This window comes from Hyaloscypha bicolor (genome assembly GCF_002865645.1).
Source record: "Hyaloscypha bicolor E unplaced genomic scaffold K444scaffold_153, whole genome shotgun sequence".
Classification (NCBI taxonomy): Eukaryota; Fungi; Ascomycota; class Leotiomycetes; order Helotiales; family Hyaloscyphaceae; genus Hyaloscypha; species Hyaloscypha bicolor.
This window is the reverse complement of record NW_020194655.1, coordinates 1-213,126: the sequence shown is the minus strand read 5'-3', so window position 1 is coordinate 213,126 and position 213,126 is coordinate 1. Positions and strand designations below refer to the sequence as shown.

At 40.5% G+C, this 213,126-nt stretch overlaps 52 protein-coding genes across 52 annotated transcripts; 28 read left to right on the top strand and 24 right to left on the bottom strand.

The window, feature by feature from the left end:
* Positions 1-31,074: 31,074 nt before the first annotated feature.
* On the bottom strand, positions 31,075-32,253 carry K444DRAFT_668198 (uncharacterized protein). The gene is made up of 4 exons (XM_024887380.1): positions 31,905-32,253; positions 31,573-31,856; positions 31,239-31,510; positions 31,075-31,184 (listed from the first exon to the last, which is right to left on the bottom strand). Exons 1-4 carry the CDS (start codon positions 32,185-32,187, stop codon positions 31,133-31,135), a joined length of 891 nt encoding a protein of 296 aa, XP_024730302.1. The 5' UTR covers positions 32,188-32,253; the 3' UTR covers positions 31,075-31,132.
* An 865-nt stretch (positions 32,254-33,118) lies between these two features.
* Positions 33,119-35,060, top strand: K444DRAFT_170439 (uncharacterized protein). Its single transcript, XM_024870729.1, has 3 exons — positions 33,119-34,209; positions 34,267-34,905; positions 34,981-35,060. Exons 1-2 carry the CDS (start codon positions 33,339-33,341, stop codon positions 34,851-34,853), a joined length of 1,458 nt encoding a protein of 485 aa, XP_024730301.1. The 5' UTR covers positions 33,119-33,338; the 3' UTR covers positions 34,854-34,905; positions 34,981-35,060.
* A 14,035-nt stretch (positions 35,061-49,095) lies between these two features.
* On the bottom strand, positions 49,096-51,358 carry K444DRAFT_619166 (uncharacterized protein). The gene is made up of 3 exons (XM_024881467.1): positions 50,999-51,358; positions 50,498-50,938; positions 49,096-50,451 (listed from the first exon to the last, which is right to left on the bottom strand). Exons 1-3 carry the CDS (start codon positions 51,241-51,243, stop codon positions 49,296-49,298), a joined length of 1,842 nt encoding a protein of 613 aa, XP_024730300.1. The 5' UTR covers positions 51,244-51,358; the 3' UTR covers positions 49,096-49,295.
* Positions 51,359-51,516: 158 nt separating this feature from the next.
* K444DRAFT_619165 (glycoside hydrolase family 36 protein) lies at positions 51,517-54,836 on the top strand. The gene is made up of 7 exons (XM_024881466.1): positions 51,517-52,339; positions 52,416-52,614; positions 52,668-52,887; positions 52,937-53,408; positions 53,454-53,992; positions 54,041-54,436; positions 54,488-54,836. The coding sequence occupies exons 1-7, from the start codon at positions 51,633-51,635 to the stop codon at positions 54,700-54,702; spliced, it is 2,748 nt and encodes a 915-aa protein (XP_024730299.1). The 5' UTR covers positions 51,517-51,632; the 3' UTR covers positions 54,703-54,836.
* Positions 54,837-55,154: 318 nt separating this feature from the next.
* On the top strand, positions 55,155-56,048 carry K444DRAFT_541608 (alpha/beta-hydrolase; the record flags this gene model as incomplete). The annotated part of the gene is made up of 2 exons (XM_024875806.1): positions 55,155-55,271; positions 55,347-56,048. 2 exons carry the CDS (start codon positions 55,155-55,157, stop codon positions 56,046-56,048), a joined length of 819 nt encoding a protein of 272 aa, XP_024730298.1.
* Positions 56,049-56,176: 128 nt separating this feature from the next.
* On the bottom strand, positions 56,177-56,584 carry K444DRAFT_635423 (uncharacterized protein; the record flags this gene model as incomplete). Its single annotated transcript, XM_024883865.1, has 1 exon — positions 56,177-56,584. The coding sequence occupies one exon, from the start codon at positions 56,582-56,584 to the stop codon at positions 56,177-56,179; it is 408 nt and encodes a 135-aa protein (XP_024730297.1).
* Positions 56,585-59,498: 2,914 nt separating this feature from the next.
* On the top strand, positions 59,499-60,375 carry K444DRAFT_635422 (uncharacterized protein; the record flags this gene model as incomplete). The annotated part of the gene is made up of 3 exons (XM_024883864.1): positions 59,499-59,811; positions 59,863-60,079; positions 60,138-60,375. The coding sequence occupies 3 exons, from the start codon at positions 59,499-59,501 to the stop codon at positions 60,373-60,375; spliced, it is 768 nt and encodes a 255-aa protein (XP_024730296.1).
* A 2,305-nt stretch (positions 60,376-62,680) lies between these two features.
* On the bottom strand, positions 62,681-66,563 carry K444DRAFT_541677 (DNA mismatch repair protein msh6; the record flags this gene model as incomplete). Its single annotated transcript, XM_024875814.1, has 4 exons — positions 62,681-63,364; positions 63,412-65,843; positions 65,893-66,082; positions 66,129-66,563. The coding sequence occupies 4 exons, from the start codon at positions 66,561-66,563 to the stop codon at positions 62,681-62,683; spliced, it is 3,741 nt and encodes a 1,246-aa protein (XP_024730295.1).
* A 1,299-nt stretch (positions 66,564-67,862) lies between these two features.
* On the bottom strand, positions 67,863-69,713 carry K444DRAFT_635420 (uncharacterized protein; the record flags this gene model as incomplete). Its single annotated transcript, XM_024883863.1, has 1 exon — positions 67,863-69,713. The coding sequence occupies one exon, from the start codon at positions 69,711-69,713 to the stop codon at positions 67,863-67,865; it is 1,851 nt and encodes a 616-aa protein (XP_024730294.1).
* A 1,246-nt stretch (positions 69,714-70,959) lies between these two features.
* On the top strand, positions 70,960-71,970 carry K444DRAFT_646772 (uncharacterized protein; the record flags this gene model as incomplete). Its single annotated transcript, XM_024885243.1, has 4 exons — positions 70,960-71,081; positions 71,138-71,434; positions 71,563-71,653; positions 71,710-71,970. The coding sequence occupies 4 exons, from the start codon at positions 70,960-70,962 to the stop codon at positions 71,968-71,970; spliced, it is 771 nt and encodes a 256-aa protein (XP_024730293.1).
* A 360-nt stretch (positions 71,971-72,330) lies between these two features.
* On the bottom strand, positions 72,331-73,514 carry K444DRAFT_541663 (glutaminyl-peptide cyclotransferas-like protein; the record flags this gene model as incomplete). Its single annotated transcript, XM_024875811.1, has 2 exons — positions 72,331-72,850; positions 72,898-73,514. 2 exons carry the CDS (start codon positions 73,512-73,514, stop codon positions 72,331-72,333), a joined length of 1,137 nt encoding a protein of 378 aa, XP_024730292.1.
* Positions 73,515-73,734: 220 nt separating this feature from the next.
* Positions 73,735-74,802, top strand: K444DRAFT_619160 (uncharacterized protein). The gene is made up of 3 exons (XM_024881465.1): positions 73,735-74,097; positions 74,144-74,305; positions 74,384-74,802. Exons 1-3 carry the CDS (start codon positions 73,920-73,922, stop codon positions 74,776-74,778), a joined length of 735 nt encoding a protein of 244 aa, XP_024730291.1. The 5' UTR covers positions 73,735-73,919; the 3' UTR covers positions 74,779-74,802.
* Positions 74,803-76,089: 1,287 nt separating this feature from the next.
* Positions 76,090-77,733, bottom strand: K444DRAFT_646770 (uncharacterized protein; the record flags this gene model as incomplete). Its single annotated transcript, XM_024885242.1, has 2 exons — positions 76,090-77,610; positions 77,674-77,733. 2 exons carry the CDS (start codon positions 77,731-77,733, stop codon positions 76,090-76,092), a joined length of 1,581 nt encoding a protein of 526 aa, XP_024730290.1.
* A 553-nt stretch (positions 77,734-78,286) lies between these two features.
* Positions 78,287-79,084, top strand: K444DRAFT_541676 (putative NADP(+)-dependent dehydrogenase; the record flags this gene model as incomplete). The annotated part of the gene is made up of 1 exon (XM_024875813.1): positions 78,287-79,084. One exon carries the CDS (start codon positions 78,287-78,289, stop codon positions 79,082-79,084), a length of 798 nt encoding a protein of 265 aa, XP_024730289.1.
* Positions 79,085-80,521: 1,437 nt separating this feature from the next.
* On the bottom strand, positions 80,522-83,411 carry K444DRAFT_599502 (OPT superfamily oligopeptide transporter). The gene is made up of 4 exons (XM_024878580.1): positions 83,060-83,411; positions 82,633-83,008; positions 81,122-82,584; positions 80,522-81,065 (listed from the first exon to the last, which is right to left on the bottom strand). Exons 1-4 carry the CDS (start codon positions 83,349-83,351, stop codon positions 80,779-80,781), a joined length of 2,418 nt encoding a protein of 805 aa, XP_024730288.1. The 5' UTR covers positions 83,352-83,411; the 3' UTR covers positions 80,522-80,778.
* An 829-nt stretch (positions 83,412-84,240) lies between these two features.
* Positions 84,241-89,288, bottom strand: K444DRAFT_599500 (Spc7-domain-containing protein). Its single transcript, XM_024878579.1, has 4 exons — positions 88,974-89,288; positions 85,884-88,925; positions 85,210-85,831; positions 84,241-85,160 (listed from the first exon to the last, which is right to left on the bottom strand). Exons 1-4 carry the CDS (start codon positions 89,208-89,210, stop codon positions 84,475-84,477), a joined length of 4,587 nt encoding a protein of 1,528 aa, XP_024730287.1. The 5' UTR covers positions 89,211-89,288; the 3' UTR covers positions 84,241-84,474.
* Positions 89,289-89,560: 272 nt separating this feature from the next.
* Positions 89,561-90,241, top strand: K444DRAFT_541522 (40S ribosomal protein S11; the record flags this gene model as incomplete). The annotated part of the gene is made up of 3 exons (XM_024875801.1): positions 89,561-89,735; positions 89,875-90,113; positions 90,173-90,241. 3 exons carry the CDS (start codon positions 89,561-89,563, stop codon positions 90,239-90,241), a joined length of 483 nt encoding a protein of 160 aa, XP_024730286.1.
* A 774-nt stretch (positions 90,242-91,015) lies between these two features.
* K444DRAFT_635412 (uncharacterized protein) lies at positions 91,016-91,984 on the top strand (the record flags this gene model as incomplete). The annotated part of the gene is made up of 2 exons (XM_024883862.1): positions 91,016-91,177; positions 91,226-91,984. 2 exons carry the CDS (start codon positions 91,016-91,018, stop codon positions 91,982-91,984), a joined length of 921 nt encoding a protein of 306 aa, XP_024730285.1.
* Positions 91,985-96,811: 4,827 nt separating this feature from the next.
* K444DRAFT_619155 (uncharacterized protein) lies at positions 96,812-98,012 on the bottom strand. The gene is made up of 3 exons (XM_024881464.1): positions 97,395-98,012; positions 97,150-97,331; positions 96,812-97,095 (listed from the first exon to the last, which is right to left on the bottom strand). The coding sequence occupies exons 1-3, from the start codon at positions 97,624-97,626 to the stop codon at positions 97,018-97,020; spliced, it is 492 nt and encodes a 163-aa protein (XP_024730284.1). The 5' UTR covers positions 97,627-98,012; the 3' UTR covers positions 96,812-97,017.
* A 1,809-nt stretch (positions 98,013-99,821) lies between these two features.
* On the top strand, positions 99,822-101,695 carry K444DRAFT_541573 (cytochrome P450; the record flags this gene model as incomplete). Its single annotated transcript, XM_024875804.1, has 6 exons — positions 99,822-100,037; positions 100,085-100,469; positions 100,516-100,612; positions 100,658-100,775; positions 100,814-101,418; positions 101,524-101,695. 6 exons carry the CDS (start codon positions 99,822-99,824, stop codon positions 101,693-101,695), a joined length of 1,593 nt encoding a protein of 530 aa, XP_024730283.1.
* An 894-nt stretch (positions 101,696-102,589) lies between these two features.
* Positions 102,590-105,481, bottom strand: K444DRAFT_668181 (uncharacterized protein). Its single transcript, XM_024887379.1, has 5 exons — positions 105,146-105,481; positions 104,161-105,080; positions 103,957-104,110; positions 103,815-103,903; positions 102,590-103,760 (listed from the first exon to the last, which is right to left on the bottom strand). Exons 1-5 carry the CDS (start codon positions 105,393-105,395, stop codon positions 102,945-102,947), a joined length of 2,229 nt encoding a protein of 742 aa, XP_024730282.1. The 5' UTR covers positions 105,396-105,481; the 3' UTR covers positions 102,590-102,944.
* Positions 105,482-106,007: 526 nt separating this feature from the next.
* K444DRAFT_571656 (uncharacterized protein) lies at positions 106,008-107,141 on the bottom strand. The gene is made up of 2 exons (XM_024877322.1): positions 106,871-107,141; positions 106,008-106,823 (listed from the first exon to the last, which is right to left on the bottom strand). Exons 1-2 carry the CDS (start codon positions 106,956-106,958, stop codon positions 106,069-106,071), a joined length of 843 nt encoding a protein of 280 aa, XP_024730281.1. The 5' UTR covers positions 106,959-107,141; the 3' UTR covers positions 106,008-106,068.
* Positions 107,142-107,305: 164 nt separating this feature from the next.
* On the top strand, positions 107,306-108,739 carry K444DRAFT_619151 (uncharacterized protein). The gene has a single exon (XM_024881463.1). It carries the CDS (start codon positions 107,386-107,388, stop codon positions 108,661-108,663), a length of 1,278 nt encoding a protein of 425 aa, XP_024730280.1. The 5' UTR covers positions 107,306-107,385; the 3' UTR covers positions 108,664-108,739.
* Positions 108,740-108,865: 126 nt separating this feature from the next.
* K444DRAFT_541617 (DUF423-domain-containing protein) lies at positions 108,866-109,323 on the top strand (the record flags this gene model as incomplete). Its single annotated transcript, XM_024875808.1, has 2 exons — positions 108,866-109,006; positions 109,093-109,323. The coding sequence occupies 2 exons, from the start codon at positions 108,866-108,868 to the stop codon at positions 109,321-109,323; spliced, it is 372 nt and encodes a 123-aa protein (XP_024730279.1).
* Positions 109,324-110,555: 1,232 nt separating this feature from the next.
* K444DRAFT_169996 (NAD(P)-binding protein) lies at positions 110,556-111,649 on the top strand. The gene is made up of 2 exons (XM_024870728.1): positions 110,556-110,619; positions 110,669-111,649. The coding sequence occupies exons 1-2, from the start codon at positions 110,581-110,583 to the stop codon at positions 111,557-111,559; spliced, it is 930 nt and encodes a 309-aa protein (XP_024730278.1). The 5' UTR covers positions 110,556-110,580; the 3' UTR covers positions 111,560-111,649.
* Positions 111,650-112,064: 415 nt separating this feature from the next.
* Positions 112,065-116,106, bottom strand: K444DRAFT_541722 (NAD(P)-binding protein; the record flags this gene model as incomplete). The annotated part of the gene is made up of 3 exons (XM_024875820.1): positions 112,065-112,553; positions 112,609-112,647; positions 116,002-116,106. 3 exons carry the CDS (start codon positions 116,104-116,106, stop codon positions 112,065-112,067), a joined length of 633 nt encoding a protein of 210 aa, XP_024730277.1.
* A 1,125-nt stretch (positions 116,107-117,231) lies between these two features.
* K444DRAFT_619146 (uncharacterized protein) lies at positions 117,232-117,834 on the top strand. The gene has a single exon (XM_024881462.1). It carries the CDS (start codon positions 117,307-117,309, stop codon positions 117,688-117,690), a length of 384 nt encoding a protein of 127 aa, XP_024730276.1. The 5' UTR covers positions 117,232-117,306; the 3' UTR covers positions 117,691-117,834.
* A 1,753-nt stretch (positions 117,835-119,587) lies between these two features.
* K444DRAFT_702296 (uncharacterized protein) lies at positions 119,588-120,286 on the bottom strand (the record flags this gene model as incomplete). Its single annotated transcript, XM_024888050.1, has 3 exons — positions 119,588-119,711; positions 119,808-120,076; positions 120,152-120,286. The coding sequence occupies 3 exons, from the start codon at positions 120,284-120,286 to the stop codon at positions 119,588-119,590; spliced, it is 528 nt and encodes a 175-aa protein (XP_024730275.1).
* Positions 120,287-122,924: 2,638 nt separating this feature from the next.
* K444DRAFT_169920 (uncharacterized protein) lies at positions 122,925-123,864 on the bottom strand. The gene has a single exon (XM_024870727.1). It carries the CDS (start codon positions 123,515-123,517, stop codon positions 123,005-123,007), a length of 513 nt encoding a protein of 170 aa, XP_024730274.1. The 5' UTR covers positions 123,518-123,864; the 3' UTR covers positions 122,925-123,004.
* Positions 123,865-124,310: 446 nt separating this feature from the next.
* On the top strand, positions 124,311-125,293 carry K444DRAFT_169897 (uncharacterized protein). The gene has a single exon (XM_024870725.1). It carries the CDS (start codon positions 124,563-124,565, stop codon positions 125,058-125,060), a length of 498 nt encoding a protein of 165 aa, XP_024730273.1. The 5' UTR covers positions 124,311-124,562; the 3' UTR covers positions 125,061-125,293.
* A 3,406-nt stretch (positions 125,294-128,699) lies between these two features.
* On the top strand, positions 128,700-130,231 carry K444DRAFT_635401 (uncharacterized protein; the record flags this gene model as incomplete). The annotated part of the gene is made up of 4 exons (XM_024883861.1): positions 128,700-128,721; positions 129,436-129,479; positions 129,529-129,607; positions 130,047-130,231. The coding sequence occupies 4 exons, from the start codon at positions 128,700-128,702 to the stop codon at positions 130,229-130,231; spliced, it is 330 nt and encodes a 109-aa protein (XP_024730272.1).
* Positions 130,232-130,800: 569 nt separating this feature from the next.
* On the bottom strand, positions 130,801-132,794 carry K444DRAFT_599480 (uncharacterized protein). Its single transcript, XM_024878578.1, has 4 exons — positions 132,601-132,794; positions 132,453-132,500; positions 132,279-132,400; positions 130,801-132,229 (listed from the first exon to the last, which is right to left on the bottom strand). Exons 1-4 carry the CDS (start codon positions 132,718-132,720, stop codon positions 131,041-131,043), a joined length of 1,479 nt encoding a protein of 492 aa, XP_024730271.1. The 5' UTR covers positions 132,721-132,794; the 3' UTR covers positions 130,801-131,040.
* Positions 132,795-132,975: 181 nt separating this feature from the next.
* Positions 132,976-134,733, bottom strand: K444DRAFT_656002 (glycoside hydrolase family 79 protein; the record flags this gene model as incomplete). The annotated part of the gene is made up of 4 exons (XM_024886054.1): positions 132,976-133,831; positions 133,877-134,507; positions 134,556-134,644; positions 134,687-134,733. The coding sequence occupies 4 exons, from the start codon at positions 134,731-134,733 to the stop codon at positions 133,045-133,047; spliced, it is 1,554 nt and encodes a 517-aa protein (XP_024730270.1). The 3' UTR covers positions 132,976-133,044.
* Positions 134,734-136,078: 1,345 nt separating this feature from the next.
* On the top strand, positions 136,079-138,242 carry K444DRAFT_599473 (succinate semialdehyde dehydrogenase-like protein). Its single transcript, XM_024878577.1, has 4 exons — positions 136,079-136,457; positions 136,513-136,667; positions 136,716-136,930; positions 136,977-138,242. Exons 1-4 carry the CDS (start codon positions 136,241-136,243, stop codon positions 137,989-137,991), a joined length of 1,602 nt encoding a protein of 533 aa, XP_024730269.1. The 5' UTR covers positions 136,079-136,240; the 3' UTR covers positions 137,992-138,242.
* A 1,485-nt stretch (positions 138,243-139,727) lies between these two features.
* On the top strand, positions 139,728-141,713 carry K444DRAFT_702286 (TPR-like protein). The gene is made up of 3 exons (XM_024888049.1): positions 139,728-139,997; positions 140,196-140,319; positions 140,459-141,713. The coding sequence occupies exons 1-3, from the start codon at positions 139,734-139,736 to the stop codon at positions 141,541-141,543; spliced, it is 1,473 nt and encodes a 490-aa protein (XP_024730268.1). The 5' UTR covers positions 139,728-139,733; the 3' UTR covers positions 141,544-141,713.
* A 1,464-nt stretch (positions 141,714-143,177) lies between these two features.
* On the top strand, positions 143,178-143,567 carry K444DRAFT_702285 (uncharacterized protein; the record flags this gene model as incomplete). Its single annotated transcript, XM_024888048.1, has 1 exon — positions 143,178-143,567. A coding segment is annotated over one exon (390 nt), but the record flags the coding sequence as incomplete, so codon positions are not given.
* A 2,959-nt stretch (positions 143,568-146,526) lies between these two features.
* On the bottom strand, positions 146,527-151,674 carry K444DRAFT_541556 (putative ABC bile acid transporter; the record flags this gene model as incomplete). The annotated part of the gene is made up of 9 exons (XM_024875803.1): positions 146,527-147,931; positions 147,975-148,431; positions 148,478-149,189; positions 149,294-149,843; positions 149,894-149,914; positions 149,961-150,060; positions 150,108-150,583; positions 150,631-151,316; positions 151,378-151,674. The coding sequence occupies 9 exons, from the start codon at positions 151,672-151,674 to the stop codon at positions 146,527-146,529; spliced, it is 4,704 nt and encodes a 1,567-aa protein (XP_024730266.1).
* A 1,513-nt stretch (positions 151,675-153,187) lies between these two features.
* K444DRAFT_619136 (WD40 repeat-like protein) lies at positions 153,188-156,235 on the top strand. The gene is made up of 5 exons (XM_024881461.1): positions 153,188-153,608; positions 153,657-153,759; positions 153,805-154,041; positions 154,086-155,223; positions 155,273-156,235. The coding sequence occupies exons 1-5, from the start codon at positions 153,489-153,491 to the stop codon at positions 155,898-155,900; spliced, it is 2,226 nt and encodes a 741-aa protein (XP_024730265.1). The 5' UTR covers positions 153,188-153,488; the 3' UTR covers positions 155,901-156,235.
* Positions 156,236-158,803: 2,568 nt separating this feature from the next.
* On the top strand, positions 158,804-162,621 carry K444DRAFT_619135 (HET-domain-containing protein). Its single transcript, XM_024881460.1, has one exon. It carries the CDS (start codon positions 159,265-159,267, stop codon positions 162,448-162,450), a length of 3,186 nt encoding a protein of 1,061 aa, XP_024730264.1. The 5' UTR covers positions 158,804-159,264; the 3' UTR covers positions 162,451-162,621.
* Positions 162,622-162,805: 184 nt separating this feature from the next.
* K444DRAFT_668168 (phthalate transporter) lies at positions 162,806-164,855 on the bottom strand. Its single transcript, XM_024887378.1, has 6 exons — positions 164,517-164,855; positions 164,303-164,468; positions 164,142-164,250; positions 163,942-164,084; positions 163,615-163,892; positions 162,806-163,566 (listed from the first exon to the last, which is right to left on the bottom strand). Exons 1-6 carry the CDS (start codon positions 164,729-164,731, stop codon positions 163,029-163,031), a joined length of 1,449 nt encoding a protein of 482 aa, XP_024730263.1. The 5' UTR covers positions 164,732-164,855; the 3' UTR covers positions 162,806-163,028.
* Positions 164,856-166,479: 1,624 nt separating this feature from the next.
* On the bottom strand, positions 166,480-166,818 carry K444DRAFT_489890 (ankyrin; the record flags this gene model as incomplete). Its single annotated transcript, XM_024873189.1, has 1 exon — positions 166,480-166,818. A coding segment is annotated over one exon (339 nt), but the record flags the coding sequence as incomplete, so codon positions are not given.
* Positions 166,819-170,141: 3,323 nt separating this feature from the next.
* Positions 170,142-171,498, top strand: K444DRAFT_635392 (uncharacterized protein; the record flags this gene model as incomplete). Its single annotated transcript, XM_024883860.1, has 4 exons — positions 170,142-170,156; positions 170,212-170,800; positions 170,886-171,074; positions 171,128-171,498. 4 exons carry the CDS (start codon positions 170,142-170,144, stop codon positions 171,496-171,498), a joined length of 1,164 nt encoding a protein of 387 aa, XP_024730261.1.
* Positions 171,499-173,119: 1,621 nt separating this feature from the next.
* On the top strand, positions 173,120-175,439 carry K444DRAFT_635391 (uncharacterized protein; the record flags this gene model as incomplete). The annotated part of the gene is made up of 2 exons (XM_024883859.1): positions 173,120-173,925; positions 173,990-175,439. The coding sequence occupies 2 exons, from the start codon at positions 173,120-173,122 to the stop codon at positions 175,437-175,439; spliced, it is 2,256 nt and encodes a 751-aa protein (XP_024730260.1).
* A 669-nt stretch (positions 175,440-176,108) lies between these two features.
* Positions 176,109-178,611, top strand: K444DRAFT_635390 (P-loop containing nucleoside triphosphate hydrolase protein; the record flags this gene model as incomplete). The annotated part of the gene is made up of 2 exons (XM_024883858.1): positions 176,109-178,304; positions 178,378-178,611. 2 exons carry the CDS (start codon positions 176,109-176,111, stop codon positions 178,609-178,611), a joined length of 2,430 nt encoding a protein of 809 aa, XP_024730259.1.
* Positions 178,612-180,064: 1,453 nt separating this feature from the next.
* Positions 180,065-181,474, top strand: K444DRAFT_541702 (HET-domain-containing protein; the record flags this gene model as incomplete). Its single annotated transcript, XM_024875817.1, has 3 exons — positions 180,065-180,345; positions 180,391-180,517; positions 180,875-181,474. 3 exons carry the CDS (start codon positions 180,065-180,067, stop codon positions 181,472-181,474), a joined length of 1,008 nt encoding a protein of 335 aa, XP_024730258.1.
* On the top strand, positions 181,027-182,468 carry K444DRAFT_599456 (uncharacterized protein). The gene is made up of 2 exons (XM_024878576.1): positions 181,027-182,172; positions 182,235-182,468. Exon 1 carries the CDS (start codon positions 181,493-181,495, stop codon positions 182,027-182,029), a length of 537 nt encoding a protein of 178 aa, XP_024730257.1. The 5' UTR covers positions 181,027-181,492; the 3' UTR covers positions 182,030-182,172; positions 182,235-182,468.
* Positions 182,469-182,805: 337 nt separating this feature from the next.
* On the bottom strand, positions 182,806-185,194 carry K444DRAFT_646753 (uncharacterized protein; the record flags this gene model as incomplete). The annotated part of the gene is made up of 9 exons (XM_024885241.1): positions 182,806-183,682; positions 183,809-183,864; positions 183,901-183,930; positions 184,090-184,113; positions 184,156-184,272; positions 184,321-184,341; positions 184,381-184,662; positions 184,768-184,994; positions 185,050-185,194. 9 exons carry the CDS (start codon positions 185,192-185,194, stop codon positions 182,806-182,808), a joined length of 1,779 nt encoding a protein of 592 aa, XP_024730256.1.
* A 301-nt stretch (positions 185,195-185,495) lies between these two features.
* On the top strand, positions 185,496-186,004 carry K444DRAFT_619128 (uncharacterized protein). The gene has a single exon (XM_024881459.1). The coding sequence runs from the start codon at positions 185,757-185,759 to the stop codon at positions 185,967-185,969; it is 213 nt and encodes a 70-aa protein (XP_024730255.1). The 5' UTR covers positions 185,496-185,756; the 3' UTR covers positions 185,970-186,004.
* A 5,302-nt stretch (positions 186,005-191,306) lies between these two features.
* Positions 191,307-191,804, bottom strand: K444DRAFT_509065 (uncharacterized protein; the record flags this gene model as incomplete). Its single annotated transcript, XM_024873417.1, has 1 exon — positions 191,307-191,804. A coding segment is annotated over one exon (498 nt), but the record flags the coding sequence as incomplete, so codon positions are not given.
* Positions 191,805-192,014: 210 nt separating this feature from the next.
* On the bottom strand, positions 192,015-194,091 carry K444DRAFT_646752 (uncharacterized protein; the record flags this gene model as incomplete). The annotated part of the gene is made up of 3 exons (XM_024885240.1): positions 192,015-192,089; positions 192,205-193,076; positions 193,905-194,091. 3 exons carry the CDS (start codon positions 194,089-194,091, stop codon positions 192,015-192,017), a joined length of 1,134 nt encoding a protein of 377 aa, XP_024730253.1.
* A 10,111-nt stretch (positions 194,092-204,202) lies between these two features.
* On the top strand, positions 204,203-205,799 carry K444DRAFT_668161 (uncharacterized protein; the record flags this gene model as incomplete). The annotated part of the gene is made up of 4 exons (XM_024887377.1): positions 204,203-205,109; positions 205,159-205,427; positions 205,491-205,637; positions 205,671-205,799. The coding sequence occupies 4 exons, from the start codon at positions 204,203-204,205 to the stop codon at positions 205,797-205,799; spliced, it is 1,452 nt and encodes a 483-aa protein (XP_024730252.1).
* Positions 205,800-205,979: 180 nt separating this feature from the next.
* K444DRAFT_541711 (uncharacterized protein) lies at positions 205,980-206,651 on the bottom strand (the record flags this gene model as incomplete). Its single annotated transcript, XM_024875819.1, has 1 exon — positions 205,980-206,651. One exon carries the CDS (start codon positions 206,649-206,651, stop codon positions 205,980-205,982), a length of 672 nt encoding a protein of 223 aa, XP_024730251.1.
* Positions 206,652-213,126: the final 6,475 nt, after the last annotated feature.

The following is a 213,126-nucleotide window of genomic DNA, read 5'->3' as shown; positions in this document are numbered from 1 at the left end:
ATCATAATTTGAATTATTATCATAATTTGAATTATTATCATAATTTGAATTTATTATCATAATTTGAATTATTATCATAATTTGAATTATTATCATAATTTGAATTATTATCATAATTTGAATTATTATCATAATTTGAATTATTATCATAATTTGAATTATTATCATAATTTGAATTATTATCATAATTTGAATTATTATCATAATTTGAATTATTATCATAATTTGAAATTATTATCATAATTTGAATTATTATCATAATTTGAATTATTATCATAATTTGAATTATTATCATAATTTGAATTATTTTGATAATTTCTAATTTAATTATAGATCAAATTATAATCTAGATATAAGAAATAATCTAGAGATTATTATTTTTATGATTAATTTATTCATATTTAAGATATAATATAGATATTTTGAAATAAAAATGAATTCAAATCGATTATATCTATTCGATCTTCAGATAAAATTATTAGATGGATTAATAAAATAATGAAAATGATCTATAAAATATAAATATTATATTATAAAATCTATGAAAAAGGACAAAATTTTATGATATAATATTTCAAAATAAAGATTTAAGAAATAAATATTGAGAACGGGAAAATATCCTCCAGCTTTAATATTATAAAATAATGATAAAATCAATAAATAGATATTCGAGGTTTTATATGATTCTTATTTGATCGATATTATAATTATATCTTCAAAATTTATAGAATATTTCATGATATTACTAATATGTTTTAAGCTTATTAATGATCTTATTAGTTCAAATTGGATTTTTCCTATTATAATCGAACATTACATAAGATAATATATTATTACAAAGACTCAGTAAGATCACTTCGGCTTAAAACACATAATAATTATTTTATTAAGTTTAATACTATTATTAAGTTTAATACTATTATTAAGTTTAATACTATTATTAAGTTTAATACTATTATTAAGTTTAATACTATTATTAGTTTACTATAAAGCTTGGAATTAGTTAGAACTAGTAATTAAGAATCTAGAGGCTCTGGTATTAATTATAACTTTATAAAAGTAATAAGTATTATATTTTAATATATTATTAATTATAAATATCTGGGCGTTTTCTATTTATTTAATAAGCTTTAAAGTATAATTTTCGCCTATTATCTAATATATAAAAGAAAGAGAAATAAGGTTATTTATAAGAATATTAGTTATAGAAATAGTAAAAGCAGAAGTAATAAAAGTAGCTAAAAAGCTTTTAATAAAAGTAAAATAGAAATCTGAATAATATTTCTTTCTTTTATTTATTTCTACTAATAAAGCTTTAAAAGTATTATTTATTAGTTTGTTTCTATTATTCTTATTATTTTCTTTTTCTTTAATTTCGGTAATATATTATATATAAATATTACTAAAGTATTTATTAAAGTTACGGGTATTTCGGGATCTAAATTAGTAAATATTTCTATTCTTAAATCGAGCATTTTTAGTCTTTTATTTCTCTAATATATATTTCTATAAATAGTATTTGAGTTTTTTATATATAAAATATAATTTCGAAGTATAATTATTATAATTACGGGACTTAAAATAGTTATTACAGGTTCCGAAATTATAGCTAGATTTATATTAATAATTTCCGAATAAATAGTAATTTAGAGAATTATAAAAATAGTATTATTAATTAGTAAAATAGGTTTTAGTATTAATTTATTACTTCTTTTTATAAATAGTAATAAATAATTAGAGCTTATTAATAAGCTAGCCGAGTTTATTAAAAGAGTCTGAAACTATATATTAGTATATTAGTAAGCCTTAATAAAAGATAATAATCTTATTATATAGAAATTCGATATTTTATAAAGCAGGAATAAGGCTATATTATAATTTATATAGGTTATTAATTAGTATTTAAATAAGCTCGAATATTGTTTTTTAGAGTCTTTTCCTATTATAATTACTAAGATAATAGTATTTTATTTATCTAAATTTTAATAATAAAAACCGGGCTCTTTAAAAAAGCTATAAATATTTATATAAGCTTTTTTATATATATAGTTCGAGAGCTAGTTTTTATAAAAATAGTCTTATATTAGTTTCTTTAATATAATAGGAAAAGCTCTTACTAGTATCTTTTCTAAAAGCTTTATATATTAATAGATATTAAAGAAAATAGTAAGTTTATAATTAAAACTATTATTAATTCTATTATATTTCTATATTTTAGAATGTATTTTTACTATTTCTCTAATAAGCTTTCTAGTAATAATAATAGATATTAATTAATAGAAGTTCGGGTTTAATAATAATACTAGTAATAATAAAAATAAAAGTAATAAATAGCCTTAATTTAGAGAAAATAAATAAATAGCTTGATTTCTTAATTAAGAATATCTAGTTCTCTTATATCTAGTTTTATTTAAAGTAAAATAAACTAATATAATAGGTTTCTAAAGAAAATCTGTTCTAATTAGACTATTATTAATAATATTAGCTTTATTTTTTATATTTTTTATTTTCTTTTAGATAAGATTAATAAAGAATTATATAATAATAAGATTCTTATAATTCTATTTAATATAAATCCTATTATACTAAAATTAGGCTAGAAGATTTTATAAGAGTATATAATTAATTTAATTATATACTATAATATTAAAGTTCTTAAAGTTATTCTAAAATAAATCCTATAGATTATTATTACTTTTCTATATAAGATTTACTAATATATTTTAATAATTAGATATTCCTGAAAATTACTCTTTATTATAATTACTAGATTAATACTATTTTCTTATTTCTTAATTAGTTTCTTTTTCTTATTAGTATTTATATTAAACCGAGTTCAGGTTCTTTCTAGTATATATATATGATTTATAATAGGAGAGATTTAAAGATAAAGTAGTTTATAATAGGTTTATAAAAAGGGTTTAGTAGTAAAGGTATTCGGATATTTAGATATTTAATAGAAATACTAGATATCTAGTTTAGATATTAGATATCTGATTTAAATACCTGGTTTAGATATTAGATATTTCAGATATCTAGATACTAGATATCTAGTAGAGATGCCAGATATCCAGATATTTAGAAATATTAAAAGTATTAAAATAAATATTTCATTTTTAAATATTTCGTTTATAATAAGAAATTTAGGAAATAAAGTATTATAATTCCGGGAGAATCTAAAGCTCGAAGAACTCGATTTAATAGAAAAATCGAAGGTTATAGTTAAAGAGCTTTAAGAATATATATAGGATATATATTTCGGAAAGAAAGTTCTATAAATATAAGTATTATATAAATAGAAAAGATAGTTTCTAAGAAGGTAGTTTTAAGGCTAAAAAAAAGTTAGTTTTAAAAAATAATAGAAGCTAAATAATTAATTAATTAAATGGCTAATTACTTATTAATTAGTAAAGGCTAAATATCTTTTTATAGGCTATTAAATACTTTTATAAAGTTAGTAAATAGTTCTTTTCTTTAATATAAAATAAACTAGATTTGTTTTAGGCTACTAAATACTTTTAGAATAAATTTAAAATCTTCTCTAATTTATATATATAAAACAGGTTTTATTCTAATCTAAATATAGACTAATTAGTATTAGTTTACTAATAATATATAGTATTATTATATAGGTGTAAAATATTAGTTATATTAAGTTAGTAAAGTTATTATTATTTAAAAATAAGAAATATAATATTATAGTATTAATATATGATTTCTAAATCTACTAAATCTAATAGAATCTAGTTTATTTATTAAGTTACTTATATAACTATTAATAGCTATAGCTATATTAATAATAAAGTATATATAATTCTTTTATTTTATAAATAGCTTTTTTAAGAGCTTCTAATTATATCTCATATATTTTTTATTAAAAACTTATTTAATTTTATATTTATATTTATTTCCTATAAGTTATAGTTATAATTATAAGTTATTTTAAAATTAATTTAATAATAGATTTATTATAACAAGTTAAAAAAGCTTATTATAAAATATATTATAAATTTTTAAGGAAATATTAAGCTAAAAACTATAGCTTCTTATTATTTTAATTATTATATACTTAGTATATTTTATATTAAGCTTTTTAGTTAGCTTATTTATTTAAATATTCTAGAAATTAAATTAAACTTTATTTTTAATCTTAAATTTTAGAGGCTAATCTCTTTTCTAGTTTATTATTTTCTTTTAAAATTACTAGGCTATTATTATTATAACTTATATATATTCTCGTATATTATAAAGCTTATATATAATATTATTTATTATTTAAATAAGTAATAATATTTTGCCTTTTTTACTAATTTTATTCTAAAACTATATTAGTTTAATATAATATTTATAAGATAAAAAGAATAAACTAATTCCTATTAATAAGATATTTTAATTATTAATTATTAGCTTAATATATAATAAGAAAATTATTTAGTTTACTTAATTATAGTTTATAAAAATATAAAAAAAAATTTAATTATTAAAATTTTTTTTATAAACTTATTTATTTTAAGGTAATATATTATAAATAGTTAATAAATAATATCTAATAGCTTATATATCCTAGTTTATAGCGCTTTTATAAACTATTTTCTTTAATTAGAAACTATTATTCTCGAAAGCTTATATTAGTAATAATAAGTTCTTATAAATTACTTTATTATTATTTTTATTATAATACTTATTATAGCCTCGAATATTATTTCTTTTCTTAAATAATTTATAATAATTATTATATTAGTATATTCTTTATTTAATAGAAATTCTATTATAAAATTAATTAAAATCTTTTATTAAATTTAATTCGGGATAAGAAAAGGCTTTAGAAACCCTTAATAATAAATTTTTTATACTTTATTTCTTTTATAAGTATTATAATTTTATATAAACTAATATATTTATTTAATATATTTAGCTAAAAGAATTATTATATAAAAAGAGTATTTATAATATCTTATTTTAGATAGCTATATTAAATCGAGTCGTGAATTTATTAAATTAGTTTTATATAAAGCTTTTTTAAATCGAGAATTTATTATTATTCTCGAAAAAGAAGTTATTTAATTAAAATAATAAATATTTTTCTATTAATATCTTAATTTTTAAATTAGATAAAAATATTTATTTCTCTTTCTATATTACTTTAATTATAGTCTAATATAGCTTTTTTTTCTTTAAATATTATATTAAAGCTTTTTTACTATATTTTAAATATTATTTCTTGCTTATTATTTTATTAATTTATTATTAATATAGTTCTTGTTTTATTTTTAGCTTTTTAAGCCTAATTTAAAAAAATCTTTTTATTTTAAAAAAAGTTTCGTTTTATTTTCTTTATTCTTTTACTAATTCGTATTTATAAGTTAGGCCTTTATATTTTATTAGTTTCTTAATTAGAGTTTAATTTCATATTTTAATTTCTATAATTATTTCTAATTTATAATTATATTACCTTAAATATATCTAATTATTATATCTATTTTCTTTATTATATATATTACTATTTTAGCTTTATTTTCTTATTGGAAAGAAAAAAAACTCGAATATATATAATATCTTTATATAATTTAATTCTATTCTAATTTATTTTTTATTTTAGAAAATACTTAAAAGAAATTCTTATAATTTCAAGAATTCTTAACTTTATAATCTATAATTATTATATTAATAATACTTATATAACTTCTTTAAAAAATAATAAAATAGCTAAAGAATAAATTTCTTAAGCTAATAAAATATAATAGCTAGTTCTCGCAAGCTATAATATTATTAAAAGCCTATAAATTAATAGTATTAAAGTTTAGAATATTAAGAGAGCTTAAGTAGTTATAAAAGGCCTATTAATATTAGAAAAAATAGCTATAATTACTAAATTTAATATAAATATCCTAGATAAGCTAAGTAATATATATAATAAGTTCTTAAAATAAAAAGCCTTTATTAGAAATAGAACTAGACTAAAATTAACTAAAGAAAAGCTAATAATAGAGAATTCGAGAATATTATTAAAGGTATTACTAAAGGCAAATAAAAGAAGCTTAATAAGATTAAAACTATAATAAATAGTCTGGAAATTAAGAATTAGAATAGAATTATACTATATAGTAAAGCCTTTAGCTAATATATTAATAATATTTATAATAACCTTAATAAAAGTATTTATAAAAAGTTATATTTCTTTTTTAAAATAAAAGCTTTAGTATATAAAGCTATTTAGTTAATTAATAAAGCTATTTTAAAGTATATTAAAAATAAGAAATATTAGAATACTAATATATTTACTAAATTAGATATTACTAAAGTACTTAAGTATATTAAAGCTATATCGGAATTTAGAAAATTTGGTTTCAAGCTATTATTAGCTAATAATTTTAAGGCTAGATAATATACTTTTAATATTTCTAGAATTCTTATTAAAGAATATTATAATAATAAATCTTTTCCTAGCTTTTATAATAAGCCTAGAGAATAGGCTTTTATTATAATTTTAGTAATAATTTAATTAGATTTAACTAGTAAAACTAGTACTAAGCTAATAAAGCCTATTATTAATATTATTAATAAGATTAATAAAACTAGTATAACTAATTAAGAACCTAGTAAAAAAGGAAAATAAGCTAAGCCTAAAACTTCTAATAAATAATATAGATTTAGATACTAGTCTAAATATAAGCTTAGTAAAATACTAGAAAATAAAATAGAGAGAAATAAAAAAGAAATATTATTTAGAAAGCCGAAAACCAAGAAAAAGAAAATTAATAATATTAATAGTATATCTAAATATTATACTTATAAAATACTAGCTAAATAGAAGCTAATATTTAGCTATTAGAATAATTATATAATAGAATTCTGGAATCTATTTATAAACGAGAATATTATAGAATTACTAATAAATTCTTTAAGGCTTTTTATAAAGTATATTTTTAGTAATTTACTAATATTTTCTTTATCTAGATAATTGAGATTAAGCTTATAAAAATCTTAAAAACAATTACTAAAATTTATAAAGTTATTAAAAATAAGAAATATATTTCTATTACTTGAATATATAAAAAAATATAAGATTTCTTTTTAGAGAATAAAAAAATTATAAAATATAAATATAAGTATTAGATTTCTAATTAATTTTACCTAAATCTATAGCTTTAATTTAATACTATAGTTCCTATTCCTGAATCTAATATTACTAATCTAGATATAAATAATTATAGTTATAAGAAAGATTATCTAAAGTAAATTAAGAAGCTTAGTATCTAAAAGCTTTTAATAGAGAAAATAGAGAAATTATAATTTTATTTCTAAAAAAAATAAAGTATTAAAATATTAAAATCTAGATAATAGCTATTTTATTTTAGTCTTTTAACTCTTAATAATAAATCTCTTAATATGGCTTGAATTTTATAAAGTATTAGCTAAATATTCTATTTATCTAATTATTTACTTTTAGCTAGTCTAATATTATATTTTTAGAGATATTAATTACTATTAATATAAAGGAAATATTAATAATCTGGCTACTACTAAAGCTTTAAATAATAAGTTTTTCTTTAGTAATAAAAATCGAAATATTAGCTATATTTTTTTTATAGACTATAAAAAGGTAGTTTTTTTTAGTAAAAAGGTTTTTAAGAATATTAATTACTTTTCTATTTATAATAATTTTAATTTAGAAAATATAAAGAAATTACATAAATATTTTATAAAAGAAATAGAAGAAAAGTATTTAAGTATATAATACTTAACTAAATAAATAAATGTTTTTAGCTAGGTAATTTATAAATCTGGAATTATAATTAAATACTAATTTTTAAATAAAATAGTAATTAAAAAATAGCTTAATAATAATCTACTATTTAAAAAGCCTTTTATTATAATCTAAATAAGCCTAATTACTATTTAGAATAAAATATATGAAAATAAAATTTCCTATAAAGTTATTAAAGCTTTTTATTAAGAGCTTTCTTTTTTTTACTAAAAGTTAATTCAAGAATACTAAAAGTAATATAAAATTCGAAATAGCTATTTATTTGAAATATATTAGTATAATTTATAATATAATTTGCTATAATAAGCTATTTTAGTATCTAGCTATAAAAGCTGAGATTAACTAATAATTAAAAGCAAATACTAAGTAATAAAAAGAATTATATTATATTTAATATAAGAATATAATTAAGCGAATTCGAATTATATTTAAGTAAGTTCGAAAGTATAAAATAAAACTATTTAAGAGTAATAGATTATATTTTCGGTATATTAAAAAGAAATTAGAAATACTAATAAAAAAGAATTCTAACTATTTTATTATTTCGGACTTTAAATAGGGATTTTTTATTAGTTTTTAGTATTTAGGAAATAAATATAAATAAATAAAAGATCAGATATAATATAATAAGCTATATTTTATTAAAATTGCCTTATTTTAATTATTTTAGTATTTTAATTATATAATAAAGGCTAGAGCCTTTTATATATAACTTATAGGAATTATATAAAAAAACTAGTTTTTCTATAATTCTAGATAATAATTCTTTTTTAATATTTAATTAATTAAGCTTTTATATATTATATATTATTTATACTTTATATAGGTTTTTGTCTTATTATAATTTCTTTTCTATAATAGACTACTATTAGAGAAATTAGTATTAAATACTTTTCGTTCTTTTTAGGCTTTTAATTTAAATCTTATAATTATATAATTTATAAAAAAAAAAGAATATTAGATTTCTTTTTAAAGAAAATAAAAGTATATTTCTTAAGTTCCGGAAATAATATTCTCTATAATTACTAAAGCTTAGTTTCTTCTAGTTATTAATTCTCTAAATTAGAAATAGCTTCTTTTTTTAAGCTTTAAGCTTTTTATTAATCTTATAAATAAAGATTTAACTAATTATATTCTTTTTTCTTTTAGTTATAGAAATAAAAATAACTAGATTTAATATTTGCTTTTTATTAAGGATCTCTTTTTACTTTTTTGGCTTTTATTTAAATATTATATTTTAATTAGGCTATAAAAGCTTCTTTTTTATAGTTTTATATAATTTCTTCTAATTATTTCGAAAAAAAGAAAAACAATTTAAGAATAATAGATTTCTAGAAATAGCTTATAATAAAATCTTATTAATTAGTATTCTTTTAATACTTTTTATTAGATTACTTCTCTAGCTATTATTAAAAAGTACTAATAATATAATTAAATTATATAAATTTAGGCTTATTTTTTTTAGTTATATAAACTAATATTTTCTATAATTAACTAGAATATTAATATATATAGCCTATTTTTTACTAAAAATAATATTATAATTTCTAAAGTTTAAAATAATTATAAATATATTAATATTTTATTTATTAATTAGAAATAGAACTTTTATATATTTCTTAATAAATTTAGCTAGCTTTCTATTAAAACTATATATAATATAGAATAAGGAAAGAAATTATAGTTCTATTTCTAAGAATTATTTTATTAATTAAATAAGCTTTATATTAATAAAAGTATAACTATTTATTCTAGTATTAATAAAAGAAATAAACTTAATTTCTAATTTATTTATACTAATAATATAAAATATTATAAAAGTATTTTCTTTTATTAGACAAATCAAGTTAATTTCTACTAAATTTATATTATAAGCCCCTAAAATAAAGACTTTTTTTTAGGGATATTTATTTTCTAATTCTATATTAGAATTAGAGTCTAAATTCTTTGAATTCTTTATTAAAATAAAAACTAGATATTTTAATAAAATAGAAATATAAGCCCGGCTTAATTCTAAAAAGAGCTATTTCAGTTTCCTTATTATATCTAATTAGATAATATTTAATATAGTAGCCAAACTCGTTATAGTTGTAATATTTAGTAACTAAGAGATTTTTAGTCTTTATAAAATATTACTTATATTTATAAAAAGATATATATTTAATAAAAGTAATAAATATAGGCTTTTTAAATTTTTTCTTAGAAATATAAGAAAGTATAATACTAGAAATAAACTTAATTAGAATAGCTTTTATTTTTTTTATACTTTTTAGTTTTTTTATATATAACCTTAATTTACTAATTATTAATAATATAATATTAAATAAAGCAAGTAATATTAATAAAATAATTATTATAACATATATATATTAATTTCTAAAGCTTTAATAAAAGCTTTTTATTTAGTTTATATTTAATATTTTAAAAACTAATATTACTTTTTATAAATAATTCTAAGAAAAAAATATAGAATTCTTGAAATATTTAATTAAAATATAACTTCTTTAAATAAGAATATAATTTTAAAAGCTAATAATATTAATTCGAACTATTTCTATTTATATAGGAATTAATTAAAATAAAAGTATTATTTATAAGTTTATTAGAAATATAAATAATCTTGAGATTTTTTAAGAAATATAAATTAGTATTTCTTTATAACTTGTTTTTAATCTAAACTAGCTAGTTATTAAAGATAATATAATCTTTAGTAAAGAAAGTTAGATTTAAAAGCTTAGTAATTCTAGTATTTCTAAAGAAAATATAAGATATAAAGAATTCTAAATAAAAATAAATAAGAAATAATTCAGAATTTTTTAAAGAAAAGTTTAAAATAGCCGGAATTACGAGAATAATAAAAGTAAATAAAGCAGAAATAGCTAAAGTTATTATAAATTAATTTATTAGAACTATATAGTATTTAATATTTTTCTCGAGTTTAATATTATAGAACTTAATATTCTCGAAAATAGCTTTATTATAGCTATAAGTATTCTTATATATAAGGGCTTTTTAAATATTTTTCTAATAATTCTTTATAATAATATTAATATTTCTAAATAAAATATTAAGCTTCTTGGCTTATTTATATAATTCTTTAGTAATAATAGAATTATTAGTTTCTAGAAACTTTATAATAAAAGTAAAGAATTCTATTTCTATAGATTTATTTATAAATTCTTTAAAAATATTAATATAATATTTAATTCGGGAAAAACTACTAATAAAATAATCTAAACTAATAAAAGCTTTAAAAGCTTTAATAAAAGTTAACATAATTTCTAGTTATATAATATTCTAGAAAATTAATTTATTATATTTTTTCTTTATTATATTCTTTTTAATAGTCTTATTACTAGTATATATATAGGGCTTAAGAATAATAATTAAATTATTAGCCTATAAATACCTATTATTTTAGAACTTAATTAAAAAATAGCCTTTTATAAAATCATTTAATTTTTGGGGTTTTTAAAAGAGTTTCTAATATATTACTAATATATATTTATAAAAGTAAAAATATTTGATTTCTATAAGAGTTCTAAAGCTTTTTGCTTTTATTATTCTAAAGCCTATTATTTATATTTCTGAGATTTTATTATTTTAGTAATATTTATATTTCTAATAGTTCTAAATTAATTTATTTGAAATTCTTTATAAAATTAAAGAAAATAAACTTTAAATACTATTATAAATATAATATTTAGAGCTTAAAAAGCAAGATAAAAGGTTTTTTATAAAGATAATTTAAAGCTAAAAAAGAGAAAACTAGAATATAAAAAGCTATAAAGAAATATATATATCTTATAATATATAAGATATGTAATAGTAAGGTAATATATAAGTAATTAAGGTAAGTAAGCTATAGAGTAATACTTATAAGTATAACTAATTCCAAGAATTAATTCTAATAAAAAACTAATTAATACCCCTTTCTAAAGCTAGAAGTATTTCTTTATATATTCCCTAGTACTTAGCCAGATATATAAAGCCCTTTACTTAATTAGGAAATCTTATATAATTTATATAATTCCGATTATAAGCTATATCCAAAATAGGAAACTAGATCTATAATATCTAATACCTATTTATATATTATTATATATATTTATTATATAATATATTTATTTATAAAAGACTTAGCTTTCTAAATATTTCTAATATATTTTAAGTATATTTCTCTAATAAAGTAACTATATTATATATATTTAAAAAGTAATAAAATATAAATAATAGAATATAGGTAATTATTAAATAAATATATTAGTTAATAAAATTAAAAGCTAAATTATAATAAAAGCTATAAGAATTCAAGTATTATATTAATATAATTCAGATTAAAATTATATAATATAAAATATATATTAGCTTTTTTTTAATTCTCTAGTATATTTTTAATAATATTTTTAAAAATATAATTTTATAATATATATAAAGTCGCACGTGACTTAAGAACATATAATAAACCTCGGATATTACGGGTATTAATTAGGGAAATTAGAGGCCCTTTAACTTTATAACTAATTACTATTTATATTATAAGTATTAGGCTTATAAATTACTAATTATATATATGTTATTAGGGCCTTCTATTTAGAAGAGGCTTCCCTAGATCTTATAAGAAGAATAGAGATTAGTTCTATACTAAATTTAATACTATAATTTTATAACTTACTAATTTATTTTATTATTTTATTACCTACTAATAAATACTTTATAAGCTAATCTCTCTACTCTTAAAGGAAGTAGTTTAATAAGTAATTATATTTCGAAATCTGCGAAATATATAACTTTTTACTAAAGCTATTCCTATAAAGGAAATTAACCAGATTAATCCTAATACGGGTAATAGTAAAGGTTTATCTAATATTTTTAATAGGGCTTCTCAGGAGCCTCCGAGAGCTAGTAATAATAACGGAAATAATTCCAGTAATAATTAAAATACCAAGATTAATACCTGAGTTATTACTACCTAAGCTATAAAATAGGGCTTATATACTAAAGTCAAAGTACTCTAATAAAAGCAAGAATTAGTAAATATAATTAACTAATATATCCTATAATTAGAATAATATAAAAATACTTTTAGAAATATCTTATAGTTTATTATATCTTATAGAAACTTTATTTATAAGTCTATTCTATTTTCCTTAGTAATTCCTATTAGAGAACTTCCTAAAATAGAATTAGAACTTATTTTCTTTCCTAATATAATAAGCTTTAAAAGTAATCTTAATACTATTTATTAGAAGCTATTATATAATATCCTAAAAATATATTTAGACTAAGAAAAGCTTTTTAAAGTCCGGATACCTGATTTATATTATAGAAAGTTCCTTAAGAAATAAAGAATATTTATATTTTCCTAAAAAGTAATCTTTAGAACCTAATTTTAGACTTATAATAAATACTTTTCTAGAATTAACTTTACTATAAGTACTTTTAGGGACAAACCTTATAATACTTAGGAGGCTATAATAAAGCAAAGCCTATTATTATATAAGGTCTATTAGAAGTAATTTAAGGCCTACTTGGCTAATATATTCCAAGTATCTCAAATCCGTTAATAAGATACTTTTAAAGAACTCTAAAATCTTTATTAGAAAAATAATAAGATAGTTACTAAGTTATATATTCGGATAATTAGTCTTAAAGTTAACTAGGACCTATATCCTAAGAAAAACCGGATCCGGATTCTTAATACTACTTTATCTAATTATAAGACTTATTAGATACTTATATCTATTTTCTCAGAAAATAAGATAATATCTATTTCTAAATAACTCAAAAAAGCTTAGAAAGTAAAATATATTACTTATTCTAAATTAAGAAAAATAAAGACAGAGAAGTCTAGTAAAAGTAACTCTGCTTCTAAAAACTCTGACTTAGTAAATTCTGATTTATAAGACTATTAAAAAAGAAAGAATAAGTTCTAAAGATTATATAAGAAATTCTTAGGTAGTACTTTAGCTTTTTTAAGGCCTTAATAAAATACTAGTTCTATTTTAGGTATAGTTTATTAGACTTATAAATAGAAAAAATATTTCTTAGGAAATATAAAATATTTCAAATATACTAAATAGACTTAGTAAAATCCTAATAAGGCCAAAATTATAGAATAATTAAGGTATCTATAAAAGCAGGTTAATACTATAGCTATAAAAAAGCATTCTAGAGAAGATTCTCCTAAGAAATAGGGGGAAAAAAAAGCTAAATCTTAAATATTAATAATTTTAGCTATAATAAAAAAGGCATATTACTTTATATAACTATTTAAGTAAGATTAATATAGCCAGAAATAAGTACCTTAGAGATATATAATAAACTTAATAATACCGGATTAGATTATAACTTCCTTAATAATAATTAGACTTAAAACCAGGGCTTTATTACCTTAGCTAAATATAATTAAGAATTTGTAATTTTTTATAAGAACTAATTTAAGATTTATTAAGCCTATAATCTTAAGGTATTTATTATAGATAATTATAATAAGATATATTTTTTCAAGCTCCGGTTTTATAAATATAAGAATATTAGCTCTTATAGCCTCGTTTTTAGTATAGAATTTTATAAAGTAATTCTTATATAATATATAAACTATATTAAGAAATAATAAGTATATATACTTATATAGCCTAATAATATTAAGATCCTAATACTAAAAGAATTTAATAAGAAGCTTAACTAGTACCCTAAACTAGTATCTCAAGTCTTATTCCTAACTAAAGGCAAATATAATTATTCTAGATAATAAGTTTTATATATTTATAATAGTTATTAGGTTTCTATTTTATTATATAATTCTAGTAATACTAAATAGGAGTTTTTAATATAGTAAATTAATACTTTCCAGAAAAAGGCCTTAGAAATACTTATTTATTTCCGGAATAATAAATATAAAGACTTCTTAAAGATTTTTAACCCTAATAAAGCTTTAGAACTTCCTAATCTTAGTAATATTAAATATTTTATTAATATAAATAATATGATCTCGTATAGGTCTTTATATAATTTATTAGAGACCTAACTAGAAGTATTATATTTATATTTATAGAATATACTTTATAAATATTAGATAAGGCCTAGTAAAAGCCTAATAGAAATACCTATTCTTTTTATTCCTAAGAAAGATAGAGAACTATACTTTTATATTAATTATTATAAACTTAACTAAGTTATAATTAAGAATTAGTATTTGCTTTCTCTTATTAATAAGACCTTTAACCGGCTTTAAGAAGCCAAGATCTTTATAAAGCTAGATCTTAAAAATATATATTATTAGATAAGAATTTATAAAGAATACAAGTAAAAGACGGCTTTTAGAACTTATTATAGCTATTTTAAATATCTTATAATACCTTTTAGGCTAGCTAATATACTAGTTATATTTTAAGTATATATTAATATTATATTTATAGGGCTCCTAAATTATTTTATAATTATTTATTTAGATAATATTCTTATTTATTCCCGAAATAAAAATAAATATTATAATTATATTTACTAGATACTTACTAGGCTATATAAAAATAACCTATTTTATAAATTTAGTAAATACGAGTTTAATATTAAAGAAGTCGAATTTTTGGGCTTTCTTATTAGAATAGAAAGTATTTATATAAATCCTAAACAGGTTTATAGTATTATTAAATAGCTAGAACTAGAATTATTTTATAATATCCAAGTATTTCTTGAATTTACTAATTTCTACTATAGGTTTATTTATTATTACTCTCAGGTAATTATAGGCTTAATAGATCTTTTAAAAGAAATAAAAAAGGGCCGGAAATCCGGTTTCTTTATATAAATAAATAAAGTAGCTAAAAGCTTTAAGACTTTAAAAAAAGCTTTTACTATAATATCTATCCTGGTCTATTTTAACTCTTTTAAGAAAATTCATATTAAAACTAATATATTAAAATTCGTAATTACTAGTATTATTTTATAATAAGTTAATTCTAGTAATAGCCCGAAAAAATACTAGTATTTAGTAATATTCTAGTTCCGGAAACTCTCTAAAGCTAAATATAACTATAGTACTTATAATAGGAAGCTACTTATAATTATTAAAGCTTTTAAATATTAGTATTATTATCTTAAAAAGTCCAGGTTTATAATTAAGGTTATTATAGATTATAATAATCTCTAATACTTTATAGAAATAAAGTATCTAGAGAGCTATTAAATATATTAGGTAATATATCTTATAATATATAATTTTAATATTATTTACTATAAAGATGCCTTAAACCTAGTAAACGGACCTAGTAAAAGACCTAATTATAAAAAAGATCCTATTAATATAACTTGGCTTCTAATCTTTTAGAATAAGCTAAAGAAAGCTTTTATAATTATGATTTAGAGGTCCTTATAAATATCTAAAGAGCTTCCTCTTTAAAATAGGTATTATTTAATACTTACTATATTTATAATAGCTAAGAAGAAATATTTACTATAAGATAAGTAAATAAATTATTTTACAGATTCCTTAATTATAGAATTAGTTAAGAAGTAAAATATAAGGAAATACCTTAAAGGCTCTATTATTATAGCTAAGGTAATAAGAGTATTTATAACTATATTACTTAATAAAACTAAAGACTTCTTAGTTTCCCGAGTTTTTAAATTAAATAGTTATAAATACCTAATTTCTCGTATATAAATATATATAGCTACTAAAAGAGCCATAGTACTAGCTTCTTTATCTAAATTCTTTCTGGATATTATCCAGGTAACTTAGAGAAATAATTCTTAATATTAGAATATTATAAAATAGAGACTTAGTAAAAAAGATACTAAGGAAAAAGAAATCTAGAAAAATAATTCGGGCCTATTCAGGTACTATTCAAGAATTATTATATCTAATAATCCTGCTTTATATTAAGAAGTTATAAAGCTTTATTATAATAATCTAATAGCTAGATACTATAAAGTAAAGAAAACTCTCGAGCTTCTTAGAAGATCCTAGTATTAGGAAAATATAGAAAAAGACATTTATAATTATTATTAAGAATATAATATTTATTAGAGAATTAAGGCAAAGAGGCATTTGCTATATAATTTACTTAGTAATTTATTATAGCCTAAAAGACCCTAGAATAAGATTTCTATGAATTTTATTATAAGTTTACTATTATATAAGAACCTAATAAGAGATTCTAATTTTAATATAATTTTTATAGTTATTAACTAGTACTTTAAAATAGCAAGATATATTATATATTATAAAACTATTAACTTTTTAAAGCTTATTAAGATTATATAGGAATATATTTTCTTAATCTTTAGCTCCTCTAATAAAATTATTTCTAATTAAGAAATAGTATTTACTAACTAGTTCTAGTCTGCTTTCTGCTTTTACTTAATATATAAATAGTATTTAAATATAACTTATTATTTTCAGATAAATAATTAAATAAAAAAGATAGAATTAGGTCTTAGAATACTATTTAAAATATTATTATAATACCTAAAAAAATAACTAGTTTAAGAAATAATTTTTTATAAAATTTATATATAATAACTTAAAATATTAGATTTTATAAAATATATCTTTCTATATATATTATAAATATTACTTTTAATTTTTATAGAATTCTAAGAATAGAATTATAAGAAAAGTACTAGCTATATATAAGAGGCTAGAAACCCTTAAAATAAAATAAAGAAAGCTTAAGAATTTATAATATTATATATAAAATAACCGGGAAACCTATTATAATAAATACTAGTTAGCTAAATATTACTTTAAAGAAGCCTAGATAATATTATTAATAAGAAATATTAAATTTAAAGTAAGAAAGCTTAAGCTAAAATTTATAGATCTATTTAGGATTCTTAAATATATTAGTAATTTAATATATAAGTTAAAATTACTAAATATATATAATTATTTATATCTAATTTTTTATATTTCTTTCTTTAAAAAGTATATAGTAAAAAAGAATTAAGAGCTATATCTATATTTCTCTAGAGAATTTTCGGAATTAGTAAATAATAATAAAAAATAAGAATAGAAAATAAAAGCTATTATTAATTACTAATAAGATAATAGAAATAAGAAATAATAATATTTAATTAAATAAAAAGCCTAGCCTAAAGATTATAATATCTAATTACCTGCTTTTCCTAATCTTGAAAATTTTAAGGAACTTCTAAAATTATATAACTAAAACTATAGCTTAAAATCTAAAACTATCTTTTAATAATCTTTTAAGATTAAAAAGAATTCTGAATTACTAAGAAAAAGGCTACTTAAAAGAAAAAGAGAACCTAAATAGCTAAGAAAAGGGAAAAAAGCGAACATATTAGATAGCTAAAAAAAAAAAGGCCCGAGAATAGTAATAAAGACTACTTTTTCTCTGGGTTTTTTTTACTTATAAAGGTTTTTCTTAGGGTTTATAAAGCTTATAAGAATTATTATTTAAGAATTTATTAGAAAAAAATTTAGGATTAAGAAAGATTTGATTTGGTTGAATGTAAAACTGCTATAGGTATCTTAAATAAATAAATTCTAATTCTATAAATTCCTAATTCCCAAAATAAGATTTATTAAATAACCGGCCTTATTTAGGATTTAGTAAGAAGAATTACACCTTTTTTTTTTTTTTTTTTTTTTTTTAAATAAAATTTTAGGTTTAAGCATAAAAAGGGGAGTCAAACTAGCTATGGTAATTCCTTAAATATAAATAATTTCTATATTTCTATTAAATTGCTAAAACATGTCCCAAATAAGAATATTAATATACGGTCTTTATTTATGTGTATTTAGTATTTATTGAATTAGATCCTAATATTTTTGGATATTGCTTACTTCTCTTAATAACTATACCCTATCTAATATTATTAATATGTTAGTATTATTTGTGATATTTAATAGAATGTTAGTAAGGGAACTTATAATAATCTATATCACTATTTCCTTATAAAAATGCCCGAATTTTTCTATAAATTCAGGTCCCCTGATAAATTTTATAAGTTATTATACTTATTTTAGTATATTATAAATACTATGCTCCAATATAATTTAGACTTTGTAATTCTTAGTATGATTAGCTTAGTAATAATGTATTTTAATACCTTTAAAAGTTAGAAATTTATTTAGTTATTTTCTTTAAAGAATGGATTTAAGTCAAGTATTCTATATATATTTTTGTATTTTAGTAAAAACTTATTTTTAAGGATATCTAACCCAAAGTAAGTATTATTTTCTATTTACCTTATTTTAAGCGACAGGAATGAAGAGATTTTCCAAAGCTTATTAGTATTTTTCTCTAGTTTTTAAAAACATAATTAATAGTATTATTCTTATTAGTATAATATTATTTAGAATATACTTTAAGAAATTTCTTAAAGGCTATAATAATTATTTTCCTAGAACCGGTAAGCCTTTAAATTAGGTAATAAGAAATCTGAAATTATATTAGCTTTAATAGATATTAAAGCTAAAGAATTTACTAATATATAAGACTTAGAACCCTTATTATAATAGTTATAATTCTTTTTACTAGATATTATAGTATTAAAAGTAAAGAATTAATAAGTAAAATACTTAAAATATTTTAAGTATTTACTAGTAATAAGAAAAGAGACTATAAGATTACTTTTATATTTATTATTATATGTATAAATAATAAGAGCCAGAAGAAAATATTATAGAATTAATTAAAAATAATTAAAGAAGACTTAGAGAAAAGTAAAAGAAGAGGCTAGAAAGTAATAATAGAAAAAGTTATTATATATATAGTTATTAGAAAAAAAGAAAGTATATAGTAATATAAAGAGGTTCTTTTATAAAAATAGAAAACTACCTGAATTAACTACTAGTTTTTATACTAGTTCTAATTAGAAACTAGTATAACTAATTAATATATATTCCTAGAAGCCTATAAATAATTTCTAGAACCTCAAAAATATTTATATAGGTTTCTTATATAAATATTTATTAAATTCTTTCTATATAGCTATTTAGATTATTCTAATATAAGATCTAATAAGTAGTATTAATTTCGTAAGATAGTATAAGGCATATAATAGTAAGGTAATATATAAGTAATTAAGATAAGTAAGCTATAGAATAATACTTATAAGTATAACTAATTCCAAGAGTTAATTCTAATAAAAGACTAATTAATACCTCTTTCTAAAGCTAGGAGCGTCTCCCTATATGTTTCTTAGTACTTAGCCAAGCCTATAAAGCACTTTACTTAACTAGGAAATATAATCCCATATAATTCATATAATTCCGATTATTTATATAATTCTAATTATAAGCTTTACCTAAAATAGGAAACTAGATTTATAATATCTAATACCTGTCTATATACTATTATATATATCTATTATATTAATTTCTTCTCTGGGCCCTTATTTTTAAGAAGCCTAAGAGAACTATAAATAGCTTTATAAATAATTCCCTAAAACCTTTCCGGTTATTAGTCTTTCTTAAAAACTCCCTATAATTACTCTATTATTATACCAGGTAATAGACTTAAGAATATAGTTTACTAATCCTACCTAGCTAACCCGTAAATTACTTCTAGTAATTCTCTCTTATAAAAGTAATACGGATATAGTATATATTATTAGATAGGAAACTCTTCCGGTTTTCTAATTAGTTCGTAAATTCTAACTTAGCCTCTATTTATAAATAAATTATTATTTTATAGGCCTAAAAGCTTGGAAAAGTTAATCTAATCTTCTAATTTATTCGTGAATTTCTTTTTTAGAATTTTCTAGGTATTCCTAGTATAAAGCCGGTTCCGAATTCGTAATTACTATTTAGGGAAAGAATATTATAAAAAGGCTTCTCTTTTCCTATTAACTAACTATCTTTTTCCTTAATTATAATACTATATCTAGCTTTTTCTTATCTCTTGCCTTTTTTCTTTAAGCCTTCTTTAAGCTCTTTAAAGCTTCTTTAAGCTTTATTTAAGCTTTATTTAAGTTTTTTTCTAATTTCCTTTTCTACTTCTTTATTTATTAAAATAAATACTTCTCTTAATACTTATTAGCCTATTATTACTTATTTAGCTAATACTCTTATATTCTTAATTTGCTTTTATTACCTTTAATATTTCAAGAATATTACTAAGTTTCCCAACCTTACTTATATTAAGAATAATAATTACTTAATATATAATTACTATTATTTTAAAAATAAGAAATATAATCCTATAAGTTATAATTTCCTTTATTTATTTCCTATTCTAATATTATCTAAGGTTTCTTAAGTATATATAGTATAATTAAATTGCTTTCTTTAAGCTATTAATATATATAAGCATTTTCTCTATTTTTTACCTAAAAAGAAAAAGGCTATTATTATTCTTTTTCTATACTAAATAATATATACTTTTCATATTAAAGCTATTATTTAAGGCTAATAGATTTCCCTAATAATTTAAGAAATAAGTTAAATAATTCTTACTAGCTTAGTATAAGTATAAAGTACTCTTAATAATATAATTAATATTTTTTAGTATTAAGTAAGCTTACTTCTTTCTTATTTCTTACTAATAGCTAATAGCTTTATAAGCTAATTTATTACCTATTTCTCGAAAGAATTCTAATAAGAATAATAATAAGAATAATAAAGAGTAATTATAAGAATAGAGTATTTATAAGATATAGAAATTAGAGTTTTTAGAGTTCTTAATAATTTTTATATAGTTTTTCCAAGAATAAATATATGGTTTTTAATAGTTTCCTAATAAAAGCATTTATTTTTTATATCTTTATTTAGCTAATAGTATTATAATATTACTCTTTTCTAAGTATTCTTATAATTCTTGAACTATATTCTCTAGATTACTTAGTAGTTCCTATATATTATTTACTAGTAAGTAGCCCTTTTAATAAATGAGATATTTTCTTTCTTTTCTGCTTTTCTTATAGGCTATAATAGATTCTATCTCGAATTCTTTTTTGCTCTTAATCTCGACTAGTTCTGGTTTTACTATAATACTAGCTCGCGGGTATTATAGTTCTAAAAAGAAAACATGAAAAATATTATAAATCTAATATAATAGTAATAATTTCAAGTAATATACCTGTTTATATATTTCTATAATTTCTAGAACTTTAAAAGGGCTAAGATATTTATTTACTAGCTTTATACTAGATTATAGCTATTAAATATTCTTTATATAAAGTATAACTTTATTATATATATTAAATTTCTTATTAATATATTTCTTATTATAGTACTTTTTCTATATATTTATTACTTCTTATTATTACTTCTCTAGTACCTCCCGTTCTATTTAAATTCTCTATATTTTTTCTTATATTACTAGTATTTTTTTTCTAGAATATTATTCTTAATATATAGTTTAATACTAGAATAGAATCCGTATAATATATAAAATAGAGAAATTCCTATTATTAAATATATAGAATTATTATATATGAATTCTATAAAAGTAAGCTTTATTACTTAGTTATCTTATTAGTAGCTAGTATAGTAGTATCTTAAGTACTATTATAGAGTTTAGTTTAGATTCTTTATTTATCTATTAGTTTATAAGTAAAATATTATATTTAGCTATTATTAAATCTTTAAGTAAAAGTATAGACTTAACTAGAACTTACTTATAAAAATAGATCCTCTATTAGAAATTATACCCGCAGGCATACTAAAGTCTTTAATAATATAATATATAAATAGCTTTACTAATTCAGGAGCTAAGATCTCTTTAGTAATTAGAATATATTATATTATTTTCATATATTTATTAATAATAATAAATATAGAATTATATATCTTATTATAAAACCTAGAAAAGAGTAGTCCTGTAATAAAGTCTATAGTAATTTCTTACTATAGCTTAAAGAAAAGAAGAAATAAACTAAGTATATTATATAGTAAATATCTTTTTACCTTAGTTTATTAATATATAAGGCAAGTTCTAATATAGTCTTTTATATTCTTTCTTATACTTTATTAGAAGTACTTTCTCTAGAGAATTTCTAGTATCTTACTAGTACTAAAATGCCTACTTATAGAATTATTATAATTAGCTTATAGTAATTCTTTTTTAAGAGCCGGCTTATTTAATATATAAATAGTACCCTAATATCTTAATAACCCAGATATATTAAGTTCCTAAATCTTAATAGCTCTAGTAAAGATTCTCTTTAAGAACTATTTATATTACTAGTATTATACTAATAGATCGAGCCTTTAGTACTATAATAGTAGTTTAAGTAATATTTCTCTGCTTTTCTCATATATTATTTTGGACCCAGTTACTTATATAGCTAGAATTCGTAATATGTATTATTTATAACTAGCTATACTAGTAATAGGCTCAAGTAGTAGTATTTCTAGTATTACTTTATTACTAAAATAGACTTTTTTTTTAGAATTTCTTAGTATCTTACTAATTAAGAAATACCTATTTCCTTTTTTCTAAGCCTTAAATTATAATATTATAGGAATAGTATAGTATTTTATTATTACTATTTATAGGGCTCTCTATTCTGTATTTTATAGCTTATTATAAAGTATAAGTAATAAAATGTTTTTATTTATACTTGCTATAAAGTCTGGCCTTCTTAATAATTTATTAGTAGGGTTACTATATCCCGGCTAGTATTCTAAAATAAAGTTAAAGATAACTAGTTTCTTTACTTATTTTATCTATTAACTATTTAGTTTTCTCTTAGTTATAAAGTATTTTAAGTTATTATAATTTATCTTAATAATAATAATATACCGGGCATATACTAGGTAATATTACTAAGTATAGAATACTAGAATAATAGCTAAGAGCTTAGAATTATATGTCTTATACCTGCTCTTAATTATAGTTATTTTCTTTAAATAGAAAATAATAAGGTATTACCTGGCTTTTGCTCTCTTATTAAAGAGCTAGGAAATTATATCTATAATTATAAATCCTAAAGTATTTATTTCTATATAAATCTTTAAGGCTAGATTAAAATAATAAAGAATTAGTACTATTATAAATATAATTTATAGCTTCTTAAAAGCCCTATTTGCCTTATTTATCTAGCTAAAATAATATTATGGGTTTTTACTAGTTTTTAATAAATTAGTTAATTCTTTTATTATCCTAAAGTATTTATAAATAAACCTCTAGTAGAAATTAGTAAAACCCAGGAATACTTGGATTTCTCGGATATTATTCTTTAGGGCTAGCTATTCCCTAATAGCTATAATCCTACTAGTTTCTATTTTTATATTCTCTAAGCTAATTATAAATTCCAGGAACTTTACTTTCTTTATATTAAATTCGTATTTTACTAAGTTTATAAAGAGCTAGTATTATTATAATTATTTAAGTATATATTAGACTATTATTATATACTATTCTAGGTTCTCTAAATAAATTAAAATATTATCTAGATAAATTATATAAATAATATTTATAAGGCCTACTAGTATATAGTTAATATATGCCTGGAATATTACTAGAATATTAGATAGTCTAAAAAGTATAATATAGTACTTAAAATATTTATAGTATATTTGAAATATTATCTTTTACTTATTATTTTCTTATATTTATAACTAATAGTAAGTATTCTTTAAGTCTAGCTTTATATATATCTTTATTTTATAAAGCCTATCTATAGTCTTACTAATAAGTAGTAATAGTATTTAGTTCTTAATAGTAATCCTATTTAGATTCTAGTAATTAATATATAAATATAAGCCGCCTTTTTTTTTTTTAGAACAAATATAATTAGGATACTAGCTAGGCTAGTAAAATAATAGATTTATTTCTTCTCTAGGCTAGTATTAAGATATTCCCAAAAGACTTTAAGCTTTCTTTCTAATAAAGTATATATAGGATTATATAATAGTTAGAACCCTAGTTCTAGATCTATATAATATTTTATTATATAATAATTAGGTAATATACCTATAGCCTCTATAAAAAATACTTGAAAAAAGTTCTAATACTTTTTAGGAAATATAACTATCCTATTAGTAGTAATAGTAATAATTCTTTAGTTATTTATTATAGAATAGGTAATTAATAAAAAAATATATGCTTTATACTTTATTACTTTAGTAAACTTCCTAGTATTTAGAACTTTAATTTTTTATAATTAAATCTAGTATCTTTATATTACTTTCCTAAAGGAAATTAGGGAATTAACCTAGTAAAGCTATAGAAATCTAAGTATTATATTAATATAATTTAGATTAAAATTATATAATATAAAGTATATATTAGCCTTTTTTTAGTTCCCTAGTATATTCTTAGTAATAATCTCAAGAATATAATCTTTATATAAATAGATTCTTTTTCTTTCTAGTAAAAATAAGAGAGTTATTCTTAATATTAATGAAATACTTATATTTAAAGCTAATTTCTTCTTTATATAATTAGTCTCTATACCCGAGTTTACTAATATTCTAACTTTTTACTTATCTTTTATTATCTTAATAATAACCTTAATTACTATTCTCGTTTTAGGAGCCTTGCTTTCTATAATATAAATAAGTATAACTATTACGGGGCATGCCTATTTCCTGGCTTCTTTAGTTCTAGGCACTTATATGCTTTATAGCTAGACTTATTATAATTATAGTAAATTAATTTCCCTTAATTAGGGCAAGTAGTAATATAATAACTCTCTTTCTAGTAAGTAAAGCAAATTATACCCGGTCTTATAAATCCTAATATAAGTATTATATTAGATCCTATTATTATGCCTTTATTATTCCGGTTTTATGAATCTTATAATAGGAATATACTTTTCTTCTATTTCTCTTTATTATTTCTTTTCTCTTTTCTCCTATTTTATTTTTTTTTATTTTTATTAGCTTATTATTATATTCCTATTAAGTAAATAGGTTTAAATTATTCTTAATTTTTATAGCTATAGAAATAAGCTTCTCTCTTTCTCGTAAAGTATTTCCTTAATAATTAATCTTATCCCGAATTTCCTGCCTTAAACTACTAAATAAGTTATCTTATTCTTATAGTAAACCCGTATATCTCAAGTTATCTAATAGGCTATCTAAGTAAGATATAAAGCTTTAGATACTCTAGCCTGGCTATTATTTAGTATCCTTGAACTTGGCAAGGGCATTATTACTATAGTTCTCTAGATCTAAGATAGAATTCTTTATAAATTTAATAAAGGTCTCCTAATCCGTAGTATTAATACCTACTAATTACTTCCTATATTTCTAGATATTTCTGGCTATATCCTTAAAACAGAAAGCATAATATATAATTTTTACTATATTAGTAGCCCAGGTAATTCCGCTATCTTTATACTACTTTAACTCTACCTAATAGAAGAAGTCCTGGGCTTCTTTAATACTTTTTTCCCGGTAAGTAGGCAGTTCTTGGGTTTTTGGAGCTCTCTGAACTAAGGATACTGCCAGAGGTATAATGGGTTCTATACCGGGTATTCGAATATCTTTAAGATAATAGATCTGAGCTTCTAGCTTATCTAGATCTTTTCTTTATTATATCTCTATTTCTAACTTAGTAATGCGACGGCGAGCCGCCGCTAATTTCTCTATTATTATTATTTTACCTGCTAGTTCTAGGGGCATTTAAGTTCTACTTTCTTCTCCTAATTAGGTAGTATAAAGAGTGCTTGACTAGGCACTCCCCTAGATACCCGGTTAGATTGCCCTAGTAGTAGTAGAGGCGCTTCTTCTGGTTAATACTCTAGCTATTAATATTTTATCTATTAATAGCTTAATTATCTCGTAATAAACTGCTCTCCAAAGGTTAGATTAATTAGAATATAAGGCACGTAATAGTAGGGTAATATACAAGTAGTTAAGGTAAGTAAGCTATAGAGTAACGCTTGCAAGTATAACTAATTCCAAGAGTTAATTCTAATAAAAAACTAATTAATGCCCCTTTCTAAAGCTAGGAGCATTTCCCTATATGTTTCCTAGTACTTAGCCAAGCCTGCAAAGCACTTTACTTAACTAGGAAACATGATCTTATATAATTCATATAATTCCGATTGCCCATATAATTCTAATTACAAGCTTTACCTAAAATAGGAAACTAGATCTATAATATCTGATACCTGTTTATGCGCTATTATATATACCTATTATAGATAGTGCCTTAGTACTTTAAATTAAGCTAATTAGAATACTCAGATCCCAAACGAAATTATAATTACTAGCTAGCCCCTATATCTGAAGTATAATTATTTTTCCTTCTCGCTTACTTAGCTCTAATCTAATTAAATAATTTTTATATCTATTATCTAGATTATATTAGTAAAACTACCTCCCAAGATACTAGAAGTTTATCTTAATTAAATAAATAAATAATTAAATATTTACTAGGATAAATTAATAAATCTTAGGGATAAGATTCTAGGAAAGAGGTATAGTTATAATATATATAGAGTTATATGTAACTTAAGGGCATATAATAAACCTCGGATATTACGGGTATTAATTAGAGAGATTAGAGGCCCTTTAACTTTATAACTAATTACTATTTATATTATAAGTATTAGGCTTATAAATTACTAATTATATATATGTTATTAGGGCCTTCTATTTAGAGAGGGCTTCCCTGAACCTTATAAGAGAAATAGAGATTAGTTCTATACTAAATTTAATATTATAGTTTCATAACTCACTAATTTATTCTATTATCTTATTACCTACTAATAAATACCTTATAAATTTTTATATAAATAAATCTTTTTTTTAATAAAATTAAAAGAATTACTTTTAATATTAATAAAATACTTATATTTAAAGCTAGCTTTTTCTTTATATAATTAGTCTTTATATTCGAATTAACTAATATTCTAATTTTATATTCTTTTCTTTTTATTTTAATAATTATTTTAATTTTAAAAGCTTTGCCTTTTATAATATAAATAAATATATTTATTATAAGATATATTTATTTCCCGGCTTCTTTTGTTTTAAATACTTATATGCCTTATAATTAAATTTATTATAGTTATAATAAATCGGTTTTCTTTAATTTAAATAAATAATAATATAATAACTTTTTTTTAATAAATAAAGCAAATTTTATTTAATTTTATAAATTCTAATATAAATATTATATTAAATTCTGCTATTATATTTTTATTATTTCAATTATATTAATTTTATAATAAGAATATTTTTCTTTTCTCTTTTTTCTAATTCCCTTTCTTTTATTATTTTATTAGTTTATTATTATACTTTTATTAAATAAATAAATTCAAGTTATTCTCGGTTTTTATAAATATAAATATAAGCTTTTTTCTTTTATATAAAGCATTTCTTTAATAATTAATCTTGTTTTAAATTTCTTGCTTTAAGCTATTAAATAAATTATTTTACTTTTATAATAAACTCATATATTTTAAATTATTTAATAAGTTATTTAAATCAAATATAAAGTTCTAAATATTTTAATTTGACTATTATTTTATGTTTTTAAATTTAATAAAAGCATTATTATTATAGTTCTTTAAATTTAAAATAAAATTCTTTTATAAACTTAATAAAAGTTTTCTAATTTATAATATTAATATTTACTAATTTCTTTTTATATTTCTAAATATTACTGGCTATATTTTTAAAGCAAGAAATATAATATATAATCTTTATTATATTTATAGCCTAAATAATTTCGCTATTTTTATATTACTTTAGCTTTATTTAATAAAAGAAGTTCTGGGCTTCCTTAATATTTTTTCTTTTATAAATTAGTAATTCTCGGGTTTTTAAAGCCTTATAAATTAAGAGTATTATTAAAAGTATTATAGGATTTATATTAAATACTCGAATATTCTCAAAATAATAAATCTAAATTTCTAGCTTCTTTAGATTCTTTTTTTATTATATTTTTGCTTTTAATTTAATAATATAATAATAAGCTACTATTAGTTTCTTTATTATTATTATTTTACTAGTTAGTTCTAATAATATTTAAGTTTTATTTCTTTTTCCTAATTAAGTAATACTAAAAGTACTTAACTAGATATATTTTTAAATATTTAATTAGATTATTCTAATAATAATAAAAGTATTTCTTTTAGTTAATACTTTAATTATTAATAGTTTAATTATTTTATAATAAACTATTTCTTAAAGAGTAAATTAATTAAAATATAAGATATATAATAATAAAGTAATATATAAGTAATTAAGATAAATAAGTTTTAAAGTAATACTTATAAATATAACTAATTTTCAAGAGTTAATTCTAATTAAAAACTAATTAATACCTCTTTTTAAAGCTAGAAGTATTTCTTTATATATTTTCTAGTATTTAGTCAAGTATATAAAGCCCTTTACTTAATTAGGAAATATAATTCTAATATAAGATTTATTTAAAATAAGAAACTAAATCTATAATATCTAATATTTATTTATATATTATTATATATACTTCTTATAATAAAAGTATTTTAATAAAGAAATTATATAAAATATAAAAATATTTTAATAAAAAATCTTATATATTATATTTCCTCTAATAATAAAGAAATTATAATTTTGCGAATATAGAATTAATTTCTGGAGTATATAATATAGTTTTAATTAATACAATTTATATTAATTAGTATTATAGTAATTTTTAATCTTTTTTATTGCTTTTGAATTAAATTAACTATATTTTTCTTTTCTAATAAGCAAAATCATTACCAGAAGACCGAATAATGTACCTAGTCATAATATACTATTGCTCTACAGATCGATTATATTTGCCTTGCGCTAATGCCCTGCAAAGCTGGAAAAACTTACCTGACGGCTTGTGCAGATCGAATGTCGACATCTGGCACAAGAATGACTTGGGCACCAGACATCACTCACCGGTCAACAGTGTGTCAAATGAGTAGAGTAGAGTAGAGTAGTGGGTCCTACTCATACTCTACTTAACCAATGATAGCGCTACTCATACTCTACTCATACTCTACTCAAGCTACTCATGAGTAGTATGAGTAGTATGAGAAGGTACTCACGTGATATATATACGTAACAGACTAGCCTAATCAGGTAAGCCTCCCGTCTAGCGCCGCTCTAGCGCCACGTCTCTGCCCAATTAGGCAGTAGCATTACTTAGTAAGTAAGATAGGGGAAATCAAGATTCTAAAGAGCATAACTAGTTTATTATTATAGAAAATTAGTATTTAGCTAGTCTTATATAAGCCCTAACTTACCTTTACTAGGGCTACTTAATAAATACCTATATTATTTAATTATTATTAAATAAATCTTAATTTATTATTGTTACGTGACGGCTACTTATAACTACTCATACTACTCATGAGTATATACTCTACTCTACTCAAATTTTTAGGACATTACGCTACTCATATTCTACTCACGCTACTCATGAATATTCATAAGTAGTATGAGTAGCATGAGTAGTTCTTTGACACACTGCCGGTCAATCAAAGTGGCATTGATCCGAATGGCATACTTAATGGTCTCTACTATCCCCCCCCCCCCCCTTGAATAATTACAGTGGGTCCCTAGGTAACGCCACCCTGAAGCCTCGTTTATATCCCTAAAATAGGAAATATCAGGTGCTCACAAGAGCCTTTATTGGCTGCAGACCCTTGAATTGGCCAGTGCTGGAGTGGTGTTACTTGGGGACCCTCTGTAAATATTCAAGAGGGGGGCTTAGTACCGGAGAGCCATACGTGGGGCCTTTCTTGGAAGGCTATACATAGCACGGTTTTCTGCCATATTTGGCGTTTGCGCATAACAACAAACGTTGTTTCTCATCCTTCTCTCCACCACGACATGGCGTATCTATTCAGTACAGTATCCCGTATTCCCTGCGGAGTTCAAGGTTGTAATGCAGATTTTGCCTATCAGGCAGATATGCAGCGCCACGCTAAAGCGCATCATAGAAGCCCTTGACTAGAAAAATCGATGAGGCGAACTCGAGACACCTCAGCATCTGGTTTTCTGGGCCAGGAAACAACCAGTTCGAACGGGCTGAGAGGTTTGTGGGGTCGAGGAAAAGAAGATTTGAAGGTACGTAGAAAGAGTAAAGGTCTGCAACACCTGCGTACTTTGATGCTGTGGTTGCTGAGCATCGTGAAGAACTTGTTAGTCAAGGGTTGTTCCAGAAGATGGTCACTCGACACTTCAATACCGTCAGCCTGTCTGCTGATACTATTGTTGTGAGGTATCAATTCTAACACCACAAGTAGCGGGCGTGAGAGAGAGACGAAGCTGCAACGTCGAGGTGGGGGCCGCGGCGAAGTAGCTATTCTACTGAACTTGAAACCTGTTTCAAGTTTCAAGTTCCTCTGCTCACGTTGCCTTGGCTCACTGTTCAGCATTGAATGCAGCAGATTACCAACATGGCCACGCTAATATATGTTTGGGAAGTTGTCTTAATGTTTTATAATTTCTTGAGGAATCCATCCTTATATAATAGAATTAGAACTTCCAATGAAAACAACCTGAACGCTTGCGAAACTTTGATTCTATCAGCAATTGACTTGGTAAGAGGGTTTGACTTGGATGACCTACGCAGCTGTTGCAGCAAAGACTTCTACCCGCCGTGCCTGCGTAGCAATAGCCAGACAACCAGAAAACAAGAATGTAAATACACAAACGAGACCAAGCCTTATCTTCAAATTGTTGATGAAAGATAACACGATAATGGATACTAACGGTGCTAACGAGGAAAATATTGTTCCCAGTACCTTAGTAACTCTTTCTATTTTACTATCGTCGTAGTGATGCCAGTTACTTCGATTCTCAGCCACAGCTGGATTTTCCAGATCACGCGAAACAGGTGCCTCGGAGGTAAAGTTAGCTCTGGTTCATACAAATCAAGGAGATATTGACATGGTATACTTACTTTTGAGTGCTGGCGAAACCGATGGTATAATCTCATCACAGGACCTTCGATGAATTCTGTAAACAAATCCTCTTCGCCACGGCGATCTGAAAGGATAGCAAGATCCTTCTCGTGAATGGCTTCATAGACGGACGGCTGCTGCGGCTGAAACCCTCCAAGATCGCGGCCGAGGAAACCACAAGCACCGCCGCGCGTGCTCGTAATCCATTCATGAAGCACGGAGCGCTCAGAAGGCTTTGGCTGCCGAAGAGAGGCTATCTGGGAGTATTGCGATACAGCTGCATCTGAATGATATTAATTCCCACTGCGGAAAGATGAGCAGTTAGACTCACAGTACTCTCGCAACTTCTGCCTGATGGCGAGGGCAAGCTCCCATTGCTCGCCACCAAAGCCTCTTTCGAGAGAGGTCTTTAGATGGATCCAGTCCCGGTCGTAATACTGTCGTTCGTCTTCCTCGAGAGCATCTTTCTTAACGATGGAATTATGTCTGAACTCCAACTCGGAGAGCTCAGCTTGCAAATACAAGAGATCCCGAACGGCGAGGCTTTGATACTTCTTCAAAATAGGATGGTGTTTCTCAACCATGAAAGTTGCCAACTTCGTATAGCCTGACATCTGATCACGGGATCAAGTGTTGTTCTATATAAAGTTGTTCGTCTGCTTGAGAGATGCAAGACCAAGAATGTGTATCGTGATGGTTGGCCAAAGCGCGTGAGGCTGAGCACAGAGGTTTGCTCACTTGGAGCCTTGAAGATTAGGCAAAGCACTGTTGCCAAGGAAAATAGTAAGCACGTGATTGTCACCGGACAACCAATCTTGTGAACGGAGCGACCACCTCTCGACAGCCAATAACAGATGGGGATTGCTAATGCCACAGTGAAATACCTAAAGTCACAGGAGCTTATCACTAACGTATTTTGTAGATAAAACACCAACTTCCTAGCAAAGGTTTGGCATAACGCTCCAGAGTTTGAACTGAGCTCTGAAGGGGCTCCCCACGAGCAGCTTGCTACCGGCTGGGGAGCCCTCCCGAAGAGAGACAAGCGGAGAAGCATGATACGTCAGTTATAGAGGTGGCAATTGAGTTGAGTGTGGCTATAACTGCATGCCTGAATGTTTACCATTTCAGGTGCGTTTCTGCCTGGACCGACTCTGGCGCTAGGTATTCCATTGTGGCATTCGCAAAACCTTAACAGATATCCATCCATTTCTCTCCAAGGCTTTGCACAGAAGGCGAATAAACTTGATAGTGTACGAGAAAGCTTTTTGTAGATAGACCGACCTTAAGCTCAATGACATCGGATGGGATACTGACCGTGGCGGCATTCCCGAGTATCTTCCTGCCAGGCTGGAAATTTATGAGTGAGGGGCAAAAAATTCGTAAGACCAACAAGTTTTAAACGTGACTAGCGCAGAACTCAGAGATGAAGCCCTAAGCACGTCTTTTCAGTCCGATAATTGATAGATAGAACAGGAATTGGAATCGTTCATATCTTCACAAAAAAGGGAGTCCTCCACATCATCACAATTGACACCATTTTCAATTCTACACAAAACACGCCTTTTATCAACGAGGGGCAATCCGCCAATCAGTCAGGCGATTCTGGTATCGCGCTGTTGCGCGGGTGCAGATTTCAAGCGAGGAGCACGGGAGAGCAGCTAGCTCCACCTCCCGACGTTTGCTCACAACATCCTTTTCCAAAGGACGACCCACACCTTCTGCTGAATGCCACCTCAAGGGGCCTGCTCCTCGGTCCGCAGACACGATGACTTCCCTTGGTGATAGTCACAGTGCCTGCGAGGGCAGTCTCATTGCTCAGGGAGCCAAACAAGCGAAGGATGACGATTTGTGTCCTCAGGACGCCTCCACTCAAGAAGCATCACCATCATCTATTCTCCCATCAGACTATCTTCTCTCTGCTCGTGCCACGCTGGCGGCAGATGCACACACCTGTACACCTCCCGATCAAAGCTTCCAAGGGAAGGCCCAGCTCGATACGACAGCTGCAAACTCAGACCCGAACGGTATCACGATCATAGATCCCTTCATCACCGGACTACTTTTCCAAAGCCCCGCATACACCTCGAATAGAAGAAACAATGCGCAAAGGAACCTCGAGCTCACATTGCCATATCGCACTTCCTCTGCCAACGATGCCGAGTCAAGCGATGACAGTGAAGCGTCGAACGAATACTCGTGGACAGCGCAGACGAAGACTCCAGATGGACGCGTTAGTATCATTGTGATTTCAACTGATACCGGAGCCCCAACCAACTTCATCTTCCGTTTGGCACTTGACAGAATCGGCGACTTCGAAGAGTTTCCAATTCCCCAACGGAAATTGAAAGCATATACCAACCCGTTGGACAAGAACAGGAAGGAAGTGCCAAAATTTTTCGTCCTTCTGCCTCTGTACAACAGCAAGCTCGGTCTAAACGAAGTGGTCAGACTGAAAGTTTTCGAGCTTTCCGACGGTACCAATGGATTTGATATTATACTTGGCCGCACGTTCCTCCGCAGCCACGGCGGTCACAGATTCTTGGGAAAAGTTGAGAAAGCTAGCTTAGCTGAGCCAGGGTTGGCCAGTATCGGAGACAACTCGTTTGGCGCTCTATTTGGAAGCAAAAGAACCAATGGTATGCACTACCGCACATCGAAACAGAAAATAGACTTCGCTGACAGACTTGGCGTAGAACAAAGATTGCTTGACGCACAAGAGGACAACAGATTTCATGAACAGAACAAAGCGACGGCGTCGAACCTGTATGCATCTAGCGGACTTGGATCCCAATCCTCTGCGGGTGGAACATGGGCCGGGACCACTGGGCTTTCTCAAGACCCGACGGCGCGGACCTCAGGCACAGCCACTCAGAATCCCTCGGCCCAGCAACCCAATGGCTTCCCCTTCTACCAGGGTACTGGTGCTGGGCAGCAGAGACCAGACACTTGGAATCCCTCGGCCCAGCAACCCAATGGCTCCCCCTTCTACCACGGTACTCGTACTGGGCAGCAGAGACCAGATCGCAATGCTCCATTGCGCGATCTTCAAGGCGACTTCGCAAGCCGGAGGTCCAACACCAACGACAGTGATGCCACCAACTTCTCGGGAAATACGATATTCTCGTCAATCACCAGACGGACCACAGCTTCCACGATATCGACCTGCTCGAGTATCCCAGCAACGCCAACGGTGGAGGGAAAGGCTGCTGAACGTGCAGCGGACTGCTCAGTCCCGGAAAGTTGTGCTTCGGGTGACGTCCCCAAGCAAAACAACGAGTAGATGGTACGTCGTGTTCGGGTATCGCAGTTGTTTTAAGCTTTCTATAGTTTGCGTTAGCATCTTGGCTACCTCCACTTTTCGTCATCTCTTTAGTGGGCCTTGAAGGCTAATTTCTTCATTCTAATAGATGATGACGACGTGACGACATACCTCCTTCTCTCATGCGAATCACCGAGCCCTCGCACGCGCACGAAAAATACGAATCTCTTTCCTGACCTCTGCCACATCGAGACGATAGCCAGACGATCGAGCGGGCTCATATGACAGCTGGGCAAGCGTCAGCACGATGCAACGATTTTCGCATGGACGGCACACGACACCGACACGAATTCTGAAGGCCTAGATAAAGCATCCGGCGTGCGGCTTCCTCATGTCCATAGACGCATTCCGTGGTCCAGCGAACATACAGTGCACAGAAGGCACACCCCATACATTACGTTTTGCATTCTTGAACGATACCCTTTCATTGCGACTTCCCCCACAAAAGCTTCTGCCACGATCTACGATTTCCTGCTGTCTTGGTTTCGAGTGCTTATTCTTTAGGATGGCTTCGATAGAGGAGTCATAATGGTTTGTATATGAGCGCCTTTTAGCGGGCGCATGGATGGATTGGGCGACACTGGGATAGATCTTCACTGGCATGGCTGTGGAAGCATACCATCATACTCCTTTGTGGCAGATAGCAACTGGAAGAAATTATTTCATTGCAAACCTGCTCCTCCACATCTGTGTGTGACAGCCGATTTCGGTTTGTATTGCCTCGTTTCACTGAACGCAGGCTCCCGCCAGCATCGGGAGCCTAGTCGACATTTCGCTCAGCGATGCACGATTCGGGATGCCAAGTATGGACCTCATTGGCTGCATTGAAGAAGCCCAGGCAGCTTTACAAGCAGCCAGATCATTGCCTCAGCATCGACTCTTGTGCGTGCTCTCTCTCTGGGCTGTGCCTCTCTCTCCTTCTACTTAAGTTTGCTTAACGCTCCGAGTGCTCAGTTCTCTACGAAGTCTCTTGATATCAGTGGAAGCATAACATATGCCATCTCTCAAGACCTTCGCCAAGTACAACGTGTGAAGTTCGGTCATGGGATAAAGCCGTTCGTGCTGGTTCACACCCAGGATCATTACCAATTAGCCACTTGAGTCATACCCGCAAATGTTCAGTAGCTGGGAAAGAAGGCTAGGGGAGTATGGGTGAGAAGTTACTCATCTCCAGCACTAGATGTTAGTCCGAATTCTGGATGAGTAGCGTGATTCGTTCGTGCATTGCCCTCTTGATATAGTAAAGTTGACACGCCGTACCCAACCTCGACAGAATACCCCTCCGTTAAATAGCCTCTGATCTGAACTTTGTGCTTCAACTTGTGTCTGAATGCACATATGATATAGCATTTATAATGAGAAATCATTGTATTATTTTTGAGCTCTGTGGGCACTTACTAACAGACAGCCGATTTGTTTATGGATAGGAGTATTCTTTCGTCGGGGATCAAGTAACCCCACCATGAACCCTCACTACTCGTATTCGATATCTGTCCATCCAATCATTATATCTTGTTATTCAGGAGTATTAGAATTGTTACATCTGGGAGTGTATTCTGGGGTAATCTGGATGTACTTAACTGAATAACTTGGCTCCAGGATATTCGGGTTGCAAAGTCGAGGAAGGGAAAGTTTTCTGCGCCCTCCACGTACCTTTTGACACCCCCAACTTATGTTATGGTCGTCCCAACGGGTACTGAAAAATGGAGGAGCTGTTAACATACACAAACTGGTTGTGATAGTCATGATTAATTCCCCTCGGGGGCACTTGACCTGGCATGTCTCAAAGGAAATAATGCTCGGTCTGATGTTAGCAGCCTGGCAGCCAGGATCCCACCCACCGGGTTCTTGTAAAATCCAAGTGTCTCAAGCCGCCTCCCCCACCCTGGCAATGTTTGCCCCTGCATAGCCCTCAAGCCACGCTAGTGATGTAAAAATTATATAATTTGGACCCCCATTATATAAAAATGTAATATAATGGTTAAAATGCATTTTTAAGTTTTTTTTTTATAGCACGTGACATACTAGCTCTAGTAGGTTTAGCCTATGTAATTATTTCTCGCAAAGCTTTAAAACTTTCCAGAAACGTTATTAATATTACTCTTGATTTAGTACTTATAATAGCTTCAATTACTTAACTCCCCTTATAAAATGCGTGCTAGTATTACTTAATCTAATTTAAAAATAATTTTATTATTACCTAATTTAAAAGAGTCTCTAAAATTAATAAATATAATAAAGTAGTTTATATTTATTATAATAATAATAAAGCTTGAAATATTATCTAATATTATAAGAAATACTTATATAATTATAATTGGTTCAAAAAATAAAAAATAAAGTAAAAGAAGCAAGAAATAATACTTAAAAGAAAGTACTTAGTTAAATCTTATAATAATAGAAATAAAGCAATGAAATAAGATATACAGATTAATAATTTCAATGTTTTAAGAATCTAAAGCTAACGAGCCTAATCGCAGTAGTCTGTACATACAGGCCTTATTTTAGCGTACCGCACTTACTAAATCTTCCAAAAACACTCTAAATTATGGCTTCTACCCCCCCACTCGATTTTGATTACCAAAAGGGCTTTGAGATCCCTACAAAGTACAAGAAAGCTATTCGCTAGTTATACTGGTTTGGGAAGGTGCCAAAACTTTAGCTCCAAGAGCGTTACCACCTCGGCAATACGACAATTAATCGGATCCTAGCATATAAGGCGCCTGAGCAAAAACGCCCAAATCGAGTAGGCAAACCCAAGAAGCTTAGTAATATGCAAGTTGATGTAATTATTGAGTATTACTCCGAGAACTACAACCAGCGTTATTTAGACTATAATTACTTAGTTCTAGAACTCAAACTCAAGGTTACTGCCTCTACCCTTTAATAAAGACTTTACTAACGCGGGTATTATTAATATATAGCTTGCCAAAAGCCCTACCTTACCGCTGCACAAGTTATTAGTCGACTCCTTTAGGCGATTATATATATATTCTGGTACAAGAAGTGGCTTAAGGTCTTATGGTCAGACGAGGTTATATTTTTAGTTAGGGGAAGAATAGTAAAGTATAGAGTAACGAGGAATAAGAGCGAGAGAACCCACCCTATATATATATATATATATAATACTAGTTTCACCGGGGCCATATAACGCCTGTAAACGCGTGGGGAGTAATTGGATATGGTTATAAGAGTCCCTTATTGTTACGGGTACGACATTCAGGGCTTGGAAAGCAAGGTAGAAGGTCCCTTACGAAGACGATTCAAAGCTAAGGAAGGGAAAACTAGAATACAGGAGGCTGCGAGGGAGTATATGCACCCCACAGTGCGCTAGTCCCGAAGGGGCTTAGCCTTCTAATATCTCCAGTGCATTCCAAGCATACTTCCCTAGCGAGGCGGCCGCGTCACGTGCGCCTAGGAGGCATCTGGCATCTGGCGAGGCATCGGGGAATCGTGACACTTATTATTTATTTATGGTTCTGGCAAGAAGAGAGCCTTTACGCAAAAGGATTACCTTGCCCAGGTCCTTAAAATACACCTCACCCCTATTTTGGAAGCTTTTGTAGCTATAACTTACCTCCTTTGCCCTGCTACCGAGCCCTTATTATAGAGGACAGTAACTCAGCTCACGGCCACAAGTCGATAACTAATTACTATTAAAGGTTTCATATAAATTACGGCATTATTTTAATGCTATATCCTTCTATAAGCCCTGATATAAATCTAATTAAAAAGTACTGGAGGAGGATTAAGCAAGCTCTTTAATGCCGCCGAAAGCAGCCACAAACTGAAGCAGAAATGGAAGAGATAGTACAGGAGGAATGGGACAGAATACCTCAAGAATAGATTAATAAGTTAATTTTAAAGCAGGAGTATTAGGTTCAAGTACTTATAGAGTATTATGAGTGGTTAACTCCTAATTAAATACTGCTTTAATATCTAATTTTAATGGAATTAATAATTTTGAACCCTGTATATATAGACTATTATAATTAGGCTCATAAGGAAGGAAGTGAGGTATAGTAGTAAATAAGTTAGGTATAGCTAAGATTACTAAAATACCGAGCTTTAAAATCCGAACTTAGTTTAAATTAAAGCTTGAAACCTTAGCTAAAACTAATTTCTTTGGCTAAAATCATATTTATATTAACTATATAATACTAGTTATTATAAATCTATTAATAATTTTTTCAAGCCCTTTAATATAACTAATATAAAGCTTTTTACTATAGTAATTTATACTTTTATAACTAACTTCTTTATATTTGAAATATTAAAATAAAGAGTCTTTTTTAAGAAAATATAATTCAAGCCTTTTATATATTATTAATTCTTAAATAATCTTTTCTAATCTATATATAAAATATTTAAAAGCAAGTTCTTTAAGTTATATTAAAAGCTAGCTATATTTAAATTATTATTAATAAATTTATAAATATATTAAAATAATGAATTAAGAATATTTCTTTTTTTATTAATAAAAAGTTATATTATTAAAAAAAAATATAAAAATTAATATAAAGAAAGTAAAAACTAATTAGTTAATTAAAAATATTAAATAAGCTATAATAGAAATTATATAAAAGAACTTAATTAAGTTTTATATCTTTTTATCTAATATTAATAATATATAATATAGCTTATAAAGATTAATTAATAATAATCCCGAGCTTTAATATATTTATTTAATTTCTTATAACTTTTATAATATATTTTTTATATTAAAGAATATTTTATAGCCGGATAAAAAACAAATATAAAAAGTAAATTCAAATAAATATTAGATAGTTTTTTAAAAATAGATTAAATAAGCTTATAAGCTATTTTCGAAAGTTAATTAAATAACTAGTATTTTTATATAATTATATATTATTATATTAAATAAAGAGTTATATTACTATAATATTATATATATAAATCTAGAAATAGTATTCTTATTATATAATAATTAATTATATTTTATATTATATTTAACTTTATTCTTTTATATAATAAGTAATAGTAATTATCTAATTTATATATATAAAGTTCTTGAAAAATTAGTTATAATTAGTAATATATTAGTTATATTTTATATTTCCCAAATAATAATAATATATTATTAGCTTTAACTATTATTTTATTATAATAATATAATACTATTTAGATAATTATATCTAATTTTTAGCTTATATTTAAAGAAATTCCTTATATAATTCATACTATAAAATAGCGAGTATAAAGTTTTAGAATTAGATTATTAGGGCTATTTATATTACTATATATTAAAGAAGTTATTTATATAATATTATTTTACTAAAGCTTTAAGTTTTTAAGATATTTGCCTTTTAATATATATAAAGATTATAGAATAAAGAGTTATATTAAATAGTAAAAGAATTAATTAAACTAGCTAGAAAAGAGCTTAAATAAAATATAAAGCTTTAGAAAATAAATATATAGATCCTAACTAAATAAATTAATTATATTAGCCCTAATTTAATAATTCTTATTATAATATATTTCCTAAAAAGATATAATACCGTATTTTACTTATTCTATCTAATTAGAGAGCTTTGAAATAGTAAAAATCGTCTAATATATGAGTTTTATAGAGCTATATTAATATTCCGAACTAAATAGACTTAATATATATTATTTCTCCAAATTACTAAATTTCAGGAAAGCTCTATATAAAGTTCACCTTTTACTAATACTAGAGCTTCTAATTAAACTACTTTTCTTTAATATTCTTCTAGAGTTCTCTTTTTAAGCTTGCAATTATTATAAATATAGCTTATACTAGTTCTATTTCTTTTTATATTATTATTAAATTAATTCCGGTTTATAAATCCAAGATATTTTTAATTTAAAACATATTCTTATTTTATTTTTTACTAACTTTAGATAGTATTAAATAGCTTGCAAGTCTGCTATAAATATAGCTCTTAATTATTAATATAAAGCTTATATTTAATAAAATATCGAGGTTTAGATTCCTATAATATCTTCTAATACTTCTAGTACTTTTTTACTAAAAGTAAAAAAGGCTATATTAAAACTTTATATTTCTTATCTTATTTATACTAGTTTTAGAAAGATTCTTTATATAAGTTACTATAAGTTCTTTATATTATTTTAAAGCTCGTTTTAATTTAATATAGTCTCTTTTATTCTAAAGAGTAAAAATAATAATTCTTATTATAATATTATTTAATAGAGGTTCTTATTACTAGAAATATACTTCTGGTTATTCTTATATTATTATTCTAATGTTTTATATTTCTATTATATAGCTCTTTTTTATTAAACTCCTGATTACTAAAAAATACTATAGGCTTTCTTTTCTTAATTCTCTTTATATATTCTAACTTTTTTAAAGTATTTATCTGCTTTTAGATATTTTATTTATATTATATTTAAGATTACTAAATCTAATAAAAAGAATAGTAATAAAAGCTTTTCTATTAATATTTAGGCTAAGAAGAAAAAGTAGTTTAATTAGATAAAGAGTCTTTTATATAAGCTTATTAATATTATAATAAAGCACCTTTAAATCTTCTATTATTAGCTCTTAAGCTCTATTATTTTAATAGATTTTATAAATAAAAAATATAAATAAAAGCCTTTTTTTATATTATTTAATTATTTTAATCTTTATTCTAATATTTTAAATATTTAATAAAGCTCTAAAATTCTCGAATTTAAATTAGAATAGGTTTTTTATAAGTTTATTTATAAATATATTACTTATTTAAAAGTATATAATTTAAAAGACACTTTTATTATATTTTTAATATAGCTATATATTCTAAATATTAATATAATAGAGCTTTATAGTAATTCTTTTATTTTTTCTAATAATTAATTAAATAGTTTATTTATTATTATAGAATATAATCTAGAGCTTTCTAAGATTCAAGTATAGATTTCTAAATAGCTTCTAGAAAGCTATAGTTTTCTTTATTATATAAATAACTCTATATATTTCTAATTTAATTCAAGAAATAATTATAGTATTCTATTAAATAGCTTTCTATAATATTAAACCTCTAAATAAAAAGATTATATACTTATAGTTTAATTATTATATATTTAAATTATTTATATATAAAGTATTAAATATAATTTATAGCTATATTTTTCTATATTTCTTATTATACTAAATTACTAAAAACTGGGTTTTAAATAGATATTAGAAAGCCTAATTTATAATTATAAAATACTTTAGAACAGGATTTATTAAGAACTAAAAGAATACTAAAGTAGTAAAAGCTAGATCTAATCTAATTTTCTTTTAATATATCTTAATTTAATATAGATAAGCTTAATTACTATATTTCTGAAAATTAATTTCAGATAATAAAATATTAGAGTATTTTTTATTTATTATTTTAAACTTCTTAATAATTTTCTTAATATAGGTATTATAAATTAGTTAGAGCTTTTTAGTTTTTTAATTTCTAATTATATAAATTTCTAGAAACTATTTTATATTTCATATATTATAAAGCTTATAAATCCTTTTAATCTAAATAATAATTAATTAAATATATGCTTTATAATTCTTATAATAAAGTATTTAAAAGTTATTTATATAGAAAATAATAAAGACCTTATAATCTATATCTATATAAATATAGGATCTTTTATTAAATTTAAAGAATTTAATTCTTTTAAAAGTATTTATCTAATATTTATATTATAGAATAAAAGAGTCTTATAGCTTATATAGAACTTAATTTATTTCTATTATATAGTCTAATATCTTAAAACCGTCTAATAGCTTATATATTACTATAAGTCTATTAGAATCTCTTTTTATATTAATAAATATATTTATAATATTAAATTATTTTATTTCTAGATTAAAATAAGCTATAATTATACTAGCTATTTAAAAAGACCTTATTATAAGTATAGTAGTATATATAGATAGAAATAATATTTTTTCTTAAAGATTTTTATAAATTACTAGCCTTAAATAATATTAAGTAATATATTTATTAGAATTAATTTTAAAGAAATTAGAGATATACTTGCTTTATTATTAGAAATAATTCTTTAGTAATTTCGAGCTTTAAAGTTATTAATCTCTAGTTTAGTATTTAATTTAAAATACTTTCTAGCTAGATATTTCTCTAGATTATTTTATGTTTTTAAAGCCTTTAGAAAATTATTAATATGAATTTTTCTTATTATTATACTATCCGGAGCTTTCTATTCTAGATATATTCTTAATTAAACTATTACTATAATTATAATATATATAATCTTGTAATTAAATCCCTTTTTATAATTCTCTAGCTAATTAGGCCAGAAAGACCCTAAAAGAAATTCTAAATAATTAATCTAATTTAATTTACTTATTATTTATAGTAATTATATTATTACTAGTTTTACTGAAATCTTTATTATAATTATTTCTTTTATATAAATATATTTGAATTAGCCTATTTCTAGTTTTAATAATTAGCTTTTTTATTTATTTTCTTTTTAGTTTTATTATTTAATTTTCTATTTTAGCTAAGCTATTTATTCTTTTTATAGAAAATTCTTCTATTTTTATTAAGCTTTCTATTCGTTTTATAAATAAGCTTTCTGCTTTATTTATAGAAGCTATTAGTAAACCTTATTACTAGTTCTAAGGAAATTCTTTTTTATTTTTATTAATTTAGTATATTTTCCTAATAGTTTTAATATATTCTATTATATTTCTCTTTATAGTATTAAGCTTTCTTAAAAGCTTAATATATTTATTTCTATTATTTCTAGACTCTAGTATACTTTCTGGCTCTAAAGTATTTTATAAAATTATAAGTTCTATTTCTAGTAAGGCTATAGAGCTTCTTATTCCCGAATTATAACTTATTAGTATATTTATAAACTCTTTTAATTATTAATTCATTTATTTATTATTTCCTAGTTTAGACTTATTTTTTATTTATTTTAATAAGCTATTATATTATAATTCCTTATTATTAAAGATTAATTTAATATCCTAAATTTGATTTTCTAGAAATAGTTTTATTATATTCTTTATAATTTCTATATTATAGCTTTTAGTATATTTATAATTCTTTTTATAGAAAATATTCTTATTAAATATAATATTATATATAATAATTGCTTTATTAAGTATAGAAATCCAGATTTTATAAATATTAGATATAATATATTTAATTAAATATCTAATATATTTATATAATATAACCTTAAATATTCTTTTATTTTATTTTATTTTATAGTTCTTAATTATTAAATATATCCTAGAATTATATATATAGATTCTATTCTAATTAGGCCTGAGATTAATTATTATTTATATTATAAGTTCTAGGCTATACTAATAGAAATAATTACGAAACTATAAATCAAGTATTTTATTTAATATTTTCTAGTTATTTATATATAAAAGGCTTTAATTATATAGATAAATCGCGGCTATAAAGCTTTTTAGCTATAATCTTTCAGGCAAATTAGCTATTAAATATATTATAATAGTCTTATTTATAATCTCTTGTCTTATTTACTTGGTATTACTATTTGGCTTATATATATATAAAAGAAAAAGCTCGATTTTAATATCTTATTTCTTTATTTAAATCTAATAAACTAATATTTCTTAGATTAAAATAATTGCTTTCTTCTAATTATATTTAATATAAGTAATTAAAAAGTTATATTACTTATATATTTATTATTTAAAATCCCTAATTATATTAAATATTAATAAATCTTTCTTATTTAATAATAGATATCTAAAAAGCTTACTACTAAATTCGTTCTTAATTATTAGAATCTAGTTCGAACTATTATAGCTATTTAGATAATTAAATAAGTTCTATAAAATTCTCTAAAATAGTTAAGTAAACTTTCTTTTAATTAGCCTATATAAAATTACTTATCTAGTATATACCTGAATATAAAATTCGTATATAATTCTTATTAGTCTATTAATTTTTATATTATATATATAATTAATAAGTTTTTATAAAGCTTTATAGGCTAAATATCTCGCTTTTATATATATATTTTTTTCTGAATTATTTCTCGATTTAAGATATTTCCTTAATCTCTTATATTAGGTTCTAATTAAATATTCGAATATTAGAAATATAAGTATATTACTAATACTAGTAGGAATTTCAAACGAAATATTAAAATAAATAAAGAATAACTTATATTTAAAGAAAACTAAATTAAACCTATATTCTAATTATATTAAGACTATATTTTCTTTATAATTTTCTAATCTAATTATAAAATTATAATTATAATACTAAGCTTTTTTTTCTATTAGATAAGCTTCGGAAATAATATTTATATAAAATTCTTTAATAACTATAATATTATAAAGAATTAGATTTTTAATATATGATTTTATAAGTCTATTAATTATATTTTTAATTATATAAATACTATATCTAATAATTAAAAAACTAGTTATTTCTACTTTTATATAATTATTAATTTTTGTTTTAATAAAAATATTAGAATTAATTAAATTCTTATTATTAACCAGGTATATAATACTATAATTACTTAATAAAATACTCTAAAAAAATAAATATCTTAAGAAATCAAGTATTATATAGATTCTCTAATCTAGGCTCTAGATTATAAGTATTGGATTTACTAAAATAGTTTTAAAGTTTCTAGAAAATTGAATTTTGGATACTTTAGGCCTCTTTTTAGAACTAGTACTGGGTATTAGTTTCTTTATAACTTATTTACTAGTAATTTTTATACTATATTTCTCTTCTAGCTAAGGTTTTAAATTCTTTTAATATTTGGTTAAAAGCCTTTTCCGGATCTTTCTAATTTATTTCTTATTAGGCTTGAATTTTATCTAAATCTTATTTAATTTAGTAATTGCAATTTCTATAATAATATAGCTAAATAGGTTCTATTTATATTTAAAGTTCTTGGAACTCTTATAAGAATACTTATAATACTTCTCCTTATCCGAATCGGGTTTACTATTCGATTCTTTACTAGTTTAATTCCCGAATATAGTAAAGATTATAAGAGCTTCTAAATACTTAATATTCTAATTTTCTAAAATAATTTAATTAAATACCTGACTATATTACTCGAGTATAAGAATTAGAAGCTCTAGTTTGTTTTTATTATATAAATTACTAGACTATTCTATTATTCAGATTAATACGAGTTTCTACTAGAAAGCTATTAAGAATTTAATTACTACTAGAATATCTTTAATTTCGGTAATTTTAAAAGCTCTAATATAATTAAATACCTTTTTCTAATTAGTAAACTAGTACTTTGAACTCACTCCTCCTTTATTTACTTATAATAGAACTAAGCTATATATTTTCCGAATAATAATAATTTGTACTATATCTATAAAACTGTATTTCGTTAATAAAGCCTTAAAACCCTTGTAAATAGAGCTCTATTTACTCTTTTTAAGTCCCAAAATAAAGTTTATAAGAATCTCTATATTAATTATTTAATAGAGCCACTGCCTAATTATATAGTAATATACTAGCTTATTTATCTAGTTTAGTTTCTTAATCTTATAATCCCGTAAAAGTACCAAATAGTAATTTCTAATATCTCCGAATATTATAGGTTATAGAAATACTAGTTTTAATTCTTTCTTAATTATAGGTCGAGTATTCTTATCCCAATTCTCTGCTTTAATTTAATATCTAGTATAGTAATTCTCTGTTTCCTTTAGTATAAGCTTATTAATTATAGGAAAAGGCCTGGGAAAAGCTATCATATTTGTTTTAATTGCTTTATTATTAAATGAGTTAATCTTATCCCAGATACCCTCGTTACCGGCTGCTTTATAAAGAGCGTTGAACTAGTCTGCCCAGGAACTATAGTTCTTTAGGACGACTATTTTAACTATAGCTTCTAATATAATCGCAATTAAACTTATAGAAATAGTAGGAACTATAGGAATGGTTTCTGTTAATTGGTTAATAACGGAAATGCGAACTAAAGTGTGATTTTCAAAGAAATAATTAAATGAGCTCTTGAATACTCTCTGCGGCATACTAATTAGGAAGCTTATTAGTACGAGGCCGGGCTCATAACTAATATACGTAAAGATCGTAGAGTAGGGAGTTACATTAAATAGTAAAAGAGTTAATTGAACTAGCTAGAAAAGAGCTTGAGTGAAGTGTGAAGCTTCAGGAAGTAAGTGCACAGATCCTGACTAAGTAAAGCGATCGCACTAGCCCCAATTCAGTGATTCTCACTGCGACACCTTCTCATTTCTCAAAATGTACTTCTCATCCTTTTTCCTTCAAGGGAGCATCTTGGCTTTCGTAACGTCGAACTGCTCCAGGGTACGACTGATACTTGAAGACCACGAACACGAATTGAGCAAGGCTCTTTTGAAGTAAACAAATCGAATTCACCAAGGTCTTCAAATTCGTCGAATTTGATATGAAGGTCTTCATCTTCAATTCGTCCATGAAATTCACGAATTTTGATAAGCACTCCGGTATAATATTAATCCGCTGCCGGACAACTGCCACGTACCCCGCCATACAGTTTTATATCATACCTATCATATCAGTGTGCCCCTGCCAACCCTTGCAACACCCCTGTTTTGCTCGCGTAGCATCCCTAAAACATGGGTGTATGCCCAAAGCAGTAATTTTTGATCTCGACACTCTTTTAAAATACATAAGCACCCTTTCAGGGTAAATCCAGAGACGGTGCTTATGCATTTGAGAAATTGGTTCCCTTCTAGCCCCCTTCCCCCGTACTTATCAAGCTAATTTTTGTAATTTTATCGTAAAGTAAGACTTTCTTTTTCGGCTATTCTTTAGCCCACAGCACGCGCACAAAAGATGGGCAAGAAGCATGTCCCTCTCTTGCCCCTTGTTATTGCTTAAAAGTATATTATCAAGGCAGGCAGGCACGCGCGTACGCTCAGGGTATACGGATATGCTCCGCATGCCGTCACGTGCCAAAGGCGCGTAACGGCGTGCCCGAGTGTCACGGCCTGGACAAGCTGTGAAAGTGGAATGTAGTGTGTTTTGGTATGTTTGTAATGAATAATGGTGCCCTAAGGGCGGTAAAGAAGCTATATATACGCCTGTGCGCAGCACGTGATACCTAGCCTATTAAGGTCCTAGTATTAGTAGAGATAAGCTTTTAGAACTCCCAGAATTAGCACAATGGCTAGTTCCACTTAACTAAGTCAACCTTCATTCTTTTTTTGAAATGAATCCAAGTTTTATCTATATTTATGAAGCTCAGTCTCTTTAAATAGACGAGTCTTACTCGAATTGCTACCGAAAATTCACTAGAGCACTAGCTATTAGGGCAAATGAGGTCATTTTATTGGAGACATAGTAGAATCTGTATTCGTGAATCAGACCAGCAAAAGCGTCGAAATTGACGAATCAGAGGCTGGATACCACGAACCCGAAAGCTTAAGATTCGTCGAATTCGTGATCCAATTTGTTCGTGAAATTCGTAAAATTCGGCTTCAAATATCACCCGTACCTACATCTATGCCACTGCCACCAGAGGCTATATATAGCACTAAAGAAGAGCTATATGCTTCAATTCAAGCCTGGGCAGCACATCACCACTATGCCTTCCGCATTGGACGATCTACTAAGATACACAATACCGTACGAAGTAGGATCCAATACAATTGCGACGGTTGCGGCCCACCACCACCCGGATAACAGCTTGCAAGCCCGTAAACGACAAACACCTACCCGCAAGACAGGCTGCCAGTTCTCAATAGCAGCTATTGAACGTACGAATACACAATGGGAGCTACTCCACAGGCCTGGTAAAGAATACAGCATACACAACCACCCCCCAAGCCAATCAATTAGCTCTCATCCAGCACACCGGAAACTGGCACAAGCAGAGATGAACCAGGCTAGATCTCTCCATAATGCAGGTAAGTCTAATTATATAATACCTTAAAAGAAAGAAGTCTAATATATTTATAGGAATTAAGCCAGGCCAAGCAATTACGTACCTTCGCGAGATGACGACTACTCCTTTTCAACCGTACAATATATATAACTTGAATGCCTCTTTTAAAAGGGAGCAAAGGCATGGGCTCTCTGCAAACGACGCTCTGGTTCAGCACCTTAAGGACAAGGGAGTACACTTCAAAATCAATATCACGGCTACAAATCGGAGTCGTCACCTCTTTATTGCTTACCCTCAATCAATCAAGGTTGCTCAAACCAACCAAGACGTTATACTCGTTGATAATATGTATAAAACTAACAAATTTGACATGCCACTCCTTCACGCGAAGGATTTCATAGCAATGAGGGGGGAACAGGTAGGGGAACTTCGTCAAGTTGAGATCTACATGCAGCGATAAATTTACAAGTTATATTACACGCCGAAGCAGAGATGTCGTCTCATACAATGTAACCAGCCTGATCCACTGAGCCTAGCTCAAGGACTGGCTGATGCTTTCACTTCATCTTCTTTGCTACCGCCGACTTCGACGGCATCCATTGCGTCCGTGTTCTTACTCGCCTCATCCTCCTCAAGCATCTTCTCCACCGCCTCCCTATCCTCTTTCGTAATCTCCTTGTTGATAGCCATCCTCCTCAAAATATCCACTCTCCACTTCGCATCCATACCCGGAAACGTCTCTCCAGATAAAACGTACTCCTCATCCGGAACCACATGAACAATCCGAATATTGTACTTCGCCCTCCGCAACAGCAAAAGATCTCCGTGGATTAAGAACTTTCTTGTGACTTCTGGGTTCCAATTATCGATAGTCGACCACGACAAGTACCCGTCATTCATCGGCTCGAATTTCTTCCTGTTTGGTGGGCCGCCGATATACGCACCGTGTTTGTAGGCAAGTCGATGCCCTTCTGCTGCGGATGACGCAAGCCCACTGGCGTGGAGGACCTTCCCTATGCTTTTTTGGAAGATTAGGCTGCGAGGGAGTTTCATGTTGGGATTTGGTCTATTGTTCGGGGTAATTATGCCAGCTTTCATTTCGGCATCGGGTTCCGCTGGTTGAGGTTGCTTTTGGTTGAAGATGAGTCGATGCTGGGTTTCGGTTTGCTGCGCCACATGGGCTCCATGCACGAGCTCCACAAAGTCTCGAGCGAGCGCGTGCTGCGCTTTTCGTTGCGAGGGCGATTCCTTGTGTTCTTCGAGTAAAGCATCAATGTCCTTGAGAGGCATGAACGTGAACATCTTCAGGTACTTTCCAACATCCTCATCCGAAGTTCGAAGGAAGTAGCCATAGAGCTCAAATGAACTCGTTTGCGCACTGTCGAGCCATATTGCATTTCCAGCACTTTTTCCAAACTTCTGACCAGAGGATGTTGTGAGAAGTGGGGAGGTAAAGCCTATGGGTTCGCCAACTGAATGGGCCTCTCCTCTCACAATCGGATTTGGGTGGTGAGTCGAGATGTACTTAACAGCAGCAATACCGGCCGTTATGTTTCCATATTGGTCCGAGCCTCCGATTTGCATCGAGATCCCTTTGGTATGAAACATGTACCACCAATCCCAAGCCTGCATAAGCGGGTACGAGAACTCTGCATATGACATGCCGTCGCCTTTCCTCATCTTGTTTTTAACACTGTAAATATCAGCAGATAATCGATAGGATGGACGCAGGCACCCACGTATCCCGAGCTAACATCGAGCCCAGCCGCATGCCTGGACCCAAGACTTGTAAAACTTCCAGCATTGGTAATTTGTTCCACCACGAATTGTTGTTGACTAATTCTCGATGCCATGGCCATTCCCAGTTGTATCCGTATTTCCTCCCGTACGCCTCTACATTTACCCAAAGCTTCTGTAGCTGTAAATGCATATTCGCCATGTTTGCTGTTCTGATGGCGGCATGCTCCTTCTCCCGGGTTGTCAATCTGTCCGTGGGGTCCCCAATCTTGGCTGTTGCTCCTCCGAGAAGGGATACCGTGTGATAGCCGTTCACATACATCCAGAATATTGACATCAAAGGTAGAAGGTGTCCGATGTGTAGCGAGGAAGCGGTCGGATCGATCCCAACGTACGCGCCGAGCCGTTTATTTGTCATATGTGTATCGAAGGCTGCGCGGTCTCTGAAAAGAGAGTTGCATTAGTAAGAGCAGACTTCAAAGTATCATTGCCATGTTGGTTACCCAGTGATTGATTGGACCAGACCTCTCTCCTCAAGGATCGTGAGCATGCTCTTTTCCTCGCCGGCCCTGATTCTAGCAGCCTTCTCCTTCCATTGATTCTCGGCATCTGCAACCTTGGTCAAATACTTGAGCCCGATCGATCTTCTCGTTGTCTTGCTCGGGGCTTGAGATGCTACCAATGCACACCTAGCGCAAACATAGAGGTTGGGCCGAGTCCAGCTTCGAAGCAAGGATGGTGGCGGCATGACGGCAGATGAAGTTCTAGAAGAGCATTGCGAAGGGGTAGAGAACACACACAGCAGAATTGACCCGATGCTAGCGGACAGCGGCGAGGATTGAGATGCGAAATGTGAAGCTGGGGATGCTCACCCAAAAACTTCATCAGGAAACGCGACCCGGAAAAGGGTCCGCAGCGCTAGACAGGGGGTCTGCCGTAGCGCCAATCCCCTCGTCGCTTCCATGACGCACGTGAGACCTCACCGAAGTCCCAACGCACACTGCGTGGTCCTCTGACTGCCTGGCTTTTCATCTTGTATGTCCCTCTCCTCTTGCTTCTACTTCTTCTCTTCGTCACTTTCTTCTTCTTCTGCTTCTGCTTCTGCTTCTGCTTCTGCTTCATCTCTCAACATTCACAATGGCAGAAACTTTCCTCACTCCGGCCTTCGGCGAGAAGATCGAGAGCGGAGCTGAATACATCCCCGTTGAGCTCATCCCCAAGCAAAAGGACCCTCCGGCTTCGGACGACCCCAGTTTGAAGGCGTATATCTGCACCTATCCCCCATTGGGCCAGGTAACGCAGATTGACAAGAGCACGACCGTGTTCACCGCCTTGCTCGAGGTTGACGAGAGTCGAGTTTCGGATCCGTGGCAGCTCTCACTCTGGCATTCTGAGGGGACGCAATGGCAGGAAGTGCCCATGGATCCCCTGAGGAGCGTTGAGGCTCATCCTGCAGCACTCCAAGGTTCAAAAACATCCTCAGATCCTGCTCTGACTCGTCGTCTCTGCTTCACGACTCCTCTGGCAATTCATCTGCCAACGAATTTCACAATTAAGATCCGTGGAGGGGCTGGCCAGTCTTGGAAATGGGTCAAAGACCATCAGGGTACCGCAGATGGAACTGTCATGCTGAAGTCCGTGACAAGTCAAGATACCATTTCAAGTGAACTGGGAGATTATGTCCAGGGTCTCAACCCCGTCTTGAAATCCAAGAACTACCGCAGCCAAGCACCCGGGACCACACTTTGGTCTGTTGAGACACCCATTGAAGCAGCAGATGGCGAGAAGTCAAGGGTCCAGCACATCAAGTTTGGCTTACCGTGGGGCCAAGGAAAGCTTTCAAGGTGAGCATTCATGATATGTCGCAAGTGATGTTCAGGTGGCTGGCCATTCGTTTCAATAATTTACTGAACTTCGAAGGTGGTTCGCTCTCGTTCGGATCTGGACTCCATGGTTAGCCCCTCGGCAAGGAAAGACTGAATTTGGACTTGACAAGGAGGCTGTCATGTGCTCCTTTCTCAGTCTCACCGGGAGGCATTTGGTTCTGCTTGGCATTAGCGGGGTTGACGATGTCATGACCATGTTTACAAGTGACAGCGAAGGCAACGTTATTCTGCGAGTATGTGGCCTCTTTGTAGACCAAACTCGATAACTCCCGCTGATAAATCCCAGATCAGAAATGACAGTGTGAATGCTGAGACTTCAAGAGTTCTCGTTGCCCATGGTGACAATTTTGAATCTGCCAATGCGGCAGTGATGTACCATGCGAGGGGCATTGTTGCTGCCCGTGAAACTGTTACTAGAGAACAACAGAGAGAGTTCGAAGCTATGAAAGAAGGTGACGAGTCAACGAAACGTTGGGCTGAGAATTGGTACGATGGTTTAACTTACTGTAAGTGCTTATCCAACGAACTCTGAAGATACTGCTGATGAAATGATAGGCACTTGGAATGCTCTTGGACAACGACTCACTGAAGAGAAAGTTCTCAAGGCAGTGACAACACTTGCAGAAAATAACATCAACGTAACCAATTTCATTATTGATGACAACTGGCAGTCGATCGACTATCGAGGCGATGGTCAATTTCAGCATGGTTGGGTTGAGTTTGAGGCTGAGCGAAATGCATTCCCGAATGGCTTGAAAGGAATGGTAACAAAGATCCGAGAAAAGCATCCAAGTATCCAGCATATCGCTGTCTGGCATGCCCTTCTAGGTTATTGGGGCGGTCTCGCTCCTGACGGGAAGCTGGCGAAAACATACCAGACCGTCGAAGTTGTCAGAGAGGATGCCAAGAGGAGGAATCTGCCTCTGGGCGGAAAGTTGGTAGCTGTCGCGAAAGAGGACGTACCAAAATTCTACGATGATTTCTATCGATTCTTGTCATCTTGTGGAGTCGACGCCGTCAAGACTGAGTACAAACAACCACTTCTGTTGAGATCTTGCTGACCTGGTAACAGCGCCCAATTCATGCTTGACACTTTCAAGTTTGCGATAGACCGCCGAGAACTGATAACCACATACCTCGATGCCTGGGCCGTCTCGACACTTCGGCACTTCAGTGTAAAAGCGATCTCTTGCATGTCTCAGACTCCTCAAATCCTCTTTCATTCCCAGATGCCACAGAACAGGCCCCCAATTTTAGTCCGCAACTCCGATGATTTCTTCCCGGAGATACCCTCCAGCCATCCGTGGCACATCTGGGTCAACGCCCACAATGCTTTATTCACTCAACATTTGAATCTAATCCCGGATTGGGACATGTTCCAGACAGTCCACGATTATTCGGGCTTCCACGCCGCAGCTCGTTGCGTCAGTGGTGGCCCGATCTATATTACGGATGTCCCAGGCCAGCACGATCTGGATTTGATCAACCAGATGGCTGGACCTACCCCGCGGGGAAAGACCGTCATCTTCAGACCAAGTGTGGTAGGAAAGAGTTTAGATCCGTACAATGGATACAACGATAACAAGCTGCTGCTCGTTGGAACGTATCATGGTAGGTGTCCACTCTCCACACGAGATTTACATTTCTGACAACCCCTAGGCGGGGCAGTCACGGGAACCGGCATTATTGGCTTCTTCAACGTTTCCCAACGACACCTCAGCGAGCTGATACCTCTTTCGAAATTCCCCGGCGTTGTTGAAGCTCAGTACTACATAATACGTGCACACTCCAGCGGTCTTGTCGCGAAGCCTATGCAAATGGTTGATAAAAATGCCCTGATCTACATATCACTCGGCGTCCGAGGCTATGACATCCTGTCATCATACCCGTTACGCGGCTTTGTTGATGAGAAGAAGAACGAGACAACATGGATTGCAAACCTAGGTCTGCTGGGTAAGATGGCCGGCGCAGCTGCGATTGTCGACAACCGAATTACGAAGTTAGAGAACGGGAGGATTTCTATCGATACGGACATCAAGGCTCTTGGCACTCTCGGCATGCAGCCATTCTTTTCAACGAGTACTCAGAAGCTAACCTCATTCCTAGGACTCTACATTAGCACACTCCCACAGATATCGTTCAAACACAGCTTGATGATCACGATTCAAGGCAAAGTCTTGCCAGTTCACACAATCAGCATCAGCAAAGTGAGCGAGTTCGTACTCGAGATTGATGTCGAAAAGGCATGGGCAGAAATGGAGCTTGAAAGCGGATGGAGCAATGAAGTTGAGGTCAAGATTTATATCAATCCCGCCAAGTAGATGAGAAGAAGCCAAGTCTGCAGCGTGGCTTGATAGGGCAGCGGTCAAGTATGCCGGCAACAAGACTAGAGTTGCTTAAAGATTGGGAGCTCTCAGCCAGCAATCGTGCACCAAAATAGATCATGATTCGCTGCTTCACACCAGTCAACTCTATATTCACGTGACGACGACTCGTTATTCAGGGATTCGTGCAAAATGCCTACTTAGCACACCCGTTTCCCCATCACAAGACAAAGGTTCACGACTACAACATTACGATTTCACACCGCACTTTCCACTCTGTTTCCCCTCATTCAAAAGCTGGCTCCTTCCCACACTGCTGCAGGTACACACCGATCTCGGAGCTTAAAGTCAGCTCATCCGACAAATTGACCACTTCTCTATTCCACCCTTCCTACTCCTGTCTCTCGCAACGCAACTAAACCATGGACGCACCACACCCTTCCCCCTTTATGCACAACCCCATCCACCCTCACACCCACAAAACAACCCTAATATTCCTCCACGGCACCTCGCAGACCGGGCCCGAACTCGCTTCTATCTTATTATCCTTCCCTATCCCTCCACCTGTTCGATCACTCTTAACCTCCCCCAACTCCAACCCTCTAACTCAAGACCAAACGGAAACCAAATCGTTGACCGAGTTATTACCAAATACGAGATTTGTCTTCCCCACCGGTTCTCCGAAGAAAACTACGGTCTTTGCTGGACTGGAAACGAATTCTTGGTTTGATATCCATACGTTTGTTGATAGGACTGTTGGGGAAACGGAGCAAATACTTGGTCTTGCCGAAAGCATAAATTATCTTTCAAGCTTAATAAATGATGAGGTGGAAGAGCTGGTAAAAGCGGGAGTAAGGAGAGGGGAAGCCGGCGACAGGATTGTGGTGGGAGGATTTAGTTCCGGTGCTGCGTTGGCTGTCTTGGGGCTTTTGAGCGGCGAATTGGAAAGAAGGGAGAGAATAGGAGCGGTTGTGGCGTTGAGTGGATGGTTGCCTTTCCGTGCTCAAATCGACAAAGTCATTGAAAATCATAAGGGAGTGAGGGATGAGGAGAGGATGCGGGCGGTGAGGAAGTATGTGAGGCAACTGCTTTATTTGAATGATGGAGCGCAAGGAGGTCAGATGGAGGAAATGAGAGAGGAAAAGGTGGAGATTTTGATTTGCCATGGAAAGAAAGATCTTAAAGTGAGGTATGAGTGGGGAGTTGAGATGACGGGTGCCCTGAAGAGGATGGGGCAGAAGATTGAGTGTAGGAATTATGAGGGGTTGGAGCATTGGGTTTGTGGAGAGGAGATTTTGGATGTTGGGGCTTTTGTAGAGGGTATTTGGGAAGGCGTTAAATAAGTTTCTCTCATTTGAAGGTATTAAATTTGGTCCCATTCAACATTGGTCATTATCTTTTCCATCCACGTTATAATCCACTCCCTTCCATCTCCTCAGATTTTGACCCCCAACCCCCAACCCCAAGCCTCCTACTCAACCATCTCCCCAATCGCCTTTCCCAATTCACCAGTATCCATCCAAACCTCGTAATACTCCGCCTGGCACCACTCCTCATCAACCCCCTTAACAAACCTCCCTAAACTTGCAACGGGACAAACCACTTTCCTCCCATTCTTTAAGTCATATGTCACTTTGCCAGTCACAAGTATCTCTCCTCCTTCCCCAGCGGCGGCCGGATTCACGAATCCCGACTCGAGGACATGCATGCACTGCACGATTGGCCCGTTAATAGGATGGATCATCGAATCTCGGGCTGCGCGGATAGCATCGCGCCCGATTTTAGCTCCGCTGAATACGAGTGTTGCATTAGGCGTGTAGTAGCGGAAGTAGGCGTTGTTGCTATTGTTATCGTCCCAGTTTTTGAGGATGTTGGTCATGGAGTCTCGGATGTTAGCGGGGAGGGCGGAGTGGTTAGAGAGAGAGTAGCTTCCTTGAAATGCCATTTCCGTGTTTTGGTGAAGATTTGATCTTTGTTGCATTAGTGAACGTGGTGGTTATGTAGGAGAGAATCAGGAGTGCGGGGTATACGGAGGGGGTTTTCCGCTGTGGCGTCTCGTATCCAAAACTCGCTTCAGGGCCAACACTTCGAGATTTCTAGATAGCGAGCAGATGTGAAAATTCTCCGTTGATCTAAGCAATCAACCAGTATATAGTTCCTACTAGGATCGGTTGAATGAAATTAATGACCAAGAAGGTGGTGATCTTGTGAAATGTTGACGGCGAGTTGATAAATGTGAACCAAGACATTTTCACTCCTTCACAGGTGACAAGCAACACTTGCTCACATAACTGAATTTGTTTGTAGGAGAGATTCTGGCTGTTAAGGTCCAACTAGCAAAGTATCAGCAACTTCTGGTTTTCGAAGGGAATTCAGGAAAATCATCTGGTCAAGACTCGATGAGAAGTTTTACGAGGATGTTTACAGGGCAGCTATTGAACAGTGAAGAACACCACTTAATGTTATCATATGAGGGAAATGCTTTGGCTGGTGCGGCTGCAAATTTAGGTTAAGGAACGGGCTGGCATCATCATAATGCAGGAGACGAAATTGCCCCTAAAATTACATTTCCCTGTTAAGCGAAGCGTCGACACAAATCTCAATCAGGAGAGCATTACCACCACGATTTTATTTGTGGTATCAGTAATTCCGAACAAAATACCTTCGGCGAAAAATACGTGCAAAGTGTGATATATCGCGCCCTAAAACCAAGTTGAGAACTAATTGACATCGAGGTTGTTGAAACCAAAAGCAGAATTTGCAAAAATCAAATCTCCTCCCCACTTCAACTGGAACCGAAAGAAAGAAAGAAAAGGGGGGGGGGAGGGGAAGGGGTTAAAAAATTAAGAAGAATTGGTACACATGCAAGTCTCAGATGTTGTTGAAAGTTGCCCAATCTGGGAGGTGTAGAGAAATCGTGAAAAGCTGAATCCACATCCAGACTTCATAATGATTCTAGGAAAACATCCGCTTCTTTGCTAAGGTTTTCAAAATTTGGGTCTTGAAAACAGTAAGTGTATTTGCCACAGTCTACTGCGGTCAGTTCATGATAATTCTCGATCAGACTTGAAGATAGCTTACTTACTCCTTATGCTCTTCAAAGACTTTGGCTCTGAGAACTATCGCGAATGGGCGGCTTTTTCCAGAACTTCGGTTTTTTTGGTAGGCACAGGAGTCGATGCCGGGGGCGGCCCCATGTTGGCTTGAAGGGGTCCCGGCGATTATGGTTCCCAAGGTGGTCCAGACTATTAAGATTCAGTTGCAGTTCAGGAAGTGTTAATATTGTCTGAGTCCTGGGAGCCTACGTTTTCCGCACGTGTAGTGGCCTCTTGGTTCTCAGTGAAGGTACCGGCGGCTGCAAAAGTAGAAGCCATAACAAGCGCAATACCGAAGTCCTTCAGAAGTCGCATTTTGGCGTTGGTGAATATACAGAGCTTGGACTCGCTTTTGATGATAGGATAGCTGAGAATACAGCGTTGTAGTTCTGTCCCCAGATAGTTTGCCTCGACGCTTGGAGCTGGAAGCTGCTGACGAGAAAATGGTCGAAGGGGGAACCATAAATATAATGTGCGTGTAATTAAGGGTCACCTAGCCCATGAGAGAGCCTCTCTCTGTTCCGCAGCAAATGCCAATTTTGAATATTAAGATGATAAGATCTGCGTAGTTGCTCCAGCACTTCAAGTACTTTGTGAAGTGGACCTGAGATCAGCAACCTTCAAATTATTATCGGTGTAGCACTTGACAAGGAGTATTGGAGACCTTCTGCCATTGTAGCACTCGGAATTGGCTGGACCAAAAGAACTTGCTGACGGTGAGGGGGGCACGCGAATCCGCTTAGTCGTGATGCACACCCGCCAATTTGTTAGCGAATACAGCCTGAAAATCAAACACCCGATCAATTTCTTTTAACAGCCAACACACTCAGCTTCCCTTGAAAAACAATATGAATTAATGCGCAGTCTATACGAGTACCCATTATAAAGTTGTAAAAATTTAATTAACATTATTATGAAAGTTAATATAGAAAACGTTGATTTTCGGCCCGGACTTCGGTGTGTCTATCACGACGAACTGGAGGCGCTAGAGTGAAAATTCGCTTAAGCCTTAGGCACCGACATCGCTTAACTTTCACCTAAGGAGTACTTAGTCTTGCCACAAACTTCTTACAAGGATTAGGTTTCTCTTCTAGAAAAATATCTCGATTTCTAGAACTCACTCCCGTATCGCGTGAAGTAATATCTTACCCCGTCGATCGATTACTTGGTATAAGTCTCACTCCTGCCTCTTTGCCTTTGAACAATCAACGGAACGGGCTTAAGCGCCAGTGGAGATTCGGCTAAGTGCGATACGCTACTGGCCCCTCTATCCTAACTTGGAAATTGGGAATGCGAAGCGAGAGAAGCGTTTTCACTCTTCTCACGCTTCACTCTTCCTTCTCTTCTCTTGCTTACTGAGTAAGCAGTGAAGTTTTAATCAGCCCTCACTTCTTATCCCTATGCTTCCTATCATGCGTTTAGTGAATTCAAAGTTAAACACGATCGATCATAAAAGTCAACGGAAGCCCCCACGTGCTCGACGTGGGTCCGCCCGAGAGTATGCATTGAGGCTAGCCAGAACGGTTCGTCCGAGCCCACATCCTCGTATTCACCACCCCAACCCTCCCTTTTCGCAACTCGAACTCCCTCCTCCTAAAACTTCTTGAACACCACTTTTGGCCTCTATACGTCTTATTCTAATCACTAATTGGTGCATTGTTATTGCGAGTGTGTGTGTGTTTGCGATCTTACTGTGCCATGTCACGGATGAGGGCTGAATCTCCTCAACCCATCACGCTGCAGCCGATACTTCGAACGCCGAGCAAGCGACGACGACAGGACCGGGGTTCCGATGGTGACAGTAAGCCAGTAAGCGGATCGCCAGTAAAGAAGGCCAGGACACCGAGGAGGGTACCGGCAATACCGTCCCTAGAAGAGCTGGACGCGGCCAACCGCGAGCAAGAGAAAGAATGGGAAGCTGAATGGTATGCCTGGGTGGTTTGCCATCTATGGCGCAAAGACAAGAATTTCAGACATCCTCGCGGCACACACACAATATATTGGAGGAACGGTGAGCCACGCCATAAGATTTTGATTGAATTGAACTGACACGCGACCTTAGCTATGAATTCCTTCTCCGTTAAAGAAGGAGAGTTGGACACTCTCCCGTACCAGGAACTTCCAAATCAATATAATCGAAGCAATCCCATACGTTCATACAAGCGCGAAGATGTTCGGGTCTTGGCCTGTCGTAAGCATGCCATGCTGGCGGGGCTGCACAAGCATGGCCTATCAGAAAGAGAATTACTGAGGAGAGGAGAAATCCTTGCAAAGAAAAGGTAAGTGACAGGCTTCGCACCCCCTTTGTGCGAAGTATATCATCTAACGATTCCATAGACAGCTCACTCGTTGTGAGGAGCACCCCGATTCCAAAGCTCTAGTCCCACCGACGCCCATCACATCTACTCCAACAAGTCCTTCGTTCCCTGTACCGACAACGCATCCCGACACATGGCAGACGCCAATCTGGCAGGGAGATCGCATTGTGGGCAGCCAAACTACGATACAATCCGATCCGGAGGAAGAAGAAGATATTTGCGATTATCATGAGTGGGAACATCAAACCCATAGTTAAAGATGCTCAGTTGTACTTGCAGCCCTTATCTGCTGCTACGTATTGGACTCGAAAATCGTTTTCTGTCTGGTGATGGTTTATTACCGTTGGACTCGGAATGCACTGTTTTATGCGATGGTGTATTGGCGTTGGGGTGAACTCACGATGGTGTAATTACGTTGTCGATGCGGTGTTATCGAAATGGACTCGGGTTGCGATGGTGTACTGGAGTTAGAGCTGAACATTCAATAGTGTAGTGTAATGTAATTACGGAATAGAGTGTCAAAGCCGGTTCTCTGCAGCCTGAGTTCGATTTGGACCTATCCTTCTCAATTCTTTTTCTTTTGTTATCCAATCTCTGTGCCTCTAATCAATTACCCCTGTGGAACGAGGATGTTGAGGATTATTTGACAGACACTGAGGCAACAGAGCCATTTCGTGAAACCTCTCCTCCCCTTTCAAAAATGTACGTACCCTCCTTTCTCCTCGCATCCCATTTCGTCAAACGTCTGTCTCGGGACTTGGACAATCTTACGTAGCATCAGTCGTCTTCGTCTACTCGAAGCCACAAGAGGTGTGCTAGAAACCAGGTCGGGAGAGACTCGTTCAAGAAGTCAGCTTTTCACTTAAGCTAGCAGAACAGATTGACGAGTTCAACCAAGAACATCAAGATAAGCCTGGGATTTTCTCATCATACAAGGAAGAGTGCATTGATATATAAAAGAGAGGAAGGATTAGCTTGTCAGGACATTACTATACCAACACCTTCAACCAAGCTTTCGCAGCAAATGAAAGATCACTTATGTACTATTGACTCACCAACCGCTTAACAATTGCAGGGAAAGTTGACACAGTTTGTTTGTTTGGCCCTTGCCAGATTTACCAATGCCTACCCAATTCCGCAAACAGGCACCGAAAAGACACCAGCTGCCTAAACTTCAATGTCTGCAATATCCCACAATGTAGTGTCGTTTATAAGCCCCGGCGCAGAAATCCCGTTCTTATTGCCGTGTTTGACATATCTATTCACAGCACTGTTTCCATCAATACCCTTTTCGCTCACGTTTATTGAGAAAAAATTTGCCTTATAATCAGATCAGTAACAGCCAATCCACTGAAGTTGTCTCCTACCAGCTTACGTAGTCCGTTCGCTATCCAAACTTGCGTGTACCCCATCTCGTGACAGGTCAAGTCTTTACCTGTAACGGAGCAAGGCTTCTTGCCAAATATGATCCAGCAAGGATTCCCGCCTACACATGCAAGGGGAAGCAGTTTTGGAAGTGTTTGTAAACCAATCACAGGTGTCGCGTGTGGAGATGCAACAGCCTGCGCCAATATTTGCTCCCAGTCCTGCGTTTTGTTGGCCTCTATGAAGTATTGTAACCCATAGGCACATAGGCACAGGTTAAAACTGGTTTGGAAGGAAACAACCCATCCGCAAATGTCCAAAATGTTCTGAACACCGAATGATAGGAAGTGAAAACAAGAGGTGGCGGTAGGAATACTAACATGAGAAATGGCCCATGCTGGCTAAAGTCCTGCTACCACGCGGCGGGAATGCACATGACGACCAGGTCCTTGGTGATAGCTTGGCCATCAAAATATGGATCAGAATCCTGTACTCCTAGCAAATAATCGTGCAATTCACGACTTCGCGAATCAACTCCTCCCACGTCATGTCCAAACATACCACCAGCTCTGAGACCCATGCTCCACAGAAAGCCCTGGCGGATAAACACAGATCTAGCAATCTGAACACATTTCCATTGCATCCCGCACTTGCACCAGCAAGCCTTTCCTGATCTTATTTTTGAACAGTTCATAAACATGACCCTAGAACTCTACTTTCTATTTAAACATAGTATGCCCAGATCCGTTCTCACCTTCCCCACTCGCACTTGCTTCTCGCATTCTCTTGAAACCACTGTGGAGAAGACAGACCAAACCCTCTTCAATGCAACCCCAGGTGCCCTTGCACCAAATAGCACAATACAATTCACAGCTCTCCAAACATGCCAAAAGTCAGCATTACGAATCTGAGAAGCACTTGCTCCTACCCCACGTCCAATGGAAAAAGACCTGGCGGATGAAAGGGTTCAGATATCTTCATTCCTCTTTTCTATAGCACACCAAGATCCAGCCCAGTTAGACATATGTATTGTATACACCCAGCCACGCCAAAGAAACAAATAGCCACAGCTACAGCCACAGCGCCAGTGCCACAAACAAACCACGCTTCTCTCTAGAAATAGCAAACGCTCCACTCAGCAGGGCAAAATTACGCTCAGAAAAGGCACCACCTATACAATATTATAGGTTCGCAAGCTCACAAACTCTCAATAGCCCTCATCAAAACATTCAGCCCTCTATCCTCCACTCCTTCCCCACTCAATGCCTCCTTCAAGATCCAACTAACATCGCTCTGCACCCCAAGGGGGATATAACACCCACTCCTTGCCTTCTCCAGACTCTCCTTCAGACGACTCGTATGCTCCCACTCCCTAGCCGCCACCTCCGCCCTATCAATCACTTTGGAAGGAATCCCACACATAGCCGCGCAGTGCATGCCGAAACTGCCCTCCGCAACGCCATCTTCAAGTTTATACAGGAATGTGACCTGGCGATTATCATCGTCGACATGGATCTGCATCCGCTTGGGCGCGATCTCAGGATGGCCCGCAAACTCGGTGGCCAGGGAGTGGTAGTGCGTTGCGAAGAAACCTGTGCAGCCAATGTGGGTGGCGACGTGGTGGAGGACGGATTGGGCGACGGCGACGCCGTCATAGGAGGAAGTCCCGCGGCCGAGCTCGTCTAGAATGACAAGGGAGCGGGGCGTGGCTTCGGAGAGGATCTTCTTGGTTTCGGAGAGCTCAACGAAGAAAGTGCTTTGGGCTGCGAAGATGTTGTCGTTGGCGCCGAGGCGGGACATAATGCGGTCACAGGGTGTGAGCGTTGCTGAGATGCAAGGGACATAGCAGCCAATTTGAGCCATGATGACGGCGACGCAGGTCTGCGAGACGTTAGATCATGAGATGTGAGGTGTGATGGAGAGCTTACCATTCTCAGGATTGTTGACTTTCCAGCAGCGTTTGCACCTGTCAACAAGTTGATGTTTGCAGCATCACCACCAAGCTTGACGTCGTTTGGGATGAAATCTGTGACGTTGGGAAGCATACAAGGATGACGAAGCTCCTCAAACTCGACAATACTTCGTTCAGACTCGACAAAGTTAGGTCGGCAGCTGGGCTCTCCCAGGGCTGCGGATGCTGCAGCAAGACTGATCAAACAATCAAGCTGTGCGATGACTTTGACAGCTTGGAGCCAAATAGTGTAGTCCTGATCAAAGCGGGCGTAAAATCTGCTGGCGACTTGCTTGACGATCTGACCATGAGTCTCTTGAGCTTCCTGAAGTTGTCGAATGAGAGATTTCAGCTCTGGGAAGTAGTATCGCTTGAAGCCTGAAGCTGACGACATCATCTGCCAATCTTTGGGAACCTTGATGGTGGCAGGGACTTCAAGTTGATACACCTCCTTGCCGATGTTCTTGTAGATAATCTTGGAAGTGTTGCCACCGAGCTCTCTGCGCTTACGTTGCAGAAGGTTGTCCAATTCTCCTTCCAACTCCTCAATTCGGTCTTGACTTTCATCAAAGTCCTCCTCCACTCCACGTTCAGGCACAAGAAGTTTGTTCTCCCTTGCCTTCCCATGATCGAAAGCTGTCTTCCACCACTTCAGTGGCTCCTTGAGATCTGGCATGGCCGCAATGAGACGGTCGACGATACCTTCACCACCACCAAATGCTGATAAAAGGCTCATGGTGTACTCAATCTGCTCGAAGCCGTCAAGAACCTTGACGAAATCTTCGGCTCTGCAAGATCCAGCGTGGATGCGAGAGATGAATCTTTCCAGATCCGGCATCCGTGTCATTGATGTTGTGAACTGATCACTCAAGGTGCGATCCTTGTTCAGCATATCGACGGCATCTAATCTCTCATTGATCCTCTTGGAATCAGCCAGAGGGTGGCAGACCCATTGTTTGAACATGCGCTTTCCGAAAGGTGTGACGCAGCGGTTGATCAGCGTGAAAAGCGTGCCTTCCTGGCTACCGTCGAACGTGTTGGCGAAAATTTCGAGATTGATGAGAGTCTGACCATCGAGTACCAATGTAGTGCCCTTCTGTATTGGATTGTACCAATTGAAGTTGCCTTGGGTTAAGAGGCTGCGCTCCAGCTTGAGGGTTCGCAGATACTGGACAAGAGCACCGAGGGCAGACATCAAATTATCGTTCTGCTTAGCCTCTGCAAGCTTCTCTGGCCATACTTCCCCTCCCCCAGACTCGTCAGAAACGAAGTATCCACTGCAGTCAAGCTCCCGTCTCGTGACATCAGCGGACCAAAACTCCTTCCCAGGTTTCAGGTGATTCCATATTGTTGTAGGATTGGTGTTGTTCTTCAAGATGCGCATGGCCTTTGTGGAAATGTTGGACTTCTCAAGTAACAGTTCCTGTGGTCGAATCTGAGCGATGAGGGTCTCGAATTTAGTCAAGTCCGGGTCGTCGACAAAGTCCGAGAGGAAGAATTGCCCAGTAGCCGTATCGACAAATGCAACGCCGAACGTGGGCAACAAATCATCGTTGATGTCCTCCTTGATGGCAATGCAAAATGTTGCCATGTCATCCTGAAGCATACTGCCCTCAACCAGTGTTCCGCCGGTCAGAACGCAGGCCAGTTCACGTTTAATGATCTTGTCTTCCTTACCACCCTTGGCTTTACCACCTTTCTTTCCTTCTGCCTCACGCATCTCCTTGCCAAGTGCAGACTCGACTTGGTCCACTCTCGCAATCTTGAAGCCCTTGGCCACGAATTGGTTTGCCCAATGATCCAGAGATGACTCCGGGACCCCAACCATCCGCATGTTGACTCGATCAGTGAGCTTAAGATCAAATAGCTGATGGCCAATGGTAGCGTCATTCTCGTAAAGCTCGTAGAATTTTCCCTTCTTGAAGAAGACTACAGTATCCCAAAACTTTTGCTTGATTTCCCAATATTGCTTCTCGAATGCGGTAAACTTTGCCCATGCCATTGGAGGGATAAAGACAGTTCGGTGGTCGTACTCAGGATGACCGATTGGATGACGGTCCATGTCTTGTAGATTGGCAAGCCATTCGTATCGCTTTTCCGGGTCGCTCTTGCAAGCTTTTTCTTTAACCTGTTTCTTGTTTGATACAGGAGTTTTGAGAGCATTATTTGGTCTTGGCTGTAATCGTTCGGTGTTCTCTGGGTCGTATTTCCATTGTTGAGCAGTTGAAGTCTCGGGAATCTCCATGTCTTCATCTTCGTCTACGTCTTCATCGGCAGCAGATTGGCGTGCCGGTGGGGTAACATTGGATCGCTTTCGAGAAGTGGCTGTTGATGTAGGACGCTTTCGTTTCTTAGATGGCTTAGCTGGGGCATCTGAATCGTCATCGACGACAAAATCGTCCATCTCGTCTGCCCAGTATTAGAATTATGTTCTGAACATGAACAGGAGGTACTTTACCATCATCGTCATCTGCAGCTCCATCCAAACCACCGATGAACACGTCCTCGTCGTCATCCTCACTCTCCACCACCTTTGCCTTTCGATGCAGCTTTCGTTTCTGGGTATTGATTCCAGCCGGATCGAAAGCGTCCTCGTCATCTTCGTCATCTGACTCGGCGTAGCTAACTACCTTCTTAGCCTGTTTAGACTTGGAGGTTAGTACCGAACCCAATGACCAAAGTTCCTTTACATACCTTGCGAGAAGGGCTGCTTCCGAAAGCCAAGGAACCGTTGACGACCTGCTGAAAGTTCTTAGCAGGCGTCGATGGCGATGGTAGACCAATATCCTCTACCTCTTCCGGGATTCCTCCGTTCTCGTTCTCTTGCGAGCTTGAAGGGCCCATTGCATCACTGCTGGGGACAGGAGTCATGTTCTTGACGGCCGTTTTCTTGAAGGCGGGTTTCTTGACGGGAACAGCGGGTTTCGCCATGGCATTGACGGCTTTTGAGGTATCGCTGGCCTTTAGGATGCCATTGGTAGAGCTTGGGGTAGTGTTCGAAGGTGCTCTCGAGAAGAAGCTATGTATGGAGCGCTGTCCTGACTGCGGGCCGGAACTGGAGCCTTGCTTCTTCAGAGAAGGTGGTGGCTTCGCTGGAGTGGCATTCGATTCCTCCTTGACTCTCGCCATGATGGCAGGCAGCTAGACTATACTAGCTATGGATACGCGAGTCGGGAAGGACAAAGTCAAGAGTGAATTGGGGTTGGAAGTGATTAGGGATTGAAGAAAGAAGGCGGAGCGAGGAGGTCAAGAATCGACCGGGGGGAGACGCGCTGGATTTCTTAGCGCGTTTTCGCAGCGCGTTGAGCGCTTTGACCCCCCGTCTTCTTTCCTCCCTCTTCTTCGCTGTCAACAAACCTCACCCGAACAACTCCATCTCCATTAAGCACAAACTTCTCTCGCATATTATTGTTTGTGAATCTCAGATGGAGGAGAAAAGAATCCCTTGACATTTAGGTTTCTACGAAGTATCCTCGCTGAATTTACCCCCACTAGAACTATCTCCAGACATGCCACTACCTTCTTGTAGCAGGTTTCATTTTCATTCTTTCTTGTCCATCCCTCTTTACCCAGTCTACAGCGAATTTGTGAACCATTGTAATAGCCTCCTCATTCTCCGTTTCCTTCGCACATTGAACAAGCTGCTCAAGTTGATCGCTGTTCCGCACCCGACCATACCGCAACAAGGTTTGCAGAATTTCCAGCCGTTCTTTCTGAATAGTAGTTGAAATAATGCTAAGCCTCATTTCTCTTCCGTTTTGCACTATCCTCTCAAATAATCTCCCGTGGTTGTGAGCCAAACAATGCTGCATACAGAGCTCCACCACCGAGCCGGCCATCGTTCATGTCAGCATCGTTGTCTAATAGAACACGCAGTACGTGGACGATCTTTTCTGGTGGCCGCGCACAAGCGTCTGTAATGAAGCATCGCATTCCGTAGCCGATGGAGGTGCTGGCGAAGCGTGGGTCGTGAGTGCAAAGCACCCGAAGTGTGTCCGCATCAGGGTTGTCTAGGATAGATTGGATGATCCCAACCTCCTCGTAGAAGGAGTAAATCGGGTATTTCTGGAGTAGGAATTCGACGATCGTTGTTTATTTGGAGGCTACAGCCGCTGCGAGAAGCTTGCGGATGTCTGGTTGATAATTTGCAGGCAGCTGTCCAGTGTCATCCAAAAGTCTTTGGAGCGTGGCCAGGTCGTTGGATGAGCATGCCTCCAGTGTCGTGTTCTCATCATTTTCGATACCCTTTTCATTAGGGTTTCTGCTCACTCGCTATAATCTCAAATAATTTAACATCATAGACAAATGATACTCCCACCGTTTCTGGGATATTGCATTTGAGTGTGGCTTGGGTTTACGGTGAATGATTCTATATTTTCTGCTTTCTACCTCACAAATCCCGTGCAAAGGTGATCCATTGATGAACCATCACTTCGGACTCCAGTACTTCGCTCTTTCCTCCTGGCGATACTTTTCATTTGGTGACTTCTTGGCTGGCAACTGCCCCTTCTTGATCCGTCTTTCCCAAGCAGCTCCAGAAGCAACCGGTTCTTCCTCGACATTGAAACCCCTCTGTCCTTCACCCTCGTGCCCCTTCTTCTGTCCAGCAGAAGCACCCGAACTCCTCGCGACCTTCCTCGCGACCTTCTTCTGTCCACCTGAAATCATTCCACCTGCCGACCCAACCTCCATGGCTCGACCAGCTGAGTGCCTCTCCGCCCGTCTCCTCTCCCGATTCCTAGTGAAGACGTCCATTTGCTCGTCAAGAACCCCCGTCTGACCTTCAGCACGACCAAACTCTCCTGTGCCACCAAAAACCCGATCAGGTCCTCTTCTCTCTCGATTGGTCGCAAAAGCTTGAATACCTTGTCCCGTAACCCCTGGAATCGCCACCTTTCCCCTCGCGAACTCGCCTGGCTCTCGAATTGGCAAAGCTGACTTGTTTCTAATGGCCGAGCTGAGGATCAATGGTGAAGCTTTCCTGTCAACCGGCTCGGGTGTGACGGGTCTGAAGTCCTCGACTGATGGCTTTCGTCGCAGTGGAATTGAGGCCCAAGATCGAACCCGTTCTGTTTGGATTGGTCGAGGAGTACTTGGCTTGAAAGGGAAAGGCGAGGGCGCTCGATCCATCCCGGGCCCGAGTCTTTCTCGCTCTTCCAGTTCCCTCTGGGACATCGGTTGCTCCATGGTGGAGCCGATGTTGAAGCTGGATTCCCGGCTGAGAGGTGGTGAAGACATGGTTGATGTCGAGGTTGAGGTTGTCTTGTGTTTTTGTCTTGTGTGAAAGACGATCTGATGAGTGATGTTGTCTCTGCTATGTGATTGTCGAGGACCGCTTTCAAACATGGAGCTGCGTTCACTCTTATCTCTGCCATTCGAATGTTCGAAAGGATGTTTGGACACCGAGCTAGGTTTGCTCTTGGCCCTAATGTAAGAATGTCCGACATCGCTATCTAACAGCGAGCATTGCCTGCTTTTTTCTTCACAAAGACGGTAGTTGACATCACTTTCGGATACGGAGCTTGGCTTGGTACTTCTTTCCTCACCCAGCCGGACAATTGCTTCGAGTGAAGCACTCAACCCCAGGCTTCGACCCTCAATCACGAAAAGCTCCGAGTCCTCATACACTCCGTCCTCAGAATGGCTTTCTCGAGGCAGACCCGAATTTGTCCCTTTTTCATCCTTACTTGCACCCTTCTTTCCACAAAAAAGCTTTCGGAAGCTCCCAAATCTCAGTCCCTTGCCAGACGCGCTTTTGTTCAGATGCTCCACCGATTCCTTGTTCAAAGCCTGACAAGGCTTGTCATACAAACAATCTCGTAACTTCGGCTGCTCAAAAGGAGCTCCAGAGCGAGAGGATCTTGGTTTCAGGGAAGACTTGATGTTGAACTTTGACGTCTGGGTTGTGTTGGTCTTCGGCTTGTACGCGTTGACATCGAGCCTAGGGCGGTCAACGATCCCTCCCCCAATGAAGGAAACCATAGATCGTGTTTCCGGGCTCTCGAAGTCAACAGCTATGGCTTCCTCGCAGCCCAGGAGCCATGCCTTAACAAGCCTGACAGAACGCTGGATTAGGAAGTCCGGAGGGTTGAGGTCGCTGCCGGAGAGATCTGGTCCAGGCTCGGAGGCAGTGGTAGCTTTCTTTGTCTTGGACGCGGTGTTGTTCTTGCTGCGATCACGTTTCTTCTTCCACTTCCTCCTCTTTCCCCTCCGACTCGCGCTCTCACTAACCCCCACGCTCCCCGACTCCTCCCATCTTTCCTTACTATTTCTCGACATGGATAGGGAAAGAGGGTGTATGCCATCTGCTGGCAACAGGAGCGGAACAGATGGAGTGAGGAGTTCTACAAAGAAGTGCTGCGCACTTTCAATCTCTTCATGGCTGTTTGAATAATAGCTTGGTTTTGTCTTTTATAGGTTGGTAGTCACAATAGCAGAGGGACAATGATGGCCGAATGATTCACGAGACGAAATAAAGTTAGGATGGGAACCACTACTCACTCAGATTGTGACAGAAATTTATTTCAAAAATCTCAGTAGATAGAGAGGATCGCTTTTATAAATTTAGCATTTATTTCGAAGTCGAGGCTCGGAGTTGGAGATAATACACGCGATTTCCAGCTTGTATCAACGCTTTATGCTCGTAAAGAGTGTGTCAAAAGATTAATCAATTAATGTGATTAGATTATAATTAACGTAATTCAGATCTTTTTGATTAGGTTAGAATAATTAATCAGATTAATTATAATTGATCCAATTAATCCGTCACGTCGCTATAATGAATTAACGTTTACTTAATAATTATTAAATAACTAGGTCATTTATTAAGTAGCCCTAGTTAAACTAAGATAGGGCTTATATTATAGTAGCCAAATATTAATTTTCAATTATAAAAACCGCAACAAATACACATTTTACTTGAATCATTTTGTTCAGAGGCTAAAATTTTCAGTAGCAGTTTTAAAGATGTCGTTGTCACTGGATGCTGATGGCTGATAACTAGACATACTCTATATATAAAGTCCCCAACCACAAAATATGGCGAGTGTTTCACTCACAGAACTCTTGAAATGGGTCTTGAATCTGGATGCCGAGGCCCCGGAGGTTATTCATGAAATGCTCCAATCCCTAGATTCAACCCAAATTTGACGTCAGTTGCGGCTTTCAGGATCGAAATTTGTGCTGGACATGGAATTCGAGTGGTTTAGATGCGGATACTGATCTCTGCACCTTTTTTGTGACATAGAATCTTCTGATTTTAGGGAAGGAGAAGTTCTCCGGTTGTTGCTGGTAAGAGGCGTGGGTTCGATATGGGTTTGGAAGCAGACAGTCCCCAACAACAGCTTGCATTTTTCTACTTAGCTCTCTTTTCTTCTTGTGATACTGTTTTCCTCCTCGAATGTGAACGACTGCAATCTACTTCTCTCTCTATTTTCCCAGTCTCATATCTTCTGGTGACGTCTCTTCAAAAGCCGCCCATCCAAGAACTCTTCACCCATCCAGACTTCCCTCCAAAAACTTCCAGATGGACGCCTTCACTCCCCAACAAACTGTGGGGCTGGCCAGTCGAATTGGCACAAAACAAGCACACTTTCGACTCGACAAACTCTTCGACTCCATGATGGCCGGTCCTCTCCTCGGATTCGGGTTCTTTAACCTCCCTCCCCCCTTTCAATCCTATCACTAACAAATTTCCCATCCAGTTGCGCAGTCCTGCTCTCAACCAACACAGCCCCATGGTACCAAGAGCACGCCCCAGGCCTAATCCGCACAGCAGGCGCTCTCATGTTCCCCATCGGCCTCGTCATGATTGTCCTCACCGGTGCCGACCTCTTCACCTCCAACATAATGTTCAAGACAACCGCCTACCTGCACCAACACATCCCTATCCTCGACGTCTTGACCTCCTGGTTTGTTTCCTTCTTCGGCAGCCTCGCCAGAATGCTCTTCTTCGGGAGCATAATCATCGGCTACGGCGACGTGCTTTCCTCCGAAGACGTGTATCGCCTAGAAGCGGTGACTTTCGCATCATGAAGGCACAGAATCTAGGCTGGCATCAGATCTTCCTGCGTGCGATTGGTGCGAATTGATTAGTGTTCATGGCTGTATTCCTCTCGATTTCGGCAAGGGAGGTAGGGAGTAAGATTATGGCGATCTGGTTTCCTACCGCGACGTTCGTGGGGTTGGCGCTGGATCATGTGGTTGCGAATATGTTCCTTGTGCCGATGGGGATTTGGAATGGGGCGCCGTTGGGGTAAGGTATTATGCTTGGAAGAGTCTGGTTCTGGGGAATATGTTTGGTGGGGGGTTGTTTGTGGGCGCTGTTTATTGGTATTTGTATCTCAGCGGGGAGGGGGATGTTGGCGCGAGTTTTGAGGTGGGGACTGTGCAGAGTGCCATTCGGGAAGCGAGAGGCCCAATGGGAAGGGAGAGGGGCCTCAAGGGAAGTACTATTATTGGTGTGCCGAGTGGTCGCGAGGGCGAGGCAAATGAGGACGAGCTGAAGATTGCTAGTCTGAGTAGGGGAGGGAAATGAATGGGGACAATTTGCCCCATTCATGGAGTCCCCTGTAGAGTTCCGTGGGTGAGGAGCTGTCGGAGAAGTATGCGAAGAGGAAGGGTAGTGATGAAAGTGAGAAGACCGCTGTGTAGGATATTTTGTTGCATATTGAGAGGGAAAAGCTTGTGGTGTCTGGCGTCCTTGGTATTGGCATACACAGAAACAACCACAGCAGACCTGCTGAATCTTCAGGTACTACAAGATTGTCCCATATCACATCGCACTGTTGTAAAACTCGTAGAGGTGTCTTGATCTTATTTTATTCTCAAATCTAAGTGATATCACTTCTAAATTGTAACTGTAAGCTGGAGACCACATGATTAGAGCGGAACCAACTTACAGTTCATCTTTCTTTGCAGGTTGGACTCCATCTGCAGCTAGACTCTTATGTGGAAAGTATCCCTCAAGATCCATCCATTCACCCACAAACGCGGTGAGCATCCTAGCCCAGTCCTCCACGGTCGGAAGATCCAAATGTGACCCGTCATCATCCATTGTATGCCATTCGTGGGGGAATGGCGTAGGTATGATGTGTAGAACTTCCACTCCACGCGCCATGAATGGAACATGGTCATCCTGGACTCCCCATGCGTTGTTAAATTGGTTCGCGGCTTTCTCGGATTCGGTGAGGAAAGGGTGGTCTGGTTTGGACATTAGGACGCCGAGAGACCGCAACCGCATTTCTAGTCCAGCAAGATTTTGGTATGCCCAATGTGTGGTTTTAAAATATGATGGGACCTTCGGTTTCGCCGTTCCGAGCAGGTCGAGAAGTAGGAAGAGGGTTATGGCACTGATTGGTGTGTGGTAGGTAGACATGGCTACGTGAGGAGTAGCTTCCCACTCTTCTGCCAATGATCTGGAAGAGTCAGCAACAAGATTCAGAATACTCTAAAACGATCCTACCTAGCACCGTAAAGGGAGTCAGTGTTTGTCCAGCTTACAAACGCTTCTTCCCCATCCAAAAATATGATCTGAACGCCTTTCTCCTCCTCAAGACCATGGGAGCCGTCTTCCTCCATAGCAGCCCATTTCCGAGCCAGCGCTTCATCCACACTCCGCGCTGCGTGCATTATCATCGCACAAGGTGCTGCACTGTCTGTTGCGCCGATAAATCCAGCTGGTGTGAGCTTGCTGTCATAATGCGCGACCAAAGCCAGCCTTCCCACATCACCACGTTGTGTCCATGGCGGATCGCGAGTAATTATTATATTCGCAAAGGGAACCTCCCTGCTTCCAGTTGCAGGAGTCGTCGAAGTCGAGTTCTGGAACTCGACTGTCCAACTCGGTAGGTTTGTCTTGAACCATTCCACAAAATGCTGCTGTACAGCTGCCGAGCCTGGCGTTCCTGGCACTCGAGGTATGAGTATGGGAGCAAGTATTGATCCCATTTTGATATCGAAGTCTGGTCCCGCGGCCGGGAGGTTCTGCAGTGTCTCATCTGATAAAGGAGTGTATGCCGTAACGCCGAGGAGGATGCAAACTAGGAGCAGAGCTCGCAATAGTCGGTCTATTGTGTACATTCTGAGGCAGGCGCCTGATGACCTGTCACCGAGAGTCCCGTAGAATCATGATCAGTGTAGTCGAACGAGTGAGAGTTCCGTGTCCCGAGGTTGGTGTTGTTTGAAGATCTGTCAACACCAGGCTAAAAACGATTCGCCAATCGCGTCTAGCGCGTCTAATTCGGGTGTATCTGGCTACCAAGCTTCAGGAATCTCTTTCAAACCGTGGGAAATCATAACCGTCTCAATTCACCGTCAAATCATCTGGACTATCGAAGTCTGGTACCGTGCGAATGCCCTGATGGAACTGGCTTGGTTCTGACGAGGCGAAATCTGCACACCCTCGCTGTTTGAGGTCACCGAAAGCACGTACCGACTCCTCTTACCTTACCCCTGAGGACGGCAAGAGGCTTGAGCTGCAGCGAAATGATCTTCTTGCAACGTGCTGTCTGGAGAACGGCATTTCCAATATCTCGGTCTTCCCAAGTGTATCGAAGGCCACCGCAAATTAAGTCTCTGGTCCGGCGAGTTCGCTGCAGTAGCACCAGGGGGAGCACTCCCAAGAACACTCCAGCTTCCTCTAAAATTGCCCTCAAGAAGACCTGTAAGTAGGTACCTCCGCCCTTTAACACTCTTCTAAAATTCCATAGCGTATCCTGAACGATTACTTGTCTATCATGCCGGAACTGGCCGAACCGTCTTCCTGGGATGTATGAAAGTCACAACGATTTTCATCTTCTCATTCTTCACCCTGGTCGTAGCACCCTCTCACTTCTATGCTGAAGCAGAGCCACCATGGGTTGCCATCGGAGGTGGGTTGCTCATCTTGCCCCTTCTCAAAACGAATCACGTGACGACGATCTCCCTGAACCTCTGCTGATTTTTCGAAGTCCTGCTGTCTGGCATCATTCCAATGGTCTTCGTGGCATATATCACTGGCCCCTTCGTAACATATATCCACCTCCGACTGCCAGCATACGCTCGGCACTCACGAGAGATGCTGATGCGATATACCAAGAGTCTCCCAAACGACGCCTTGCTGGACATCACAACCATGAACTTCATCGGCAAACCACGAGTCACTCGTGTCAAAGTCGCAGACCTGTATCCCATAAAGGAGCGTTTCGGGATGGCAAACTATGCACGAGACACAGATCTCATCAACTCGAACATACCATGGTATTTCCCGAAGGCCGTTAGGCAATTCGGGGTTCACAGCAACACAAGCAAGATCATGGGAGGAGACGTATGGCACAATATCGCGAACAGAATTTCAAAGAAATAAATCAAATTACAATCTGAGGATCTCATGTTGCCAAATAGTGAAGTGCGTCAGCTCCTTGAGTCGTCTCATTCTTGCCGACCAATCTAGCGGTACCACTGTTAAAGCAAAACAGAGACAAACCTTTTGAACCCTCGGCACCGCGCAACAAGTGTTGTCCAAGAACAAGTATCCCTCAATTTATCATTCCCTAATGATGTCTACACGGAGATGCGTTGATGGAATGAAAGAGTGCGGGGGCAGGAAAAGTCAAATTATGATTATGAAATGTCTCTTATTTCAGGGATATCAATTGTCCTTGAATTCCGACGGCTTTCCAACCCAAGGCAGTCCTCTGGAGTTATGGCTACAATGGTAGAATAGAGTTGGGGATCTGGCCAGACGATATTGGATCTATTCGCGTTAGCATCGCTTCCTCAATTTGCTAGATGAAAGAAATCTTACGAATTGTCGGGTAGCCGGGAGCACCCCGATACTTGCACAATTCCGGTCGAATTATCATGTTCCCAACAAATTAAAATGTTCTTTCCTGCCCCCTCTGAAACATAGTTCTCCACAAGTGCTGCTATACAATCCGCATCGTCTCGGTTACATGAAGTGCCCACAGGCTGAACAGCCATAAGAGGTCGAGTGTGTTGCCGCCTTGTAAATGTTAGATCTGCTTCTTGGTCTTGAGTTTGAATGAAAGGGTGATCGGCGAGGCTCACTTGACTTTGGCTGCCCGGCAATAATGTACCCGATATTGTATTGAGATGAGGCACCGAAACCAGTTCACAAACACTGTGCACGCTGCATCCCCTCTAGATTGAGTCCATCGCCACCATTAGCAAGTTTCTCCCCATGACGGATGAGATAAACTGTCTGAGCAGAAGCCGTTATGGCTAAGAATGGAAGAAGTAGAGTTGCAGGTAGTATTTTCAGATCGAGGAAATTGACAGAGTAATTTTTAATGGTCTTCAAATCCTAGTTCCCCTTCGAGGCTTCCTTCTTCAAATGTACAATAGCTTGGCTATATAGTTGAGAGCCTTTTGAAGATGGCGATCCGATTCGCCCCATCGGTCATCTTACTGTGGATATATTGTAGTCAGCTTTAGTAGATGAGATATGTGTACGAGAGTGAGCTTTGGGGCATACATACAGAGGATTGCTGGATTCGCCCTGGTGATTCTTTCCAGAGCGCCGAGCGCCGGAATGGCATGGCGAGCTAGGTAAGTATTTGGCAATGATTTCCTCCATCTCCGCTCCTGCGGCAACTCAATTGCCGTCAAAGGACAGTCGTGCCCTTAAAGCAGCGGATTTGCAGGTTCAATAAACTTAAGCAGAGAACGAGTAACTCCCAATCATTGCATACAAAGACCACGGGTTGATTTTCTCTCTTCCCTTCAAGTAACCCGCAGCAACCGCTGCCTCTTTGATACCCACGATATTTTTCAGGAAAGCTAATGTGGTGAGGATCCACTCTTGCATCGAGTCTGAGCAGACTTCTAAGCTGCCAACAACATATAGAGGGAATACCAAGGAGTAGCATCTCGAGGTTTCGAAGAGTGTGAAGTCCTGTGGACCAAGTTTAACTTTGGCCTGAATGGAATTTGAACTTGATATTCGGGGAAGGTGGGACAAGGGGTTTTTTCTAGGAATTAATGGATAATGGGTAGAATACTCTATTGACGAAGGTTCAGACATAGATCCATTAACATGTCGTGGGAGTTGAGTATATTGTGGCACCGACGCGACAATTTCAGTCGACAGGGTCAGGATACAGTCGGAGACATGAGCATAATCGTCATGGTGAGACTCGGGAGAAAATATCGAGGATAGTTCAGCAGGATCGGCCTGACTTAAATAATGCTCTCTGATAAGTTCGTTAAGAAGTATTCGAATGATCCGGATATTGTTCCAGGTATGTGTCATATGATAATCCATATAAAGGTGGAAATATTCTCCATAAACCTCCTCGACGGGTGATGGAACCATGACAATATTATACTTCCACTCGGGCGGAACAGTCTCTGCGACGACTTTCAGTTCAGCATCAAGGCGTCTTGCAGTATCTAGAAGTTCTTTGCTTTTAAAGCGTCCTTCACGAGTCTCCGCCCGAAGCGCAACGAATCGAAGAACGATTTCTGAGAAATTCCACTTTGGATCTTTCGAATCTATATATTGGCTAGCTTCACGACGAAGCTCAATAAGATGGCAAGGAACTCTGGCATTGTGTTGCAGGCAGCCAATCAGAAGGGTAGAGTGGAACTGCAGGAACAATCTCAGGCCAAGGACGCTCCGGAACTGAGCATCACCACGGAGCTTGACAAGCTCGATTGCTCCCTTCATGTGCTTGGTCCATGAATCTGAAGATCGATGAGTCCGGGTCAACTTCTCGAAGAGATCTAGAAGTAGTACAGACACCAAGGTTGGGTCCTTCGTTGCCTGGTCACGGGACTGTAGAGCTTCGCCGACCAGTCGAAGAGCAAGAACGTAATTCTCCCTTGCATATTTTAGGACGACAGGGGAAGAGTTTTGGGTCGAGAAATATGCCAAACTCGCAGCGTCCACCGCGGCAGATAGACAAGAAACCCAATCCGTCTTTGGGATGAACGATGCAATGTAGTCGTAGGTCTTTGCGTTTCCGTTGACATACCGGTTGAAGAATAAAGCTTTGGCTTGTTCGAGGGTAGTTGCAATAATACTCTTGGGGATGATGGACCGCGAGCTTTTCGTGGTTACTTTCCGACTGACTTCCTGGCTTTGATCCCTAAATACTAGTTCATTTGAATCTCGAGGGCCTGGGTATTGCAAACCCGCTCTTCTGCATTGCCCACACTCCTGCTTCCTGTCACACTGTAACATTGTTAGCAAGGTTCTAGATGAAACACCTGAGCTGATTGAGTGAAATTTCAATACCTTGGCTTGACGTGACCTGCAGTTGCTGCAAGCTCTTGATGGTTTTCCGCAATAGACCATATTCTAATCAAGTATCAAGTTCAATGTGGAATGCAGTGAATTACTCCGGTCAGCAGATTCGGAGCTCGAGAAGGTGTTGAGATGATGTTAGTCCACATCAGCCATTTGTCAGCGCGGGTGGCGTTAAACTATCCGCTGCATACCTGTCCAAGCCTAGCTTACCACACTCCTCCCACCAATGAGATTCAAGATGAGAGCGACCTTTCGCTTCATCGTGAAAGAAATCTGGCGTCAATCTGTGGATGAGATATATCGGGGATTATGAACGATAATCCCGATACTTCCGACAATGCCGGTGACACTCGCTGCTTGGGGCGCAATATGTAGCCAAGCATTGGGGCAAAAATCTTCGAAACTCTCTGCTGCATGCCACTTTCGGTGAGATTCATGATCTCACTATAGCCAACGCTGTGAAAGTACAACTCCAAGATGGCAAAATTGAGTGGTCCCTAGCCAGCAGAACAGGTATATAGTGTTCATCCCCCTACTGCTTCAAAATTCCCATCGCTAAGGACTCAGACTTTTCCTCTACCTCTCCTCAATCCTTCCAAAGATGTCTATCAAACAAACAGTGCTCATCATTGGAGCCACTTCTGGCATCGGAGCAGGCCTCGCACGACGTATCCATGCCCAAGGAAAGAAAGTCATCGCCACAGGACGTCGACAAGAACGGCTCTCCTCCCTTACAGCCGAGCTTTCAGGCTTAGAGACTGCCAACTTCGACATCAGCGATCTCTCAACACTAGCAGGGAACATCGCGGGACTCACCAAGAAATACCAGGACATCGACACTGTGATTGTGAACGCGAGCATCCAGAGCATGTTCTCATTCACGGACCCTACTTCCTCGTCACCGGAAGACATCACAAAAGAAGTCAACACAAACCTCACTGCTCAAATGATCATATGCCAAACACTCGTCCCGCATTTCTTGGCATTGGAAAAACCTTGCAGCATCATTTTCATCTCTTCAGCTTTCGCCTACATCCCCGTGCAGTTCTTCCCAATTTACGGTCCCACGAAGGCAGGACTTCATTCCTTCGGGGTTTCACTTCGTGCTCAGTTGGCTGGGACTAACGTCACGGTCACTGACCTGGCGCCGGCGTACGTGGACACTGAGCTGGATGTGATGCACAAGGAGCGAATGACCGAGATGCTTGGAGGGTCAGACAGAGTACCAAAGCCTACCCCACTTGGGGATTTCTTGGACGATGCTATGAAGGAATTGGACACACTCGTAGACGGCAAGCCGAAGAGAGAAATTGCCATTGGGCACTTCCCTGAGATGGCGCGGGAGGCTTGGAGGAAAGCCATCGGGCCCTTGTTGGAGATCTTCCATGTTGATGGGTAGCTGGGGGAAAGGGCTGTAGGACTGTAGGGTTGTGATATTCTTTTGAGAATGGTAGAGGTACAAACGACTGATCGAAATGAGTCAACCTTCAAAAATGAACTGTTGACTCCGTGTACTTCGCGTTTGAGGTATCCAAGCGAAAATGAAGCAACCCGGTTCGAAAGGTAAAAGTCTAATTACTGCAAATGACTCCCGGCTCCTCTTCTCAGGATGCACCATAGGTATGCAAAACATTGAATCCCCAAATACGCGACTTGGTTGTCTCTCCACGGCAAGCTTTTGCCGGGAGCTGGAGCCTTCTTCTTCTAACAATTTTCTCGAGGAGCCTCCTGCTTGCATAGCAGCCCACAGCACGCCTTATGATATCGAGTCACCTGTCCGGTCTTCATTGAATCTCGCTCGTGGTGGGCTCGACGAGGTCCCAGCAGTTGTTCTCGATGAGTTGGAGGCTGGACGCAGATTTCGACAGTGCCAATCAATTCGAAAACGTTTCGAAGATCTGAGAACTATGGCTCATATACCATAAATTGGCCTGATATTCTTTTCGCACGCGTAGTATTCCGAGTTTTCGGGAAATGTGGGGTTGTTGATCGTGCATTGAAATGCGCCGTCAAACGCGTCGAAAACCTTTAGCCTGCTTTGAAAATGGTCCACTTCCGCTAGCGTAAGGAACACCAAAGTCTCTCGGGTCTGAAAATTCCGCATCGCAGCACCATCACCTCCGATATTTCATAATTAAGCTTCATGCGATAGAGAAGAAGCTCAAGTTCCTTTTGCTTGTGTTGCGACGGTCAAAAATCTCTAGGTGGTTTTGTTGCGTCTTTTTTAATACGGCGGACGATTTTCAAGGAGTTTGCTTAGCGAAATGTGACGGTTCGTAGCGCATCTCGCTTAAATAACCCCTATTTCGACCCCCAACGCGCTGTCACGTCCTCTCTCCAACTTGAGCAGCATCAAAAGTTCACCAACTTGAGGCTTTTTAGCCTTTGTGCCAAAGGGTTTCTTAGACCTGCATTGTATGAATTTGATCCCATCCTCTCAAAAGCCGTCTTAGCATACAAACTATATTGCTTTCAAACTCACTTTAATGTCCAAATTGAGGAATATTTCTCGAGGTAAATTGTGTTCCAAACCTAAACAGACTGTTTCCGTGCCCAGAATACGTCAGTTCCGTTGGCATGTCTTGATTATCCAGATATTTTCTGTGATTGCGGGAGAGTCAGCCTTACTTTGCCCTCGATTCTTGGATCTCCTGATGCGGGGTTGATAGTGAAATTGAGGAATCTGGGACCCTGCTGTTAACGCAAACCTCCTCGCAATGAGCTTTAACCGTTTTAAGATGATGGGCAAACTGGAGATTAAAGCCGTGCGTCCCGCTCTCAGAAGGGTCTTAAGCTCAACTTTCTCTCCGTTCTTGGAGAAAACAAGACGTCTAATCAGGAAACAGATACTTGAAACTACGGTACTACCTTCACTCTTATACTTTGGTTCGCTCGAATTTTTAGTATTGATATCCCCTTCGAGCTCTAGCAGGCCGAATCGCTTGAGGCGACGGCGACAACGAAAAGCTGCCAAGAAAGCCGAAATGTGGAGATATTCTCCTTCGAAATTGGAGGCATCGCTTAAAAATACCCTTTTCCCATTTCTCGCCATTCACTGCTCCAAGCCCCACCCTCATCATCTCAACCAACAATCTAACCATTGGCAGGATTAAACATACAATAATCCAAATTCTTCCCATTCCCCACACCCCCATTATTACCGCCCCAAGTCGGGAAATCATGTGCCACTCCACCGCCGCCAAACACCGCAAAACTCAAGATGAAAACAATGACCTGTGTTCCGCCATCCAAAGCGGCGGAGACGAGGTAGTTGTACTTCACGAAGAGTGCGGGCCGGTACTTGCGAAGGTAAAATTGAGCGAAGAAGCCGATGGCGAAGTAGGACAGGATTGAGGAGTTGATGCCGACGAAGAGCCAGCCTGTTTACGTCAGTACGGGTGGAAGAGAGGGGATTCTCGCAGGCGCGCAGACGTACCCATATACCAGAGTATGATACTTAGATTAATGTAATTGAAGAATCGGATCTTCGTATATCTATAAATCAACCAGAATGGGACAGGCACAATAAACCCAATGAGGTACGCGATAGTGACCCATTGATACCGTGCTCCAATACTGAACATATCGCCTGCGATGCTCCAGGCGATCGCTAAAGTGTTGTACTGCTGCACGTTCTGCCCAGACCAAATATTTGAGCCTTCGATCGAGGTCAAGATCTCGAACTGGTTTGTTACAATGGTCTTCATCATTACGTAGTTGAAGATCGCGCCGATGACCGCACCGGTCATCTGTGCTGTGAATGTTGACTTGGGTGATAGATGCACCAATTGTGCGACTTTCAGGTCGCGGCAGAGCCATTGGCCCTGTTGTACGCCGTTGAAGCCGAAGACGGTGAAGTACATGTTCGCGAGCGGCTTCCCAGGATGAATGTAGCCTGCTACCATCTGGATGATGGGCTGTTGGTTGAACTGAAAGCCGGTCAATCCCATCTGAGCACCGAAGAATAAGATGAAGAGCAATGCGAAGAGATTCGAGATTATGTAGCCCCACCACGGGAGCGTTGATTGGATGCCGTAAAGAGTGCCGAGTCCCACGACAAAGGAGGTGAAGAGGACGAGACCGTACCACCAGTCTGGAACTTCGGAGTAACCTGATTGCACCATCATTTTGTAATGTGGGTCCATATTTGGGTCCTCAAGGACTTGACGTTTGTGTTCTTCAAGGGATTTGCCGCCTTGCCAGAATTTCCAAAACGAGGGTTGCAGGAGTTTGCGGAGGTTAGAGGGGGCAAGGAACGCCCAACCGGCTTTGATGTCGTCAAAGTTCCAGAGGAACATGTGTACAATCGTTGCTGTGAGGCCCATGTTCGTGGTGATGAGGTAGCCAATGTAAGTCCCGGTGAGATAAGGAACTCCGTTCTGCTCGAGACCTGCGCGATTGATTTCGTTGTCGGGGGTGAGGATCAGGCTGAGGTTGTAGGGGGAGAAGGAAGTCGAGTTGGAGGAGTTGTCGTACAGTAGTTGGGAGAGGAAAGGGAAATTTTGTGACTCCCAAACGTTGCCGTAGTAGAGGCCCATAAATAGGACGATGCAGAGCAAATAGCCGATGGTGCTGTTGGTCAGTGTGTAAAGGGGCAACCACATTGGTGAACCCAAACTGGCGATATATTGCCAATCGAAGCAGACGGAGAGGAAACCGAGACCTTCGTTTCCGGAGGACCCACCAAAGAGGTTAGTGAAGAGTAGGCTGTTTTGCTTGGCGAGACAGAAGATAGAGACACCTTGCAGGACAGGGAAGATCCATTCGGGAATGATTTCCCAGACGAAGAGGATGCCGAAGACGATCCAGAAGACTTTTAGGCGGAATCGAGTCTCTCGCTTGTCGCGGTGCAGCGTCTCGATGAGAGTGACGATTGGGATATTGATTGGCCACAACATCCTGGTCTGGGTTAACTGGGCACAATAACTTTTGAAAGTGCATGCTTACCTCGTAGGTTGCACAAGGACAGAGCGAAGGAGGCCAGCAATACCGAATCCAAGAAGCTGTGAAGAAATGACCAGGAAGATGGCTGCGCCAGCATTCGGATCCATGTTGTAGTACAACCTTTGAGCAGCCAAAATCTCCGTTGAGACTGCATTGGTGGCTGCTGCGGAAGCCATAATAACGATAAAGGCATGCTCCTTCGAGTTGAATGGAAAAGGATTCAGAAATTTGCCGACAGGCCCAATTCTAGGGATAAAGGACATGAATTCCCCGAGTGCATAGCCGATGACGGTCATGAAAACGATGGAGACGTAGATAGCTTGAGGCTTGAAATAGTAGATCTCTTGGAGAACGGAGGCGAAAATTGCCAATCCAATCCCTGTATTACACTGTTAGCCGGTTCTTGCCTGGGAAGAAAGTTGAGACATACCCAGAAAGAAAGCACGAAAAGTCCAGGGGCTCAAAGATGGATCATCATCCACGTGAATAACATGAGTAAGAACATCTTTGGCATCGGTAAGGACAGCAGTCTCTCCAAAATGATCTTCCTTCGAAGCATCGAAGAGCGGAGATTCATCCCCGAGATACGCGATGTCTGGGGTCCTGTCGAATGCTTTCTCAGAATCGAGAGCAGAGGTCGGTGCTACGTTTTCATCCTCGGGCGATACCTTGTCGGTATCGGTCCTGGCAAAACCAGATCTTTGGTGAAGTTGACTTGCCATGATGAGGGAAAGAACAGCGTACGCAATACCGCGCAAGGGAGGGAAATAATTTCAACGGGGGAGCAACACCCTATGTTATTTACGTTCGAAAGTAGACATCCCTTGTGACACCTGCCGTTAATGTCCAGGTTGCTGTCAGGGTTAATGGAAAGATAGATTGGGAAATAGCCGATTCCCACCATCCATTGGCGTCACAGTTGTCACAGGCGTTGCACAACTTCGGCGTCGATGCGCCCTCGGTCGACTGCGATCGGCGACACTGATAAGTGGTCGGCATGTTCATTGGTCGGCAAAATCAACAGGCCTTGCGTTATTGATCTTCAAGTGATGCGAGCTGCCTAACAGAGTCTAGAGCCGGCCGCCGCTAGCCCGAAGCCCCAAAGCTTAGCAGAAAGCTTGATCCGCCACCTCTCAATGTCAAGTTTCCAGTGTGTCAAATGATTAGATTAGATTAATAGCTATTAATCTAGTCTAGTCAGAAATATACTCATTAATTAGATTAAATCATGAATATTCATAATTAATTTGATAAATGCAACACGTGACTAACATGCAACAAACTAGCCGAATCCGGTGAAGATCCTGCCCTAGCGCCTCTCTAGCGCCACCTCGCTATCCAATGAGAAAGGACGGAGGTAGCGAGGCTCGATAATGCTGTCTGATGCATCACGTGCTAGTTTCAGTGACTCTAAGTCATATAAGTGCTAATAACGGCCAAGAACGCGGTTCTTGATCACATATAAATTACCTTTTGTCGGGCTATAGTATAACTGTAATTATTAGCGCCGAAAACAATACTAAGTTTTCTATCTAGTCACATGACCTGGAAATAACTAGTCTTCATAAATGTTCATGAATATATATTCTAATTTAATTAAAGTACATAAGCGTCATGTTACTCAAATTATAAGCGATATATTACTGCAATGAGACGTAACCGAGCACTGGGACCAAATGACATTGGGGAAATATAGTGATAGAATTGTTCTTCTCTCACAAGCTGTCATTGATCATAACTCCTACATAGTATCACTCCAAACTCCCCAATGCCATCCTGACACTATCCGAGAACCCATGCTTTCCCAAACTCCTCGTGTTCCACATCAAAACATCAATGTCAAAATTATTTACGTCCTCGCGCAAGCAGCTTCTCCGCCAACTCAGCGACAGCAGCACCCCAAGACGACTTCGTGCCCGCACCCTTCTCCTCCACAGCATCACCACACCTGTTCAATAAGAACTCTCCCATCTTCGGTTCATTGAAGCGTTCTCCATACACAACCGTGGCGCTTGGGGAAACCTCCACATCGATGCCATTCTCGCCGCTACGACTGGTCAAGTGGAACGCAATCTCGACTTTTGTCGTCAAGGGTCCAATCAAGAGCGCCGACTTGATCATAATTGACTCGTCTGATGTTTTGCTGATTTCGGTAGGGGAGCTGACATTCAGCAGGCGGATATCATCCACAACGGTGGTAGCTTTGTTCCATGACACGCTGACGGCAGCGAGAAGATCCTTAACGGGTGTCTGGGCTTGAGGTAGTCCTCGAATGTAATCTCGGATACTTTGAAGGAAGAACTCCTTCTCTGCGGTCAATGGACGAGGATTCAGCTCTCGGTTGGCACCGATGTACCAGAGATCGATGCGAGAATTTTGAGATCGCTTGCCAGCAGCATTCGATTTGGCTGATAAGAATGAGGATGCATCGAAGACAAGTTCGATCTCTTTTCGATAGGTCATAGAAGTCGTTGTGCCGGACACACCAGTGATAGTCCAGCCATGCTCCCTCTCGATCGCATCAACTCTCGCTATATGGAATTAGTCAAGTCTGGCAATTGAATGAGTAGTGAGACGTACATTTCAGAACGCTGATCTCGCTTGAAGTCCAGCCTCTGCACTCCTCTCTGATCTTCTCAGCGTCACGAATTTCTTCCATGTATGCTTGTTTCTTCTCGTTGCCAGCTTCGATTTCAGCTTCCTTCCCTTGTAACTGCTTTCTCAACTCAGCAATTAGACGCTTCTTGGCATCAATATCTGCATCGGCAGTGATGAGCTTTTGGCGAGCGTCGCTGAGTTCCTCGTGGTCACAATTGGCGATTTCCTCGGCCGCCAACCGAAGGTCTGCTTCTTGTTGCTGGAGTTGATCGGCTTGTTGGATAAGCTGAGGCAATACAGACTCGAGAAATGCTTGTTGTTGGTCAAGAAGCTCTTCATCTGAGATCATTCCCTCGGCAGTTTTGAAGAGACCTTCCTTCAAAGTCCCAAGAAGAGTCATTCTCCAGTCGTACCAGAGTCCTTTGCTCAAGAGTCTGGAGTGAGTCTTGACATTTTTCAATTGATTATCCATTACAATCTTAATGTCAGGCGTAGCCGAGATGTACTCGCGAAAGAGAGGAGGGTTCTCCTCAAAGGTTTTGGTCTCAATCTCGCGAACGGTCTTGCGGCCTTCAGAGATGGAGCGCTTGAGTTCATGGCATGCCTGTGGGTGTCAGTGGGTAGCTCCGCGTCATAAATAGGCCGTCTGAACTTACATGCTGGAAAAGCTCGAGCATTGGGATGGTGGCAGCACCTGCGGCAACACAGTCTTCCAGCGACACCGGCTTTCCATCCCCAGGCTCCTTCTCTGAAGCCTTTGGTGCCACAGTGTGTCTGCGCTTGGTGGTCGTCAATTCCATGAAGCGAATGCTTGTCATATTCAGGAAGTCTTGCAGCTGGATGCGATCATCACCAAAGCTCTCCTCGTCGACCTCCGGGTTTTCGATGGGTTCTTTCTCGACTGGAGGGCCAATATGCTTAGTTGGAGGCTGTGCTTCTGCATCCTTGAAGCGGCCTTGATGACGAGGTGTTGTGATTTTGGCCTTTTCTGGAGAAGTACTTGTGGTCGGGGTTGTGGAAGAGTTGATGGTTTCATCCAAGCTCTTTCGAGCCGCTCGAGTCGTGCGTCCAGTAGTTGTCCCGGTCTTGGTTGGTGGCGCTTGAAGCTTGACATTCTTGACAGGGCTACCTTGGTGATTCTTCAGACGCTTAACCCCCGAGTTGTCCTCTTCATCATCATCCTCATCGAGCTCGGCAGGCCGCTTGCCAAGAATGCCTTTAGCAGCACCAACATGCAAGCTTTTCCGGCCTCTCAACGGCTTCTTCTTTGGGGTCATGGTCTGGATCAATTCCTTAAGATTGAGAGTTGCATTCTCTTCTTCGCCCTGGTCAGCTTCACGTTCCATGATCTTGCGACCGTTTTCTCGATCTTCGTCCAGCTCGCGTTCTCTGTCGATTTCGTCCTCCATGGCACGAGGATCATCGAAACGTACGCCATGAGCAGCCTGATCAAGCTGGCTGGGAACGAATGATCGTGCTTGATCTCCAATTGAACCTCTGCGATCGAGCAGAGCAGCGACATAAGGAGAACCAAGTCCAGTCTTGTCGAGACCAATACCAGAGGGTCGTCTTGGTTGAGGGGTGAGCACAAAACTCGGGGTCGCAAGCCCGGTGGTTTTGTCCTTCTGGAATAATTTATTGGGAGTGGCAGCCTTCTTGGTTGCTGATGAGGCTTTGATCTCTTCTGTGAAAAGTCGCTTTGGTGAAGATGTACGCACGGCAACGTTTTTAGAAGGTGGAGTCTTTCCTGGTGTTGTTGGGCGAGGAGGTTGTGGAGTAAGTGGCTTCGATGGTGTTGCTGGCTTCTTGACGGGTGTCCCGCCAGCGCTAAGTCTTGACTTTGGAGTCGTTGAAGGTCGAGCATCTCCACTACGGCGAAGTCCTTTTCCACGGAATGCTGCAAGACTTGGGCTGCCAGTTTCCGAAGCGATTGTATGAGTGGGGGCGGTAACCTTTGGCGGTGAGTTTGCGAGAACTTCCGCTTGGAATGGTGAGCTGCCAAGATCCGTCTCCATCTCCATGATCTTCTTTGCTTGGGATCTGCTTCCAGTGCTTCGTTGAGGAGGTAATATGCTACCAAGAGCTGTGGTCATATCCATACCCACAGTTGCGTCTTGTTCAGCAGTGTATGCTTCGGTGATTGATGGCATGATTCCACCAATGGCAAGCGTCATGTCCATTGTATCGTCTCCAGCGCTGGACTCCATACTTTCTCGACTTCGTTTGCTCTGTTTTGCCACAGATGGTCTCCTGCCTGGCTTAGCCGGTTGATTGAATTGCGACAGCACTCCACCAACAACAGATGTGAATTCCATGGTCACGTCTTCATCATCCTTGGAGACTGTCTCATCTTGGGAAGGCTGGATTCCTCCGATTGCCATTGTGAGATCCATAGTAGCGTCTTCTAATGCTGTTGTTTCGTCTGAAGCTCTCCGGCGCGTGCTTTGTCGACGATTTGATGCCATTGACTTTCTTCGTGTAGGTTTCGAGGCTTCGTTCGTGATGATGCCTCCAAATGCGCGAGTAACATCCATTGACATTTCATCATCTTCGGGTTGTTGAGCAGGAAGGATGCCGCCCACTGCATGGGTCATGTCCATTGTCATCTCCTCGTCTTCCTCTTCTGGTGGAGCGCCTGCCTTGAAGGCTGGAGAGTAAGGATTCAGGTTCTCCTGATCCTGTTCAGATTCCAGATTTTGGATGGCGCTCTTCTTTGCCCAAGGTGCAAAAGAGGCGACAACCTCTTCTTCCTCTTCTGCCACTTCGCCTCCGTGTTCATCAAATTCAATGCCTTGTGTGCCGGCTTGACGTGCTGCTAATCTCAGCGCTTCTTCCAACCGCGTGCTTGAGCCAGTACTCGAACCAGAATTAACCGATGCCATTGACATATTTGTGGTTTCTCCTCCATCAAGGCTCATCATTGTTCCATCATCATCTCCAGAGTCGCTGTTCGAATTAGCTGAGTCGTCTTCGATTACTTCATCGGCATCACCAGCAGAACTTCCACTAAAAGGACTCGAAGAGAAACCTTCATCATCGGGGTTATTGAAATTCATGGGAGGGATGCCTGAGCTTCTCCGGCGCTTCTTCTGATGCATCTTGCGCTGATCGGCGGGGCTTGCAGTGATCGTATCCTCTTCAACCTGCTCAGGTGGGGTCGACGGTGGTTCCGAAGGATCAGAGTTCGGTGCATCAGATGATTTTGGGTGAGGTGATCCTGCAGATCCACCAGATGCCGATGAAGCTCGTCGGGTAGAATTCGAGGATGTTGTAGAATCTTGATATTCGACCACAACATCCCAAGTATGCAGTGTGGCTTCAGGTGCAAACGATACTCGACGATTAGCGAGGGATTTTCTTCGCGCATCCCGGCGTGAAATGACCTCTTTCTCCAATTCTTCTCTTTCCTTCTCCTCGCGTGCTCTTGCAGCGGCTTGTTGATCCTCCTCTGTCCTCAATGCAACGCGCGTTTCGTTGACGGCAACACTGCTATCGATTTCAAAGGGATTTGGGAGACTGTCTGAGCCAGTGATCTTTGGGGCAATGTCGAAGTCAATGAGTTTCTCGGTGGTCTGAGGCAGGGTAGCTTTCTTCGGACTTCCTTTGCGCGTCGAAATATGTGCTGGAATCTCTCGAAGAGGAGGCATTGTCGGTTTGAGGATTGATTTCGGAGGAGGGTGGGGAACAGAAGCTACGGACTTGATGTCTGTTAGCTGTGTAGCTTAATTGTTGATCTTGAGACCTACTTTGCGCCTGTTTCCAGATGTATCCTTCAGCGCATCCAATCCTCCAGGTCCAATACTCTTGCTCCGTGATTTCTTACTTAGTTTCTCTATTGGCATTGATTTCTTCCCTGATGCCAAAGCTCCAAGGTCTGCCGTCGCATTTTCTTGATCCATCTCGCTGGTAGACGGGATATGGCCCAATGATTTTCGAGATTTGGGGCGTGTCGCAGGAAGGGTGACTTCTTCTCGGGAAGACATGATTGCGAGAGAGTTTGACGCTCGAATGTTCGTCAGTCGTGGATTTTATCAGATGTTCATGAAGTTGGTGGACCGAGCCGTGATCCTTGGAAGTCTTTCGATGTGGTTGCTGCGCGTAAACAAAACAAAGAAGGCGCGTTCGAGGGTGGGCAGGTTACATTGTTTTGATTGGCTCGGCAAGACCCAATCAGGCTAGTGTCTCAAGTGGCTTAGCTTCATCGCATTGCGGCCTCACTTAATGCCTTAGTGCCTCACGCACAAATGCAAAATTGCCCAAGCGAATCTTTTCAAAATCGAACCTCCCGACTCAAACATCTCCACGACTGCGACTTCGACCAAGCACCGCAATCATGGCCACCGAACTTACCGTGCAATCGGAGCGCGCGTTCCAGAAGCAACCTCACATCTTCTTGAACTCCAAGTCGAAGGCGAAGTCCCGCGTCGGAAAGGGTGGACGAAGATGGTACAAGGACGTTGGATTGGGCTTCCGGACACCAAAGACTGCGATTGAGGGTCACTACATTGGTATGTGCACATTGGGAGTTTGAGAGCGTTGCGCCGATCCTGCGAGTCTAGATCGATGAGTTGGCTGTGTGTTGAGAGATGGGGAATTGGAATACTTTGCGCGCACGATGGACGAGCAATACTGACTTAATCGTCACAGACAAGAAGTGCCCTTTCACCGGTCTCGTCTCCATCCGTGGCCGTATCTTGACTGGCACCGTCGTTTCCACGAAGATGCACCGAACCCTCATCATCCGCCGAGAATACCTTCACTTCATCCCAAAGTACGCCCGTTACGAGAAGAGACACAAGAACCTCGCTGCGCACGTCTCGCCAGCTTTCCGTGTTGAGGAGGGTGATCAAGTTACCGTTGGACAATGCAGACCTTTGAGCAAGACCGTATGTTTCAGGTGGATTTCTGCTGGATCCTAGAGAAGTGCTGACAGTCAATCTTGCAGGTCCGATTCAATGTCCTCCGCGTGCTCCCCCGAACTGGCAAGGCTGTCAAGCAGTTCAACAAATTCTAAATGGTTTTCTGGGATTTTCTCGACTGGTTGCATGGGGTTTGAGAATCATAGCAAGGGATTTGTGATGTCATGGGCTTCGCGAGCTGGCATGGAAAAGATGTGCATTAGCTACAGAAAGTACTGAATGCATCAGTGATCCTCTGATCTTGGAATTTGTGGAAGCGGTGACTGAGTGATGCAGTATGAAGTGGGGGGTTCGGGGTGATTTGATGCCGTCTCACTAACAGCAGCAGATCTACAGATGCTCAGATTCGACAGACGATTCCCCAGACGATGGAGTTCACGGACCCGAGATAGAAGAAGATTTCCGAATTGACTACATATCACATTCTGGGAAACGCCTTATGGGTACAGAAGCTTGGGGGCATCTTGGTGGAAGAGTTCAAAGGTCCAATATGATTGGTACATTGGTTCCCATGCTGCAAGCTGCAGTCGAACTCCAACAATTTCCATTTCTGGAAGCCCCACACGAGCCTTCCACCAAACGCCACTCCGCCCTCCCCGACTCCTCAATAACAGACTCGGGCCCGAAAGTCATGACAGCCACTCCGCAATAATCTGCACCCCGACTTGCAGCCCATTTTCCTTTGTTCATTGCCAATCACTACGACGATCGACATCGATTGGTGCTGCCTAGCCGAGGCAGCAATGCACAACAGCCCTCCTGTTCCCTTCTCGTGACTGTAACTCCTCCACATATATATAACTTCAACTCCTTCACACTTAATCTAGTTCTACACCTCTCAGTCCTCAACAACACCGGTCACACTCAAAATGACATCACCAACCTCTCCCCCAAAGCTAGACAAGTACTCCAAAGAAAACCCCTGGTACTACAAAGACCTAACAAGCCACCTCGCTCACGACTCCCGCAAGCTACTCGAAGAATACAGCCACATTCCACCTGAAGATATCGATGCTCACGTCTACAAGATGGTTACTCCTCTCCCTTCCCCAACCAGGCATGTCAGCTAACAATCCCAGCGCAACGTCCTCTGGACCCACGCTCCCTACCCCTGCATTGGCGAGTTTAAATTCCTCACTCTAAACCTGCCAAAACACCCAAAATACACCCATCTGCTATCCCTCTTGCAACCGTCTCCTGCGGCCCTGGGACCTTACCTCCTCGACCTAGGCTGCTGCGTAGCACAAGAACTCCGGTCCCTCGCCCATGCCGGAATCCCCTCCACCAACCTCTTTGGCAGCGACCTGAATCCCTCCTACCTCACTACTTCCTATCAACTCTTCAATGACGCATCTACCTTCCACGGTACTTTGGTACCTGCAAACATCTTCTCTCCGACTCTCTTTGACTCTGCATTCAAAGGCTGGGAGAAGAAATTCAAGGTCGTACATGCGGGATTGTTTTTGCATTTGTTTAACAGGGAGCAACAGGTCGACGTTTGTGAGAGAATTGTGAAGTTGTTGAGGGAGGAGGTGGGAAGTTTGTTTCTTGGGGAGATGGTCGGTTGTGCAGGAGGAGGGGAACGTGGACCGAAGGCCAGCAAGTTTTGGGGGAAAGGGGAGGAGAGGAGGCAATTCTTGCATGATGAAGACAGTTTTGCGAAGTTGTGGGAACACGTGGCGGAGGTTACGGGCACGAAGGGAAAGTGGAAGGTAGAGAGTAGATTTAAGGAGAGGGCGAATGGAGAAGGTGATGGAAATGGAGGGAGTAAGGGCTGTGCTTTCTTCACTGGGGAGGGAATTGGCTGGATTACGTTCAGTGCTGAAAGAGTTGAATGAGTCAATGCCATTTTTGGGGAGCTTTCGTAGTTGATGACTATTGCTGGACTGCTTCTACCCATCGGAACTTTGGGATATCCCATAACAAAGCTTGCCAATACCCGTCCTCATAATCATGCTCGTCCAACTCAGCGTCGTCCAAGGCGGTGAGGTCTACGCCAAATATAAGCACGTGCGTTAGTTATCTCTGTTTCTGGAGTATCAGACTTCTGGCGTAACCGACCTGCTAGAAACTCACATCTCTTTTCTTGATGCGACCGCCGAATTCTCTCCGATAAACATTTCATATTTCTCGCAAAGTGCACCCAAGTTCCAGGGACCTCATCGTCATCGCCACCTTTCATTCCCCGCGCCTCCTCCACAGTAAACACATCCCAAAGAATCTTTTTCGGCTTCTTGAATACAATTTCATTGTTCTGTGAGAGAGTGTTAACAGTGTTGACCACGAGCATGAGCTCGGTGACACCACACGCGCATTTCCCTCATTGCGAAAGACAGACTCAGTTCACGAGAGCATTTACTCTGCCACCACTCATAAGGAAGTGCGAGTCTTGGTGTACTCGGCAGAGCACACTGCTCAGGAGTCAGGTGATTCAACGGCATCGCGGGGAGATTTATGGGGAAAAAGGCATTCCCTGAAAGTACCCAATAAGGTCCGATGGCCGAAGTTGAAGCCCTGCGTCTTGTAAGTTGCAAATGTTCACCAACCAGACCACATCCCTCTTAAGGTTCACATAAAACATCGGCTCACGCTCGCCCTCGTTTGGGTTCTATACTTCCATGACATCCAATGCCTCGTGCTGAACTTTTCGGTTTACATGACGTAATCATGACTGTTGTCCGTAAAGAATCTTGCGAGAGCGGTGATTTGCATCAGGCACTACTTCGATTGCTATAACTCGTGGGATGTCGAGGTAATGCTGCGAAATTAAAAGACGGATTTCGATGGGAAGATAGAGGAAGCGGCCGTTTGGATATAGTTCTTCCAGCCTTTGACTGCTGGGCCTAGTTGCAACCAGGTCAGGAGGAGAGACCGACATCTTCGACGCATTGAGTGGCCCACTGGAACTAGCCGTAGATTTTGCTGTCCACTTGTGGAGATGTCGAAAGTTGCAAAACAATGGATCGTATAGCTCTTGTAGAGGACTCATTGAGGAACCTTGGAGAGGTTTCTGAGATCATGGGGCTTTTGCCGGAGTCCGGAGGATTTTAGCCTGAAAGAAGACGTTGAATGGCATGGACGATATTTACGGTGGAGTGGCACATGAGTACTAGAACCGTGCGAGCGTCCACTGTGCCCCGCTGCAGACCCTGAAAAGCTTCGAAGACAGACCCAAAAGTGAGAAGCTCGAAGTGCCGGTATTATATCTGCACTGCTTCTACTCATCTTACCTCCGGGATCTTCCACGTTGCAGCCCCGACATAGAAGTCTTCCTCTTCCCGCTCGTCCTGGGTCAAATCTTCCGGGTTTCTCCAGACTACAAGAGCACGAGTCAGTTCTGTTACACCGGTTTCTAGCGCTGAATTTACCTCCAACCTTGGCTATGTGGTGTTAGTGCATGCGATCCATTATCTCCTTGGCCTTTTGCCCAAACTCTTCCCAACTTGGGCACGGTTATTTCCAGAAGGAAAGAGCCGTAGTCTCACCAGGTAAAGGTATATCGAGGACTCTTGCTTGGCTCCCTAAACACTATTTCCCTATTTTAGAGAGAAACGTAAAGCTGTTGACCACGAGAAGGAGCTGAGTGACACACACCATTGTCATGCCATTCCTTCAATCCCCAGCCAAAATCCACGCGGTTCAATGATTTCTTATGCCACCACTCCCAAGCAACAGCGAGTCTCGGTATCCGCTGCGAGATATACTGAACTACCTCCCCTTCAGGTTGCGGTTTCAGTAGCGGATATCTGATAGGAAGGGACCCGTCAAAACCGCGCGGACCGTAGCGCGAAAGCCCTATTCGAAGGCCATTCTGAGGGGCAGTGAATCAACCAGACCACAAGTCGTCCAAAATTGAAGTAAAAAAGAGGTTCATTGCCAAAATTCGGGTTATACACCTCCTGCACACGCAATGCTTTACATCGGACTCATCTGTTCATATGATGCAACCAAGAGTGTTCTCCGTACAATGCTTTGCCATACTGCCAATTCTTACCCACGGCCTCGAGCGCGATAATGTGAGAAATCGTAAGGTAATAGCACTATATTAGACGGCGAATCTCGATCGGAGGATTGCAGAAGTTCGCCATTTCATCCTCGTGCTCGATGATGGGAGATCGGGCATGGACTTCTCTGTCCACTTGTGAGATTTTAGGCAGTCAAGCTGGCGAAAGAGTTGGAGAACTGCTGCTGCGAAGAGCAGTGAAGAACTTGGTGGACTCGTCATGATTAGAAGTCTGCTGGTGAAGGATGAGGACGGGGAGCGAAGTTGAGGGGGCATGTGGGGAGGATCACGTGTTAGCATAATCCTTGCAAGCGAACCCCCTTTTTTTCTGGGTGGGTCCGAGAACAACCCTGAATAGAAAAAGTAGATTTTTATTCTCAAATCTGAAGTTCTCCTAGTTTATTTCTGGGGTTCCTCGAAAAGCCATGATAGGCAAGCTGCTCCTGTGTTCGAGAATGGGAGGAGCATGATGGAGCTTGGCGATACGGCTGCCATCTTGGGGTGAACCGTGGCGTGAAGATGGATGCGAGATAAGTGAAGGGTTTGCGAGGAAGTGTTCCTTCCTGCTGAAGGGTTGTGTTGACTTGATCGAGTCTGCAAATAAATAGAGGGATGCAAGGCGCGAATAAAGACTTTGGTGTAGAGGTAAGGAGCCAAGCTCCTTTCTGCTAATATTAGATAACACTCTTATCTATTGTACTAGGGAAACCGAAATTTTGAGGTCTCTTATATAAATATTATTCAGATTGGAATTATTTTAGCATGGGGTTTGATCCTTTTATTAACTCATAAGAGCGAGCCAGGATACCGCACCATGACTACAATCGGATCGATTTACTAGGCACCTATTATGTGACTCCATCCCAAGTCTCTCACTGTAGAGTTTTGTCGTTGCCCCGAATAAGTCCCACTATGTTCCTTGTAGAGGATAGGGTAAGCCTCTGTTGAAAACATGTTCCTCCCACATGGCAATGCCGTGAAAGCATCCTAACTTAACGATCTAACCCCTAAATGCCCTAATAGACATTAATTTGGCACAACCAATGAGAATAAATATACTCAATACCGCTCCTGCAACCACGTCTATTGCCTCCCTTATGGATATACCTCATTTGGAGAGCTGGGAGAAGACTTCGTCGTTGAGTGCTGGCACGATGATGCTCTCCGTACTTCGAACCTTGCGCTACAACGCAGTTACGATTAAATACTATCCCGAAAGCTCCGGAATCCCAATGCAATCTCAGTTTGTGTGTATTATATGGTGCCCAACCCTCTGCAAGACACTTGACTCTGTTGAAAACGAGATTCAGGAAATGTGCAGGGGCTTCCCTGAGAGCTTCGAGGTTGATGTAGGGCAATATTTTGAAGTTCCTGAAGTTCCGCATTCCTGACCCGATGTCTCGACTGACACTCTACCTGATATTGGCCTCCTTCCCATCGATACTGATACGTTGTTGGATCACCTCGAGTAAAAGTGTTTCGCGCTCGGATAATGACTTTGCAGTCCAAAGGTCTAGAATCGCATTGCTATACAACTTACAATTTGTAATGAGAAAACTTTTGTCTTACTGATTGCTACTCATGAAGTCCCTCAATATCTCGCTGGCCTCGGTCATGGTGGCCTCTCTTGTACGTTGAATGGTTGTGGTACTTTACCTGTTGGGCAGTGCAATATATTGTTTGTGGCATATAGCGCAAGCACATTGAGGGTCGTATACTGGTAGGAGGATCTCTGACTCACTCACACTGTTAGGAGGCATTTCCCTCGCAGAGTGGTGACTGATCGATGGATACATGCTGCGAAAAATTGATTAACAGTTGGATCGGAAGGCATATTAATTGCAGGTGACAACTTACCTGGCAGGAGCCTAGAAAGCTGTCTGATTATCCCAGAACGCTCGAAACATTAAAGGAGGAGTCTTTATTCTGCACCAACAAGGAAGGCTGCGTGATTCACGCGAGATATTCTGTTTGAAAGCCACATCATCGCCCCGAAACCCCAAGCATTGGACCAAAATCTCCACCTATCACGCTCAAAGGGCGGTTCCAACTCATGTCATATTCCATGGCTGTGAGGACCTTGAGAATTTTCCGGATCATTCAGTCATGCTACCAATGTGGGCGGCAGGCTGCATATTCCCAGACAAACAGGCGAAGAAAACTAACCACATGACAACCAGTAAGGCTTAACGCGAGGAAATAAATAAACAAGGGGAAAACTCCTGGACTTGGATGTAGGGATATCTCGGGAAGAAGCGGGTACTTTGGATCCCCTTGAGTAGTAAGGAATAATGAAGGAAGTAAGGGGAAGCTTTTAAGTAGAGAGGAGTCTCATGCTATTGTACTTGGGTTAGTAATTTTTAACGAATTAATTATTAAATAATAGGCTTACCATAATTCCTTGCATTATTTTATACGTATTTTATGATTTTTAATAAAAATAGCAGTCACATGGCACGGCAAAAGGACTAAAGATATATTTTTATTCCTCTTTTCACCCATAAATATCCTCCGATGCCAATATCTAGTTAACAAAAGCACTGGTATCTGACCCGATGTGTATGGAGGATCGTTCTCCAGGAAGAGAGAAGTATGTCACGTGCATCAATTTCTAGCCCTTGATTGGCTGGATCCAACACCTCCTGCTAAACCACATAATAAACCGCATATTCAGTTCAAAAGCGTTATATTTAATTATATCTTAATCAAGTAGTCACTAAATTTAATTATACACACTTACATTGTAGCACCTCCGCATTATTCATGTATAATCCATGATCGAGCCATTACACCGTCAGTATAGCGAACCTAACAGCCACTCATTCCACCCCACTGCAAGCCCCAAGTATAGAACAATCCATCCTCAGCTCAAGCGGCGCAGGTATCCTGAGTCGGCGCGTTCTGGCACCAGAGCGCGAGGCTCAGAACATCGTTGATGACGGGCGGCTGCACACATTATTAGCCCATTCCAATGCCAATCGAGGGGAGGGGGAGAAGTACATTCACGACCGAGTCAACTTGGCAGCAAAGCTTGGTTCCGGGGTTGCAGGTTGTGAAGTCCTTCTTGCAGTAGAGCCCATTGATGCTATTCGGATTGAGCTTGAATTGTCCAGCCAGCTGTGCGAGCTCCACGACGAGTGGCATATCGCCGTTGATGGTTGAGGAGCAGCAGAGGAGGGTACCTGTCTCGAGTCAGTGTTCTCCTTGCGGAGGAGAGCGGGCGGGCCGGAGGGCGGGCGGCATACCGTTGTTAACGTTCTTGCATACTGGAGAGGGGTCCGTGGTCAAGAGGAAGGAAGGAGGAGCTGCGTAGAGGACGCCGAGCATGTTGAGCACGTTGCCAAGGTATCCAGTGATGGCCCCAACGACTGGAATGCCATTGAGGAGGCCGCCAATGACGGAGACGAGTTGGGGAGCTGCTGTGGCCGAGGAGAGAAGGGTGATGAGCAGGATGACGAAGATGGATGGGGAACGCATTTTGCTTGATCGCGAGGGCTCTCAAAGAAGCGTAGAGACGCGTTTTTTTATTGAATGGAAAGGAGAGGAGTGTGCTGGGTTCTAGGCACTGGGTCTGGAAGGAGGGCAGAGGGTTGAAGGGTTGCAGGCAGAGAGCCAAGGACAACTGCAGAGACTTCTCGGCCTTGAAGTACTGAAGGAGAGGACGAGGCCGAGCCGGTGGGCAGGAGAGTAAACAGGACGGAAGCATCCCTCTTATCGACAATCGCGGAGTGGGGCCCGCTCTCACGTGCCCCTGCGCCCCTGAACCCAATGGCAGCGGCTGAGCAGCAGTGCAGCAGTGCAGCACCTCTCAGCTGTCAGCCTGTCACAATTTCACAAAGCTGAGAGCTCGTTCGTATTTCCGCATAAAAGAAAGGCTGTCACACCCACGTTGTTCAAACAGGACAACGGTGGACACGCACGCACGTCAAAGGAAGGACGAGACGTGCCGTGTCTGTCAAAATGACGGTCGGAGATCGGGGGTCGGAATAAGGTAGTGATCAGCGTACCGGGGCGGGAATGATAGGCTGCTCTTCCCTGTGCTCTGTCTGCCGCGGATCCGGGCCTGGTCCTTGCCCTGGCAGTTGCAGCCACCAATATTGGCCACGACAGACGAGGCTTGGAGGAGGATTGCTATCATCGCCGATGGGATATCATCCGTGCAATCAAGCAAGCAGCAAGCAGCAAGCAAGCCAGCCAGCAATCAAGCAAGCAATCAATTAAAGAAGAGAGAATGAATGGAAGAATAGAAATCCCGAGGAATGCATTTGATAGAGAGTTCGGACGAAGCGCAGCTGCGCAGGGTTCCCTCGACCCTGTCTCTGTTACACGGTCGTTGCTTTCCCCTTCTCGTGCTACCGCAGCACAGCACGCCTCGAGTACACCTGCAGCAGCCCTTGCAAAAGAGCCCCCCTCCCCCCCCTACGGTAAGTAAATGTACTCCCCCTCCCTCCCCCCTAAATAAATGTATAACCAGCCTTGCAGGTCCAGTTGCCATACAAAAAAACCGCACTTTGACCCACTGTTACTGTACTGTGGTACATTTAGTTAGGGGTGAGAAGAATACTCCGTACTTACTGTCCAGTACATGTACAACTCGAAGGAAGCAATCCGCATCCCCCAGCTCCACTTGCAAGGCCCCCATCCCCTTCCCCCCCCCCGTCAACGAGATATCTGATATCCCATGAAGTCGACGCTGCCGATCTCGATGCGCGACGCACGGTCGTTGCCCTAGTATTCCTCCATTCTTGGCCTTCGGGGACCTGATTTGTGGGGATGCTTTCAGGCTTCAACAACGGGAAACGGGCCGGGGCCTGCTTTTCCACAAGCATGCTGGCATGCTGCGCCGCAGGGGAGGATCGGCATCGTACATAGCTGCATTCATCTCTACCTCCGCCAAGATCTGAGACTACTTTCCGGCGTGGCTTTCTGGGCGGCGAGCGGTAGCAGCGGTTGGCCGCCATGAAAGGGCCCGGGCCCAGGTATCGCTTTTGGCAGGTGAAGCCATAGATGCTATTTGTGGAGAAATGGGAGGATAAGACATCATGGCTCCCGTCTCAGCTGAGCTCATGGCCGGTTGGGAGAAAGAGGAGCGAAGCATTCGGATGGAGTGACGAGATGCCTGCCGACCCGGTCCGAGACAGCATCCCGAGTACGTGCCTCCCTTTTTTCCCACTGTATGCATAGTAACGTGACCCTCTGGAATGGACTGGCCTCGATTTGACTGGCCTCGATGTCGATGTTGATGTCATTGAGGCCGGAGATGCCATCCGCGACTTGGAGTAGTGCTGCTGTGCCATGGAAGGCATGCTGAAGCTGCCACTGGGTTGGTCGCACTGCAGCCAAAAGCACTGGTCTTTTCCCATGACATGAAATCCCATCCCGGATGAGAGCTCCTGACCAGCAACCTCAAGTGCTGGTTGTTTTTTCTTTGATGTTTGCACTTCAATCTGCACATAAAGTGAGGTTTGGGAGCAGGTTGGCTTGCAGTCAAGCTAAGTCGGTGAATCGGTCTTTGTTGATTTAAGCTTGAATTTGCCTGCTGTGTTTTTGCTCCGCTTGCGGAGGCTCCTTTGGCTCACCTGCTCCTCTTTTAGATCGCGACCTCACCAGTCTAGATCTTCAATACCACCCAGACCGAATCATCGTCACAACGACAGCGCGCAACAGTGTCAATGCACCTCTCGTCGGCCCTCGTGGCCGCCTTGCTGGTCGCTTTCCTGGTTACTTCTACCGTCCGTTACATTTACACCCGCTACTTCTCGCGGCACGCACTCCCCTCGAGCCTGCCATGGATCGGGGTCGAAGGTGGCAGTTGCTTCTCGCGTGCTCGTGCAACTCTCCGGAGCTTCTGGCACACACGGGAGCTTGTGTTCGAAGGTTATGAGAAGGTACGTTCCTCCTGGGCTCGTAGAACGCATCACTGACTTCGTGGCAGTACTCAAAGAAAGGCCTCCCGTTTGTTCTCCCCAACATCACTACCGGCCCTGAAGTCATACTTCCAATGTCCCAAATGGAATGGCTGCTAAAACAAAAAGAGACTGTCCTCGATCAAAACGAAGTCAACCGGAGCTTTTTACAGGCTGACTACACCATGCTCCATCCAAAGGTCGTCACTGATACCGTACACGAGGATGTCATCCGAAAGGAGTTGACTAAGATGCTTGGTGACTACACTGCCGACGTCATTGACGAGATTGACTATGCCTTCAGGAAGAATTGGGGTGTTGATACCAAAGAGTGGACTGAGATCACCTCGTACTACTCCATGCTGGATATCATCGCTCGGATTTCGAACCGTGTCATCGTTGGCTTTCCACTCTGTAGGTTTCTTCCCATTTTGCTTCGCTTTTGACTAATGGTTTCAAGGCCGTGATGAAGGATACCTCAGCCATGCAAAGCAGTTTGCTCGTTGGGTTGTCGTCGAAGCTGCTTTCATTGCCATGGTTCCCAAGACTCTCAAAGGGTAAGCGATCCATCTTTGTCCAATTCCAAGCTCTAAATTTCCAAGCATCCTTGCACCACTCATCCGAATCCTCGACGTCAACTACTTCCGTCAAAACTCTAAGGTCGTCGTTCCTCTGATCAAGAAACGCCTCTCGTCTCCCTCGATCGAAGAGAAGAAGAAGGTGCCTCAAAAGTTCTCCCATCTCGGCCCCACAAACAGCTGACAAATCCACAGGACGATTACATTCAATGGTCAATTGATCACTCCTACGACCGCAAGGATCCCTCTCTCCGCACCGTCGATATAATCAACAAACGCCTCTCTGTCATCCAATTCGCCGTCATCCAATCGTCAACCATAACTCTCGCGAACTTGGCTTTGGACCTCGCTTCCTACCCCGAGCTGTCCTCTATGTTCGCCCATATCCGCTTCGAAGTCCTCAACGAACTCCAAGCCACTGGTGGAGAATGGACCAAGGACGCTCTTGCCCGCATGGTCTCTCTCGACAGCGTCCTGCGCGAAAGCATGAGGATGTGGGGCTTCGTCAGTCGCGGCGTCATGAAAGAGGTCGTCGCCAAAAAAGGAGTCACCCTTCCATCTGGCCATCACCTTCCTCACGGTACGAAAGTCGGGGTTCATGCTTCTCCGGTACATAGGGATGATGACATCTACCCCGATGCCTTGGAGTTCAAGCCCTTCCGGTTCTGTTCAAATGGTGGCTTGAGAATGGTCGATGATTATTCGGAGAAGGTTGTTGGAAACGGCATCCCGCTCGTCACCACCAGCTCAAACTTCATGGCTTTCTCTCATGGTCGTCATGCATGGTATATCTCCCTCCCTTCCCCTCCCCTTTTGTCTTTCACCTCCGAGCTTCACCACACCTTCCAGGGTATATAGTTGTCAACCAAGACTAACACCTCTGATCACAGCCCAGGTCGTTTCTTCGCCTCCCAACAGCTGAAACTGGTCCTCGCATACATCGCCCTCAACTACGACATCAAGCCAATCCCCTTCCGCCCGACCAATCTCTGGTTCGTCAACACACAAGGTCCACCTCTCGACTCCAAGATCTCCGTTCGCCGTCGCGAGGGCACGGTCTGACTTCCACATTGAAGCAGCCGTCATTCTTGACCTGTTTTCACTTGCATCCTTTTCCTTTGTTGTCGATAATGATTTCTCCGCTCTACTTGCATGAGAAGGACGGCGCACTGGCGCTTGATATTTTTCGTGCTGGGATGTAATAAATGCATGCAAGTACGATCGGAGCGGAGTATTGCTTCACACATAGATGCATGAATGTCTAATCGTAATGCATTAGAGACACGCGAGGATAGAAGATAGTCGCAATACAATACCATAGCTTTACAAAGATCAAATGAATCTCATGGCCGTGAAAATTGGATTGGTATGCGCGCTGGAGGCATTGAAAGGATGGTCCGAATTCATCTTGGGCTTCGCACCGAGGAGAACAAAGAAAGGCTCCGGAATCGGCTTCACTCACCACCGCTCGGAATTTTGAAGTACTCGATTCATTATGAGGAATTCCATCTGGCAGCCGATAAGTGACACAACGCGAGATCGAACGCGGAACACGCTTCCGCAGGATCGTCCCCTTCATCATCATCATCACCCTCCTCCTCTCCCTCTTCTGCTTGCCCCTCCACGTCCTCTCCTCCGCAACCTCTCCTGCCTCGCCACTTCCTCCAACCCCCCACAAAACTGGGGCTTCTCGGATACCCGTGCATGTAGGACAGCTGATGGCCGCGGAGGAAGACGCGATGAGATATGTCACGAGTCATACGACCAGTGTGGATTTTAAGGATGCTTGGCAGGAGAAACTTGCTGGAAAATAGGGGGACGAGGAGATGGATGTGGAGGTTGTCTGAGCTGGTGGGGTGGAATTGGGATCTGAATTGTTGCTTGGAGAGAGTTGGTCTTCACGAATCGGAACTGTATATTCTATTTTAGGGTACGGTTTTAGGATTCGATGATCGACTTCGCTTTCCCCCACCCGTATTGAAATAGTTTTCTGGCCTTAACCGTGTCTTTGAGACTTTTGGTCTGGTATCCGCAATCATATTCTCAGAACATTCAACCCGAACTGCTTCTTCCTTGTTCTCAGGGGAAGGATCCAGCATTATTCCACTGGCTAGTCCGTGCTCGTTGGAACGTAAACTCGTTTGGCAATAGAAACCTTCGTATCTGAGCTCCTATATCACTACCTCTCCTCCCTCGGTTCTACTCCTGCAAGGCTCTTGCCCCGGCTCTGGCGCCGAGCACCACCGGCTCCGCAACCTGGCTTGCTCGCTCAGATTGCTTCACTCTCTTTTCAAAACATCCCCCAATCAGACTATCTCGTACTTGTTTTCTTCCCTTTTCCACTACTCCCCTTCGCTCTCAATTTGCTCTGAAACCCCGAAAGCACCCCTCCCAATCGCCTCGACCTTTGCCCCCGCTCTCCCCCGTCTTTCGACATCCCTGAACCGCCTTCATTCGAAGTCTCATCGACCACCACAAACTCCTTCGGGAAGAATCCAAACTTTCCCTTTGGATTTCGTCCCGACCAGCACCAAAAGTCCGCAAAGGGATACTCGATATGCGTAATTTTCTCCTTTCGAGGAAACACAAGCCAGCCAGCTGATGTGTCTTTTGGGTTATGATCCCACCTTGCTGTTGCCGTCAATGAAGACTTGGAGTTAATGATGATGTCGTTTTTAGATGGCGGATTAAGCTGCATGGTCTCGGATGGGAAGAGTCCCTTTGAGCAGTCGTGGTATCCGGAACACCATTGGCCATTGAACTCTACCGGGAAAGTGATGCCGGCTATTTGAGCCCCAATGGCGAATTGCAATGTTGGTCTGCCGTCCGGAGATTGCGGGTGGAACTTGCTGCCGCTCTTTGGGTGATGTGCCTGGGTTGCGTGCGCGGTAGGTAGCGAGTTGATATAGGGGCATAATTTGTTGATGGGATCGGGTTGGGCTTCCTGGTTTTTGAAGTAGAGGTCAAAGTCTTGGTTGGTATGCGTACCATAGCCAACCTTGATGCTGTCAACTTGGTGTGTTGGCTTGTGACGCATGGCGATATGACGCATCAATTGTGCTGTGGAGAAGAAGATGGTGGCATCGTGGACTTCGGGTGTTTTCTTGTCATCGACGCAGAACACGCACTTTGTAAGCTTAGCTAATTTCATGTTGGTTGGGATGCAAAGGTGGTTCCTTACCGCATATACACTATCCTTCATGCTCTTAACTTTTAGATGGCATTTCGAGAGGAATGATTGCTTGTATCTTAAGCCAAGGTGATCATATTCTAACCGCCGTTAGCGCCGTGCTATGTATGGATCAGGTCAATAGTTTTCCTACCGTCGCATAGATTATTCTTTCTGAATGTGGCCCAGTCAGCTTCGTACGAGCACTTGAGACATCTTGCTGTAACTCTGGCGATGTATGCACCCACATATTGTACCGCAGGTGCATCTTCCGCGATTTCCTCGTAAACAGGATTCAACTTGCTACCCTGTGTACAATTAGAAGGTTCCTATCAATGAATTCCTGCACCGCTCTTACTTCGGGACGTTTGACCACCTTGTAGAACTTTTGGCCTTTCGAAGCCAATTTTGCTCCTTCGCAAAAACTACCATATCTGTAAAATGAACTGTCGTGGCTAATGACGCAATGTGCGGAGAAGGTACTCGTCGACGGTGTCAGTCCGTTGGATTCGTTTACGAGCATCAGGCCATCTGCCACGCTTGTGCTGGTTGACTCCCTTTTCATCGCTTCGATCCCATCAGTAACGTTCATGCCAAAGCCTGGTAGCTTCAATGTTGAAGCTAAACCCAAAACGTCATTATTGCCCTCCCCATCAGATGATGGACGAGGACTCCAAGCTGAAGAGAGTGCCTGGAGTTCTTCCTGGAATGCCACTTTCGACTGACGGCGGCGTGCAAGAAACCTCTCATTTTTCTCGAGATGTCGTCGTACTTCTTCTGTTGCAATCAGTCGTTGGGAGGGTGTCGTTTGCATCAGATCGTTACTCGGGGATTCGGAAAGTCCAGAGACGACCGAGAAACGGCTGTCTTCTGTCTGGGAGGCGGATATGTGCCTGGAGCTTGATGGACTTCCGTCACTGAACTGGTGTGGGCTTCGGGGAGATCGTGGTTGATCCATTGGTGAGACAGGGCTCCCGATTTGACTCTGCCAACTCAGTGACCGAGGAGTACCTGATTTTGGAGAAAATTGAGGATTTGCCTTGGTAGCATCAATGGAATAGATCCCATTCGGATGGTCTCTAATCTTTTCCATCTGTAACTCGAGCAGAAGTCTGTCGAAGAAGTCAAGTATTGTGGTACAGCATCTGTCCATTTCGCTTCTTAACACTTGAATTGACTCCGAGCTGAGTGTGTATGGCTCATCCAGGCTTTCTTGTAGATTCATGACTTGATTCATAAGACCTAGCGAGAAGCTTTGGATTCTGTTTATCATCGCTTCTGTTCATGGGGTTAGCTACATATCGTAGCTTTAAAGACTAGGAAATCAAGCTTCTACAACTCACGGTCGTCAGCAAGAGCTTCTATAAAGGCTTTACCGCAATCGCTCAAGCCCTGATCGTAGGACTTGTTGATTCTCATCACACTCTGAGCTAGATGACGCTCGAGACGTCGCGCCGCTGTAACTGTCTCTTCTAGGAACATCGTGTCTGGCGTCCTTGGTGGCTTGCATATTTTCTGTAATAATTTCCTTGCTCTTTCAAATGCAATCAAAGCTGCTTGAATCGAGCTGTTCACATCGTCGTCGACGGCCATGGCCTTGCACGGAGCAGCCGCTTCTGCATCCGATCGCCGCTCCTCGATGGAAAGGGTAATCCGACTTTCATGCGTGGCTTGGGCCGTTCTCTGACTGATGACAAGTGATAGGTGACAGGTTACAGGTGACAAGCATTCATGCAACAGATCAGCACAAAAAGGTGAAAAGTTGCGAAGACCGATCGAGAGCGCGATAACGTCACGGGCTCTGTGTGACAGTGAATGGCTCCCTCGTTGTCCCGATAGTCGAAACGAGTCCGTGGCGTTGGAATTCGCTGTGGTGGCTGGCAGGGCGAGCGAGGCTGATTGACCGCGAGCAAATGGGATGCCTTTCCAGCACAGCCAGAAATGATAACGAGTGAGGCAACGGCACACTCTGCGCAAAAATCGCGCATACTCCAAAACTTGCCCACTTGCTGAGCAAAGCTCCAAGTATGATTGCATGGCGGACTCTTCCCATGTCTCGTGACTTTCGACAGTCGTTTTGATCCTTCGCCATTTGATAGAAGCGTGAGCACTGAAGGGTGACGATAGGGGCGAATTACGTGACCAGCGCAATTGCTTTCTGCGTTATGACTCCCATATTGTTTGTCGACACCTTCGCTCCGAGATGTGGGCATAACAGTACATTCTTTCAGATAGTACTGCCGAGACGCCGGAAGCAAACTTAAATTTAAGATTTCGCGACAGAAATGTTCTTGAAGCTCTTCGTGATCCGCGTAATTGCCTCCTCAACCGGCAATCGCTCCATCGAGCTTGCACCATAAAACCCATGCAAGCCATTGACACGACCCAGAATAAACTCCGCATCCTCAGGGGCCGCAATAGGTCCCCCATGACACAATATAATGGTCTCCTTCTTAATCCTCACTACCGTATCAACAATCTCCTGAACGTCTTTAACGCACTGCTCCAAGCTCTTCCCAGTCTTCGCTCCAATCGTCCCCGAAGTAGTCAACCCCATATGCGCGACAACAACATCCGCACCCGCATTGGCCATCATCTCTGCCTCTTGGACATTAAAGACATACGGCGTCGTCAGAATTCCAATCTCGCTCGCCATTCTTATCATCTCGACCTCCTTCCCAAATCCCATCCCTGTCTCCTCAAGACTAGTCCTAAAATTCCCATCAATCAACCCAACAGTAGGGAAGTTCTGCACACCCGCAAAGCCCATATCCTTCAGTTGCTTCAAGAATCTCGGCACATCTTTGAACGGATCAGTACCACAAACCCCCGCGATGACTGGGGTGTGCTTGACGGCAGCGAGAATCTCGGGAGCCATATCGACGACGACATCATTGGCGTTGCTGTAAGGCATAAGACCGGCGAGTGAGCCGTGCCCTGCCATACGGAAACGTCCTGAGTTGTAGATTATTATCAGGTCGCTGCCGCCTGCTTCGGCGCATTTTGCAGAGAGGCCGATTCCTGTTTCTCGTGTCAGAACGGTTGAAATCACGAGTGACGATAGATACCTGCTCCTGCCCCAACAATTGGTTTCCCTTGCTTTACTTGGTTCCAGAAGCGGGAGAGGATTTCATCTCGGTTTGTTGGTGGTGCCATGTTTAGGATCTTGAGAGTGAGAGACGGTTGCAATGACAAGGTTGGATGAGGTTAAGATGAATCAACTTGGGTATTGCTGAACAGAGTCTCTGTGGGGCCTAGAGTTCAATCGAATTCTGCTGAGTTATCAATTTGAACATGTTAATATACGTTCTAGTTGAGAATTGAGGCTGAGGGAGTTTGATGATCACGAAGACGTCAGCAAAAATGGGTCGACGTCGGCAGCCCCTATTTCCGATTCGCTTAAGCATCAAAAGCGGGGTAATGGTGGGGCAACATGCTAGATGATTAGGTATTTTATCCTAGGCGATCTAGAAAGTTTGATGACTTGAGTTGAAAGCATCTCCCTTTCTTCATCGTCTTATCGAAACCCACCTGCTCATATCCTTTCTCTCATAAGCTTTACCCCGGTCAAGGTGAACACACAATGCCGCATCTAATCCTCATCGGTACTCTGGACACGAAGCTGCAGGAATTCCTCTACCTGCGATCACAATTACAAGAATTATCTCAGAATGCGTCGACGCCTCTTAAAATCACCCTCATCGACTGCGGTCGCACGCCAATCCATCACGAAGCAATCACAATCTCACAACCGGACCTGGTGAAAAGTTACGGCCCAGCAGATGCATTCGACTTCAAATCCCCACCACGGGGAGAGATCATAAAGTACATGACTCGCTGCACTTCGGCATACGTGGAACATCTCATACGAAAAGGAGACGTGGACGGGATTTTGAGCGCGGGAGGTTCAGGTGGGACCTCACTCGTCTCAGCAGTCATGAGAGAAGTCGCACCTCTCGGGATGCCAAAGCTTATTGTGAGTACGGTGGCATCCGGGGACACAGGTCCTATTGTGGGAGAAACAGACATCACAATGATGTATTCTGTCGTTGACATCGCGGGGACAAATGCGATGCTTAGGGATGTGTTGGGGAATGCTGCTGCTGCTATGTTGGGCATGAGTACTGCCTATGAGAAGCGCATGTTGGCCCAAAAAGACCTCAAACCCGAATCAGAAAGGAAGTTGCGAGTCGGTGTCACGATGTTTGGAGTTACGACGCCTTGTGTAGATACCATCCGAGAATATCTTACGTCCAAATATCCAGTGGAGGTATTCGTCTTTCACGCCACAGGTCACGGCGGGAAAGCAATGGAACGTATGGTCTCTGAAGGTACCTTGGACGCAGTATTGGACGTCACAACAACGGAGATTTGCGACTGCCTTTGTGGTGGAAATATGAGTGCAGGCTCCTCTCGACTCGAAGCGGCGCTGAAACAGGGAGTTCCGAACATCATCTCGGTTGGAGCTACGGATATGGTGAACTTTGGGCCAAAAGGCACTGTCCCAGGAAGCTATAAGGCGAGGAAGCTGTTGGAGCATAATCCGACCGTCACATTGATGAGGACTACAAGGGAGGAATGTAGGATGATTGGAAATTTTATAGTTGAGAAGATTAAGGGGTTTGCGGGGGAGCGGGAGAAAGTGGAGGTTTGGATTCCGAGAAGAGGGGTCAGTATGATTGCTACCCCTGGACAGGTGTTTGAGGATCAAGATGCAGATGCAGTGCTTGCAGAGACGCTCAAGGAAGGGTTGAGGGGGACTGGTGTAAAAGTTGTGGAGGACATGAGGGATATTAACGACCCCGGCTTTGCAGTTGATATGGCGGAAACTCTGATGAAAATTGTTTATAGAACGAAGTAAAGAACGTTAAAGAAGACGAGAGATCTTTCCGAGATCTAAACACGAAATTCAAGCGAGATGAAAAGGGGTTCAGGAGTGGTGAGGTGAAGTGGGCCAGCTTAGTCATCCCATCGGCTTCCAGCGGAAACCTTCCGAGGACGACTTGTACTTTGTCAGACCTGTCTGACCTGAACCTCAATTGAACATCATCCACATCAGCACAATGCCTCTCCCTTTTTGGACACTCGGCTGCATCTACGGGGCCTCCTCCGTCACCCTCGGTGCGTTCGGCGCCCATGGCCTAAAGAAGAAGATCGCAGACCCAGCGCGGATTGCGGACTGGAACACAGCAGCTCACTACCAAGTACATCCCTTCTCCCCCTCTCTCTCAAACTCTTGTCTTTCCTCTTCTAGTCAGACATCTTATGCTCACAATTGTTCCTTCCACAGCTCGTTCACTCCGGCGTCCTCCTCCTCTCCAGCGCCGTTGCCCCGAAAAACACACTCGCAGCCAGTTTGTTCGTAGCAGGCATGACTATGTTCAGTGGTGGCATATACTTGCTTGTGCTTGACCCGCAGAGGTTCAAAGCATTGGGGCCGGTTACACCCTTGGGAGGGCTGTGTTTGATTGGAGGATGGGTGGCATTGGCTTTCGGGAAGAGGATTCCATTCCCTAGATGAGCGTTGACGGGGGAAACCGTATTTGATGGGCAGTCAATTGGCGTTTCCGGTGTTATGGGCTTTGGCAGACTCTGCTCCGAATGGGGAACGCTAATTGTACGATATGAGTCGACGTACATATGGGACATAAATGGAGTTGGAATGATGCACTGTTCTCGAACGAAAAGTGCCCATAAAGCCTTTGATGTACATCGATGAAGTTGGAGAGCTGAAATTTGAGTGAGCAGACCCTGGCAGGCTTATCGAAATTCTCTTTTCACCAAGGATACTCAAGAAAGCTATATCAACTGTTGTTTTTAGGGCCGTCGCCTGCACCAATCGCCAAGACCCCTCGGCCTGTGGACTTTGCGTCGCGAGCTTCAAGGCCACAAGTAGCCACTTCGACACCTTTTGTTTGTCAGCTCGACCATACGGAGTTCCATTGATTGAATATCCTTGGCTTTCATGGATCAGCTGCCTTTCTCTTGTATCAGATTTGTCAGAATCGCGCACTGTGCTGGCTATGACTGTGGGGTTTCGAGGTCACGGACTTTGCTACACCTTAAATGCCGTTGAAAGAATAAACTAGGTACTACTACTATCCCTTCGTCCGGTGAGACATTGGCAGGGCTAGCGACCGCATAAATGCGGATGCTTGATTGGAGGGAGACGGTTGTAAGGGGATATTCGCATGCGGCCGCTAGCGAGCTAATGTCTCACCGGATGAAGGGATAGTCGGTCCGATACTACAAGAACAACAAAAAAGAAAATCTCCTACTATAATACTAATTAGTATAAATCGTATTAATTAAAATTGTCCTTTATCTTTATATAATTAATTCATTATTCTCTAATATTTAATATTATTATTATTACGAGAGAACTAGTTTATATACTTTAAAATTCAATTATAAATTAACTTCCAGTATATAAAAAATCGAGTTAATACGTTTTATTCGCCTTATACTACTCTATAATCGCACTACTTAATATTAGTTTATCGGGATTATAGTTGAAAAATTGTTGTGGGCGTAAAAGGCCGACTATTTTGTTATTATTATGTCGGACCGACTGCAGACTGGCTCAATACGTCGGCACGGACACCATGTCATGGATGTTCTTAAGCGGACCATTTGAAACCTGAGTTTTGCGAAGCTGTCTATAAGCAGTCTTTACCTCAGTTGCGACCCAGCATTCGTACGTCATTATTTATGGTCGTATCTGCCACCATCTTCAAACTTTCCATCGAATCCACCAGATCCAACCATCAAGTTAATTATGTCAATCACCACTTTCCATAACATTGCTCTCTTAGGAGTAATTCGGTTCATCTATCTCATAATGTCTGGGCTAACATCATAACCAGGCAACAGGCAACCTTGGGTCCAAGATCCTCATTGCCCTCAACAATGCCGGCTTCACTGTAACGGCCGTCCAGAGGAAGGACTCCACAAATATCCCCAACGGAGCAGCAAAAAGCCTCAAAGTCGATCTGAGCAGCGAGCTAGACCTCACTTCCGCATTCAAAGGCCAAGATGTCGTCGTCTCCGCCATGCCAAACCCCCGCCTTGCAACTGACAAGATCTGGATAAACGCCGCCATCTCCGCAGGCGTCAAACGCATCGTGCCTTCTGAATTCAGTACGAATCTTGAAAATGAGCTCTCCCGTGCCTTGCCGATTGTCACAAACAAGATTGAGATTCGCAAATATGTTGAGGACATTGCGAAGGAGGGCATGATCGAGTGGACGAGCATCAACAACGGTCCCTTCTTTCTTTCGGTGATTTGGCTCTCGGGCTGGATGGGGCCGGGTGTTAAATCGAAAGTCACGGTACTTCATGATAATGGCGAGAAGATTGTCTGCACGACTACCCTTGAGAGGATTGGGGAAGGTGTAGCGAAGAGTCTGCTGCCTGAGTATGCTGTGAAGACGAGGAATAAGGCCGTTTATGTCTACTCAGCTGCAATGAGCGAGCGAAAGATGACAAGGTTAGCCGAGAAGTTTTCGGGTCTCAACTTCGAGGAGAAAAAGAGCAATATTGAGACTGTGACGAGGGAGGCATTTGAATCATTGGAGAAGGGAGATAAGAGCAAGATGATGAATTTTTATATTCCATTTTGTCTTGGGGAGAGGTATGGTGGAGATTTCAGGTATATGGCGGCGAACGAGATGTTGGGGCTGAAAGAATTGACGGATACAGAGCAGGAGGAAATAGTTAAGATGTGGTTGAAGGAGATGAAGACAAGCAAGTCATGAGTGTGGCTCATCGAATCGTCCGGACTATCTCATTCAAAAATTCAAAAAGAAGCTGGAAAGCTGTCGAGCGACTACCCTCAGGTCATAAAGCTGAGACGAAATTGCGGCACATGTATACCTGATACGGAAAGAACCATCCTAAATTGCAGATTGGGCTTTTTCAGCCTTGTAGGTACGTAACAATCCTTGAATCGCCGGGAAGTCTTGTTGGTCCCTTTACGAGCAAATGACTTCCAGGGGCTCGATAAGCTCAGTAAGCCGCGCCTCAAGTAAAGATCCGCATGAAGTTTCCCAAGCCAGCAGAATTCTAGGGAACAATCTCTTGCGATTGTCACGGATGAGCATTGAGTCGTATTTGTGTTTCAAACTTTTCTGCCGAATGTCTCGATATTGGTTTCTATATAGACATTTCCTGTTTTGAGTTTTCTCGTTTGCGCGAGCTCGTTCTCGTTGTGTCATATGGAACCTCGCCAGGTGCGGCTACGGTCCAAGTGGTGGCGTGCTTTCACTCCAATGTGTGTGTGCTGTAAGGCGGCTGCTCAGCTTCGGGCAAAGCTTTGTTGATCTTGTTGAAATTAATGTCGCTCCAGCTCATTCCTGCTACCACTGACGACAGATAAGAGACGTTTATGACTCGCGTTGCACCTCTCGGGCTGGTTTCTGCAACTTTGAAGAGCTTGGGAATGATGAGGCAGGTGAAGAGCAAGTTTCCGACGTGGTTGGTTGCAAATTGCGTCTCGATTCCATCTTCGTTGAGCATGCGTTCTGGGAGGTTCATCACGGCGGCGTTGTTCACGAGGATGTCCATGGTGGGAACATCTTTCCAGGTGAGAACCTTTGCCGCCGCTTCACGGACTGATTTCTGGTTGGAGAGGTCGAGCTCGAGGCACCTTAGTTCTACTTTTGGAAAGTTGACTTTGAGCGCATCGATACTTCCTTGGATTCTAGTTGGGTTGCGGCCCGCTACGATGAGATGGGATGGAGATTGTGTGGCCTTGTTGAGGCACCAATTGGTATTGAATGTTCTAATGCCGGGGCTTACTACTTACAAATGCCTTCACGGTTGAAAATCCGATGCCTCCACCAGGCTTGGCAGAAATACCTAATTTCCGGTATTAATACGTATCAATGCCAGAATCGTAAGGTATCGATACTATCGATACCGAATCGATTCTTAGTAATACTTTGCCCTATTTCTAAGGCCCCAGCTAATTTTGGTGCCATCGTCTGAACTATACCAAATAACTACGTAAATTATAGCTTTATATAATATAATATAGCTTAATCTGAGTCATTTATACTCCCATTTTTAATTTTCGATAATCCAGATACCTTTAAAATAAGCTCTCAGCTCCCAACCCTCTCTCCAATTTACAAATACTTTCCACATACCCTCCATTCTACCTACCCCTATATATACATACATATACACATATATACACATATACTGGTCAAGATAGTAGCTCAAGCTCAGCAAGATCTAGTAATCTGGACTCGTCTTAATAGCTATAATAACGTATATTACTTCCTTTATATAGAAGGTAATAAACTAGAGCCATCTATTATTACTAGTAGCCCTTAATAGCAAAATACCTTTAATATCGCTAATCCTGCCCCTTTAGATATTATAATTAAGGATCCCTATACTCCTAATATCTTTAATATCCCGCTTTTTCCTGAGATTATTAATATAATCTTGATTTAATAAGTATAAGTTACTTCTTTATACTTTATATAATTTATACTAAATAATATAATAGCTAAGTTAATATCCGTACTTCTTATACTGCTTACTAAAATAGTTAAGGCATTTTTGAGGAGTGCTTAAGGGTTCCTGGAGAAGAGTAGTATAGAGCATATAGTAATTGTATTTATTATAGTTATATGACCTATTATAGTATACGAGATATTAATAATAATAGAGGAGAAAGTAATAGTAGAGGATAACCTAAACCCCCTCAAATTATATAAAGTGGCCGGGTTTTAAAGCCTGGATATTATCCTGGCTAGAGTATTTCTTCTATTATAAATAAATAGATAGAACTACTTTCTTTATATTATATAATTGCCTGGCTTTTATATAATACCTAATAGACTATATTAAGCTCTTAATATTTGCTCTTTTTTGATTTTTCCCTAGCTAGTTTTAAGGAAAATATTTAGAATTTTATTCTTTTTTTAATACTTTAAATATTCTTATATCTTAATAGTTTCTGCCTCTATTTTTGCCCTATTCTAGCCTATTATATATTAATTTCCTAAAAATACTTTCTCTGGCTCATTACTTATTAGTGGAATAAAGAGGATATTAATAATTATAAAAGAGAGCCTTGGCTAGTATTGCCTCTATATATCCTAATACTACTAAGTAAGGGCTCCCTATTTACTAGGATTATATAATACTAGTAAGTTATAGTCCTTAAACTTATCTTAACTTATAGGCCGAGCTATTATCCGGAAAGATATAGAAATTTGATTAAAAGTATCTAGTTCTAATATCTTATAAGACGAGCTATTATACGAAAAAGCTAGAAAAGTAGGTATAATTATAGCCCTTTCCTTATACTTCTCCCAGAGCTTTTTAATCTTAACTAGAACTGGTTTAGACTATTTCTTTAGCTAATATATCTTAATATATCTTATATAATTACAAGGATTTAAAATTAATATAATAGTATAAACTAGAGACATATTAGTCTTTATATAATAATTATTTAGAACCTTATATATTGCCTTAATTTAGTAAAGAAAGTCTTTTTTCTCTGGATCTCTATTCTTCTAATATTTGGCCTATTAGAATTAGTATAATTATATAATAGAAAAAGAAAACTTATATTTTTTTCTTAAAGGTATTTAATTAAAATATCTATTATAAAAAGGGTAGAATTAAGAGAAGTCGAGCCCTTAGTAGTAAAAGTAGCTTATATAAAAGAAGTAAGGAACTTCTTAATTATATAAAGCTTTTTCTAATTTTTGGGAATCAAGATATTTTTCTTAAGCTTTTTCTTATAGTCTTAATAATACCTTTTTATTATAGGCCATAAGTTAAGTAATATAAGAAGTATCTTATACTAGCTATTTTATCTTATATGATTATTTATTAGAATTAGCCTTCCTATAAATATATGGAACTTCTTTATTCTTCTAGCTAATTTATAAATATAAACTATAATATTATATATTTAGCTAAAGGAACCTATTAGCCTGAATTGGGCCCTTATTGCCTCTATTATATTAAAGGCTTTAGCTTGCTCTTACTTATTATACGAATTAAGCTTCTTTAAGCTAACCTGATTTATAAATAAGAAGGCTTATATAATCAGATTAATAATATAGCCTAGATAGCAAATATACTAGTAATCTGCTTTCTAATTTAAGCCAAGTATATTCTTTAGCTCTTTTTGAATTATATAATAAAGAATATTATTTATAGAACTATTATTACTTATAATAGCTCTAAGCTTATTAATAATATCGTAATTTTGAAGAACTAGCCAAAAAACTGCTATTTGAGCCTCTGAGCTATGGCCAGAAACTTTCTTTAAAGTGAGAAGGGCCTTTTATTACTTTCTATTATATGTAGTAAAGTAGTTATAGATCGCAAGTAAAAGCTATTAATTTAGAGAAGTCCAGATATTAAGAGAGATATAGATAAGTAAGAGTATAGCCTGGAGTACTTGTTATATGGTATTCTAATATTTTCCCCAAGCTTCTTTAATTGAACTAGTAATTCCTGAATGAGAAGTCGTAATTTTGCCCGTAATAGCTCGGTTTAGTAGTTAGTAAAAGGTATAGAACTCTGGCTATTTAATGAGAGTATAAGACAAATTCCGTATAATAATAAGAGAAATCAAAGCTTTAGTAATAATTAAGCTATTGAGATGGGCTTCCAGGATCTCGGTATTAAGCTCCTCTCTCTCGCTCGTTCTAGTAACTTGTTAGTAATATTGCTTTAATTGCAAATTAACCGCTACTTGGTTCTTGCTCAAAACCTTCTCAATAATAATCTGGTAATGGCCTTTCAAGTACTTCTTTATATTCTGAGTAATAGAAGTACTATATGGCGATTTTTCTGAATTAGTATAATAAGTGTAATAAAGATAAGCTTGGTTCTCCTCCTTAGTGGGAGAACGATAGTACTTCTAAGCAGGAGACCTCCATTTTGTATGATTCTGGGAAGTCGAAATTAATTCTACTGAAGCGGAAGCTAAAAAGGAAGAGTCTAGTTTAGATGGAGAAGACATTTTGAGAGTATAATCTGAATGGAATCGTAATGTGAGGTGAGAGAAGTAAAGAGAGTAAAAATTGAAGGGTGCGGGGTAGAAAGCGGTATAAGAATCGATTCGGTATCGATATTAGTAATACCTGAGTAATACCATCCAGTATCGATACCGAATCGATGCCTCAGGTATCGTTGCCAAGCCTGGCCTCCACGATATCACACCTGTGACGAGAATTGTCTTACCACGAATTTGCTCAGCAAACTTCTCAGCCGCTTCCAAACTTTCTGTCTTTTCACCGAGCTCCGGATATGTAGTAGCAATCATTTTGTCTGCGTAGTTGTGAAGATTGTTGAAACTCGAGAAGAAGTTTGTATATAAATTTGATAGAATGGAAAGTAGTGAAGTCGAAAACAGCCTGGGGCAGATCATTGAGAATCACGACTTAAAAGTGCAGTAGGTGCTGCAAGAAGCATAAAAGATCCGCGGTGAAAATATCATGTTTCGCTTTGCGATAGGTTATCCATTTTAACAAACGAGCGTTGTAGACGTCACGTCCGTTAGGTCCGCTTTACTCCGGAGTTGCATCTAGACTTGGCATGCTGGAGAATTATCGAGTGCGGGCAGAGGATGAGGTGGAACTGAGGACTCTTTCCTAACCAGGTCACTTTGTGAGAAACATGGCAGCGGGCGGGGAAGTGGAGCTTAGCATCCTAGAGAAAAACAAGGGCGCAACACGTGATCTTCACGTGACACATTTTCCAAATGCGGTGTGGAGCTTAATAAGAGTTGACTGCTTAGTACTCTTGCTTGCAGATTATGCTATGTGATCTGTCGCTCTTTGAACCTGGTAGTGTCCAGAACTATGGTTCTTCGAGAGCAGCACTTTCAAAGGTTCTTGACCTTTTCGATCGACGCCAATTTCCCCTGGGGGCTGGAGTCCGTCTGACTGCCTTATCCGATACGCAGATCCGACTCGTTTCATTCGCCAGATCGCTCTGCGAAAAGCAATGGAGCGAAGGCGTCTTTCGACGGTGGCCATAGGGCTGTACAGTTCCTGCGGCCGTGGCTCTGTGTTTCGAGTGTGGGGATTCAGGGGGTATTGCTCAACCTTCACGCCAAGGATGGCCACAGATTAGGTTGAGCATAACCGTTCTCATTGGCTCAATTCCGAATAACATTGCTGCCAATTTGCGCCATGCGCCTCATTAGCGCATTTTCGCACTTATGCAAGGATTCGGCGAGGCTGACTGGAAGGATTCAGTGGATTCAGGAATAGATCTTCGTTAGCGGGCTGCTTCGCCTGACCGTGCCGCAGGGCGTAGGAAACGATCATCCCCAAGCCGAATCGTTTAAAGATCTCGCTCTCCGCATGTTACTTTCTCACCTTCTTCATAACAACAATTCATTGCCAACCACATGCCTCTCTGACCAGCAATTTCTCCAATACCTCACACACACACACACACACACACACACACTCTCTCTCTCTCTCTCTCGTCGCTCAATACCCACAACACCGCCAAAATGACATACCAACAAGAGATCGTCCAGAAGCAGGGATTTCGCAAGCGGTGGCCCATCCTCTGCTTCTGCCTCGCAGCCATGTTCTTCATTATCGGCGGCGGTCTCCTCGGTGCCTGGGTAAACAGCGCAGCAAATGACCAATGCACCGTCTCCACCAACGATTCCAACAGCTTCAACGACTCCGTCGCCTATTCAGACTGCCGTCCCAAGGGCGCGCTTTGGGATGCTGGTATCGCTTGTTTAGCTCTCGGCGTCATCTTCAAGATCGCCTTCTGGATTACCCTGATCATCTGGTGCGTCAAACGCCGCAGTGCGAGAACGGTCGTCTACGTCAATGCTCCTTCTGGACCTCAGCAGTATGAGCCATACCGCGGTGCTGCTTAGAGAGGCGATTGAGTGGTGGATTAATGGGTGAGGCTTTGTTTTGGAGGGGGAGCAAGATATCCGGGTGTTGGGAATTTGGATGCGGGTTTGCATCGAATCATGTATATGTACAAGGCCACGTGATGGTTGGGGGGGGGGGGGGGGAACGGAAATGAATCAATACTTTCATACCCTCACCGCCCGTTTTTGTCAATCCGACGTGCATGCTTCAAAAGTCCATTTCTTCATCCAAACGCTTTATGATGACAGCCGATAGAAGACAAACAGAATTCAATCCAGAATGAGCCCAACAAAAGCGCCATAAGATATCAAACTTCGACGCGGGGGCTGAGGTCCAGCAAAGTGTTAGTTGCAATGCCGGAGTGGGTCAATGTTGTGCATCGAGTTCCTGAATGTTCTCAAGATACTGAATGCTGGCCATCGTCGAAACAGTAGAGTATCCGAGGCAAGGAAATCCAATTCGGCATGAATCTCTTGAGTAAATCGTGAAAGAACCAGAATCGTGGCGCCAAGATTATAAAACATCTTAAAATATGGAACTAATACTAAGGATGCGGTCATAAGTTGGGTGAGGCTATTTAATCTTGACTTGAATGTTTTGGGTGCCGTGTGTCAAATGAATAGAGTAAAATAGAATAATGGCCGTTACTCATATTCTATTCAAGTATAAACCCCGTTACTCATATTTTATTCATATATTACTCAAGTTATTCATGAATATTCATGAATAACTTGATATTTTATTCAAGTTATTCATGAATATTCATGAATAACTTGAATAACACACGTGATTATTATACGTGATATGGCTAGCCTAGTCAGGTAAGGCTCCAGGGGGGGGGGCCGCACCTAGTGCCACCTCACTACCTAATCAGGTGGTAGTAGCACTTAGTAAGTAAATTGAACCTTAGTAACACTTCAAGTTTATTATTATAGAAAATCAGTATTTAAGTGCCCTTATATAAGCTTGCTTAATAAGTACCTTATTTATTTTTTTAAAATTAAAATATGTGTTAATTTATAATAATCCCGTGACTTACACGTGACTATTCATGGTTATTCGTGTTATTCATGAATAATTATTCTATTTTACTCAAGTTTTTTAAGCTGCTCGTTATTTATATTTTATTCAAGTTATTTATATTTTATTCAAGTTATTCATGAATATTCATGAATAACTTGAATAACTTGAATAATCCTTTGACACACTGTTTGGGTGCTACCTTTGCCCACGAACGGGCTTTGAAATGTGGGCATTGTGGACACTGCAGGCAGTGTGGGGGAATTGCAATTAAATTTCCCAATGACTTTCCCCACTTTCTCCCTTCTTTCGTACTGTACGACCGAGAAAGTTCTTCGGTCGTCCTGTCCTATTTCATAGGACTTGTGACCTAATTGTTAGCAGCTTCAGTTTTATAGTTAGTTACCCTCTCTTGCTACCTATTCAGAGTGTAAGGATAGCCAGCGGCACTTGCTAGAATTCGTTCTGCCACGTGCATGGTGCTATTGCTTGAGTGGAAATGAGGTTATTTCCCCTACTTTAATAGCTAGGTAAATCGAGTAACTTTTATGATATAAATAGCTTTCTAGGGACGATCTCAGGGAGAAACCGTCGAAACATTCTCCGGCTATTTTAAATGTACTTAAATAGGGTTTGCACACGAATCTCTAGTCTAAGACTCTAAGATAATGGATATAAAGTCCTCCCTGCAAAACTTGTTCTGTGTTGCGCAATAGCTACGAGAGAGAGAAACAATCAAACCATATAATATATTTACTCCTATACAACAAATTTTCGAACCCCAAATTCGAACTGAACGCCATGACTCCTCTGCTAACGCGCGATTCACCCCCAACGCAGCCTCGAACAGAGCTCATTCTCAATTGAAGCAACTATCTAAGCCAATGTAGGTGGATTTGGGCACACCAGTGGTCCAGTCGGAGTATCTTGTGGCCCCAGGTCATTGTCTCCCGCAGCGGCATTAAACAATATCCCTATTTGCGGCAAAACAGTAGCACATCTAAATAAGTGACGCTCATGTTAGCCTTCATCAACTCTTGTCTTTCCTCGTCTTCCGCTTCTTTTGACATTTCTACGGCAAAAGGAATTGACTAACCTAACTGAATTGATAATGTTGACCTGGGTTGAGATAACGCCCTGATCTCCACCACTATTTGCAATAGCCATGAATGCTGCGGGTACCATCGGAAAAACTTGCATAAGTATTCCCACGGCATTCAAACCTGCCGTGTCAGTGGGAAGGAGAAAACTGTTCAGAGCTGCAAGTTGGTTGGGTTCGTCGTTGGCGAAAGTGAAGGCCATCGCTCCGTCTGCCACGGCATTGGGGTCGTTATTGGCAAGTGTGTTAAGGAAAGCGTTCACTCTCTAGGGATTAAAATATAGAGTTAGCACTTGTTGAATTGTAAGAGGAAAGCTAAAAGTAAAAGGAGGAAGACTTACAGAAATGTCATTCAACCACTGGTTTATTGTTGCTAGAACTGCATCCGCATTTGAAGCACGTTTGGCGAGGGACACTGGAGATGCAGTAATGAGAGTACTGGCGAGAACGAGAATGATGCTAGTGCAGAACTTCATGGTAACTAGGGAGGAATGGGTAGTTGAGCGAGGCTTGATTGTGAAACTTGTTTGCAAATAGAGAATAAGATGAGAGAGGATGAGAAGAGTTGATGATGTTGATACTTTCAGAGACCTGGGATGTTTATATACCACCCTCCTACTAGAGAGACTCTCGGAATTATAAATCACTTTCTTGATTATAGTGATTTGGAAGGGGCTGTGTTCAGGATTACAACTCTATTTTCATTTTATTGATCCAAGTTTTTGAGGAGAGGCACCGTGTAGGAGCTTGAAAGTATGTTCTCGGAAACCTTGTGCAAACTCCTCCTGTCTTATAGTTAAGCTTATTGTGCATGGTTAAACTCATTTTTTAGAAAGAAGGATCGATCACAAAGCTTGTTGTTGTTGTAAGATAAGCGAGGCTCGGTACGAAAAGTACAGTGAACAGCCTGCTCACCCTCTTAAGCAATCTGTTTCACAAAAACGGGGATGATAGCCAACAACTAGCACGAATACAACAAAACTCCCACCATCTATTTAAGGCTTGCAAGAAGGATTCGTTGTATGCTGAAAGAAAGGATTTGCGGAACAAAAATAGACGCCATAGCTCTAGTCCATTGCCTGGGGGAGAAGCGAGTTTCATAATTCCTCCTAAGGTGGTCAGCTTACCTAGAGTATCGGCAGTATCTATTCGCGCGTATTTCCAGACCCTTACCGAATGCGAGTTAGGCTCAAAATCTGGGGACAGTTTCCGGAAGACGCTGAGAAATCTTGTGAGGAAAGTACAGAAAGACATCCAGAGCTTGCTGCGGTCTCAAGATCACCCATGCTAATTTTAAGCTATCCCTTCGTCCGGTGAGATAGCTTAAAATATAGAACAGAAGATGTTTAGAGGCAGGGTACCTAGATAATTGCTGTGGCATGCGGGGCAGTGACTACAGTCAGAGGAATAGTCCCTTTCGCGTAGCCAGTAGAGGAATGCAGACAGTTTGCTGCAATGTTGACATGCTAGAAGGTGGGATGACTGAATTAAAGGGGGGCGGTACAGCCCCGGCCAATTTCCTGAAGGGCTGCTTCATGAGTCAGCATCGCTTATTTTCCGGCCTTCTCACCCACACCATCTGGACCACCAACAAACCTTATTATCATGGTGCCCAGTGATATGTTGTTTCCGGCGCTGATAATAGCCGTTACACCATTGCCTGACAAAAGGTTACATAACCAAGAACTGCGTTCTTAGCGTTACCAGTACTTATCCCTTCGTCTGAACATTCATAGTCACGTGAAATATTTCACGTGACCACAAAAGGACCTAAACATTGAAGATCCACAGAAGAAATAGGCAGAAGCGAACCAAGTGCCAGGTTAACAAATTACCGGGTAAAACACACGTCACGTAATACGAGAGAGATTTCAAGAATTCCGATAAATCCCTGAGGAGAAGCGTGAAAGCTCGTACTGTAGAAGCTGGGGAGCGAGGCTAAATACTCCTTAGCGCCATAATTAAGCGAAGTGTGTGCCTGAGGCTTAAGCGAATTTTTCCCCTTACAACATCACAGGTCCAAGAGTGCGTTCACGTGACTATAATTCACGAAGGGGCTCGCAGATCAGTTAGCCTTATTTGTACGACCTTTCAACCCATCAACTCTTTTCAGATGTATAGGGACTTCGTGCAGCTGCCTTGTGTCAACTCTAAGCGACGACTTGTTTATCGAAACTACTTACCGGGTAGAAAAGGGGGGGAAAGTGGAGAAAGCAGATCTGGTGGATGGGAGGTGCTGACTCATCAGCCGAAGCGAGTTTGGCTTTTCTGTTCCAACTTTTGACGTCAGAAAAGCCTTTCCATCTTTCCAGCTCCAATTTTCGGGCACTTTTCACAGACACCACGCGCTCGTACAATGTTCGAGCAGACGGTTATTCCTTTCGCATCGTGAACCCTCAAGCTGGCTCCAAGCTGGACCGGCAAATGATGGGAAATTATCGTGTCAATCGTCTTTTTGGGCTGCGCGTCTTGGCAATGAATTCCACTTGGAAATTTCCAAAATTCGAGGGGGTTTTCTGCCAAAGCGAGACCGACGCGGGCAAGCAACTTGCGTGCCCACACATACTTTTGTTCGGACAAGTGTTCCTCTCCTCATACTTGTTGAATTTGATCGCTTCATGAATCTTTTATATTGCATTTTTCTGAATTTATCACAATGTCTTTCTACTAACTCTAGCGGGGGTCGAACTGCTAACCCTGCAACACAGGCTGGCACCGCCTCCTTCAGAAGAAACGGCGCACTGCATAGTCAACAAAATAATATCGACGGTCTTGAGGTCTGGCTAGAATTATCCTTCTGCGGTCTGATATCCTCGCCTAGTCGATCGTGGTTCGAGATCGCGATCGAGACTCATTGTGCTGGAAGCGGGGAACATCATGGCGAGGTTGTCGCACCTTGGAAATCGGACTGCGTACTGAGAGCACTCGATAAGGATGGGCAAATTTGCGTCACCAAGTCGCCCAACGCGAGAAGACTCTGCTTTGATCGAGGCTGGTCAGTGGAGCTTTGTGAACCGGATTCTGGGGATCTCTAAACTCACCCACGGCCCAAATTTCCATTGAAACCAAGGTTTCCATATGAAATTGATGTGCGAACATTGTGCAATGTGGGATCTCGCCTTCTCCCTCTCCGTTGAGTGACGACCGTTCTCAAGTACCTCCAGATGTCATGAAGTCGTTTCCAAAAGGTTCCGTTATATGCAGGCAGCAATTGCCGACCCTTTGTTCCTGGCAAGCCATGGATGGCAGCCTAATGCGATGGAAGGGCAAGTTATCTGCGGTCTGCCAGTATCAGCTTCTATAGGTCTCTGCCTAAATTTTGTGAGGTGGTACTTCGTATGAATGTGCGATCCCTGGTCCATCAACAGATGGCCCCGTTGTTGTATCTGCTGGAGCCCAGCCTTGACGTTTTTCGACGATTGAATGTCACCGTCGGGCTTCGCAGCTGCACCTGGGTCGCTGAGGGTGCTTTCTCCCCCATTTCGATGGCACAGGTTTTGCGCGTTTGTTGTGCCCACCGGCATAGGCGCTGCCAAGACCGTCGATTCGACTGCTGGTGCCGTTGCCGATAGGGAGGTGTTCGAAATGCGGGTGGGTGGATCGACTATCTGGTTTTTGTTGTAGCCAGTTGGGGATATGCTTCCGCCGTTCTGCGAGGAGATTCGTTCAGCGCAAGATGCAGAGCCCAGACTCTCATTCTTCCACATCGGGCCAAGACGATCTATGTGTAACTGTCGGCCATGGCCTTGGCAGCGATTTTGCGAGCAAGATATCGCCTGTGGAGGCACGCCTGTTGGCGGAATGACTGGCGGGAGCTTCAATGAGGCTTGTTGTGTGAGTTGCTGAACCGATTGTGGGGACCTTGGAACTCTTGGTGGAGGTCTGGGGATCTGCTTGGTTTTGTCCTCCACGGATTATGGGGCTTCAATCGTACCTCTGGCTCAGCGATATTTGGATTCGTCGACGGTGCTTGTGGGCCTCGCTGCGCTGGGCGGGGCCATACGATGGACAGGATGGGTTCGCGCCTCGCAAGAGTCGGTGCCTATGATTTGGTTGTCAGCATTTAGACAGCTGGACTTGGCACTGATGGAGAGCTGGGATTCTACTCTCCTTGTGCTCCTTTTCGCAGAGTTGCATTCGATCCATTGTTTGCGCTCTCTATCGTTGATGGAGTACTTTCGTAGACTTTGATGCAGTGCAGAGCGAGGCGTGTGCTTGTCCCCCAGCAAAGTCGTCCAGCGCAACATACAAACCCCACTTCTATATCTGCTGTGCGTGGAGAGGAGCGAGTTGAGTGGAAGATTTCTCTTCTGGATGTGCACAGGCGAAAAGAGTTGAAGTGGATTGACAGCGATGGATTCAATAGGGTGGAAGTGCTGCAACTTCTACAGGCTCACCGATTCAGTGGGTTTCAGCGCTAAGGTCACTATTCACGGTCGCATGGCAAGAACGAACCACCACAACATTGTCACGGTCGCGACGCAGGGAGATCAAGATTGGTGAAAAAAGAATAATGATATTGCGCTGTGGTAGAAAAAACGCTGGTCGTGGTGCCCAACTCGTACATTGGCCGGCCCTTAAGGGTCGCGGTCGACGAAGTTGTTTGCAGCAACCACTCATCCGTACAGGCAGTACGGGCGGCAAAGCCTGGTGTATCCTACCAAATTCCTTCCTGAACGAAAACACCGCCAAATTCCCGAAAGCACAACAAGTTCCATCCTGAACAGAAAGCCCAGCCAAGTCCCAAACAGAATGAAGTCCCAAAAGCCCCAAACGCCGTATCCCTATCAAGAGAACCCAGAACGCCATGTCCCAAACTCTGTTTCCAAGTCAGTCGAGATTCATCAGGAAGTCACGACGAAACTTACCGAAAGTCAAGCTCGTTCAAGCTCCTATCCCAGCAATTCCCATCCTGAACGAAAACCCAGCCAAGTCCCAAAAGACACAAACAAACAAACACACACACACACAAGAGGTCAACAGCGCGAAGGCAGCTGGACAGAGAGGTCTGCGTTTCGAAGTCAGCCGCGATGTTCCAGAACAATAACGAACGAATTTCCCGATTGTTCGAGGGTCAAATGGGGCAATGGAGTACTCACAAGATGTTCAACGGCTTCAGAACATGCCGGACGGAAGACGGGGTCGAGCGCGAGGCTTCGACGATTCTACGGTGGAGAATTGGGAGAATGGGATGGACTCCAGTTCCTTGATATAGTCTTCGGCGCAGAGGACTATTTCAGCGCACTGTGATCGTACGGTTGGGAACTGTTCTCGTATCGATGGGTACTTTGATGGTACGGATGAGTAAACCGAGGACGAGAAACGATACACCGGCTTCTTCCGGGGAGCGGCGGTGATGAACGTTTCTGTCGAGTACCTCTTTGGACGAGGAGGAGCGGCCGCAGCGACGGTTGTTCGGCTGGGCGGAGGAGGAGGAGGAGGGAGGAGAGGGGCCCGCGCAAGGGTGACTGGGCGCGGCGGAGGAAGAGGGGCATCGTCTGAAGTTGACTGACATGCGCAAGAAGAGAAGAGCTTTCGGATGAAAGTGAGAAGACCCATTGTGATTGTACAAATGGTACTTGGGAGAATGAGAATGAGAATGTGTGGTTTGTGGTTTGTGGTTTGTGGTGTGTGGTGTGTGTGAATGTTGTATGACAAGTGTCTGGCAGTAGAAGTTATGAGTGCGCGGGTCTTTGTGATGGCAGAAGACTCTCAATGTACTACTGTGTGATGTGGAAGAAGAGAAGAAATTCTCAGGATAGAGGGAGCAAGGCGGGCCTTATGTATCCAGAGGGAAGCCAGAGTTTGCACCAGATGCAAACAGGTTTGCTCGAGATGCAAACTGTCTCTTCAAGCAACTCAGGTTTAGTTCCTTTGCAAGTTTTTTCAAGTTCTATATACTTGGCTCAGAAGGGACCTGGTGCAGTGCGCGGACGGCTGGAACTTGGATGGCGTTGCTAGGGGCGATCTTGGTGCAGTGTGCGGACGGCGGTAACTTGGATGGCGTTGCTAGGGGCGATCTTGGCGCAGTTAACATGCCTATCAGTGACGAGCTGTTGGTGTCGCTGAAAGAGGCGAGCATTAAGGGGGGACGATTCCCTTCCGTTTCGGACGCTTGAAACGGGGCGCATTTATCTCTCCGATTTGCATGGCAATAACCATTTCCTCCTTTGCGATTTGTAACTACCTGCCTTGTGTTCTTCCTTGTGTTTGATGGCGCTCGAAATACAACTTCGTTGCTCTTGCCTCATGGCCAAAGTTTGGTTCAAAATTTTCACCTTGTTGTCGTCACTTCACTTAAGGAAAGAACATGGCTGGGAGTCAGGCCACCTTGCACGCTCTTTCCATCACACTAAAGCATAGCTCATGAAGATCAAAGCTTTTCGTGGCCAAAGTTTATTTCAAAATTTTCACCTCGTTGTCGTCACTTCACTTAAGGAAAAGAACTTGGCTGGGAGTCAGGCCACCTCGCACGCTCTTTCCATCGCACTAAAGTATAGCCTCATGAAAGTTGAAACTTTTCGCGCTTTCCAGTCGCTATGCCTATTCCGTGATTTCGTTCGTTGTCATGGTGTGACATTCCGTGTACTGGTTGAGTTGTTCACCACACCCGACGGCAGTTGGAATTCCTGGAACACCCGCCTGCGAACCTTCATCTGGCCGGGTCCGTTTTCTCGGCGTCACGAGTGATTGCGGTGTTTGATTCCCGAAGGCTGTATTGGCATCACCACCAAGTTGAGTTGTGGCAGGCTATCGCAGCAGTTCCTTCCCTCCTGGGACACTCCACGCACCCTGGAACTTCGAGAAGGTCTGCCGACACAGCTCTGAGCTCCTCCACGCCCACGCCCACGCCCACGCACACCCGCTGGGACCGCGCAAAAACCGCATCAAGTGCAATGCCTCGGTGGCGACAGCCATGCTTCGCAATCCCCTGTCGCGAGTCAATCTACCTCAATATTCTGGCATCGCCAACTGTTGCAGAGCGAACCCTGGCCGCGCCAACCCAACCGGCGCCGTTCCTGCTTCGGCGGTCTCACAGAAGCCTTGGACGAAATATGGAGGATGTGCGGTTGCCTCCCAAGAATTCGATAACAATTGATTGACTAACAACAGAGCTGTTCTGCGCTTACAATCCCGTCATTTCCCAGCATCTCCAACCTGGAATCGATATATTCTATTCCAGCCTCGCAATCCGATTGCCGCCAACGTTAGATTTCTGTGCACTCCACCCGAACTCTTTTCTGCTGCGAAGCTCTATCTCTTGTGGTTTGCGTACTTCCATACCCAGGCCGGCTTGCGAATCTTCTTGCTCGACGCTTTGCTCTGCTGGTTCCACAGTATGTGTCCCCTTCGTCCTTGAATACTACCCTCGAACGCACCACGACTGCAACATTTCGAATATTCGACGCCCACAAGTCTATTCGAGAGCCCAATACACATGCAACACCTTGTGCCATTCCCGCCCAAAAACGCCCATGCACGCAGCACGATGTTCGATCCCCAGCAGCCACTTGCAAGACGAAGACACAATGGCGTGGCAGTGTTTCCGGTATTGATTGACTTCTGGATTACAATTCTCAGAACTGCGTGTTTCAAAGGAGGTAGCCGCTTCTCCGAACGTTGGCGTGAACACGCTGGTAGCGCTTGATTGAAGGATAAAAGGTGAGGCCAGGTTCGTTCTCGACGACTTTCTTGAACACTTCCGAACTCGTCTCATGCGCTCAGGCAACGATAGTCCTCCATCTCTATGCTTCTGCCTCCTTCGCCGCCACTTGCCAAGTACCTTTTTGATAGATATAATAAACCTCGGGGGATCAATACCCTTGTTCCAACAACTCCTTTTCCTGCCAATGTTGCTTTTCGCTGTCACCAGTGATTCCGATCATCAATCTGCAGCCCCATTAAACAAAGCATGCCTTGGGTCTTTACTCCATGATGGATATCTTCACCGAGGAGGGGGAGATGTATTTACCTACGGGCAGTATGATTTGGGCTTAGCAGTAATGAGACCGGCGAGCATGGTAGGGTCAGACTTGCCTAGAGAAAGAGCAGAACTATAAGGCGTGCTTGATGTTCTTTTGCAGCGCGATGACAACCCTAACCTGCCAGGTGTTGGGACTGAGGTGATCAATCGCAAGCGGTCCCTTCCTACCGCCGATGAATACGTCAAACCTTATGCCCAAACTTAAATGGGATATCTTCATAAAGCTGCCTCCCAAACAGTAGTATATCAACCCCCCCCGTGTTGGACGCATACCCGTATTCTTACATCTCAACGGCCCTCGCACTCACAACCACCTCGGCACCCTCCAAAGGTCTTCCGCCTCAAAAGATCTTCACTACTAATGCGCATTCTGCGAACTGGGGACCAAACCAATACCGTATATTTCTTCTCGTTATAGTCGGGGTTAATTTTGCTGCCACCTTTCGTTCGATGTCACGGTCTGTTGCCTTCGACAGTGAGGAGACACAAGAGGAGACATGTCCTGGTACCCTCTTTTCAAACCTCCAAAACCAGCTTGGGAGTATCCAAATATCTATTACAACTTAAACACATACAGCCATTCTGCGCCCCCGTTAATCACCCACCTGTTCCCAAAGGTGTCTGCGGAGAATATAGACGGCAGCTTCCTGCACCCAAGCCACGAGTACATGATGTTGAAGGCGTAAGTTGAAGGAAAACCTCCTGTCCCAGCCTCGAAAGCGAGGCATGAATCTCTGCAACCGCCTCAGGCCATACAAACACCCATACGAACAAAAAGAGCATCCATGTTCGCCACCCATATGTCGAATCGTCGTTGATCCGAGCGATGCCGTCAAGCCACCGCCAAGGTACGCAAAATCGGATCGTAGACTCGAGGAGGGTCGCGCAGATTCTCGTCCGCTTCCATGCCCGCGACCGACGTATGGAGTACGTGGTAATCTGATGTTTGAGGCTGCAGAATGGTGGGTTGGATGTCGTGAAAATCGAGGACGAGACTGATTGATGAGAATGGTTATCGTTGACGACGCTGAGGACGGGCGCTAGAACTGATTTAGCAACCACTAAACTTTATCGCAACGACACCACAATAACACCTCACCTCAACACGGCCCAAGTGGTTTCTGCTCTGGTATATGAGTAGATATGGTTTTTTTTCTCGGAATTCAGTGGAATAATCAATGAGTCGAAGCATCCTGATTTCGTGTTCGGTTCTCTTCCCACATTTGATCGCGAAGTCTGGGGTCTTTAAGAACTTCTCCATTCAAATTTCAAACTGTCAAGACTTCTTTCGCTGCTCCTATAATCCCAACTCTCTTTCGTAATGTCCAAATGCGGCCTTGAACATTGATTCCGTTCCAATCGACAAAGATCTCAATCGCGGCAATCGCCACACAAAGGTCAATTGCTCCCTCTTCCACTTTCCCTGAACAAAGGACCTTCGAGCTTCACGCCTGCATCGCAAATTCGATTTCATGCCTACTAACTATTCTCGGGATAGCTGTACCCCAATTTACCCCTTATGCAAGTATTTATACCAATCTCGATAGGCCAGATCATCGAGTGATAGCAAGAATCGCGCCATATAAAAGTTGCCTTATCCTAATCTTTTTCCTTTTACACATTAGCTCTCTTCTAATCCAGCAATCGCTTGGGGTGGAGGAACACCCAACTTCAGGAACTCAAAGGTAAGTCAAAATTAAACTGCTTTGCGTATTAGTGCTAATGACTCTGCAGGGTTCACGCCCGACAGACCTCGCTTACACGAGACATTTGCAGTCACATACCAGTCAAGAGATTTCGCTGATGACTGAAAGTGAGTTTTCTATGGAAAAAGGCAGTGTGTTCAAGTTCAATGACGATCATCCCGAAGACTGGCGTTGAAGTTAGGCTTTTGGAGGCACGTCTGTTCCATTCTAGAGATCAACGGGCGAACAAGCCCCAGGTATTCTGGAAATAGGAACCAGCTATATTTCATAGACGACTGGGTGCCCTTGCTTCAATGAAATCTGGGATTTTCCCTTCTCTAACCGACAAGAACTTGCTCTCGATAGTCTTTATTTTGGTATTCCTGAGCATGTGCTATTGGCGTATATTCTTTGACTTGGCCATAAGATCGAGGCTTCCTCCTCGAATGTGAGAGGAGAGGGGAATTATTCAAGTCCGCCCATCCCACCTTCTCAAAAATCACTAACCTTCAGCAAAACCAGAGCACTCGGCGCCCCACCAACGTCAACGACCTTAATGGTATCCAGACACGACATCGGCTGGCCAACAACCCGCCTCCCAGCACGAAATCTTTCACCGACCAAATTACATGAAACGGCCACATTCCATCATCAAGGTCTCCAATTTCGCCACCCGCAAAGCGATGGAAGATAATGAAAACGTTGTTGATGAAAGAGTCGATTCGACAAGAACTGCTTTCGGGCTATGGTGAATGCAGCGCTGGAGAAGTATGTGCCGGAGTGCGGACGTTTCTCAACGAAGGAGTTCGATGCTTATATTGATTGCTATAAGCGAGGGACCAGAAGTGGCTGTGTGTATCCATTTTATAGGAAAGGGAGGGAATTTGCTAATAAAGTAGATTTGGACCATAGGGTATTATTCGGAAGAGTGAGAATGGGTGGGATGACTCGGATGCTGCGACTCCATCATCCTTAGTCTACGCTCGCCCACCTTCGAACTCTCCTTCTCATTTGTCTTCGTTGTCTTCGATCGATCTTGCTGCAAGTTAGCATTTATGCATTTCCCGTTCCGGGTTTCTTGCAGAATCTAGAATTTGAGAAAGTAACATCAAAGTAGTTCTTGAATGGAAGTCTGAATTTGAAGTTTATTCGGGAGCTTGATCTCTACAATGGGGCTTAAGTTTGATGTGGCTTTGGATTCGATATATATATATATATATATATATATATACATATATTCAGCAAGTCTTTCGAGCTCTAGTTCTGGGAGCTTTGTAGAGGGTTTTCTAAGCGCAAGGAGTCAATTGCCCCGCTATTTTGGCTCCAACCTACCCCACCGTCAGGCAACCTCGGACGATCCGTTAACATCGGATTAAAGCCGAAAATAGATGATATAAATGAAAGTGGAGTATACTGTATAAGGAACAAAGTCAGCCTTCTCAGCGCGAAGGCCGGCAGTCATACGGCGAAAGGGATGTTTGTCAAGCTCGGGAAAGGAAGCATCGAAGCTGCGGCGTTGAGAGTTCAACTACTGCAAGATCCTTCAGGCCTCTTAACAGACCTACGTAGAAACAACAGCATATCTAATCAACCCCATAACAGCTCCAAGTACAATGGCCACCGGTGCACTAACTCCAAACCACATTCCACCGACATAACTCGTCACGCCGACAACAACCCACCACGGATCATCGCCCAAACTCTTCCCCGCCTCAAACCCCTCATCCACATAACCAATCTGCCACAGTCGATACACGGCCGTGTAAATCAGGCCGACAGCAGCGGCATTCACACCCCTCAATCCACTCTTCACCCATCGCTTCCCCCGAATCGCACTCCAGATCCCCATCGTCCCATGCACAGTCACAATCCCGGGCAGGAAAATCCCAATATAGCCCAACAAGGCACCAACAGCAGCATTATACCTGCCGAAAACAGCCGTCAAGCCTCCCAGAAAGACAGCAAAGTTGAAATTTGGCCCGGGAAAAGCTTGGATGATGGCGAGACCAAGCAAGAAGTCACGGGGTGAGACCCATCCTTCAGTGACAACGTATTCTCGTAGAAGCGGAATCACGACAGGCCCACCGCCAAAAATGATGGTTCCAGCGAGGAACATATTGGAGAAGAGGGAGAAGAGGAGGGGTTTGTGTGGGAGAACGCCGCGCAGAACCATGAGGATGATGAAAATTAGCATGAACACAACGAGGATCGCGGTTCCGAATCGCCAGGAGATGTTCAGGGTGCGTGCTGCGGGGATAATACGGGGTTCGGGAACTTCTTCTGCGGGTTGGGTTGAGGACTCTTTTGTTGACCCAGGACGATCTGAAGACCTGTTTGCCCTCTCGTCTTCGGATTTTTGGGCTTCTGTGGGTCGCACGGTTGGTAGCTCGACATTCTGATCTTCTGGGCTTTGTTGCTTCTTCTTCTGGAAGAAGCTAAAAACCCATTTGACGGTATGATGGAGTACGCGGAAGTCATAGATTACTGAGGCACATCCGGCAAGGAACATGAGCAGCGGGAAGTACCAGAGTGCATTGTAAAGAAGTCCAGCACACGCGCCGAGGAAGACAAGAATCCTGGTCATCTTGTCTGTGATGGCTTTCTGAGCAAGTTGGACCGCGGCCAGGGCGATAATACCGACGACGGCGGCGTTGAGACCAGAGAGGAGAGCATATGCTTGTCGAGGTAGCGACTGGCCAATATGAGAGACGCCCACAGCGAAACCATACATTCCAATCGCACCTGGGAGACTGACATGTATCAGCAGGTTGACAATTATAAATATGAATTGAATCTCACCTCCAAATAAGGAGCGCAACGACGGCAGGGAGGAAGCCGAAGTGTATCAGGTTTAGGCAGTAATACATCTTCGTACTCCCTGGCCCAGAGAATGCCTGACAGACCGCAAACAGCTCTTGATACTGCAGAAGTATCAGCGCAAAATGTTATTCGGCATACCGGAGAAAAGCATACCATTTGCTCATCAACCCAGCCTAGCTTGTCAACATACTTATCGTGGAACTGTCTAAGTCAGCACGTGATCTTCCCCCTTCCCCTCCCCTCCCCTTTCCGTTAACACCCTTCAAATCGCGGTCATGCAATGAGAAATCGCGATCCTTACAATCTTGAAATGTACCGGCGGTCCTCCAAATGCCGTGAAACCAAGATACCACCCCTGCGACAGAACATCCCAGAACGACTTCGCGGCGTGCTGGAGACTCCATCTCGAGGCGATCGCCATCGCACTAACCTCCAATTGACGGGATTAAGATGAAATTCAGAAAGAGAGGATGCGCGTGCGCATGCGGAAGTCGGATGTTTCGATAATTTTTTGGGATGGCCACCGGGATGGCATTTGCGGATGTCCGGGCGCCGGGCGCATGTCACTGGGAAATTGTGATTGGAAGCCGCGAACACGTGGGGCGGCCGATGGGAACGTTGGCACGTGACTGGATTTGCCCTCTTTCTCTTGGTGAGTCCTCATCTTGTACAGTTGAGCAAGTTTGAATATTATGTTGTCCAAACGCTTATGCTTTTACTAATGATATTTCGGACCGAAATATCATCAGAAGTTCAGAATCACAGCAGTCGAGTCTTCCACCGTGAGATTCAACATCCCTCCCTGTGCTCTCAGGCACTCCCCAACAGTCACATTATGCAATTTAATCGGCTTCCCATGATCCAACTCCCAATTGTAACTCCACCCATCCCACGTAATCCCACTGATCGCATCACTCCCATTAGCATACAACCTCTTCACCTCAACCTCAGACCCTTCTGGCACCTCAAATGAATACTCCTGACTGGGTCTTTTGACCGGATTCAACACCGAAGATGTTCCATTGACAGTATAATTATAAGCTCGCATATTAATCACTGCAATTCTCGCCAACTTCTCATCCACATAAGCCGCATATGCAGCCTCAAACTCGCTCTCCAGCGGTAGATTCGCAATCCGGACAGCACCAGCAGTCAACTTTCCAAGCATAGCTGCGACAGCGATATTCCCATAATATGGAGGCTTTGTACCGATCGTTGTTTTGCTGGTCAGAATGGGCTGCCAGCTGGCGTAGCGGTAGTCGGTTCCTTGATGCATGTGCACGCGACGGATGCCGACGGAGGCACACCAGAGATTGAAATCCAGACCCCAGAGGGCGGCACCAAAGGAGTTTGAGAGGCTGGGTGCGCCTTCATTGTACAGAGAGTTCGTCTCACCCAGAATGAAGGGAATGCCGGTATACGCTAGGTAGTTGGATTCGTTGATTTGTGAGGAGATGGAGTGTACGGTTGAGGTGTGGTTCATTAATGTGCCTTGCAATGTTACGCCAGGTTGTGTTGCGCCGCCGATGTAGCTGTCGCTGTTAGCCGGTGGCATGGGTAGAAGAGGGTGAGAATACTTGTGTGACGAAATGAGCTTGATGTTTCGGTCCTGATCGAGACCTTCTTGCCAGGTAAGAAGCGGTTTCAAATGATTATTTGTGCCGGCAAAAGAAGGCGCCATATATCCGTACGTGTCGTTTGAGACCATATCAGGGCAGTATTTCTGAAGCTGAGCCTTGATTGCACGAGTTCCGTTCAGCCATTGTGCCACATATTCGGATTCGTGCCACGATGGAAGTCTCACGGGACCTTGAGAAGATGTCGAATAGAGGTCTGGCTCGTTTCCGTACTCCCACATAAGGAGTCTTCCGTTGCTCAAGGCTTTGCAGGCTAAGGGTACTGTGTCGAGCAAGGTTTCCCATCCGGCTGAGTTGTTGCCTTCAAGTCCCAGATTGAAGCCGTGAGTGAACTTTGTGTCTGGCCAAGTGCTGTAGGATTCAAAATAGGAGGGGCCGATGAAGATGGTGGTCGGGTAATCCGCGGATCTCTTGAGATTGTAGGTCCCATTGATGGCTGTCTCTAGGCTTGCATTGTAGAGAGCATAGTCTTGGGTATTGCCTCCTACTCGTATGTGTGGCTTCGTCCCCGTGAGCTTTCCGAGATTGCTCAGAAGATTGTTGGAAAATTTGTTTGGGGAGGAATTGTTCCCTAAGCCTATCAGTATTGGCTAGCTAGACATGATTTTAAATGACATACCTGCGAAGTCTGGAAAGGAGGAGAACTCAATTGAGTAACTGACAAATGCCTCTGGTGTTGGGGCACTGGCACTTGCAGGCGGGGTTCCGCTAACCTTTATAGGGGTATTACCCCCCTGAGAAATTCCAAACAATTGTCCAAAACTGGCAAATACCAGAAATGTGCGAATTCTACGCATGATGGATGTTTTAAGAAAGGAGGATTTCTACTATATCACGGACAAGTTTTGAAAGTGGAAACTCGAATTTATAAGTAATCCCATCTTGTACCTCGCAGATCATTCATGTTCATCACACGGACACTTGCCGATCGGCCGGGAAATCTTGCGCACGATAGATACTCCGCAATATCGCCGATACTCTCCCCCCCGAAGAATAATTGCTAGTGGCCTCCACTGCTCCAGTTTTAGATGAGACACGATTTCTGAGTGGTTCGAGTCCTAGTCAGCCATCTTGCACGCGGCAAAAATTGGTCTGTGTATCAGAGGAACATCGAAAACAAATCGACATGTAGTCCAGAACCTCTAAAGGATGCACGCCAGTGGACATCTAAAGACGAATGAACTCTTTGAAAAATCAAAAACAAGCCCGGAGTGTGTCCCCTCTATCAAAATTCAGGTGCCAATTTCCAACCAATAGGAACAGTTTCGCTTCCCTCGTAAATCGACCTTCTAATTTTCCCCATTGTCCATCGGCAATGCTGGATCCTTGGATATGCGGGTCCAGTTGCAGCTGCTCCGATTCTCAACCTGTCAGATGGATAAGATTCGGACTGACAAGTATTATGTGGTGAGGTGCTGAAGGGTTTCCGCATGCGGAGTACGACCAGTAGAAGTCCATGATATGGATTGCCTATAGCCACGACGCTGTAGAGAATATGAGCTCAACAAGCCTTTGGATTTGCAGGACAGCACTTACTGTGTTGTCTTTGCAGTTCACCTTGCCCACCTCCTTCGGCTCCCAAGTGCTTCACAAACATGCTGGCCCGGCAAGACTCAAGTCAACATCTAGTTGAAGCGCATTATATTCCTGCAAAACCAATTGTCCGATAGCGACAGGACCAGCAATAAGTGGCATGAAAGGGAGGACGTCGAAGAAAAACATGATGGTGGTAAGGTAATAGAGTGAGGTAGTAGATTTTGGACTGATTAAAAGGGAAGTTATTGGATGAATAAAGACTGCGCATCATGGAGCAGGGCATTGATTTATAGAAGAAAACATGGGAAATATTTTTAGTCGGCGTTCATGGCCACGTTCAGCTGCCTCACTCATCAGGCCTCGGGTACCCAGCTTACTGTACCACTGTTGAAAAGATCTCGCGCGACTGGTACAGTACAATGTGCGCTGAGAAAGAGAGAGAGAGAGGATTCGGACGAAAAGAATCCGTTTCGAGGGCCTTTCCACTAGTCCATTTCCAGAATGGTTCTTCCCACAAATCATGCCTCGAAGTCCAGTCCGCGCCAGGCATCAACTTTCCCCAATGACGTCCCACCTTAGCCACCTTAGCCACCTCACCCCACTCCTGGAAAACTCGCACCGGCAATTCTCGTTTCGATGATTCGAGCTTCCCCCCTAGCCAATTGCATCATTCTCCCCCCTTTCCCCATTCTCGATGTCATTGCCGCGGTGACGGTACCCAGAGGCTAGAAGAGGACTCCGACCTCGGGTTTGGACACCACCTTCAACATGAAGCCCCTCTTCAGGACAACAGCTTCCGCAGCACGAACCCTTTCACGACCACGATTCCAACCTTCCACTTTACCATCTCTGTGTATACGACCAACTTCCACGATGTCACACAGTGTGCCAAAGCTCAATGATCCGTCTCTGTTGAAGACGGATGCCGCATACGTCAATGGAGAATGGGTGAAGGCGAAGTCAGGCAAGACCTTTGAAGTTCACGGTATCGTCTGATTCCCGTCATGTTTAAGAATTATACCTGACTTGTATACATTCAGACCCCTCTTCTGGCAAATTAATTGGAAGTGCCCCCGAATTCGATGCCGCGGATACACAGAAAGCAATCGATGCTGCCGCTGTCGCGTTCCCCTCATTCAAAGCCAAGACCGGTCGTGAACGGTCGAAGCTTCTCCGAAAGTGGTACGATTTGATGGTATGATATAAGGGATGGGATATCAGGAAAATATTGACAAGGGAATAGGTCGAGAATGCTGAGGACATCGCGAAGTTGATCACTTGGGAGAACGGGAAGCCTTTGGCGGATGCAAAGGGAGAGGCCGCCTATGCTGCCAGTTTCTTTGAGTGGTTCAGCGAGGAGGCACCCAGAGTTTATGGAGATACTATTCCAGCATCAGTTGCAGGAAACAGAGTGGTCACGATTAAGGAGCCAGTTGGTGTTTGTGGTCTCATTACACCGTAAGTAGATGTGATACACGGTCTGGCAAAGTCTAACAATTTTCAGATGGAATTTCCCCGCCGCGATGATCACACGAAAGATTGGTCCTGCTCTTGCTGCCGGTTGCACAGTTGTAGCCAAGTCGCCGGGAGAGACACCGTTCACATCCCTTGCCCTCGCTGCGCTGGCGCACCGAGCTGGTATCCCTAAAGGGGTTGTCAACATTGTCAGCGCTCTGAAGAATACTGCTGAGGTTGGAGAGCTCCTCACTACATCACCAATCATCAAGAAGGTCTCGTTCACAGGCTCGACAGGTGTGGGGAAGCTTCTCATGAAGCAATCCTCATCCACCCTCAAGAAACTCTCTTTCGAGCTCGGAGGTAACGCGCCGTTTATCGTCTTCGACGATGCAGACCTCGATGTAGCGGTGGCTGGCGCTATTGCAAGCAAATTCCGCTCTTCCGGTCAGACTTGCGTCTGCGCAAATAGACTCTTCATCCAAGCCGGAATCTACGACAAATTTGCTCAGGCGTTCGCCGCCAAAGTCAAGGATTTCAAAGTTGGTGGCGGATACACAGAGGGCGTGACTCATGGGCCTCTCATTCATGACCGAGCTATTAGCAAGGTTGATGCCCATGTCAGGGATGCGGAGAAGAAGGGTGGGAAGGTCATTCAAGGTGGTCAAAAGATGCCTGAGCTAGGTCCGAACTTCTTTCAGCCTACTGTCATCACAGGCATGACCACCGAAATGGCTCTGGCCTCAGAAGAAACCTTTGGGCCCGTTGCGGGACTTTTCAAATTCTCAACCGAGGAAGAGGTTGTCAAGATTGCAAACTCGGCCGAAGTGGGTTTGGCGGGATACTTCTTCTCGAAGGATATTCAAAGGGTATTCCGCGTTGCTGAGGCATTGGAAGTTGGCATGGTTGGCGTCAACACTGGACTCATTAGTGACGCTGCGGCGCCATTTGGTGGGGTGAAGAAGTCTGGTTTTGGACGAGAGGGGAGCAAGTACGGGATTGCTGAATACCAGGTGACGAAGATGATTACATATGGCGGTATGGGGCAGCCGCTACAGAAGTAAAAGCAGTGAAAATTGAAATATAAATGACTCCTACTATTTAAGGCGAGCGAATGGTATCGTTAATTCAGTTACACTTGGCCTGGCGTACGGGAAATCCAATATGAAGGAGTGGAGTGAAAAGTTTCGCTTTTTGGGGCAACTTTGGTGCCGAATATCGTGCTCGGACCTAAATTAATTAAGCTATCGTGTTATTGTTTGTTCATAAATATTGCTCCCAGGAGAGTCGCTTGAGTAATTGGAGTGGTTGGAAGACGTGACTCGTGGTTTACTGCGATTTAGCGCATCTCGCAGACTTCGAGAACCACGTCACCGGAACACTACAGCAACAGACCCTTCAGCCCATGGGCCCGCGGAGGCTACTTCGCCCCAATCAATCCGCTACTACTCATTCGATATATGATACAGAGGGAGGTACACTTGGCATCATTGGAGGTCTCCAACATGGCACCATATGCGAGCCCAGACAACACGTTCTACTTCTTCCCTCTACCTCTTCCTCAAACGCAGCATCTACTAAACTTCACTTTTCGATAGGTTCAACTGCCGAAAGGTTTGCCCTGTTCCAAGACCTGATGACCGAGATCAGACTCGATATCTGCCGTACTAGCTCTCCTCTATATTGAGTCGACCTCGGAATCATCGACCCAGACATAGCCCCCGTGGCTGGATGTCATACTAGTATTTGAGGTTACATTTGGTATGAAACTCGTACTTCAAGCATCCATAGATTTTTCCTTTCTTCTTTGTTTTCTCCTTGTTTTGTATTTCCTTTCTTTGTTTTATTCCGGTCTTCGGAGGATCGCGCAAGGGGCTTGACTATCTTAATCCCCCGTTCCCAGTACGCCGGCCATTCCCAAGAAAAGGTTTTGGGAGTCATCGCCGAGGGCCTGGAAAGGTCGCTCTTCATCGACGCCTTTTTTGAGCCACATAGCACGCCAGCATGCTCTGTGCCTCCGATATAGTCCCGGAGGATCACGCTAGAGCCTTGAGAACCCCTCAAACGCTCGATCCCAGCTCGGCAGTCATATTTAAGAGAGCCTTTGAAAGTCATAGTCGAGGAACTAGGAGGCTGGAAGGCTGGTTTCTTGCCGACCTGTGTGTGAGATTAGGCGGGCCAATTTCAATAATATTATTATGTTAGAGAAGTCATGTGTATAGATGGACCAACCTTTATTGAGCTTGAACTAGACAGAGCGCTAGTTCTGGGAGTTCTAAAGCTTATTTCTCCACTAATATTAGGACCTTAATAGGCTAGGGACACGGCGTTCGGCGCCTTACAGGAGCGTATATACATATATACCTTAAGTACAGGAAGTATACGTATATCCTTGAGGATATACTTCCTAAACGATTACAAGCAAGGGACAGAGGGACGTGCGTCTTGCCCACCTTTTGTATGTATGCTATGGGCTAAAAAATAGCCGAAAAAGAAAATCTTACTTTACGATAAAATCATATAAATTAGCTTACTATACGCGGGGGAAGAGGGCTAGAGGGAGATCAAATTCTCAAATGCATAAGCACCCTTCCAGGGTAGACCCAGAGAGGGTGCTTATGTATCCTCAATCAGAGTTGGCCTCCTGTCATTGCCGTTTTGGGCGTACACCCATGTTTTAGGAATGCTACGCGAGCGAAACAGGGATGTTACAGGGATTGGCAGGGGCACACTCCTTTTGTATCCATTCTCACAACAGAGTGTATGGAAGAGACAGGTCTGGAGCTTCTGAAGTCTCTTCGAGTATATGCCTCTGGCGATTACACAAGCGGCTGCCTATATCAATCACGGAGCCCCTCGCATAACTGTCTCAAAGTATCTGAGCAATTTCAATAAAGGAACCCAACACGTTATGAATCTCCTTGGACGAGACCAGCAGGATTTCAGGCGGAATGGGAACTCGAAAAACGCCATGCTCACCACACTGCAGATGTCCTTCGATCAGGTAATGGAAGTGAGACATTCTGCTGCGGAGCTGCTATCGCTTTGTGGGTACTATGATCGACACTTGGTTCCAGGGTCTCTGCTTCGAACCAAGAAAGTCAATGTTCAAGGAACCAGGGGTAACAAAGTCATCAATGGCGAGGATGCTGATATCTTGGAGGCTGAACTACACCTTCAGGACGACCAACATTACTACCAAAGCGATGGCGAGGACTCTTGGGGTATGCCGAGCGGCGATGAAGACGATCTTGATGATACTGACCAGATCCCTCCCAAGGTAGCCGGTCTAGATCTCCATCCCACCGAAGATGCTGTCGAAATTGATCTAGATTTCGAGGATGACTGTGCGATGCTGAGGGATTATTGTCTCATTGAGCCTGATGGCGATGGTATGTACTCTCTATAGTTTCATGTAGCTTGGACGTTACGTGAGCTGTGGAAGAATCAAATCTCCCGGTTGATAATTCTATCACCTCTGGTACAGTGAAAGTTTTCCGATAAAGAAATACTGACCGCGCTATCTCCCAGGTGGTCTGTTTTCAATGCACCGGCTGGTACAACTCGCCGTCAAAAGTTGGGTCCAGAGCAGACAAGAAACAGTCAGATGGCAAACTACAGCCCTTCTTAAGGTATCTGAAGCATTCCCCACCTCTAAATTTGAGAATTGGGGAGAGTGTCAATCCTTACTTCTTCATGCCAAGACCGTTCTGGACTACCACCCAGTCGGCGTTTTGGTGTCCAACGATCAGATGTCACAAACGTCTACGTTCTTCTGGACGGAGCGAGCATCTTTGCTTGAGAAAACGGGAAGCTTCCTTCAGAATCGACGCGGCTTGTTCTCAAAGGCCGAAGTAATGTTCCGAGAGGCCCTGGATATTCGCGAGAAGATCCCCGGAGCAAGTCATGAAGACACCTTGAAGGCTCTGGAGACTCTGGGTGGTATCTGCCTTCCACTGGGTCGACCCGTTGAAGCTGAAGCGCCGTATCGTCAGCTATTGGAGCTGAGGAAGTTGCTATTCGAGCCCCGCCACCGAGATACCATTATTGACACTCGGAGATTAGGGGTCGCACTCGCTACCCAAGGTAAATTTGTCGAAGCAGGGAAGGAATTCCGCGATGTGTACAATTCGAGCAAACAGAGCTTGGGACCTATCCACGATATTACCGTGACTGCTGTGAACAATCTAGGGTACCTCCAATTTAATCAAGGCAATTTCGACGCTGCAGTGGAAACACTAAGGCTAGCAGTTGAAGACTCAAAAGCTGCGCTGGGTGAAAACCACCCGAGCACACTGGTGTGCATGTCAAGTCTCACAGATGCTCTGCGAAGCCAAGGCGACCTCGAATCTGCAGAGCACTACGGTCGGCTGACACTCTGGGGACGCGAAGAGCTTTATGGCAAGGACCATCTGGAAACACTAGAAAGCCAATATATTCTCGCCCAAGTGTTTCTCCAATACAAGCGTTACAAAGAGGCTGAGCAAGCACACAACCAAGTTCTTCGACGCCGCATTAAAGCCCTTGGAGCACATCATCCGCATCCATTCGACAGCATGACCGGGTTAGCATGGGCGCTATTTTACGAGAAAAGATACCCCCAGCGCTGGATTTAAGCCAGAAAGCACTGGCTGGGAGAGAGAAACTTCTTGGTAAAGACCACCCGGATTATTTTCGGAGCGTTTATCTGGGTGCGAGGCTGCAGCATGTGAAGAAGGAGTATAGTCGTGCTGAGCCAATGTACCGGAAAGCCTGAGGTGGTTTTGAACGATTGCTTGGTACTGAGCATGCAGAGACCAAGAAAGCATCCATTGATTTGAACACTTACTAGAGGAGACAAAGGAAATGGAAGTTTGATTGAGATGTAGGGTGGCAAATTGGGTGGCGAACTTGGAGTTTGGCACCGGAGAAAATAGGGAAGGCATACGAGCGACCGAATTTATATACATTAAAGTTGAGGATTGATTGCTATAGATTTATCTTAATAGACCATCTTTAATCCCTTTTTAAAGATTTCATTGATTTTAAAACACTGTAATCAATCGATCCTCTGTATATAGTGGGGGAAATGAGTAGAGTAGAGTAGAGTAGTAGGTGCTACTCATATTCTACTCAAATGAATTTCTCACTATTCATACTCTACTCAATACTCTACTCAACTACTCTAGAATATTCTAGAGTAGATGAGTAGTATATACGTAATACCACACGTGATGTTACATGCAACACACTAGCTTAATTGGGTAAGGCTCCGGGGTGGCCCGAGTCTAGTGCCACTATCCCTTCGTCCGGTGAGACATTACTAGCGTGGGCAGGGGGCTCTCGCTTGGCTGGCGGGGCATAAAATTATATGGCTTCAGGAATTTTATTGGGTGCCACAGCTGTGGCTGATACGCTAGTAATGTCTCACCGGACGAAGGGATACTGCTCAATCAAGTAATAGCCGGTTCCCCTCCCACTGCGCTTCGCTTGTGGTCGGGATAAGCAAGTGTCTCGTTTAACCAAGTGTCCCATCGAGAAAATGCGGGCCCTAAAATTTACGTGTGATCCTCACCAAAAAACGCGTCTTGCAATTGCGCGTTTGGCCCAACTTGTTGACCAATTCATTATTCAATTCACGTGCAAAGATTCCAAAAATGGGTACACCTTTATTTGATTCTACCAGGATTAGGGAGATATCCTGGGAGTATTTCTATTATCCACATGCTACGGAAGCTAATTACCACCGTATCTTTAATGAGGCCCGCGAATGGTGCCTTGAGAACGACGATAATTCAGCAATTACTGCTGCGAGGATATATTACGTCAAGGAAGCTTCCTTGCGAAAATCGGTACTCCGCAAGCATAATAAGAAGAGGAACTCCCAAGGACTCTATAATACGCATGGTGGTAATAATAAGATCCTGAACGAGGCACAGGAGGAGGCGATTCGGCAATATTGCTACGAGCAATGGGAGGCTGGTTTGGGTACTATATATCAGATAGTTCAAGCCGCAATTGCCCACTTGAAGGCTATAAGTGCTTCTTTTAAATCTAATAATATATCTAACATAATTAGGCTGAATCTCCCCCAAAATCACCCCCTTTGGCTACTTGGTTTAGCCTCTGGATACGGAACCACAAGACACTTTACACGATTAAAACGAAGCCAATTGCATACGTACGACTCGAGTCCTATATAGAAGAAGACGTTAGAATATGGTTTCGGAAATATTAAGATACTTTGGAGGAGCTTCATATTACAAAGGGAAAGAACGTTCTGAATATGGACGAGTCAGGAGCCCGTATTGGTTGCCCTACCGGTGAGTACGTAATTGTGCCCATAGAGGTAAAGGAGCTATATACGGCAAGCCCTGAGAATCGCAAATCAGTTACGATAATCGAAACTATTTACGCGGATGGGCGTAAACCTCTTCCTCCATTTGTAATTGCTCCTGGAAAGAAGATTATAGATAATTGGATATCGGAAAACCTGGTTAGTACGGAGCATATTGAATATACTCCTACCGGGTATATAAATAATAACGTAGCTATGAAATACCTTAATCATTTGATTAAGTATTCAAAAGCTGGTCCAAATAAGCCCTGGAAAATACTTCTCCTTAATAGATACGAATCTCACGTCTATAAACCCTTTTAATTAAAAGCTGGCGAACATAATATTAAGCTCTTCTGGTTCCCCTCCCATTTGATATACGCCCTTTAACCACTTAATATTGGTATATTCCGCCCCTGGAAGCACTACCATAAAATGGCGATTTATATGGCCCTCCGATCTCTTGATTTTGAATCAGTGTGTCAAATGAATAGATTAGATTAGAATACTGGCTAGTAATCTAATCTATTCATTAAAAATACCCACTAATTATATTCTAATCAGATTCTAATTAAGGTAATCATGAATATTCATGAATACTTTGATTACTGTACACGTGACTGTCGCACGTGATATACTAACCTAATTAGGTATGGCTCCCGATCTAGCATCGTCTTTGCAAGCCTTTCGCCTACTAATTAGGCAGCGAGGTGGCGCTAAGGCGACACTAGAGCGGGGCCTCTACTTAATTAAGCTAGCGTATCGCGTGCTATAGTCACGTGTAGAGTAATCATAGTCTTCATGAGTATTCACGATTATATATTCTAATCTAATCAAATTATTTAAGAATTGCGGTAATTATATTCTATTCAAGCTAATCATGAATATTCATGAATATTCGGAATACCTTGATTACTTTTTTGACACACTGTTTTGAATATACGATTACCTCCTTTTTTCGCGATCTTATCTTTATTCATATGCAAACAATACAAAAGTACACAATTAAGAACGCCTTTGAGAGTTCTGGTATATGGCCTGTTAATTGCAAAGCTGGAATTAAAAAGATGTAATCGTACGGAAAGAAGAAAAGATTAATTAAGGAGATTAAGGCAGAGGATAGCCTAGATCTTCCCCCCTTATTACCTACCCGCCCCGATAAAGTGTGGAATATAGCCTCAACCCTGCATATACTTGCAGATCGCGATCCTACGAAGTTTTTAGATAATTCGAAGGAAACTTGGAAGATTACTATCAAGAAGGTTAATATATAATTACAAAAGAGTCATCTCCAGACAATAGAGCACCAGGCTCTCTAAACAAAGCTTCGTGAGGAGTATAATCGAAAGGCGAAGTCTCGTAAGAGCTTATACAAGGGGGCCCCATCTGCGAGCGTAGCAGAGCTTCGTATTGAGATTAAAGAGAAGAAGGAGAAGGATAATGGGAAGGCTCTTCGCAAGGCTAAAAAGAAGCTCGCCACTGCCATTAATCGAGCTAAAAATCACCTCAAGGATACCGGTATCCAAGCTTGCAAGGATGAGAAAGCTAGATTAGTCAGAATTGCAGAGTATCGATCAAAAGACGAGCTAATTCCAGTGGAGGATATGGTACCAATTCGCGAACCTGATAAAAACCCTACGATTATCGAACGAGCTCGCTATAAGGAGGACTTTTACCCTGATTTACAGCTCGTGGTTCGCCAGCTTGAGGCGTCCCTCAGTAATCCAGCCCCTGATCGGCTAGAGGCACCAAATACCTTTATTAATGGGGATGAGGATGTAGTAATTAATACTACAGAACGGGAGCATTAAAAGGAGAGTGTGGGAGAGTATATAGACTCAAGTTCACCCCCTTTTGATTACCCAGACTCGTCAGATATGGAGAGTAATGCGGGCTCAATTGACAGTATACAAGCGAATGCCGATTTTGTACAGTTCTAGATAGCTTTGTTTTTTTTGTAACTAGTATCCTTAATTCCATTGTAAATATTCTTGATTTTGCGTGCGATGCGCACCAAAAATCAAGTACCGGCTAAAATCTCGATGGGACACTTGGTTAAACGAGACACTTGCTTATCCCGACCACAAGCGAAGCGCAGTGGGAGGGGAACCGGCTATTAGTAGCGAGGCTTAGTAAGTAAGGTAGAACCTCTACTAGCTTAATATATTCTTAGGCTTCCTTGGCTATTAAGGGCAAACTCTTCTCTCAAGGTGCTCTTATTATATCTAAATTATAAAATAGACTTAATAAGAGTACTATTAAGATAATATCTTGCTTAAAAAGTAGGGGGTAATATAAAGACGAATTATAAGAAGTAAAAAGAGAAGAAAAAAAGAAGAAAAAGAAAGATTCCGAGAAGGTAAAGCTGTTTTTTGTGAGAAGGAAAGTAGTATTTAAGTAGCCTTATATAAGCGCCAGCTTAAATTATATAATACTGCTTAATAGGTACCTTATTTATTTATTAATAATTAAATAAATATTAATTTATTATTTTTTAATAACTTTCACGTGACTACTCTTGAGTTACTCTAGAGTAGTACTCTACTCTACTCAAGTACCATATTACGCTACTCAAACTCTACTCTACTCTACTCAAGACCGCTCTAGAGTAGCTTGAGTAGCTTGGGTAGTTTTTGCCCACACTGTCTGTATACCTGAGAACAGACTTCCTCTAGAACATGTTCGCAATATTCGAAGCGCTTTTCAGGTCCCCTCAATTTTCCGCCCTCCAGCATCATCCACTCCAACGCTGCCCGCGTCTCCGACCTATGCCAATCAGTCTCCACATACACATTCTTGACTAAACCATTTTTATCAACCAAAAACATGCCAGGGACCGAGATCTTCATCTCGTTGTTCCCATGCATCCTTTTCCATTCCGTAAACACAAGAACGACCATCATAACATCTGGCTGCTTCCACACAATCCCCAAACCCTTTGCGTAGACGACGTCTGAGAGGACGGGGAACCCAAGCTCAAGTTCGTATCTTGTGTCGAGACTTGTACGGGGTAACTCGGGGGATATGGTAATGAGCGTGGCGTTTCGCTTCTTGTATTCAAGAAGGAGTTTCTGCAGGACGCGAAGCTCGAGATTGCAGTATGATTCTGTCAATGATATCACAGGCAAGCAAGCCAAACAGTGTTAGAAAGTAACGATGTTGCTGGGAAAGTCTATTTACACGAACAGAAGACCAGGCATGCTAACTCTAACCAACGCACGAAATTCAAAGGCTATCTTTTGCACCACGTTTTGTTTCCTTTCGGAATTCATTCCCACAACCCTCACTCCGTGGGCTCAGCGCCCTGAATCATACTGATCAGCTTCTTCTTTTCGCCGCTCTCGCCAACCATGCCTTTGAATACCCCATTCTCAAGCGCGAATAGCTCCTTCGGCGTGCCGAACTCACTCACTCGACCATCATCCAACACAAGAATCTTATCGAAATCTGCAATAGTGCTCAACCGATGCGCAATAACAATGAGCGTGCTATCGCCAAATTCTTCTCTGATAGAGCGTTGGATCAAGGTATCGGTCGCCATGTCAACAGCTGATGTAGCTTCGTCGAGAACCATGATTTTCGGCCGAGAGACGATGGCACGTGCCAAGCAGAGTAGCTGTCGCTGGCCTTGGGAGAGGTTGAGGCCGCCTTCGGTGATAGGAGACGAGAGGTGGAGGAAGGGGTTCTTGTTTAAGTTCTTTGTTGTACCGTTTGGTGTATTTGGAATTGGAGGAACCGGAGTGGCAGAGCCGGATGAGGAAGAGGACGAGTTTAAGGACTCGAGTTCCTCGACTGAGACGAGGTGAACCCGCAATAACGCGTCTCGTAAGGCGGAGTCGCCCTGCTCATCGAAGGCGTCGAGATTACTTCTGACAGTGCCAGAGAAGAGAACTGGGTCTTGGGGGATAATTGCTAGTCGGGAGCGCAGATCGTGAAGTTTGATCTTCGAGATGTCGAGGCCGTCGATGTGGATTGATCCCTCTCGGGCTTCCAGGAAACGGAATAGCGCCAGAGTCAAAGACGACTTTCCGGCTCCCGTACGGCCCACGACCCCGATACGTTCGTTGCGTTCCACTCGGAATGTAAGACCTTTCAAGACGGGCGGCAGATCAGGAGCATAGCCAACAACGAGATCCTTGACTTCGAGGCGGCCTTCACTTGGCCAAGCCGCCGGCGGGTCTGTACCATCGAGCGATTCGGTGGGGAGGCTGGCGTATTCGATGATGCGCTCTGCAGCATTCATGTCCAGCTCGATGTTTGTGTAGAAACGAACAGACCAGATAACTGCTGAGCCATATTCTAACGCGAAGCTGAGTGCAAACCCGGCAAGGGCTGCGTCAATTCCATTGATGAGCAGGATCATGGCTGCGACGAATGTGGCGAAAAATCCACCAACAAGGCTCATGCGCCATCCCATCCAGCGATTGAAGGCCCATAGGTACCAGAAAGAAGAGATATGATCGTCTATCTTGGAGTACATACGAGTAATGTATGTGTCGGATTTGTCGAAGGCCCGGATGGTTCCAACGCCGGTCAGAGCAGAGCCAAATTGTTCGAATACGGGTGACTTAGCACTGGATTCGAGACGCTTAGCTTCTCGCGCACCGGTCATGTAGAGCCGAGCGATTTGGATACAGATCGCCAAGAGCGTGAGAGATAGGATGATGATGTACGGTGAGACGAAAACACTGTACAGTTAGCCAAGCCTTCCAATCAGATTTGTGTGCTCACCCTGCAACAACCACACCAACCACGCGGAAAATATTGTTGGCTCCAAAGGACATATCATTGCACAATCGGGAGTCAACAACGTTGAAATCAGCTGTGAAACGATTGAGAATTCGTCCCAATGGAACGGTGTCCATCCATCTCAGTGGAGTTCGGAGAATCGTGAAGCTGAGTCTCTCGAAAAGACGACGCGAAGCACGTATAGAACCAGTAAAGATGTACCAGTAACGGAAGGTACCAAAGAGAGAGATCACGACCGAAAGGGCAACATAAACGCCGAGGTAGAACTTGAGGTTCTCCGATGGGTCTGCGGGTTCCAGAGAGTGAGAGGAAGATACGGAAAATGTGGAGTTGCGTGCGTAGTTAGAGAATCCTTGGACCTGAAAGGATTGCGTGAGAGCTTGCTTGAGACTTGTGTGCTCGTTGGCCCCAGTCCACAAGCGAAGCCACCATGCACGACCTGAAATACGTTAGCGGGAGGAGTGAAACGTCAATGAAAGCCCTACCAGTGAGGAAGCATTGCTGCGTTGTGAAGAACACCAATGCGAACCCCCAGAACGGAATTCCTCCACTCGACTTCAAGTAATCTAGATAAACCCGCGTCTTCACTCTTCCTCTCTCTCGCGATTCCTCCTCAACGAACTTCTTTGGAGCGGCCTTCTTTGAATCAACCTTCTTTAACGCTTCCGTGTTATCGATATCTGAAGACTCTTCTGAGTTCACGGCGGTGGGATCCTCGTCTTCCTCAACTTGTCGCTCCGCCTCCTCGTGTCTAATGATTTGCTGCAAAGTTCCATCCTCTTCTAACTCCTGAACGAGACCTGAGTTCTCGACTGTCCCATCTCCGAGTTCAACAATATACTTCGTCTTCGACTTGCAAAGTGCAACGTGATGGGTCACCAATATACGAGTCCTGCCCTGTCCCAATTCGCCAGTCAATCCCTTTTCGAAGATGTGTCTTCCAACGTGGGCATCAACAGCGCTGAAGATGTCGTCAAGAACAAGTATGCCAGCCCGTGAGTACAGCGCACGAGCAAATGTGACGCGCCATCTCTGTCCACCGCTTAAGTTGATGCCATTGGCTCCAATTTCGGTGTTCTCGCCGTCCGTGAGCATATCCAAATCTTTCTTGAGCGCACAGACTTCGAGGACTGTGTGGTATCGGTATTCGTCGTCCGGCAAACCAAAGAGGATATTTTCCTTGATGCTTGCATTTTCCTACATCAGGATGTCAGAATCTGCACCGTTTGAGGGCACTCCTTAAATTGATCCACCCATTTCTGGGTGCACGAGGTTCCTGGACACAACAAAGCAAGACTTACAATCCATGGAATCTGCGCTACGAACGCAATTGAAGACGGAATAATCCAGTTGTCTTTCGTGGCCAGATTGTCATGCCGATCTCGTGTATGCGGTGCGCTCGGAACGTTGATCTTCCCTGAAAGTACATCCACCTCGCCCAGTATCGCGGCAAGCAAAAGACTCTTCCCAGTTCCAGTCTTACCGCTAACGACGCTGAGCTCGTTCTCGGGGAATGAAACGTTGATATTCCTTAACACGTATCGTAGATCATTATCCGTTTTCTCTTCATCTGAGGGCCACGCAATCGACGCATTGTCGAAAGAGATATTCGGGGAATCAGTTGTGTTCTTGGTAATCTCCGGGGCATTGAGATATCTTTCGATTCGTGTGACGGAGATGTGGGCATCGATCAGATCTGTGGTCAGCTCAGGGATGACTGCAAGTGTCACTTCGAGATTGCTGAATACGCCAATGGCCGTGAAGGCAACCGATGGGGTGAGCTCGCCGTATAGGTAGGAGTAGACCGCCAAAGATGTTGCAGCAAGTGCAATCGGACTTGTGATCCAGCAGCTGTAAAATGTTAGAGGGGAATCGGGTCAGCATATTGATTGGTGACTCACAAAATTAGGAAGGTATCGGAACTGGATACGGTTAGCATTGGCAGATCAATCGGATAGGAGTACGAACACAAAAACATTCCACTGCTCACCCAGTTCCCTTTCTCTGACCTTCCCTATCTTTTCGTGCCAGTTTCTTTCTAATGCCGAGAACTTGATTTGCCGAATGCCTGCAAAATATCACAAAGAGATCCGTAAGCCATTCAGAATTTCTTACCTTGCAACGCTTCTGTCACGACACCCATCTTAACATCTCTGACCTTCATCAACCTATCTTGCGCAGCCGAGTATCGCCTGCTGAAGTAGATGTTCACTGGAATTGTCAGGGACATCGCCAAAAACCCAGTGAGCAAAGCCTTCCAGCCAATAATGCTAATGAGAAAGACGAAGGATACAATCAGCTTGAAGAAACTGCCAGGAAAGTAATTGTTGAATGAAGCAAAGTCCGAGACTCGCTTAGTATCAACGCCAATGAGATTAACAGTAGACTGCTTCCCTTTGGGATCAGCCTCGTCTTCCTCGTCAACTTCTGCCTTGTCGGTGGCAGCATCTCGTGCCAAATTTGGAACGTCTGCGGATTCTTTCTTGTTTGATTTGGACGCTCCTTTTACGTCCTTCCTACGCATGGCTTTCTGGAAGATCAAGGCAGACACTTGGCTGCGAATTGGGATGGCAACCTCCGACCAAGAGATCCTGAACGTAGTTAGCATTGCGCTGGAGATTAGTGGGGAACAGTTTACCAGAAAAGCCAAGATTCGATCACTGCCTGTCCTATCGTTGTGAGAGTCAGAGCTACGACCCAAACCCAAGCTTCGGGGCTAGCTGGATCTCCTGGTTGTCGACGTTCTAGAAGCCGTAGGATGTGATATGTCGTGAACTGTGGCGCGAAGTTGCCGAAAGCCGAGAGCAGCGTCAAGAGCCATTGAATCATGAAAGGCCATTTATGGGCTAGGAATATCTCTATCCAAAGCTTTCGGGGATGCTTTTTCTTTCCCCACGAGTCGCTGAGATCTTTCGACCGGGTATAGTGATCCATTGTGGGTAGATCATCCAATTCAAGTCGATTCTTCTTCCTCGCCAATGTAAGCATGTCTCCAACCCACGAGAAGCTATACCGGCCAAGAGCTGAGACCGAATACATCCTATCAACTGGCTTTCCACCCCGAAAGACATCAGGTCGGCGAGGTAATGAGACACTCGAGAATGCTGTCAGGGCTGAAAGAGCGAGCTGTGAAATGCGGAGGCCAATTTCCCCACTGGTTCCAAAGGTCCTACCATGACTGGCATCCTCGGTGATGACTCCATCCTGGAATAGGAGAACCGCAAGAAGAAAAATCGAGGAGATAGTTGCGTAGATTCCAAGGGCGTATCGTTTCACTGAGTCCTTGATCAGGAGGATCCCGGCTGTTTGAGTCACGATTAGCACCTGGACACATGTCAGCACGGCCAGATTGAAATTCCATGAATGTACCAACCCATTGTCCAACATTCACCCAGCCCACAATGACATCAACACCTGCGAGCGTTTCCAGGACCGCCAAAGCAATTGACGTCACTAGACCAAGGACCGCGAAGACGGAAAGAAGGATCTTGGGGATCTTGGCAGAATACCTTGCAACAGATTTCTCTGTGGCAACTCCATCTTCGTCCTCGTAGACGTGTGATCGTGGCTTGGACTCCCGTAAGTGGGAGGCAACACCTGCAAGCGAGGGAATCGTGAGAAGAAAAACCAGAGCCAGTCCGGCCACTCCTGCAACAAGGGATCTCGAATCATTCTCGAGCATCTTGATTGTCCTATACTTGGCAGGGTTGAGATGGGGAAACGAGCATGTCTTAGTCCGGCACTGGACTCTTGAAGGTGAATATCAAGCAAGCAGAGGATTAGCGAAAATTTCCAGTTGAGTGGGATTTTGATGATTATGATTATTGCAATAATCGTGGTGATTTTGATAATGATGACGAGCTCCAAATGGATATATCCTTGGGGGGTGGATTGAATGTTCTGATATCGAGCCTGTGATTTGTGACTCACCGGGCAAGCAGATATCTTCGCTCGCACTCAGGAGATTGTCGGGGCCCTATTTCTGGAGGGCGCACAAGGGGGTTTGGGATGTCAGTGGTGGGGGGGTGGGTGCCCGGCGAGGGGCTGGAGGGGTTGACGAGCTTGAAGGCTAAGCGAATCGAGAAGGTCACAACAGTCTGGTGCTCAATCAAATGCCACCCCCGGAATCCGGGGAAGAAGGAAGAGCAGCAGCAGCAGCAGCAGCAGCTAAGTGCCCTTACTAAACGTGGGACGTGGAAAGCGGAACGTGGAACGTGGATAAACCTCAGGCCGGGCGGGGATGGCAGCGGAGGGCGTTGGAGATGCTGGAAAAGACAGACTAATTGGCCACACGAAGGGATCAGGGACTCAAGGCCTCAGTGCAGACGCAGTCATGTGGCAAGAAATCACCACGGACAACCTTGGAAAGAAAGCCTGGGGCGAGCACAGAGTCCGATATTTGAAGTGTGAAAATGCCCACCTTTGCTGCCAACCACGCCAAACTGAGCGGTGAGCAAGTCATTTTTCAGCCTTTGCAGTGCTGCGTCCACTACTGCCCGAACGGCCGCCTCCCTTCCGCACGGTCACAGTCACCCGGCCAGAGTCAAGGGGCGGCCTTGGTGATATACCGGTAGCTTGAATTTATGCAGAATCCACCCGCTTGGGTACACTGTTGCTGTTGCAGAGCAGCTGCAGAAGAGAAAAACTGATGCAGGGAATGTTCAAAGAGAGCCAGGCACGTGACTCACGAGTCAATCTGCCTTGAGTCGAGCCCAGCTTTGCTCCACAAAGCGTCGGCAGCTGTCGGCCGTCTGTGATAGAGTGAACAATACGTGAGGCGCAGAAAGGCGGTGGTGTGATAGGAGGGGGGATGTGAAGCTTCAGACCTCAGACCATACACATGCATGCACATGCTCCGGGGAAGCAGAAGTCTTTAGCTGCAGCTGTAATTGTTGCAAAGAAATGACAAACAATGGAATGCGTGAAGCAATTGATAGTTCCCTTGCGAGCGGAACAATGTAAAACTTGACTATTGAGCTATTGAGCGTTGACCAGAAATCCAAGCTGGCTGGCTGGCTGGCTGGCTGGGCTCTCTCGCCTCTGTGGTTTGCGACGCGAACCTCGATCTCCATTGGCTGCTTCCGACGCGCCTGCACCCGTTACTCCTCAGCACCTCAGCACCTCTGCACCTCAGCATCCGCCCTTCAGTCCCTCGTCTGCAACAACCACAACTCCAATTCCCCCCTCATCCGATCTTCGAATCGACGGTTTACGGTGAAGATCAATCTCCAAATCCTTTTACATTCCCGCGAACGTTCACGACCCATTACGGCTCGGCCTCACACGACTCACACTACCCTTGCACCTGCAGATCCCCAAACCACGAATCTCCTCACGTTGCGAGTCGACTAAGACGAACCTTCCGCTGCAAACCAGTACGACGTATCCAGCACGACAAAGGCGAGAGTTTCGAATTGTCTCACAGGAAGAGCAGCGGTGCTGCCGCCGTATTCTACCTCGACGGCAGCTTCGTAAAGCTTTAATTAAGCGGCAATCATGAAAGCCTCACCCATAATCGTTAACTGGCATGCCGAGAATGCTCCTATATACTCCGCAGATTTCCAGCCCCATGGGAAAGGTCGATTGGCTACGGGAGGAGGAGATAACAATGTCAGGGTACGTTCAACGCGCAGCTGGAGCTGGGGACAATGCTGATGGTTACAGTTATGGAGATTAGATTCGGATGGTGAGGATAGGAAGGTCGAGTACCTCTGTACAATGATCAGGCATACGCAAGCAGTGAATGTCGTGAGATGGGCTCCTAGAGGTATGATTGCCTGACTGGGGCTTGGAATCTACTGACCGCTTGCAGGAGATGTATTGGCATCCGCCGGAGATGATGGAAACGTGATCACTTGGGTTCTCGACACGAAGACTGCAAAACCTACATTTGGGGAGGATGGAATCGAGGACAAGGAAGCTTGGCGGACGAAGCATATGTGCCGGTCCTCTGGCGCTGAAATCTATGACCTTGCGTGGTCTCCGGATGGTATCTACTTCATCACGGGCAGCATGGACAATGTGGCTAGAATCTACAATGCTCAGACTGGTATGTCAGGAGCCCGACTTTGCACGTTATGCTAACCTTTCCAGGCCAATTAATACGCCAAATCGCCGAGCATCAGCATTATGTTCAAGGTGTGGCCTGGGATCCCCTCAACGAATACATTGCAACTCAATCCTCTGATCGATCCGTACACATCTACACGCTGAAGACGAAGGAGGGTACATTTACGTTAGATAACCGGGATGACGATCCAAGGAAGATTGGAACAAATTTGAAGATGGACTTGCCGGGTCGACGAATCTCCTCGAACAGCCCAGCTCCTCCAGACATGGGCCTACGATCACAAGCTTCCAACGAATCTACCAGCAACGCCATCGGGTCTCCTGTGCCATCCTGTCCGGGCACGCCGACGTCTCTTGCTCTGCCTATGAACCCACCAAGCACCATAAGCCACAGCAGACGATCTTCTTTTGGTGCTGCGTCCCCAGCAATGTCAATGCGGAGATCGGCTTCCCCTGCGCCATCATTGCCTCTCCCTGCAGTTATGCCAATGGAGCCATCGCCAAAGCCGTATACTATTGGGCTGGGAGTCAAGAATGCCAACATTTACGCAAATGATACCCTGAAGTCCTTCTTCCGACGATTGACCTTCACCCCTGATGGCAGCCTCCTTTTTACACCCGCCGGACAATACCAAACTCAATACAAAGGGCCGGATGAAACTGCGAAGGCATTATACGAAGTTATCAATACGGTTTACATATACACGAGAGGAGGAATCAATAAGCCGCCAATAGCACATCTCCCAGGACACAAGAAGCCTTCCGTGGTAGTCAAGTGCTCTCCGATCTACTATACGACCCGTAAGGCACCCGTAACGACGAAGAATATTGCAATCGATACGTCTTCAGCCGAGGATACTATGGCAGAGCTTCCTGAGCCGGTGGTACCGAAATCTCCTGCACACTCGATCATGGAACCTCCGCCACTTATGCCACAAACAACCGATCCCTCAGGGCCAACATCGTCTCCCAAGCCGAAATTGTTAGAGGTGGAGACAACAAACGCCAGCTCGCAGGGCCCAACAATGGCCTTCTCGCTACCGTATCGAATGATTTATGCTGTTGCCACGGAGGACTCTGTTCTGATGTACGATACACAGCAGCAGACTCCGCTATGCGTCGTTAGCAATCTTCATTGTGCGACCTTCACAGATTTGACTTGGTGAGCATGGCCCCAGATATTTCCCGCGCGTTGCTAACTCCTGTTGTAGGTCCACTGATGGCTTGACTCTTCTCATGACATCTTCTGATGGGTTCTGCTCGACATTGACCTTTTCTCCGGGTGAGCTTGGCCAAATTTACACTGGCGAAGTGCCCACCGCGAAGCACCCGGTGATTGGTACCAGCACGGCAGTCTCATCATCACAAAATACACCAATGGCCACGCCAACCTCCATCGCACCCCCTTCCCCTTTCCCGGCATCAAATCACCATCATAGGTCATCCTCGTCATACTCCATCGCTCCCTCTCCACCGCCGGCTCCTCTGGGGCCGACCGCCCGACCCTCCTCCCCCACACGGTCAAACTCGACCTCCTCAATCGCCACGCAGTCCTCCTATGCTCCAGGCGCAGCAGGGTCCGTCATTAGCAACCCTCCCCTAGTTGCAGGCAGTCTTGGCAGCATCGCTGCTGCCGGAGGAAATGTCAGCTTCATGACCGGCATGCCGATGACGACACCTCCTCAGACACCTCGAAGCACGACAAGTTCTGTCAGTGGGGTGAAGAGAGATGCGAGTGAAAGTGAGTCTGGCGAGAAGGAGGATGCCTCGCAAGGTGGAGAGAAGAAGAGAAGACGAATTGCACCTACACTTATTGGGGCAGAAAATTCGGCGGCTTAGACTCGGACAATCTTTTCATTTGTTTTATCTGTATGGTTTATTGACCGGTGTTTGGAGGGTAAAACGGCTGGGAGGGTGGATTTGCATTAGCGATTTGGTGTTTGGGCACAGAATGAACGTAGGTTTGCTGCTTTTCAGAGGAGCGAGAATCCCGGGGCTGGGTTCTGGATACTGAGAACGGGAGAAGGGGCGGAGAAATAGGGGCAGTGCACGTGCCGCACTCTGTATGTATATGAAGTGATTCGTTGGTGGTCGTTTAACTGGAATGGAATTATGTGGTATCACTTCAATTTATTTGACTCGGCCTTGTACGCATTGATCTTGCGAACCGCGAGCATCAGGTCTCCCACTGAGGTCGTGGAGATAACAAGGCAAAAATGCCCCAGGTGAAGATGGATGCCGGACCCCTTCTCCAACCACTGGTGATGTGACAGTCATTGAATTGGACCAGTCTGCGGCTGTCACGGGTCCCATGCCTGCAAGAAGGGGTGGGGTATTCCTAGAGTCCACAATATCTCCTATCTTTGTGGTCTGCCTGTGTTTCGGGAAAAGAGCAGCTGGGTCTTAAGTACGCAAGAATAGAGGAGTCATAGTTGACAGCAAAATGGAGAATGACAACAATAAGCGACGAGACTTTTGTAAATTTCAGCTTGCTTTTTGGGTCTCCGCGTTTGAATTTTCGATCAAGACGGTGCTGATTTTGCGGTCTACTTATTGGTTGCCTTTTCAAGTGGGAGATTGTTCGATTGCCTCGATATCCACTGTGCTGATAGACGAAAGGCAGTTCTGAGATGCTTACGAGAAATGAACAATATGTGGTGACTAGATAATAAGCCGGGGCTTATGGTGTGTGTGTGGTATTGATTCACACGTTCATTCCACCACCATTTCCTTCGGTGTATCCAAATGACTTTTTCCTTTTCTCGTCACTCAAGAGCCAACATCGTCATCCTTCGCTGCTCAATATTTTGTGCTCCGGGGGTACAAAATCTGCGAACACAACCTCTTAACAGGTCAACAGGACTATGCTCGGTCTGATGAGGACATGGGAGTAAGATCGGCTGGTGTCTCCATCGGCTCAGATGTATGCCGATTTGAAGTGCGGGTATACTGTACATTCAATTTCGAACTCCACGTGGACGGAAGCCTTCAAGCCACGGCATATCAGATTGGAAAATACAAACTCCATGTACCCAGTAGATCGACACAGTATTTGTATATCACGTGACCCCACGGGGCCCTCTCCTTTCGCCTCGCACTTTAAGTGAGCTTCCGATTTAGCAATAATTTTACCTATAGTCTGCGAGAATGTTCAATGATACACTCTGTTTTCCCACAGAGGCTCTGTTGGGGCACAGCAAGCTTTAATAGCATGAAAAGTCATGGTTCAATCAAGTCGCGATCCATGGGGGTCCGCGGTCAATTGTAGAAAAGCTTTAGCTGATTGGGCATTCTGGTAGGATGTCGGGGATAGGGATTAAAAGGAGGGAATGACTCACACGTGTTCACTTAATATCTGGCGTTTGCAAGGCGATGTTGGTTACCTAGGCTGTGTGCCATGCACGTGGAGCTGTTTTCTCTCACCAGTGGCTTACAAAGGTAACGCCACAGGAATGCCAACACTTTTGCAACCCCAACCAGGGCTTTTAATTCATCAACCACGCGAAATAGTCCACATGATGATTGTCCATTTTGGCAGTTCTTTTGATTGAAGACTGGGATAAATCTCTCAATTTCGGCACTGGGTTTATTCATCCCCGTTTCTTGGTTGGGATTCTCGCTAGTATAAGAGTGGCAGTGGGATGTAGCGTGCGAATCGAGGCTGAGGTGCATGTCGACTCCATGACCATTCCAAAATTTGCGGACGGGTGCCTAAAGATGTTATTGATTGTCTATATTTCTAATTAGACGCCTCTGGGCCCAACGTTTGACCTTGGAGCTGAAAGCATGGAATCAAGTCGCCCGAGGGTGAGGACGTATTCTGCCCTCCTACCTTTATACGTGTATCTCCCGCAACATCTAGGTAGTAGCTCCCCTCGAATGCTAACCTCAGATATTGACTTGAATGACATGTTTTGGAATTAGCGTTCGACGACACGAATACTTCTTCTCGAACTTATTTTAGCAGAGGTTCTCTCACACCATCCAAGACATTCCCGCTTTTCACGGCTCAAAGCCTTGTGGGTTCGACCAATTATTTTGAGCCTGATATGTAAAGGGGAAAAACAAGATTACCGAGCTTAACATGTAAGCTCCCTCTCCCTATTCCTCACCCAAGACTGCTGACGTCGATGTAGAGGATGGCTTAGTTGAGTTTTTGTTTCGGAAAATCTGTCCTGTTTTGTATGAAAAGACGAATTGTCACATAGAAGTGCGGCTTTTGTTTTGGAGACTGATCTACTTCTGGGTATCACCGTATCACCGTATCATCACTTTACCGCCTGTACCCATGGAAATGTTCTACAACAATAAGTTCTTACGACGCAGGCTCATGGAAAAATGTGGTCATGTAACCTTAAGCTTGGGGTTCTTGTCTCCCCGTTAATTTTTTCCTATTAATTTTTGTTTAAAAAAGTTTCACAGTCGCATCTGAGATACAATGTTCAAGTGCGATTCCTACCGAGTTGGCTGATTTGTTCGCTGTTTCAAGTGAGGGTCATCTCGGCTTCATAATTTAAAGAAAGCACTAATAGAAACCCGCCTGTTGAACGGATCAACTTCGATTATCCCAGGTCCTGTTATGGATAGAATATCCATATATGTGTTGCTTATAGCTATTTAGGCCAACCGCCCATCATGCTCGCTTACCATGTGGATTGCCTCTTACGTAAACTAAACAATCCTTTGCTCTATCTCGCTTAGCGATTACTCCTTCCTTTTCAGCTCAGCCTCGTCTCCGTCCACTTGCGGCGAATTGTTGACTGCGGCGTCTTGGGATGTGTCCCACCTTCTGCCAAAAATGGTTTTACCCGCAGATCTGCCTGGGAAATCCGCCTGCTGTAAGCCTCGCTGGAAGACGCCCTCCCGCCACAGCCTCACGTGGGGGGAGTAGGCTTCCACCGAATAGAGTCAGGTAAGCCTACACCCTCATGAGGTTGTGTTACAGAACTGTGGAGAAGAAGAGGGTACGGGCCGCTCTCCTCGCATCCGTTCTTCCCGAAGACTAGAGCAGGCACCAGCCTGCTTATTTCCTCCAGCAGCCTTACTTGATGACAGCTCCTGACTTAGTCCCGCCCCCCATCTCTCTTCTTTGCTGGCCTCTGCCATTTGTATCGCAATCGCGGAAGCAGCACTACTACCAGAGGTTTAACACCGCACGATTTCGCTGCCACGAAGTGCGTCTTTCACACAAACACAAATTAAGATGTCCGATGACGCCGCGGCACAGAAAGGGAAGGAAAAACCAACTCGTCCGGCCTTAAGATTTTCTTCAATTTCCGGGTTTCTTTTGCCAGATAAGAACCCAGGGCTGCCCCTCAGACGGTCGAAGTCAACTGGAGATATCGACGAGCACGGCAACCCGAGGCAACGGCCTTCCGAACTCGCATCCTCAAACTCTACATCCGATAATGAGAGAAACGATGTGGTCTCCATTCCTTTTGGGGAAAACATTCCTTTTGGGGGAAAGAGGAACAGCACGACAAGGCGGAAGTCTGGAGATACAACCGTTTGGGGTGCTTTTCGTGGTGTCATTAGGAAAGTGATGAGGTTCTCTGATAACATCGCCGATATGGCGATAGATATCAAAGAGGACACCATAGACATATCGAAGACGGTTATCACCGAATTTAGTTCGGCGGGGCAGAAGAAAAGTTTGTGCAAAGACTGCCTCAAGATGAGGTTTGAGGAATGTCTTCCTGGACAAGGACCAGCGCCGAGCCGGGAGATTTACGAATATATTCGGCCACTTGAGCGCGTCATTGTCCGACGAGGCTGGTGTTTGTTCTGTGAACTCATCTTCCAAGTCCTCTGTCGTGAAGAAAACGATCCTTTGCTCCATCCACACGTACAGGACCATATTCAGCGTCCTCTAAAAAAGATACCGTTCAGCGAATGGGTTGAAAAGGCGACCATGATAAACAAATTCTTCAGAAGTGAAGCAGTTTGGCCCTTTGGACTCAGCCGGGAAGTTCCTGATGGAGAAGTCGAGGTGGAAAAGCTATTCCACCCTGTTAACAAGAATGATGATTCGGCATCGAACGGAGGAAGTCCGATCGTACCGAAGAGCTCTCAGCTTCTGGATGATATTTCAGATCCGTTCCTCATGGGAGCTTTGGCAGCGGCAAAGGTCGCAATGTTTGGAAGCACGGATATGAATGACAGAGACAGGAGAATTCTTGAAGGGGTGGACGGAGCGTTGACGGCTGCAATGATCTTCTCCAGTAAAAAACGAAAGCGGCTGCCTTGCTGGGTGTTGATCAAGTTGCACACACGAGCCAGTACTGAAGCTGGACTACTTGCAGTGCATGTTGCGGGACACAACCAGGAACCTCTGTCCCAGCTTGCGGAAATCAGTAAGTTTCATCTACGAGTCGCTACCGATGTAATCGATCAGTCCGAATCAACGCCATCGCTGCGGTATGGTAGAATCCTACAGGAGAAAATCGATCTCTCCCTTGGAAAACAGTGGCTGAGTAACTGCGAACGTTGCCATGTATGTGGTCCTTTATCTCTCCGTCCAGGGGAACAGGGATCCTTGATCCCAAATTTTCGAGTTATTGATCTGCAAAAACATCGCCTCCATGAGTGTACCCCCGAAGGTGTCCAATACGCCGCACTGAGCTACGTTTGGGGTGACTGGATATACCCCAAGCTCGACGACAAAACCATCGAGAAATATGTCAATGAAGGAGCGCTTTCGCCTAAAAGAGTAAATCTTCCACAAGCTATTATAGATGCCATGGAAGTCGCGAGAGGAGTAGGTCTTCAATACTTATGGGTCGACGCCCTGTGTATAAAACAAGACGACGAAAGCGAGAAAGACACGCAAATTGGGCAGATGGACAAAATTTATGCAAATGCTGTCGTTACCATTGTGGCAGCTGATGGTGGGAATGCAAATGCCCCCTTGAAAGGCATTTCGACCAAACGCCCGATCGACCAGGTCGTGTCGGAGATCAGGAATGGAGTCAATGTTCTCATTCCTGTTGCTACTGGCAAAAGTCTGGCACCTTGGGAGAATCGAGCATGGACTCTTCAAGAGAAGTTGCTCTCAAATCGGCTGATCGTATTTAGCGGTGGCCATATGATATGGCACTGCCGCAAAGTCGTCCATTTTGAAGACATGACTGCCAAAGATGCGGTGGCAGTCTTAGGCTCAAACCTGGGGTACCCTCTACTGAACTTTGAACATAGTCGGAGACGACTTGATCCAGCTCCTTTCTCAAGCTCTTCACAAGATGGTACAGTCTCTGTTGTACGATCGAAAGCTTTCCAACAATACGCGACGCTTGTTGCAGACTACACAGGCAGAAGAATGACCTACGCATCCGACGTACTTCGGGCTCTTCAAGGCACCTTGCCAACACTGAACCGCGTCTTCGGGCGTATACAAGAAAGAGAGCGTGAGGTGTTTCGGTACGGGCTGCCCCAGCCTGTCCTTGATGTTGCGCTGCTCTGGCAGCCAGAAGGCAAATGTGAGCGTCGACAACATTGTGAGCGCTGCAACCAACCCTGCATGCCTAGTTGGTCCTGGGCAGGTTGGGTTGGGAAAAAAGATTATGGAAAGACTTTCTCACCTAGGACGGACCACGAAGGAGCATTAGAGAAACTAGTTGAGGAATATGGACTAGAGAGAATTCGACCTTTGGTTCGATTTTATGCCAGAGGTAGAGAAGGGCTCTCAGAGTGGCCGGCCCCGGGTAACTGTAGAGAGACGAAGGACTGGGAATCCCAATCCCCGTTATTCTCAATTCCACGTAAGATGGTTGTCACACAGCAACGCGGCGAGGCTGCAGAGATGGGATTGCTTGCCTTGCTTGAATCTGATGAAACCGGCCTGATCTGGAGAACAGATCACTTACGGCCCTCCTGGATCCAGCGTGGCCAGATCCCAGAGCAATGGGAAGCTTCGAACCCCCAGTCTCCATTTGCACAGAAAGTAGATATGGATGAGCATCCCAATATCGACAAGTGGCATCTGGTCTTCAGTACACAGATCTCACAGTTCCAGCTCCACCGGCACCCACAAATCCAGGGTATCCAAGATGAGACGGACAGCGAGCTAGATGATGAGCCAGAGTCGAGCAGGTCTGCTCCCATGGAGCTAATGCCTATATGGGACGTGAACAGTAATGAGGTCGGAACGGTCCAGGTCCTTGAACCCGAGAAGATCGTTGCCGGAATGGACTACGAATTCGTTGTCCTATCTGAAGCACAGTATTTTGGCAACGAGCTGAGCATTGATATAGTCGATTACCCACTGTATAATGTCATGTTGGTCACGGCAAAAGATGCAAGTAATGTGAGGACGAGGTTGGGACTTGGGAAATTGTTCAAGCATGCTTGGAGGCTGTCAAATCCTGTTGACGAAGTCGTTGTGCTTGGATAGTATAGGAGGGCTCACGGCATATGTATGTTCTTGTAGGGATAATGATGTTTGTGGTCTTCTGGAGGCGGGCAATTTGGTTTCCATTGCGGATGTTCGGGTTATATCCTGGGGAAGTTTGTCAGCATTTCTTACCTTCTCATTTCTAGTTCTTCCAAAAATGTCAAAGTGATGAAATTTAGCAAGCCTTTCCTGCGTGAGGAGTTTTTAGTACTCATACATGCGGTAAGTAGTGAGGTTATTGACAACAGTGTAGTACTTGGCCGCAGACATTAAAATGAAACTTGAGATCCACTTGGCCATAAATGATATAGCCTTGGTTCTAAAAGTGGTCTCCCTAAATACTTGTAGGTCTTTGCTCATCGTCACATTTCTTTTAAGATTTCCACATGTTTGAATCGTACTGCTCCAAATTTGCAGCTTGTCTTGTTCTCTTCCGTGGCGGAATCGAAGCGAGGGCACAATTCATAAAGCTGAAGAAGCATGGGACGACCAATTGAGCACATCGTCAAGATCACATTGCTAACAACACCGCCCAACAACTTCCCTGTTCCATTCTGTCCCAATTACCAATCGCCGCCTCAAAGCGTGTATCGGAAGCCTTGCTGCCCCTCAATCACCTTCCCTCCCTCCTCAGCCTTTTTGTTCTCGCTTCGGAACCTCAATGTCATAACGGCGACGATGATAATAATCAGCCCATTTGCAATCAAGCACGCTTCAATTCCTGGTCGGTACGCCGGGGAGTCCTTCTCACGGAAGACTGTGCTTCCAATAATGCCACCAATGCCACCGAAACCAACTAATGTCGCAGAGCAGAAAGCCCGTTTCCATTGTCCTCTGATGTTGTTCGCCTGATATGTCAACACGGCTGGGACATTGGCATTGGCGCAGATCGTGGCAAGAAAAACGCCGAAATATCGGACCCCGTTGTTGTGGGTGAAGCCAAGGAGCGGAAGGCCGATGAGGCCGAGGATAGCGTTGAAGACGACGACTGGGCCACGGAGGTGCAGTTTGTCGGCATAGTGGGCTTGGGTATACATGACTATAGCGGCTGCAACGTAAGGTGGAGCAACGAGGCACTGTGCTTTTGCTAGTGAGAATTTCATTCCCACTCGGAGACTATCGATCCGGTTAGCTAGGCGCCGCTTGAAGAAACACTGGACATACATGATAGGCAGGAAGTAAGCTATGGCATAACTGTTGGTGGTCGTGAGCATGAACAACCACGCGAATCCCCAAACCTTCATATCCAGTGCGTTCTTAAGATATGCGCCGACGCGGAATGGCTCTGGGATCGCATCCGCTCGGTCCTTTTCAATTGTTGCAACTACGTATGCTGCTTCGCGTTCTGTCAAAAATTTCCAGGAGTTTTTGGATAGTTCGGGGAAGTCAACAATGAGGAAGTAGCCTGCAATGCCGGCGATACAGGTAAGAAGTCCTTCCATCCGTGGACGAGTTAACCCTGGGCTACAATTCGAAGACTTATAGGCTTACCACGAAGATCCACCTCCATCCTGAAAGCCCTCCGAGGCCCTTCATCTGCATGACACCGTATGCAAGAATACCAGAAAGTGCGGATGCCATGCTACCGATGAGGTAGAAGACTGCGTTTCGCTTTTGGAGTTGATATCTTGGATCTGCAGGATGTGCTGTTAGATGGAGAAAGTAGGGGAGAATTTGATTGAACTACATACACCAACAACTGAGAAGATATGCACAGCCAGGGAAGAAACCGGCCTCCAATACGCCGAGAATGATGCGGAGACCTACGAGGACATCCCAAGTGGGAGCAAAACCGAAGCCCTGTATCGATTGTTAGATCTCTGCGTGTAGTAAGTCTCCCGGGAGCCATTACAATCATTGTCGCTCCCCAGAAGAGTGTGATGGCGGATAGAAAGACTCGCGGGCCAACTTTTCGGAGGACAACCGTCGCTGGTGGCTGGAAGATGACGTAGGGGATGAAGAAGATCAGTGTGATAATGTTGTATCTTGCGCCAATCAACTTCAGATCCACAGTCATCCTAGGAGGATACGTTAGTATTGGCTTCCAAAAACATAGTCTTGCTTACCCTGCAATTGCTGCGGATCCAAGATTTGTTCTGTCCATCAGACTCGCACAGTACAGGACACCCAGGGTGGAAACAAGTCGTAGATCGACCTTTCGCACGATGCTTTTTTGCTCTGCAGGAGAGTATTCTGCAATTCGGGCATCGTTGGAGTCTACAGAAGGAGTGTGCTCCATGTGGAGTCCATCTCTGGACTTTTCAAGGTCTTCTTGAGACATGATAAAATGCTAGAATAAAGAAACGAAGCTTGAGATTTTGCTGCTGGAAGCAGATGAATGAGATAGAGAATTCAGACAAGAGAAAGGACGCAGCCTCGAGATTTATGAAATAAAGACAACGGTGACCCCGCATTTTGCAAGAGATATACCTAGGGTGGCGGCGATAGATTAAATAGCTCGGTATCTTCCCCAGCGGCTCGGCCCAATTGAAGAATATTCCAAAGGATGCATAGATCCTGACTAAGCTTATCAAAGCCAATGATATCACCTACTTAGGCTGGTCTCGCATTCTTTCATTCAGCACGCCAATATTTCCAAGCAATCTGAACACACGCCGGCCAACGGTAGGATCTTGGCGTCCGACGCCAGATCGCACATTGCTCTACATTGAGCGTCAACCCGGGGTCTCCAGACATTAGATGAAGGCGGAGCAATGAAAGTGAACCTTTCAGCTAGCAGATCGCCTCTGGTTTTGTGCAGCAATATGCAACTCGGTAGTTTTGATTGGAGGCGGATGAGAGCGAGTGCCAAATGCGGGGTCTGATCCGCAAGCTCACAAGGATGCTGCCTGGGAAGCAACGACGAAGTCAATTTTCGAGATTCACGGACTGGTAGGTGGTGAAGTGATGTTTCTTCGAAGGAAGGACGTTGCTTTAAAGTTAAGGGCGTCTGCTCCGAACATTTACAATCTTACCAAATAAGGAGCGATCACTGATCAGAGAAGCTGGTATCCGGATATGATTACTATTACTTCTTTCCGTACTTACTAGTACTGGTTACACGTAGTCTGCACCTCACGAACCAGGGATGCGGCAGCGAGTGGCGGGAAATGTGGATAAGTGGCGGGAAATGGGGAAGGGGTGCGGGGTAAAAGCGGATGAGCCGGGATGACCGAGGTCCTTGGCAACGCCGTTGCGGTCCTTCTTTTGCCGACCTCGTCGGAAATCTTTAGCTCCTCCCGAGGCCATGGAAGTCTACGGTACTTTGCAAGCATTTACTCATGGAGCGAATCTTATTGCAAGAAACCAATCAAGAACGTGAGTTTGTATTTCTACCGCCGGGTTTGATACATGAGCAGCAAAGTATACGAGGTCTCCCCATCCATCCATCCTCCAAGCATCCTCCACGCACCCACGCATCCACGTATCCACGTATCATCCATCCATCCACCACCACCACCAGCAGCAACAGCAGCACACGGATGCAATTGCGAATTGTTGTAGTCGTACACATGAAAAGAAAGTCGAAAAATCGAGAACACAGTCCCAGCTTCTTCTTTGCGCAACTATCTCAAGGTCCTGCTCTCTCGAAAACATTTGTAAGTAAACAATCCGCATTACATCTGCTCAGTCGCCCTTCCTACCCAGAATGCGACCTATTTTGAGCATATCTACTATAGATATTCTCAAAGGCTACCGTCTCCAAGTCGATGCCCCATTATCTCTACTGCGAAACGGTTAGGTTAAGTTATACAGTCAAGGACTTTACCTTGCGGTAACCTCCCCCCCCCATCTGCAATTAGTCCTGCTTACACTTCACGGCTCTTCCACCCCCCTTATTTTTCCCGAGGCAATTTTCTTTATCCGATATGTTCAGAAAGACGCTTCTTGATGTCTTCTAGTAACATATTCTTATAAGGCATCATCCATCCCGAGCTTGGCGGCCTTCTTACGCAACAGTCGTACAATGGCCTCGTGCCCGTTCCCATACGCGACCGACAGCAGCGCCTGCCAATTAATATACTTCAATTCGATCTCGGCGTCGGTCTCAAGCAGCAGCTGCACCACAGCCTCGTGCCCGTTTCCAACCGCCCAACACAACGGCGTCTCACCATATAAGCTATCCTTCGTCTTGAGCTCGGCGGCCTTCTCGAGTAGCAGTTTTACAACGTCCTCGTGCCCGTTCTCAGCCGCGAATGACAGCGGCTTCCGCCTACTTGTATCCTTCGACTCGAGATCGGCGCCTTTCTCGAGCAGCAGCCACGTCACATTATAGTGCCCATTCTTGGCCGCCCACGATAATGACGTCTGGCCATTTATATCTTTCGACTCGAGCTCGGCGCCGTTCTCGAGCAGCCAGTACACCACAGCATAGTGCCCATTCTTGGCCGCCCCCAGTAGCGGCGTCCAGCCGCCATCGTTGCCTTTCCAGTTTACTTCGACTCCTCCCGTCGCTAGTAGCAGCTTTACAACTGCCTCCTGCCCACTCTCAGATGCACTTGTGAGTACCGCGCTATTTAATGAATCTAAACTTCGTAAGAACTCCGGCAAGGTCCAGTTCAGAAACATCCAGTCAAGAGATTTATAATATGAACTATCTTGATTCGAGTGAGATAGTAAGAATAAAGTGGTATTATCAATTAATTTTCCGATTCTTCTCCATCGCATTCAGTTAGTAAGCTTGCTGCTCTTGCTCAGGCGCTAATCACCCTCGGCTCACCCTCGGCTCAGTCAACTTACCTGAGCTACATGAGCAACCTGAGCAACTCACCCGAGCACCCTGAGCACCCTGAGCACCCTGAGCAACTCACCTGAGTACCCTGAGCAGCTCACCTGAGCAAGCCTGAGTATCCTGAGCAAGATTTACCATATCATTACGTATTTTGACTTCTCGCTTTTTAACTAATCGTACTTGATCTGGCCTCTATTCTCTTATATTACTTTTATCAAGTTTTAATAATAATACTCAAGGAGCCCAAATAAGTTCCCAAGGAACCTAAAGTAGATACTTTCCAAAAATATACTTAGTACTTTACCTATAGTATAAATTGGATTAATATGGATATTCCTAAGGAGAATACTTCTTTCCCTTTTATAAATTCCTTATTACTCTATACTTATCTTAATCTAAATACCTCTTTTCTTTAATCTTATTATTTAATTATCTTTCTAAATCTCTCTATAAAATTTGTTTTATTAATTGCCTTCTATCTTCTATTTCATATAAGTTACTATTTTAGTATCCTTAATACCTAAAAAGAAATTAATAGAAGAGTTCTTTATATAATCCCGTAGTAAAGGCTCTAGTATTAAGTTAGAAATTATTAACGGAAAAAAAGTAAAAAAAGATCTCTAGCCAGAAATAAAGAAAAACTATACTTATACCCTAGTATAATAAGACTAGTAAGAACTATTTCCTAATCTCTAATAAAAATTTCTTCTAATACTTATTTCTTTACTAAACAGGTTTAAACTCGAATATTCTAGAGCTACTCCAGATAATATAGAGATATTAAAAGATTAGGCTAGATATATTACATATAGTATTATAGATACCTATAGTAATAATATTACTAGGCTAGGCTCTATTATCTGCTTATAGAAGAATCTTATAGCAGGCTAGTAATAGGCTAAACAGAAACTAAAAATAGACCCTAAAGTAGTTATTACTATCTCAAATATAAGTTCCGGATATAGTATTTCTATATTTTTGAGTTAATATATATAATTACTAATAAAGTATAGTTTATAAAAGGCTCTTTATAAAAGGAAATCGGCCTGTATTATAGGAAGTAAGTGAGAAAGTATAGTATAATAATTTATTTTATTTATTTTGGAATATAACTCTGGTTAAATAATTAGTATATTTATAGGAAGCCAAGAACCAGATTAGAAGTATGGGACTAGCTATAGATATAAGTATTTATATTAGTAAGAGTTAGTAAGTTCATATAATTAACTTACTATCCTAAGTTAGGCTAAGGCCTTTATTATTATATAAGTTCTCTATATTCTTAAACTCTTCCAAGGTTTGGCAAATAACTAATAGCTATTTTACTAGAATATTACTTTTAGGGTATTTCGAAATAAGGATAAAAGGGCAGAATTTATAATATAAGTTATATAAGATACCAAAAATATAATATTTAAGCTAGATAAAAGGTAAGGTTCTATTATTTTATATCTTGGAACTATTCTTTAAAGACTAATTATAAAATAAGCCAGAGCATTTATTATATAAAGGCTTATAACCTTAATTACTCTTTTATAATCTAATCCTTATATATCTTGCCAAATTTATTATAAAAGGGATCTTTAGAGATTATAAGACTATAAATAAGCTTCTTAATCTTGACCTATTTAGGAATAAGATATTCTAATTCTATTAGAATTTAGAGGTCCTTAATCTGCCCTTCTTCTAGAAAGAAGATAGAGAGATTAATATAGCAAATATATTTAGTAAATATATAAGAGACCTAGGCTTTTGTTCTGGATATAAGCTCCTGCCTATAATCTATAATTTTAGAGCAGAAGATCTATTTCTTATTAGTATACTTTACTAGTAATTATTAGGCAGATCTGTCTTTAAAGCTAATAAATTCTTAGATAAGCTCTATTTAATAGCTCAGAGAATAAAGCATGGCAGTTATACTAATAAGAATACCTATTATAATTATTATATACCTAATAATACTGGAACTAATAGCCAAAGCAGCTACTTCAGTAATAAGCTATATAGTATTATTAATAACAGATTTCGGTCTATAACCTTATATTATAATCCTGAACTTTGGCAGTTTTTCCCGGCAGAAAAATAATATAAGCTTGAAAATAACCCAGAGTTTACTACTATTAAACAGGAGCTGGAAGCTCTGTTTCTAGATCCTAGGGATGATACGGCTATTATAGATTAATAAAAGAAGTTATGTATAGAGAAAAGAAAGCTTATTACCGAAGAGCTTTGCAAGTGTCGGAAACTCTAGCCGAGCAGAATTCCTTCTAATAAAGGCGAAAATAACTTAATCGGGTATTACCAGACTATATTTTCCCGTATCCGTACCTTAATACCAGAATACAACCGCCTGGCATCTAGCTTGTTTACTATTACTCCTATTTATAGTAAAGAAGGCCAAGTAGTTCTCTATAATATAATCTCGCTTTATTAGTAAGAAACTGAAGTAGCGGTTCGTCCTGGCTTAGAGCCAGAGAAGTGCCTTTGCTTACTAACAGAGTTTAGAAGGAAGATAGATAGGTTCGTATACTTCTTAAAACCTTTTTAGAGTTTATATAATACAAAGTACTAATATTATAATTTTGAATAGTAAGCCGGCTGCCTAGAGATAGAAGCATATCTATAGCTGCTATAGAAAGAGCCTTAGAGCTACTTATGGATTTGCAGAATTATGCTTCTTCTATAGCAAATGGGTTATGGGAAAAGACTAGTAGGAGAACTATTACCAAGTTCACTTGGACGGCCATAAACCCCTACTAGCTCAGTATAATCCGCTCTTCTACGGCAGGACCCTAGCTTTGCCTAGTATATGTCCCTTTTATCTAGACAATGTAATGCTTTTGGCTACTGAACGAATATATTAGTTCCATAACAAAGTTAAATAGAGAGATTATATTTCCGACTACTTTGGAATTTTCGAAAAATATATTAGAAGTCTATATAAGGGTATATTACCCAAATGCCCAGTTTCAAGGTTATACTGTCCCGGCATTTTCGTATTAGCGCAATAGGTGAAATTTCACCTTCAGAATAATTATGGTACTGAATTCGTCAAGAGAACGAAGAAATCTCGATCTCTAGATAAAGTGGATGCCAGTTGCCCTAAAATTAAGAAGGTCAGAAGCGTTATTAAGTGCGAACCAGATACGGATATTAGAGAATACTCCAAACCAGTATACGAATTTATATACCAGACGGCGGAACAGTGGGGTCAAAAGGGCCCTAATGCCTCGAATCCAGCAGCTATTCGTTCTCCTCCTTTAAGTATACTATTAACTGCTCCTTCGATAGCTCTATTAACGCCGCCTTTACTCAATTCCAGGGCTTTAACTCCAATAACAGACATATACGGGAGCGCGACTCATACGCCAGTACCACAAATTCCCAATAACGCTAATGGCAATATTGACCTACTCCTTCTTTCTATACCGGATACCGCCGCACCTGTCGGAGACAATACAATTCGCTCATTACCACATCAAAGCTTTACTACTACCTCCTGTAAATCGAATTTAATAACGGAGTTTTCTGAGGTATGCAATATAGTATCGGAATATGACGTAATCGAAGTAGAGGACCTTACAGACCTCGACAAAGAGTCTCAAGCCTTAGAGGCTGGTGAGTCTCTTATACATATTACCACAGCTCCGAGTATATATTAATAACACCGATATTTCGGAGGCTTGAGTCTGACTAAATATAGGAGCTTTTATTACCCCAGCGGACGACAGTGACAGGCTAGACCTTTCGACTATTAGAGACACTCTACCCGAGGAGAAGCTATTAGTGGAGTCAACTAATGTTCTGATATATAAAGATATAGCTACTGAGAAAGGAGGGCGCAAATACTTTAATAAAGATTTTGTATTTGTCAGCGACTCATTAGATCCAGGTAACTCGAGACTGCTTATTTAATCTTTATACCGTTTGCTTATTACAAACTAGATCTACGGAATATTCTGGATTACGAAGAGCTACCGGACACATATATTAGTAGAGCCTACAGTAGTCCTGGTAACGGCTCTATAGAAGGCATACCTACTTCTCATCAAGACTCAGAATCTCAGCAGCTCAACGAAAAAGCTGTTCAGGAAACTAGGCCATCCGCTGTGGACCCCGAGGATAACCAGTTCGAAGTTAAGCGAGTTATAGATAATCAAGTTATCCCAGTTAGTCAAGGGAGACGCAAGAAGATGATTACCCAATACTGGGTCAAGTGGAAAGGATATCCAGATGATAATAATAGCTGGGTTAATGAGGCTAATATGTATGAGGATCTCATTAAGGCCTACAGGGCGGTACAGACCTCAGCTTGAAGCTATCGCTACTAGGGCTTTAATGCACTTGCTCTGAAAGTTTTATGGCGTTGACTTCTTTTTGGAGAAATAAATTTGGTTGTTAATCCATTTAAATAGCCCTTCGTACTCTTGCCACTACCAACCTTCCGCTGACAGAGTTTTGAGGTGAGGACCATCCATCTGAAGTGTTTCTAGTAGGTATCCTGGTCTCGGAAATCTTGAGGCGTTCCTTTTTGTGAAAAGAGGCGTGGAGAAGCATTCCGATGACCTATTGGAACCCCGTAAGTGACATAAAAGGTTGGGCGGGGGAGGCTATGAGTTTGAGGTTAGGGCATTAAGGCCACATATAGGGACCACATAGTGATTGATTAATTGATTGATTGATTCATACTCGGTTCCAGCTGTCCGTAGCTATGCCAGAGTAGCCCAGCTTTGGCACCAGTCGCCGAACTGCGTCTACCATCGTAAACGCACTTGACTTCATCACCCGAAAGTGACTAGCAACCTCCTCTGCTGAGCTGGTTCCCATCTACGTCTATATACATATTCGTGTCAAGGAGTGCTTTGTGTCTTCCTTATGTGCATGGCTCATTGGCAGCCGCTTCTGCTGTCCTTCTTGTGTCAATGTACCTTCGGTCTCCCCCTGCTACCGCCAAAAATCCATTCAACTCCCTTCCTCCAATGAATCTTCAAATTTGTGACTTCTTCCAAACCCATCATCATAGTGTCCTCGGGGTTAAGTGCAAATACGGACCAAATATTCGCAAGTCGGGACAGTTCTATCGGAAAACGTAGACTTCTCGTGTGGGCAAGGCACTCGTAGTCTGCAGCAGTTGTTGCGTACAAGATCGAGATCGTAGCGACGTCATCGGGGGGAGACTAATCGACTAATAGTGTGGGCATCACTTTTTAGCCTGATGTTGAGAGGTGAGCAACTTCCTCTCCGTGTTCTGTGTGTGGTGATGTGTCGTGTGTCGAGATCGTGCGGTCTGGTTGTCGTCACTAGCTTGAAGATTTTGGGAGGTTTGGATGTTGAGTGAGGCTTTGGGTCTCTGGTGAAACGTGCTGCAAATGCTATGTATTGGTGATGATAGTACCGCGGTCTCAGGTTCCTATGTTACTGCTGAGTGTGAAGCCTATCCCGTGGAAGGAGAAGGGCCATTTCTCGTGGCCGTCGTAGCGTTGTTTTCGGTGCTTGCTTGGTGGAAGTGACAGGTGTCCCTTCAGATCGATCAGAACGCGCGCTCGCTGGGCTAGGCATGCCATAAAGGAAAATGCCTAGCCCAGGAGGCTAGTTCTGACCCTTCTGAGGGACTTCGAGATGCTTTGAGATGTGCTTTCCAAAAATTTGATATGGTGCTTTTTGTGATGTTTTGGGACCACGAGTGAGACGTGCCTGAAATGCGTTGCAGTGCCTCAGGCCGCCAGGCATAAGTTCAACACACACCAAGAAAGTGCCAAGGAGGACGATGCAGTACACCGTATTCCAACAGGCATGTCTGCCTGAACAGCACTCGTCTCACGTTCAGCGCGTCGAAAACCGTGTCTCAGAGGCTTTAAGTTCTTCTTACTCTGTACTTCCCAGCTTTATTTTGGAGTACCACGCCTATTCCCCAACCTCTCCCGTGCGGAAACCAGAATGGACGATCTGGACTGGACTGCAATACTACCAGTACCAGGCCAATTTGCCGTCCAGCATGATGCATCCGACATCATCGATGGGGACATCTTTGGGCAAAATGCCCTCCAGAATGAACCCTGCGGTGGCTTCAATGACGACGGTCTAGGGCCTATTCCGTTCCTAGATGAGCACAATATCATGATCAACGAAGATAACTTCCCCATGTTGCAAGCTATTAGACACGATTACATCAATTCTAGTACGGCTAATAAAATGTCCGACCAAGGCGGCTCCTGTGGAGATGGGCATCTAGGACCGCTCAATTTCAGCCAGCAGAGCGGGCATGGCAGTACAGCTTTTTATGGCGGATTTGAAGCAACCAACAGTCCATGGCCATTCAATGACTCCGTCTTTCAGCCTCATCTCAATTTCCAGCCTCATGTCGAAACCATGGCCAATTGGCCCGCACCTCAAGGCTTGAACGGAGTGTCAAATCACAATATTGCCAGCACGGCTTACCTGCATAATCATATTAGCGGCAACGTAAACGAAAGCGGCTCTGGGACAGGTTTCAACCTCGGAAATACGAGCCGCAATATCAGCTACTCTGAACAATGCCCGCCGCTAATTCAAATCGAAATATCTGCTCCTCCCATGCGACGTAGGGAAAAGAAGGACGGCGGGGACGCTGGCAAGAAACATAGATACTCAGAGGCTGATTGGGTGTACATGCGTGAACATCATCTCAAGCGGCTAATGCTGGATAAACATACCACAAAAGAAATAGCATTCGAGCTGACTGTGATTCACAATTTCCCAACTTCGTAAGTGGCACTGTTACTGCCTAGGCGGGACATCTATCCAATTATTTTGAACTAATCGGAACAGGAGCAGTACATTAGGAAATAAGTTTCGCGAGTGGGGGCCAGAGTTCAGAAAAAATGGATCGGATCATGATGGGAGGACTCCCCGCCGCCGGGCAGCACAGGCCTTGCCTAGCAACGAGACAAAGATGATAGATTCTGCCACCATATTTCTACAAAAGCCATCGAAAAGAAAGACGAGGTTTAATCCCGCGCCAGGTCCTACTTTCCAGGCATACATTCACCAGGAGAAAATGTTTCATGAACTCGACAACTTGATCAAGGGGTGCTTTGATAAAGGTACGAAAAGCAAAAGATGGACTCCTGACACCTCCTCTTTCATCCCGCCAATGGGAGCGGTAGACAAGTCGAAGTCCTGGCGACTTCTGTCCGCCCAATGCTCTGGCATTGCACTTCTCGGCGATGCAATGCTGTACGACCACGTCCTTTTCCTGTTCAGCAAAGTCTTAGAGCGATCAAAGGCAGCTGCTCAATCTTGCGACCCCAACATTCTAATCCATTTCTGGACGATATGCCATTCACTCTGCAATGTCCGCTTTCCCAAGCGCAGAGAGTTCATCCTCCTGCGAGTCTTGCTGCGGCATCTGAGAGATGAGTTCTCAAAGTCTCTTGGGAGCCATCCCTTAGTAAGATTCCTGGACTCGTTGATCAAAGTCTTGGAATTTTCGCCTGATGACTTGCGAACAACAGTGGGTCTGGCGTACTGGAAGACCATTCATGTCCTTGTGGATTCGGGTGGCATTCCACGCAATCATCGCATGATACTGAACATGGGATCACATTGCACCAAAAACTGGAAAAACAAGTTTAAAGTGCATACGGAATTGCTCGAACCACCATACAAAGCACTTCTTGAATCTATGGAAGCTTGCCCCAATACCAAGGTCGAGCAAAAGATTAGCCTTTTGTACGACTACACAGAAGCCATATCAAGAAGCAAGTACAACACCAAGGATGTTGTGGATCAGGCAATCCAGCTTTGGATTCAAAGCGCGGATCTATGTCGCAAGCGCGCGAGGATGCAACGCCTACACTGGACGGAGCACGCCCAGGCCTTGGCGTTTTCGACGGAAGTGGTCGCGAAGCACTACCTTGAGTACTTGAACGAGCATGGAAAGACCGTTTCCCCGAGTCACGACCGCAGCAAGGGCTTTTGGTATATGAGTGAAGCAATTGAGATCTTGCGTCTAGGGGACCTACTATGTCGGATCCGGGCCTTTTGCTTTTCAAGGCGGTTGGGACTTTGGCTCAAGTCGTATTATGGAGCCAAGAGTGCGAAGGAAGAGAAACTCCGGCGTGTTCAAATACTGAGCCGCATCCCCAAGACCGTGATCACCGTGTCTGAGCCTCAGAATCTAGCCATCCGCGAGAGGGGAGGCAATAGCATGACTCGCTGGCGCCGTCAACGAAGGATAGTGCGAGACACACTCTGTTCTTACCTACCGGAGCTGTGAACTCGGTCAAGCAATTCATTCATCTAGGCCGTTACAAATTTCCTGTATTAACCAGGGTCAACGCATCAAATCAAGCTTGCTGGAGGTGCATTAGCTGCTAATATTGGTGGAGTTCCGATCTAATCCCGCACTTCACCATCAAGGACTTGCCAGGGCCTATCAGTGAAGGTGCGGTGGAAACCCGCCAGCCCGATATTCCCAATCTCTGCGCAACATGCATTAGCTTCTCGCTTAGGCGCACCGCCTTAATTTGACAGACGATGAGTGGGCGATCCTAAGTTTCCTCTCGCCCTGTGCATTAGTTCCCTTCTTTGCATTGCGGTTGAACACTAGTGATTGATCGATCCTAAGTTTCCATTTACCTCGTGCATGAGATGCCAACACTTCGTCCCGAGTTGAGCATGCCCAACACTCCGAGTGTGAGTCCGGCGGATCCAGCCTGACGTGCTACGGTCCAGGCATCTATCTTGTTTTGGGCATAAATAGAGCCGATTCCTCTCGGGAACTGGGCGGGCCACAACGACAAGTTCATTCCACACAGCAATTGACAGCATATTTTGCTTGTTCGGCTTTTTTCTAGCTTCTGATTCTCAACATAGACCATCAGACAGCAGTACCGCCGAGTTGACCTGACGCCAACAGGACACAGTCGACACAACTTCAATCAAAATGGATAAAACGCCAGACCTCGTCGACCCCCGGCAAGTCGAGTTGTTTGACGCTCTAGAACAACTGGCAACTCTCGATGTTGCGCATGATATCGAGATTCCCCAGCTGATTGTGGTCGGTGACCAGAGTAACGGCAAGAGTTCTGTCCTGGAAGCACTTGTCCGGTCCCATTTCCCGGTGTCTGAGCGGACTTGCACCAGATTCCCAATAAAGCTGATCCTCAGGAGATCCAACGAGACGCTGCTGAAAGTTAAAATCGAACCAAGCAAGGACATCAAACGGAGTGCTGGAGAGGAAGCCAAAATACAAGAATTCAGCCGTGAATTGTCCTCCTGGGATGGATTGGCTAATCTGGTGGAAGAAGCGACGACTGCGCTTGGAGTATCTACTAGGACGGATTCGAAAAAGTCACACAGTTCCACAACAAACAAGCAGCAGAATGCCAGACAGTATACAGAAGACGTTCTCATCATCGAGAAACATGGGCCACATTTACCTATCCTGAGCTTGATGGACCTGCCAGGGCTCTTCCAGGCTGAGAGCCCAAACCAAAACAAGAGGAGCCGCGAAATAGTTGCAAATTTGGTTGAGAAACAGGTCAGGCAGAAAAAAAACGTGGTTCTACTTATCATCAGCGCTAAAACGGATGTTGCCAACCAGACCGTGGTGAGAACATTTCAAAATGTTTTGAATGATGACAAGGGACTTCGTGATCGAGCGATCGGTGTTATGACCCACCCAGACCAAGCTGGCGACCTATTTGAAGAAATGCAGGAAGTTATCAACAACGGGCTTGACGCACTAAAGTTGAAGCACAGTTGGCATGTGGTTCGAAATCAGAACAAGGATGAGAGGGAGAAATCCGAGTCCCTGGACGACAGAGACCACAAAGAAGAAGAGTATTTCAACGATTTGGCTTGGCAGCGGGTGCCAGAGGAACGGAAAGGCATCAGAAATCTCAGGTTCACTCTCAAAAACGCCATCTGGACCTGTACACGGGATGCGCTTCCACGTATCATTCTCCAGATGAAGGAGAAAATTGCGGACATCGATGACCGTGTTAAGGCCTCCAACGAATCGCGGGCCGATGACTCCCAACGCCGACGGTACTTGATCAATATGGCCGGAAAGTTTCAGCAGCGGACTAGAGAAGCCGTTCAAGGGACGTACGAAAATGAGCCCTGCAAAGAATCTCACTCTGTTGGCTATTCCTGTCGAGAATGCAAAGGTTTCTTTCCGGTTCCAACGGAAGGTCCTGATGACCCGGACGGCCAGAAAACGAAGCTTTGCAGCAATGTCCGAGGGTTAAATATGGAATTTGCCATGGCCATGCGTCGGTTCGGTAAGGCAGAAATCATCAGCCGTGCTATTTGTACGGTAAACGCTGTGAACGATGAGCAGAGCTCGGCCAATGATTCGGGGGACGAACCCGCCAACCAAGCCGATCGCTTCCCACCGCAGGAAGCCATGATTAAGTACTACACACACACCGAACCCAAATCCATTGACCCAAAAGATTACGAAAAGAAGGTGGTGGACATCATTAAGCGCAATCGGGCGAGAGAGCCCATTGGGGAGGCAAGCTCGACCGTATACCGTGACCTCTTCCTGCATCAGTCAGCACGTTGGGAGACAATAGCTACTCAACACATCCGTGCTGTCTGGGAGGCAACAGAAACATTCATCAACCTGGTCCTCAAAGACGTTTGTGTGGACCAGAAAGTTCTCCGGTCCTTACGGAACAAGATCGTCAAACCGAATCTCGAGAAGTTGCAGAAGAAAGCCAACCGCACCCTGAAGGACCTCCTCGACTGCCGTAGCTTGGGAAATACGGGATTCTTTGATAGCTTTGGTGACGTCTTTACCGTGCAGGAGCAGGCCAGAGACCTTGCCGGGCGGCTGGATACCTTCGGGTGGGATGATCTCCTCCTAGAGCGGCGCGACGAATTGGTCGTGAAAATTCGTGATGCCCTGAACATCTTGATATGTTCGCCGGTTGGCCACCTCTCAGTCGAGAACCGCATCAAGGATCTGATCATCAGCAAAACCTTCGGCATCGTAAAGCAGGCTTTTTCGACCGCCGGCAAAGATCCAAATGAACAGGCGGTTCGTAGGGAAGTCGACAAGCTGTATCCCGCGGAAGTCCAGCACCTTGACGCTGCTCGCGTTGTTGGAATAGTGGAGACATATTATAAGGTAAGTCTTACCTTCTTGTGCTCGCCCTAGCCTTATGGTCAGCCCAAGTCCTGACGAAGGATCAATTTCCTAGACCACCATGGTTGCCTTTGTTGGCTACGTTAACTCCCTCGTCGTCGAGAGCGGCATTCTGCGACAGCTTCCGAATGCCATTTTCAGCCAAGAAGGCATGCTAGACGCAAACCAGGAGACAATCAACGAGATAGCCGCGGAAGAAGAAGGCGAAGCCAAACAGCGCGAAGAGGATAAGCGGAATTTGAATACTCTGAGACGGATCTTGAAGATATTGGAAGAAGGCCTAAAATAGCTTAGCAATGGCGGGCAGGAGAAGGTTTGAGTAGCGGGAAAGAGCTCAAGGATTTTCATGCTTCTATCGTTGCGGCTACTTCCTTTTTCGTATCCTTCTTCACTCCTTGTTCTTGTCCTTCGTTATTATTGCTGTTCACTACACATATCCTATTAAGCTTCATTCGTGTCTATACGTCGATCGCTCGATTCAGGATTGGATTTCTCTTCATACCATCGCCGTCATCGCTGTAAAGAGCCCAGTTTCATTTGGGGCTTCAATCATGGCGAGGCATTTCAACAACCACGACAACATCTTCTTCCTTTCATCATCGCTTTGTAATCATGGGGCTGGTTATGTGCATGTCTGAAGTTCCTAAAAATGAATCCTTACGAACCTCCTTCTAATCACAGTCAGGTATTGCGGTCGCATATCTGGTTACGAAATCTGCAAGAAAGCCTTACTTTCAAATTGATCGGCGCTTGTGCAAAGTTTTCATGACACGTGGCGTGAAAGGCTATCGCCAGGCAGCCAAACCTTCGCCTGTATTTAGAGCCTTCACGGCTTAAGTGGAGCTACTGGATGTTCCAGCCGCCCGGCGAACTTGCGGGCCGCTCCGCAATCAGCCGCAGGTGGGGATTGTGAAGCCTTGTTGGCCTCGTGCACCTTGGATTGTGTCATATCAAGTGCTATCCAGTCACGTTTGCACATGCCCAAAAGAAATTCCTGGGAGGTGTGGGGCTGATGGGAGACTGCAAGGCTCCCAGTAGAATATTCATAGGAGATTACAACTCTTGGAAGTACCAGCCAATCCTGCTAAGTTGACTTCCGAGACTATTCGAAGGAAGCGTATAAGCATAGATATGTCGCAGTGGTCCCCGGAGGGGTAGAGGCCTAAGGCTCTCCATTAAAACAAATATCAGCAGGGTACATGAGGCCAACGGCGAACATATATCGACTTTATCAATAAATGTGGCTAGAGAGTGGAAAGCTACTCGTGGTTCGAGGTCTGACAAAGAGACAACCTGGCCTAAGAAACCAAGAGGGCCATTGCGCCAGTCTGGGATTCTCCCCCCTAGAAGGAACGTAAATGATTGAAGAATTTAAGCTTATAACTTATATAAATTATAAATTAGATTAAAAAAAAAGGAAATGATTGGTTCGGTAATCGATTCTACCGATTCGTTATCGATAAAGGTTACCGCCTAGGATCGTTAGGAATCGAAATCGACGCCGGGAAGTCAGCCAGCAGCTATCAATAAACAATGACGAACGAATATGCCAGTTTCTGCTTATTGCGCCGTTGACTCGCTTTCACTTTTGCTTTTCTGTGGCGCCACACGTAAGCGCACCCGCCGTTTAATCCCTTCGTCACAGCCTTGTGCTTTCTCAACTTAACATCTCGGTCTGAAATTTGACTTTGCTTGAGCAGTCCTCATTGAGCTTCATATAACCTAAACCATCGCTGCCCATCATGGCGTCCAATCTTCAGTACACCTATGATTCTCTCTCGCCTCGGACGGTGCGATTACTCCGATTATGGCCGGGGCCACCAGGCTCTCCCCTCATTTGTTCCCTGGACAAGGTATCTCTGGATGACGCAAACCTGGAATACAAAGCCTTGTCCTATGTTTGGGGCGATGAATTCCCGCAGTCCAGGCTCTGGATTAAAGGGATTGATGGGATTCATCGCAAGCAGCTTTTAATCCGCCCCAATCTAGCTACAGCACTTAAGCAGCTTCGGGAAAACCAACTGTCATGCTGCGATCTTAGCTGCGTCTGTCGAGAAAATCTTATCAGTATCCAGCAGGCAGTTCATGAGCAGTTTACCTTTCCGACATATCTTTGGATGGATGCAGTCTGTATTGATCAGGGCAATATTGAGGAACGGAGCCAACAAGTCTCGCTGATGTATGAAATCTACACTGTTGAAATTGGTACGCTACCATAGCTAGCTCACCAGTCCTTCCAGCACCAGGTTCAACCACTAATTTAGGGTTCTCCACTCTCATTTGTCATGCGTCACTCGCTGAGCTTACCAAGCTTACTAGTATATCGTCATTTTGATTACTTTTGATTTATCAGCTGATTGATAATGTATCGGAGAAAGCGGGCTCGGCATCACCGGTATCGCCGAAGGGTAATGGGAATAAATCCCTTACTTTAGACACTTTTCCTCTGTTTTTACACTTCACTCTCCTGTATCTAGTCATTCTACAGATTGTCAACCTCCAATATATCGATTTTCCATCAATAAATCGATCACTTTCCAATATACACGAAGGCTTCAACCGTCATTGCCTGGCTCGGTGAAGAAGACGAATACACCGTTCCAGCACTTCGACTACTCTATGGACTTTCCAATCTCTGGGACTGGTGGTCGGACGATGCAAAGGCTGCAATCCGCCAGTTGGCCCATAACGAGAAATTCAAAAGCTTCTGGGTTGCATTAGGTCATTTCTTTGCACGGCCCTGGTGGACACGAATGTGGATTATACAAGAGATTGTCCTGGCAAGGGACGCGATTCTTGTCTGTGGCCGTTGGTACGTGAGTTGGGTTCGACTCTGTAAGGCGACGCCTGTGTTAATGGATAGTTCTACCGACGAACTTTCCGAGGCAACCCTTGTCACAGGAGAGTTTCGCCATTTCCATGCAGCCCTACAAGGTATTGGCTTACTCAAATGCTTAAAGATAATCAAAACTAGAATGAAGTTTGGTCAAGATCCGACCGGGACCAGCTCGCTAGAGAAGTGCGTTTTGTCTGCACTTCTATATGTCGGAAGAAACTACGAAGCCACCAAGCCACTAGACAAAGTTTATGGAATCTTAGGGCTTCTTCGCGGATTTGGAGTCACCCCGCAGCTAGAAGTCAGGTATAATTAGACGGAGTGTGACCTTTATATGCGCACCGCGGAATTGATATACGGAGAAGAAAATCTCAACTTTCTTGGTTTAATCGAGGTAAATCGCTCTATTGATCAGAAGAGAGGGTTCGACTTGCTTTCCTGGGCTCCAGACTTTACTATTCCTATAAATTATTTGTTAATATTCCGCAGCATGCGATACGCACCGATATGGTCAGATAAGACTGAGGTTTCACGAGAGCTCTCAGGAACATTCACCTTTACTGGGGACTCCCAAAGCTATTGCAAGTTTGACCTAAAGGCGAAAACTATTACCGTCACGGGATTTCGAGTGGACACGATTCAAAGAATCGAAATACGATTCGTGAACATCATACCAAACTTCAAGGCGGACCGTGCTGTAAGGTATGGCAAGCGCATATGTTGGCTCCCGCCTGACGAAACAGAAGAATCTAAACTTGAGGAAGTCTGGAATTCTTTCTTGGGTCACAATCCTACTCAATCTCAAGCTTGGGTTAGCGCTGAAAAGGTTGGCATTGAAGGCAGCTTTCCACTACCTCATGTGAATCCGTAATGCTTCCAAATAGCGAAGATGGGATTATATGGTGTCACAGACGCGGCTATCTATATAAATGATCATATCTGTAGGCTGCTGGGGCTTGGTGTACCGTGTATCTTGCGCCGGCGAGAGAACTCGTGGCGTTTTGTGGGTTTGAGGTGAGTCTTTAACATTAAACTATTCTTATATGCTCAAGCCCAGCTAATGTTAAGGTTAAAAGTGGTGTAACTGATTTTGAAATTATGCAAGGGCGTCTTATAGAAGGGCTAAAGACCGGGTTACTTTCTCTGGAAAAATTCGTAATTGGATGAATAAGGGAAGAAGAATGTTGAATGGGAGAAACACAGCACATTCCCCTTGAATATGGGCGTCGCTTAGAAAGTCCTGTGGAATAATATTGGAAGATCTTGGGATGGACACGTACTTATTCTACCAAAATTTTAAGGACCTAGACAATATAGATCATGATATCATTTTGATGTATCCCTTTGCAATGCCGTGTACATTTTTCTTATGAATACATTGTGAAACATCTACACCCAGGTTTCTCCCACCAAGCCCCATAGACATAGCACTCTTTTTTCTCTTCTCCTCGATGGCACGAATCTGTCTCGTAGCACCGAATCCATCAAGAATTAGCATGGTAATATCTATGAATATAATATAGTAACCCTCTGGTCGAGCTTCGACCCTATACACCGCCTCAAGCTCAGTGCTTTCGATCTCCTACTAGGTCATGATAGCGGGCTCTTGATACGCGGACTCAGTATCCCTTTTATTACGCTTGTCTATCAAGTCAAGTCCTCGCATGCCTCCCGGAGAATCCCTTTCATTCGAGGGTAGAGCCCTTCGTCTTCCTGTTCGTACGGCCTGTCTCTCGGGAAGACAATCTTCCACAGCCTGTTCACCCATGGAATAAGCGGCTCAAAATAAGAAGTGAAATTATCGGTAATTGTCTTCATGAAAATTGCCTCCTTCGCCACAGTACCTAATTTCAGTTTGGCCAACTCTTCCATGTCTACGTAGTTCCACTTGTCGAATTGTAGAATAACCCTTTCCTGATTTGGTCCATCATAGTAAATACAGATCCAGAAAAGCACCCAGAATATTGACTCGAGGTCATGCATGAATAAATACTGCTTGCCAAGGAGGGCCCTGATGGCTATAAAAGCCCTCGTACCAGTCTTGCCTCTAGCACCGGAAGCCTCCCTCCGTATTTCTTTGATCCCAAGGTCGAGGTCAATCAAGAACGAAGGCCAGGAAGGGTTCTCTTTGTCTTCATTTATTATGAGGTTATTAATTGAGATGTCTCTGTAAAGGAAGCCGGCTTTACGCAAGGACTCGTAGCCTTTAATACAGCCCTCTAGTGCGGCAAGTAGAGCTGCTCGGGAGCCGGCCTTATAGATCGGCTTCCCATAATCACGAAGGATAATACGCCGATACACTCGATTTGGTAGAGCATTACTAACGGCCTTCGTCGGAGATATCGAACAGGACCGCTTGCTAGGCGGCAAAGATGTACCAGTCTGACTGGATAACCGCTTCAAGCCAGCGGTACTACTACTGCGACCTTTCCGTATACCAGCTATACTCGCGCTTGAGGATATTATCGAATATTCCGGCCGGTAGTTTTCCGCCTTTATAATATCCAGTTCCTTCCGAATATTGCTTCGAACATCGTCATCCGTACCGAGGACCCGGACAATCTCATAGTAATAGTATCAGGCCACGTTAATAACGCCCTTTTTAGTCGCCTCTCGGAGCAGCTCTCCTTCTTCCTTACGCTCTATATACTACCAGAAGTCCTTGATAATAAGCGGTATCTGCAGGTCTCCCTCGCAATATGCCTTCTAGCAAGTCATTGCCCGGCCGGATATGCAACGCACCCGCATCATTAACCCGTCGATAATAAGCCGCTCCGTAGGACTATTACGTTAAATCTCAATAAACTACTGGCCATTTTCTATAATAACTATAGGATCGAACCCAAGTTATTTCTTATTTATCCAGAGAAACGCAAGGATTATAGACACAAATTGCAGGCTATCTTCATTAATATCGAATTATTTGGATACGATTCCCCCGAGCCGGTCAAACTCCTATATCCTCATAAGAGATCCGCAGATAGTAAAGCCCAAGACGAAGCGACGGGTATCTTGAGCAGCAAGCACCTCTCTTGCATACCTCCCAAGGTCAAGCCATGCCTTCGAAGCTATATCCACAGACGGGTTGCTCTTTAGTTCTCCGGGTATAAGGATCTACGACCAGTGGCATCGAGAGTCTTTCCTAGCCTGAGAGTTACTAACGAAGCCAATATCCAGCTTGCGCTCTGCCGTGGAACCTTGAACCGGCTTATTGGGCTATACCAGTGGCCTTCGTCTGGTCGCCTTTGGCCTATAATCCCCTGCAAACTCCGCCAGTTGCCCATACAAGTCCGCAAACCAGTCCAAGACATCATCCTGATTTGCGTCTTCCGGCCATCCACTCCATCCTTTGTAATAGAATGGATTTCTGCCTTCTCTGCACTTCTTGAAGACGGCCTTGGATACCGTTTTAAGATCTGCCACGCCTCCAAGAAATGTCTCGTGGAAGTTGCAGAGCCCGACATACATAGGACCGAGCTTCTCCTTTAGCACAATATTCACGTACTTCCGATGTTCAGACGAATTCGCGAAGCTATTCGTATTACGCAGCCATGGAGTTTGTTGAAAGGAAGATGGTATGAGTTAGGGAGGCGGGGTGGATTCGGTAACGGCGTTATAGACTTGATCCCAGATGAGTACATCGTCCCAATTATCGGTAAGGGCCGCAGTCAAGAGAGGTTTAATACGGTCGAAGTGGAAGTTATCGGAGGTAATAGCGGAAATGAGTTTCAGGAGATCGCTACTAAGGGTGCCATGACTTGTCTTTGACCGTAGGAAACGAGTCGCAGGGAGATTTAGTAGAGCGGAGAGGAGACCGATAGTGAGAGTCTGGATATCTGTATGTGAATTAGACAGGAAGGAGGTACTCAAACAAACGCCAGACTGTCGTACCTTCTTGCGTAAGCTGACCGAGCGTATCCGGAGTACAGGAAATGCTTGTATCTTCACAAATTGAATTGAAAGAGGTGCGAAAGGCATCGAGACCTTTTCCAATAGGATTATTCTCAAGGATCTCTGACTGGGCCTGATCCGTCATGGTAACAAGCTCCATCTGCGATTATAATATTCTTGCACTGCGAGGGATAGTTGTGAAAAGTCGTGTTTCGTGACATACGGAATTTTCCGCCCGCCAGCCACCGCCACCAAGCCACCAGCCACCGCTACTCCCGCGTGAATCCATGATAACCGATTCAGTGGGCTTTGGTCGTGGGAACCTGAAAGGCCGCTCCCCCATATATCGCCATTGACTTAACGACGGTTTAATTCCAGACCAATACAAGCTACATATGTCGCAGTGAGATGAGATGGTCGGTTTGAACCTATTCGAAATAAAATATCACCTTGTAACATAATTGTTAAAAGCCCTAGATATATAGTGATTCTTGTACCTCGCTTAGTCTAGAACAGAGAAGGCTATCTCCGGCTCACCATTAAAAACGATCATTCACCACGCAAATGCAGCCCAACACGCATATCATATTAACGCTTCAAAGTAAGCAAACATGGCAGTTCTGCTCATCTTCGTATGTATATTTCCCGAGCTCTTCTACGCCGCAGACAATACTTTTGCACGAGCAACCATACCCCCATAAGGTATCATGATGTCTTCCGCACCTAGTTCCATCGCCCCCGACCCGAGCTCCCAAGCAAAGAGCGACGCTGTCACTGCTCCCTCGATCGGGAAGGCTACGACCGGCTCACTCCTCGTACGCGCAATCCTAGAGGCTTATGGCAAGGAGATACTCGAGTCTGCAAGCGAGCAGTTTCTTGATCTCGCCCTCGAGGTGCGACTCCAAACTATTGGAAAGTAATCGATTTATTGATGGTTGACAGACTGCAGAATGACTAGATACAGAAGTGAGTTCTGGAAACAGAGGAAAAATGTCCAAAGTAAGGGATTTATTCCTATTACCCTTCGGCAATACCGGTAATGCCGAGCCCGCTTTCTCCGATACATTATCAATCAGCTGATAAATCAAAGGTAATCAAAATGACGATATACTAGTAAGCTTCGTAAGCTCGGCGAGTGACGCATGACAAATGAGAGTGGAGAACCCTAAATTAGTGGTTAAACCTGGTGCTGGAAGGACTGGTAAGCTAGCTATGGTAGTGTACCAATTTCAACACAAACAATCAGCGCAAGAGAACTAGTGAAGCTACTTGCCAAGGCGAACCGGCTTGGGTATTAAGAGACAGATACCGTCGACGACGAAAATGGTGCCTCTCCTATCCAAGGAGGCAATGCACATTCACGATCGAAGCCCAACGCAATCGGAACCCCAAAGCCACCGGGCGCGATTGCTGGCCAGTGTCGCCCTCACTCCGCAACTTCATCTCAACCACTTTCCCTCGAAAAAGCTCGAGTACCAAATCATACGAACACAGCCCAAGTCCTGCGAGACGAGCCTCTCTCGGTAAACACACATCTCAATACCCAAAGGGCTGCTCCTTCTGCAAAGGAAAGTAGCTATAGCATTTAGAGTATAAAAGGTATTGCGGGTATATATGATGAAGTACCAATAGCTACTGGGACTGCTAAGAAACAGGGGCAAATAATGACTGGATCCGGATCACGGGTCGTAGCTAGTATTGCGAGGCCTCGTAATGCCTTGAAGAGAGGGCTGGCACAAGATACGAGAGATAGAGTATAGAGCCAATATCCTAGAAAGCTAGTTCGAGCATCGGCTGGAAAGTTATCTCTGTCGATTTCTGCCCAGCCTCTCGAGTTTGTTGTCATCTCTGACTCGGAGCCAGAATTTGAAGATAATGGCGATTATTAAACCAAGCGCTTTCTGGTCTCCTACCTAGTACAGAGGAGACATTATTATCGGTAGTAATAGCTTTATTAATCGAGGCTAGAGGAATGCCGTATAGTAGGAGGGATAAGACAGGAGGAGACTTTATATTATTACAAGCAAGAAATAGCAGATATCCAACCGCTCTATTCCCATCCTGCTCTGTGGTCCTCCGCAAATGGTCAGAGCAGTAACAAGGAACGAGATAATAATACTTGTCCTTGCTCGTATATATTATCTATTAAGACCCCCGAAAACAAACTCCTATAACCTCCAGGGCCAAACAGACTTCCCCTTAAAGAAGTTTATTCCACCCTTATCGCCTCAAAAATTTACTATCCATACTTGTACCCTTATTATCTTCCTCTTTATAGCATCCTCCTTCTTTGTCACCAGATCTTAATACAGGCCATTTCTCTACACTTTAATCCAAGGCATTAGGGATAGAGAAGGGTACGAGTATCGATATCCACCTGGTCCCTTATCTATGCTCCCTGACTCCAACGACATGAGTTTCCATATCCACTTTCTCCTTTCTCGGTCTAATAATGGATAACTGAGCAGTCCTTGGTATGTGGTTAGCGAGCCCAATTTCTTTCAATTCCAACTCTAACTGAAGCTGAATATTTAAGACCTTATATTAGAAAGTAATTGATTTATTGATGGAAAATCGATATATTGGAGTTTGACAATCTGTAGAATGACTAGATATAGGAGAGTGAAGAGTAAAAAAGGAGAGGAGGGAATCTAAAGTATAGTTCTTATATACCCACTAGTAGGTGGCGATTTCCTCCAGTATATTATAAATCAGATAACTCATATATATTAGTGAGCGTTCCCTGAGCTTCCATAGTGAGCTATTCCATAGGCTTCCATAGTAAACTATTATAAATGAGAGTGGCGAAGCTAATATTAGTAATTGAACCTGGTACTGGAAGGACTAGTAAGCTAGTACCAATTCAATACCTTATTTAGGGAATCTGTATTGGGGATTAAGGATAGAGCTTGAGCATTTACGGTAGACAAATATAGGTACAGGGTATTCGGTATCATAGGCGGCGGTAATAGGAAAGATGTATCGAGCCTAGTTAGACTATTGATCGTATTATCATGGACGTGGGTCTCCTGGAGATTACTATTGGTGATTACTCGGCCATCATCCTCGAACAAATCCGCAACTTCAATGCCCGATCCAACCTCCTTTTGGTAGAGCTCGGCCTTCAGACCTGCAACTTGCAGTTCGAGCTCTTGGACTCTGGCGGTAAGTTCTATAATTGGATTTCCTGACTCTTCCTGATCCCCCAGATCTTCCATATCCCTGATACTTTATATCTCTGCGCATCTGGCCTCTAATTGACTTTTGAGTCGTTCGACCTCCGTTCGTAAAAGTTTCACTTCCCGCCTGGTTTCCAACTCAATATTATTTACTTCTTCACTCAACCTATGTCTCCTCAACCTCCTTTTAACCCGACCATTAAGCATCTGTCGCAGCGGCTCAAACTATATAGTCCCAGATATCGGTATACCATAATCGCCGCGATTTCGAAGAGTTGTGGGTGGAATATGGTAACCCGCTAGAGGCGCTGATAAGAAGAGGGTTGTCCGACATATAAATGGTATAAGCCCGGAAGATGTGGATACGGATTCGAGTTCTGTTTCTGGTCTTGGGTCTGAGAATCGTACGCGTTTCTTGGATCTTTCGGGTATAGCTGGAGGGGTTGATATGCATCCAGATTTCGAGGCTGGCAGGCTCGTGCCGACAGTAGTACCCCTCTTACTTCTAACTACTGCAGGCCGGTCGTCAACGGTAATAGTCAAATGTTTCCTTGACTCTGCCATAATGCGTTGGGTTCGGTGGGATGACGGGTTCAAATAGAGAGGGGAGAGCGTTTACTCCAACCAAGGTCAGGCAAAATTGCTTTGCGAAGAGTAGGTACGTGACAAAGAGAAATAGAGAGTTTTCAAGACGCGAACTTGATTGAAAGGACATTGTTTATCTGAGCCAGGTGTGATCCCTCTTTGCAGTACAGATCCTGGATAACAAATATAATGATTGGCTGAAAACACTAAGACGCGGTGGCGATGGTGGACGCGACATGTCGGCCTGGAGTTACCCACCGGCCGCTCGTCACCTGCCGCCAAGCCTCACCAGGCGTGACTTCAGGCCCGGTTACCTTCAACCCAGCCCCGAGAACTACTCGAACTACCAATAATTATCGAGAGTCAATACGGGAACTGCATAAGCTATCCACATCCATGAATTGAATGCTTGCCGCATCATATGGGAAGTTTTCCTATCTCCTAGCATCCTAATTAAAGGATGGTGTTCCGTTGACAGTCCGTGAAGGGCCGGCCCCGTGAGCTTGCAACTGCTAAGGATAACGCAGCCTCGCTATGCGGAGGGTATGATATTTCCTCGTGTCAGAATTTGGTTGGCTAAGGCAGAAAGTCGTGAACCGAGCAAAGACTATGCCCGACCTGAATATCAGGGCGAGAGCTCACGTATGTCAAAAGAGCCTCATCCCCTCAGACCAGAAGATCCGAAAACGCAACCACGACGATCTCCATCGCTCTGCTTCTTTCGACTTTATTGCAGGCCTTTTGCGAGTTCCCCTCATCAGGTACGTTGCTGTCAGCTTAACTAGAATACGTCATGACTTACAAAAGAGAGAACTCCCAAGATGTGCTTCACCTTCACTAAACACTACGAACGCTGCGGCTGCGATGTTCCGGGCCGAGAGCAGAGCAATGGCTGTGGTGGAAACTGCACTGGGGACAACATAACATACAATGAGACCCTGGATGCGAGCATTTCGGATTACTGTCTTGATCATAAACCTCAAACCGCTACTCCACCAACAAGCAGTGACTCTGAAGATTCGGCGGGATCGAGTCAGTCATCAGACGCATAACTTTGGCATGGAGGATTTTGGTGGGGGGTGGCCCCTGCTTAGATCACGAGACTGTTTAGCCTTGTGGTGGCGACGTCCAACGTCAACTTCAATCTATAAATGTATCTAATTACCACCACAACAATAAATCACAGCCTCTGTCATGGAGAAACCTACCGTTCAATCGAACTTAAGCGGCAAAGTACGGTGCCTTATCCTCTGTTCACCGCGAAACCATTCGATTGATGCGAACAAGAGCATCAAGGATATCGCTGACCAAGTCAGCCCCATCGTGAAAGGCGTCATCGACTTTGCAGAGGCCGATTACAGCAAAGCCGCCTTCATAGGGCTCTTCTTATCAGCTAAGAAGTTATACATTGTCTTTGATTACGATAATCCGGACCATAACGATTGCAGGGTGATGGCATTTAAGGTCAGACGGCACATCAAGCCTATATTTGTTCCTGCAACGGAGGTTCATAAGCAGGTGAAATCATGGAAAAGCTATCCGCATATAGTATGTCCGTTATCACTCTTGAAGATTGTTCGGCTAAGTCATGTATAGGAAATCCATCCAAGCTATTCCACCTCTGCCAAGCAGAATCTATCCACCCCGAGTTCCAGTGGACATGTCGATACAGTGGTTGGATAACACTCATTTCTACAAATGGTACTTGGAATCAATTATACAATATCAGAGGGAATGCGAGGCGATGTCGGCTGTGAAGGGGCGTCGAAAAAGAAGGAACAAATATCGGAGATAGACGAGGAATGCTTGCTAGGCTTTCAGCTCTCTATGGGAGCGTCTGCCGAAGAATTCGACACTGAGTCCGCTGCAACAGAAGCAGCTGCTGACGGGGAATACGGCGTGCCGTATGTAGTGTACCGACCATGCTTGCAAATGATCGGAGCCACATCCATGCCATCGAATTCCCCTAGTTCATGTGCTTTCTTGATCAAGGTTCCTTTCTCCTGTTTATTACTTCATTCTTTCGTTTTCCTCTTATCCCCTGGTTGTTTCGCTTGATCTTTGCTGTATCCATTTATACAGTAGCTGCTCCAGAGGTCCTGGAGGCGATCACATGCTTGGCAACGAGGACTTACCGCAACGTTCGTGTCAATTGAAAGGAGAATTTGCATTCTAGAGGGCTGTGGTGATTTCCTTGCTAGTTCACGGCAATTGTCGGTGAATGGCAGCCGGAGTGCCGCCGAGCTACTGTCCCTTTTATTATCGATCCTCGAGGCTGACAATGAAAGGGGAAAGGGGCTTTGTTGGCTTGTCATCTGGATTGCTGGGTGTTGATTATGGCCAGAACGTTTCAAGGGATCTGGCTGAGAACTGCAAAAGGGGAAGGGTCTGCATTTGCTTAAATGATCTCCGATGCACTCGAAAATGTGTGATATTTGTTTCTGTCTTGACAAGTATCCTATGCATCGAGGTGCCACTTCTCCAGATCCAGATCTAAATTCCTAGTCCTTTAACACAAGGCCACAGCACCACAGGAACGACAACATTGTCATTCCCACCCGTCAGCACAGCTTCAGTCAAGCTTGCCACCCCCGCCGCAACGCCGGCTTTCCCAAATGTCAAAATCCAAGGATCCTCATTATTAGCCGGCCAACCCCCAATTCTAAGCCATGCTTTTGCCAGTATCAACGCCAGTCCCACAGCAGTAGCAAACGCTGCGCTGCCTTCAATACTTTTACCACCGCCCCAAATCCATTTGTGCCGGCCGTATCGCCGTCCTATTAATGATGCTGCTACATCCCCCATACCTACACAGATAACGCCGCTGACCATGCTGGCTTCTCTGCGTGGGACCTCCCAACCGGAGAGATAACCGCTGCCGGTTCGAGGGAGGTAGCCGAGGGAGAGCCAGAGGGGGATGGCGCAGCCGATGAGAAGGAAAATATGTGATATTACTACAGGTCCTTTGAGATCTCTTCCGTCTACGTAAGGAGTCAGGAAGTATGCCAAGGACTTGGATAATGGTGGCAGTTGGGATGCCCGGAATAAGTCGAGAGCTCCCAAGCAACGAGCGACGCTATCACTGCTCCCTCGATCGGGAAGGCTGCGCCCGCATTCCGGGTCTGGCTCATCTGGCTGGAGAGATTTGGACATGGTACAAAGGATTGGAAAACAGCATTAGGAAACCACAAACATTGAGAATTAAGAGCGAGCGGTTCTTCTAACCTCGCCGCTGGTCCGTCTGCGGTCAAGTCTCTTGACTACAGCGCCGAGTACCTATAGAAGTTCTAAATCAGCATTTATTCAAAAAGTACGTTTGGAGAAGTCTCGGAGTCGTCGCTCTCGAAACATTCCACGTCAGGTAGAGAATAGCTCCGGAAAATCTACTTACTGCTTTCAGGATTCCATCACCCGTCAAACCAACGCCACCTTCGCTCTGGCTACTTCCGCCTGTCCAAGTAACGGTATCGACGATATCTCTAACTCCACCTTCGACAAGCTTGCTCAATCCATCGTCAAGCTCCTCGAGTGCCTCCTTAGCACCTTCTTCGTTGCCAACTTGGAAGAACTGCACACCAACTTGGTATAGCGGTACATCAAACTTATCGAGCTTTTTCGCAGCTGAAAGTAATACCGATTCAACATCGTCCGAAGGAACACCATCCGTCAATACAATGAGATTGACGGGCTTCATCTCCTTGCCAACAGCAATCTCAGTCTCCAACTTTGCCAAATACGGCTTCAAGATATTGTGGACTCTGGTACCGGTAGGAGTCCCGCCTTGTAGTCGGACTCTCGCGAAGATTTCGGTGACAGTAGCGGCTCTTTTGATGCCTCTATACCCGCCAGCTACGATACCCTCATATAGGGAGCCACCATTAGTGGACTTATAGTTCATGAAGTAGAGATCCAAACCGTTGTTGTCGTAGGAGGAAACGATAGGTGCAATAATAGCTAATGCCTGTGAGACTTCACGCCAGCCACGGCCGGCCATGGAGCCTGAATTATCGATGAGGAGGGTGGTATCGAAGGTCGTGAGGAAGGCGTACGGATCTTCGCCACTTGGGTGGATGGTGGCTAGTATTGACACAGCGGGCGTTGCGGGCGAGTATAATGACGAAGAAGGAACCGCCAACTCAGATAGCAGAGCGCCGCACGTTGGACTTGAGGCAGCATTTGGGGAAGGCATATATGCTGGAGGAGGCTCATTCTTGCCCGGGTGGGAGGGGTTTGTGAGAGAAGTTTGAGGTTCTTGGCCTGTTACTGAGGTGTTTATAGTCAGTATTGCTTATCGAGGAATTACGAAATAGCTATACTAGGTTTCCTGTAGGCATGATAGCGATGTTACATGCAGCGTATACTTCAAAGGAGTAGGATGTGTAATTGATATCAAGAAGGTTTTGAGTTTGACTCAAGGTATTTAAAGTTGATAGGAATAGGATAAATGGATCAGAGTAACCTCTTTTGAGCCCTTTTCCTCAATCAAAGTTGTGACGTCGTTTATTGCGGCTACTAGGCAGCACTGTCGGTTTCTGAGTGGTCAGGAACGAAAATCTCAACTGCGCCTCAGCCTCATTATTTGACTACGGCCCATCAGGCCTCAACAAGGCAAATTTCATAGCGGTTTTCAGAGGCCACCACCTTTGGCCGAACACGACAGGGATCACGATAAGAAATGCGACGAGTCGTCAGCCTTCCGAGTTTGCACTCCACACATGTCGCAGGCAACATATAGACTTCAAGAAGCTCTGCGAGAGTTCTCTCCTTCTCCATCAAACCTCTCAAATTCCTCGCCTTTGAAGATGGCGCTGCGCTTTATCCTCGTTGCATCAGGTCATATTGCATGTTATCGCAGCCCTCAAGCTCAAGCTCCACTCCTCAATGCGACCAGAAACTCTCGCTGTCCCACGACTCCCGCATTCGAGCCGAGAGGCGCGGTTCCCCAGCTGGCAAATAACGATCTGCATAATCTAAGTTAGATCTGGAGTAGGCCTAAATTAGACGCCGCCTATTTTGAGGTCTGTCTGTGGGACTTCCCTATCGGCTGCTCCCAAAACAGGTAATTCATGGACGTGAACTTGGATCGCCCACGGCGCCTTTTAGGATGCCCGTGAGGGCCTAAACTGGACATGCGGCCGATCTTAACGGCATGTTCGCGGCGAGGCCAGATGTAGACAAGTCGTGTGGCTACTAAGAATGCGAAATCTAGAATTGGCTTGGGCTTAAGAATTGTCGTCAAGGTAAAGAGGAATAATTTGGGAAGGGATTGGGTTGACATTTCTTCGAGCCTTTCCTCCAAGTGATACTGCCTTCAGCCTATAGCAACGTAAGACATGTAGTTCTGCAGGATCTTGTGAATATCAATCTTATCATTTATCCGTTTAAGACATGAGAGGCCAGTCAATGCCACTAACAACCTCCTCGATAACGTCTAGGACGTCCAGTTGAACCCCCCATTCACTCACGGCAATATCAAAGAATACTAGCTTTCCTTGCTCCATTGCCGGAAAGTACTTTGATACAAGGAATGACTTATCGTTATTAGAACAAACGCTTCCGTAGCACTTCCACTCTGCGATTTCCAGATTTTTGTTATTATCTGCGGTGCATACGCGTGTCACGTTATGGAGGCCATGAGAGCCATCTACTATCCGAAACGGATACAGCTCTTGAGCAGCTACTACAATGTCTGCTCTCTCCTTGAGCTTTTTGAAAAACTCCAAGTACGAAACATCCTTAAGTTACCTGATATAATAAAGCTGACAAAGGGCTTTTGTTGCCATTTCGGAGACCGCAGTCTGTTCAATTAACTTATACAGGTGGACTAATATATGTACAGGTTTTACGATGCATTTTATTTAAGCATTCATTCTCATTGGGCGACAATATTATGTGGACGAACGTCCAGTGGGCTATCAAGCACGAGGACCCTATACCTTCCCCTCACGAATTATTCCCTCTGAATTTCCACAAAGGTTTTATTGCACATATTTTGGAAAGAGAATGTGACTTCTGCAAGCTTTTTTTGAATGTTTTATTGCATGTCGCTATTTTTCATCACTTTTCACATCGGTCAATGTAGCCATTCGAAGAAATAGAGGCGCATAGGTGGCTTCTATACAGGATTGGGTTAGTAAATAAAAGCGTAGAAGAGTTATAGGTTATTTCTATTTTTGACTCGAACCAAAAAAAACTTAAAATGGAATATAAGAAACCAAACTTCATCTGCAACCAACCAAGTCCCTCTCTCGTCGAGCCTTGTAATTACAATTTACAATTATAACCGTAGCGGAACTACTCCTTAAGCTGCGACCCAGGACCGTTTTGTATACTATTATATAGCCCACCCTTCAAAATTATCGAGATCACAAACGCCATTCGTTCTGGATAAATATTAGGGTTAGCAGGAACGTCTTGGAGCTTCGGTATTCCAATGATCTTATAAATCGAAGTCTGGCTCGCTATACTCTCGGTATTAAGGACACCTAGTATAGTAACAAGGTTATTACTGCCAGTTACAAGACTAGTAAACATATTATATATAAGACCCTTAATTAAGTACAGGATAATTTTATACTTGTCAGGATTAAAGTTCTTATTAGAATCAAGGTCCTTATTAGGATCAGGAAGTAGTATTCTGTTTTCGGGAAGTAATATACCTTTCTCGGAGAGCTGCATTTCTGGTAGATACTTTTTATAGAAACTACTAGGTTATATAAAAATTCCTAGGTTATATTATTAATAGGACAAAGCTTATATACTATCTAGTAGAATTGGGCTCCTTATCTTTAATAGTAGCTTTAGAGATCTTTACTAATATTATATTTCATATTTCCTAGATTATTAAAGATATTTACTAGGATATTTATTATATATATAGTAACTTTAGTATATATATTAGAAGGTTTATTCTCTAATTATAGGTGAAACTTTTCCGTAGTAGGCTAGTCAAATATATTATTAGTTGTATTATTTTATAGAATAGAAATATCTTTAGTAAAGATAGAATATCCGCCTTATATATAGATTCTTATAACTGCCTTCTGGAAGGTCTCGAGGTAGGCTTTTATATAGTCGGTAATATTAGTTAAAGAGGATATAAGAATAAGGATAACTTGCTAATTTTCTTTAATAGCTCGGTTAAATACTAGATTAAGAAGCTCGAACCTATTCTTAAAAAAGTTGTCTTTATTAGGCTAGAAAGTTTCTATATTAGATATTAAAAAAAAGTCGAATTTGTATTTATATTCTTTATATTTCTTTATATTTACCTTAGTACTAATACTAATTAGAATATCCTAAAGGCTAAAGAAGTTCAAGGCTACTTGTCTATAAATAGTATATTTATAGGATAGCTTCAGATTTATAATAAATATTTCGAGATATATAAATCCAAGATAATAAAACTCCTTTAATATAACTATTACTACCAAGTTATTATAGTCTTTTACTAGATCCGTTATAACTATAATACCTAGTACCTTTCTATTATTAGCTTTACTAGCTATAGGCAAACTAAGAAGTATTTTATAAACTTCTTATTCTAAGATAGTAAGGCTATTAGAGATAGAAAAGCCCTTAGCCTTACTATTAAGCTTTCCGGAATACTTACCTAAATACTAGTTAGCTTCTCTTACTTATAAAAAAATAATAGGATATTATTTAATCTGATTTAATTTTCTGAATAAGTAACCTTAATATATTTAGCCTTTCTATTATAAATATATAGCTTTCCAGAATATTTACCTAAATACTTATTAGTTTCTCTAGCTTATAGAAAGATAATAGGTTATTATTTAGTCTGATTTAATCTTCTAGATAAATAATCTTAACTTATTTAGCCTCCCTAATATAGGTATAAATATAAGTCTTTCCTCTTTTATTAATAAATATTTCATCTATTATTCTAAAGTAGTCTATTTCTTAATTCTTTCTAATAAGGTATATTTTCTATTTATTATAACTAATATAAATTTTCTTCTATTTAGTAGTTAATCTAGTTAGATCTCTATACCTAATCTAATTCTTGAATCTATTTAGATCTTTTTCTAGAATAATATCCCGATAATAAAGTTTATTTCTATCTAATCTAGTAATAATAATAAAGAAATTATAATTTCTAGATCTCTTATAATATTTCTTAAGGTCTTTACTAAAAAGTATTATATTTAAGCTAAGGTTATATAGGAAAGTAAATTCTTTTTTTAGATTTATTTTTAGTAATATATATAGTTATTTTAAAGAAAAACGCTTTATTTTATTAAAATAATCTTTTATATAATAAACTAAAAAAGATATATATACTTATAAAAAGATACTAGAATAAGATATTAGAAATATATTAGAATAATAATAGTAAAAGAGAGAATTATTAGGCCTCTTACTTTAGATATCTAGTATTAGTAGAACTATATTTAGCTCTATTATAAATGTCTTTAGAATTCGCAAACCCTAGTATAAATAAAGTACTATAGATTTAATATATCTTATATAACTTTAAATTCTTAGATTATAAAGTTTAATTATAGATTAGATATTTTATTTAAGCTAATTTCTTTAGGCTTATATATTAATTATATTAGTATTAGTATATTTATAATTACTTTTAAACTCTATTATATAGTCTTATATATATTAGCTATAGCCTTATTTCAAAGTAAATTAAAATAATAAAATAGTAATTATAGCCTAATATTATATTCTAATACCTTTATAGCTAGTAAGTAAAAAAGTCGGGTTATATTATACTAATACTAATAAAAATACAAATATAGAACTAGTCTTTATTATATCTAGTAAGGCTTAAATAAAATAGACTTAAACTAGAAAAGCTTTTAAACTTTTATTTCTGATTTATATATATTTAGAAAGCTATATTATTAAGGCTATATCTATATTATTAAATTAAGATACTAAAAGTCTAATTACTTTATAAAGCCTTTTATATTTACTATATTAAATGGGCTCTCTATTCTTAGAGATAGAGGAATCTTATATAGCTATATTCTTATAGTAATTTAGTAATACTAGAGATATACTATTAGTAAATATTCTAGTAATACTTATAAGTTATAATATAAGATAGAAAATATATTACTAGTAATATATCTAAATAATAAGTAATTATAATAGCTAAAATAAGTTCCTTTAATTATATTATTTTAGTATTCTAGAACTAAAAGTTATTTCGGAAAACAGATAGAAATAATCTGGACCTTTTAGTTTAGTTTTCCTTATTTCTTTAAACCTTATTTAGCCTCAAATTATCTTTTCTGTTTTTAGCTAATAAGTATTATAAAAAACAGGTCTTAAAATATAATAGGAAATAACTTAGATAAGAATAAAATTATTCTCTATTACTACTTTTTATTATTTAGAGATCCAGATTCTAATATAAGAAAGTAATATAAAACAGGTATTACTAAATTATTTATAAGAACTTATTTTTTTCTTATTTTTAGTTTAATTTTAGTAATATCTATATAGTATTTATAGTTATATCCTAGTATATAGAAGTAGCTTATTTACTAGATAATACTAGTAATAATATTATTATTAAACTTTATAAAGCCTAGCTATATTCTATAAGTATATTTATAATATATTTTAGTTTCTATTAAACTAATAATAATTAAGATATCTTATTTTTTTCTCTTAGGAAAATCTTTAAAGTAATTAATAATAATCGAGATTAGGATATATTTACTTTAGGTTAAATCTAATTATATTTATAACTTTCTAGTTTTTTTTAATTCTTTATATAGTACTAAAGCTACTAATACTTTAATATCTTATATTCTTTTATACTATAGCTCTTCTAGCTTAACTAGCTTTAAAGTAATCTATTAAGTAAAGTTAGTATACTATATATTAGATAAGTAAAATAGAACTAAATAAAATTACTTACCTTTTTTTCTTTATTTTTTAGCCCTATTAACTTCCCTATTTATTTTTTTTAGCTATATTCTCAGAACTATTATCTTATATAAAATAATCTAAATATATTTATTATATTTCTCGGTATTTAGAAATGTTACTTTTAAAGTTATTTTTCCTAGTTTTATCTTTTTTCCCGGAATTATTAACTTTATTAAATTAATTAACTTCTCTTCCGGGATTTCTAGATCTAATTTTTATTTTATTTCTATTATTACTATTTCTTTAAATATCCTATCTTTAATTATTCTAGCTAGTAGTTTAATAAATTATAAGCTATCTATAAGAATCCGAAGCTATATAGTAAGGAATATATACTTTTTATTAGGGCTTTCTTAGAAAAAATTATCTAGTTAAAGAAGTACTATTATACTAATACTAGCTTCTTATAAGAAAATAGTATCTAGTAAAGATTCTCTTTCGGAATTAGTAATAGTTATAGTAAGTTTTATAAAACCGAGATATTTACTAAAGTAATTAATTATTTAGATATAAATAGTATATAAAATATATAGAAATTTATAGAATTTATAACTGGAATTACTAATTTAAAAAGAGAAATTTCCTTATAAAGTTTTAATCTAGTTCTATTTAATAATTAGTATATATAGTAAATAAGCTCGAGAAGTAAAAAAAAAGAAAGATTATTTTAAAAGCAGGGAATTTAAATAATTCCTTTTTAGAAAGGTTATTAATAAGTTTAATAAATATTTTTATATTAGAGAATTTAAATATTAATATTTTAGTCTAATAAATAAGAGGTCTTAAAAATAAAAAAATATAATAAGAAAAAATAAAAGAAAGAAAAGATTTTAAAGGCTTTATAAAAAAATATAAAGTAGTATAAAGTAATATTTATTAGGCTTTAATATATAATAGGGATTTATATAATATCAGAAATAGTAGCCTATTTATAAGCTCTTATCTTATATTATATATATCTCTTATACTTAAAGGCGAATTAAAAGGCCTTTTTAATCTTAAGCTTAGAGATATATACTAGTTTATCTTAAATATTATTAATATAGCTTTACTATTAAAATTATTCTATATTACTATTATATTACCTAAATTTCCTTAGTTCTTTAAAAATAGATTAGGCCAAATAAAGTTACTATAAAGCCTAACTATATAATAAATAATACTATAACTTTAATTTATCTAGAAGACTTTTAATACCGGAAATATTACTTATAATTATATTAAGAATCCTACTAATTATCTAATAATAGAATTATACTAAAAAGAAATAGAATAAAGACCTAATATAAAATAGGTAATATATTTATTTAAGCTATATAATATATAATTAGCTATACTAAAATTAAGAATAAATATATTTATAATTATTATTAGATTAATATAATAATAAAATTATATTAAGAAAAGAAATAATACTAAAGATTAAATATCTAGCTAATTCTTTTAATTATATAATATAAAATATATATAAGGTAAATTAAAAAATAAATTCTAGTATTTAAATTTTCTTATTAAATAATTAGTAAAATAAGAAAATATAGGTTTATAATAATATATAATATAGGTTATTAAGACAAGTTTTATTCTAATACTAGATTTATAATATTACCTAACTTATTCTAATATAAAATATAATATAATTCTAGTAAGATTTATATAACTTTATTTATATTTTGCCTTTTATCTTTATTTATTTTTATAAGACTTTATCTATTTTTATTTAATAAAAACCATATTAGTAACTATTATAAGGAAAATATCTTAGGAATATAATAATTATTCTAATATATAGGAAATATCTGTTTTCTAGACTATATTATATAATAGTTCTAAAAAGATTAAACCTTTAAATATTAAAACTTTAACTAAAAGAATTATTAAAAAGGAATTATATTACTAGGTAAATATCCTTTATTTATAAAATAAATATAATAAACTAATACTATTTAATAGGATATAGCTATAATAATTAGATAGAATTAGAATAGACTACTAGAGATCTAAATAAAATTAAAAACAGAATATATTTAGGTAATCTTTATCTTATAGAATCTTATTTTATTTATTTTAGTTATAAAACTTACTAATAGGGCTTTTAAGAATTATAATATAATTAATAATATCTTTAATATATAAGCTTTATATTCTAATTATTTAATCTTAAAATAGGCTAATTATATATTTTATATATTTATTTTTCGAGATTTAATATTTACTAATCTTTTTAGAATATTTTAAAAGCGAAATTTGCCTTTTTAATAGCTAAAAAATATATTCTAGTAACTTTTTATATCTATAATCTATATTTTTAGAACTGAAACTAATTATAAGGCTCTTATTCTATTTAAGATATTTATATTTTAATTAAATTTAAGATATTATTAATAGGTTTACTAGTAATAAAACTATAAAATAATATTTATACTATTTAGATTAGCTTTAGATAAAAAAGGAAGCTCTTATAATAGTATACCCTAAAGGGCAAATATTAACTATAAAATCTCTAGAATATTTTATTATTAATTATTTCTAGAAAACTATAGCCTTATTAGATAACTCTAAGTTTCTGGAAATAGAAAGGCTAAAAGAATTACTAATTATAGATCTAGTAAATAATAATTGCTTTTTTTTAGCTAGTAAGCTTTAAGCTAATTAGTATAATAGCTTAGTTCTTATAGCTTACTAGAGCTATAGTAACTATTAATAAGCAGAATTGAGAAATACTACTTATAATTTTATTAGAAGTAAAGGTTATATTAAAGTTTTAGTTTAGGAAAAGCTTTTATAATTAGAGAATAGAAAGTAATTATTATAAAAATAAACTTAAAAAGGTTTCTATCTAATTTAATATTACTAGTAAATAGAAATCTAATAAATAATAATTAGAGATATTAATAGAATATAATAACTAATTTTCTTTATATCTTATTTCTATTTCCGGTTTTTATTTTCTATTTTTATTTTCTATTTCTATTTATATACTTACTTAGATCTATTTATATAAGATACTAGAATTATTTAATAGTATATTCTAGTAGACTCGAATTAGGGTAAAATATATAGCTTATAATTCTAGTTAGGCCTCTAGATAATATAAATAATATTTAAGAATTATTTATATAATTATAAATATATATAATATAAAATATAATACTTTATTTAATTAATAAGTAATACTATATAATATATATAGTATATAAGGAAATTCGATTTAAAATATTTAAAGAACCTATATTAAATTACTTAATTATTTCTTCCCTTTTTAATTTCGTTTCTTTCTATATTAATTTAGAGGCTAGTTTCCTAAGGAAATTATATATAATTATATATAATAGTTTTTAAATATAAGATTAAGCCTATAAATAAATAAAGCTAAAAGTATTTAGTAATTCAAATATATATACTAAACTAGTAAAGATAATTATAAAATGAAATATCTAATAACTATATTTATAAATATTATATTATAATTAGTATTATTTCTCTGGAATTCTTATAGTATAAATTATAGTTTCTAGAAGATTAAGTATTATTATTATTAGTATATAATTCAGACCTATCCTATAGTTCTAGATCTTTTAGCTATAAATAATAAGCCTATATATAATAAATACTATAGCTAAAAGGCCAAGTAATATATATATTAAAATATAATATAGCCTAAAGTTTAGATATTGAAACCTTAGAACCAAAATTGCTATAATATAAGCTATAGCTAAAATAGAGACTATAGCCTAGTATAGTTTCTATAGATTTGAATTATAATAGAATCTGTAATAAATAAAAGAAACTATTAATTCCTATATAAGAATAATAATTCCTAGATAATCTAATTAGTTCCAGAAAGCTACTATTTCTTTACTATAATTAGATAGAATATAAAAAAGGCCTAAAAAGGAAAAATATAGAACTATTTTAAAAAAAAATATTATAAAGACAAATATATTACTAACTTGAATTATAATATAATAGTTATATATTTCTATATAGATATAGATTAAAAGAGTAGTAAAAAGAGCTATACTAAATAAGTAGAAATAGATATTTATAGTCTTATTATAAATGTATTATAAGCTATTTAGAGATTTCCGAAATAATTCAGATAAAGACTAATATTTAGAAAGAAGATATTTGTTATTTTATTACTAGCTAGGCAGGTTATTCTATTATAAGAGCAAATAGTAGCTATTTTAATTTCTTTCCTATTTAGAAGTATACTACGGTTTATTAGCTTCTAGTTAATTTATAGCCTCTCTCTCTATATACAAATTCAGTTCGGATACTATCTTTCTAGTTTATATTATATATAGTAATTATCTCTAGTTAATTAGAAAATTAATCCCAAGTTTTTAAAGCCTTCTCTTTAAGCTAGAAATTTGGATCTCATAATCTGAAATAATAGAAGCTAGAGAGGGATATTCTAAAATTAGATATCCTAATTTCCGGATATAAAACCGGCTTCTTATTATATTACGTATTAGTATATATCGATCTCTAAAAACATACAGGCTTCTTTAAAACTTAGCAGGATTGTTATAAAATCTCTCCGGATAATAGTTATTTACTAATATCTATTCCTATATACCGGAAAACCCTATATAACGGAAAAAATAATAGATACTTTAACTTGAAATATCTTTAAATCTATATATATATTAATATCTCCTATTATTTTTTATAAGTTATCTCCCCTGGCTACTTCTAAATACTTCAAACCCCTTTTATTTAAAAAATAATATCTGTATTATTATTCTCGCACCTGATTTGCCAAGCGTCTCTTTTTATAGCAAAATAGAGTTCCTTTATTATAGCTCTACTACTGAGCTCTTACTATCTCTAATACATATAAAAGGCTTGTATTCGAGCTCTAAGACCTTACCCAAATGTGGGAAATCGTCCTCAGCCTTATAGCGGCTGTGGCGTGCAAATTCATATAAGATCGTCACGCGTATCAATACCTCAGTCGAAGCAACTAACGATATTTGGGTTAGAGTAAAACGCCCCATAATATTTACGCTGTAATTTCAATTATGTAATCATTTTTCAAGTTCCTGCCTGTTCGCAGGAAGCTGCTGCCTGAGATTAATAATCATCAGTGGGGCTTGCTCGCACTGCGACCCAAGGCGGGGTATCAAATGTTAGGATGCTGCCTGAGGATAACTTCTCAGCTCAACAGGTCATTCAAGCGGCGCAAATTTACAGCTACCTGGCAATTGCGGTCCGGATATAGGGTTTTCGACTAGTGGAAGTTGGAAGGGAGTTATGCCCCGTGATCACTAATCAACAACGCCACGGCCTCGTCAGCACCGGCCAAGCGGCTTCCCCCTCTCTCTCACAGCGTATTTCCAGGTGACATGGCAATGCTATTATCTTATGAATGCCCTAATATGCTCTTTGCCTCGAATATTTACTTTTGCGAACTTATCTAAGCTGAGGCCGACTTCTCACTTCTTGGCGCTGAGCTCCCCATAATGGCTCCCCACCTTGACGAGGATTTACTATTCCTCAAACGATCGACATTTTCTCATTCCATTGGCCAACGAAGCTATCAAGCATGCACTCCTTGTCGGAACCGGAAGCTCAAATGTTTAACGCCAGATCAGGGGTTTGATTGTCCTAGATGTCGCAAAGAGGGGAGGGATTGCGTATGGGCGGTGGCCAGGACCAAGAGAGGCTGCGAGAAGATTGCGAGGAAAGAAGTCTTTCGACCAAGTGAAAATAAAGAAAGATCGAGTGGCAGGGAAGCGGTACATAATAGTCCAGAAAGATCTTCGGTAGCCCTTCAATTACCTCGTCAAAAGTCACAGGTGATCCCAGTGCTTTTGGAGGCGCCTTCTAATGATGATCTCGACACGATGGAGTTGTCCATCTTTGGGGTTTGCCTTGCACCTGATGTAACGAATGAACATGTGGCTGAGACGGCTGGATTTGATGCTTCCGGTAGGATTGGAGAAATAGACGCGAGGGATGGAGGGATTCAATCCAACTCTCTCCTGTTCGATCGATGGCATGAGAGTTTTGAAGGAGTGTTGGAATTGTCATTTAATGTACGGGAGGACCTTTGCGTGGGGGACTATTTCCCAACTCCTGAATCGAGTGGCCACAGTTCCTCTTCCACCAATATTTTAGAAACAAGGCGGAGAGTGCTCAAAGGTTGTAGCATGCAGCCTTCAAATCCAAATTGGCCTTCTACAGTCGATAATCGGAACCATTTTCTATGGGAAGGAATCGCAATTATAATGAAGCACATCCAGATATTGCTCTTCTCATCAGAACAACACACCTCAAAGCTGATCAGGAACGGAACCTACCTTGCTGAGGCCAAAAAGTTCCAACCAAGACTTCGAGGCTGGAAGCGGGATTTTGACAAGCTCGATGGTAAGGCTTTCTTAGTCTAGGTGTGTGGGGTTTTACTTATCTGAATTAGTCTTCCTGTCGGCACGGTATATTTTTCTGACAGAGTTTGAATACTCAAAGGTCTATCTTAATTCTATTGCTCTACAAGCTATGATGCGGTCTCCAAACTACAATTCTTCCTCAAGCCAAACTGCCCAAAACGAAATTGAGACCCTCATCAACTCCTGTCGTAATCTTGTGCAGACAGTCACGGATGGTGTTCTTCAAGGAGAATCTCTTATCTATGCGCCTACTAGAACATACCTCCGACTTCTCGGGGCAACAACAATGATGCTAAATGTGAGAACATTGCCTAATCAGAAAGACCATTGTGGGAAGTTAGCTGACAAATATCCTATTCAGGCGTTGAAAGTTTCGACAAAATTGGGGGATGTCGCAATTAACTTCAAATGCATTGAACAGGCAATACTAGTGCTTCGCATATGCGAAACTAATGAGATGCAACCTTCGGTGCGTCTTTCCGAGAAATTGAGTATTTTGCTTGAAACTGTACGTCGTCGCTACCAACTTGGTGGTCAACAGCCTTGGGGCTCGCTAGATGAGAATAGTACGATGGTTGACCCGGATGGAAATATGAGAGTTCAAGAAGTGTGGCAGTGTGGAATTGAACAGGTCACTAATAGCATTGAAGAGAATGGAACACTATCGTAAAAATACAGAAGACGAAGCATTGTATATTGGAAGCCTTATGGATTAGCTTTAAGCTCCCATTATATTTGTTTTGAAAGGTCTCCACAGGTTGAAGCCGTGGTTACTAGAACCAATGGTAATCATAGCAAATACCTTCATTGTCAAAGAAAAGCCCTCCGCTCCAATCCATCCCCTTCTTGACTAAGGAGCCATCATAAAATCAACCGCAGTCTTCCCAACTCTACTATACCCCTGTAAGAACTTCTCCCCAAAGTCCCCTACAAAATTATCGTAGGTAGTCTCAGGCTTTGTTTTACAAATCCCACAAAAAATATCCTTAATACCCTCTTTTATCCCCAACAAAGGAAATTCCTTCACAACTTCCTCATAAACCTCCCTACTCAACACACCGCCAATAGACCTTTCCGGCCCCGTAATATCCGCCAAAATCCCCATACAAGCCCCCGCGACCTCATCCTCCTTATGCAACGCCAACGACGCTGAACTGTGCAACGCGATGGTGTCCCAGACCAATTGAAGTTTACGCGCATCCCAATCAGGGGCATGAGAACGCAAGAAGCTTCGTGCGGCAATGGCGCTATCGACTTCGAATCGTTTGTCGGTTGACACGAGCTCACCACTTGGGTCCCAGCCCAGGTCGTGCAGGATGAGAGAGACGGAGAATAGTTCTTGGTCTATATTGGGGTACAGGCTTGGAGATATAGCGAAGCCGAAGAGCCAGCTCCGAACGACGTGGTTGTAGACTTGCAACGTACAGTATTTGCGTGCATATTCGAGAGCCTTGGTGATGAGGACCGTATCAGGAACTACGATACCAGCGAGGACGCGAGTTGGAAGGGGAACAGCGGACATCTTGGTGATGTCGGTGTGGAAATGATTTGAGTGTAGAAGTGAGATTTGATGTGCGAAATTGCCTTGAAGGACTTCTTGTTGGTGTATATTGAATTTGTATGTAATTCAGAAAGGAGTAGGAACTGGTTGGGGGAGCATAATACTCGAGGATCTCTGGCTACTTATAGCCTACCAGAATTCTCCAAACGAACTAGCTTGAGAGATAACTGATCTCCAAGATTTGACGTATATCCGAAGTGGAACATATTTCATTCCGCGCCCACATGACATGACAAGCCACTTAGTAGAAGTGTAGGGATTCCAAATCACCGATCAGACGAAACTTAATAATAATTAGTGGCTCTTGATCCCTGTATAATGCAGGATTGTTAATTCTCTTCTACTTGCTCCGCTACCCTATTACTACTCTTGTTCTAGAACCATGCTCCAGCAAGGTAATTACCTCTTCTTGAATCTAATCTCTAGTTCGGTTTTGCATTTTGCGTGGTCAGCAAGCGTCCCATGGGCACTCGGTTAGTCCACCAACCGGCTTTCCATCAAATACTTTGGAGTGAACCCACCTTGTCAGCTAATGGGAAGTTCTCCCACACGCCGCCATGTAGATGGGGCCTTGTGCCGGGAACCCGGACATCCTCACTCCTACTCTCCATTTCAATTGATGCGTAATCCCCCCGATTCCACACTACATTTGTCATTTGCAATCCCCATGCCAGCCGATCTTGGCCTTTATGCCTGAGGCTTCGCAAATCAAATTACGCGTAAATATTCCGGGGGCGTGCGGGAACTGCCCAAAATCGTCACTCGCTTTGATCCGAGGTACCGAACCGCGTGGCGATCTTGTATAAATTTGTACACCACCGCAGCCATAAGGCTGAGGATGATCTCCCGCACGGTTGTAGGGTTTTGGAGCTTGGATACAATACTTTCATATATATTAGAGATAGAAGAGCTCGGTAGTAGAAATGTAGTAAAAGAATTCTATTATACTATAAAAAGACACTCTTTATAAATCAGGCCCGGAAGTAATAATACAAATATGATTTTTTAATAGGAAGAGTCTAGGGTATCTAAGACTAGTTATAAAATATAAGTTTAAGATATTTTAAAAGATATTAAATTATATAGAGATTTAGAAATATTTAAAGTCAAATTACCTATAATTTTTTCCGGTATATAGAGTTTTCCGATATATAGAAATAGATATTATTAAAGAAAATCCGAAGAATTTAAATAATTACTCCAGATATAAGAACTTTATTAGCTAGAGAATATCTACTAGAAATACCTGTAGAAATGCTAAACGGAATTAGGTACCCAATTCTAATTAAGCGAGAGGATACAACCAATCAGGTATCACGAAAAAAATTTCTCGCTAAAGGAATCAGACCCCATTCCTGACCCCATTCCAGACTCTGACTAAGCATCTTACGGAATGGAGTCAAAACCACTCGGAATAGGGTCAATACTACCTGGTCAAATGCCTGAAAAGCGGGCACGTAAGCGAGGCGGTTTTGAAAAACACACGTTAGCGAGAAGCTCCCTCACCAAAATCATATAGTTAATAACTCGATATCAAATAACAGGCAAATAGCTATAAGTTAGGTACTAAAATAATTACATATTACCAGGTTTTTAAAAACTTATAGCTATATATTACGTATTAGTTATATAGTAGATTAATTACGATTTCATAGTAAAAGTATATATATTAAAAGCCAAAAAAGCGTAATATATATAATATTAGTAATAACTCAATAAATAATAGGCGAATAGCTATAAGTTAGGTACCGAAATAATTACATATTACCAGGTTTTTAAAAAGTTATAGCTATATGTTACGTATTAGTTATATAATAGATTAATCGCGATTTTATAGCAAGAATATATATATTAAGAGCCAAAAAAGCATAATATATATAATATTAGTAATAACTTAATAAATAACAAGTAAATAGCTATAAGTTAGATACTAAAATAATTACATATTACTAGATTTTTAAAAGATTATAGCTATATATTATATATTAGTTATATAGTAAATTAATTATAATTTTATAATAAAAATACATATATTAAAAGCCAAAAAAGTATAATATATATAATATTAGTAATAACTTAATAAATAATAAGTAAATAGCTATAAGTTAGATACTAAAATAATTATATATTATTAGGTTTTTAAAAGATTATAGCTATATATTATATATTAATTATATAATAGATTAATTATAATTTTATAATAAGAGTATATATATTAAAAGCTAAAAAGATATAATATATATAATATATATATCTTAATAAAACTAATATTATATTATTAATAACTTTCTTTATATTAGTTTAAGGCCCTAAAAGGCTACGAATTAAATACTAAATTAATTATATATATTATAATATATATAATAAATTTATTACTAAAAGTTTAAAACTTACTTAGAAATTAAGGCTAGAGGCGCTTTCTAAATCTAAATTCCTTTTATTCTTAGTATAATTAATAATAATTTTTTTAGATATTACTTTTAAATAAGCTAATTCTTTAATAGCCTTTTATTTCCGAACCCTTAGTAAATTATTACCGGATTTTAATCTTTTATTTCTGAATCTAATTCTCTAAAAATACCTTATCTAAAGAAAAGTAAAGAAAAAAAGAAAGAAATAAGATATAAAAGTAATATAACTAGATAAGTATATTAGTAAGAAAAGTATTAATAAGTTCTAGATCCTAATTTAATAGATTATTATTTGCTTACTTATATTTCCTTAAGCTTCTTTTATTTATTATAAATTTAATAACTAATATATATCTTTTCCTAGCTTCTTTAAATATTATTTAGTAATTTTTTTTTTAATAATTTCCTTCTTAATAACCTTTTCCTTAATAACCTCTTTCTTTTTTATAATCTTTTTCCTTAGATATACTAATTTTTTTAACTCTAATTATATAGTAGCCTAATTCTTTATATATATTACCTTCTTACTATATTTAAGAATATTTAAATATTATAAATACTTTAAATATAAAGCTATTTGGCTTCTAAATACTATTAATTTAATCTTGAAATATATAAGAATTATTAACTAGATATTAAAGATCTATATCTAATTTTATAAGACTTTTATTATAGAATATAGGCCTATTTTATATAATATAAAAGCCTATTATTTATAAATCTACTAGAATTCGAAAGCAAAATACTAAGTTATTACTAACTAAATAAGAAATTATTACTTATTTATTTATAAAAATCCGAGAATAAAATATTAAATAATAATTATCTAATAATAGATATTATAGAGAAACCTAAGAAATTTCTAGTAAAACCTAAAAAACTTCTTATTTGAGCCTAAGTATTATAAGTACTATTTTACCTTATAATTCTTCCGAAAATATAATAGCTTTCTAACTAATTATTACTAAATTAATAACTATATTTTTATAAATCTATTATAAATACAAATTTCCTAGATATTTATAATTAAGAAATAAAAAGCAAACATATATATATTCTATAGAGCTTATTATATAAATAAGCTATAAATTTAGTAAGGCCTATCCAAGCTAAAAAAGTCGAATTGAGTTATTTCGACTTTATTTCCCATAAAACCGTTTAGTATAAAATTACTAAGAGAGCCAATTTGACTTATTAATTCGACTTATTAGGGTTATATCCAAATAAGCTCGGATAAGGCTCAAAATTAAGTATAAGTTAACCCGGATATATATAATACTAACCCCGTTAAGATTTCTACTAGAATCCCATTATTAGGTGAGTTTTATAAGGAGACAGTTATTATTACCGAGTTTTAATAGGGAAAGCAGATATATAGGCCAGGTTAGCCCAAATATTAATCCCAAATATAAAGTAAATATAAATATATAAATATATAAAATTAGAAATTATAGCAAGCCATTATATATATAGGCCCAGAATATGAATTTAGAATATATTAAGAAGACATATAGAATAGAGAAAGTAAAGAATTAAGTTAATTCGATTTTATTTTTATAATATGAATTTATTTATATATTTCTTAGTTTAGTATATAGTTATATATTCTATATATAAATATAGCATATTACCTAATAGTATTAATATATATTTAAGAAATAAAAACAAGTATAATATATTATAAGACAAATAGATATATATTTTCTAATATATTAAAGCTATTAAAAAATTAATTACAAGCCAAGTAAAGTTAAATAAGTTAGTTTTTCTATTAGCGAATAGCCCCCCTATTCCCGAGTTATAACTACTAAGAACAGATAGAATATAATATGAGTTTAAGAATAAATATAGCTAATTATATTAGTTTATTAGTTACTATAAAAATCAGATTCGGAAGTATTACCGGGAGGAGTATAAATAAGAAAATAAGTAGAAGGGTAAGCCTAAAGCAGGAATAAAAAAGCAATTCCTATAAAGAAATAATATCTATTATTAGTATTTTTTTATTCGGAGACCAGGAGCCCAGTTTTTCGAGGTATAAGTAGCTAAATCTAGTTTAGTTATACTATCCGGAGACATTAATTTAGATACTACCAAGATAGTATTAAACCAAGCCATATAATAAGTAGAAAAGAAAGTATACCGCCAAATTACCGAACTAGAGGAAGCCCGAGAGCCAAACCTATAGTTATATTATATAGGATAAGTTAAGTATTTGGGAGTATTAGATCCAAAAGAATTACAGACATTAGTTATACTAGTAAAGAATAACGAGCTAGAGTTAGACGTATTATACCAGATATTTAATTAGTTAATTCAAGATATATAGTATTATTATATTTGACTAGTAATTAGGTTAGAGGCATTATTTAAGGCAAACCGGAAAGAAATAGATAAAGACGTCCGGATGCCATTTAATAATTAGATAAATATTACTACTATAAAGATATATATAGAGATATATAAGTAGTTATTATATTATATATTCCGGTCCAAAGATATTAAGCCCGAAAAGCGGCCGGGATTTGAATTAACGGAGAGATAGTAGATAGCTATTAAAGATATATAGACAAATATTAAGAAGTTTATATAATAAAAAGAGAAGCAAAGAGATTTAGAAAGCAAGAAAGATAAGGCAAAGGGAAAGTCAGATAAGGAAATTAAATAAATAGGCCGGATCTAATAGCAGATTTTATAGTTATAAATAATATTATTAAACTAGCTATTATAGGATAATAAATATAAAAGTATATTAATTAGTAAATTAGCTATTTTAGGGATATAAGAAAATAAAGAAATATTAGATATCGAGAATTATATACCTAAATATTTAGCTATAATTAAGTTAGCTCGGTTAATAATAGTTCAAGAAATATACGAGTATTAACGAGAGGCTATTAGATAATATAAAAGCTATAGATTAAGTATTAAGAAAGCTTAAGAAAAAGCAGATAACTATTATATATTAATATAATATATAGTTTATATATTTATAACTATGGCCTATAATAACTAAGACCCCAAGCCCATATAGTAGTTATACTATAGCCGGTTATATGATTTCAAGATTCGGTATACTATTATTACTAAGGGAAAGATTTAGTAAATTAGAGATAATATTTTATATCCCAAGCTCTGGTTTAGTATAAACTAGTTCCGGGATATAATTTATGAATTAGTTAGGGAGGCAAGAAAGGAGTTATTTAAGAAGTTAATATTAGTAAAAATAGATATAAATCAGGAAATAGATATAAAGCAGGTTCCCCCGATTTATTAGGATAGAATAATAGACTAGCTATTAGAGACCTGAATAAGATAATTATTTTTGGATAATAAATGGAATTAGTTTATAATATATAAGTAATAGTAATTATATAAGAGAATATATAAGAAGAAATAGTTATAAGAATAGTTTATAGCTAGTATAAGGAAATTAAAAAGAGAAGCCGTAATTATATACTAGTATTATATAAAGTAGTTCTAGGAATTATTATGGGTTTTAATATATTTATATAATAGTTAGCCGGCTAGAGTACTAGAGTTATTAGGAATATAATAAAAGAATATAGTATATAGTAAAGTACGAAATATTTTTATTAAGGAAGGTTTAGTTATATTTATAGCTTACCTCTTATATAAGGCCCCTTTTTTAGTAAAAGATAAGAATACTAGTATACTAATTAGTATATATACTACTAACTAATATACTTTCTAGTAAAAGGAATTTCGGTAAAAGGGCACTTTTTCTATTACCCCCCACCCCCCTTTAAATAAGTATTCCCTTGTCTCAAAGTACGTACTCGTTATATTCTCGTATAATCCGATTTATAGGATTACTATCTGCCATGTCTATAAGTCCTGCGTTATTCCAGGGGTATATAGTCAAGAGCGGCACCTGCAAGCGCAGCTATACTAACTCTTGGGAGATGAGTTAGGGTTAGGGTTAGGGTTAGGGTTAGGGTTAGGGTTAGGGTTAGGGTTAGGGTTAGGGTTAGGGTTAGGGTTAGGGTTAGGGTTAGGGTTAG

Coding starts and splice junctions, on each gene's coding strand:
- K444DRAFT_619135 (XM_024881460.1), top strand. CDS start 159,265: ATGTCCGATGACGCCGCGGCACAGAAAGGGAAGGAAAAACCAACTCGT.
- K444DRAFT_619155 (XM_024881464.1), bottom strand. CDS start 97,626: ATGCGTTCCCCATCCATCTTCGTCATCCTGCTCATCACCCTTCTCTCC. Junction 97,332..97,394: donor ATGCAAGAACGTTAACAACG/GTATGCCGCCCG, acceptor GACTCGAGACAG/GTACCCTCCTCTGCTGCTCC. Junction 97,096..97,149: donor AAGTTGACTCGGTCGTGAAT/GTACTTCTCCCC, acceptor TAATGTGTGCAG/CCGCCCGTCATCAACGATGT.
- K444DRAFT_668168 (XM_024887378.1), bottom strand. CDS start 164,731: ATGTCTCAAGAAGACCTTGAAAAGTCCAGAGATGGACTCCACATGGAG. Junction 164,085..164,141: donor ATATCTTCTCAGTTGTTGGT/GTATGTAGTTCA, acceptor CACATCCTGCAG/ATCCAAGATATCAACTCCAA. Junction 163,893..163,941: donor GATGGAGGTGGATCTTCGTG/GTAAGCCTATAA, acceptor ACTCGTCCACGG/ATGGAAGGACTTCTTACCTG.
- K444DRAFT_599473 (XM_024878577.1), top strand. CDS start 136,241: ATGAAGCCCCTCTTCAGGACAACAGCTTCCGCAGCACGAACCCTTTCA. Junction 136,458..136,512: donor CAAGACCTTTGAAGTTCACG/GTATCGTCTGAT, acceptor GTATACATTCAG/ACCCCTCTTCTGGCAAATTA. Junction 136,668..136,715: donor GAAAGTGGTACGATTTGATG/GTATGATATAAG, acceptor ACAAGGGAATAG/GTCGAGAATGCTGAGGACAT.
- K444DRAFT_571656 (XM_024877322.1), bottom strand. CDS start 106,958: ATGGCACCACCAACAAACCGAGATGAAATCCTCTCCCGCTTCTGGAAC. Junction 106,824..106,870: donor AATTGTTGGGGCAGGAGCAG/GTATCTATCGTC, acceptor CACGAGAAACAG/GAATCGGCCTCTCTGCAAAA.
- K444DRAFT_668181 (XM_024887379.1), bottom strand. CDS start 105,395: ATGGCCGTCGACGACGATGTGAACAGCTCGATTCAAGCAGCTTTGATT. Junction 103,904..103,956: donor AAAGAATAATCTATGCGACG/GTAGGAAAACTA, acceptor AACGGCGGTTAG/AATATGATCACCTTGGCTTA. Junction 103,761..103,814: donor TGAAGGATAGTGTATATGCG/GTAAGGAACCAC, acceptor AAGCTTACAAAG/TGCGTGTTCTGCGTCGATGA.
- K444DRAFT_619160 (XM_024881465.1), top strand. CDS start 73,920: ATGATCTTCTTGCAACGTGCTGTCTGGAGAACGGCATTTCCAATATCT. Junction 74,098..74,143: donor AATTGCCCTCAAGAAGACCT/GTAAGTAGGTAC, acceptor AAAATTCCATAG/CGTATCCTGAACGATTACTT. Junction 74,306..74,383: donor ACCATGGGTTGCCATCGGAG/GTGGGTTGCTCA, acceptor GATTTTTCGAAG/TCCTGCTGTCTGGCATCATT.
- K444DRAFT_169996 (XM_024870728.1), top strand. CDS start 110,581: ATGTCAATCACCACTTTCCATAACATTGCTCTCTTAGGA. Junction 110,620..110,668: donor ATAACATTGCTCTCTTAGGA/GTAATTCGGTTC, acceptor CATCATAACCAG/GCAACAGGCAACCTTGGGTC.
- K444DRAFT_169920 (XM_024870727.1), bottom strand. CDS start 123,517: ATGTGGAAGAATGAGAGTCTGGGCTCTGCATCTTGCGCTGAACGAATC.
- K444DRAFT_170439 (XM_024870729.1), top strand. CDS start 33,339: ATGACTTCCCTTGGTGATAGTCACAGTGCCTGCGAGGGCAGTCTCATT. Junction 34,210..34,266: donor TGGAAGCAAAAGAACCAATG/GTATGCACTACC, acceptor GACTTGGCGTAG/AACAAAGATTGCTTGACGCA.
- K444DRAFT_668198 (XM_024887380.1), bottom strand. CDS start 32,187: ATGTCAGGCTATACGAAGTTGGCAACTTTCATGGTTGAGAAACACCAT. Junction 31,857..31,904: donor GCAGAAGTTGCGAGAGTACT/GTGAGTCTAACT, acceptor AATATCATTCAG/ATGCAGCTGTATCGCAATAC. Junction 31,511..31,572: donor GGTTTCGCCAGCACTCAAAA/GTAAGTATACCA, acceptor TTTACCTCCGAG/GCACCTGTTTCGCGTGATCT.
- K444DRAFT_619166 (XM_024881467.1), bottom strand. CDS start 51,243: ATGCCGCCACCATCCTTGCTTCGAAGCTGGACTCGGCCCAACCTCTAT. Junction 50,939..50,998: donor CTGGTCCAATCAATCACTGG/GTAACCAACATG, acceptor CTCTCTTTTCAG/AGACCGCGCAGCCTTCGATA. Junction 50,452..50,497: donor TCGATGTTAGCTCGGGATAC/GTGGGTGCCTGC, acceptor TGATATTTACAG/TGTTAAAAACAAGATGAGGA.
- K444DRAFT_619128 (XM_024881459.1), top strand. CDS start 185,757: ATGATGTCTTCCGCACCTAGTTCCATCGCCCCCGACCCGAGCTCCCAA.
- K444DRAFT_619136 (XM_024881461.1), top strand. CDS start 153,489: ATGAAAGCCTCACCCATAATCGTTAACTGGCATGCCGAGAATGCTCCT. Junction 153,760..153,804: donor CGTGAGATGGGCTCCTAGAG/GTATGATTGCCT, acceptor GACCGCTTGCAG/GAGATGTATTGGCATCCGCC. Junction 154,042..154,085: donor AATCTACAATGCTCAGACTG/GTATGTCAGGAG, acceptor TAACCTTTCCAG/GCCAATTAATACGCCAAATC.
- K444DRAFT_599500 (XM_024878579.1), bottom strand. CDS start 89,210: ATGTCTTCCCGAGAAGAAGTCACCCTTCCTGCGACACGCCCCAAATCT. Junction 88,926..88,973: donor CATCTGGAAACAGGCGCAAA/GTAGGTCTCAAG, acceptor ACAGACATCAAG/TCCGTAGCTTCTGTTCCCCA. Junction 85,161..85,209: donor CGAGATCAGCGTTCTGAAAT/GTACGTCTCACT, acceptor AATTCCATATAG/CGAGAGTTGATGCGATCGAG.
- K444DRAFT_702286 (XM_024888049.1), top strand. CDS start 139,734: ATGCCTCTGGCGATTACACAAGCGGCTGCCTATATCAATCACGGAGCC. Junction 139,998..140,195: donor GGTACTATGATCGACACTTG/GTTCCAGGGTCT, acceptor GATACTGACCAG/ATCCCTCCCAAGGTAGCCGG. Junction 140,320..140,458: donor CATTGAGCCTGATGGCGATG/GTATGTACTCTC, acceptor GCTATCTCCCAG/GTGGTCTGTTTTCAATGCAC.
- K444DRAFT_619165 (XM_024881466.1), top strand. CDS start 51,633: ATGGCAGAAACTTTCCTCACTCCGGCCTTCGGCGAGAAGATCGAGAGC. Junction 53,993..54,040: donor GCTCGTTGGAACGTATCATG/GTAGGTGTCCAC, acceptor GACAACCCCTAG/GCGGGGCAGTCACGGGAACC. Junction 54,437..54,487: donor CAAGGCTCTTGGCACTCTCG/GCATGCAGCCAT, acceptor CCTCATTCCTAG/GACTCTACATTAGCACACTC.
- K444DRAFT_599502 (XM_024878580.1), bottom strand. CDS start 83,351: ATGGCAAGTCAACTTCACCAAAGATCTGGTTTTGCCAGGACCGATACC. Junction 83,009..83,059: donor TTTTCGTGCTTTCTTTCTGG/GTATGTCTCAAC, acceptor AGTGTAATACAG/GGATTGGATTGGCAATTTTC. Junction 81,066..81,121: donor TATCATACTCTGGTATATGG/GTACGTCTGCGC, acceptor TGACGTAAACAG/GCTGGCTCTTCGTCGGCATC.
- K444DRAFT_169897 (XM_024870725.1), top strand. CDS start 124,563: ATGAAGTCCCAAAAGCCCCAAACGCCGTATCCCTATCAAGAGAACCCA.
- K444DRAFT_619146 (XM_024881462.1), top strand. CDS start 117,307: ATGACATACCAACAAGAGATCGTCCAGAAGCAGGGATTTCGCAAGCGG.
- K444DRAFT_619151 (XM_024881463.1), top strand. CDS start 107,386: ATGCCGCATCTAATCCTCATCGGTACTCTGGACACGAAGCTGCAGGAA.
- K444DRAFT_599480 (XM_024878578.1), bottom strand. CDS start 132,720: ATGGCGATCGCCTCGAGATGGAGTCTCCAGCACGCCGCGAAGTCGTTC. Junction 132,501..132,600: donor CGCCGGTACATTTCAAGATT/GTAAGGATCGCG, acceptor TGACTTAGACAG/TTCCACGATAAGTATGTTGA. Junction 132,230..132,278: donor GTTGCGCTCCTTATTTGGAG/GTGAGATTCAAT, acceptor GATACATGTCAG/TCTCCCAGGTGCGATTGGAA.
- K444DRAFT_599456 (XM_024878576.1), top strand. CDS start 181,493: ATGCGCACCGCGGAATTGATATACGGAGAAGAAAATCTCAACTTTCTT.